General features: G+C 37.4%; 3 protein-coding genes and 2 pseudogenes across 5 annotated transcripts; 4 read left to right on the forward strand and 1 right to left on the reverse strand.

The window, feature by feature from the left end:
• The first annotated feature begins 294 nt into the window (after positions 1-294).
• Positions 295-115,564, forward strand: MTMR2 (myotubularin related protein 2). Of its 2 annotated transcripts, XM_045818176.1 has the most exons (16): positions 295-530; positions 10,084-10,154; positions 42,447-42,552; positions 76,150-76,225; positions 82,403-82,497; positions 82,667-82,777; positions 84,773-84,874; positions 86,172-86,255; positions 89,224-89,373; positions 90,110-90,298; positions 99,057-99,242; positions 102,766-102,972; positions 107,526-107,618; positions 110,931-111,044; positions 113,310-113,486; positions 114,159-115,564. In XM_045818176.1, exons 4-16 carry the CDS (start codon positions 76,180-76,182, stop codon positions 114,318-114,320), a joined length of 1,716 nt encoding a protein of 571 aa, XP_045674132.1. In that variant the 5' UTR covers positions 295-530; positions 10,084-10,154; positions 42,447-42,552; positions 76,150-76,179; the 3' UTR covers positions 114,321-115,564. The 2 variants fall into 2 exon arrangements, with proteins under 2 accessions (XP_045674132.1, XP_045674131.1); XM_045818175.1 differs by lacking the exon at positions 10,084-10,154.
• LOC123805309 lies at positions 37,457-38,585 on the forward strand (annotated as a pseudogene).
• A 9,776-nt stretch (positions 115,565-125,340) lies between the features above and the next one.
• Positions 125,341-177,223, reverse strand: CEP57 (centrosomal protein 57). Its single transcript, XM_045818239.1, has 11 exons — positions 176,938-177,223; positions 159,409-159,565; positions 154,379-154,558; positions 153,905-154,026; positions 142,976-143,092; positions 142,046-142,123; positions 137,297-137,404; positions 136,718-136,795; positions 129,268-129,509; positions 128,808-128,952; positions 125,341-127,142 (listed from the first exon to the last, which is right to left on the reverse strand). Exons 1-11 carry the CDS (start codon positions 176,980-176,982, stop codon positions 126,909-126,911), a joined length of 1,506 nt encoding a protein of 501 aa, XP_045674195.1. The 5' UTR covers positions 176,983-177,223; the 3' UTR covers positions 125,341-126,908.
• On the forward strand, positions 131,180-132,625 carry LOC123805573 (annotated as a pseudogene).
• A 678-nt stretch (positions 177,224-177,901) lies between the features above and the next one.
• Positions 177,902-202,263, forward strand: FAM76B (family with sequence similarity 76 member B). Of its 2 annotated transcripts, none has more exons than XM_045818238.1 (10): positions 177,902-178,278; positions 179,109-179,173; positions 180,250-180,304; positions 181,327-181,482; positions 183,241-183,440; positions 186,318-186,365; positions 186,553-186,633; positions 187,291-187,423; positions 190,562-190,663; positions 199,626-202,263. In XM_045818238.1, the coding sequence occupies exons 1-10, from the start codon at positions 178,192-178,194 to the stop codon at positions 199,713-199,715; spliced, it is 1,017 nt and encodes a 338-aa protein (XP_045674194.1). In that variant the 5' UTR covers positions 177,902-178,191; the 3' UTR covers positions 199,716-202,263. The 2 variants fall into 2 exon arrangements, with proteins under 2 accessions (XP_045674194.1, XP_045674193.1); XM_045818237.1 differs by having other exon boundaries at positions 177,903-178,278; positions 187,288-187,423.
• Positions 202,264-288,358: the final 86,095 nt, after the last annotated feature.

Genomic DNA, 288,358 nt, shown 5'->3' on the forward strand with positions numbered 1-288,358 from the left:
CATCTGGCCTTCCTTGACCTCCACATTCCTGTCTCAATTACGCTCGCCCCTCAGATCCTTGACTTTCTTTTGAGACCCTCGTCCCTAGTATTCTCTTCAGCATCTCTTATTTCTAAAATTTCCCTCCTTCCACAGGCTCTTCATCCCTACAGCCTCGTGGGACCCTCTCACCCCAGCAGCCAGCACCTCCCTTGCTCAGAGGCAGCACGAGAGGATGCTGCTAGAGCAACACGTCCCGGCCGGCGTCCGAGGGGCGCCACAGGGTCCTCCCGCTCCCCGGCAGCACCCGGGCGCGGTGCAGTCTGGGGGAACATGGCCGCTTCCGGTCTCCCTCCCGGGCCGGCGTTGGCCTGACCGAGGTCCTGGCCGGCGCACTCCTCCCTCTGCTCCTCCCGCCCGGTTGCGGTGGAGGTCGCTTCAGCCTTTCCGTCCCTCTGCCCGCGCCGCGCCATGGAGAAGAGCTCAAGCTGCGAGAGTCTTGACACCCACCCAGCGGCAGCACGGCCGCCCAGCGTGGATTCCCTGTCCAGGTAACTGGGACGCCCAGGGCCCCGCCCAGCGTCCAAGGGATAGGGGAATGAGAGGGTCCGGGGACCGCTGGATGGTGTCCCAACTGGCAGACTCTGGTTCTCCAAGGCTGCGCCGGAATTCCTTCCCTGGGACTTGAGAGAGCCACTTCCTCCCTCTCTGGGGCGTAGAGGCTGGGAAAAAGGAGGTTAAAGCTCACTGCTTCTCTAACGCCCCCTCTACCTTTTGTATTCCAATTTAGTTTTATCCCCGGTTGAGGTAGCTCTGTTCACTCCTTTCTCTGGTCGCTCGTTTCCTCTCAAATCAATTTTTTTAGACATCCCTACTCCCTCCCCTTTGCCCCATTTCCTCCCTGCCTTTTTCTTTACTATTCTTTCCCAAACTACCCTCCAGCTTTTCTTCAACCCATCTTTATGGCTTTGGTTTTTGAACTCTTGCCCATCCCTTTCCTCTCTTTTCTGTCAGTTCACTTTCATATATCTGATGATTTTTCCAACTCTCTGAACCCATCCCCCTACTTTACTTAAGAATGTAAATAAAAATGCCCACTGTGCTCGCTTGTCTATATCTTCCAGCTGAAAGTCATTACCTAGAAATCTGAGTAATTCTCATCCCTGAGTGAATAGTGAGTGGTAGTTTTCTTATTAGGTTACCGGTTCTCCAGGTTATTTCTCTTCTACCTGATGAGATTCCCCACCCCCGTAATTTTGAGAACTTAGTATGCAGCTTTGGAGAGAGTTCTTGTGAATATCAAGCAGACAGGTTTTAGGTGCAAGTTTTTTCTTTGGTTTCTTTAAAATAGCGATTTAAAATTTTGTTAAGAAATAATTGGAGATTGTATTTGTTATTTAGCCACAAGGAAGTCGTTCTTTTCCATTGAAAAATAGTGCACACACAATTTTTTCCCCCTGAGTAAATTGAAGTTGCTGTCTGTTTTAATTCATTTTGGACTCTGATGAATATGAGTGATACTGGTATTTTTTTCCCTATTGCTGTTCTGGACCTCATTGGGAAAGTATGAGCTGATTCCATCATTTTAAATTAGATTCCCTTCCTATAGGCACTAGTCTCCCTTTTTTGGAGTCATTAACGAGCACAGCTTAATTGTTGGTTTAATTGTCTTCTCTACTAGGTTATAAGCTACTAAACACAAGGGCCATAACTTGTTCAGCTGCTTATCCCCAGCAGTTGACAGAGACCTTGCATGCCAGAGTTGCTCAGTAAATGTATTTTTGAATTTTTAGATTGAATTATCCAGGAGAGAATTTTTCTTTGCGTTTGATTGTGTACATTGTGCACTGAAGCATTTTGTGAAACCTATGTTTACTAGTCTGAAATTTAGAAAGCTGAAAATTTACATACTCTTCTGTACAACCATTCAGAAAACAGATTGGAAAATTATAATTTTATGGGAAAGTTACAAATGACAACTACGGTTCAGAATAGAATGTAAAGAAAACCAGTGAGACAACCAGTAACCTCATCCAAGTCAGAGGATTTAAAACTACAGGAGGCAGCATAGTCTCTTAGAAAATGGAAAGTACTAGGAGTCAGGAGGCCCAGGCTCTAAAATCCTTGCTTGTTTTAGGTAGCTAGTTGGCCTGTATCATTTAACTTTTTCTATATGAAGTTTTCTCATCTTTTAAAATAAGGGGTTGATCTAGCGGATCTCTAAGATTTCTTAGAACTCTAAATTTCTATCATTCTTTACCTTGATAATACTAAGATGAATGCATTCTTATCAATCATTCTTATTCATATCACTTATTAATTAAGAATGTATTTTGTCACTTACTAAGGTGAGTGCATTCTTATCAAATATTTCCTTTACAAATAACCTTTGTTTTAGGTTTTTGAAATTACACTAAATAAATGTTGTTTATTATTACAAATTAATGTACCTAATTGTGCCACTTAAACACTTATTTCCTAAAGATAAAAGAAAGCTCAGCAATTGTAGTTAGAGTTTATAGATCTATTTTAATATCTTAATAAAAAATTATGTTACTAATGGAAGAATTTAAGAGCTTTTTGAAAGAATTTTGACTATCATGTTAGTGTCATCTTCTCTGGACAAAAATATAAGTACGACTCTCCACTTTCGCATGTCAATGCCAGCTTGCATGCCTCTGCTTTTGAAGGTAGAAAGATAACATTTATTGAATGTCTACTGTATAGAATTCATCCTTGCTAAATCTTTTATATCTTTTAGTTCATGAATGATTATAACTATTGGTGGCACTTTTATCAACAGTAAAGAATAGCTACATTGTAGACACTTTTTGGAAAGTTTGTATTTGCACTTACTCTAAGCTGACAATCACAGGTGATTCTAGTACAAAGGCAGGGCGGACAACCATGGTTATAATAGCTATCTATGTTAAGTGGCTGCCCAGCTTGTTTTTACTTGTTAACCTATGATTAACCAAAAAATAGATGTTTGAACTATGTTATCTCAGCCTTTTGCAGAAATGTTGCTTTTAAGTTGTAGTTTATTTTTATGCTTTCTGTTTTATACAATTAGGAAATTTTTTATTTCAAATTTTGTATTAGAAAATTACCTTGTGAATTTGTTTTGATATCCCTGCAAAATATGGTTAATAATACAGTTTCATATGTTGTAGATTGTCTTTTACATACTAAGTTGACATAAATTTCTGCTGAGTTTAGCTCCAATGAAAATTATGCAAAAAATTATGTGTATTTCCTGTTTGTTTGAAAATGGAAACTATGTAACTGATTATCCTCTTTAGCTTAGCAAATTTGTAACTGAAGTTGGTAATAGACTCATCTCTAATTCCTTTTATTAGATTCAGTTTAAATACGTGTTGTGTTTAAATATGTTAATTTGTAAGGTGTTTTGGGAAGTATATAAGTCTGAAAAACAATACACAAACTTATCAGGTTGCCCTTTTTAAAAAAATTTTAAATGATGCACTCCATTGAAGTTGGATGACTGGCTCTTGTGGGATCTGTAGTGCACAGGAAACATATGTTGAGTCTTGATATATACACACACACACGTATATATACATATATACATATGTGTGTATGTATACACACAGAGAGACATATATACATATATATGCATACTCATCTCAAACTCGTTATGGCTTCTAGTTTTGCCTTCTAGGTTGTCATAGGCTTGCTGCCTTCGGTCACAAAAGAGCAATTGCATTCTTTCTTTTGACTTTTTAAAAAAAAATTTTCAGTTACAGTTGACATTCAATATTATATGAGTTTCAGGTACACCACATAGTGGTTAGATATCTACATAACTTGCAAAGTGATCCCCGATAAGTCTAGGGCCCACCTGGTACACGTAGTTATTACAATATTACTGGACTACATGCCCTATGCTATACTTTTCATCCTTGTGCATTTGATTCTTTATATGACACGACGATAGCAGTTTCCTAATTAGCATCCTTAAAAAAATGGAATTTTCTTTGGTGAGTCCTGTCTGGTATTACCCTGCTACAATGAGCTGTTCAGCAGCTCTTGTACATCATCTTGCTCTATATTGCCCATTCTTCTACATGTTCAGACCCACAGAGTTGTGAAAAAATTCATTTCAGCATAATGATAATTTGTTTTCTATAATTTTATTCTTATTGTCTTTGCTCTGATTCTTGATAGAAATATGTGACTTATATGAGATATAGATAAAACAATACTGTAGGCTATATATTATAGCTATTTTATGAGAGCCTCAGAATTGTAGGAGTTATACAGCAAAGTTGAAAACTATATTGGTACTATTCTGCCTTAGTCTGGTTTTCTATTTTTCCAGTTTGTCTGCTGCTATAAAATATATTGCTTGAGTGTGTTTCTTTACTTTTACTATGTATGATCAAATGCTAATACAGTTGACCCTTGAACAACATGGGTTTGAAGGGCACCAGTCCACTTACATGTGGATTTTTTTCTTTTTTTTCTTTTTTTTAAAGGTTTTATTTATTTATTTTTACAGAGAGGGAAAGAGAGGGAGAGAAACATCAATGTGTGGTTGCCTGTTGCACACCCCTACTGGGGATCTGGCCTCCAACACAGGCATGTGCTGTGACTGGGATTCGAACCGGCGACCCTTTTGTTCACAGGCCAGCACTCAATCCACTGAGCCACACCAGCCAGGGCTGGATTTTTTTTTCAATAAATACCTGTACTGTTTTGATCATAGTTGGGAGTTCACGGATACGGAGAGCCACTGGATGCATTGATCTACACCATTTTATATAGGGGACTTAACATATCTGTGAATTTTGATATCTATGGGGTTCCTGGAACCAATCCCATGCAGGCACTGAGGGACAGCTAAGTTTTTGAGTAGTCAAAAGTTATACTTCGATTTTCAACTGCTGGAGGGTCGGCACCCCAGCTCCCATATTGTTCAAGGGTCAGCCATGTTTGTCTAGTGCCAAATATGTGCCCAGTGAACATTTGAATAAAGAAATGGTGACTGAATGTTCACCACTTGCTTATTTGTTGTTTCCACTCAAAGGATTGAGTGGAAAAAGCATTTTCTTCAGTTGAATTTTGCCTATAACCTCACAACTTCAAGTTCAAGATGAAGTTATTCTTGCATGAAGCCCCTTGACACCCTGAGCTGATTTTATTTACTGCATTATGTTTCCTGTATTTAGTCCTATATGTCTTTGTGATATTATGTTCTCTTAGTCAACCTGCGTTTCCATCAGCTGTTCTTGATTACTTTTGTACTCTTCCCAACTTATCTTGTCGGTGATTTTATTTCATGTGTATTTCTTTAATCCTTTATGTATCCTCATGCTGTGATTATTCTGGGCACCACTGCTTTGTTTCAGATTATTTTGATTTATCAGTTGATTTTTAGTTTATAAATTCATTATCACTTATAAATATCCCATACTTACATTTAACTTAGATTAAAACAAATCAAAGGGGAGGTACCCATAATATACTGAAAATGTACTGTCCAACTATATACATTTTTAAATGGAGTCTTCCTTGAAATTGTCATCACTGGAAAACAAGAAACTCTGGATTTCTGTTTCCATGAACTTTGATGGTACTTATAAACTGAAGAGGTAGGAGAGTTTTTAAGACTTCTAAAACACATTTTGTAGCAAGGTCTCATCTTTAGTTTTATCTTCAAGGTCATTGATAGATATGTTGTTGGTAGGAAATATGCTTTTGGGTTGTTTTTCCAGTAGTAGTGATGGATTTGTGTCCAATCATACATTCTTACATTTCCTTTGTGACTCTTGGCATGTCTTTTGAGGCAGCTGGCCAGGACTTATTGTAGAAGCTATAGCCATAGAGCAAAGTGAAGCTAACAGGTTGAACCACCAATTTTGGCCTTATTATTAGCACTTTGCATCTGACATTGAAAATATCAATAGCCTAAAGATTACTTGTGTTGGATTTCATTATTCTGGGACTCTAAAAAAACTTAAAATTTCTGTAAGATAAGATACGATATTATTACAAACTAATTAGTAATTATTGTGTAGATTTTCAGAAAGCGCATTTAAAGAGATTAATTACATTACTAATCAAAAGTGTATGTTAATACCACAGCTAAGATTGGGATCCATATATGTTTTCTTCTTTCCTCCTTATGCTATCATGAGTAGTCCTCTATTAATGTAGATCCATAGTTCCTAGACCAGTAGCATCAGCAACTCTTGGGAATTTGTTAAAAATGTAGATTCCCTGGTCCCACTTCATATCTAACTGAATGAAAAACTCTGGGGGTGGAACCCACAGTTGGTGCTTTTGCAAGTCCTCTAGGTGATACTGATACATGGAGATGTTTGAGAACCACTGCCTTCAGTCTTTTACTAATTGTTGCCTAGTAACTGCATCAGTATTAGTTGAAATAGGCTAAGTGATGACCTGTGTTAGAGCTACCTACAATAAGCCTATTACTTGAGAGCATTTTTGTAAAATATTAACTGAAGTAGTAGAAAGTAAGTCATCTCATAGATTTATTGTATCTAATTGTTAGGGAATTTTCCCAGGTCTTTTATTTCTCCACCGTGAGTAACACAAATCAAGAATACACATCTTAGGCTTTTTCTTAAAAATAGATCCTAGATGAGCTACATTAATGGTAGCATGCATGTAAAAAATGTGTTATGAAGAGGTGATTCAGGACATCACCTGAACCAATAAAGCCTGAATTATGCCCAAGGGAAGGAAATAACCCAGATACAGATGTCCAGAAAGCATTAAGTTTGTTTTGGAAAGCTGCTAGGTTAATGCTATTGTATTCAGAATCTCCCTGGGCCAAAGATGGCATGTGATTCAGCAGTTGACCAGTGGATTTTAGTATAGAATATTTTCTCTTTTTAAGGTAATTAGTTTTGAATAGGTAAAGCAGTTTGTGCCTATTGTATGCTTTACATGGATTAAAAACTATTGAGAGGTTATAGTCAAGATTGGGAGTGATTTTGTAAGCCTGGCTTCCACAGGAAGTCAGGTTAAAAATGGAACTATAAAAAAAGAAAAGATTGGTATAAGGTTATTAAAATTAAAGGGACTAGAGAAGATGTCCTCTTAATGAAAATAATAATCTCAATTCCCTTTCCTGTAACTTTATTACACAGAACTAATTGTGTTTATCCCTCTTAATGTGTTTCTATATATGTATCAACATTGTCATCTGTACAGACCGCTAATGAGCAAGCTTTATAATTCTTCCCCTGCTCAAGTACATAGTACCCATGGCAGTAATTGCTGATGAAATTTCATTCTTTCAAAGACTCTTACTGGATGTGATTAACTCTTAGGCTCACTAAACAGTTTTTATTCTAGATGAAATAAGGGCCAATCTATGTTTTCAATATAATAAAAATTAACTTTTAAAATATGTTCTAATCTGTAGACTTAAAAAAATCTAAATACTGATACTTGGAAAACTCTCTCTCCTTTTTTTTTTTTTTAAGTTAGGGTTTAAGTTTAGCAGAGTATAGCAGAAAATCCAAACTAACTGTGGCTTAAAATAGAGATAATCTCCCCCACCCCCACCCCACCACACATACACACACACAGGCCCAAAGATAGTCCCTCTGGCTGGTGTGGCTCAGTTGGTTGGAGCGTCTTCCTGTAACTGAGGTGTTGTGGGTTCAACAATTACTAGTTGGGGGCACATACATAGTGTGCAGGTTTGGTTCCCTGTCCAGGGACTTAGAATCCCTGGTCTGGGTGTATATGGGAGGCAACCAGTAATGTTTCTCTCTGGCATCAATATTTCTCTCTCCCCCTACCTTTCTCTCTAAAAAACAATGAAAAAATGTCCTTGGGTGAGGATAAAAAAAAAAAGCCCAAAGATAGTCAATATAGATCTGATATGGTGAATCTGGAGTATCAAGGACAGAAATTCTGTCTAACTTGACTGTTATTTCAGGAACCAAAATTGCTGTTGGAGCTCTATCTTCATCCTAGTCAAAAGGAAGGGGAAAGGGAAAAAGAGAGCCATGTTCTCTCTCTTGAAAGGATACTTTTTTGAAGTTACACGTAGTCTTTTTAAACTTATATACAGTTGGCCAGAACATGGTCCCATGGCCCTACCTAGCCACAAGGGAGGATAAGATATATAGTCTCTTCTGGGAGGCCTTGTGCTGCACCAAGAGTTGGACTTCAGTTTCCAAGGAGTAGGAGAGCCTGGGTATTGGAGACAATCAGCATTTTCTCCCACGGTATACCAAAGGAATCATTTTAAAGCAGGGAAGGCATTTTCCAGTGAAAGTCTGCAACACTTACACCAGAGGCATTCTTGGACTTGCAAGTGCAATGACCAAAATAGAAAATACACTGAAAGAGATAGTTAATATATTGTAGCAGACCAAAAAAGAGAACTGCAGTTTGGAATACTCTGAGTTTTTTAACTTTCTACCTTTTTGTGTGTATTTTCTTGGGCCAGATTTTTATGATCCAAATCTAATACCATAAAATAAAAGGGACACATTTAATAATTGCTAGATCATTAAGTGAAAGGCAAGTAGAAAACACATGAAAAATGAATAACTGCTATTTCATTTATTTCACTTGAAGAGCTCAAGGAATTGCATGGTAAAGTGGTGGTGGTGAGGATGACGGTCTTCACCGCTTCTGCCTCAGCAGTTTGATGTGTTCATTTCCAAGCCATGTATCCATTTGCTTTATTTTGCCCCAGAATATTGCCTCAGGTAATATTCTAGGTAATTACCTGCCTACTTAGGTAATTTCTCTCATTTCAATTCTAAAGATTTGGTTTTCATAAGGGAAATGAAGCTGGTCATTTTGGACCATGTTATTTTATGACTGGTTTTGTCAGTATTTCATGTTTGTTTTTATATCTTTGATTTAAAAATTTGATTGAAAATTTAGAGAAATAAGTGTTTTATGCATTTTTTGTCAGCTAATATAAATATTGATATTTGAAGCATTTGAGAGTGAGTAGAAGAGGGCAGAGAAATCTCCTTTGAATTGATACAGCATTATTCATTGGCTTAGAGGGTTTAATAGATATGCATCAAAAATATATCCTCTCCTTCGTTTACAGAGGTGCCCGTTACTGATGACTGCAAGTGAGCAGTTGTCCAAGTCGGACTTTGTTCTGTGGTTGTACACTAGCAAAAGGGATAATAACTTTAGCTGATGATGGGCTAATGATTACAAGCCCTAATTTACTTGAGCTGAGCCAAGCTGCTCGGTATACTTCAAAAATAATTTTTTTTTGTCATAAAGATGTCCTCTGTTACTGGTATTGGATAATAATCCTCAGTTATAACCAAAGGCAGTACCTAAAAATGCAAACACCTGACATAAGCTTTGCTTTTCAAGGAATAGATAGTTGTTGTAGTAATAAATTAATACTATTAACATTAAATAATATAAGTGATAGCACTTAACATTTATTGAGAGCTTGCTGTATGCTGGGCATAGTGCTAAATCCCTTAATGTATATTTTCTCATATAATCCTTAATAATTATATAAAATAAACAGTATTGTTGTTTCCATTTTACAGATGTGAAAACTGGAGATTAGGGTGAGCAATTTGATGTTTGACCCCAAAATCTGTTTAACTCCAGGCTCTGTGTGCTATAGAGAACCTGAAGACCTAGTGTGCAGGTACAGGCCAATGCTTGATAGTTAGAGGGCAGTCCAGGGCAGGTTAATTGGGCGACAGTGACAAAGAAGCCAGTTTCCTTAAAGAAGTCAGTTTCCTTGACCGCTGCACTGCTGGGGTGGGGGAGGATAAGGTGTACAATATGTTAGTGAGCTTAGTTAGAGTGTCCATATTTGGACAGAATTTTCTCTAGCTTTGAATGTTTTATTCGCACAGAAAATAGCTTGATTTTGTTTTCTTTGTTTGGTGATTAAGAGGATAGTATCATTACCATTCAAAAGAAGAGTTTTACATTAACCATCAGATAAATTGTGAAGCAGGTAAACACATGCCAAAGTTCCCTTCTACTCTCTACCTACTCCTCCCTCCCCCACAGGATTTTCAGAGTAATTTAGAATATTTTATTGTAGGGTTCCTTAAATATCTGAATTCCCCTAAGTTCCTTTGTGTTTGTTTTCAGTTAATGTGTTAAGAGCCATTGACATTTGAAGATCATCAGAAGTGAAGATAAAACATCTCAAAAATTATAATGTAAGTGAATGGGAAAATGAAAATTAAAAATGGACAAAAGTTAATATTGCCAACAATATTCTGGAATCCATATATTACCCCAAATGAAATTTTTGCATATGAATAACCAATAACTACAAACTTTAGTCCCAATTCCAAGTCCCAGTTCTTAAAATCTGTATTCTCTTCTACCTGGGGAAAAGTGGGACTAAATTTTAGTCATCGGTAATTTTCCATTAGAATTCTTTGGCTTCCATATACTGTTTTTTTCCTTTTCCTCCTTTGCTCTTTGACAAGGGCTCATGCTATTTAAAATTGTGTGTGTGTAAAAAAAAAATCATGTGTGTAGAGACTGCAGTCTTTGCTTTTCAGCTGCTGATGTGTGCTTTACCCAACTTTAACTTTACTACCGTTTTGTATGTTTCTTAGCCAAAAGTATTACCAGTTACCAAGCTGGCCTCCTCCCTTCCTCCCTTTATTCACTCCCTTCCTCCCTCCCTGCCTCCCTGCTTCCTCTCTGTAAATATTTGTTTGGCATCTACTGTGTTCTGCACAGTATGCTAGATCCAGAACTCCTAAGACTTTGGCACTGAAACAAATTATGTCATTTTTTTAATACAGTTAGGGGCATAAGAGATTATTTACTGTGACTAGGACTTGTCCTCAAATGCAGGGGAAGCTCACCTGTATATTTCAATCACGTGTGGTGCTTGGTGAACATGTAGCTGCCTATATTCCAGCCCAGGCATTCTGAAGCACTGGAAGTGGGCCCAAAATTTTCACTTAGAGGGAAAACCACCAATCCAGATGTTTTTGGATTCTAGTCTAACTCTGTAAGTTTGTAGATAAGAGAACAGACCTAGAGAAATTTAATAATTTACCCAAAGGCCCAATAGATAGAAGGCCAGGAAAGGTTGGTATTGTTTCCCCCAAAGTGACAGACAGTATTGCCTTTGGGTGCTATAAGTGATTTCCTGACTTCCAGTGCTAGATTTCACCAACTCACATAGTGAATTTTGTTGAGCCCGACAGCTTCACTGTGCATATGTAAAATTATAGCTAATCCATCATTGTTCCTAAAAAAATAACTAAAAGCACATATTGGTTATGTGCATGAAAAACATGGGCTGTTTCTTCATCTGTAGTCAGTTATGTGATTGATTTTGATCTTGAAATCATTGAGTGGAAAAAAACCCTGATAGTCCACGTAGAGGAAAAACACTTTTTCTTTTTTCCCCCATTGCACTATTCCTACTTGACCTTTACATTTCATGCTTTTGAAGAGGAGGGCTCTGATTTCATTTTTGAATGATGGTAGTAGCTAGCACAGTGCTGTGCAAATAGGTACTTGATAAATTATAGTATGAACAGTATGTAGTATGAAAACATGAACATAGGTAGTATGAAAAAACTTTGTTTTTCTCTTTGGATTCTATTAGACACTATTAAGAATGGTTTTATTTGCTTGGTTCAGAATCTGATGCTTTATGTACCAAGCCAGAGACATTAAATAATTAAAGTTATTTTATATTTTTAGTACTACATTGTTGTGGTTTGTGTTTACAATATCTCTGAGGGACCAAACTATTTAAACATTTTATAAACTATAAGAGTGTGAATTAATTTTGGTGCTGTGTATATTTTGTATTGTGTATTGTACATTGATAGTTATTGAATTGTAACCTTATATTACTAGTTATCCAATTTTATTTAAAATACTCTATAATTCTTAAATTCACTTCTAAGTTTAACTATAAAATGCAATTACCCAGTTTTTTTGGATATTTTGGATATGTGTTAATTGTAATATTTTAAAAAGTGACCTTTTTAAATCACTCATTCATTTCTGATAAATTTATTTTATTTTGTAATTACAAATTTTCTTCCTATTAAATGTTTTTTGTGCTTTTTTTGTAATCGCAGATTCAAAATCATAAATATAATAGCACTAAAAAAAGACCTTGTCTATTATGCATTCTAATTCCTTCATTTTTTATGTTGGGACAACTAAAGTTAAGGGACTTGCCTAAGAGAGGAAGTTTTATGAATGTTAAAATACACTTGAGGAAAAACCAGAATAGCATTGATTGTATTTCTATGATGATATGTATGAAATGCTTTGAAAACTGTAGTGTCACACAAATATAATATAGTTGCCGGTATGATGATAATACACCCACTGAGTTTCCTTGTGATTTAACTGAAAATGTTTACTATTGTTTAATTTAAAATCAGAAAGGAAAATACATGTGCTTGTCACTTGACTTGTTCTCCTGTTTTTGGGGGCTCATATTTTACCCAGTCTCCCTTAAGCACATGGTACTAGAATAGATAATTTGCAGGTTACTTAAAATTCTTTCACTGTGCTAATCCAATCCACATTGTTACTTAATATACTGTAATTGCACAAAATGCTCAGGGTGATACTTCTATTTTGGAAGAATTTTGTCAGAAATATTCTAAGGGAAAATGATTAATGAATGAATAAATGAATGTTCAGTATTATCAATATAATCAAAGTAGTGTGAACACATTTTGGTGTAGTTTTTATAGTCACAAAACTGTGTAACCTACATCATCTAAGTTATTTCTCGTAACAGCTTTGTCAGGTAGGCCCTCATTTGACAGATGAATAAATAAAGTGCCGAGAAGTGATATGATTGTCCAGTGTCCCTTGCTTGAAAAGGTGGAACTGGAGCTTTGACTTGAAATACCATGCTGCTTTCACTGCCTGGCATAAATCATAACATGGAAGTTTTATGGGGTATATGTTTTGCTATTTCAAATTCTAAATTTTGGAAAACTCATGACAGGTACATCTTGTCCAGCCAACCAAATTATTTAGTGTGTACTTCTCTTTAGAAGTTTGACTCATTTTGTTACTTAAATAAGAAAAGATACACAAGTATCTTTTGGATAAAAGACTCTTTCTTAGCATGGTTACCAGTGTGTGCTGCCTAAGATGATTTGAGTGTTTAAATATTTAAAAGAGTAGTGACTATGGTCTTTAGAAGTATACTGAACTGTGTAAACTCAGAAAATATACTGTGTTAAGTGATACTGCACAGTGCAGTGAAAAGTCTTGATTATCTTTTAGTCCTGAGTTCTTTAGTTCCAATTCCACTTCTTAACTGTGACTCTGGATTAGTCACTTGATTTCTCTCTGATGGATTCCTTTATTTGGAGAAAGGGTGCAGTGGTACCTGTTATCCTGTCTTTATAGGGTTGTTATCAGACCTACACATAATGGTTGATGACGATAACAATAGTTTAAAAAGTTAACAGCTATGTAGTGCATACCATGTGGTAGGCACTGTTTTAAGTATTTAACATATATTAATCCACTTAAATTGTTTTAACAATCCTGTGAGTTATAAGAATTATCAGAATCCTACTTTATAGATGGGGAATCTGAAGCACAGAGAGGTTAACTTCCTCAAGGTCTCACAGGGGATTGAACCCAGAATTTAGTACTAGGCAGTCTAGCTCCAGAGTTGATATTATGTATGGAAGATAGTGTATGTGAAAACACTTGGGACATTTGTAAAATACATACTAAGTATTAATACTTTAAAATAATATTTAAAAAGATATTTATCCTTATACAGATAGTGAAAAAAGACAAAAATAAGCAAGAAATGGTGTCCTTATTATTTATGATTTGTACCAACTAATTTGGTAAATAGGAAACAATATTCAAAATTATGGAGGGATGAATCACTGAATGATGCCAATCCTGTAAATTTTTAACTTAACCTATCCAGGCTAGCAACAGAAAGAGACATTGAATGCTCTTCTTTTCCTACTGAATGTTTTAACTTAGTTTCTACAAACAAAACAAAATACCTGTTTACTTTTATGGTTTCAAGTGTGCATTACACTGAAAGGGGAGTGGCTCATTAATATAGTATGTATAGAAAAACGAAAATATCTATCTGATAGTTTATAGAATGGCTCTGTGACTTTCTCATTTTAATAATGAATTAGATTTTTATAATGGGATGAGAAAATTACATGCAAGGTCATTCATCAAGACACTTAAGCCTAAAAGACAGTAGTCTGTCTCCATTGTTGTTTGGGATTTTTTTCATCTTAGGATAAAAAGATACATAGATTGAACCAGTCCTTCTCTCAAGATACCATGTCTTGAGAGAAACATTCCCCAGGTGTTTTCAGTGTCTGGGTAAAAGTGTTTGTTGAGCAAGTGTTTACTGAGTACGTCAACTCCCCTCTTTTAATGTACACTTTATTGACCGTACACTTCAATTTGGGATGGAAGTGTTTGTTTCTGCAAGGAAATGCAATTTCAGAGTAATGTGCTTTAAGCTGTAATGATCTGACCAATTTTCAGTTTAGTATGACATTTTCTCAGTTAAACTGATGTGTAAATATCTTTTCCCCTCTAGGCTACTTATAAATCCATGTAAGTTTTTATTTTAGCTCTTGACTGAATTTGAGTCAGATTTTTGAAGGAGTTCTGAGAAACTCTTTTAAGGGATTGCTGAGGGTGTTGAGATTTATCAGAGCTGGAGCCCAAGGTCCCTCTCACTCTCCAGTTCTTACCCAATCCCCTACAGATACACTAATTTTGGCTGTAGTACTTAGGCGTTTGCCTGTTTTATTTATTTATAGTTCCAGATAAGATCTTTGAAGAAGCAATGCTCTGCAGAAAAAATAATACCATTTTTTATACAACCTGGATTTTCAGACTTGCTGTTGCACTACTAGGTAATACATCCTGACTTTCAGTTTCGGAAATGCAGTTGATGGACATTAAAATAAAATAATACAAATTAAACTGCACCCAAGACCACGTGTACCTTACAACCTTGGGATTTTCCAGACTAAGTGCCAACATGTGCCAGCTGTCCCGGAGCTCAAGTCCCCTTTGTTTCTCTGAAGAATACAAAATGTACTTTCTCATCTCTGTCAATCAGATGCCATAATGATAAGATGATTTATGCCATTTCTTTTATACTACAGATTGGTTAAATTAAAAAATTCAGGGTTCTGGCGTAGCACTATAAAAATAGTTATAAGCTGTACATTAATTTGTTTGGGGGAGTTATTCTTTTATTTTTGGTATTCTTCAAATAGTCTGACAATAAGTCTTTTGTGTCCCAAATACTTTATACACACTACAGGCCTTTTATTATTTTTTTAAATAAGATTTTCAACAGAATGACTAATAGTGCATGAAGAGTGCTTATGACACTGTAGTCCATTGTGTAAGTATTGAGAGCAGAATTTGCATTTCTAGAAAAGCTTGCTCATAGTCAGAATATAGAACACATTTTTTAATGTTCTTCGGCAAACATGCTATGTATGTGATCAGGACATTAGTTACAGAAAATACTTTTAAAAAGAACCTTTTCTTTCCATGGAATACTGATGAGAAGTTAAATCTGCAGTAGGAGCGAAGCTGTTTAAGTAAGGCAAGTGGTTTTGATCTTACTGTAACAACTATGATCAGTAATGACCATAAGTTGAAGACCATCAGTAATGACCATCAGCAACCTCTCCCAGGTCCTCTGGAGGCATTTGTTTACTGTGACATGAAATATGTGAGACTTGTTTCCAGATTGTTTTGAATTAAGAGTGCCTAATGCTAGTAATGTTTATCTGTATCTCTAATTTTCAAAAATACTTTTTTACTTTTACTAGAACTGTTTTTATTGGACTTTGAAATATATTGGGTGAAGCAGAATATAAATATATTTATGACATCTGTTAGTGTTTGGATTTTATTTTTCTGTTCATTGCTGTGAAATACCTACAAGTGGTAGTGGGATTGACAATAAAGTAATGATAATTTCATTAACCTTCTAGGAAACGAGCAGAGCCAGAGAGGGTCCATGCTTTCATAATGCTTTCATTGAAAAGTACTGGTGATAAAGCTGGTTTTGTGATAGAAGCTTTGGGGCAGTTTTCTGCGTGGATATATCGAAAGTGACATAGGATGTGTATATGTGCGCATGAGGGGGTGTGTGTATGTGTGTAATGCATTTTTAAAAACTTTTGCTCCTGATTTTTGTACTTTGTATTGTGATTCATCCATTAAAACTCTTTTTTACGTTAAGAAATTTGTACATTCAGTTATCTTGGTGAAATAAGGACATTTTACAGTACAGATTTAAGTGAAAATACTTTTAGGGCTAAGTGCTTTCCTTAGAAATTTAATTAGTGGATTCCTCCTTAGAAGGAGATCTTTATTTCTGATTTTGTCTTGTTTTCCCTTCTGAAGAGGGTACTCTTGTATTTCCACAGTGCTATATGTTGAACACTTTGTATCAGTGTTTTTGATCCTTTCACAGTCTTACAAGGTATCATTTTATTTTATAAGAAAGAATTTAGGTTAAGTAATTTACCTGAATTATTACTTGCTAAATGGTGAAACCAAGTCTCTGTGACCCTAAAACTCATGTTTTCGGCCACAAAGCAGTTCTGTGCTTGTGTTCTGTTCCTGGTTTCTGTTGCATCCTTTATATCCCTTTGTTCCCACACTGCACTATTAAGAGATATTTAACATATCCAGCACCTTTAGACTGTAAGTTCCTTGAAGAAAATGAATCAGTTCTTAATTCTATTCCCAGTATACAATACATTGATAATATTAGTAAATGTCTGTAAAAGAGTATGAAAGATGAGATTTAGGAAGTTCCTGTTCCTCAAATGGAAGGAAAGAGTGGGAAGAACAGGAAGCAGAGTGCCTAGGAGGCTTTTAGTTAGAGGTAGAGGTTCTTAGTCTCCATCCTCCATCCTCCGTCCTCCCTCCAAATTCATTTATTAAGACATAATTTTCTTTTTTAAAAAAGTATATATTTATTAATTTGAGAGGAAAGAGGGGAAAGAGAGAGAGAAACATTTATGAGAGAAACATTGATTGGTTGCCTCCCATACATGCCCTGACTGGCAATCGAACCTACAACCTAGGTATGTGCCCTGACTAGATGTTGAATCTGCAACCTATTGGTGCATGGGATGACACTCCGACCAACTGAACCACACTGGCCAGAGCAGGAATAAGTATGACTGACTAACTAACTAAATAAATAAATAAATAAAATCTCCTAACTGAAAGAAAAAATAGTGATACTATTTTGAAAAGCAGTAATTTCTATCTCCTTAGCAATAATTTGTTTGTATAACTGTTCACCTAAATATTACACTTTGAAATAGAATGTTTGAGACCAAAAAGGTGGAACATCGTACTTAAGTATAGTGAGCCAAGGAAGAAGACATTCTGTTATAATTACAGCAGGCCAGTAAATGTGTGGGAATGACTAATAGATGATGGGATTTCTGTTTTGATCTTGTGGTGGAAAGAAAACTGCCACTCTGGCTAAGCTGGTAGCAGGACTATTAAAAAACAGCATGACTAGTAAGTAGAGCTTATATTATGCCTTTCATACTGTCAACCTAAGTTCTGTTCTTTCATATGTAAGTGTGCATATGTTTGTTCATTTGGTTATTGTGTGGAATCAGAAGGTAACATTTAAATAATATTGACTTGATTCTTTTAAATTAGGAATAAAGAGAATAATATAGTTTAGGGTGGAATGAAGAATTGGTTAAAGAAAGGGGAATTCTAGTGAGAGTAACTTCCCCTTTACAGGGGCTATGGCTCTGCAAATTTTGGATAAATGCATTTCTGATTATAAATTGTTTGCATGCTCATATACTTTAATTGTTCCTCTGTAGGGTTGATAACAAAAATTTGGTACATTAGAATATAATTTCAGTTTTACTCTAAGGTATTTTGAACCCCTTGGGAAGAGGAATCTGCATATGAATAAGTATAAATATAAAGAATAACTGACATTATTAATGAGGGTATTCCACAGTGCTAATTATATTTTGATTAATTTTATTACTGTTGAAAAAATATCTCTGTAATGAGTTCATTAATTTCTAAAATGTGTGTTTATAATTTTTTTGAGATAGCACACTTGACCAAAATGAATAAAGATATTAATGCTTTTGAGGGCAGGAATTACGTTTTACCTACTCTTAGAAATTATTATTGTTCTTGTTTCAAAATACACTTAACTCTCCATTATTTTTATTAATTACTTTCAGGTTATCCAGGGCCTGGGAATTTCCTGTGTATTTATGGCTTAAATATTTGAACCTTGTTAGTTTTTTTTAATCTCCATTTAAGGATTTAAAGGAACAGAGGGAATCATGTTATAATTTTATTTCTTAATAACAACCCTGATTAAAGGTTTGGATAGAAAGGTAGCCATGTTACAGAACAAAACAAGAGGGGCCTTGGGACGATATACTATTATTGAAAGAAGGCCCCGGGTCCGTTATATCCGCTGCCCGAGGAAAGACGTCTCTCAATGCCAGAGATTCGTGAAAAGGAAAGGAAATGTTTATTTAATGCTATACAGACTTCAAGTAGTGACCTAATGTCTTCATCAAAAATCCTAAAGTCCCTTAAAACACCCACAAACAGACACAGTCCTTCCTTCCTTCTTCCTTTGCCCAGTCCAGAGTACCATATCTCAGGAAAGGAAATAGAAGTCCATGGCTCAGGCAGTCCTCTGGTTCTTCCCAGTTAGTCCTCCATCTCGACTGGGAGACCTTCCTGGGTTCCCAGCACCCTCAGCTGAGTCTCCGGGATCTCTGCTAAAACCAGGTGGTGGTTCCCCTCCTAAAGCTGTGGGGGTCCCCACTCTGGCACAGGCACGTGGTCCTCTCTCCCAGGGCCACGGGAGTCCCCACTCTGTCAAGGCCGCGTGGTTCTCCCTCTCTGGGATACGGGAGTCTCCACTCTGCTAAAGCTGTGTGGCTCTCTCTCCAATGGCCGTGATCTTCTCTGCACCTCCACAGCCACATGGTTCTCTCTTCTCTCAGGGCTGCGCATGGCTCTCCTTCCTAAAGCAGCATGGTTCTCCCTCAATGGCCGCCGCAACTCCATTTAAATCCCCGCGCCAAATCTTCCTCTGCAGCCCCATTTCTGACTCCTCCCATACTCGGCTTCACATGCCAGAACTCATATCCTTCCAGCTTTACTGGGCTGCCATCATGAGTCTGGGCAGGCGTGGCTCCATGTCCTGGAGTTAATCATCTCCAAGCTTCCACGCAGGCGCTGTAACTCGGGGGACCTGCCCCCCCCCCTGCCCCTTCCGTTACGTCTTGGTGGGGAAGTTACTTCCATTCCCCTGGCTCAGGGCATGGCCACAGCTATTTAACATATCTAAGCGACCAGCCAAAGGCTATAGATATGTTAAATGACCACGCCAGAGCTTAGCTGTAAGGCTGTTGCTATGCAAAACAGCTCTCAATGGCCCTGCTCCATTTGTCCCTTCTCCCAACGCACACCGTGGGGGGGGGGGGGCGGTGGAGACATCTTAAAATCTCCTGGACACCTTAAGTTCTGGACCCCATTTCAAATGCCCATTTGGGGTCCCCCCCTCTTGGCTGCACCCTGTAACAGCCACACTAAGTAAAAATGGTGGTATAAGTAAAAATGAGAAAAAAATTTCATGTTGCAGCTGTTCACGGGCCTTTGTTTTGGGAAAGTTTCTGTGGATAGCTAAGAAATGATCTTGAGGCACAAGTCTTTGAATCACATTTTCAAATGGGACAATAGTTTATTTGTTTAAATGTGTGGGAGGGAAAAAGCATTTTGACTCAAGAAATGAAAAAGATATTAATTATAAAAGCCAGTTTAGCAAATATTTAAAACTATAACTCTGCAATTCATTTGTGATACTAGAATTTTATGTATGTGCTCTGAATCTTACATACAGTCTTAGCTTTGAACTTTGAGACCATCTGGTATAACAGTTTCATTCTTTGAGTCTTCCTTATGACTTGAATATCATCAAAGAATTGAACTCATTGAATGTTATTGAATGTCATTATTCACAAAGCCCTCACTTCCTCAGTACTTCCTGCTCCATTTTGGTGACCATTCAGGATAAAGGGCCTTGAATTTAGGAGGTGACCCTTTCTGTAGCCTGTCAATTAAAAAAAAATGTGGGTAATGACTGCTTAGTTTGGAATCCTAGCTGTGTTTTTCAACTAAGCATATGTTGGGAAAATTTTTTAAAAGTTTTTGGTGACAGGAGACAGAGGTTTGGGGGGGGGCAGGTAGCATTTAGGGATTAAAGCAGAAATTATGGAAAGGCTATGGTTTTATTTGAATACAAATTTAAAAATCTTTGTTGTTTGAAATCTGTGAAACTAAGAACCAACCATTTTAAAAAGTGTATTTGGACCACAAAACTGTGAATCTTTATATGTCATCTTTTCATTACTGTGGCCAAATTTTATTCAGTTTTGGCTTTTGTCAAAAATGAGATTATGTCACCTTTAACAGGAACCTAAACAACAAAACAAACAAGCAAAATATAACCAAAATCACTGAAATAGAGGACAGGCTGATAGTGACCAGAGGGGAGAGAAGAGGGAATTTCAGGGGAGAATGGGTAGGGTTTACAGGAACAAATTTAAAGGACACATGGACAAAAACTAGGGGGAGGGTGGTAATGGGAGGGAAGTGGGGAGGGTTGGGTGGGTGGGGTGGAATGGGGGGAAAAGGGAGAAAACTGTACTTGAACAAAGATTAAAAAAATGAGGAAATTTTGGGTGGTACACAATGTTATCATATTTCATAATGAAAAACCTCCTCTATCAAGAGAACAATATTTGACTGCTTCCAACATGAAATGATGACTATTAATTTTTCTACTGAAGGAAAAACCATTTAGTGTTCTACATGATCTGCAATCAACATGTAATATCTTTTTGAGTTTAATTTTTCTGTTGTTCTGCAGCAATAAATGATATTTCCACAAAAAATGAGATTATGTTACTTTTGTGACTTTTCCATAAGTATTTTTTCTTTGTAATTATGGATTTGATAATCACAAATATTTCTTTATTTGGTATTTTTACCTATAAATCAGTTATCCCTTTATTTTAGTGTAAATAGATCTGGCCTATTTTATTGCTGTTAACATAGTATGTTGTAAGTGTTAATCTCTAAAGAATTCTGATTTTTATTTTGGAAGTTTTGTTGGTAAATATTTATTGAGTTTGTCCATTTCATCAAACTTGAACACATAAACTTGCTTGGAAACACTAGCAAAGAACCAGGAAGAAATAGCGAGGAGTTAAACATGAAGGTGCTGAGGGGGACATGTATCCAGGAGGAATGATGCTGATCCGGAAAGTCTTCCTGAGAAGATGCCCTGTTTGTTAGATAGCCCCATACATACTTGTTTTCTACTTCATACACAAGTCCTACACATTTTAGCAGTAACTTCATTTTCCAAATTTATCACATTATTAATCTGAGGATGCTGACTCCTTCCCCTCCTTGTCCCCTGTTTTCTTTCTTTTTTTTTTTTAACAGTGGTATTTATGTATAAAAGAATCGTACAATGTAGACGGCATTTTCACTTGGTTTTTTATAACTACCAAATGAGATAAGGAGAGCAAGTATTTTTATCCTCACTTTGCAATATGAAATTGAGGCTCTGAGAGGCTAAATGACTTTCCATGATTTATGAGACCTAATTTTCTTTCTCCTACCTTAACTTTACATGTCCCGGTTGGAGTGGGAGAGCAGTTTATCTGTGTGTAAGCTTTTGCCAAAGTGTCCCTTGCATCATTGTGAAGATGATTTTTAGTATGATTACATTTATAGTGCTCATGTTAAACATTTAATTGTAGATGTCCATTTTGGTCATGAAATAAAAATAGTACACAACATTTACTATGAAAACAAAAGATTTGTGTTTCCAACAATGATTTAACAATTAGAACTGGTTGCTAGAGGGGAGAGGTGAAATTTCATTTTCTAGAGATTATTTTGTTTACTTGTCTTGTTTTAAATAAATTGTACTAAACTTTCTCTGGCAGAGATTATCTGATTATGGGTGATTTAACTCCTTCAAGGATCAGATTGTTAGAGTTGCTTACATTGTTTTCGTGTTTCTGTTTGTCAGGTAATAAACTCTATGCACTCATTATTTTATTTAATCTTTATAAGCATGTGAACTGTTCCTGGTGTATAGTACACACACAGTAAGTATTAACTAAATGGAGGAGTCAGAAAAGAAGTAAAACAAAGTATGTCAGATGGTATAAGTATTCTAGGAAAAATAAAGGAAGAAGGGAATAGAAAATGAGTGGGTGGGTTTAGAGTGGTTTGCAATTTTAAATAAAAGGCCAGGGAAGACTTTACCAAGAAGGCAACATTTCAGCAAAAAAGCTGAATGAAGTGAAGAAAAAAATGGAAATATCTGTGGTAAGAATTCTCTTAGATAAGATTAATTCCCATAGATAAGATTAATTATAGGTAGTATAAAAGAGGTCTTGAGGTGACAACTTGTGTTTGGGGAACAGCAGGAGTCCCGTGTCATACAAGGGAGCAAAAGAGGATAGGAGAAGATGAGGTCAGGGAGGGAAGGGCGGGGGCAGATTGTGAAAGGCCTTTTAGGCCATTTTATGAATATTGGCTTTTCTTCTGAGTAAGACGGGAAGGTAGTGTCAGGTTTTTTGCAGAGGAGTGACTGTATCAGATGTTCCAAAAGGATCACTCATACTGCTGTGTTAAGAACAGACTGGGATGCAGAAGCTTGGAGGCTGGTGTATAGGCAATTGGAATCGCAAGGAGGGAGATGATAGCGGTGGCTGAAGAGGTAGAAATTGGATACTGGACATATTTTGCAGGTACAGCCAACAGGCTTTCCTGACTGATTAAACGTGTCATGTAATAAACTTCAAAGATGACACTATAAAGTTTTTGGATGAAGTAAGTTTAGAAAGATAGAATTACCATTTACTAAGATGTTAGAGCTGGTTTCAGGAAGAAGAGCAGGAGTGGTTTTGGGCACATGGTATCCAAAAGAGGTGTTAAATAAACAAGTTATTGAGATCTGGAATTCAAGACAGAAGTCTAGAACAGCACTATAAATTTGGGTTTAGTAGGTTAAAGATGTTCAAGCTGTAAGCCTGGATGAGATTATTAAGGAGGGGAGGTGTACATAATGAAGATAAGAGGTTCAAGGACTGAGAGTTAAGGGGTACTCCAGTGTTACGAGGCAAGAAGTTAAAAAGCAGTCATTACAAGAGATCTGTGAGAAAGAATGTCTAGTGACTAGTGAGGTAACCATAAGTGTTTGGAATCAAAGCGGAGAAAGTATTACAAAGAAGAAGGATCAACTATGTCAAATGCTACTCATAGATGAGGACTAAGTATTGACAATTGAGTTTAGCAAAGTAGAGGTTCTTGATAGCCTTGACAAAAGCATTTTTGCTGGCTTGATGGAAGTGGGTTCCAGAGAGAGTGAAAGGTGAGGAATTGGAAGCAGTGAGCATAAACCTGTCTTTCAAGACTTTTGCTATCAGTAAGCTCAGAGAAATGAAGTGGTATTCTGAGGGGTTGAAGAAAGAGAAAGAATAGCATATTTCTATATTGGTTGGAATGATCAATTGAGAGGAAAAATTTTATGATGTAGGAACCAGAGGGAAGAAATTCTAGAGAGATTTTCTTGTGTAGTTGAGAGGAGATGAAGTTTAGTGGAGGTGCTGGCTTTAGATGGGAGTGTGTATGATTTCTCCCCAGTAAGAGAAAGGAAGGCAGAGTATATATATATGCACAGGTGCACATAACTTGTAGTTAGGGGAACTTGTTGAAGATCTTTGATTCCTTCTATGTTTTTCAGTGAAATAGTAATCTAGATTGTCTACTAAATTTCAAGGTGGAGATGGTGGGAGAGGGTAAAGAAAGAAAAACAATCTGAAGTAGTCTAGAAGAATGAGGGTACGTGGAAAGGGCAATGTGGTGTGATTACTGAGAAGTATTACAGGCCTAGTTGAGGTAAGTGGTAATAAATTAAAAGTAAGTCCAGGCCAAATGGCTGTATTATTTTTCTCAAGACTATTCAACTGTGTGGGTGCAGGCCTGGAGTAGGCAGAGAATTGGCTTCAACTAGCATTTGGGTGTTGCCAGGTAAGTGCCATGAAGCAAGCAAGGGAGTTATTGTAATAACAGGCCATGGAATTTAACAAGTTATGGAAGAGAAGTGAGGACATGAAATAGTGAGAGTCAATGAAAGGTAGTAGGAACAATGGAGGTTTTCATGGGACTATTAAAGATGTTGGCTGATATACTAGAGAGAATGAGCTGGTGGTCAGCCAGTAGAATGTTTGAAATTGAAATTAAGGAGGGCTTACAGTTGGTAATGTCATTGTTAAGGGGATGATCATGATCTGAGGTAGAGGAGAGGGCATGATCATTGGAGCAGAGGAGGTCAAGGAGCTGAGAGGAAGAGTGTTAGGTGCTCATTTATAGGGATAGTGAAATCATTAAGAATGGTGGCAGGTGTATTCACTTTAGAAAGATGATGAGTCTGAAGTTAATTCTTCACAGAATGAGGGGGAGTGACTTGGATTGGTAGATGGCCTTAACAAGGAGAGGTAGTGGGTGGTATAATCAAATGGCCTGCAATTGAATGTTTGGGGCTTTTAGACATGAAAAGGAAGAATAGTCTGAAAAGTGGTAATAAGGAACAAGACCCAGTTTCCAGATCCAGTAGTGGGAGATGGTAATATGAGAGATGAGGACTATTTTTCCATATAAAAGAACTATGGAGAGAGCAGTGTCCTCAGGGGGAAACTGAGCTTTAGTTAGAGTAAAAGGTTAAAAGATCATTTAACAGAGATAGAAAGTAGAGGAAATTTTGCTGATGCTTGACCTTGAAATCCAGAAGCACAGGAGCTGGAGGGAAGATGGGATCAGAAGAGGGGATTAGAGTCTGGTAGTTCTGACTCTCTCGCAGGCACTGTTGAAAACAAAGATAAAGGGTAGGGTGAAGTTAGTCCTTGTAGTTTTTAGGATGCCATGTGGTGAGACTGTGTGTTGAGGGGGAGGCCTGTGAGGCCGGGTAAGGATCACAGGCCTCCCCCTCAACACAGTTCCTCCCCTAGTTCCTGTTATCTAAGGAACTTAGATAACAGTTGTGGAGTCTCCTTTTCACTTTGTGAATAGTGTTGGGGAGGCCAGGGGAAAGATGGAGGGACAGCCTTGCTCCTCCAGAGCATTTGGATTTCTGATGCTCTTTCTTAACTCCTACTGACGCATGCTGGGCACTGGGTGAAATGAGTGGCCTTATCTGAAATGCAGGGCACTGAATAAATGACCAATTATATGAGGTAGATAGAGACAAGGTCTCATGGCTGTTGAGTAGTGGAGTAAGGAAATGAAGTAGTCTTAAACAGTAAAATAGATGAGGAGTCAAGGAACAGTAACGTTCTGAGATACCAGATTGTCATTGGAGCCTTCTCTTCATTGACTTTGAGATCCTGTGGTATTGTTTGAATTCATAATAATGTGGGATTTAATTAACAGTTCAGTCTTATATAGAATGTGTTCCTTGTGTTTGTTATCTGAAACTTGAAGAAATTAAGGGAAACAGTCCTAAGTGTACTGCTTTCTGGTAGGCCTGTTCTTTGCCCACTTCTAAATCCATTTTAGCTTCATCTTGTCCAGGGAACATTCCTGATTGTTCTTAACTTTGTCTTCATAGAGTGATCATATGTGGTAGAAATAGTGATCATATGAGGGGAGTGTGTATGTGTGCTACACATGCTTGCATTTTATCTCCCCACTTAGATAACAAGCACCCCAAGGGTATTTCTCCTTTTGGCTCTGTACCTCCCTCGAAGAGGCAATGTAATTTAGTCAAAAGGGGATCCGCTTCTATTGCTGGTCCTGCCACTAATTTGATATTATATTTCAAGCCATTCACTTCACTTCTCTGGGCTATACTTTATTTGTAAATGAGGAGAGTTTCATTAGAATGATCTGAGAGGTCCTTGAAAGTCATAATCTGTAATTTACTGGCTGGCTATCAAAATAGTTGGTTAACTAATGCCTATACATGCATTTGAAAGGAACAATTTAAAAATATTATTTGGTATAATATTTTTAGTTATTTTGCATACAGCTTAATGACACTGTAATGCGTGGGCCGTAGCCTAGCAGATTCAGAGAGAAATAGCATGGGAGAGAGAAGGTGGATCAGATGGTACTAGTAGCAAGAATATGTGAATGTGGGACCAAGAAAACAAAAGATATGTTTGAAACTCATCTGCACAAAGGTGATAAGCTGCAGGAATCCATGGTATTTCAAAGAGAGAGATGGAGCCCAAAGAACAAAGCCAAGGTCATAACTTTTAAGAGAATCTATATTTAAGGGCAACTGGGAGAAATGAATCTAGAGGAGGAGAGAGTATAAAGAAAGCTAGTACATTTTAATGACAATGGAAGCATTGAGAGAAAAGAATCCCAAAGGGAGGCAGTGACAATAGTATCCCATGTTGCAGAGAAGTTAAGGAGGACAGGCACTGAGAGAAACAAGCATTTGGGTTTGTTCCTGAGGTCATTAATGACATCCAGAAAGCAGTATCCATAAAAGTATTGGAAGGTTGAATTCCATGGGTTATTAATGATTCTGGCATAGACTCAGCAACGTATTATTGAGTTCCTCTTAAATGCCCAGTGTTGTGTAAAATGTTTGTACTCATGGATATGCACACACACCCATACCTCCCAAAGGAGACTGGTTGGGACAGGATGAATAGCATAGGAGGAAGGACTGTCCTTGAACCTGAGAAGGGACATGCCATCATCTAAGATAGGAAGAAAGAGTGGGTTTGGATATAGATAAATTTACTGAGGGAAAAACAAGGGTTGAGGAAGTCCATGTCTCATTACCTCAGTTTTTAAAATTCATATTAGATTATTGTTTCTAAAACATTGTATAGACTATGCTGACCTAATAATTGGTTTAACATATCTATTTAATACATCCATTGGATTTTTCTCTTATTTTCTTTGCTCTGTAGCATTACATACTGTTGGCTACCTATTTTGAAACACTCTTCTTGGTTATCACTAAATGTGTTTCTTGATTCTTCCATCTGTCTATTTTTTCTACACACCTACCTCCAGTCTCTATTTTGTAAAGATGAATGTAGTTCCTTTCACTAAATCTTGTATCTCTTCCTGCTTTACATTCCCTTCCTGGGCTACATAATTCACTATCAGGGATTTAGCTATCACTTAGCTGTAACCTCTCCAAGGAATGGCAAAACTGGAAAAATTTTGTATTTCCACTTACTCGATGAACACATCCACTTGGATATTCTGCAGGAGTCTCAAATTCAACATTAAAACTTATTGCTAATTTCCACATAACCATTCAAACTTTTTCTTTCTTCTGTATTTTCTATCTTTGTCATTATATGGCCTATTGCAGTATCTATTACATGATAGGATTTAATAGCTTATTAATTAATCTGTCTTCCTCTAGAATCCCCCCCACAATTGATATTCCATAACTCCAGCAGAATATATGACACTTCTGCTCAGAAATGTTTGATGGCTTCCCATTGCCTACAAGAGTTCAGAATACAATTGGAACTCTTATCATGGTATCAGGTTTCTTTATGGAACACCGCTCAACGTTTCTTGCCTCCACCCTGCCACGATCCATAAAGGCCAGTTACATTGGTTTCCCCAAGTAATCTATTTACTTTATGTCCTCTGTCTGGAATGTTTTTATTCTTCCACCTTACCACCAAGTCCTACTAACAGGTTGTTGTCCATCAAAAATTACATCAGTGCCCCAACCTTCCTCCTCTCTCCTCCCACAGTATTTTTTAAATCACTTCTATAGCATTCATCACAATCAGATTTGTAGATAGTTAAATAGGAGTCCACCTCTCCCAAGAGGCTGTTATTTGGGAACACATCTAATGCTGTATCACATGTATCTTTACAATTCTACTCATCCAACATAGAGTAAATCAACACTGCATGAACAAATGAATGAATGAATGAATGAACAGATGCATGATCAGGTGAAATATAAAATTCTTTTGCCTATTATTGCATGGGGTGCTGCACTTTTTCCTGTGGATGCCTTGATGCCACCTGAAGCTTAAGAATTTCAAGATGGAACTCATCACTTCTTCAGACTATGTGCTTTTCTTTTTTGGTCCCTAATTTGGCACACTGTCAACAAGGCTTGGGGTAGTAGTTTGTCCCCTTCTGTCCCTTTCTCATCATGTCAAGCCAGTTGCCAAGTTCTGTTGATTCTGTCTCCACAGTCTCTCTTGTATCCACTCCTATTTCATTTTTACTGCTAGTTTGGGTCCTTAGTACATCTGACTTGAGGTCTCCTAACATTTCCTCCTCTTATCATTCATTCTTTGACCTATTGTTAAAGTAATATTCCTAAAGCACCGAAACTTTCAGGTGTTCCTCATTGCTTTCAGAACTATAGACTTATTTTCCAAGACCTGCCTCAGTCTGATCAAAATCTACCTTTTCAAGCTTATCTCTGATTTGTGTGTTTTAAGTACTCTGTACTTCAACCAAAGTGGTCTGCCTCTTACAATAGTTTTAATATGCCCTGAATTTTCCACTCACTCCCTCATGCTGCTCATTTGCTTAGCAAAATTGTTGAGAAGGTGTTGAAACTGCTTATTCTGGCCAATCTCAATAGGCATCTTTTTCTTAAAACATTTCTTAAGCCTCTAAATTAAAAGCTGTATATGAGCTTTTCAGTTTCCAAACCTCCATGTGCTTTATTTCTCTCTCATTCATTTTTCATATCCTACACTGTGTTGTGTTTTTTTGTGAACTGGAATTAAGCTCATTCGAATGAAAACTTACTGGAGACAGCTACCCCGTGTTAAGTATTTATCTCTTTCTATAGAAGTTCCTAGAAATGGAGTATGTTGTACATAATAAGTGCTCAAGGGGATTGATTAAATTAAGCTGAGATTGGGATAACCAACATATATGCTAGTGAAGGGAGATGGGAATTTATATTAGAACTGAGAAAACACCTTTATTTAGAGGATCGATAGAGGCAGAAGTCAGGTGGGAACTGAGAAAATGGAGCCAGTGAGGATAGGCAATTTGTGGTGATGTGGAAGGTGGCCAGACTCTTAAGAAATGGAATATGGTCAGCAGATTTGGAAAGAGACTTCTGAAGGAAAACCACATGAAGTGTTTGAAAGAAAAATGAGTGTGCTGTCGGAAATGCAAGTGCCAAGTTTACTCCAAGTCATGTGTTTTCATTTTTCACGTTGGCAGAGTAGAAGTACTCCAAATGAATCAGGCCACTGAAGCTAATAATGAATTCCAGTGTACTGAGGTCACAAGGTGAGAGTAAGTGTGCAAATCACAGAAATAAGAAGCCTTGTAAACATAACCCTGCTGGGCACTGGCAAGGGTGATTTTCTGAGACAATTGAGTTTATACTCCTCTGTCCCAGTTCAATCTGATGAAACTATTTAAAAGAGAAAAGTTATTGAGCCAACCATATATATTTATATATTTTAGGGAGGTCTATCCCTTTAATTATTACAGATATATTTTAAAGTGTAAGACATTTAAAATAAATCATTACTTAGCTAAATTAGAATATTTTTCAAATGTATCTTAAAAGATACAATTTGTGGTAATTTCATTTAATGTGAGAACAGTGAAAATATTTAAAGAAATTATGCCTTATTTTTTTTGATAGGATGTCATTTATATTTACATGTAAGCAGGGGTGTTGAATTTACACAGTGTGATAGCCCAGAGTTTCTGAAATAAGTGTAGCTACTGGATTTAGTTTCCTCTAGACTCTATTGCACATAAATCTTCCCTAAAGACTTTATTATAAGAAATATGATATTGGAATATTTTTATTTAGTCTATGAATCTTAACGTCATATTCAAGAATAAGGCTGTGGTTACATAATCAGAAAATACGGTATGGGGCAAAAGTAGGTTTACAGTTGTGAGTACGCAAAACAGTTTATTCTTATTATATATTAATTATTGTATTATTTTCCATATGAACAACTGTAAACCTACTTTTGCTCCACCCTGTGTATATAGACACAGACACTTTCATACACATATGCTTTTTTTTGACAGTTAATTTAATTATTCAAAAGGTAGAATACTCATTGCAGAAGCCCTGGACTGCATTAGAACTAAAAGGGATCACCTAGGCCAGTGTTTTTAACCTGAAAGTCCCTGACATTGTAAGCAGTTCAGGGACTAGGTTTCATGAAATTCTTTGGTTCGCAGGCCCATGCTCAATCCACTGAACTACTCCACTGTTTCATGAGATTCTTAAGTAGGTATATGATCACCAAAAAGCTAATCACTCAAATAGTCTAATCATTACTTTTCACAGATACTGTCACTGTAATGGGGAGTGGGGATTAAACCTCTTGGCCAAGGATAGTGCTGTTAGCTAGATAGGATGAAAGACCTGGTGTTTTCAGTGCCCAAGCTCCACTTTAACCATCCCAGTGGAAATACACAGACTCCCACCAGTTGGGTAAGGATTATTTGTCCTTCACTCAAGACAGTCTCTTTAAAAGAAATATTTTCCCAATTGTGATTTAAAGTTTTATAATGGAAGTGGGACACTACATATGATATAAAAAATAATATATACACAGTAACTCAAGAAAGAAAGTGAGACTTTCTGCTTATTTTCTCTTACACTTGTTTTACACCTCCCCTTCTACCATGTTTCTTTTTCATTTTGTCTTAGATGTTCTCTTCATGGCCTCTGATGAATTGGATTAGAATAATCCAATCTTTTCATTCATCCTTTCACTTATTAATTAATTCAGCAAATATTTCCTCAGTGCCTGCTATATGCCAGTCACCATGCTAGGTCCTAGGAATAGAATGGTGAGCATGACCGACATGGTTTCTTTGTAAAGTTTGTAGTCTTAAGGTATAAATCAAACATTTGAAAAGAAATTAAGAACAGATTTTGGCCAAGTACAAAGAATGAACACAAAATGATCTGAGGATGACCACTAGGAGTACTGGTCTGGGGCATGCAGCCAGCTTCACTGAGGAGGTGATGTTTCAGTTAAAAACTTAAGTCAGGAGGGAGTTTGGTAGAACCATGCTCCCTTGCAGAGGAGCCCAGCTGGTTTAAGGATCTCAGAGAGGGCTAGCGTAGTTGGGCTGAGGAGAGCAAGTTAGAGATGTGGCTTCTAGACTTTATGGCTATGATGAATAGTGCTGCTGTGAACATTCATGTATATTTATGTGGGTTTTTTTTTGTATGTGGACATAGGTTTTCATTTCTCTTGGCTATATGTTTATGATTGGAATTGCTGGGTTATTTGGTAACTGTTTAACTTTTTAAAGAACTGTCAGACTGTTTCCAGAGTGCCTGTACCATTTTTACATTCCCACCAGCAGTGTGTGAGAATTTGGATTTCTCCACATCTTTAATAACACTTGTTATTTTCTGTCTTTTAGATTATAGTCACCCTACAGGGTGTAGAATGGTACATTGCAAGCCCCTTGCCTTTTTCTTAACAGTGCTCTTAAGCCTGGCATTTGAGATTTTCAGTAATTTGGCACCAGATTACCTTTTTAGACTTTTATTTATTTAGTTTCAGTAAACCACTTGTTAGTCACAAAATATGCCCTATACTTTCCTAAGTTTTTTAAAATATTTCTTTTTGAGTATGTGCTTGTGATTTGGAAAGCATTGGTCTGTGCCTTGCCATCCTTAAAGGCCCATCTAAATTTCTTGTCTCCATTTTATTACATCGAGCCATATGAAATACTTGATACTTGACCATTTTAATTTATAAAAACAGCAATTTCAAATGGTTTGACTTAATGTATTTCTTGCTTTCCTCTAATCTTCAAGTTACTACCATTTCCTTTGAGTTTTTTCCTCCTAGCCCTTGTATGTATCTCTCATGGTGTTACTGATGTACTTCTGTGGTATGATGTCTCTCACAGGGCTGAAATCTCAAGGGCAGAGGCTGTTTTATGATGCAGTGTTTTGTACATACTTAGGGTTTGGCAATTGTTAAATTTCTTTTGAAGGAATATATATACCATATAATGAATTGATATAAATAAAAATGAATCAATATAAACAGAGGATGCAAATATGAACCTAACTATAACTGAATACAAATGCAGACATGTTGGGAAGACTAAACTTACTGGTCAGAAGAGAAGAGTTTTGAGAGTAAATTAAAAGATAGTCCAAATAGAAAGTGAGGAGAGCCTGATTCTCATGGTCAGTGGCGAGGAACAGTTTTGTCTAGCTGGAGTGAAATACAACTCTGAGCTAGAATTAGGCATGGTAGAGAGTGGCGGCACTCTGAAAGCAATGATTATGAGATTTAATGTGATTTGGTGGCAGCTGGGTGCCAGTGCCAGTTTAAACATCTTCCATAATGACTACAAGTGCTAAGTAATTGTTGGACTGCTGCTTGAAGAAAATCATTCTTGTAGATTTGAATACAGTACTTTAGATGAGACCAATGTCCCTGAGTGAATCTGGATGAGAACTGATTCTGGCTTTTTTTTGGCCAAAGTTTACTGAGCCAGAATGAGACATGAAAATGGGAAATAAAAATTATATATTTAATGTGAAAGAAATGAAGAGAAGAAACAAGAAATACAAACTTCCTTCATGAAAATTACTTTGTTCATTTGGAGTGTCTATGAAGTTGGTATAAGTGATTTTGGGAAATGTAGTAATGTGGAAAACAAAAATAGGCAAAATAGCATTCAATTTCTACTCAACTGTTGTCTCAGATAAAGGTTATTATACATAGATGTATATATTTTTTTATATTTTTTTTACAAACTGGATCTAGACAATGCTGGCTCTTACATACTGGCTGTGTGACCTTGGGCAAGTTACTCAACATCTTTCTAGATCACTTAAAGCTATTTTCAAGAAATTGATAGGAAAGCCCAGGGTGTCATACATTTACCATTTGACGGTGTCAGACCATAACTCTAGCCAGTTGTATTATAGTCCAGTAATATTTCTATGCTACATCAGTGCTTTTAAGACTGCTACTTGTCAACACCTTGGCAGCTATGTTCTGATGAATGCTAAGGTTCTTAGAATACTAACATTTATTTCCTTTTTTAGATTCTATAATTATTATTATATTAAATTATTTTTTATACTTACCGAAGAACATGCTCATTGATTTCAGAGAGAAGGGAGGGAGAGATTGAGAGGGAGAGAAACATCAATCAATGTAAGAGAGAAACATTGATGGTTTGCCTCTCATAGGCACCAACCAGGGACCAAACCTGCAACCTAGGCATGTGCCCTGACCGGGAGTACAACCCGAGCCCTTTTGGTGTGCAGGACCATGCTCCAACCAACGGGGCCACACTGGGCTATAAATATTTATATTTATAAATATAAATATGTCCAGGGCTATATTTTTAAAAATTTTAAACAAATTTTCAAGTGTACACAAAAGAGAGAAGTGGAAAATAAACCCCTGATTACCTGTCATCCAGACAGAACAGTTACCAAGACTACGTTAATTTATCTTTTTCTTTTTTTGCTGCACTATTTCTGAAGCAAATCATGTCCTTTCATTCCTATAATCTGCATTGCACATTTCTAAAAAATGTGGCTATTTTCTCCTATAATCTCACAATCACACTTGGTTAAAATTAAGTGCACTTCTTTTATTATCTAATGCTCATTCATACCAACTTTCCTTACAACTTTCCTAAAAAAACCATATCTTTATAGTTGATTTATTTTTAAAAAATTAGGATTCAGAGTCATATATGAGTATTACTTATAGTTAACCTCTTAATTTACAGCAGTTTCCCCTACTTTTACTTTTCACTTCATTGCGTATCTTCAGACTTTTCCTTTGGAACAGCCAGCATTCTGGATTGAGTCTTTGTGGTTTCTTTTATTTGTTCTTCTATACTTGTGCTATTCAGTACATTCGCTATATGCATGTGGCTGTTGAGCAGTTGAAATATGGCTAGTCTAAATTGAGATGTGCTGTAAGTGTAAAATCCATACCAGATAGTATTAAGTAAAGAACAGAAAATATCTAATTAATAACTTTTTATGTTGAATACATGTTAAAAGGCTAGAGGAATGTTATTATTGATGACATAATTAGTTTTCCTCTTCCAGTGGACTGTCCTGTTTTTTTAAATACTTTTTAGAACTTTCAAGCCTTTTTTATGTAGAAAGGAAATAATTTTAAATTACAATTTCAAATTTGAAAATCTTTCACTTCAAATATCAAGAGAAATTCCTTTGATGACATACATCTTCTTTGACTATTTTGGGGCTAGGGCTTGCTTCCAAAATTTTATGGACTGAGTGGCTTAAATAATACAAGTTTATTTCTCACAGTACTTGGAGGCTGGGAAGTCCAATGTCAAGGTGTTGGCTGATTTGGTTCCTGGTGAGGGCTGTCTTTGACTGGTTTGCAGATGGCTGTCTTTTCATTATTCCTCTCATGGTGTTTCCTCAGTGAATGGATGAGGGGGAGAGGGAGAGAGGGAGGGAGAAAGAGAGAGAGAGAGAGAGAGAGAGGGAGAGAGAGAGAGAGAGAGAGAGATAGCTATGGGGCCAGGGCTAAAGGAAGGAACAAACACCAGTGGGTCTCTTTCTCTTCTTATAAAGCCACCAATCTTACCAGATTAGGCCCCCACCCTTAGGCTTTATTTAACCTTAGTTACCTCCTAAAAACCCTGATTTCTGATTACAGTCACTTTAGGGGTTGGAGCTTCAACATAAATTTTAGGGGAAAGGGGGCTGGGGGGAATACAATTTAAATTTAGTCCCCGGTAATGACAGATGTAATTTTTAAATGACATTTACAGTGCCAACACAAATGCTTTTACAATAGAAATAATATATATGTTTTAAATAGTTCTAACATAATACTGTACAAGACACAAAATTTCTTGTTTTGTAAATACCAGGTTTTAATTGTAGTTCTTGTTGCTTTATTCCTTACAGTAAATTGTTGGTTACAGTTACTGGGGGACATTTGTATTCTCACTTGTAATATGTCACAGCTGAAAGCAGTATTAATGAGAAATGAAACAGCAGCTTTGCCATTATAATTTTATTTATGTATCTGATTGTACTTGAATAATATGTGTGCAGTAACCACTCAGTTGTTATAAATAAAATAGCTAACACTTAATGTACCTGATATTATCTTTTAGACACTTTACATTTTTTTATCAGGAACAAGGTGGAGAAATGATCTGTAGTAAAGAAAAAAAATCAATTCTACTGGTGTGTGTGTGTATCTGCGTGAGTGTCCGCTGTGATCACAAAAAACGTACTATGATATATTCCCACCCCTGTCACCTCCAGCCTTTCATTTATTGCCTGAAGTTTAAAACCTTTTGTAGATTGGTTATTTTGATATACACATTATTACTTATTGAAATAAAACATTGTGGATTGTAGTATTTATCCATGTTTATGCATGAGTAAAAAGAGAAGTTATTAATTAAAGAATATTTGCCACACTTACACTTGAAAGACTGATTCTTTGAATCTGAGTCTGGGAAGTATTATGCGCATAACCTGGTTTTGTTATTTTATTTCTCTTAGATTTATTTACTCATACTTTGGCTCTAAAGAACCATTTGGTTTCTTAGTGGTACATGCTGTTATACTCTGTCAATATTTTTTCCAAGTAATGTACTAACCATAATTCCCAATTGTGTTTTATTGCCTTTAAGAATTTAATCTGCTCTCCCAGAAGGTCACATGTATAAAGAGTAGTATTACACATGTGAGCTTGTCCAAAATGTACTTTATAAGGTATTGATTGCTATATCACTTAGGATTATTTTTGGCTATACAGAATATAAAACTCCATTACAGTGATTTTAAAAATTGAACTCCGTTTATTTTACACAACAGAAGTTTCACAAGTAGGGATTTGTTGGTGTAGATTTGGCTGCTAAAATGTGAGGCCTTTATGTATTGACTGTTGTTTGTTTCCCTGTTCTTAGCACACCAGCATGCTGATAAGATGACTACAATATTTTCAATTTCTATGTTCTTGTTCCAGGCCAAAAAAGAAAGGGAAAGGTTAAGGGCTACTCTACTACTACTGCTGTCCTTTATTAAGAAAATAAAAGATTTCTGTAACTATAAAGACTTTCCCTTACATCTCATTGATCAAATTTATGTCACATGGTTTTCCTGGCCTTACAAAAGCCAAAAGCAAGCATGTCATCTTCATCTTGGGCTGGGCACAAACTATCTGGGTTAAAGTTAGGAAAAAAAGGTGTGTGTGTATATATAGGTGTAGAGATAGACACAGATATGGAGTAGGCAGCAAACAAACATCTGTCTTAAAGTATTGTGCCTAAAGTTTGCTTATTTTACCTGTTATTTTAATGCAGGTGGCATTCAGTTAGTCAGAAGTTGACTATAACAACAACAAAAAGAAAAAAAGAAAACATTTCCACCCTATCAGCTTTTCTTTGTTATATTATAAGGCTAGATAATAGAATTTCTTATGCCTGCTCCTTTTTATAATATTATAAATATTATATAATATTATAAATATTATTGGACATAAACAAATAGCAACCATAATCATAATTTGAAATAGTTAATAAAATAAAGAGATGTTTGCATTTGAAAAATGTATTAAGTGTTCCCACTGGAATACCATTTTCCTCCATTTAAGTGAATTCTTTTAGGGGAGATGATTTTCATATTATATAAATACATAAAAACATTTTGCAGATGGCATGATCTTATATGTCATAGAAAACTATGAAGACTAAAAACTTGTTAAAACTAATAAACAAATGTACGAAAGTTGAAGGGTATAAAGTCAACATGAATACTTCACATTGAAGAAAATGCATTTTCATATGTAACAACAGACTCTTTGATGAAGATATTAAGAGAATGATCCCATTGTAATTTCATCAAAAAGAGTGAAATACTTCAAAGTAGATTTAACAAAGGAGGTTAAAGACCTGTACAAAGAAAACCGTAAAATAGTGGTGGAAGAAATTGAAGAAAGATGCAGATTAATAGAAAGTTATCCCATATTAATGAATTGGAAGAATTAATATTGTTAAAATGGCCATGCCACTCAAAGTTATTACAGAGTCAATGTATTATCTGTAAAACTTACAATGGCCTTTTTTACAGATAGAAAAAACAATTCTGAAATCAGTACAGAACCACAAAGGACTTCAAATAGCTAAAGCAATCTTGAGCACAAAGAACAAAGCTGGAAGCCTTATACTTAACTTTAAACTGTATTACAAAGCTGTAGTTATCAAAATAGTATGGTACAACACAAAAACAGACACATAGACCAATGGAACAGAACAGAGAGCCCAGAAATAAAACCATACATATACAGTCAATTTGTCTTTGAAAATGGTGCCATGAATAGGAATATGATAGACTCTTCAAGAAGTGGTGTTGGTGCCCTGTCTCTCCCTGCAGCCCATGGCCAATGTGCAAGTGAATACAGCAGCTGGCAGCTGCCCTATCCATTCACCGGTGTCTTTCTACTTTGGCACTGGGTGGGTGCTGGCTGAGGGAGTGGCTCATCCCCTCCTCACAGGCCCTAGCCCCCATTCCTGAATCACCACACTGTCCCTTACTCTTTCCTCCTGACTACCATGGTGTGGTAGCCTTGCCTGCTGCCTGGGGCTGCTGCTGGCGCTGGTGCTGACTTCCCAGATACTGTGGGCCAAGACCACGATGCACAATAAGCTTGTGGTGTGGTCTGCCAGGAGCCCAAGGACAACCAGAGCTTTAGTACAACCAGGAGGCCTTGCTGGGCAAGGAGGAATCCAAAACCTTTGATCTGCTCGTTTTAGAGGAGAGTAAGGACAGGCTGAGGGAGATTGTTAATCAAATTGACAGCGATGGGGATGGCTTTGTCCCCAGTGTGGAGCTGAAAACCTGAATCAAATGGATGCAGAAAAGATACACTTGTGATAATGTTGCTAAAGCCTGGAAGGATTATGATGGGAAAAAGACTAACATTTCCTGGGAAGAATACAAACAAGCCACCTATGCTTACTACCTAGTAATCCTGCAGAGTTGAATGATTCTTCAGATCGCCACACCTTCAAAAGGACGCTGCCACATGATGAGAGAAGGTTCAAAGCTATAGACCTCCATGGTGACCAGACAGCCCCTGGGTAGGAGTTCACTGCCTTTCTGCACCTTGAGGAGTTTGAGCATATGAGGGAAATTATGGTTTGGGGAACTCTAGAGGTCAATGACAAGAATGGGAATAGGTTTGTGGATCAAGATGAGTATGTTGCCGGTATGTTTTCCCGTGAGGAGAATGCCCCTAAGCCACACTGGGTTTTGTCAGAACAGGAGCAGTTTAATGAATTCATGGATCTGAACAAGGATGGGACATTGGACAGAGATGAGATTTGTCACTGATCCTCCCTCAATACTATGCCCAGTCACAGGCTGAGGCCAGGCACCTGGAGTACAAGTCAGACAAAACCAGGGATAAAAAGCTAACTAAGTAGATACTGGAAAACTGGAATATAGTTGGTGCCAGAATACCAATTTTGGGGAAGATCTCACAAAAAATCATGATAAACTTTGATAAACACTCACCATGATATGGCAGACTTGTCATTATAGGTGTTCTTTTATTGTCTTGGATGGTTGGTACAATCGTCTCATTTATAAATGAGACATTTCTAGCACTAGTGTTCTCCAAAATAGCAAGTGTATAACCTCAGATGGGGGTTAAAATTGGTTTCCACTCAATATTTACTGGGAAATAGTTATTGCTATTCTTTCAGTAAGATTTCTCTCCAGGCACATTAAAATCTTGGTAATTTGAAATGTTCTATGGGGATACATTGCTAAAACAGCTTTTTCCATTAAATTTAAACTAAAAGGGCATAAAATTTGAAAAAGCCCTATTCAGAAGTTGGGTGGGTTGGGGGTGCAGTATATATAGAGTGACTGCTATGTATTTTAACTGCAAATTTTTTACACCACTTGAATAGTTGGTGAAGGAAAATTCTAATGAAGCTACAGTAGTATCATTGTACATAGGCTTATTTCAGAACAGCTCTTAATAGTTCAGATTCTTCCTTCTTGACTTTGTGTTGAGTTGGCCAAAAAGTCTGTTTAGTTTTTTCCTGCAAAATAAAAAATACATTTTTCATTTTCATCAGTAACTTTATTGATTTGGATATTTTGAACATGTTGGCTATCTCCCAATATTGGCGTCCCTTGGGTAGAGGCCTGGGTGCTGCTAAACATCTTCCAGTGTGTAAGAGGAAGCAAAGAATTATTTGACCAAAATGTTAATAGTACCAAGAAAGTTTGCAAACCACTTTTGACATGTTCGATCAGTCACAGTACCTTATCCATACTGCACAAATCTTTTTTTTTTTTTTGCATTTTAGTTGCATTTTTACCTTTCTTGAAATAATAAAGCATAAGATGTTGTGTTTTTTTCCACCTTCAATATTAACATAGCTGCACAAAAATTCACCAATTTTGATGGTTTTTTAAAAAATGCACACTGATATGACAGCTATCACAATACAATGTAACAAAATTGTTTTGAATGAAGTTAAAGACAATTAAGCAATTTTAGAGCCATTGTACAGAAAAAAACAAACTTTTGGGCCAACTCAGTACTCTCACCTATCACTTTAAGTGTTATAATAAAACCTCTGTGCATTTTTCTGTATTGACCTGCTAATATGCATAACAAACACATCTTTTAGTTGTTTTTTTTTACAGTAAGAATTTATTAAGAAAATTAAGGTGAAAAAGAAAGGAATTTTAGAGGTAGGGAAAAGATTAATGTCAGGCATTTGAACTATAGGAAACTGGTAAACACGTTATTATACTTTTTTAACACATTAGTACTCGAGAAAATTTTCTTGATATATAAATAAGATAGGTCTGAACTTTGAAAAAGTGAATAGAAATACAATCTATTTCTTCACTGATCATTGATAGGAATGAGGGTGTGGGATCCCAGGGAAGCCTGCCGAGTGGGGTGCTGGAACCATCTCATGCAGGCCTGGCGATCCCATGACCCTCGGACTGCCCAGGGACCATTTACACAGTGGCATTAGGATGGGGTGACGTTCCAAGCTATTGGCTACACTGGAAGAAACAACTTTTACGGGTTGAAATGCTACCTTATGAAGTAGAAGGAGAATGAGATAAGGGATCCCCTTGAGGATTTTCTACAGTGGGGGAAAAAAAATAAAAGAAATGGTGTTGATAGATAAGTGTATATCTACATACAAAAGAATGAAAGTGGACCCTTATATTACATCATACACAAAAATCAACACAAAATGCCAAAATGTGTTAAACATTTAAATGTGGAACTTGAAACTATAAAGCCCCTAGAGGAAAACATGGGGGAAACCTTCTTGGCATTGGTCTTGAGGATGGTTTCTTGGATTTGACCCCACCAGCACTGGCAACAAAAGCAAAATAAACTAGTGAGACTACATCAGACTAAAAGCTTCTCCACAGAAAAGACTCATGGACGTGGACAACAGTGTGGTGATTCCGGGGAGAAGGGGGCTATAAAGGGGCTAAATGGGAATGGAAAAAAAAATACAATAAAAATTTTTTAAAGAATTTTCCCCACAACAAAGTAAACAATCAACAAAATGAAAAGGTGTCCTACAGAATGGGAGAGAATATTTTTAAATGATGTAAAAATGATGTAAATCATTCAGTTTGTGACATGTATCTGATAAGGGGGAGAAGGGGAGACATTGATCAAAAGGGACAAATTTTCAGATATAAAGTGAATGAGTTCTGGGGACCTAACCTACAGCATGGTGACTATAGTTAACATCACTATATTGCCAAGAGAGTAGGTCTCAAATTCTAACCCCTCCCCCACACACACAAAAGATGACTGTTAGGTGATGGATACTTTAATTACCTTGATTGTGGTAATCATTTCACAATATTCATTTATACATTTATCAAAACATACACCTTAAAATACAATTTTTATTTATTAATTGTATGTCAGAGATGAAAGATAACAAAAATAAAGTGACAAGAGGGGAAAATCATATCCCCTCTTTTGGGGGAGATGATTTCACATTATATAAATAATTCCATCATTGTTATAGGCAGGTTTATGGTGAACCAATTTGAAAATAAAAATGTGGTTCTTAAATGTTATCATAACCTCAAGATGGATTATTTCATCAATATCTAATGAAAAATATTTGACTTTTGTTGTGAGGGAGACTTAATATATTGGAAATGAAGCTTTAGAAAAATACTTTAAGCTTCAATTCAAAGTGTCTTGAGATTTTTTCACCATTGGTTTTTCTTATATTAAATAGTTTTAACTTTTTTTACTGATAAAAGGAAATGATGTAAATCATTCAGTTTTGACATAGATATATTGTTACTGTGATTTTGAGTTTAGCAAACATAATACATGTTAACAGTATACACAGACATTAAAGTTGATTTTGTGGAAAATAAAGACTGCCTTTCTATTGGGATATTTAAAATTTAGTCAGTGACACAAAATACATATACCTGAGATCAATAAACAATAAAAGCAGTATGTGACCAGGTATTGGAAGTTCTATAGGAATTTAAGATAGTAAAAGTAATTGTACAGTGTGTTTACTTAGTATAATGGAAGAAGTGGATATTTAAGATAGGCATGTTAAACTTACAGAATTTGATGTGGTAGAAAGGCATAAAGTACAATGATAGACTTGTCTTTCCATCTTTATTTTCTGCTCTTCTCCTTATCTGCCCTGTTGAACTACTTGTAGTTTCTCAAATGTTCTATGCTCTATGATAATTCTGTAACTTTGTAGTGCCTTTTGTTCGATTGTTTTTGAAATTCCCTTACTTGTTTGTCAGCCTGGCAATTTCCTCTTTCAAGACTCAATTGAAATATCCTCTCCGCTGTGAAGTCTTCCCTGAATTTCCTAGGTAGAGTTAGGTGCTTCCTTTTCTTCTGTAGAGTGTGTGTTCTCTATCTATCTATCTATCTAACTCTCTCTATAGTCATAGTCATTATTACATTGCCATTTATTATCTGTCTCAGCTACATACCTGGGAGCTTTGTGAACATGAGGATTATATTATATTTATCTCCAGATCATAGTGCCTCATGTAGTGGTTTTCACATTGGGCCATTCAGTGAATGTTCACTTAACAAAAGAATGGATAAGTTGGATAAAGAATTTAGCTGGGAGTATATTCATAAGTACTGGGGAAGTCTGTCCAGAAGGATTGTTGATGGTAAGAATACTTAAATGTGCAGGAATACAGAGTTTGCAGTTTATCAGTATTTGGAGATATGTTTGGATGGGTAAAGTATGGCTAGTTGACAGTGGAAGTTTTGTTAAATAATGGAGTTATAATTAAAATTTCTGAAAGTGGTTTTTAAAAGCCCCTCTTTTTTCAACATACTATGCTTTTTATTTTGTAGCGCTTCTACTTCTCATTCAGAGAATTCAGTGCATTCAAAATCAGCTTCTGTCGTGTCATCGGATTCCATTTCGACTTCTGCAGACAACTTTTCTCCTGATTTGAGGGTATGTTACTATTTGTAAGTTCTGATGAAGTGCTTTCTGTTAGCTGTTTGTGGCCAACGCTATCAATATAATCTTTAACTGAGTAAGCAGGTAATGTTGATGAAATATATTCTCAAAGACCACTCAGTTTTTATAAAATATCCCAGAACAGGCCAGCAAATTTGGAAGTCTTATTTATTTGTAAAAGAAAATGTGTAATTCATTGCTAAGTTTGATAACTTTTAAGTTCTCTGCCAAAAGATTAGTAATGAATTTCATTGTAATGTAAAAGATTTTCATGACTTCCGACTCCAACCAAGATGGAGGCATAGATAGACACACTGTACCTCCTTGCATAACCAAAATAAAGACAGCAACAATTTAGAAACAAGATAACAACCAGAGCTGACAGAAAATTGAACTGTATGGAAGTTGGACAACCAAGGAGTTAAAATAGACACATTCATCCAGATGGGTAGGAAGGGTGGAGTCAGTCAGCTGGGAGGAAAGGGTTCACCACACAAAAAGTGGTGGCACCGGGCATGCAAGGCACCCTGGACACGCAAGACCACAGCATGGGGACCCTGGGCACACAGGCGGCAGCTGGCAGACCCCGGGCCCCTGGTGGTAATGGGCAGACCCAGTGAGGCGGCAGTTGTGAAGCGAGGCACTGCGTGCAAGGCAGATGGCTGACCGGTGGTCCCAGGGTCCCAGTGCCAGGAAATAGAGCCTCAGGGCACTGATTGAAAACACCTGTTGGGGTTGAGGCACAGGGAGAGACTCCCAGCCTCACAGCAGAGTTCATTGGAGAGACCCATGGAGTCATAGAATGTGCACAAGCCCACCCACACGGGAATTAGCACCAGAAAGGCCGTTTGCTTGGGGGAAGTGGCAGAAGGGACTGAAATCCGACAGAGAGCAGAGCAAGCACCATTGTTTCATCTCAGACCCTGCCCCCCACATACAGCGTCACAACCCAGCAACTGGGTTGCCCCGCCCTGGTGAACACCTAAGGCTCTGCCCCTCATACATAACAGGTGTGACAAGACAAAAAAAATGGCCCAAATGGAAGAACAGATCAAAGCCCCACAGCAAATACAACTAAGCGACCAAGAGATAGCCAACCTATCAGATGCACAGTTCAAAGCTCTGGTGATCAGGATGCTCACAGAATTGGTTGAATTTGGTCGCAAATCACATGAAAAAATGAAGGCTACGCTAAGTGAAATGAAGAAAAATGCACAGAGAACCAATAGTGATGGGAAAAAAACTGGGACTCAAATTAATGGAGTGGACCAGAGGGAAGAAAGAAACAACCAAACAGAAAAGATTGAAGAAATAAGAATTCAAAAAAATGAGAAGAGGCTTAGGAACCTCCAGGACATCTTGAAATGTTCCAATATCTGAATTATAGGGGTACCAGAAGGAGAAGAGGAAGAGCAATCAGTGGAAAAGTTATTTGAACAAATAATAAAGGAGAACTTCCCCAATCTGGCAAAGGAAATAGACTTCCAGGAAGTCCAGGAAGCTAGGAGAATCCCAAAGAAGTTGGACCCAAGGAGGAACACTCCAAGGCACATCATAATGACACTAGCCAAGGTAAAAATGAAGGAGAGAATCCTAGAAGCAGCAAGAGAGAAGGAGACAGTAACTTACAAAGGCGTTCCATCAGACTGACAGCTGATTTCTCAAAAGAGACTTTGCAGGGAAGAAGGGGCTGGCAAGAAGTATTCCAAGTCATCAAAGGCAAGGACCTATATCCCAAGATTGCTCTATCCAGCAAAGCTTTCATTTAGAATGGAAGGGCAGATTAAAGTGCTTCTCAGATGAGGTCAAGTTAAAGGAGTTCATCATCACCAAGCCCTTATTTTATGAAATGTTAAAGGGACTTATCTAAGAAAAAGAAGATAAAAAACATGTACAGTAAAATAACAGCAAACTCACAATTATTAACAACCCCACCTAAAACAAAAACAAAAACAAACTAAACAAAACACTAGGACAGGAACAGAACTACAAAAATGGAGATCACATGGAGGGTTAGCAACAGGGGAGTGGGAGGAAGAGAGAGAGGGAAAAGGTACAGAGAATAAGTAGCATAGATGCTAGGTAGAAAATAGGGGGGAGGGTAAGAATAGTATGGGAAATGTAGAAGCTAAAGAACTTATGACACATGGACATGACTAAGGGGGGGATGTGGGTGGAAGAGGGTGTGCAGGGTGGAGGGAAATGAAGGGGGGGAAATGGGACAACTGTAATAGCATAATCAATAAAATATATTAAAATTTTCATGACTACTCCCATGATGATGGCCAGTAATAGCTAACATTTAGTGAATACTTTCTATGTGCCAAGCATTTTTCTAAAGACTGTAATGAAATATCTCTTATAATACCTCTACCAATTCTGTGAGATAGAGACTATTATCATCACTATTCTACACGTGATAATAACTAAGATTAGTAACATGTCTAAGGTCTCAGCTACTAAATTCATTGCCAGTATTCTAGCTCATGCATTTCAGTTCTGGAGCTAAGTCACTTAAATACTGCCCTGTAGTTGCTACACATCTCATTATAGTAAGTATTTTTCTATTTATTAAAGGCCTTGATGCTATGAAATTAACCACATCAGCAATGTCCTGTAGCACTTTGTATGTTTTTAGATTCATCTTCTTTTCTACAACTGCTTGCCTATGAATGATGGACAAAATGAATTTCATGTGCAATGCTAACCCTTAAAGCATACCTCAGAGTCACTTTATTCTGATTTAGTGACTGCTCTGTCAGTGTTACACTTTCATAATTTTAACTAAAACATTATTTTCATTTATGAAGTCATTTGGTCTTGAGCATATATGGAGAATATCTCTTTCATGTATTCAATATTTCATTTTCAAAACATAATCCAACAAGTCCATGTAAGCAGACAGGTAAACATCTATAAAGGCTTCTACAAATTTGTCATACTTTTTGTTAAGTGTCATAAAATACTAGATTGGGTATAATATGACTTTAAACATCACTAAAAATGATAAAGATTTATATTTATAATCTGGATATATATTGTGATAATATGAAGGCCTCAGAATATCATTAGCTATTATCTTGAAGCATACATTTAGGTTGGGGTACATTGTTAATAATAGTGGTTATAAATTCATCATCTCTTCTTAGTTTTTTACTAGTTAAAAATACATATTTTATATATGTATCTAACTTTTGTTTATTCATTACATATAAAAATCCACTAAGGGCCTATTGGCCTCTTGATAATTTTGAAACTTTTTGGTCTACTTTTTGTTAGATCATATTAGTTAAAAACTTCTTTTGTTTTTAAAGATTTATTTATTTATTTATTTTAGACAGGGAAAGGAGGGAGAAAGAGGGAGGGAGAGAAGCATCAACGTGCGGTTGCTGGGGGTCATGGCCTACAACCCAGGCATGTACCCTGACTGGGAATCGAACCTGCGACACTTTGGTTCGCAGCCTGCGCTCACTCCACTGAGCTACACCAGCCAGCGTGAAACACTTCTTTGTTTTTAACCTCATATTTTGACTGATAAAGAATTCATACTAGGAGTAGAGGAAATATCACTTTTGCTCTGTACATTATTAATACTGTGTTCTACCTGAAATATTTTAAACCATTTATGTATGTTTGCGAGGGTGAGTTTAAGTGAACTACTCCATTGGGCTGGCATGTGCATTGCAGTGCATAGCAGGGTGCTGGAAGGAGGCCTCTGCTGTCAGCTCCTCTGCACACAGACCCCTTCATCTCCTCAGGACACCACACGTACTGTAAATAAGGGCGGCTGGGTTACACTGGACCAATCTGAGAGTCGTAATGTTAACCTTTATATTAAATATTACAATTTACTTCTTATTTCTATTACACATTTTTTTAAGATTTTATTTATTTATTTTTAGAGAGGGAAGGGAGGGAGGAAGAGAGAGAGAGAGAAACATCAATGTGCGGTTGCTGGGGGCTGTGGCCTGCATCCCAGACATGTGCCCTGACTGGCAATTGAACCTGCTACGCTTTGATTCACAGCCCACGCTCAATCCACTGAGCTACCCATTAGATAATTTTTTAAATTTCAGTTTTAGATTTACAGAAAACTTGTGGAGATAGTACAGAGCTCTCATGGAGTTGACATCCAGTTTCCCCTGTTGTTAATATCACATTTGTATAGTCCATTTGTCAAATTAATGAACCACTCTTGGTACCTTTTAATTAACTGAAGTCCGTGCTTTATTCAGATATCTTTAGTTTTTAACCCAAGTCCTTATTGTTCCAGGGTTCCATCCAGGATACCACATTGCATTCAGTAGTCATGTAGGCGCCTCTTGGCTGTGACAGGTTTTCAGACTTGGTTTTTGATGACCCTGGCAGTTTTGAACAGCACTGGTCAGGTATTTTGTAGGATGTCTGATCTTGTACCCATTCGTAGACTGGGGTGGTGGAAGAGTACAGAAGTAAAGAGCCATTGTTATCACAACATATTAAGAGTATATATTATTGACACGATTTACATTGTTGATTTTAAGTTTAACCACTTGGTTGAGGTTATATTAGGTTTTTTGTGGGGGGTTTTTTTTGCAGTAAATGCTCATTTTTCCCTCCTCCTTATATTGTACTCTTTGGCAGGAACAGGCTGTGCACACACAGCTCATACTTGAAAAGTATGGAGTTTCTCTCTACCTTGTTAAAAGTGCAGCATCTACATGCATTTTTAAAATTCTTCTGCATGGGAGATTGGTCTCTTCTCCCTCATTTATTGATTTATGCAATCATTTATATCAGTACAGAGTCATGGATATTTATTTTATATTTTGGATTACAATCCAAAGTGTGAAGTTTTAAAGTCACATCTTGTGTCCCTTTGAACACATTGTGGTGTTTTTGTTTGGCTTTCTGTGTGTGTGCAGTTTTGGGTGGTGGTGTTTTTTTTCTGAACCCTTCTTTACTTTTTGGCATTACAAGATGCTCCAAACTCATGTTGATATTTTCCCTCCTCACTTCTAGAACCATCATCTGTTTCTCAAGGAGCCAAAATGTTTTTAATTGGAGAATGATAATAAGAAACCAAGATCTGGATACTAGCTGTGCTCCATTTAATTTTCCTTTTGAAGCAAAAGATTATGTGCATGTATCCTGCTTGGAGATAGTACGGGTAGAGTGATCATATATGCAAGTTTGTCCAGAGCAGACTTATTTTGTGCCTGTTGTCCCTTCAGATTTAACATTAGACACAAGAATGTCCTAAACTATTGACTCTCTTACTACAGTGGTACCAAGGGAATCTGTTCAATTGATGCATCTGCTCCATGACTGCAGGAATTATTCTCATTAATGCCATATGAATTCTGCATCTTTCACAACCTTGTGGGGCCCTCAGAACATTTTATTAGCTGAATGAAGAGACAGTTGTTAAATATTAAATTAAGATTTAACATTTTTAAAAAATTTTTTAAATATTTTATTTATTTATTTTTAGAGAGGGAAGGGATGGAGAAAGAGAGAGAGAAACATCAATGTGTGGTTGCTGGGGGTCATGGCCTGCAACCCAATCGAACCTGCAACACTTTGGTTCACAGCCTGCGCTCAATCCACTCAGCTACACCAGCCAGGAAGATTTGGCATTTTTAAATGTTAAAGTCTTTAAGGAGAAAATGGTTTTGGTCAACAAAGGTTAAGTGTACTTTGCATTGTAGAGTGCCTAAAGTGACAAAAGAAAAAAAGAAAACTAGCCCTGACTGGTGTGACTAAGTGAGTGTGTTGGGTGTCATCCCTCAAAGTGAAAAGTCACAGGTTTGATTCCCGGTCAGGGCACATGCCAGGTTGTGGGCCATTTCTCCATTGGGTGTGTGCAAGTGGCAACAGTAGATGTTTATTTTGTGCATCAATGTTTCTCTCCCTTTCTTTCTCCATCCTTTCTCCTCTCTCTAAAAATAAATAAATAAAATCTTAAAAAGAATACTAATATGATTAGTCTGCTTGTTACCTGTTTTGTTTTGTTTTTAAAAGTCATCTTTGATTGTTAGGTATATCTTTGCTTGAATCATAGTCTTTCTGTCAGTTGTGGGAGGGAGATGAATGGCTAACATTATGTTAAATGTTAGTATCATTTAAAAAATGCAGCCTATTTCAAATATATGTTTCAGGTGGGGTAGGAGGAAGGATGTGCTTCTAATAATTGAAAAAAATCTAGCCTGCTATTATAATAAAAATGTATACATAACTCATTTAACTTTCACAATAATCCTGTGGGACAGACATTATTACCCCATTTGACTGATGTTCAGGAGAGGTGGAATAAGTCAAGTGCTTATGGGCACACAGTTAGCTGTTGACCTTATTTGGTCTGAGGTTAGTCATATTCCTATACAGCACATTACCCAGAGAGACTATCCTTCATGATTGTGCTATTTTTTTCAAATGTGAAGTGAGAATTTCTTAGTTAAAAAGAATATCTGTTACATATTTTTTGAGGTAGAAATGGCAGCTTTCAATATTAATACATGAGAATTGTTTTTCTAAATCAGAAAATGAGGGTGTTTTAGTAAAATCCAACCTGTCCCCTCCCCAATTTGTTAATGATATTTTGCTTTTAGTATGTATACCTTTACTGGCCATAAAATGGTAGTGTTCTAGTTAATTGTGGGTAGAACTAACCACAGACAGCTGTGTGTTGCTTTTTGACTGACCACACTTTGGCTCAATGTATGAGATGAGGGGTTTGGTACAGTGCTTTTGAAAATCATCATTCAAAGATCTTTAGGCTTTGAGTTCTCCTGATAGCCTCAACATATATCCCTGACTTAATACTCAACATTTTATAAGTAACTTCGGTAACAACAGAAAACACAATACATTGAAAAGGTTAATTTAATTTTATTAAAAATGTTAAATCACATTGTGTAAGTTTTTTGCTTCAGGTACTGTTCAGTGACACTTTCCTGAAAGGATAGTGTTTTAGTAGATTAACAGCCAAATGTGAAAAGTTCTGTTAAGGATTTCTTATGCAATCAAGATTTGTTGCCTGTGTATCAGTAAAGCAGAATGGAAAATCGCCTGGAGTATGGAACTATTCTAGATATCTTGTATTTCTTCAGTGGAATTCTATTTGTATTATTATTTTCACCTTGTTAGCCTTATGTGTTGTGGAAAAGCCACATATTAATATAATCCAGTAGATGTATTTCTGAAAAGTTGAGCACAAATACAGGCTTGGTAAATTGTTTCCTCAGTGACATAATTACAGAGTGGTTTTCTTTGCTTCATTTACTCTTCACTTGGCAGGGAAACCTGTTTAATTTCATTTTTAAAAAATGCTTTCATATAGAGTTTTTAATGCAAATTATTTTTTCTAATTTCCAGCTTTTAAAATTAGGCTTTCTTTATTTTTTAAGATTCTATTTTGTTGATTATACTGTTACAGTTGTCTTGATTTTTCCCCCTTAATCCTGCTGCACCCAGCACCCCCCAGCTCCCTCAGGCAATCCCCACACCATTGTTTCTGTCCCTGGATCATCCATATAACTTCTTTGGCTTCTCTATTTCCTATATTGTACTTTACACCCCTGTGGCTATTCTGTAACTACCTATTTGTGCTTCTTAATCCCCTCACATCTTCACCCATTCTCCCATGCCCTCCTCCCATCTGGCACCCATCAAAATGCTCTTCGTATCCATAATTCTTTCTCTCTGTTTCTTGGTTGCTTAGTTTTTATTTTTAGATTCAATTATTGATAGATATGTATTGTCATTTTATTGTTCATACTTTTGATCTTCTTTTTCTTAAATAAGTCCCTTTAACATTTCATGTAATAATGGTTTGGTGATAATGAACTCCTTTAGTTTTTTCTTGTCTGGGAAGCTTTTTATCTGCCCTTCCTTTCTAAATGATATATTTTCTGAGTAGAGCAATCTTGGCTGGATGTCCCTGCTTTTCATGACTTGGAATATTTCTTGCCAATCCTTTCTAGCCTGCAAAGTCTATTTTTAGAAATCGGCTGACAGTCTTATGGGAACTCCCCTTTAGGTAACTAACTGCTTTTCTTTTGCTGCTTTTAAGATTCTCTCTTTACCATTAACCTTTGGCATTTTAATTGATGTGTCTTAGAGTGGGCCTCTTTGCATCGATCTTGTTTGAGATTTTCTGTGCTTCCTGGACTTGCTTGTCTATTTCCTTCACCAAATTCGGGAAGTGTTCTTTCATTATTTTTTCAAGTAGATTTCCAATTTCTTCTTTCTTTTCTCCTTCTGGCACCACTGTTGTGCAAATGTTGGAACACTTGAAGTAATCCCAGAAGCTGCTTACACTATCCTTATATCTTTGGATTCTTTTTTCTTCTTGTTCTGTATTGTTGTTTTATGCTTCTTTATGTTCCAGATCATTGATTTGATTCTTGACAGCACTCGAGAATCAAATGTGGTTTCTCGGTAAATTGTTCTTTATTTCAATTAGTGTATCCTTTGTTTCTGACTGGATCTTTTTTATGCTGTTATTTTCCTGACTAAGTTTCTTTAGCATCTTTATAACCAGTGTTTTGAGCTCTACATCTGATAGATTGATTGTCTCCATTTTGTTTAGTTCTTTTTTTAGAGTTTTGATCTATTCCTTCATTTGAGCCATGTTTCTTTTTTTTCTCATTTTGGCTGCCTCTCTGTGTTTGTTTCTATTAAATCTTAGGTAGAGCTGCTATGACTCCCTGTCTTGGTAGTGTGGTCTACTATAGTAGGTGTCTGGTAGGGCCAGTAGTACATCCTCCCCTATCACCCAAGCTGGATACTTGAGGTTTGCCCTTCATGTAGGCTGAGTATACCCTCCTGTTCTGGTTGAGCCTTAGTTGCTATTGGCAGATCAATGGAAGGGAATGACCCAGGCCAGCCAGCTTCAAGGACTGGCTGTGACCACTGACCACCAACCTCCTTACTTTGTGGAGGATCAGCTATGCAGGGTCAGGGTGGTGGTGCTCTGACATGGTCTGTAGCTGTTCACTGAGTGTGCAGGCTCTAGGGTTTCCAGGTGGTTCAGGCCAGTGTCAGTCCCTACCTGTTTTCTGTCTGGGGCCACCCTGCATGAGCAATAAAGCAGTCTGAGATGGCTGCTGCTTGTGCTAGGCTTAGAAATTCCCAGGTGAAGCCAAAACATGGACCTAGGCTGGCTGCTGCTAGTACCAGGCCTGGGGCCACTTAGCAGGGGATACAGAAGCAGGGGTCTCACTGAGGCCATCTGTTTCTTGTCTGATAAAGATTTAGGAAGTTATGAAATATGAGCCAAGTCTAGCCATTCATAGGGAAAAGTCATAGTTAACAGTTTGGGTGGGTCCATAAGTTGGGTGGGGCACAGTCTCAGAGGATCTCCAGGATGAGGCAAACAGTGTAGCCAGGTTGATAGAGTCTCAGATATGGCACCTGTCTGCAGGCTCTGTGGCTATGTGGGGGTAGGACTCAGAAAAGGGATAATGGACTCTGTTTGCCTTTCCGTTTGGGAGAAAGCTGTCCCCCAGCTGTTGCCTGGATGCCAGACACTTCAGTTCCTCCCTGTATGCCACTGGTAACTTTCAAGCTGCTATGCCAGGGCTGAAGCTCAAGGGAGTAAATCTGAGTAAGTCCGTGTGTGGGTTCTTTAAGGGGAACTGCTTGGGACTCCAACAGTTTCTTCCCACACTGTGTTTTGCAGCCTGAAGTTACGGGGACTTATCTTTTTGATGCCTGAACCCTGAGCTAGGGGGTATGGTGTGGGGCTGGGACTTCTCACTCTCAAGATATCCCTTCAAAATTTTTATCCACCACACGTGGGTGTGGGACCAGCCTATTCAGCATCTCCACTCCTGCAAGAAGTCTGCCTGGATGTGGTTCCTTTAATTCCTCAGTTGTCAGATTTCTATTCAACTCAATTTCTGATGGTTCTGAGTGATGATTGTTCTATATTTTAGTTGTAATTTTGAGGTGGTTGTGTGAAAAGGTGAGCCATGTTTACCTATGCTGCTCTCTTGACCTGAAGCCAAAATTAGGCTTTCTTTAATAGAAATATATTTTTTAAAGTTTGATATTTAGGTGTAATTAAGAACCTAGGGAACTTGTGTCTGATTGGTTTATTTGGTGACTGAAGAATAAATCCCATGAAATGTAGGATTTTAAAGTTCAGGCACATAGCTCTATTTGTTTTTAAATTTTCTTAGCATTGGTCTTTAATTAAAATATGTCCCTTAAATGGTAGTGATTAAAAGAGAAGTCAAAAGTTGAGCTATGCAGTATTTCTTGTAATTTGTGATGCCTATACTTATACCAATGTTTGTCTACAATTCAGAATCAAATATTAAAGTGGAATCTGAGAATATATGTTATTTATGTATATATAAATGTATATAATATAGGAGATTAAAATTAGAGTGTTTTGAGTTTTATTTTTAACTGTCTGCCCTTATCTTAAAATATTTAATGTCTTAAATCCACAAATGTGATTATCCCTTCAAAATTTGTGTTAGTTACTCATACTTTCTTTATGGAACAAATGTCAGATATCATTGGATTATGTCTTATCTCAAGTATGTCCCTGAATGTATTGTCATCATGTTCTCAGATATGCACATCTAGTCAGAATGAGTTAAGGCTCACGGAGCAATGTTTGATTATGTGTGGTATCAATTACACATAATCATTTTATTTTTTTATTTTTTTATTTTAATTGTTGTTCAAGTACAGTTTTCTGCCTTTTATTCTCATCCCAGCCCATCCCCCCAGCCCTCTGTTTCTACCCCCTCTTGTTATTGTCCATGTATCCTTTATAATTGTTCCTACAAACCCTTCCTTTTTTCCCCTGAAATTCCCTCCCCTCTCCCCTTTGGTCACTGTCAGCTTGTTCTCTATTTCAGTGTCTTTGGTTATATTTTGCTTGTTTGTTTGTTTTGTTGATTAGGTTCCTGTTAAAGGTGAGATCATATGGTATTTGCCATTCACTGTCTGGCTTATTTCCCTTAGCATAATGCTTTCCAGTTCCATCCATGCTGTTGCAAAGGGTAGGAGCTCCTTTCTTTCTGCTGCATAGAATTCCATTGTGTAAATGTACCATAGTTTTTTGATCCAGTCATTTACTGTGGGGCACCTAGGTTGCTTCCAGCACTTGGCTATTGTAAATTGTGCTCCTGTGAACATTGAGGTGCATAGGTTCTTTTGGATTGATGCTTCAGAGTTTTTAGGATATAATCCTAGCAGTGGAATTGCTGAGTCAAAAAGCAGATCCATTTTTAGTTTTCTGAGAATATTCCATACTGTTTTCCATAGTGGTTACACCGGTCTGCAATCCCACCAACAGTGCACTAGGGTCCCTTTTTCTCCACAACCTCTCCAACACTTGTTGTTTGCACATAATCATTTTAATAGAGGAAAAATGATCAAAGTTAGCACTTACTCATGATTACCACCACTATCTCTCACACCAACATCAACTCATAAGAATGTAAGAATGAAAAGAATAGAACTTTAGCTAGATAAAGGATTACCATCAGAACTCTACAACAAAGCTTTCTTGTTAAAAAAAAATTACAGTTGACGTACAATATTATATTAGTTTCTGGTGTACAACACAGTGATCAGACATTTATGTAGCTTAACAAAGTGATCACCCAGATAAATCTAGTACCCACTTGATGCCATATATAGTTATTACAACATTATTGACTATGCTATACTGTACAGCACCATGATAATTTTATAACTGTCAATTTTGTACTTCTTAATCCTTTCCCCTTTATTATCCAGCCCTCCTATGTGGCAGCTGTCAAAATGTTCTCTGTACCTAGGATTCTGTATCTGTTTTGTTTGTTTATTTTGTTTTTTGTTTTTTTAGTTTCCACGTGTTAAATAAAGTCATATGGCATGTGCCTTTCTCTGACTTAATTCACTTAGCAAAATACCCTCTAGGTCAGTCCATGTCATTGCAAATGGCATGATTTCATCCCCTTTTTTTTATGGCTAATATCCCATTGTATATATGTGCCACATCTTTAGCCAGTCCTATGTGAATGGGCACTTGAGCTGCTTCCATACCTTGGCTACTGTAAATAATGCTACAGTGAACATAAGGGAGCATATATCTTTACAAATTATTATTGGGTTCTGTGGCTGTTTTATTTTTAATTTTTGAGGCAACTCCATGCTGTTTTTCACAGTGGTAGCACCAATTTGCAATCTCATCAACAGTGCACAAGGGTTTCCTTTTCTCCATATCCTCACCAACACTTGTTTGTTGATTGGTTTATGATAGCCATTCTGACAAGTATGAAGTAATATCTTGTTATGGTTTTAATTTGCATTACCCTGATGATTAGTGACATTGGGCCTCTTTTCATACATCTGTTGACCATCAGTATCTTTTCTTTGGAGAAGTGCTTATTCAGGTCTTTTGCCCATTTTTCAAATAGGCTGTTTTTGTGGTGTTGAGCTGTATAAGTTTTTGTGATAAATTTTGAATATTAACCTCTTCTCAAATGCATTGTTGCAGAGTGTGTTCTCCTATTCATTGTGTTGCCTTTTCATTTTGTTCACCTTGCAAAAACTTTTCATTTTTTTGTAGCCCCATTGGATTATTTTTCTTTTGTTACCATTACCTGAAGAGAGATATCAGGAAAAATGTTACTAAGAGAAATGAGAGAAGGTTTACTACCTATGTTTTCTTCTAGGATTTCTTTTATGATTTTTGGTCTTACATTTAAGTCTTTAATCCATTTTGAGTCTTTTCTTGTATACAGTGTAAGAAAGTGATCCAGTTTCATTCTTTTGCATGTGTCCAGTTTTCTCACCACCATTTTCCCCTCATTTTCAGAGATTAATTGATCATAGGTGTATGGATTTATTTCTGGGCTCTTTATTTTGTTCCATTCATCTTTGTGCGTGTGTGTTTTAATGCCAGAACCATGCTGTTTTGATTACTTTAGCCTTGTAATATAGTTGGATATGAAGTAGAGTGATGCCTCTAACTTTATTCTTTAGTCTCAAGATTGCTTTAGCATTTTGGGGTCTTTTGTGGGTGGTTCCATATAAATTTTAGAATTATTTGTTCTACTTCTGTGAAAATGCTACTAGTATTTTGGTAGGGATTGCATTAAATCTGGGGATTGCTTTGGGTAGTGTGGACATTTTAACAATGTTAATTTTTATTATCCATGAGCATAGTATATGCTTTCATTTGTGTCTTCAGTTTCTTTTTCCAGTGTCTTATAATTTTCTGTACAGGTCTTTTACCTCCTTGGTTAAATGTGTTTCTAGGTGTGTGTTTTTTTTCTTTGATGCAGTTGTATATGGGATTTTCCTTAATTTTTCTTTCTGATAGTTCATTACTGATATGTAAATACGCAACTAATTTCCAAATATTAATTTTTGTATCCTGCCACTTTACTGAATTTATCAGTTCTAAAAAAATTTTTGGTGGAGTTTTTAGGATTCTCTCTATGTAGTATCATGCCACATGCAAATAATGAGTTTTACATCTTCCTTTTCAGTTTGGATGGAAATTTTATTTCTTTTTATTGTCTGATTGCTGTGACTAGGATTTCCAATATTATGTTGAGTAAAAGTACTGAAGATGACCATCATTATCTTGTTTCTGACCTTAAATCATAAGCTTTCAGCTTTTCCTTGTTGAGATGAGGTAACCTGTGGATTTGTTATATATGGCCTTTATCATGTTGAGATATGTTTCCTCTATTCCCACTGTGCTGAAAGTTTTTATCATAAATTGATGCTGGATTTTGTGAAATGCTTTTTCTACATTTATTGATAATGATTTTTGTCTTTTGTTTTGTTTACATGGTGTATCATGTCAATTGATTTGTGTATATTGAACCAATTTTGTATCCCAGAAGTAAATTCCAGTTGATCACGGTTTATGATGCTTTTAATGTGTTGTTAAATTTGGTATGTTAATAGAGTCAAACCTTTGTTCTCAGACTCTTCATTTCTCAACCAAGTTCATGGAAAAAAGTCTTGGTTGTCTAACAAACCTTTGGGTCTCAGTTCTTTACCTGACAACCCTTTCATGCTAATACCTGTATGATCAGTCACATGTCTCTCAGACAACAAAGGAGATTTGGTTTTCAAACAAATTGCTTCTCAAACAGTTTTCCAGAATGAATTAAGTTCAGTTACCAAGGTTCCACTGTATTTTGTTGAGGATTTTTACATCTATGATTATCAGAAATAATAGCTTGTCATTGTCTTTTGTTATGGTATCCTTGTTAGGTTTTGGTATCAGGGTAATGCTGGACTTATAAAATGGGAACCTTCCTTCCTCTTCAGTTTTCTGGAATAGTTTGAGAAGAATAGATATTAAATTGTTGGGAGCTTTTTGATTAATGATTTGATGTTGTTGGTAGGTATCAGTTCCAATTTCCTGTTTTTTCTTGATTCAGTCTTGGATGATTGTATATTTCTAGGAATTTATTTCTTCCTGGTTGGAATTTAGTTCTTCCTTCAACAAGTTTGTTGGCATATAATTATTTGTAGTATTTTATTATAGCCCTTTGTGTTTTTGTGGTGTTGGTTTTCACTTCTCCCCTTTCATGTCTGATTTTCTTTCTTTGGGTCCTCTCTGTTTTTTACTTGACAAGTCTGTTTAAAGGTTTATCAGTTTTGTTCATCTTTTCAAAGAACCAGCTTTTGACTTTGTTGATCTTTTGCATTTTTTAGACTCTATTTTGTTTATTTCTGCTGTGATCTTTATTTTCCTTCCCTTTACTCACTGTGGGCTTTGTTTGTTATCCTTTTTCTAGTTCCTTTCTGTTTAGGATTAGATTGATCATCTGAGATCTTTTTATGAGGTAGGTCTGTATTGTTATGAATTTCATTCTTTGAACTGCTTTGGCTGTGTTATATAGATTTGGGGTTGTGTATTTTCATTTTTATTTGTTTTAAGTCATTTTTTGATTTCTTGGATAACCCATTTATTGTTTAGTAGAATGTTATTTAGCTTCCTTGTATTTGTGTGTATTTCAGTTTCCCCTTGTAACTGGTTTTCAGTTTTAATACCATTATGATTGGAGAAGATATTTGCTGTGATTTCAGTCTTCTTAAATATATTGAGACTTGTTCTTTGGCTTAACATGTTCTGTCCTGGAAAATGTTCCATGTGTACTTGAAAAAAAATATACATTCTGTTCCTTTTGGGTGAAATGTTCTAAATTTACTAATTAAATCCACCTGGTCTAAAGTAGCATTTAAGGCCACTGTTTTTTTTTGTCAGAATGATCTATCCATTGATGTCAGGAGGGTGTTAAAGTCCCTTACTGTTACAGTACTGTCAGTCTCTCTCTTTATGTCCCTTCATATTTGGCTTATATATCATGTGCTTCTATGTAAGGTGCATAAATGTTTACAAGAGTTTTAAGTTATATTGTCTTGTTGGATTGATCTTATATCTTTACAAAATGTCCTTGTCTCTTGTTACAGCCTATGTTAAAGTCTATTTTGTCTGATACAAGTTTTGCCAAACCAGCTTTCTTTCCTACTTCCATTTGCATGAAATATCTTCTTTGATCCCTTTACTTTCAGTTTGTGTGTGTCTTCCATCTGGAGTGGGCCTCTTATAGGCCTAATGAGTCTTGTTTTCTTATCTGTTCAGCTACCCTAGGTCATTTGATTTGATTGGAGCATTTAGTCCATTTACATTTAAGGTAGTTATTGATAGGTATGTAGTTATTGTCATTTTGTTTATTGTTTTCTGATTGTTTTTGTAATTATTTTCTGTTATTATTTCTTTTTTTGTGTGTACTTTCTGTAGTAGATTCCTTTCTCTTTAACTCTTGTGTATCTCTTGCAGATTTTTGATTCGTGGATTGTATCAGTCTCTTTTACATTGATGGTTGCTTAAGTTTGAACACATTCCAAAATCACTACCATTTTTACTCACCCCTTCTATGTTTATGTTTTTGCCATTATTTTTTACTTTTTTGTATCTGTGTGTTTTGTGTATTTCTTAATTTATTGTTGTAATTACACACGATCTTTCTACCTTTGTCTTTTAACCTTTGTGTACTAGCTTTATAGTTGGTTGATCCACTGCTATTATTATGTATTCGTCAGTGAGAATTTTTTTATTTGTTATGTTTTCTTACAGTTTTTATCCTTTTTTTTTCTTAAAGAAGTGTCTGTAGCATTTCTTGTAATACTTGCTTTGAGGTGATAAACTCCTTTAGGTTTATCTTGTGTATAAAACTCTTTATCTCTCCTTTGATTCTAAATGATAGCTTTTCTGGGTAGAGTAATCTTGGCTGTAGGTCCTTGCTTTTCATCACTTTGAATATTTTGTGTCATCCCTTCTGGCCTGCAAAGTTTCTGTTGGGAAATCAGCTGACAGTCTTATGGGAGCTTCCTTGTACGTGACTACATTTAAAAATAAAGAAAATATTTGGAGGGTATCTACAAAAACAAGAATGTTAAGATAAACTATTGGAGAAAAGAATATATTCCTATAAGCTTCTTGAGAGTAGACATCTGTCTTGTTCATTATTGTTTTCTTAGAGGTCATTCTCTCTGGAATGTGGAATTTGCCTAGAAAAAATTTGACTGACTCAATGGAAGAAAATGATAGATACTGTTATTTTCCCTTTTATCAAATGTCATATCTTTGGAGAAATATTTATTTCTCCTTTACGTTCTTAATTGTCTCCTATTTCTTATGTATGATAGGCTTGTCTTTCTGTAATGCATTACTATAGGTTCATCTTTCTCTGACATTACTTTCATAATGTGATACCCCTGTTTAAAAATTCTTCAAGGGGATATTTGTTTCTTATAGTAGAAAGCACATACTTCTTCTAAGTCTTGTGTTTAGGGTTTTTGTGTTTGGTGCCATCACAGCTCTCACACTGTATCTCTAGCTATTCCCAAATATAACCCCACATACATAGTTAGGAATTCTTCTTTTTTTTAAGTACTTTTTATTGACCATGCTATTATAGTTTTCCCAATTTTTCCCCCTTTACCTTCTCTCCACCCTGCCCCCCAACCCTCCTCTAGCATTCCCCCTGTTCATGTCCATGGGTTGTACATATAAGTTCTTTGAGTCCTCTGTTTCCTATACCATTTTTATCTTTCCCCATCTATTTTATGCCTACTAATTATGTATGATAATTCTTCCCTGTACCTTTTCCCCCTTATTCCTCCCTTCCCCCTCCCCACTAAACTCCCTCTGTGTGATGTCCATTTCTCTGATTCTGTTCCTGTTCTGGCTGTTTGCTTAGTTTTTGTTTTCGCTGTTTTTCTTTTCTTTTAGGTTCATTTGTTGATAGTTGTGAGTTTGTTGTCATTTTACTGTTAACATTTTTGATCATCTTTTTCTTAGATAAGTCCCTTTAACGTTTCATATAATAGGGGCTTGGTGATGATGAACTCCTTTAACTTGACCTTATCTGGGAAGCACTTTATCTGCCCTTCCATTATAAAAGCCTTCCATGAAAGCTTTACCAGATAGAGTAATCTTGGATGTAGGTCCTTGCCTTTCATGACTTCAAATACTTCTTTCTAGCCCCTCTTGCCTATAAGATGTCTTTTGAGAAGTCAGCTGATAGCCTTATGGGAACGTCTTTGTAGGTAACTGTCTTTTTTTCTCTTGCTGCTCTTAGGATTCTTTCTTTGTCTTTAATCTTGGGTAACTTAATGATGATGTGCCTTGGTGTGTTCTTTCTTGGGTCCAACTTCTTTGGGACTCTCTGGGCTTCCTGGGCTTCCTGGAAGTCTATTTCCTTCGCCAGATTGGGGAAGTTTTCCTTCATTATTTGTTCAAATAAGTTTTCAATTTCTTGCTGTTGCTCTTCTCCTTCTGGCACCCCTGTAATTTGGATATTGGAATGTTTCAGGTTGTCCCAGAGAGTCCTCAGCTTCTCTTCACTTTTGTGGATTCTTGTTTCTTCATTCTGATCCAGGTGGGTATTTATTTATTCCTTTTGTTCCAAATTGTTGCTTTGAATCCTGGTTTCCTTCTTGTCACTGTTGGTTCCCTGATTATTTTGCTTTATTTCATTTTGGATATCTTTCATTTGTTCTTTCATTTTTTGACTAAGCTAAATCAGTTCTGTGAGCATTTTGATTACCAGGGCTTTAAATTTTCTATCAGTTAGGTTGGCAATCTCTCCTCATCCCTTAGTTCTGAGGTTTTGCTCTGTCCTTTCATTTGGGCCATATTTCTTTGTTTTGGCACAGCTGATAAGTTGTAAGGAGGCAGGGCAACCCTCTTTGACCTCGGAGCTACCTGTTGGGGAGGGGCCAGAGAGGGAGTAATGCAGCTCATCTGCTCATCTATAGTGCACTTTCCAACAGATTCTTGAGTCAGACTGGAAGTATCTCCCACCCTGGTAACTGCAGCCAAAGTCCACAGTCAGCTCTGAGCCTCAGTTTCCCCCTTAAGTCAGTCCCTCCCACGCAACTCCGCTGAGCTTGGCAGTCAGTCCCAGCCCCTTAGCCACCTTGCTGGGGTTTTCTGAGTTGCCCGCCCCATAGGGTTTGCCTTACTGGTCTGGTTGTTCTGGTTGATTTTTTCTTTAATTCCTTGGTTGTCGGAGTTCCATGCAGTTTGATTTTCTGGTGCTTCTGGTTGTTTATTGATTTTAGATTGGTTGTTATCCTCCTTTTGGTTGTAAGAGGAAGCAAATGGTTTCTACCTATGCCTCCATCTTGGCCTGAACTAGGGGTTCTTCTTATAGTCCCTTATGCACAGTGTGCTCATTCTCACTTCCATTCACACTGACCTACACATCTGGAATATACTTCTTGTGCTCTTCAGTGAAACAGGTCATGGTCAGCTGGCTAATCATAGGCTTAGCCCCATTTCTGACCCTTGTAGCCCATTATGATCTTTATTTTTTTTCCTAATGGGAGATAGTTAGATAAAAATCAGAGATACCAATGTTGAAAAACACTTTGAAGCAGTTATATGAGGAAAGTTTGTAAAAGAGATAAAGATAGTCACTAACTCTTCTTCATCAAAGAGCCACCTAAATCCATTTGAAAATGTTCACATTTGTCTCATTCCATCCTTAATAGGTTTAAACTTTAGTCCATCCAAACTCTCATGATTTCCATTTTACTGAAACTTTTCTCTCCAAAGTTACAATGAACTTTCCTTTATAAAATTTTGTCTTTTATAATTACATTGAGAGGTTTTTAAAAAAATTATTTTTATTATAAAAATGTATGGGAAATAGAACTAAGATTAAGGAAAAAATTAAATCACCAGTACTTTTACTACTCTCTTGCTGTTAGTATTTAGTACACAGAAACTCTTCCTTAAAAGTTTCTATTTAGAACTTTTGCAGTTATAATGTTGTATATTAGAATAAAAGCTCTTCAGCACTACTCACCACAGACTTATGATGTCAGCAATTAGTGAGGCTATAGTAAGTTGGGTCTTTCCTTCTGTACTGAAATGTGTATGTTTAATAGTCTATAGCATGTTTACTGGGTTTGTAATTATTTTGGCATGGTTTATAGATATCATTAACCATTTTATGGCTTAAAAGAATAAAAGCTCTAAATGTGATCAAATTTTAGTAAAAACAGCCAAATAATTATAATAGAAACATAGAGGGTACATAAAAATTAGAATGTGTGGATACACAAAGAGATGGTAGTAGAGGCAGATAAAATGGAAACAAGGAGAAATGTTTGGAGGCAGTTCAAACAATTCCAAGAAAAAAATTCATGAAGGGCATGCACTAGGGTAATGACATATGCAGAGCAAGACAGATTTTAAAAATATATATGTGGAGCCCTGGCTGGCGTAGCTCAGTGGATTGAGCGCGGGCTGGGAACCAAAGTGTCCCAGGTTCGATTCCCAGCCAGGGTACATTCCTGGGTTGCAGGCCATAACCCCCAGCAACCGCACATTGATGTTTCTCTCTCTCTCTCTCTCTCTCCCTCCCTTCCCTCCCTAAAAATAAATAAATAAAATCTTAAAAAATATAAATATATATATATATGTGGGTATAATGTTTTAAAGCTGCCCATATGTTGCAGATTAGGGGGAGAGAGGAGTCAAACATGACTATTTCAGGTTTCAAACCAGGTGACAATTTGTGGGTCACTTTTTTTCCTATATGACTGCACCTCCTTTGTGTACTTTGCTGTTCCTCAGCTGAACAAGGTGACTCTAATGTGTCCTTCATCCCTTGCTTTCCCCCAATGCCCCTCATCCTTTCTTCCACATGCCACTTCTCTCTCATGGCTTCAGCTGTCATCTCTTTATGGATGATTCCCACACCTCTGCTTCGTGTTGACCTCTTTCTCAGCCTCTGATCCCTCATATCAGTTGCTTGCTATACAGTTGCACTAGGATGCCATCATGTCATTATCATAGTGTTTAGTCAGTCATAAATCTGTTCAAGTTCAGCTGATGTTGTGAGGTATATGACACCTTGGAAAAGTTGTTTAACTTTTATATGGGTATTATCCAGTTAAGGCACAGGTGGCAAACACAAGGCCTGAGGGCTGAATCCGGCCTTCAACCTTGTTTCTACCCAGCAGCAGTGCCGAGCTCCTTGCCCCCAGTTAAGGAGTAGTTACATTTATACAGTCCTAAAATTACATTTGGCCATTTGAAGGCAACCATGAGGCTAATGTGGCCCCTGGTAAAAATGAGTGTGACACCCCTGAGCTAAAAGAATAAACTTGCCTGTGTCCGTCAAAGCCCAGTAAAGTGTGAACAGGAGTTTGCAGCAGAAAGTAAAGGTTTACTTAAGGAAATGGCACCAAGCTTGGAGACACAGGTGAGCTAGTAGTCTAAAACCTGGCTCTCCAGTGCTGTAAGGGATGGATTATATAGGAGGAAATCATTAATCAGGGTGACTAAGGGAGTTAGGATTAGGGTTGTGGGCTCTACTCATTGGTTAGAGTCAGGGTAGAGGCTAGTTGATTGCTGCATGTGGTCCTGATGTCAGCATGGTATTGTTCTATCTGGCTTTGCAAGGATGTGGTCAGTAGAGTCATTCCGCTTTCATGGGTCTGGGGCTGAAACACAGCTGAGGTGAAGCTGTTATCTTTAGTTTGAAACTGTTGTTTCTATGGTCAACAGACCTGAGGCTTTGCTTTTTAAGGTAGTTTAACAATGACCAGAACCTAATTGTCCTAAGGGCGTAACAATTAAGGAAGTAGATGTACAGCCTGTGTAAAGGTAGAAGGATCTGGTTGAAAGGAGGCAACCAGATCCTTCTGGTTGAATTAAGGAAAAAGTCATGTTATAGAAATGAAGTTCTTGTATAGTTGTCAATTACCACATTTCAAAATGGGAATAATATTTGAACAATGATTAAAATAAAATTAAAAAAAAATGGGAATAACCAGTGTCCATTGATAGAGGATTGGATAAAGAAGATGTGGTTGATGGACACAATGGAATTCTACTCAGCCCAAAGAAAAGATGAAATATTGCCATTTGCAACAACATAGACGGACCTTGAGAATGTCATGCAAAGTAAAATAAGCCAGTCAGAAAAAGCTAAGAACCATATGATTTCACTTACATATTGATATAAAACTGACACTCAAGGACACAGACAGCAGTGTGGTGGTCACCAGAGGGAAGGGCATGGGGGGTGGACAGGGGCCTGATATGTGGTGATGGAAGATGGTTTGACTATAGCTGGTCGGCACACAGTGCACATACAGATCTAGTGTTATAGAAATGTACACTTGAAGCCTATACAGTCTTATTAACCAATGTCACCCCAATAAATTTAATTAAAAAATAAATAAAAATGGGAATAAGTATACCACCTCTCTTTCAGGGATATTATGAGCAGTAGATGAATAATGATCTCCTGAAAACAGTGCATTAACTGGGCCAGTTCATGATGATAGTTTTCTTGGTTTGAGGCAAAATGAAGGTAATTGAGATAATGTTTTATCCTTCTTCCTATCTACTTCTGTTCTGTTTTGGTTTTGGCAGATATTCTGTTATGTGCCATCCTTTTTTGGGAAGACCTATTCTTTATCTGAAGATTATATCCTTCTGTTTTTGGTTTTAACAATCTCCTTTTTTATTGAAATTATGTTGCTAATAGGTGGTAGTTGTTACTGTGGTTATTTTAATATTCAGTTATTTTTTAAAAAGTCTGCATCCCTATGTTATTTCCCCCATCCCTACAGTTTCTTCTACTGTTTAGGTCTTTTCTTAGTGTAGTGCATTTGTTACAATCAATAAACCATATTAATACATTAATTAAAATTCATAGTTTACATTGGGGTTTACTCTTTGTGTTGTACTTTCTGTGGGTTTTGACAAATGTAGAATGACACATTTCTACTATTGCTGTGTCACACAGAGTAGTTTCACTGCCTTAAAAATCAGCTGCCCTTCACCTATTTGTCCTTCCCTTCCTCTCCCCAAACCTCTGGCAACCACTGGTCTTTTTACTGGCTCCATAATTTTGCCTTTTCCAAATTGTCAGTTGGAATCACTTAATATGTAGCCAGATTGGCTTCTTTCACTTAGGAATATACCTTTAAGTTTTCTCCATATCTTTTTTATTGCTTGATAGATCATTTCATCATTGAATTTTCCTTTGTATGGATGTAACACAGTTTGTTTATCCAGTCATCTACTGAAAGACTCAGTTGCTTCCAAAGTTTAGCAGTTATGAACAGGTTTCATTTTACTGTTCAAATTTGAATGTTTTGTTGACATTAGGGTATATTCATAGCCTAGGGTTGCTGTAACAGAGCACTGCAAAGTAGATGGCTTGAATCAACAGACATTTATTGTCTCACAGTTCTGGAGTATGAGTGTTGGGGTTGGGTGGGTTGTGATTTGGGACTTCACAGGGCAAGACAGTAACCCACATGCAGATGGAAAAGCAAGTGTTTGCTAAATAAATGTCCAGTGGACCAACTTTAACAATGGAACACAGAGAGGACTTTGAACAAATGGGCCTTTCTGGGTCCCTCTCTGCCACACAGTTTATATTAAACTATAATTATCTGTTATGATATCTCCCTTCCTAGAGCAGGTCCTCTTGTCTAAATTCCTGTAGGCACGTAAAGGGGGACGGTCAAAGGCTCTTGCTGAGTCTTTTGTTCCTTAATAACCAGTTTAAAATCAATATCCCAAAAGGCATATTTTGGAGTGGCAAATTCTGCTTCTGTTACCTCTTTCGTAACTGCTGGTGAAGGGCCAGAGTCCTTGGTCTTCTTGGTGTATAGACCATCTCTTCATCCTTCATGGAAGTGTCTGTGTCTTCACAGGTCTGTGTTCTAATAATGACAATAGTCATGTTGGATTAGGGACCCACCCTACTTTATTGTATTGTTGTCTTGACTGATTACGGTGACCCTACCTGCAATCACCCTATTTCCACATAAGGTCACATCCTGAGGTCCTGTAAGCTAGGACTTCAACCTGTCTTTATCTGTTGGAGGGCACAGTTCAACCCATAGCACAAGTGATGCTTTTCAGCCTGTACCTCTTCAGGTACCCTTTTTGTAGTTGGTGGTGGTGATGTAATGTTATCCAGCTGTTGCTGATTGTGGTTTCAGGTGAAAAACAAACTGTTCTTGGCAGTGTTATGAAACAAAAGGATTTCTTTGGGTTCAGATTTGGATGTACTACTTTCAAATATATAACCAATAAGATCCATCCCAGATGCCAGTCTTTGGCTCTACCCTGTTCAGATTTTTTAAAAGATTTCATTTATTTATTTTTAAAGAGGGAGAGAGAGAGAGAAAGAGAGGGAGAGAAACATCAATGTGTGGTTGCCTTTCACACACCCCCTACAGGGGACCTGGCCCACAACCCAGGCGTGTGCCCTGACTGGGAATCTAACTGGTGACCCTTTGGTTTCAGGCTGGCATTCAATCCACTGAGCCACATCAGCCAGGGCCAGATTTTTATTTGTATGGTTCATTTGCCTACTTTGTTGGTTGTCAATTAATGGAAGAAAAGGGGTTCTATGGAAAATAACTTCATAAGTGATCTGATCATAAATTCCTAACTGGGCCAATCATTTGAGTACTCATGACCTAGGCATATAACTTCTTTAGTAGAAGGCTTATCTGTGCCTTAAACCCTGTTCATTGTTTCTGTGCATCTAAATTAACATACCTTTGAAATGCCCTCTTTCAGACCCCCTCCTTCTAAAGCATGAGAGCACCAATTTTAACTATCCTGTAATTTTCTGCCTTGCTTTCTCTCACCTTCTGTAATCTTCCTTTTTTTCCCCTCTTTCATTTCAAATGCATTAAAGAACTGCAAAACTATTACTCTCTGGAGCGATTGAGATCTTGCTCCCTGGCGTATGTCGTTTGGCTCAAACTCATAAAGCTTCTTTATGGGTTTGGATGTTCTTATGTCAACATAGCCAAGTTGTACTAAAAAATAGACTAAAGTAAAGTTGATGTAAAGAATTTTGTTTAGTAGAATTATTCAGTGAAGAATAAGTGAATTATTTTTTCCTTTGCCATTTTAGTACATACAAAGAAACTGGAGGATAGTTTGTAACTTCTACAGACTCATTTTTTCCTTTCAGATGATTTTAATTTAGTGTTTTTCAGATTTCAGAAAAATTCTTTCCTGTTTTTCTGTCATCTGACATTCTGTGTGAAAACTGACCCATAAACTTGCCAACTTCCAGATTGTCATTTTAGATAAGGTTTCTGAATTTCCTTTTTAGTAATTTCCTGATCAGAGAGAGGGAGAGAAGGGAGGGAGGTAGGGTAAAGTCACATGGAAAGTTCGAGTTTGATAGAGAGCACATGGAAGACAACAGGGAAAAACACGTTTGGGGGAGAGCATAACTGAATTGATTAGGTTTTAAGAGTTAAAAAAACTTACAAATTTCCATCTGCGTGTTTTTTTTCACCAGTAAGATTTTAATGTTCTCTATAGACTTTTCTTGATCATAAGCAAATGATTAAATATTGTATTAAATTCAATCGAAGAGCAGATGTATATGATCTAATCTGTTGATATAACCAGAGCTCCTGAAGCAGGCAGTGGTCTAAGGAATCCGATAGGAAACAGATTGGATAGCCATTTAGTAACATTATTTTGGCCCAGCAAGAGAAAAGTGTTTTATGTCTTTTGGGGGATTTCTCCTGATGGGAATTTCTCTCCTCCTCTCATATGGGAGGGTTATATAACTTTTTTCCCACTAAAAATAGTTCCCTGTGAATGCAGAAAAGCCTAATGAATCAGTGTGGTTTTGCTGCCTTAGCTCCCTAGTTTCTATTGTAGAAAGGTAGATTCCTGGTATGTTTGAGCTGTCCTCTTGTTTCAACCTTATCTCCTTTTTTGTTAATCCATATTTTTTCTTCCATATCTTAGATGCAATTCCTCCCAAATAAAAATCATCAAGTGTTGCTCAAACAATTTGTTGTATTTGTTTTTAAGCCTATGGTCAAATTTAACCACTTCTTCTAACAAGTATCAAGTATTCCTATTTTTTTCTACTACTACTTTATTTTTAATACCAGACTAGTCCAGGATTTTGATATTTCTTTTCTAAATTATTATCATTTCATCTTCCTTATATCCAGTTTTGTGCACTTCCTTGACCATGCCATTACCTCTGCCAGAAGCCTGCAGTGATTTTCCTTCACATGACTGGTCAAGTTTAAAAGTCTTAACTCCCTCCCCAGTATGACATTATAAAAATTTCCAAACACACTGTTGAGTTGTATGAGTTTTCTATGTATTCTGGATATTAACCTCTTATCAGATACATGCTTTGTAAATGTTTTCTTCAAATCAGTAAGTTGCTGTTTCATTTTGTTGATAGTCTTCTTTGCCCTACAGAAGCTTTGTAGTTTGGTACAGTCCCACTTGTTTTTGCTTTTGTTGCCTTTCCTTTTGGTGTCAAATCCAAAAAATCATTGCCAAGACTGATGTCAAGGGGCTTACCTGCTATGGTTCCTTCTAGTTTTATGGTTTAAAGTTTTATGTTTAAGTCTTTAATCCATTTTGAGTTGGTATTTGTATGTAGTGCAAGACAGGGATCCAATTTTACTCTTTTGCATTTGGCTGTCCAGTTTTCCCAGCACCATTATATTGAAAAGACTTTTCTTTCCTCACTGTATATTCTTGGCAATGTGTTGTGAGCTAATTGATCTTATACACATAGGTTTATTTCTGTGCTCTTTTTTCTGTTCCATAGATTTATGCCTCTGTTTATATGATAATACCATACTGGTTTGATGACTGTAGCTTTGCAGTATAGTTTAAAACTAGGACCTATGATCCCTCCAGCTTTTTTCCCCTTCAAGATTGCTTTCTCTACTTGGAATCTTTTGTGGTTCCATACAAATTTTAGGATTTTTTTTTTATTTCTGTGGAAAATGCCATTGGAATTTTTATAGGGATTGTGTTGAACATTTTATGTTGTTAATGCTACAGCTTACCTCATTTTATATTGTATATTGTGTAAAGAAGTTATACTGACTGTAATTATTTTTAATACTCTTCTCTTTAATGCTTCTAACATAGTCAGTTGTTTAACACAGCATCCCATTGCAGAATTAGACTTTTCGGAATCTAACTGTATATTTACCTTTACCAGTGGTTTGTACATTTTTGTGTAACTATTAGGATATTTTCATTTCAACTTGAAGAATTCATTTCAGCATTTTTTATAAGGCAGACATAGTGGTGATGAACTCTCTTAGCTTTTGTTTGTCTGGAAAAGTATTTCTTCATTTCTTTTTTTTTTTTTAATTTTATTTATTTATTTTTAGAGAGGGAAGGGAGGGAGATAGAGAGAGAGAGAAACATCAATGTGCGGTTGCTGGGGGTTATAGCCTGCAACCCAGACATGTACCCTGGCTGGGAATCGAACCTGGGACACTTTGGTTCCCAGCCCGAGCTCAATCCACTGAGCTACACCAGCCAGGGTATTTCTTCATTTCTGAATGGTTCCTTTGCCAGATAGAGTAGTCTTGGCTGGCAATTTTCACCTTTCATCATTTTGAATATATCAATTAATTTTCTCCCAGCCTGTAAGGTTTCTGCTGAGAAATCTGCTGACAGCCTAATGGGGGTTCCTTTATAGGTTAAAGTGTTTTGTTTTTGTTTTGGGGTTTTTTTTACTACTTTTAGGATTCTCTTCTTATCTTTGATTTTTAACAGTTTCATTATAATGTGTCTTTTAAAATTTTTTTAAAGATTTTATTCATTTATTTTTAGAGAGGGAAGGAAGGGAGAAAGAGAGAGAGAGAGAAACATCAATGTGCAGTTGCTGGGGGCCATGGCCTGCAACCCAGGCATGTACCCTGACTGGGAATCAAACTTGCAATACTTTGGTTCACAGCTCGTGCTCAATCCACTGAGCTACGCCAGCCAGGGCTATAATGTGTCTTAAAGAGGATTGTTTTGCATTGAAATAATGAGAGGATCTATGAGCTTCATGTACTCAGATGTCCAACTCTCTCCCCCCAGGTCTGGAATTCCTAATAAGCTTTATGCCCCCTTTCCCTTTTCTTCTTCTTCTGGAACTTCAGTGATTGTGATGTTGGTTCTTTTGATGGTGTCTTACAAATCATGTAGGTTTGCTTCACCTTTTTTGATTCTTTTTTCTTTGTTCTCCTCCACTGGGTTACTTCAAAGTTCCTATTCTTTAATTTGCTGATTCTGTCTTTGCTCATTCTCTTCTGCTGTTAGCACTCTTGTCTTGCATTCTTTATTTCATTCAGTGAATTCTTCAGCTCCAGATTCGGTATTTTTAATATTTATCTGTTTATTTCTCATTTTGTTCATTTATTGTTTTCTTGATCGTGTTGAATTGTCTTTATTTTTTTCTAGCTCATTGAGTTCCCTCAAAACAGCTTTTTAAAATTCTTTATTAGTTAAATCACAGGTCTCTGTCTTTGGGTTCAGTTATTGGTGGAGTATTGTGATCTTTTGATGATGTCATGCTCCCTTGATTCTTTATGTTAGTTGTAGGTTTGTATTGCTGTTTTGGCATTTGAAGTAACAGCCACCTCTGCCAACCTCTACTAGCTGCCTTTATGTGAGAGATTCTTTTTGTTGGCTTGGCTTATATTCTGGGGCTTCCTCTGTCCTTGTATGAATACACCTGTTCCACACTTCTTGCTTCTTTTTGTGGCAGGATTCTTAAGCTGTGTGTCTTCTGTTGATCTTACAGTGAACCAGGCTAGCTATTGGGACCTCTTTTTCATTGTTCCAAAGGTGGCAGTACAGCTCATGATTATTTCTCCCTTGGCCACCAACCCTGGCTTTTCTGAAAACATTCCCTGTCTACCTGAGCTTGCTCTTGCTGCTGCCCTCTGCAAATGGACAATGAGCTGACTGCAGAGAGGGGTTTTGGTACTTGAGGATTTGGGGGCTCCCGTGGGTCAGGTAAAGGGATCCTGGGGTGAGATTTTTCCAGCATCTTATGATTGGGCTTTCTGCTAGAGTCTAGAACCCAAAGAACTACCTTCCTTTAATGTCTTCTGATATTCTTACCTGCCTCTTTCCTGAACTCCTTCCTACCTCAAGGAAGCTCTTCCTACCTAATGGAGCTCTTGCTTTAATACTCTGGGTGCTGTGGGCAAGAGTAGGGTTTCTTTAGTAGCAGCGCCACAGCCGGTGGAATTGAGTGCTCACTCACTGCTCTCCCCTTTCCTTCATAGGAGGGATCCCCAACTTCCTCTTTCTCTAACATGTGCTGCCTTATGGGTAAAGGTGATGCTGGCAAACTTCCTCTTATCCACTCTGATGCATCCAAACATATATATTTTTTGCTCCAGCAGAGTGCTGGAACTTCTGTAGAAACCTGGATTTCTATGAATGCTTTCTCATCTGTAAGTGTATACCCAAGTCAGTGTTTTCCAGGTGCTGTGGCCAAGAGAGGTTGGAGTCAGTTCACAGACTCCTGCTGGTTCCACAGCCCTTCCCAGGGTCTATCTGTCTACTACCTAATGCACTAGTGGGTGAGACTCCTCCTGGGTCCCTTGGCATATGGTGCTGGATTTCATAGCTCCCATGGAGGCCCTTTTGCTCATAGATAGATGCCAAATTTTAGAAGTTAAAGGGCAACAAAAATGAGGGCTATCTTACGCTGCCATGACACTGACATCATTCCTGATCTTGCTTTCTTTAGAATAGGATGCTGTCTATTCTGTAGCTAAAGCTAGAAGTCAGTAGTTCAAGAGTTAGGTTTATGGTTCTTTTTATGACATGCTCTCAAATATTAATGCCTGTGTATTTTATTTAGTATATCTGGTATTTTATTTAGGACATTATGGAGACATTATGTTTATTGTTATGAGATTAATGCAAGGGGTTTTACAGGGTCAGACATTTGTAAGGTATCATTAATTCCTATTTACTTTACAACAGAAACACAAACCACCGTGTGAATAGACCATTGTGTGAAGAGATAGTGAAAAACTTCTGTTGCTGCTTCAGTTATTAATGAGTGATTAGTGGGTATTTCTTACATTTAATAGCATTTTGCAGATCCCTGTATGTTGCAGCTATCTCATTTCATACTTACAAACCTATATAGATTTTAATATTATCATGATATAAACGATGAAATTAAGACTCACAAGTTAATGTGACGACAGTAAATCTTTTTCTTTCTTTTTTCTTTTCTTTTCCTCTTCTTTTTGTTCTTTTGACTATAGTAGGGTTATGAAGATATAACAACTTAAGGCTTTGCTGTGCACCAAAAATTTCTATTTTTTATTTTTAAGTGTATTTTATTGATTATGCTATTACAGTTGTCCCATTTTTTTCTGCCTCTTATCCACCTCTACCCTGCAATCCCCCTGCTCCAGCATTCCCCCACCTTAGTTCATGTCCATAGGTCATACATATAAGTTCTTGGGCTTCTCCATCTCCCATACTATTCTTAACCTCCCCAGTCTATTTTGTACCTACTATTTATGTTCCTTATTCCCTGTACCCTTTCCCCTCATTTTCCTCCTCCCCACTGAAGATCCTCCATGTGATCTCCATTTCTGTGATTTTATTCCTGTTCTACTGGTTTGCTTAGTTTGTTTTTGTTTTTAAGGTTCAGTTGTTGATAATTGTGATTTTGTTGTCATTTTACTGTTCATAGTTTTGATCATCTTTTTCTTAGATAAGTCCCTTTAACATTTCATGTAATAAGGGCTTGGTGATGATGAACTCCTTTAACTTGACATTATCTGAGAAGCATTTTATCTGCCCTTCCATTCTAAATGATAGTTTTGCTGGATAGAGCAATCTGGGATGTAGGTCCTTGCTTTTCGTGGTTTTAAATACTTCTTTTCAGCCCCTTCTTGCCTGTAAGGTTTCTTTTGAGAAGTCAGCTGATAGACTTATTGGTACTCCTTTGTAAGTAACTGTGTTCTTTTCTCTCCTTGCTTTTAAGATTCTCTTCTTATCTTTAATCTTGGGTAATGTCATTATGATGTGTCTTGGTATATGCTTCCTTGGGTCCAACTCCTTTGGGACTCTCTGAGCTTCTTGGAAGTCTATTTCTTTCATCAGACTGGGGAAGTTCTCCTTCATTGTTTTTTCAAATAAGTTTTCAGTTTCCTGCTCCTCTTCTTCTCCTTCTGGTACCCCTGTGATTCAGTAGTTGAAACGTTTAAAGTTGTCCAAGAGTTTCTAAGCCTCTCCTCATTTTTTTGAATTCTTATTCATTTTGTTCTAGTTGAATGTTTATTCTTCCTTCTTTCCAAATCATTGATTTGAGTCCTGGTTTCCTTCCCGTTACTGTTGGTTCCCTGTACATTTTCCTTTATTTCACTTTTCATAGCCTTCACTTTTTCCTTTATTTTGCAACCATCCTCAACCATTTCTGTGAGCATTCTGATTACCAGTGTTTTGAACTCTGCATCTGATAGGTTGGCTATCTCTTCATCGAATAGTTCTATTTTTGGAATTTTTATCTGTTTTTTTACTTGGGTCATATTTCTTTGTTTCAATACACCTGTTACATTGTAATGGTGTAACATTGGGTATTCGCCAGGGTAGGCCATCCCACTTCCCTGTCTTGTGTCACTGTTGTTGGGGAGGCATCAGAGAGGGAACTATGCCACTTGCTCAGCTCTCAGCCTATTGTCAGTCACTTCCCCCGCTACCCACAAGCGAATTGCACCTTTCAGGTGCTGATTTTGGGTGTGTGGGTTTGTATACATTCTAGGACCCCATGGGCCCCTCCAACAGACTCTCCCCTGTGCGAGACTGGAAGTTTCTTTTGCCACCACAACCCTCACAGCTTCTTATAGCCAAAGGTTTTGAGGCTTTATTTCCCTGCACTGAAGCCCTGTGTTGCATGGTCTGTCTCGCTCCCCAGTTGTACTTCCCTGTTTATCCACACACGAATGTGGGACTGCCTGGTCCACCTGCTGCCACCTCGCCATGAGTCTTCTCCACCTCGGCTGCCCATCTCCGCCCCTCCTACCAATCTGGATGAATGTTTCCTCTTTAACTCTTGGTTGTTGGACTTCCATACAGTTAAATTTTCTGGCAGTTCTGGTTGTTTTTGTTTTTAAATTGGTTGTTGTCTTTCTTTTGGCTGTGTGAGGAAGTGAAACCTATCTATCTACACCTCCCTCTTGGCCAGAAATCTTCATTAATACTTCTAAAATATTTATTACACTTTTATGACAATGGTTTTGACTTACTGGATTAAATAAAATATGTTAAAATCAATTTTACCTGTGTTTACCTTTTAAAATGTGGCTTCTAGACCATTAAAAATAGCACATACGGCTCCTGTTTGAATATTCAATTTTCATTGAGTATTCAAAAGTGGACAAGATGGGGTACCTCTTCTCTAGGAGTCTGGTTGGGAAGAAGTCAGACAGGCAGCTAAAGTAGGTGGTAAGTGCCACATTGGAGCTCATGCATAGGAGACATCTAACCCAGTGTGAGAACCTGCAGAAGGTCTTTTAAGGCAGTTAATATTCAGTACCTTGTGTTTTCTTCCTTTTATACCTTCTATTGAGAACTCTCAAGTCTACTTTTGGGTTGAAGAAAATGAAAGTCAAAAGCTTTTAAAAAATGTTTGCTGCTCTGACCTGTGGCTCAGTTGGTTGGAGCATCATCCTGTACACCAAAAGATTGTGGGTTTGATCCCTGGTCAGGGCACATACCTAGGTTGTGGTTCAGTCCCTCTGTTTCTGCTATATATGGGAGGCAACTGATTGATGTTTCTCTTTCCTCCTCTCTCCCTACTGCTTCCCTCTCTCTCCTCTCACCTCTCCCTTCCTCTCTCTAAGATCAATAAACATATCCTGTGAGGATTAAAAAAGTGTTTGAGAGTCATTTATTTTAGTGCTCTTGGTTTTCAGTCTGATGAAACAAATCAAGGTTGAAATAGGAGGCTTGCATCTGCTCACAGAGACTACTGCTTGGCCCTCCCCCAGAACTGGTTTAGACAACGAAATGGATGGTAGTGCTACTTGCTATGTATGGAAGACAGGTCAATTTGAGAGCTGCTGAGTTCAAGGTATCTGTGGGACATTTAGATGGGGAGGAACATTAGTCACCTGGAGGCATGGAAGTAGAGTCCGAGAAAAATCTCCACTGTCAATGTAGATTGAAAGTAGTTGAAGTCATAGATGAAGTATGAAATCAACAGGAAGTGACTAAATGAAAAATGGACAAACCTCTGAGGGATAGGGAGGGTTAAGGAAAGATAATGTAAAGGTCATTGAAAAAGAATGGCCAGAGATGTTTAGCCAAGCTTGTGTGCAGATAGTGTCAAAAGTAACAAACAGATAAAAATAAAGACTAAAATGTCCATTATCTTTAATGATGAGGAATTTATTGGGGAGAAAGCAACTCCTGCACGGGATTAGGCCAGATTCCAGAATGTTTAGGAATTAATGGGAAGTAAAGAATTGTTAATAATGAAGTTTATTATTTGGGAGTGAAAGGGATGGAGTGGGGAGGCTTGTAGGAGCTAAGGGATGTATTTGACATGTGACCCACTTTGTGTGTGTTTGTGTATGTGTGTGTCTTCTCTGAGTTGTAACTGCATTAGAAAACTGTGTTTCCATATCTTTACATTCTTGCAATCCAGTGTAGCATCTTTCATAAGGTAACTACTCAGTAACATTGTTGATCATGATTTTAATTAATTTAAATATCTCTTTTTCAACAAGATTCTTTATTAACATCATTTCCAAATTCTATAAAAGTTAAATCTACGTAAGAACTTGATTTACTTTGTGTTTAAATGCACTAAGTAAGGCCTTTAGGCATGGCTTACTGGAAAGAAAATGGGCTTTGTAGTCCACTAAAAACTATAATTCAAATCTAGATTCTGACACGTTTTAGCTATGTGACCTTGAACAAATGGTCACTTCTACCCTTTTTGTCCTCTTCTAGGATTGAGGATAATAACACCTACCCTTATAAGGCTGTTATAGAATTCAATGAGAAAATGTGTAAAGTGTTTATATATAGTATCTTTTACTAAGTAAGCACTTGGTAAATGCTTTGTAGAAAAATAGCAACTTCACATTGTTATATATGTCAAGATTGCAGTTTTTATAATTTGATACAGTGTTGTAATATAATAACTTTATGTAAGAGGAAGCATATTCAGTTGAAATTTGAGTGAAAAATTAACCTTTGAGTAAAAAAATATTTCTTTTCTTGCCCCTCTCCATTTTCCAATCTAGGTCCTGAGAGAGTCTAACAAATTAGCAGAAATGGAAGAACCGCCCTTGCTTCCAGGAGAAAATATTAAAGACATGGGTCTGTAATGGTATTTTTTGTTGAATTTCCTTCTCCTTTCTGACTGTGCAGACTGTTCAGCCCTCTCGATAGACAGAGAACAGGCTGTCCGAGGCCCCTCCTGTCTGGCAGTGCTTGTTCTGCCGGCCTTCCCAGCAGTTAGTGTGTTCTTAAGCCTAGGTCTAGACTTGTTGGTTTTGTTTGTATTTGGACTGCAGGGGAACATACAAATCAAATATTCTGTTATTTCTGGTTTGCTTTACTTTTGTTGAAAGTAGGTAGCTTTATTTTTTAACCGTTTCTGAATTCTGTGAAAGCAAACTTCATTATTTTGAATTACCACAGTAAGATACTGGGTTGCCTAGGTGAAAACATTGAATTGTTACTTTGTACATGTAATTTTTCTTAAAAACACATTCTCTCTCTTTTCCTTATTTTTTCCTACTCTGAATAAACTGATGTCAATTTTTGGATGAAAATATTTCATCTCCATTGCAAAGCAAGCCATTGGCATGTGGATGCCTTTCTTCTTCCAGCCCACAAAACCAAGCATCAGCTTATATAGTCTGGAAACTAGATACAAACATTTGAGCTATATTTTTGTCTTCATGCTTTTACTTTTAAATACCTATAGCTTTTATAATATAATATACAATAACAGAATAGGAGAATATAAAGTAATAGAATAGAATAAAGTAAATACATGGTTTCTTAGCCAAAGTAAAACCACCTTTTATTTTATTATCAATTAAAATTTTAAAAGGACTTAGTAAATGCTTATTTTTCCCTGGTCAGATGTCATTTCCTTGTGCAAAACTAAGCAAACCAAAGGGAGAAACTGCACCCAAATAGGCTATTGTTGTGTACATTACATTTAGTTCGTTTACACTTTGTGTTATTTGTCTCTTCTGACTCTTCGCTCCTGACTGAATATCCCCACAGTCCCCTTTTTCCCCCTACTCAGCCTCATGTACACCCTAAGCTCTTATTCTGATGAACTGCTTACTGAGTTAGGCAGTACATATTATCGGTATTTGGATATTATATAATAACAATAGTTATTATTGTGTGCTTACTGTCTAATTTAATCATCCTCACAGTAGTCATCTGAGAAGATATTAACCCCATTTAGTAGATGAAGAAACTAAAGCATAGGATGATTACCTAGGTAGATAAGTTATAGCTAACATTTGTGACAAATTTTTTCCCTCATCTGAACCTAAAGCACATTCTTTTGCCACTTTGATAAATGGCCTTATGAAAGAATTTCAATTTACCACTCAGTCTCTTCTGTTGGCTCCTCTTTTTAAATAGCATGACTCCCTTTGAGACTTCATCCTTGACCCATTTCCCTTTTCCCTCCTGTATGTTCTTTTTAGTTGACCATATCTAAATTAGTAGCTTTATTTACCGTATATTTACTGATGACTCCAGAATTTGTTGTTACTAATATCAGTTTCTAATGCATATAAAAAAAAATGCCCACATCTTAGACACATACCCTTGGATATTTTATAAATAGCCCTCATAACCAACATCTAAATTATCCCTAAATTTACTCCTTTTTTTATTCTCTCCCTGGGTTAATATTAAAGACAACTGTCCATTCACTCAAGGCAGAAATCTGCTAATCATATGAAGACTGCTTTTTTATAAACTCTGACATCTAATCGGTTATCAGATCCAGAGGAGTCAGTCTTTAAGAATTTCTTGAATTAATCTTTTCTTCTCAATGTTTATGAGCCCTTGGTATCATATTTATGTAAATTTAATTTCAGGTACCTATAGGAAACTTCAAATGCAGATATCTAGGAGAGATGTCTTAGGAGCTTAGGAGACAGACCAGGGTTGGAAGCCCATATTTTGAAACCATCAGAAAATGGATATTAGTTGAAAAATGAGAGGAAGAAAATAACCCAGAGAGCGTATGGAGTGAGAAGGCCAAGAACATAGCTTTGGTAAACATTTTATAATTGTATGACAGAAAAGGAACTGGGAGGGAAACTGAGGAGTGAGACAGTGTGATACAATATAAATTATAGAGAACCAGACAATATATTTACCTCTATCCAAACAACTACTTTACTCCCACTTCTGTGTATTGGATTAGGTTCTTTCTCTGCATCGAGTGCTGCCTTGCCATCTCTACCCATCTAAAGGGTACCAGCTGTTGGAGCACAGCTCACATGCCTGTGTTCCTTGAGCCTTGTCTATAGCTGAATGGATTTTCTCTTCTCTGTACTAGAGTATGCTTTTGTGACTCTTTGCCTGCACAGACTATGTTCTCAACTATTTCATTTATTTTATCTATTTTATATCCTTATAGATATGAATTGTTAAGGCTATTATGGTCTGCCTCATAGAAATTATTATGGATTCTTCCTCTGTGAACTCAGTGAAAATTTGAGAGGATTAGTAACTCTGAGCTCTTATGGTATCAATAGGCAGTATTAGTACTGCAAATTCAGAGGAATATATAATATATTAAGTATTCTGATTCAGAATCATCTATATAGACTTATTGTGAAAAATTAAATTTAATACATTAAAGTACAAGGCTAGAGTAACACTGAATATATTAATTTATGTAGGAAAGATGTTTGATTTTTAGTTGGTCTAATGTAAATCTGTGGCTTAGATGTTTTCTATAAAAGTTAGAGTAGTATTAGGAACATCAGCAATGCTTTAGAGAAGTAACAGTCTCAGATGCTATGGCCGGGCACATTAGCAGTAGGGGTAGCCCCACATGCAATGTTGCATCTTTTGACACAGGCTACAGACTGTATGCTACTTAGCAGCTTTTTTGCACAATGTGGTGATTTGAATTTATACTCAGAGAAACTACATTCAAGTCTTAATCTTTTTAAAATTTATTTTTAATTGCATTTTTTCCCATTACCATTTAGTCCCCTTATACCCACCCCACAATCACCACACTGTTATCCATGTCCACAAGTCCTTTTGCCTCAATCCCTCCACCTTCTACCCTCCCCCTCCCCCTCCCCCTTAGCTGTCATCCTGCTCTCTGTTTGTGAGTCTATCTATATTTTGCTTGTTAGTTCAGTTTGTTCATTAGATGCCACATATGAGTGAAATCATATGGTATTTGTCTTTATCTGACTGGCTTATTTCACTAAGCATAATGTTTCCAGGTCCATCCATACTGTCGCAAAGGGTAAAATTTTCTTCTTTTTTACAACCAAGTGGTATTCCGTTGTGTAAATGTCCCATAGTTGCTTTATCCACTCATCTGTTGATGGACACTTGGGCTGCTTTCATATCTTGGCTATTGTTAGTAACGCTGCAACAAACATACTGCTGCTTATGTTCTTTCAAAGTAGTGTTTTAGGTTCCTTCAGATATATTCCCAGAAGTAGGATCACTGGATCGAAAGGCAGTTTCATTTTTAATTTTTTGTGGTATTTCCATGCTGCTTTCCACAGTGGTTGTTCCAGTCTGCATTCCCACCAACAGTGCAGAAGTGTTCCCCTGTCTCCACATTCTTGCCAGCACTTGTTGATTTATTGATGATAGCCATTCTGACAAGTGTGAACTGATATCTCATCGTGGTTTTAATTTGCATTTCTCTGATAATTAGTGAGTTTGAGCATCTTTTCATAGAGTCTATTGGCCATCTGAATGGCCTCTTTGAAGAAGTGTCTGTTCGGATCCTTTGCCCATTTTTTAATTGTGGGTTTTTTTGTTTTGTTTTGGGGTTTTTTTTGGTGTTGAGTTTAGTAAGTTCTTTATGAATTTTGGAAATTAATCCCTTATCAGATGTATCAGTGAATATGTTCTCCCATATTGTGGGTTGTCTTTTTATTTTGTTGATGTTTCCCTTTGCTGTGCAAAAAGTTTTTAGTTTGATGTAGTCCCATTTATTTATTTTTTCTTTTGTTTCTCTTGCTTGAGGAGATATAACTGATTAAATGCTGCTATGAGCTACATCTGAGATTATTGCTGCCTATGTCTTAAGATTTTTATGATTTTGGGTCTAAGTTTACTCAATAAATGGTGTTGGGAAAATTGGACAGATACATGCAGAAAAGTGAAACTAGACCACCTTCTGACACTACATACAAGAATATATTCAAAATGGATTCAAGACTTAAATGGTAGATCCAAAGAGTCTTAATCTTAGCAGTTATTGGTTCTGAAACATTAGGTAGTTTGTTTTTACTTCTCCGAGCCCTAGTATTCTCATCTAAAAATTGTAGCTAACTCCAGGTCTTATATTTAAGGGTTTTTATGAAGATAAAAAGAGGTACTCAGGTGGAAGGTACTTTATATACTCTGAAGTGCTAGGCTATCATTGCTGGTTATTATTATTATTGTCATTTGCTCTGGTTGTTATTATTGTCATTTGTCTGTTCCTAGTCACAGTCTCCCTCCTACTCAAACCCTGCTAAGCATAAGCTTTGACTTCAGAGTGACCAAGCTGCTCCCAGCCCAAGGGGTAAGGGTAAAGCAGACAGAACAAAGCAGAGCCTAATGACAATAGTAGTGTAGGTAGAAACTCTTGTATAATACTTTTAATTTTGGAGTCACTTTCATGTATATTATCTTATGATTTTAAAATGAAAGTGAAGGTATAACAAAAACATTGGTCAAAGAGGGACATGTTCTGTATTGAAACATAGAGTGGTAAGACTGATTTTCTTGTGTGAATGAGAAAACAGGCTCTAGAAGGAATACAGAAATGATTTTAGTAACAGGAAACACAGCTTTCCTAGTTGAGGTAAAAATTCATAAGGACGACAAAATGTATGCAAGGCAGGTTTGTCTATCTTTCTGTAATGATGAGTTTATTTAATTTTAAAAGCTTCCCTTTAAATGAAACATTCATTAGAAATGATGATTTTAAAAATGTTGCTCATACTTGAACATTCCCAAGGGAACTATTTTGAAGGTTAGAAATGTTTGTTAGAAAATCATTCTCATTTCAAATTCCTTACACAGCAATCGTTTCTTCAAAGTGGTAACTAAAAAGCAAAGTCAGGAAGTTGCAATACCTTATTAAATGCATTTTAAGCTTTACCAGAAGCCTCTTTTAAGGTTCTTAGGAATTTTTTGCTCCTAATTGTGCCTTAATTCCTTGGAACAATGAAGATATCTATTTGCTGATTTGCTACAATAATGACATTGCAGGGATTTATGAATATTTTAAGATATTAAAAAACTTTGTATCAGGCATTATGAGCTTTACCATATTAAATATTATTTGGAGGCAGTGGTATCTGAGTTAATTAATGTGTGTTTTTAAAAGTCTAATGCTGCCCTGACTGGTGTGACTTGGTTGGGCATCATCCCACAAAGTGAAAGGTCGAAAGGTTTCTGGTTCGATTCCCAGTAAGGGCACATGCCTGGGTTGCAGCTTCACTCCCTAGTCAGAGCACGTATAAGAGGCAACCAATTGATGTTTCTCTCACAAGTTAATGTTTTTCTTCCTCTCTTTCTTCCTCCCTTCCTCTTTTTCTAAAAATAAATAAAAACTTTAAAAAATTAAATAAAAGGCTTAGTGCTGTGTAGATTTATCCTATATCATTTAATAAAACAATGCTTGTGATTATTTTCCTGTAGTTGGACATCAGCTGCTTGGTCAGGAATATACTATCCTCTTATTACACTATTATTTTTCTAAGAAATTACATTTCAAATGCACTTCTTCCCTATAATATTTCTGCATAAATATAATCAAGTCAGAAGTTTCTGCTATTACGTGTTTCAGATACTGTACTTTTAGAGGCATGTTGATAGACTAGACTGTAGCCAGAAGACCAACAAATTGGTGAGGTGATCTTGAAACTCTAACAGGATGACTGGTGACTGACATGAGATGTTTCCTGTTGTTAACCACCTTTACCACCACCCCTCAGCCACAACTCCAACAGCCGCATCTGTTTTATCCAACAGGGGTAGTGGCGATGTTGGTCTCCTTCTGTTCTGTCTCAGGGTAAGGGGTGTCATCTGCCTCTTCAGTCCTTTCTAATTATTTCAGGTTTCTTCCCCAGATTAATGCATGGTTGGAAGCTTGGGTTTGGCTTCTGTGTTTACTTTGAATCACAGTTCTGTGATTTTTTTAGCATGAATTGTATAGCAATCAGAATTCTATTAAATTTTATTTGTGAAAAGATCAGAGTGCCATTTTTAATAGTGTACAATATATAGTAAATAATTGTGGACTCTTTGCCTTTTCAGCCAAAGATGTAACTTACATATGTCCATTCACTGGTGCTGTCCGAGGAACCCTGACTGTGACAAATTACAGGTTATATTTCAAAAGCATGGAACGGGTAAGACTTGTTGGGTGGGATTTATGTATGTACATCTCTGTTGTTTGCATACAGCTTTAGTCATGTTGGATAAGTTTTAATTAAATCATTACTAATTAAGGTTTTTCTCACCTATAGTTGTATAGTATCTGTTGATTGCTCAGGTTATTTTTTTCTTTCCTTCCTTTAGGATCCCCCATTTGTTCTAGATGCGTCTCTTGGTGTGATAAGTAGAGTAGAAAAAATTGGCGGTGCTTCTAGTCGAGGTGAAAACTCTTATGGACTAGAGACTGTATGCAAGGTAAATTTCATAATATGCATGAAATTTTATTTGGTTTGGAAAGCTTTCTATTAATTAGCCCCTACTTTAGAAACTGGTTTCCAAAAATCAAATGGATTTGCACTAGAAATATCATTTTCATAGGAAAAAAAACATTTAGGGGTCATAAAAACCTGATCTATCATGAACTAGGCTTGAATTCTTTTGGACTCAATAAAAAGTACTTTCCCTTTCATTATTTCATATTGAGCCTCATAAAAGTACTGAAATAGGCATGATAGACATTATTACCTTTAGTTTGCCTATCAGAAACAAAAGGACTTGCGCAGCTGAGGCATGGCACTTTGTAGTAGAAGAACTGGTTAGGATACAGTCAACATCATCCGCTTTTTCTCTTCTGCTTCTGAAGCAGTGATGGGGCAGACCTGACATTACTGACCCTCCCTGTTGTTTCATCTAACTGGCATTCGTTAAATGCATCAATATTTGAATGAAACTCAGATTGTTACAATTTTAACATCCAGTTGTAGATATTGAATACCATGTGCCACTTCTGCAGGCCACTCTTCTGCTCTCTGTGGCCTAATTAACACCTGCTCACATCTCATTTCTTTGTAGATTGCCCTTTTCCTTTCTTCTGCTGATCTGCCAAAGCAGATCATGCCTAACTTTCCAGCTACCTTCCTACATTAATCTTGGAAGTTTTGTGAATCTATTTTTAAAGCTAATGACTGAGTTAACAATTTCTTTTTGCTTTTCCATTGTATTCAGAATGGCTCTAAGTGTAATAACTGTCAACCATGGGTCCAGCACATCGTCTCCTGATCACATTTTTGTAGTGTAAAAGTAAATAGAGCATAGACTGAAAGAGAAAATGAAAGAGGTTGACTATGAAACCTTGATCATTTTAGGTATGATTTTTTTTTCATGAAACAAGACCATTAACAAGCCCCGACATTTGTAGGGCTTGTGCTGTGGTAGGTAGAGAGAGCTCTGTGGTTAACAGAGTGCTTTTCAATATCTTTAAAGATATTTCTGAGGAAAAACAAGGTGTCAGTTTAGGTTCCTGCATGTGTTTCTTTTAAAGGAGGGTAGAGCTAGCATCCTAGTTTTGGGTCAGATTTGTAGTGAAATGTTCCATTTTTCATGTAAAATAGGTACATTGTAGTGGGGTGTCCCTGTTTGATTTTATAGAATAGGGTATAATAAAGCTGTTTTGAGTCCTGCCTAGATTAAAACATTTACATAAAATGAGGTTTGGAAATTATTCTTAGCCCTAAATTTTTTCTCAGTGCTATTAACACGTCAGTAAACCAGAACATGAATATCTACATTCAGACTAAATACAGAAAAAGTTTTTGAGGACAAATGATGGAAGGGAACCTGGGTCTTTAGATATGACTGCAGAGCCTGGCTGATACCAACCAAACTGTTGAGTCTAATCTGGCAGTAGGTGGTTGAAAAACTTGGACATGGAGTGGAAGGAGGCCTTTAGGCAGAGTTCGGATCAGTGTAGTAGCAGGAGACTCACAAAGAGGAGATCCAGTGGAATTGAGTCCTGGGAAGAGATCTGAAGTGGGAAAACAATTACCAGGCCTAATGGGCATGAAGAAATACAACAACAATTAATCAGGTTTTCAATAGAGAAATTAATGACAGAAATTGGCTTCCCCAGGTAAGGGACATATACTAGTAGTATGTCTCAGTCATGATATTAAGCTTCAGATAAAGTATCTCTAATCTCCAGTGCCCTCTTTTGTTGACCTGTCTTGAGTCCATAAGCAATGGGGAATTTCCTGTCCTCTGACTCTGCTTGTATTGGAGTGCCTCGTGTTTCTTTTTATTTCTCTCAGTAAGGTTTTGTGATTTCCTTGCCTTTGGGAGAGATGTCTGGTTTATTTTTGTATCACAGAGTCACAGATCTTAACATTTTACAAGATAGTTCCAAGTTACCTTATTTGTTCATTAAATAAAAAGTAAACAATGATAGATGACTTGGATCCTGAATCTTTCTAGGATATTCGAAATTTACGGTTTGCTCATAAACCTGAGGGGCGAACGAGACGATCCATATTTGAGAATCTAATGAAATATGCATTTCCTGTCTCTAATAATCTGGTAAGATGCTTCTTATTTTTGAAAATCTGTATTATAATTATTGATGTAATTTAAAGAAGCTTGTCTAGGCTTCTAGAATCTCTACATTTACAATCCTGCTTTGCTATTTAACCAGATGTATAATTAAGATTTTAGCATAATCTGAGGTTCTGGGTAGACATGAGTTTTGGGGGATACCGTTCAGCTCACTGCAGGGATCACCTGTTAAGCTGTTATTTGCTCTGTGTCTTACAAATGGATGTTCAGTCAGGTTCCACGTGAATCTTTCCAGTTTACAAGATCACACCACACCGTGATGTGGTAACTGTGAGAAAGCTTTTCCTCAGCACACCTCAGTTTATCTTTGTAATTCATTTTCTGAGACAACCCAGATTTCTAAACAGCACACAAGATCCCCTCATGTGTGAAGAAAAAAAACAAATTTTTTAGGCATAAGATGAGGAAGCTGGACTAGATGATTTTGAAGGTCCATTCCTATGTACTGACACTCTGTAATTGTATGTTCTTTCTACCCAGGTTGTATCCATGATGAAAAGCTGTATGTAGGTTTATTGGGGTTTGAAATCTTTCTAAGTTGGAATTGACACTGTAGCAACTTTAAGAGGGCAGGTAACTTTAAAAGGGAATTCCTACAATGTGTTGTCAGCAGTGTTAGGCTTTCTCATTTGTGTCATATAATTTAACTTCCACAATAGCGCTATGGTGGTAAATATTATTTGTTCCAATTTTAAAGTTGAATCCAGGAAAAGATAAGTAATTGACTCAAGGGCATATCTAGTTAGCAGGGAGTAAAATTTGGAATCAGTATTCTAGTTTGAATGCTTTTCACTAATAGGTTCCTGCCATTCTGTCCGCATAAGTTAATTTTTTTGTACACAGATTACATACCCCAAAATATTTAAAAAGTTTATTCAGTATGATTTAGAAAATGTAACATAAACTTCAAAGCTGTTTAACTCTTGGTATCTGTGATGTCAAACTAATTAATTATATTAGAAGATACCTTTTTATGAAATGTCTTTCATTATTTAGAAGTATACCTAGAACAGCTACCAATGATATCTGGAAGGAATATGGGGACATATTAACATTTAATAAATCTTGGTGGTGGACCTCTGTGTTTTTCTGTGTGTCTGAAGTATATGAAAAAAAGTAAGATTTTAAAATTATAAAAATAAAAGCTAGAAGAACAATATTAAAAAAGGATACCAATGGATTTGATAAGGATGCATTTCTGATTCATTACCTCCTCAAATGTCTGTTTAGCTATTAACTCTTAGCTGTTTACTTTTTTTAGCCTCTTTTTGCTTTTGAATACAAAGAAATATTCCCTGAAAATGGATGGAAAGTATATGACCCTGTTTTAGAATATAGAAGGCAGGTATGTACTTTTTTCTTTTAATTTTAATATATTGTATCCTTTATATCACAACAAAAATTTTATGGGTAGAAGTAAACAGCTTTATACAGTTGTGTGTGTGTGTTTAAATGGAGGCTAGTCTTGAGTTTGGGGTTTCCTTTCAGTTTCTTTTTTCTTTCTTTTTTTTTTTAAGAAGATTTTATTTATTTTTAGAGAGAGGAGAAACGAAGGAGAAAGAGAGGGAGGGAAACATCAGTATGTGGTTGCCTCTCATATACCCCCTACTGGGGACCTGGCCCATGACCCAGGAATGTGCCCTGACTGGGAATTGAACCAGTGACCCTTTGGTTCCCAGGCAGGTGGTTAATCCACTGAGCCACACCAGCCAGGGCCCTTTCAGTTTCTTTAACTTACTTTTCAGACTCTGCCAATGATCTTTAATGAATCTTTCCTTATCTAAGATTTTATAGGTAAATGAGTTCATTTTTTAAATGTTTAATAATTTTTAAACAATATGGTAAATACATTTATACTTTAATATTCTTATATGTCATTAAAATTATTTAGTCAAATTTCCTCTTTTGGGAACCCTGTAATTTAATTCTGAGAAACATTTTAGTAGTTCTGTTTATAATGGAGCTCCACATAAAATGGAAAGTTTTACATATTCAAAGAGGATACACTTTACACTTTTATATAAAATGTTAACAAATTAAATCTGATATCATGACTAAGGTGGGTTGTTTTAATATTTGAATGTGTATTAATATGATTTAATATACTACAGTAAGAGATATAGCTGAATCCATACTTGAAATCTGTCATAGTGAGTGTGTGCTTCTCCTTGTTCTTCATCAATACACTACTTACCAAAAGAGTCCCTATTCTGTAATACTTACACTCTACCTAAAATAGTCTTTATTTTTAACGTTCTACATATCCATTGTGCTTTTTTTGAGAATTTAAGTGCAAGTGCATTGTTTCTTAGTAATCATTAGATTTGATATCCAAATTATCCTAGACTTCAGATATGAAAATCATTAAGCTGTGACTTTATATTTAGATTTCAAACACTGCATTTCAATTATAATATTTCTCATTTAATCACATGTGGTAAGTAAAATTTTTCATTTAGTTATAAAACCATCTCCTAGCAAAATATGAAGCAGAATATTAAAAAAAATTGATCAATGAAAACCAAGAGTCTACAAGTGACATTGTAAGGGTAAGGTTTTTGCTAATCCAAAAATCCAATATCAAAATTAACTGGGAAAACAAGCAACAAATCTAACAAATGTTTTAAGAATTGTAAGAACAAGGAATATTCTTTGGAAATCTGGGCAGAAATTGCTGTTCTGTTCTAGTAGCGTTCAGCATAGAACTTTAGAAAGCAGATGAAACAACTGTATCCAGAGACACAATAATAATGTTATTATTAAAAAGGAGAAGTAAATGAACAACTATGCCCGTACAGAAAAATAATTATGATATTAGGAAATGTGGCAGTCAGAAGAGAGCATTGAACTCTGCGTTAATTCGTTGACTTTTTTCTGCAGTTAGATACTTGACTTGTTTCTGAATAAGCCAAGCCAAAGTCTAGCGGAGAAGGCACTGTGTTTGTAGTTAGAAGATTCGATTTTTTAAAAAATATATACTTTGCCCTGGCTGGCGTAGCTCAGTGGATTGAGTACGGGCTGCGAACCAAAGTATCGCAGGTTCGATTCCCAGTCAGGGCACATGCCTGGGTTGCAGGCCACAGCCCCCAGCAACCACACATTGATGTTTCTCTCTCTCTTTCTCCCTCCCTTCCCTTTCTAAAAATAAATAAATATATATAAATAAAATATATATATATATTTTATGTATATTATGGAAGAAAATGAAGACAGTCTCTTAACATAAACCTTAAGACTAGAGATAAAGCATCAGAGTATTCCTTTTTTTAAAAAAAATTGAAGAAGTTGAAAGTGGTAATACTTGCACTCTGCATAAAATTCAAAAAGTACACAAGGGTATATATTGAAAGGTAGGTTACCTTCTAGGCTGTCCTTATCCCTGTGCCATCCCAGTTCATCTCCCTTTAGGAAATATTGTTACTGGTTACCTATATAACACTCGAGAGATTTTATGCCTGCAAAGCTTGTGAATGACTGCATATTATTTCTTTAAGCAGATGATAGCATTCTGTGCACACTCTCTATGCCTTTGTGTGTGTGTGTAAAAAGGCTGCTGCCATCGTGCTTGCACGTAGTTAGTGCTCAGTGAATTTATGTTTCACTATAATTTGGTTTCTTGTCTGTGATGATATGAGTTGTCAGAGGTCATAAAATTTAAAAAGAAATATAAACATAATTCCAACCATTTCATATAATGGCTTTATTTTCTGGAGAACTTTAAGGGTCAAGATAATCCTGTATGTAGAGTAGTGCCCTAGTTATATATGTAGTAAATATTGAAGGACCCATTGAGAGCTAAATAATCAATGTATTTTTTTAATGTTTTGAGTATTTCTTTTGTCTTTTTGGTTTTGCTTCTGTTACTTCCTTGTTTTTCTAATATGGAAGTAATAAATATGTATACAGCATTGTGGTAGACACTTGGTGCCTGCCCTCTTAAATTCCTTTGAATAGATGAATGGCAACAAAATTAATCCAATGAAACGGAATGAGCCTCTTCTTTTTTAAGGCAGGGATTATTTGCAATCTCACTGTTTTCTTCCTTCCCATTGGATATGCTTAACAGAGACCCAGCACACAGTCAGTATTTAATGACTTAATGAATCTATTAACACAAAGCTGAATGTCAAAAAACACATATCACTACCTTAGAATGTCTTATTTTAGTAGGCTGGTCCCCATAGGCAGATCGTAACTGTTGCAGCTACTGAAGAGCTTGAGAGTGGAAATGAGAGAGGCTGAATAAGCTTCTCTTCTGATGTCCAGTGATATTTTAGTAAGGTAGTAATTTGCTTTATGTTTTTCCCATATAGGGAATTCCAAATGAAAGCTGGAGAATAACAAAGATAAATGAACGATATGACCTTTGTGATACATACCCTGCCCTCTTGGTTGTGCCAGCAAATATTCCTGATGAAGAATTAAAGAGAGTGGCATCCTTTAGATCAAGGGGCCGAATCCCAGTGAGTATGAAGCTTTGATGAGACTTTGTAAATGCTGTTTAGATTAACGAGTGGGAGAATGGATACAGGATAGAAACAGCTACAGCAGTGGGCCTTTTATGGGGATATTAGAGAATGAGTTATTTAATAAAACTAAAACTGGGGGAATGACTTTGATTAAAGAAGTGTCTGGAGAGTCTGCCTTGGTATCAGAGAAGTGCATGAAATCATGTGATTCTTAATGTGAAAACAATCTTGGTTCCATGTGTTATCAACAATTTCTTTACAAGTTCTTTAGCCATGGCAATAAGTTCTCTTTTCCTTTAAATTCTAGGAAGAAGAAATCTTTACAAAATCTTGATGAATCACTGTGTTCTAGAAAGATTAGCTCAAAGTTTATGCACTAAATTCATAGATTCTAAAGACTTTATAGTTGGACAGTTTTGCTGATACAGTAATAAAACTTTAAAAGTGGGGCTTATTTAGTCCCCCTTTAATGTAGGTTTTCTAGAGACAACACTTATCAATAGTCAGTGACTTTCATAAAATGATATCTGATTAAAGAATTAGACCAAGCTTTCTACATCCAGGAGTTGCTTGAAAGAAAGGTGATGATGTTTTATAGCAGCCTCATATACCTTTTCATGGCTAGGCCTTGGAATAAGTTAGAAAGCAGAATTTCATACAGCAATGTTTTTGAGAAGGATTATAAACAGAGGACTATATAAAGGGTGTGTCTCCGTTTCCCCCTGTTTAGGTTTTATCATGGATTCATCCAGAAAGTCAAGCCACAATCACTCGATGCAGCCAGCCCATGGTAGGAGTGAGTGGGAAGCGAAGTAAAGAAGATGAAAAATACCTTCAAGCCATCATGGACTCCAATGCCCAGTCTCATAAAATCTTTATATTTGATGCCCGGCCAAGTGTTAATGCTGTTGCCAACAAGGTGAGATTATTTTTCATTAATTAAGATTACAGTTGCATGAATCAGCTGTTTGGTGGGAGCCACAGTGTAGTATAAAGAGTTCAGGCTTTCCAGTGATAAAAATGTAGATTTCATTCTGGCCCTCCTACCTGATGGTATGACTTTGAGTTCATTATTTAAACTTTTTAGACCTTAATTTGCTCATTTGTAAAATGAGAATTATAATAGCTAACAGGATTGTTAGAGACAAAATCATCTAATAAAAAAAATAGTGTGTAACCCCATACTCATATAAAGGTAGGTATTCAGGAATTTTTTTTTCTTTCTCCTTTCTCCTAACTGGACAACCGAGTTTATGACCGAGGCAAGTCTGCACAGCACTGCTGTAGTAATTGGGAAGCAGTGTTCTCAGTGACCAGTGGTGCCCTCTTCTGACAGCCTTCCGCCTGTACAAGTTATTCAGACTGAAGACTTGCAGTCAGTTAGCTGGAGCAGTTGTCCTGATTACTGCTGCATAATAAGTATTCGCACTGTGGAAATAGGAATTCTGATCCCCTTGACAAAATTTACCGTAGAAGGCAGTGAGAGAATACAGCTTGGCTTTAAGGAAGTACCTCTTCTATTTAATCCCCAATAAGCAATGTATATGTATTATGAAAGAATTATCCACCCTGGCTGGCATAGCTCAGTGGATTGAGCACGGGCTGCAAACCAAAGTGTCGCAGGTTCTTTCTCGAAGAGAAAGATTCCCAGTTAGGGCACATGCCTGGGTTGCAGGTCACGGCCCCCAGCAACCACGCATTGATGTTTCTCTCTCTTTTTTTCTCCCTTCCTTCCCTCTCTAAAAATAAATAAATAAAATCTTTAAAAAATCTCTCTTAAAAAAAAAAAAGAATTATCCTATGCAGGTGAGCAAAAAGAAAATATTTCAAAACACCCTTAATCCTATAGCCAGGAGAAAAATATCATTAGATCATGGTTATACTTCCAGACCTATGTGTATATGCATATACTCATATATTTAAAACAGAATGGGATAATTGTAACTTAAAAAATTGACACTCTGTTTTTCTGTGCCAACAAACATTCATCTATAACATTATTTTAAGGGTATAATAACTAATATCGCCAACTGTTGTTAGACATTTAGTTTATTTCTGTTTGGTTTTTTTTTTTGCTAATATTACAATGCTGCAGTGATCATACTTTTAATTAAATTGTACAGTGGGTACCTATCATATTTTGCTGTGTATGGTGTGTACTTTCTTACCCAAATTTTTGAGGGCAAAATAAGGATGCACATTATACATGGGTATAATGATTACATACCATGAGTACAAGTAGAATCCTGTGAATAAGGCACACAAAAATGTGGGTGTGCATTATACATGGCAAAATGCGGTAATTTTTTCATTTTGTTTAATGTTTTAAGGGTATTGTGAGTTCTGGGCATTCTCTATTAGACTGTAATGTTCCTTGTTAAGGGAGCGATGAGATAATGTGTATATGAAGCCTGTAGCCCAGGGACTGGCATATTTTTTCAGTAATTACTTGTTTCCCTCCCTAAACTTTATACCATGAATTAGCAGGAATGAGATTTAGGATGTTTTTTAGGATAAGGGAAGGAAAGAGGAATGTAAGCCAGAGAAGGTGGTAGAACAAACTGTTATACTCATCTTAAATTTCCACATATGTTTCGTTATATAAATCCCCTCTATTTTTAAAGGCTGAAATATGATTACAAAATATGAATAGAATATATAAAAAAAACTAGGCCTCTGGCTGATGTGGCTCAGTGGATTGAGCGCTAGTCTGTGAACCAAAGGGTCCCGGGTTTGATTCCTAGTCAGGGCACATGCCTGGGTTGCCGGCCAGGTCCCCAGTAGAGGGCATGCAAGAGGCAACCACACACTGATGTTTCTCTCCCTCTCTTCCTCCCTCTCTTCCCCTCTCTCTAAAAATAAGTAAATATTAAAAACAACAACAACTAGGTAGCCATAGAAAAACTATAGAAAGAAAATAAAAATTACTCAATCACTAATATTTTGATACATTTTCCTCCACTGTTTGTTTCTGTGCATTTACATATTGGTTATTTCTTTTATCTTACCATTGCATTATAAGAATCATTTCTTTTCATGAAATATTTTTAAAAAGCAATGGTACTCATCATATTTATATATCATTTATTTAATTCTTGTAATACTGGGCATTTAAGTATTTAGTATTTTAAATATAGCTGAAATAAAAACTTTTGTTGGCATCTTTATTTTTAATCCTCACCTGGGGACATGCCCATTGATTTTGGAGGGGACAGAAGGAAGAGAGAAAAGGAGAGAAACACTGATGTGAGAGAGAAACATAGACCAGTTGCCTCTTGCATGTGCCCTTACCGGGATGAACCTGCAGCCTAGGCATGTGCCCTGACCAGGAGTTAAACCTGAGATCTGTTAGTTTACAGGACAGTGCTCAACCAGCTGAGCCACACCAGCCAGGGATTGCTGACATCTTTGATTATTTCCTTAAAATAGTTTCCTAGATATACAATTACTATAGCAAAGTTGAAAATATGCCTATTTTAAAAATTTTGTTGCATATTGCAAATATTCTTCAGAAATGTTGAGTCATTTTACTAACCTAATACCATTCCCCTGTTTTATTGAGATATAGTTGACACTTAACATTATATAAGGAACACAATGTAATGATTTGATATATGTATATGCAAGACCTGTCCAGAAAATATCCAGCCACATGCTAAGAAAAATAGAAACATATACTGAAGATGATATAAGATACAAGAAACATTGTACATAGGACAATGATGCCTCAGTCCCCTTCAAAGTAGGCACCTTGGGACCTCACACAGTTCTCCCAATTGCCATCAGCTGCCCTGTTGTATTTTCCTGAATCTCATCGATGGTCTGAAATCTCTTGCCTTTCAAAGGTGATTTTAGTTTGGGGAAAAACCAGAAGTTGCAGGACGCCAAATCTGAGCTGTAGAGGGGCTGAGTCACCTGGGTGATTTGATGTTTTGCCCAAAAACTCTGCACAAGACATGATGCATGAGCGGGTATATTGTTGTGATGAGGCTGCAACCACCTGTTGCCCATAGCTGCAGCCTTCTGTATCTCCTGAATAGCTCCCATGGAGGAATGTTCAAGTTTAACACAAAATTTGATGCAGATTTGTTGCTCTACTTACTCATTTTGAATGTGATGCACAGAGTACACATGCTCACTGAATGGCATCCACTGACTAGTACAGTGAAGTCGTCATTGTTCACACATGTGCATTCCAGTCCTCTCTCCTTGGATGCAAGTTACATGAATGTTGAGCAAACCATTTTTGTTATATTAACAATGGCTGGACATTTTCAGCCAGACCTCACATTATGAAATGATTACCACAATAATTTCAGTTTAACATCCATCACCTTACATAGTTACAGTTTTGTTCCTTGTGATGAGAACTTTTAAGGTCTACTCTCTTAGGAACTTTCAAATATATAGTGAAATATTACAGTCACCATGCTATACATTAGATTTCTAAAATTTATTCATCTTATAATCATAAGTTTGTACTATCTGACCACCTTCACCCAATTTCCCCACCTATCCCCCTTTTTTAATTTGCAAAATTATATATCCTTGTTGTAACAAATATTTTTTTTCTGCATAGTAAGAAAAGTTTTATAGCTTAATTGGTATGAATATGACAGATGATCTTGCAACCATGGCCCAGGGCAAGAATTAAAACCTTGCTAGGCACTGTGTTCCATGTATACTCCACCCCAGTCAAATTTGCCTTCTATCCCTGCTAAAGGTAACCATTTTTCTAACTTCTTTAGCAGTCATCTTGCATTTTTTTTTTTAAGATTGTATTCATTTATTTTTAGAGAGAGGAGTGGGGAAGAAGAAAGAGAAAGAGAGAAACATTGATGTGTGAGAGAAACATTAATCAGTTGCCTCTTGCACACCCTTAACCAGGGACCTGGCCCACAACCCAGGCGTATGCCCTGACCAGGAATCAGACCGGCATGACCTTTTGAATGACGACACACATTCTACTGAGGCACACCTGCCAGGACATTTTGCATTTCTTTATACTTTTATTACCAAAGGATATATCCCTAGACACTACAGTTTAGCCTTGCCTTATTTTGTTTGATGTGTCTTTTAAGTTTTTCTTAATCTATAGTCTTCCTCTTGCCTCTTTCTTTTCTTTGTATTTTATGTATATAGTTTCCCATAGTCTAGATTTTGCTAATTCCCCTATGGCAACTTTTTTCTGTCTTGAATTTCCTTCACACAAATTCAGAGGTTTATTGAGATTCAGATTCAATATTTTTGGAAAGGCTATAGGGGATGTGTCATGAGGCATACTATTTATGGCTGATTCTCCTTTTGGGATGTGACCAGCTGTTGATGTTCAGTGCCTAAATACATTAATTCACTGGGATTGCAAAATGTTGATATTCTAATTTCATGATTTTTTTCAACTACTAGTTGAAATCTTTCTAAAAAGAAAACACTTTCTATTATCTGTATTTTGGTTAACCAGCACTTGAGTTCGTATAAGAACGCTAGAATCAATGCTTGATTTTCTCCTTAGTGACCAGTTTTCCAATAATGAATTTATTTCCTATCATCCCATGAAGAAGATTATTATTTTTAAATGCCATTATGAATGCATGTATTTTTTTTTCTGAGCCACATCAGCCAGGGCTTTTACTTTTTTTTCTTTTTAAGATTTTTTATTTATTTATTTTTAGAGGGGAAGGGAGGGAGAAAGAGACAGAGAGAAACATCAATGTGTGGTTGCCTCTTGTGCACCCCCTACCAAGGACATGGTCTGCAACTCAGGCATGTGCCCTGACAGGGAATCAAACTAGCAACCCCTTGCATTGCAGGCTGGCTCTCAGTCCACTTAGCCACAACAACCAGGGCTCTTTTTCTTTTTTAGCATACCAAATGAGTTGACTATAATAAAAGGAAGAATGGCAAGCAAAGTTATAATAGGTTGGTTTAAATCTGTCTCCTTCTTCCCTCCATTCCCCAAATATTTATTGAGCACTTATATTTTATGCTGTCTCTTGGGTGAATAAGACAGCTAAGTCCCTGACTATGTGATGCTTACAGCTTAGATCTGCTCTGTCCAGTATGGTAGCCACTATCCACATGTACCTCTTTAAAACTTAAAATGTGGCTCATGAATCTTTATTTTTTTTATTTAAATTCAAATTGAAAACTGATACTTGATTCAGTTATTGAAAAACTTTTAAGTATTCAATAACTAGTGGATATATCTTTTCAACTATAAATTTTATTAAATCTAACTACAGATCAGTTATTTCCAGTGAAAACTTAGTGTCTGAATGGGGATACGTGTATGTATAAAATACACACTGCATTTTGAAGATGTGGTATAAAGAATGTAAAAAATTTTATTAATAATTTTTCAAATACTGATTACATGTTGAAATAATATTTTGGATATACTGAGTTACATAAAATATAATAATATGAATTATGCCTATTTCTTTTCAACTTTTTAAATGTGGCTATGAGGAAATTTAAAATTGCACCTTTGGCTCACACTATATTTCTAATTCATAACATGAGGCTAGAGAATCATGGGTTCATTTTCTTTCTTTTTTTTAAGTATGTTTTATTGATTGTGCTATTACAGTTGTCCCATTTTCTCTCCCCTTTATTCCCCTCTGCCCTATACCATCCCTCCTACCAGCATCCCTCCCCACCTTAGTTCATGTCCATGGGCTGTACATATCAGTTCCTTGGAGACCATTTCCTATACTGTTCTTAACCACCTCCTATCTATTCTGTACCTACCAGTTATGCTTCTTATCCCCTGTTCTTTTTCCCCCATTAACCCCCCTCCTCCTCCCCACTGATAACCCTCCGTGTGGTCTCCATTTCTCTGATTCCATTCCTGTTCCAGTTGTTTGCTTAGTTTGTGTGTGTGTGTGTGTGTGTGTGTGTGTGTGTGTTTAGGTTTGGTTGTTGATAGTTGTTTGTTGTCATTTTACTGTTTATGGTTTTGATCTTCTTTTTCTTAGATAAGTCCTTTTAACATTTCATATAATAAGGGCTTGGTGATGATGAACTCCTTTAACTTGACCTTATCTGGGAAGCACTCTATCTGCCCTTCTATTCTAACTGAGAGCTTTGCTGGATAGAGTAATCTTGGATGTAGGCCCTTGCCTTTCATGGATGCATTGAACAACCAAAGGACAACAAATTTAAAAACAAAAAATAACCAGAACTGCCAGAAAATTGAACTGTATGGAAGTCTTACAACTAAGGAGTTAAAGAAGAAACATTCATTCATACTGGTAGGAGGGGTAGAAATGGGCTGGAGAGAATGGGCAGCAAGGTGGAAGCTGATGGATGGGGTGGTCCCACATTTGAGTACAGATAACAGGGAAGAACTCCTGGGGAGTGAGACAGACCATGCAACCCCGGGTTCCAATGCAGGGACATAAAGCCTCAAAAACCTTCAGCTGTAAAAATCTGTGAGGGTTGAGGCGGCAGGAGAAACTCCCAACCTCACAGGAGAGTTTGATGGAGAGACCCATAGGGCCCTAGAATGTACATAAACCCACCTACCTGGGAATCAACTACAGAAGGGCCCAATTTGTTTGTGGATATTGGGGAAAATGACTGAAAGCTGACTGAGAGTAGAGCAGGCAGCATTGTTCCCTCTCAGACCCCTCCCCACAGACAGCACCACAACGCAGCAAAGAAGGTTGCCCCACCCTGGTGAATACCTAAGGCTCCACCCCTTAAAATGTAATAGCTGCACCAAGACAAAAAAAATACGGCCCAAATGAAAGAACACATCAAAGCTACATAAAAAATATAACTAAGTGATGAAGAGATAGCCAACCTATCAGATGCAAAGTTCAAGACACTGGTAATCAGGATGCTCACAGAAATGGTTGAGTATGGTAAAAAAAAAATGGAGGAAAAAGTGCAGGCTATGCAAAGTGAAATGAATAAAAATATATAGGGAACCAGCAGTGAAGAGAAGGAAACTGGGACTCAAATCAGTGATTTGGAGCAGAACAAAGAAATAAATATTCAACCAGAACAGAATGAAGAAAGAAGAATTCAAAAAAATGAGGAGAGGCTTAGGACCTTTGAGACAACTTTAAACGCTCTAACATCTGAATCATAGGAGTGTCAGAAGGAGAAGAGGAAGACCAAGAAGTGGAAAACTTATTTCAAAAAATAATGGAGAACTTCCCTAATCTGGCAAAGGAAATAGACTTGCAGGAAGTCCAGGAAGCTCAGAGAGTCCCAAAGAAGTTGGACCCAAGGAAGCACACACCAAGGCACATCATAATGACATTACCCAAGATCAAAGGTAAGGAAAGAATTTTAAAAGCAGGGAGAGGAAAGAAGACAGTTACCTACAAAGGAGTACCCATAAGACTATCAGCTGACTTCTCAAAAGAGACCTTATAGGAAAAAAGGGGCTGGAAAGAAGTATTCTAAGTCATGAAAGGCAAGGACCTACATCCAAGATTACTCTATCCAGCAAAGTTTTCATTTAGAATGGAAGGGCAGATAAAGTGCTTCTGAGATAAGATCAGGTTAAAGGAGTTCATCATTACCAACCCCTTATTATATGAAATGTTAAAGGGACTTATCTAAGAAAAAGAAGAAGATCAAAACTATGAACAGTAAAATGACAACAAACTCACAGCTATCAGCAACTAACCTAAAAGAAAACAAAAACAAACTAAGCAAGCAACTGGAACAGGAACAGAATCACAGAAACGGAGATCACAGGGAGGGTTATCAGTGTGGAGGGTGTAATAGGGGAAAAGGTACAGGGAATAAGAAGCATAATTGGTAGGAATAAAGTAGACAGGGGGAGCTTAAGAATAGTATGGGAAATGGAGAAGCCAAGGAACTGATATGTATGACCCATGAACATGAACTAAGAGTAGGGGATGTGGGTGCAAGGGGTGGTGCAGAGTGGAGGGAAATAAAAGGGAGGAAAAAAATATGGGACAAGTGTAATAGTATAATCAATAAAATATATTTAGCAAAAATAATATGGTTGAAATAAAAGCAAGTCTTTATGATTGCAAAGTATTTTGTAAATATTAAGATCACCCCAGCTGGTGTGCTGCAAATTGAAAGGTCACTGGTTTGATTCCTGGTGAAGGCACATGCCTGGGTTGCAGGTGTGGTGCCCAGTCTGTGAGTGTATGGCAGGCAGCCAGTCAGTGTTTCCCTCTCACAGCAACGTTTGTCTCCCTCTCTATCTCCAACCCTTTCCCTCTTTGCTGAAATAATTTTTTTAAAAAAACATTAAAATGAGGTGAAGCAGCATGGGCTAGTGGTAAACTAGACAGATGTTGTTCCTGCTCATGGAACTTACTAGTCTGGTGATTTCAGTCTTCTGTAAGAAATTTTGGGGCAGGTTTTGAAATATGGGTGGGGAAATTTAGTGCTTTAAAATGTTTAAGTACCTTCACCTATATTATCACATTTAATTTTTATGATAGCCACATAAAAAAGGGTGAGAATGTATATTCCTGGTCTATAAAGAAAACATGTGGTAGAGAGTAGTTTTGTTAAATTGCTCTGCGCTATCCATATTTTCCCACAGAGTTTCCTGTTCATCAGTAACATATATCATCTTTCATGCTCTTGGATATTTTAGGGCACTTCTTCATGGATGTCAGCATATAATGGATGTGCATTCATTTTAGATTTCCTGTGGGGTGTGTGTTTTTCCCCAGGCAAAAGGTGGAGGTTATGAAAGTGAAGATGCCTATCAAAATGCAGAACTAGTTTTTCTGGATATCCACAATATTCATGTTATGAGAGAATCATTACGAAAACTTAAGGAGATTGTGTACCCCAACATTGAGGAGACCCACTGGCTATCAAACTTGGAATCTACTCACTGGCTAGAACATATTAAGGTGGGTTATTTCATCATACTGTTATAGAAAGAATATCAAACAAGGTCTTTCTCTGCCCTTTGTCTATATTGGCTTTTATGATTGAAATCAAGATGAATGTACCTTTCTAAACAGTGAAGAATTGATACCTGCTTTGATCATTAGAACTACTTCTTGGGTTTGATGCTAGAATGAATGGTTTTCCTGTCCTGTGTGTGGGGTTCTATTGGACTTCTTTCACTTTCTTTCCCATCCTGTCCAAATGCTACCCATCCTTCAGGTCCCAGTTCATATTTCATTTATTCATGAAGTCTTACCAGCTTCCACCCATTTCCATTTCCTCTGAAGTTTTCACTTTTTCTTTCCATGTAATCAGGTACTACCTTGCACTTCATTTAATTACTTTGGTGTCAAGCAACATATATTGTTAATTCAGTGGAGATCAGGGCTGAATAAATCATAGTCATATTTTTTTTCTCTTCCTCAGGAACTAGGGAAGCACTATCTGTGTGAATAATAGGCACCCAATAAATAGTTGTTGCATGACTTGTGAAGTGAAAATCATTCTGGCCAGGGAAATGCAGTGAAGTGGTTGAATGAAAGATACGAGGACTACCTGTGTGAACACTGCTAAACTCATTTGAATACTAACTGAGTTGGGGACTACAGTGAGCACTGATTTGCCTAACCTGTTCATAGCGTTTGAAGAGCCAAATGTTATTTTATTTAACATAGTTCTATATATTTTTTCAGATATGGTCTGAATTTCAGTAACATAGCTTACCAAAGTAAAGACTTCTATAACTTCATATATTAACGTTATGAAATAAAGGGAAATGAGGGTTTTCCTATTAAGAGGGAGCACACTTACACTCACATCAAAATCTCTAAAATTCAGAGAAATTGAAGAGAAGGCCAATTTGATCTAATGAGAATTATAGACTATTTTTATTATTTTTTCTCTTCTGGAAGCTTAGAAACTTGAATGTAGCAAAGTATCAACACTCCTCAGAGTATGTGCGGGTGGCCTGTTTCTTACATAATGTGTAAATAGAAATCCATAAGACTTCATTTGAAACTAACACAAATTAGATTCCAGGACACTTTACTAGCAGGTACAACATCCTCTCCAAAAAGCTTGCTGGACCAGAAATGCGTTTCTGTAGAGGTACAAGAGGCACGGTTGTGCCTGGGCTCTTCTCCACCAGTCCTCACACCTGCAAGGCTTACCTGCTCACTTTCTTCAGATCCTTTCTCGAATATCACCTTCCCCGAGGGGCCTTTCCCAACCAGTTGATACAAAATAGCAGTCCTCCTGGAAGCCCCTAGAACCAACCATATGGTGCTTTCTCACGTACTGCTCTCTGACACGTTACACATTTCCTTATTTGTTTGCATCTGGCTGGCCTCTCCAGCCAGAATGTAAACTCCAATGATGCGTGGGTCACCGGCCAGCAGTGATCACAGAACGCTGCGGATGGCTCGCCAAAAACACGCGAGAAAAAACATGCACAGAGACAGACTAGTTTCTGTGGAGAAGTAGGGACAGAATGGCCACCCCCTCTAGTGGGGAGCGCGCCGATATACCGTCCAAACCTGCTTTTATTGGGCTCGTTTTGCATAATAATTCAGGTAAAGTACAGTACTCATTACGAGCAAGTAAGGAACCATAGAAAACAAGGAAGTCTGAGGGGTCTATTTTGAGTCAGGGTCAAAGAGCTGTAAGACTTTGAGGAACAAATTAACTTCCTCCTTGGACCCCTCTCATTCAACTGAGAGCATTCTAAACAAAGAAGGTTTCACAGTAATTTACATGTTCTTTCTTAGGCCTGATCACCCGGGGAATCCACCCTTTTCAGCACAGAGCTGCACCACCCTGTCATTGTTTCAGGCCTAGGTGGAGCAAGGGAACTAAGGCAACCAAGAGATAAGGAGATTTTCTCCCAGACGAGGAGAACTCAGGCTATGTCAAAGCCGAGGAGCGAGGGTCCATCACCCCCTTTTGCTGCAGCCCCCAAAGTCCTTCTTTTGGGGGGGCCTCCCAAGTGATCGTGCCTGTCTTAGGTCGTTCCTCCCTTGGGGAATCTTACCCGTCTTTGGCTAACCGACCAAGCTTTTTGGGGTTCAGTTATGAATAAAGCAGCAGAAGCAGCATTCCTGCCAAGGAGATAAGCTTTTGTCTCCTTGCTAGCTTACGGTTCCAAGGGCGTTCCCTTAGCCTTAGCCTAGGCGGGGGTTTCTGCTTCTGATACCAGTCAGGGCGGTTCCCAACACTTCAAGCCAACACTTTGTTCTGTTCTGTTGACTGCTATGCCTCCAGCACCTAGAGCCATGCCTGCAACATAGTAAGGGACTCCATAAATGTTTATTTTATAAATGAGTACATGAATTGAAATGACCACTTGATGGCTTAGGATCTTCCTGGTCAGCCTTAATTCCAACTGTTCTAATCCTTTGGGTCAGTGATTTGTAGGTCTGCATATGCATTTGAATTACTGGTGGAAGTTATTTAAAATCATGAGTTAGGATTGGTGGAGATTGGAGCCTAAGCAGTTTAGGAGGAAAAATATGCTCCCAGATGACTCAGACATAGTCAAGATTGAGATCGCTTCACAGTACCCCATTTCCAGAATATGCCTACAGTTATGATCAATAGGAGACTCTCATGAGAGTCCCTCACCTAGCTAGTAAACCTGTGTTCTTTCATTCCGATCTGTGTTTGTGGAGCCATGCTGGTTTGTAAGTGTGGTCTGGTCACAGAAGAGAGGAATAGTGCTAGATTGTCCTTTTTAAAGGAGATGACACTTTGTGCTTCTTTTTTGGTTACATCTAATTCTATCTAGTTTTAACTCAGGATCAACTTCAGAAGAAGTAAGTGATTTTACAAAGATTCTGCATATTTAAAAAATAATTAAAATTATTTTAGATACCAGTTAAATTGATGTGGCATCTAACATGATTTATTGATATGATGAGAATTTTTTATTCATACTAATACAGAAAAGTAGCTTACTCTAAAGTTTTATTTCTGTGTAAAGTTGTACTTTCTGTATGCTATGTGACATATACAAAAACAGTAAAATAAATGCTGTGGAAGTTATAGAATATTTTAAAACAGATCAGTTTTATTGGTTTCATGCATATTCTAATTTGGTTAAGCAAGCATTGTTATAAATAACAGCTAAGACTTGAGTTGGGATATTTTTCTTTAAATGGATGGTATTTTGAATATTTGAAGATCCTTTTAGAACCTAGATCTTTGTTTCTCTTTCTCATACTGTTGATTTGTTTACATCTGAGAGATGCCTTTCACTTGGATATTTCATTGTGCAGGTTTTTAGGAGTTTGCATTTATGAGATTTTTCTAGCTTTAGAAGCAAAATTGTGTATCTTCTACTATTTAAAAATATTTTTTTAGGAAGGGACCAATCTTTTCCATGTGTTATTGACACAGTTATCCCTAGCAAAAGTCTATTAATACATTTTGAAGAAGGAAGCATTTAATTTTTTAACGTTTTCATTCTTTAAAAAATCTGCTTTGCAGCTTATTCTTGCTGGGGCTCTCAGGATTGCGGACAAAGTAGAGTCGGGAAAGACATCTGTGGTGGTGCATTGCAGTGATGGTTGGGACCGCACGGCGCAGCTGACGTCGCTCGCCATGCTCATGCTGGATGGACACTATCGAACCATCCGAGGATTTGAAGTCCTTGTGGAAAAAGAATGGCTGAGCTTTGGACATCGATTTCAGCTTGTGAGTAAAGAACCTTGGCTTGATGTGTTACATTCCTCTCACATCAGACTTGTGAAAATAATGCTTTTTATTCATTAGATATTCATCTAAAATTGTTTATTCTAGAGGGTTAAATTTCTCAGGAGAACGTTTTTGCTTTGGAATGCATTAGGACATCCTATCGTGTCTTTTCTGGCTGACCCAGTCTCTTCTGTGATCTTTACCAGGAAACATTCAATATCATTCCATGATTTCCAGGGGTGTCTTCTCTCCACCTTCAATTAACAGTTCAGATTAGCATGAATGGTAATGGAATAACAAGGCACTTCTAACTTTTCCTTTACTGTGGGGGTGGGGATGGGATAGGGGAGAGCAAAGGGGAAAAAGGCAGGACAACTGTAACTGAACAACAACAACAGCAACAAAATGTTTTAAAAGGTTAACAAAATACCCCTGGCTGGTGCAGCTCAGTGGATTGAGTGCTAGTCTGCCAACCAAAGGGTCACGGGTTCAATTACCAGTTAGGGCCCATGCCTGGGCAGGTCCCAGTGAGGGGCGCATAAGAGGCAACCACACATTGATGCTTCTCTCCCTCTTTCTTCCTTCCTTCTCCTATCTAAAAATAAATAAATAAAACCTTTTTTAAAAAGTTTAACAAAATAGACTGAAAAGATGAGAATGGTTTAATTATTCTCAGTTTAAAGCAGCCCTACAAAGTAGTGTTGCTCACACAGGATAAGAGTCTAAAAACAAATCTGGGACTAAGAGAAAAATAAATAAAATGTAACTCAGAGTTTGGAATAAAACAACTTTTCTATTATTTTTCTTAAGATATTAACGCTGTAATGATCACATGTATGAAAAGTGTTGCAGTTAGTTTTATGGAAATGACAAATTTTTGTGTCCTCCACATGTCTCAAAATTTTTGTTGATGTTATTGTTGGTAACAAAGGTAAGAGTTAGAAGGAAGTCAGAGTCCAGCAACAATTGTTGAATCTTCAATGGTGCCCTCAAAATGATTGTTCAGTTTCTTCATTCATACCTCTAGAAATACGCAACAAATCTCTTCCTGAGGCTATAGGTCTCCCTTCAGAAAGTCTACCAGTCAGAAACTTCTTCCTCATAGTGAACTAAAATTTGTTTCCCATGTTTTTACATTCCTCTTTGGAGACAAGAAGAACAAATGTAACTACTTATCCATATAAAATAGCCCTTCACATATTAGAAAGTAGCCGTCAGCTCGTGTCCTTGATAGTCCTCAGTTCTTCAGACTGGCCATCCATTTCTTCTGTCTTAGCTGAAGTTCCTTGCCATCCCAGTTGTCCTCTGGACTTCGGTCCTGGCTTTTCCACAGGTGGGGTGGCTAGAACTAGCCACAGGTCCTAAAATAGAGGAATGGGGTATGTCTCTTTCAAAGGATGCTATGCTTCCTTTGACAAATGAAGGGAATCTGGTCAAGATGGTGTGTTCACACATGGTTAATAGAGGGTAATGATCTGTATTTACCACATCAGAAATTGTATTTTAAAATACAATTTTACATTTGCATTCTTGTTACCTCACACTTTGGATTCATGTAGCTTTCGATTAAATACACATTCAAGTACATTTTAGCTGTTTCTTGTAAGCACTAAATTTGGGATCAGAAAACGGTGGTTATGTATTGCCTGTCTATTAGTTGTAATCACAGAATTGGGAAAGTACAGAATAGTAATACTTTCCTAGGAAAGAAGAGCAGGGGGAGCAAATGTCTAGATGGGGTTGAGCATGGCCAGAGTAGAGAGGAGGGAGGGTGAGGGTTAGAGAATCTTGGAGAGGGGAGGGAGTTGGAGTGTCAGAGGCCTTGAGACCACTGAGAGTATGGTTCGTGGGTGGTTTGTGGCAGCATTTTCCTGGATTAGCTGAGAGACTTTCTGAAAGATGTTCGCCCATATGCTGTCTCTGATGGTTACCTTCAGTATCCAATAGTTATGAGGGTAAGTGAGCAGTGTTTATAAATGACCTGAGAGAAACCGACACTTAAAGGTCGTCTGCTCTTCTGAACTTGAATTGTTAAATAAAGTTGGACATCTGGAGTATCAATTCAGATGGTTCATGTTTTTCAATTCTCTGTAAAATGTATTTATCATGAGAAGACCATTTAAGAAAAAACAAAAAGACTTTTGCTTCAAAGGATAAAGTTTTAGTTAGCCAAAAGCTGCACATATTCATATAAATGTGACCAAAATCATAAACATTTTAAACTGTTTGAAATCGCCATGGAATCCTAAATTGTTAACTCTGGTTACCGACGCAGTTTTTCCCCTAGTTGTTATATGAAAGCAGAGTTTGACAAATTAAGGGCACCTGGTCAAGATGGTGTGTTCACACATGGTTAATAGAGGGTAATGATCTGTATTTACCACATCAGAAATTGTATTTTAAAAATTTAAATATTTATTAAAGAAGTAATCTATTTATCTTAGTCCATTTGGGCTGCTATAACAATACCATAGACTGAGTGCCTTATAAACAACAACCATTTATTTCTCACAGTTTTGAAGGCTGAAAGCCCAAAATTAGGGTGTCAGCATAGTCAGGTTCTGGTGAAGACCCTCTTCTCACTGTGCCCTCACATGGAGGGAGGAGGCTGGGGAGCTCTGAGGGGTCTCTTAGATGTGAGCACTAACCCCACCTGTGAGGGTTGCCCCAAAGACTCCTGTTCCTGATACCGTCACATTAGTTCCAACACACGGATTTCAGGAGAACACAAACATTCAGAGTATAGTACTATTAAAAATGAACATAACATTTTAAAGAAAAATGTTTTTAAAATAAAAAAGGGTTTCATGAGAAGAGTGGTGTTCTATGTTCCGGAGGGCAAATTTTTTTAATGTCTGGCTTAATAGAAAACAGCTAAATTTCGTATCTTCTGTGTTCAGTCTGTTGCAATATCCCCTGCTGGTTGAAGTATATGAGGAAAAAATCTGACCACACACAGATATGTAGTTTGAAAAGTAAAGAGTATTTTAGTAGCTTTTTAAAGGAATCATTGGTGTACTACTTTGTTATTATGCCAAAACTTGACAAATGGTCGTAGTGTCTTGGAGGTTAAGTGTAATGTGGAATCCAGAACTAAATCAAAGAAGTTTTTTGTTGTTTGTTCCATTAAGTCCCATTGGTCTGTCTTGCACTTTGAATAGATCTTCTACCCACACGTGATTTTGTAACATTGTGTGTTAGTTACTTGAAAAATACTTCTTTGTCTAGCTGTATACCTCTTCCATTATTAATGCATTTCTTTATGTTATACCATAAAACCACAGTTTTTAATACCACCACTGATTTTATCAGAAAAGTCTAAGTATTATCAAGCTCATGTTTTCCAGATAAAAGTTTTCCAAAAATTAATTTTTACTCAAAAGCTTGAATTTTATCATTGGTAATAAATATCATCCATTGTTTTCCTTGAAGTGGCATAGTCACTTTGTACATTTCTAGAAAGTCTGTAAGATACGCAAGTCTTAATAGCCATAGTTCACTTATCAGTTGTTTCTTTCAAGTCAAAATCATGTTCCATGAAAAAGTGTCATTTCCTACCATCCTACTTAAGTTTGCAGCAGAAGCACATTCTCTGTGTTTCCCATTTTGTTACACAAACTATTTAAAAAATTGTATTCAATAGGAGAGATTTAATAAAGTTAATAATTTTTACCACTTCATCAAGGAAACTGGCTTGAGAGTGATTGGCTTTGTCCCTTTCATTTAACTGTGAGTGTGTGGCAAGGAAGAATCCAACCACAGTGTGGTAAGGTACCAAAAGTTTTATCCTTCATCACTTTTGCACCATTAGTGCAAACGTCAATAAATTGAAAAAAGCAAGTAATGTTTTACTATTATGAAATTAGTTTCTACCTCATATTCTTCCCACCCCCACCCCACACTGCCCCCCCCAGAGAAGTCTGTGGTCCATACTTTTAGAATCAGTGGCTTCAGGGTACGAAGTAGGGGTCTGTTTCAGTCATCTGTGGCAAAGGTTCTCAGAGAAGAAAAAGAATGGAGAAACTGGGTGAGTGCATGCTTGGAGGGCAGAAGTCAAACATTTTTTAAAGGGGTATGAAGATTTGTGCTAATGTGATGCTTCTTGATAAAGACAGACTGGAGCTGTACGATACAACAGGTCCCCTTCATGCACTGGCCAAGATGTTAAAGGAGAAGGGTGCTTTCTGAGGCTGTTGCCCAAGTAACCTAACATTCAGGGGAAAAGTAGATCTCCAGAACAAAAATCTGGGCTCTGAGGTGTCACTGTTCCTGTCTCCATAATCAGCTTTTTACCTTCTGGGTTTCACTTATTACACCAAGTTGTAATTCCAGTTACAAGCATCTCATGTAAAACAATAATCTGGCGTTTGTACATCAAAATGTTAATAGACATTTCACAGGTAGGGTGACAGGTTATTGCTCTTTTCTTTTAAAAAGATTTTCTGAATTTTTAAAAATATTGAGGAAATAGTACTTTTATTGGGAAATAATGTCTATTAAAAAAATGAAAAATCCCACAAGGTTCAGATACTGTTTCACTGTCTTTCATTCAGAGACTCGGCCATGGAGACAAGAATCACGCAGATGCAGACAGATCGCCGGTTTTCCTTCAGTTCATTGACTCTGTCTGGCAAATGACGAGACAGGTAACATCTCTATATATCCATTCCTACTTCTCTTTTTTCAGCTGTCCAGTCAGAGTTGGGAGATTGGGTCACTGATTATCCTACATTTCACGTAAAATGGAAATTCTAGGTAATAGAGCTTTTACCTAATTACCACATTGTGAATTAGGCTAAAGAATATTATTTGAGAGTAGTATTACACACTTGACACTGTGGTTTTATTAGCATTTCAATGAGTGGCACTGATAATAACCCAAGAGGATTCCTCTTTTGTTTTATTTATTTTAATCTTTACCATATTTTCTCTTATATTACCATTCAGTCCCCTTATATCCACCTCTCCCCTCTGCCTCTGTTTTAGACAAGTAGTGTTAAATAATGGCCATATCTTCACCCAGAAGCTCATCTATATATTGCTAAACAGGTAAAGAGATGAAAAAATAGGCAAGTAATTTTAATGAGAAAAAATGGGTTAGGCGGTAAATTATGTCAAGGTAGGTATATAATAGATTCAGTTCTTTTTTTCCTTAGGTATGCAGAGATTGTTTTTTAGACCTACCAACTTTCTGACAAACACATGTGAAATTTACTGTAAATGGATTTAGGTTTTTTTGGAAAGATACCAGAGGAGACTGAAAAAATACCTCGTTTATTATGGGATCACCCCACTGATGAGGCAAGGGTTTGGTGTCTTAAAAATATTTAACTCTATTCAAGAAAAATCACATCAGAACCCCAAAGCTGGATCCAGCATATTGGTATGTGAGTTGGCGCTTCACCGCAGGGTGTGTTAGACCTGGTTTTCGTTACGGTGCCCCATGGATATGAGGCCAGCCAGCGCTGGCTCCGCTTCACTTTAGGATCACATTTGAGCTTCAAGAAAATACTATTTATTTCATTAAAAGGAGGTGGCAATCCTTAGGACCAATACATCAGTTGTACAGTATATTAAATAGTTCATCTTTTACCCCCATTAAGATTTTCAGTTTGGTTGGATTGGTTTGAAACCTGCCAGGTTAAATTGTATTGTAGCTGACTATAGTATTTTGAGGCTGGTGTTTTCACACATATACTACAAATGTGTATACAACCCAGTTTTCCTCTATACATTAGACCTTGTATGTTGTGGGGAGGGGAGATGCTACATATTTATTTTAATAGTTTTACTACTTCTTGGAGTAGGTTTGAATTTTTTCTTTGGAATTGCCTTTGAGGTAGTGTATCACCTATACAAACCCTTACACATCTTTTTTTGGGTGTTTGACTAAAAACAGTAGGATCCAGTTCTGACTGCTACCATATTCAATTTTTAAATAACATTTAAAAATAACATTTGACTATTAGCAAAAATCACATGTGCCATATCTGAGGACTGGGAAAGTTGTTTGAAACTGTGGTGTCATTGATGGTTATATGGACTGCTGTCCAGGGACTACCATGAAGGGGCAACGTACAGAGAGATATTAGTTCTGATATGTTTGCTAGAAAAAGAATTAATCACAGTTACCAGTTTGAATAGGAGAGTACATGACAAGTACATTTTCCCTTAGCAATTCTGTTAACTTTCTATATGCTATATATCTGTTGTAAAAGCAGTTAAACTTCAATTCTCAGCTTAAGTTACTAACAGTTAGAAAATCAATTTAATCCTGTGTTTCTTAGGTAGAACTTAAAATGTAGTGATGAGTATTTTGGGCATCTAGTTATGTTTTTGTGTGTGTTTTCCTCCTGAACTGAAATGTTTGGTGGTCACAGTGTTTATTAGCAGTCTTCAGTTTTACAAATAAGGGAAACAAAATATTACTCTTCAAAAGCAATACCAGCAGTTAATGCTCTGCTATTCTAGGTTTTATTTTTTTTGTTTTGGGGTTTCTTGTTTTGTTTGTGAGGAAATGTCCACTGATGAAGCTGAGCTAATAGTCTTGCCAAGAAGATGAAAACTAACCACAGGCTCAGCTCTTTCAGATTGCTGTTTAATGAGTCAGTGCATCTGTAGCTGTCTAATGCAATAAGGCTGTTAAGAGTATGTAATAGTACTGGAGATGGGACTTATTTTATAAATAAATGGGATTTGACAGAGTTTCTTACAGATAATTGGCTTTTTGTTGCATGTGCTTGATTACCTGCTTCATTCAGCTGCATAGCCACTGCATGGCAGTTACCCTTCGTCGTCTGAGAAATGTGCCGCATTACCCTGCTCACGGCTTCCTACCCCTTTTGCTTATAGTTCACGCAATTTTCCTTCACTTTTGGGTAAGGATCATTCAGAGAAAAACTTGGAATAAATATTTATTTCCCAAATCTGCAATCCAAGAGGAATCATGGAATTCCTCTTCACGGGTCACATAATTTGTCCACTCTTACATAGAAACTTTGGAATAATCTTGAAATATTACATTGACATTACATTGGTGGATAAAACTGAAGCCTTTACCTTCCTGGGATCTGTATTTTGTCCTTGACAGGTTCCCCACAAATTGTGTTGTTTGTGTAATATTAAGATACCAGTAAGCCCTTGTCCTGAAGTTAAAGAGAAAGTGAATTTTCTTTTTTGTTAGAAAGAGGCTGCCCAAGTACTGGATTACAAGGTGCTCCTTAAAAGGATAAGCAGATTGGGTTTTATTGATCTGCATGTCTGCCTTGGATAGTTATTTTTATGCATTGCTGACATTTTCTGGAGACATTGATGCTACTTTCTGTGTAATTCCTAAAAACAAAACAATATTTTTGAAAACTTAAAAAAAAATCTTAATATGTTGCTTATCGTCATTTTTAGAAGAAAAAGGTTAAAGTTGTCAGAATTGCCCAGGTCAAAATTCATCAGCCTGCCAGCTTAGGGTTAACAGATGTGGGGATATAGAAGCATCAAGGTCAGAACATTTAAATTCTTGCTGCATATGAAAAGGAGATTTGGGAGAAATTATCTTAGAAAAGTGGTAAAGTGATTATTTGAACCAAAAACCAAACAGATAATGCCATAATGGCTTAGAAATTATACAGGGTCTGGCACAAATAATACCTGTTTTTATTATAGAGTCTTTTATTTAAAATCATAAGCATGTAATACTGTAACATAACAGTATCACACTGAAGCACACCATATGACATTTTAGGTGAAATGTTTGAATTAAACTATAAATTATTACACCTGTTGTATCACCCTGCCAACCACACTGAAGCAGACATTACTTCTGCTGGACCCTGTAGTTTTGAATATTATTTAGCCTAATTTTAAGAAGTATTAGAAAGGATCTACCCATATACAGGGATAATTATGCTTGAAAAAAATGTCTTAAAATACTAAGTTTTGTGTTTGTGGTATTTGATTTGCAGTTTCCTACAGCATTTGAATTCAATGAATATTTTCTCATTACCATTTTGGACCACCTATACAGCTGTTTATTCGGAACATTCCTTTGTAACAGTGAACAGCAGAGAGGAAAAGAGGTAAAAGATGAGCCCCATCCCAGCCTACCCCCAATGTGTATTTTTTTTTTTACTAAAGTGCATTTTATGATGGATTTCAGTGGCATGTTTGTTCTTTTGAATTATTTCTTTGGCCATACTTTATTTTGTATGCTTTAATAGGATTACTTCTATCTATCTGAACCTAATCTTTAGAATTTTATTTATTTTTAGAGGGAGAAGGGGCGGGGAGAGAGAGAGAGAGAGAGAAGCATACATCAATGTGCAATTACTGGGGGCCATGGCCTGCAACCTAGGCATGTGCCCTGACTGGGAATCGAACCTGCGATGCCTGGTTCGCAGCCCGCACTTAATCCACTGAGCTACACCAGCCAGGACCTAAACCTAATCTTTTTAAAAATACCTCTGTTTCAAGGCTAAAGATGCCAGCTGTCAAGTGTCAGGTGACTTGATGGGTGGGAATTAGTAGCTACTGAAGAGAATTGAAGTGTGGGTGTGTCAGAGGAACACCAGGCTACCTGTTACCCTTTGCAGATGGAAATCCTTCAAAGCAGGTGCTGACAAATATAATTAGTAAAATGTATACATTTGAATGAATGAGCAGCTCAGATCCAAAAATATATTGTGTTCATGAGACATTTTAGTTTTTTTTTAAGATAATACTGTAAAACATTCAAACCCTGAAAGATATTATGCAGAAAGTTAAAGTCTGTTAACCCTAATCTCCCAGAGATACTACTAGTAGTTGGTATTATTTAGAACACATTATGTTTTAGTCTAAACTGCATCTATTTTCCTCAAAATGTATCCCATGTATGAATTCGAAATCATATTCTCTTGAGAAACATGTTGATGTATCTCCATCAGTTTTCATTTTTAAAAAACATGGTGGTACAAGGGTTACCATGCTTTCCTGCAGAGCGCAGGGCAGAGTGCATGCCTGCTGTGGAGCCGGGCTACCTGGGCTCAACCCTTAGGCTTGGCACTCACTGTGAGACCTCGGGCAAGTTCATTTCTACTTCTGTAAAATAGGTCTGGTAGCACTTGCTGTGCTGAGAATTAAATAAAATAAACCACACAAAACACTGCAATAACTATCACGTAGTAAGTGCTTCCTAGACCATATTTTTAATTCACCATTGTATCTTCAGTGTCGACTAGCACACCATAAGTAATTTCATGTATAGGAGACACTCAAGAATTGATTGAAAGTTGGATAGTTAAGAATAGCTAAGTTCCAAAGATACTTTTATTTTTTTAAAGCCTTGAATAAGATTTACCATGTCTAGATTTTTTAAAAGAAACATTTTTACTGAGGTATAGTTTGCATTCCACAAAGTTCACTCATTTCAAGTGTATAATTTAGTGGTTTTTAATACATCTACAGGGTTATACAACCATCACCACTATGTTCAGAACATTGAAAAGAAACTGTGTACTTGTTAGTAGTTACTCTCCATTCTCCTTTCCTCCCATCCCCTGGCAAACACTGATCTACTCTGTGGATTTGCCTCTTCTGGACATTTCAGAGAAATGGAGTCATTCAAGATGTGGCCTTAGTGTCTGGCCTCTTTCACTTAGCACAGCAATTTTCAACCTGTGTGCTGCAAGAATTTTTAAAAAATGCAGTACGTGACTAGTCAGGGGCACTGACCTCTTTCCCCTTAGATTGTCAAATTAAAAAATGACAACAGCCAACACAACAATAGCTGTGTGGTCTGAGTGAATCAAAATTATGTGTATTTTTTGTCATACCAGAAAAAAGATATTTTTTGGTATGCTACAGAATTTTAGTAATTAGTTATGTGTGTGCCATGAGATGAAAAAGGTTGAAAATCACCGACAGCACAATATTTGCACTTAGCATAAGGCTTAATCTGTGGCATGTACCAATACTTTATTCCTTTTTATGGCTGAATATTCCATTATACACATAAACTATCTTACCCATTTATCACTTGGTACACTTCTGGGTTTCTACTTTTTGGCTCTTATAAGTAATGCTGCTTCAAACATCAGTGTACAAGATTTTGTGTGCATCTTTCCAGTTCTCTTGGGTGTGCACCGAAGACTGGAATTTCTGGCATGATAACTCTCAGTTGAGCTTTCTGGGGAATTGCACCATCTTCCAATATCCTCTGATTTTAATGTCAGTGGGGCAATCACTGAAGTGTCAAAGTTATCTCCCTCTATAGAGATTTTAACGATCATAATACACCTCTTTACAACTTCTACCTAGTATAATTAGCTTATATAATGAAGAATCTTTATTTTTTCTTCTTACAGAATCTTCCTAAAAGGACTGTCTCACTGTGGTCTTACATAAATAGCCAGCTGGAAGACTTCACTAATCCTCTCTATGGGAGCTACTCCAATCACGTCCTTTATCCAGTAGCCAGCATGCGCCACCTAGAGCTCTGGGTGGGGTATTACGTAAGGTGGAATCCACGGATGAAACCACAGGTATGCTGTGCAGTGGGAGTTTTCATCCATGCAGTTGTATAAATTATGCTTGTTCCCTTTAAAGCAGCTAGAAAAATTATCTGTGCATATTTAAAATTGTCCCTTTTTCCTGTTAATAGTTACGTACAGTAGAAAAAGCACCGCACAGGGGTAATCGGTATACTTGGTTCTTACCATGACTTTGCTTGGATGACTTTGGACAAACCACTTCAGTTTTGCCTTTTCTTCCCTTCTCCATAAGATGAAGGGTCAGACTGGTTAACTTGCAGAGGTCTTGCTTTAACACGTTAGGGAAATAGCTTTAAGAATATAAAAATCTTAACAAAATTCTTGTCCATTTTGGAATATGGAATATTTACTACTTAGAACTGTTTAAAAGACTAAAAACCTGAAACTAAATGATAGGAAATCTTTGAGCACTGGCTTGTAGATTGCCTTCTTAATGACTGTTTAGGAAAGTACCGGCTTCAGGACACTGTGTAGATATACTTGTGGCATCAGGAAAGCAAGCCCATGGAAGAGCAGCAGTGCTGGAAGGTGGGCTTGGGCTCCGCGGCTGAGAAAGAAACACACGTTGCAACATTTAGGGGAAGAACTACATACCAGAATTTGACTTTGGGTTTGCTTAGGATTTCCTAGTTGGAATAATTTCGTGGTGTTTTGCTCTTGTAGGAGCCCATTCACAACAGATACAAAGAACTTCTTGCTAAACGAGCAGAGCTTCAGAAGAAAGTAGAAGAGCTGCAGAGAGAGATTTCCAACCGGTCCACCTCCTCCTCAGAGCGGGCCGGCTCTCCCGCGCAGTGTGGCACTCCCGTCCAGACGGTCGTGTGAGAGCACGTTGGACAGGGGCCAGCGTCGCCACGGACTCCTGATTACAATGGCAGCTTTGAGTAGAAAGTCTTCTGAATTCAGAATCCATCTGAGAGAAATTCAGTCGCTTTATTTATTTTGAATCTGAGTTTAGAACTATAGCAGTGCAGGTGGTTTATGTGAAATAATTCCATAGGTAATTATATGATTATAACACTAACTTATTAGTCGCCTAAAGAATATTAAAATGCTTCAATCCTGGATCCACAGTGGGAATGTTTCTGATTTTAAAAGAAAAATGCTGTCTTAGAAATTTTGGTGCCTGGTAAAATCAAAATACAAAGCATTTCAAAAACATACCTCTTGAAGGAAGAGAGCTTATTGCATCAATTTTCAAATCAACACTGAAATTCCCTGGCATTCTACATACTTCACTCTCATGACAGATCACACTGATAGTCCTTTCTGTATCACAGACTTTTCTTTTGTGGTTAGTGATGTGCTTAAGAGCAGCCTTTAAACACCCACATTCTTCATGTATGATAAGGCAAAATCTTGAGGATGTTATGGTGTCGTAGTTGAAAAATATTGTTGCCATTATTCATGTACTTGTTTAAGATGTATCATTAGATAGCTGTCCAAAATGGTGCCTTAGAGAGGTGCTTGGGGGAGGTCGGAGAGGAAAAAGGAGTAGCTGTCCAGGGTTTCAAAGAATTCCATGTCCTTCAGATTAATTTCCATTTGACCAATGACTAGGAACATCATGACCAAACATTTTAGAAACTCATTATCTATCCTACCTTAGATTTGTTGTGTGTGTGTGTGTGTGTGTGTGTGTGTGTGTGTGTGTGTGTGTATTTGACCAACACAGAAGGTATTTGGTAAGTTTTCGGGCAATATTTTAAAAAGTTTACTAGGATTGACTTTTTTCTGAGGTCTGTATAAATTGCTTATGAGAAGCACTATGTTCAAATCTCACATGAAATATTTTACTATTACTCTCTTGCAAATTCTGTAATTCCACTGAATGATGAAGTCTACCAAAGAGCTTACTGCATGTAAAAATGTACTACAGTCTCAGTGCTGGTAAGGGAGACCCCGCTTCACTGTTCACCTGCTGTGGTAAAGAGTTCGGTGCTGGCATGAACATTGACTCCTTGATGTCTGTTTCACTCCATAGAAGAGCCATATGTTACGCACTGTAACAAAGGAGCTTCTTGTCCCTTGGGTCTCTAATTAAAAGAGAATTTCAACTGACTTTTAAACTTTGTTCTTGTTCTAGTTATTTACCTTAAGTTTCTTTTGCAGAAATGTTATTTGGGAACTTTTTTGATGAGTGTCTCCTAGCATCTGCTTCAAAATGAAATGTTGATTTCTTCTAATACACAAATCAAACAATACTAAAAAAATACTTTTTTTTTCACATGTTAATTCATTATAGTCTGAACCTTAGCCCTGGCCCTCTTGGTCTATGCAAAATTGGTACCAAAATAATTTGGTCATCATGCATAGTCTCTTAAGAAAATTTATAACAGTATTTAAGTGAGCAGTCTTATCAGTGTTAAAGCTAAGTTTTCTATTTCAAATATTTTATAAACCCATTCTCTCCTGTCCATTCCACCATTTTCCTTACTTAAGCTTTTGTCATCTGGATCACGTAGATAACTGCACTGTACCCTAGGACCTCCAGGTCATCCATTATTGTGTCCCAAAGCAGGTGAACTGGACCTAGTTGGAGGCTACAAGCCAGGGGAGTCTCACCAATGGTGACAGTGGCAAACTTTCTAGCAAAGGAGGTGGAAAGTGAAAAGTGTGAGTCAAAGTCTGCCCAGCCATGTGGACTAGAGCCAAGGGGCCCATTGCTCTTGAGCAACACCTGGGGAAGAGGAGGTGGGGAAAGAAAGGGAAGAGAAGACAACAATAACTGAAGGAACACGTTTCCTGCTGTCGGCCCTTGGATTCCAGGACTCCCCCAGTCAAGGATCTCCCTCCTTAGCTGTGGGCACACCCAAAGCCCCAAGTGCTAATAAGTACGTACCTCCCCCAACTCTGCCACCAGCCTTTTTTTTTTAAGCCACCATTTTAATGCTCACATTTTCAACTTTACCCCAAGTCAGCTTCAGTAAGAGAAACAAAAACTTACACTATAGCACCACCTTCTGGAAAATGAACTTCTAATTGCCCATGTGTTGAACTGGTAGAATAAAAGTAAACAAGCGAAGCTTGACCTAAACCAAAAGGGTGTTCACTACCCAAAGGTAACAACAAAGGCACACTAAGACATTTATTAAAAATCTCAGTAATACATCACAAAAAGAAAAACTTCAGCAAACCAAAAGACACAATATTATGGTCAAACTGGTAAAGAATTCAAAATAGCTATTATGATGAAAGCTTAGAATGGCAATTCAATGAATTTGAGTAATAGTAATGAGCAGAAGCAGTGCTTTACCAAAGAGATTGAAATTCTAAAGAAAAACGGCCCTGGCTGGTGTAGCTCAGTGGATTGAGCGCAGGTCTGTGAACCAAAGCATCGCCGGTTTGATTCCCAGTCAGGGCACATGCCTGGGTTGCAGGCCATATCCCCAGTATGGGGTGTGCTAGAGGCAACCACACATTGATGTTTTACTCCCTCTCTTTCTCCCTCCCTTCCTCATCTCTCTAAAATAAATAAATCTTTAAAAAATGCTAAAGAAAAACAACTGGAGTTGATGAACTCAATGAATGACAATAATACATTAGCAAGTATTGCAAAAGACCAGATGGAAGAGAAAATATATTAACTGGAGGATAGGAATTTAGAAATTAATTTAGGTGAAAAAGAACAAACAACAAAAATTCTTATCCCTGACTGGTGTGGCTCAGTGGATTGAACACTGGCTTGCAAACCAAAGGGTTGCCAGTTTGATTCCCAGTCAGGGCACATGCCTGGGTTATGGGCCAGGGCCCCAGTAGGGTGCACAAGAAGCAACCACACACTGATGCTTCTTTCCCTTCTTTTCTCCCTCCCTTCTTTCTAAAAATAAAATCTTTTTTAAAAGTTTTTTTTAAAGTGAAGAAACACTATAAGAGTCATCAGACTCTATTAAAAAAGCCAACATAAGATTAATTGGTATGACAGGAGGAGAGAATGCGGCAGAACACTTGAAGAAATAATAGCTGAGAATTTCCCAAAGCTGTGGAAGAAACAAGGTATACAAATGCAAGAAGCTAACAGAACAATTTATTATCTCAATGCAGAAGACTTTCTCCAAAACACATAATGAAATTGTGAAAAGTCAAAGATAAAGAATTTTAAATGCAACAGAGAGCCCAGAAATAAACCCAAGTCTCCATAGTCAATTAATATTCAACAAAGGGGGCAGCAACATAAAATGTAATAAAAATAGCCTCTTCAGCAAATAGTGTTGGGAGAGCTGGACAGCTACGTGCAAAAAAATGAAACTTGACCACCAATTTACACCTTACACAAAAATAAATTCAAGGTGGATAAAAGACAAATGTAAGTCATGACACCATTAAAGTCCTAGAGGAGAACATCAGGAAAATATCAGATATTCCACACAGCAATATTTTCACTGATATGTCTGTCCTCTAGAGCAAGGGACATAAAAGAAAGAATAAACAAATGGGATCTCATCAAAACAAAAAGCTGCATGGCTAAAGAAAACTATTAAAAAGAGAACCAACCATATGGGAAAACATATTTGCCCAATGATTTGCCAATGATACCTCAGACAAGGGTTTAATCTCCAAAATACGTAAAGAACTCACACAACTCCATTCTAAGACAAGCAACCCAATTAAAGAATGGGCAAGAAAGGACTTGAACAGACACTTCTCCAAGGAGGACATATAGGGGATCCATGAAAACACATGACACATGAGAAAACAGAGACACATGAAAAGATGCTCAGTATCACTAGCTATCAGAGTGATGCAAATTAAAGCCATAATGAGGTACCACTTCACACCATTGGGAATGGCCATCATATACAAAGCAACAATCAACAAGTGTTGGAAAGGTTGTGGACAAAAGGGAACCCTAATGCACTTTTGGTGGGATTGCAGACTGGTGTAATCACAATGGAATCCCACAGTATGGGATTTCCTCAGAAAACTTAAAATGGATCTGCCTTTTGACCCAGCAATTCCACTGCTAGGATTATATCTTAAGAACCCTGAAACACCAATCCAAAAGAACCTATGCACCCCAATGTCCATAGCAGCACAATTTACAATAGCCAAGTGCTGGAAGCAACTAAGATGCCCACAGGTAAATGAATGGATCAAAAAACTATGGTACATTTACACAATGGAATTCTATGCAGCAGAAAGAAAGAAGGAGCTCCTACCCTTTGCAACAGCATGAATGGAACTGGAAAGCATTATGCTAAGTGAAATATGCCAGGCAGTGAGAGACAAATACCATATGATCTCACCTTTAACAGGAACCTAATCAACAAAACAAACAAGCAAGCAAAATATAACCCAAGACACTGCAATTGAGAACAGGCTGACAGTGACCAGAGGGGAGAGGGGAGAGAATATCAGGGGGAAAGGGGAAGGGTTTGCAGGAACAAGTATAAAGGACACATGGACAATAACAAGGGGTGGAAATGGGAGGGAGGTGGGGAGGGCTGGGGGGATGGGCTGGGATGGCGGTAAAAGGCAGAAAGCTGTACTTGAACAACAATTGAAAAATTTTTTTAATGCAGCACAGAAAAAAAGACAGTAACATACAAAGGAACTCCCATTAGGCTGTCCACAGACTTCTAAGCAGAAACTCTACAGAGCAGGAGAGAGTAGAATGACATATTCAAAGTATTGAAAGATAAAAATTGCTATCCAACTCTCAAGCAAAGTTATCCTTCAGATATGCAGGAGAAATAAAGGTTTTCCCAAACAAAAAGTGAGGGAGTTCACCACCTGTCTCATAAGAAATGTTGAAGGAAGGTCTTCAAACTGAAATGAAAAGACAAATGTGCACAAGACTATTACTAAAGTGATAATCAGATTGAGAACTGTAACTCCTTTAGAATAGCAGCATAAACAATTATAGCATAAAAGTAGAGAGCATTAAAAATAACTATGGCTACTACAACTTACCAAATTCACAGAATAAAAAGATAATTTGCAAATAAGTAGAAGCACATACAGTATTCATAGATAGGAAGAATTAACATTAAAATGTCCATGCTACCCAAAGCAATCTACAGATTTAATGCAATTCCTATCAAGATTCCAATATTGTGTTTCACAGAACTAGAAGAAATATTTCTAAAGTTTATGTGGAATGATAAAAGGCCTCACACAGCAACAGCAATCCTGAGAAAGAAGGACAAAGTTGGAGGAACCACACTACCTACTATCTACCTATAAGGCTATAGTAATCAAAACAGCATGATTTGGTATAAAAACAGACTTCCGATCAAGATGGTGATCTAGGCAAACATGGCTTGCCTCTTTGCTCAACCACATCAAAATTACAACCAAAATATAGAACAATCATCACTCAGAACCATCAGAAATTAAGCTGAATGGAAGTCTGACAACTAAAGAAACCACATCCAAACTGGTAGGGGAAGTGCAGATGAAGAACAGGATGGTCCCACACCCACATGTGGTGGATAAAAATGCAAGAAGGATATCTTGGGAACAAAGAGTCCCAGCCCCACACCAGGTACCCATTCCAGGGTTCCAGTGCCAGGAAAACAAGCCCCTACAACTTCTGGCTGCAAAAATCAGCGTGGACTGAGTTGGTGGAAGAAAATTCTGGAGCCATAACCAGTTCCTCTTAAAGAACCCACACATGGACCCACCTATTCAGACTCATTCCATCTGAGCTCCAGCACCAGGGTAGCAACTTGAAAGGCAACAGTGCTAACTGAAGTTTGGCTTCAAGGCGAGCAGAGATGACTGTCCCTCTTCTAACCCCTCACCCCAACAGAGTTAGTAAGCTAGTACTGTATCTGAGACTCCATCAACCTGGCTAACACTGTTTGATCTTCCTTGGAGATCCCAAGAGACTCAAATTGGCCCACCCAAGCTACTTTTCCATATGAATGGCTGGACTTGGCTCATGCTTCACAACTTCCTAAATCCTATCAAACAAGCAACAGGTAGCTCCAGTGAGCCCCAGGCCCAGCACTAGCAGCAGCCAGTTTAGATTCACAGCTTGGCTTCACCTGGGAACCCCCAAGCCCAGCCCAAATAGCAGCCATCTCAGATTGATTTATAGCAGGGGTGTCAAACTCATTTTCACCAGAGGCCACATCAGCCTCTTGGTTGCCTTCAAAGGGCTTAATGTAATTTTAGGACTGTATAAATGCAACTACTCCTTAACTAGGGGAAAGGAGCTTGGTGCTGCTGCTGGGTAGAAACAAAGTGCCAAGCCAGACACTACAAGGTGGAGGGCCGGATTTGGCCCTCGAGCCTTGTTTGTCATCTGTGCTTTATAGCTTAGGCAGGGTGGCCCTGGCCAAAACACAGGTCGGGGCTGACCTTGACCTGTACCACCTGGAAAACCCCAGGGCCAGCACACCCAGTAAACAGCTACAGACCACGTCAGAGCATCACCACCCTGCCCGTGCACAGCTGATCCTCCACAGAGGGTGGAGGTTGGTGATCAGTGGTCACAGCAAGTCTTGGCAGCTGACTGGCTTGTATAAATCTCTCTCATTGACCTGCCAATAGCAACCAAAGCTCAACTATAAGAGGGGGGTGTACTCAAACCACACAAAAGGTGTACCTCAAGTACCCAGCTTGGGTGATAGGGGAAGCTGTGCCACTGGACCCTACAGGACACCTACTATATTAGGTCATGCAACAAGATAGAGTCAAAGCAGGTCTGCCTAATACATAGAAAGAAACACAGGAAGGCCACCACAATCAGAAGACAAAGAAACATGGCCCAAATGAAAGAACAAATCAAAACTCCAGATAAAGATCTAAAGTGAAACGGAGAAATCTATCAGATGCATTCAAAACACTGGTCATAAAGATACTCAAGGGATTTAGTAAAGAAAACAAAAGCATAAAAAAGATTCAGTCAGAAATGAAGCATACACCAATTGAAATAAAGAACAATTTATAGGGAAACAACAGTTGAATGGATGAAGTTGAGAATCAAATCAATGATTTGGAACATAAGGAACCAAAAAAGCAACTAATAAGAAGAACAAGTAAAAAGAATCCAAACAAATAAGGATAATGTAAGCGGCTTCTGGACAACTTCAAGTATTCCAACATTTGCATCACAGGGATGCCAGAAGAGAAAGAGCAAAAAATTTGAAATTTGAAAAAACTAATGAAAGAACACTTCCCTAATTTGGTGAAGGCAATTAACATGCATGTCCAGGAAGCACAGAGCCCCAAACAAGATGAATGCAAAGAGACCAATTCCAAGATACATCATGAGTAAAATGCCAAAGGTTAAAGATAGAGAGGATATTAAAAGCAGCAAGAGAAAAGTAGTTACCTACAGGGGAGTTCCCATAAGACTGTCAGTTGATTTTTGTAAAGAAACTGCCTGCTAGAAGGGATTGGCAAGGAATATTCAAACTCATGAAAAGCAGGGACATCCAGCCAAGATTGCTCTACTCAGCAAAGAAAGCATTTAGAATTGAAGGGTAGATAAAGATCTTCCCAGCCCTGGGTGGTGTGGCTCATGGATTGACCACTGGCCTGTGAACCAAAGGGTCACTGGTTTGATCCCAGTCAGGGCACATGCCTGGGTTGCAGGCTATATCCCCAGTATGGGGTGTGCTAGAAGCAACCACACATTGATGTTTCACTCCCTCTCTTTCTCCTTCCCTTCCCCTCTCTCTGAAAATAAAATCTTAAAAAACAATTTCCTCCTTTAAAAAAAATGATCTTCCCAGACAAGAAAAAATTGAAGTTCATCATCACTAAACCATTATATAAAATGTTAAAGGGACTTCTTTAAGAAAATATGGAGGGATTTCTGGCCAAGATGGAGCCGTAGGTAGATAGACTTTCCCTCCTCGCACAACCAAAAGGACAGAACAAATTTAAAAACAAAAAAATAAACAGCACTTCCAGAAAATTGAAATGTATGTAAGTCCAACAACCAAGAAATTAAAGAAGAAATATTCATACAGGCCGGCAGGAGGGGCGGAGAAGAGCAGCCGGAGTGGAGAGGACTTGCTGCAAGGCAGTAGCCAGAGGTGCCACATTTGCATGCAGATAAACCGGCAAGAACTAGGGGTCAAGACAGCCCATGGCTCCAGTGTGGGGAAATAAAGGCTGAAAACCCCTGACTGAAAAAACCTGTAGGGACTGAGGCACTGGGAGAGTTTGTTGGAGAGACCCACAGGGTCCTAGAACATACACAAACCCACCCATCTGGGAATTAGCACTAGAATGGCCCAATTTACTTGTGGGTAGTGGAGGAAGTGACTGAAAGCCAGTCAATAGCTGAGCAAGAGGCATTGCTCCCTCTCAGACCCCTCCCCCACATACAGCACCACAACTCAGTGACAGAGTTGCCCCACCCTGGAGAATACCTAGGCTCCACCTCTTACTACATAACAGGAGTGCCGAGAAAAAAAATGGCCCAAATGAAAGAACAGATCAAAGCTCCAGAAAAAAAACAACTAAATGATGGATAGCCAAGCTATCAGATGCAGAGTTCAAAACACTGGTAATCAGGATGCTCAAAGAAATGGTTGAGTATGGTCACAAAAGAAGAGGAAAAAGTGAAGGCTATGAAAAGTGAAATAAAGGAAAATGTACAGGGAATCAAAAGTGAAGGGAAGGAAGCCGGGACTCAAATCAAGGGTTTGGAGCAGAAGGAAGAAATAAATATTCAACCAAAACAGAATGAAGAAATAAGAATTAAAAAAAAGAGAGGCAGGCCTAGGAACCTCCAGGACAACTTTAAATAGTCCAACATTTGAATCATAGGGATGCCAGAAGAAGAGGAAGAGCAAGAAATTTAATACTTTTCTGGAAAACATGGCAAAGGAGGATTTCCCTAATTTGGCAAAGGAAATACTTCCAGGAAGCTCAGAGTCCCAAGATGCTTGGACTCAAGGAAGCATACACCAAGACACATCATAATTTCATTACTCAAGGTTAAAGATAAGGAGAGAATCTTCAAAGCAGCAAGAGAAAAGGAGACAGTTACCAACAAAGGAGTTCCCATAAAACTGTCAGCTGATTTCTCAAAAGAGAACTTGCAGGAAAGAAGGGGCTGAAAAGTACCCGAAGTCATGAAAGGCAAGGACCTACATCCAAGACTGTTCTGTCCAGCAAAGCTATCATTTAGAATGGAAGGGCAGATAAAGTGTTTCCCAGACAAGGTCAGGTTAAAGGGGTTCATCATCACCAAGCCCTTATTATATGAAATGTTAAAGGGACCTATCCAAGAAAAAAGATAAAAAATATGAACAGTAAAATGACAACAAATGAACCTAGAACAAAAACAAAAATGAACTAAGCAAATAACTAGAACAGGAATGGAATCACAGAGAAATTGAGATCAGATGGAGTGTTATCAGTGGGGAGGAGGAGGGGGGTTAATGGGGGAAAAAGAACAGGGAGTAAGCAGCATAATTGGTAGGTACAAAATAGACGGGGGGGGCGGGGCGGTTAGGAATAGTATAGGAAATGGAGAAGCCAAAGAACTTATACGCATGAACTGTGGACATGAACTAAGTGAGGAAAGGGTGGTTCCACGGTATAGGGAAATAAAGGAGGGAAAATGGGACTACTGTAATAGCATAATTAATAAATAAAAAATATGCAACTTGAAACCCCCAACAATCTGATTTTTTAAGGGGGGCAGAACTTAAGACATTTCCCCAAAAAGAATATTGAAGTTTTATGTTTTATAACTATAAATATCTATGAATATTGGTTGTACAGGTATTTTTTATGATCAGGGATATACAATTTAAAGATATATATACATATAATTTAAGTAGAAGGTCCTTAGTAGCCTCCTGTGACTTACCTGGTTACCTTTTTTCTCTGTATACTTCAACTTTTATGTACCAGTACTACTTAGCTAGTCACAATTCTATGTAAACTGCAGATTCTTGCCTTCTTGCTTGTGTTTATTTTATCTTGTTGACCTCGTTCCCCCTTGTGGCTAATTCCTGTTCTCTAGTGTTCAGGCATCATTGCTTCCTTCAGGAAGCTTTTCCTGATTTATCAGTACCATCTTTGCTGTGCCCCACCTCCATCTGTGCACCCGTAACAGTGTGAACATGCTATTGCCATTGTTTTCGCATTGTATTGAAATGTATATGAGGAGGGAGCACCCCCCAAAAAAACAATTATCTTCTGGAGGGCAGGCCTCTTGTAGTACAGGCTCCCCTACTAGGTAAGTGTTCTAGGAACCCATCTGTATCACTCTACCAGCTGGTATTGTTGTGAGAGGAAGCATTTGGCTTCTGTAATTTTTTTTTTTGAAGACTCAACAGCATTTCCCCATGTCATAATGGATGATTTATGAGCTCACCTGCTTATACAATATTGAGCATTTGGCAGCTTTTGACCTAAAGTGGCATGAGTCCTGTGCTCTACCATCCTTATTCACCTGATCTCACCCCAAACAACTTCTTATTGTTTCCCTGCACGAAAAAGTCCTCATAGAAATGTTTCGCTGAGGTGGATGAAGTGAAACAAAAAAATAGCAGAACCAGTAAAAGGCATCAAAAATTGACGAATTCAAAAACTGATTTGAGCAGTAGAAAAAAAGTCTTGATAAGTGTATTACATCAAATGAAGAGTAATTTGAAGGTGACTTAAGTTTAAACATGTAAGAATACACAAAGAAGAGGATGAATGACAACGTAATTCTCTGCTGTAATCTCTCAAATAAGCCAGTTGCAGTGTATTTCCTTGTTTTCAATTTTCACTTGAGTGTATCAAAAGCTAGTGTGGATATTTCTGTTTGACTTCTGAGGAGTGAGGTGGGTTTTATCAACATTAAACCACTCTTCTAATTGGGATGTGGAGCCACTACAGTGCAAGTGAGGGCTATACAATTTAATGACCTGAAATTCAAACATAAAGGTAATAAAAGTTTTAATATTTAAAAAGGTGGTTGAAACACAAGAAATATTTTCCATTGCACAGAACAGTGATTCCCTGGGTCTATGGACTCACTATTACGAATTCGATGAAGACACAAACCTGCTCATCAGAAAATTGTACATGTCAGCAAAAGTATATATCCAATTTCAGGAGATTCCCAAATGTCCCCAAATCTAAGGACCCTAAAGTAAGAACTCTACTGAAAAATAACTCAAAAAGCCTCAGTACCCAGACAGCCACTACGATTCATGCTGGTTATCTAGATAAAATCCTAGGAATCTATTTCAATCTCAGAGGAGTCATAAAAAAGAATCTCTTTTAATATGTGGTTAATGTTCCTTAGTACTCTTACCTTATATATCAGGAGATAATTCAATTTTCTTTGCCTTAATTTCCATGTAAGCATGAGAAAGGCAAGTAAATTATGTACTAAATACCATATATTCTTATTATTTCTCACAATATGTTAATTTCCTATTTAGAAATGAATTTTTTGAAGAGATTATAACAAACAAAGCCTTTATTAACAGGCTGTTAAGGAAAATGTCAGTGTCTCCTTAAAAAAAGCTGCTTTATTGACTTAAGTGGCAAATTTATAAAAAGTTAACAAGTCTTAATATATTCAAAATTGGTTTACATTATTAACATAATGACAATTGTTATGTGTACAGTTAAGATTGCACTCATACTGTACACCAATAAAAGTAAATATCTAAAGGGTTCTTCATAAAGTTTAAAACCCATAATGCTTTGAACTGAATAGCATGATTAGACACGTACTATATAAAAACAATAAATGCATGTTTTACAATGCCTTCCCTTTCTCACTTGATTCTAAAATCTCATTTACTTCATCAACGATTTGTTTATACTTTAAAATATTCTTTTATAATCTTCACAATTAATTGACTTGAAATGAAAGCATGGGTCTTCCAAAAACTTTAACAGTGGATTAAAAATCAATACGAGTGTATTCAATATGGACTGATGTTTGAAATGTCAAAAAGCAAAATAAAACAATCTTCTTAAATATGTATAAATATTTAAATACAGAAAAACTCCATCAAAAGTCAAAACAAAGTATATTTAATGGTTATAGTAGAAACTAGAAAGGCAATTCATGCCACGGGAAGATTTAAAAATGAGACTTTTCAAGCAAACATTGCCTATGGGACAGCCTCACATTTTGATAATTTAAACCTAATTTCACTTAGACATATAAAGAACTATTTCAAAAAATCACACCCACAAGTAAAAAATTGGTAATTTGTTTACAAAGCACAATATTTCAGTACAGCAAATTCATCTCAAAGAAACAGAGTATGTGTGGCTTCTTTGCTTTTAAAAATCCCCCAATTTCCATTTAGATGGTTTAACATTTAGTTGTGATGGATAACACAAGAAGAATGTGTAATGTATAAAGCATGGGCCCCTTAACACCTATTAATTCCAACATAAGAAGATGAGACCTGGAAAGTAAATTGTCAACATTTGATTGATGAGGTACACGTTATCTGAATAAAATTTATGACCTGGTACCAGTCAGTAATCCCAACTCAAATTATTGCTTTGTAATGAACTCTGTATGGTTTGCATGTCCTTCAATAACTGAAGATTTTTCCTGCTTTTTTCTCCAGGTCTGAGTTTGGTAAAGTCCTTCTTGTTTGTGGTCCCTGTGATTCCAGAAGAACGGCTGCTGCTATTTCCTTCTTCATCAAAAGTCTTTCTGGTGGTTCTTAATTCCCTCTTCTGCTTCTCTGTCTTCTGTTTCTCCAGCTATATCAAATAACCAAGTCAGAGAAGAAGGCAAATTTAATGAAAACACTCTCTGTGACAATCAGTACTTTAAACTCTTATACTAATTAAAACGCAAATAATATGTTCTGGGTTTACTTTTTTTTTTTAAGACTTCAAAACTCTACTGTACTAGTCATTTACTACTTAGTGCCTAACTACACAGGAGCAGCCAAACAAGAAAACGAGAGTGAACACATTAATCCTGGTGCAGTACCAGAAGTGGAGGCACTGTTGCCACAGTGGGTGCTGCAGAACAGGGAGAGTGAGCAGTAAGAGGGTCTGGGGGAAGATCTCACGGAGGAGGAAAAGACCTGACATGGGAAATGAAGGAGAGGAGAAAGGCACTCTGGTTTGAGCAGGTGAGGAAGCACACTCCAGATGGATAAAGAGAAGTAGTGGTAATGTATTATAGTAATACTACCAAATGGATTTTTATTTGATTTCACTATTATCAGATAATTAAATTTAAAATAAGGGAGCTTTATTTTTACTTTAGCGGCTGACTAAATTGAAACTGCTGCTGGCATGTTTGTGTTCCATTAGAGAGCACAGAATCAGTCTAAGACAGGAAACAAATTAGATCATTACTCCTACAAGAATCATACTTATTTTTTTGAAAACAAACTTCTAAAAAGCACTTAAAATCTTCGGTTTTGGAGTTTAAAAGACCCAAGTTGGCATCCTACCTGTGCCTTTTAACAGTGTGCTTAGTATGTCCTCGGGCAAGTTACTTAATTTCATTTAGGATATGTCTACCTCCTAGGAAACTTAGCTCCAGTTTTCTCATCTACAAAATGACATAATACATGTACTTCACAAGCCTTCTATGATAAATAAATGGGACAACATATTCAAAGCACTCTGCATTGTGCCCATTACATAGCAACTAGTAATAAATGTCGGCCAAACCTGTTCTGCTGTCAGTCTTCATTGCAGTCAGTGGTTACTTGCCACCCTCTCCTGCCACACGAGATCCAGATGCCAAGTAGCCTTGACACTTCCACTTTCAAAACATACATCTCATATCTGTCTGCTTCACTGATGACCTCTGATGGAGGTATGGTTAATGGTCTCACTGGTCTGTCGGCCTCTATGCACCATCCCCCTGACCCTCCTCACAGTCATCGTAATCTCTTCCATACATGAATCATGACATTTCTCTCCAGATGAAAACTCTGGAGTGTGACCTCGTACTGCACTTAGTCGATAACTAAATAGATGATTGTTTTATTAATTGAACGTAATTAGTAACAACTGACTTATTCCTTTAGAAATGAGAATTTCTAGGTGCTTTTAAAAAAAAAACCTGGGTTAACTTAGAACCATTTATATTCACCACAGAAATTAAAAGTTTGTTCATGTAAAGATCAGAATATGAAACATGTTCACTATTTAAAAGATGTATTTTAGATTATAAAAATCTATTCTAAGAGACCACAAGACAGTTTCTTTTTCCCCAGCCAACTTAACACCAATTCTTAATAATAAATCAAATTAACAAATGTCTACAGTAAAAAAAAAAAAAACTTGCTTTGGCTCCCTATCTATGATATGCTCACAATGTCGTCAATTACTACATTTGAAGACAGGGTTGTTTGTTTTCTTTCTTAATTGTTAGAAATGAGTAAAGGAAACCTGAGTTACCTGAGCTTGATATTTTCGAACTTTAGTTATTTGATTGGCTTTTGCCTCCATCCTTCCCACTAAGGTCTCCAGTTCACACTCTAAATTGTCTTTCAGTTCAGCTGTTGGTGATTCTTGGATAAGTTTTGCAAGCTGCTGGTGATCACTACATGAAAACAAAAGCAGGGCTTGGTTAAGTTTCCTATGTTTTCATCATTAGGTCCACACATGTCACTCACCATGTCACTCTCTGCATTAAAAAAGTCTCCATTTTTTTAATGGAGTAACACATTTATAAATTATCAGTGATAATAAGAGTTGCATTTGCTAAAGTCCTAATAAGTTGCTCAGTGTTGGTGCAAGGATTGTGCTCCACAAATATTTGTTGAACAAATAAAAGATATGACTAATGAAGTCATCAAAGTTAAAACAAGATTTTAACAATTAAATATAACTAAAAAATAAGAAATCTAAAACTCACAAGCTCATTTGACCAAATTCATCTTGTAAAGTCTGTAAGACCTCTGACAACTCTTCATTAATGCTGCTAGACGAGGGAGGTGTTGCTGACAACTTCTTACTTTTACCACTTCGTGAAGATGCTTGCTTTGCCAGAGGAACACTGTTGATGACTCGGTCGTTGCACAAGACTTTACTGTGCTGCTTCATTAGATGCAAGACATGCTGAACATTGGCTACCACGGCATGACTGGGGCTGGTGGACTGAAGAAAAATGAAGTAATTTGAAGTCATCTTTTTTGCTCCCTAACCTTGGTAAAAAAAGAGCCCCTACCTCCCCTCCAAAAGCCTAAGATATGTCTCCTAGTTTAGTTAAATCAATAACCAAATCTTATGGATTTAACATTTGAAATATCTCCTGTCCTTTTATTCTCTACCCTACTGTCAATTCACTTGGTTTATGCACCCACCTCTATTAGCCATAGAAAGAATATCCTAACTGGCCTCTCTTTTCCCAGCCTCTCTAGTCTCTAACTCCACAGTACTACCTGCTACCCTAAAATATCCTGATCATGTTGTTGTCCTATTTGAATTCCTCTGATGTTAAGCCCACTGGTGACAAACTCAACATAAAAAATAAGGTTCTACATCAACTGAGCTGCAATTTATACTTCTTAGCCTCATGTTCCCCCTCCTAATTTCTCTCCATTATTTGAATAAACTATATTTGTACATGCCATTTTCTTTTGTGTGACATTTTTATACCATTCTTTAAAACCCAGTTCAAGTATATAATTTTAAAGATTTCCTTAAAACCTCCAAGTAATTAATTTGTCCAACTCAGATCACTTCTGGCCTTTAGTGCTATTACAGGATACATAGCCCTATACTATACTTATGTCTGTTTCACCTATTAAACAGTGTATGTACTTCCAGGTGATATGGAATGTTATTGCATTCATTTCTCTATCCTCAAATAGTAGAAAGCACTAAGGTCATGTGTCATATAATCAACACAAAAAACCTGGTAGCTTTCTCAAAATTTTTGTTTTGAGGATTAGAAAGTCATTTTAACATGCTATTTCAACTCACAAATCGATGGATGAGCTAACTTGGCTCCAAAAGAATCATCCAGGTAACACATTTAAAACACAGATTATTAGGCTGCACTCCAAACTCAATCGGTGTGGGGTAATGGACTGGAAATACTTATTTTTAAGACTTACAAGTTGACTCTGAGGTTTGGAAACCATTGTGCTAAGCTAAATATATGTTCCTTTCTAATCCTAGTTTCTATTGTTAGGTAGTAAGTTGCTTTTGGCAATTTACACAAAAAGGTATACATCACATGCAAGTGAAGCTTATCCCAGGAATGCAAAGCTAATTCAAAATTCGACAATCAATCAATGTAATCCAGTACCTCAACAGGATAAAAAAATGTATAATCACATCATTTGATGAAGCATTTGAAAAAATCCAATACCCATTCTGGGCATTAACATTAAGGAAAGTATGAACAGAAGGAAATTTCCTCAAGTTGATAAAGAGCACTGATAAAGAAACTATACCTAATATCATACTTACTGGTGAAAGACTAAATACTTTCACCTTAACATCAGAAAAAAGGCAAGAATGTCGACTCTCATCACTTTTACACAACGTAATACTGGAAATCCTCACCAGTGCAGTAAGGCAGGAAAAGGAAATAAAAGGCATAGAAATTAAAAAGGAAGAATTTAAACTGTCCCTATTTTGAGAGGACATGATTCTCTACATAGTGAATCTTAAGTAAGCCAAAAAATAATTCCCAGGACTAATAATTCAGCAAGGTAACAGAATGTAAGACCAACATACAAAAAACAAATATACTAGCAATGACCACACAGAAACAGAAATTAAAACCAAATACAATTTACAATCAACCCCCCCAAATTGAGTATAAAGCTAGTAAAACACATGGAACTATTATGTCAACAACCGTACACTAATGAAAAAAACAAAGATGTGAATAAATGATAGACATACTGTACACATGGGCTGGAAGATTCAACGATGTCGAATCTCGGCCCTAGTTTCTAAGGATCATGTCTGCAAGTCAGGATTCCCGATCCAGAGACAATGGCCCCGAGGGAATGGGGCCTGAAGGCATCATTGAGAGTAACTGGAATGAGATTGTTGACAGCTTTGATGACATGAACCTCTCCGAGTCCCTCCTCCATGGCATCTATGCCTGTGGTTTTGAGAAGCCCTCTGCCATCTAGCAGTGAGCCGTTCTTCCTTGTATCAAGGGTTATGATGTGATCGCTCAAGTCCAATCTGGAACAGGAAAAACAGCCACTTTCGCCATATCAATTTTTCAACAAATTGAACTGGACCTAAAGGCCACCCAGGCCTTGGTCCTGGCACCCACTAGAGAATTGGCACAGCAGATACAGAAGGTAGTCATGGCTTTAGGAGATTACATGGGTGCCTCCTGTCATGCCTGCACTGGGGGTACCAACGTGCGTGCTGAGGTACAGAAACTGCAGATGGAAGCTCCTCATATCATTGTGGGCACCCCAGGCCGTGTGTTTGATATGCTTAACCGCAGATACCTGTCTCCCAAATACATCAAGATGTTTGTACTGGATGAAGCTGATGAAATGTTAAGTAGTGGATTCAAGGACCAGATTTATGACATATTCCAAAAGCTGAATAGCAACACCCAGGTGGTTTTGCTGTCAGCTACAATGCCTTCCAATGTACTCGAGGTGACCAAGAAGTTCATGAGGGACCCTATTCAGATTCTTGTCAAGAAGGAAGAGCTGACTCTGGAGGGTATTCGCCAATTCTACATCAATGTGGAACGAGAGGAGTGGAAGCTGGACACGCTGTGTGACTTGTATGAAACCCTCACCATTACCCAGGAAGTCATCTCCATCAACACTCGAAGGAAGGTTGGCTCACCGAGAAGATGTACGCCCGAGACTCCACCGTCTCTGCCATGTGTGGAGATATGGACCAAAAGGAACGAGATGTAATCATGAGGGAGTTCCGCTCTGGCTCTAGCAGAGTATTGATTGCCACTGACTTGCTGGCCAGAGGCATTGATGTGCAGCAGGTTTCTTTAGTCATCAACTACGACCTTCACACCAACAGGGAAAATTATATCCACAGAATCGGTCGGGGTGGACATTTTGGCCATAAGGGTGTGGCTATTAACATGGTGACAGAAGAAGACAAGAGGACTCTGTCAGACATCAAAACTTTCTACAACACCTCCATTGAGGAGATGCCCCTCAATGTTGCTGACCTCATCTGAGAGGGGCTGGCCCACCACCTCATCCCAGCCAGGGTTCAGCCCTTGTGGGGCTGAGGAGGAGCCGGAGGGGGGCAGGAAGGGAGCCAAGGGATGGACATGCCATTTTTTTTTCCTTTGAATAAATGTCACTTTTTAAGGCTAAATAAATAAATAAATAAATAAAAAATAAAGGCCGAATCTCCCCAAACCGATCTACAGATGTAATACAATTCCTATTACAATCCAGTAAGATTACTTTTTAAGATAGAGAGAAGTTTATTTTAAAATTCATATGGGGTGACAAAGGAACTAGAAAAGCTAAAACAATTTTGAAAAAAAAATAAGATAGGAGGAATCACTTTCTCTGATGTTAAGACTTACTATACAAAGCTACAGCAATCCAGGTAGTGTGTACTGGCAAAGAGGTAAACACATATATCAAACAGAATAAAAAATGATTCTTGACCTAACAGCTTCATACTACATATAAAAGTCATTTCAAGTGGTTCACAGATTTAAATATAAAATACAAAACTATAAAACACAGATGGAAACCTAAGTGAAAATCTATACAACACAGACCTAGGCAAAGAGTTTTTAGACATGACACTAAATGCCACCAAACGCACAATCCATAAAAGCAAAAATACAATTAGTTACATTTTGTCTACTACTAGGAGAATATATATTTGCAAACCATGTATCTTAAACATGCCTTGTACCTACAAAAAAAAAAATATATATATATATAAAGAACCCTGAAAACCTAACAGTAAAAAAGAAAATCCACTTAAAAAGGGCAAAATATGTAAATAGACACATTGCTAGATATATGAGTAGCACAGAAGCACATGAAAAATGTTCAAACATCATCAGTCATTAGGGTAATGCAAATCAAAATCACAATGAGGTCTCACAAAATACTAATCAGAGTAGCTGAAATAAAATGTGGTAATACCAATATTAAATGGTGAGAAAAACTGCATCTTTCACACACTGCTACTAGGAATGTAAAACGATACAGCTACTTAAAAATAGTTGAACAGTTTCTTTAAAAACTAAATATACACTTACCATACAATCCAACAGTTAAAAGCCTGAATATTTATCCCAGAGAAATAAAAATATATGCCCTCACAAAACCCTGTACGTGAATGTTCATACTGGCTTTATTTGGAAACACCAAAAACTGGAAACAACCCAAATGTCCTTCAGTGGGTGAATGGGCAAACAAACTGTGGTGTGTCCATACTATGGAATACTACTTGGCAATAGAACTATGAATACATAATAATTTGATGGATCTGAAGGAAGTTATGCTGAGTGAAAAAGTCAATTTCAAAACATCCTGTAATTGTATGCTTCCATTATATAACATTTGGAAATGACAAAATTGTAGATATGATATGGTGGTAGTTACACAAATATACATGATAAAACTGCAATGACTTGTGTTTGCATATTTGCATGTGTGTGTGCGTGCACACGTACACACACACACACACACACACACACACACAGGAGTCCATGTAAAACTACAGAAACCTGAAAGGTCTGTGCATTGTACTGATGATGTTAATCTCCTGGCCTTGATATTGTACTTCAGTTAGGTACTATGTTACTATTGGGGTAAGCTGAATGAATGCTAAACATGACCATTTTATATTATTTTTTCAATGTCCTATGAATTTATAATCATTTCAAAATAAAAAGTTAATCCATGTTTTATCAAGATAATTTAAATTCAACTACAATCAAATGGTTTAGAAATGGTAACTAATGTCATCAATACAAACTTGATTACCAGGATACAAATTCATGTCTCATTCACAACTTTAAACATTGACATAATACATGTGAAAATATGTTGAATATGGAAAATCACACTACAGCGCTCATAACTTGTGATATGTATTCATCATACTGTTTATATACACACACTCAAGTAGTACACAGTTTTTGAAAATCTTTTTCCTGTTATTTTTCTGATTGTTATTTATTAATGTAATTTTATGTCTGTTGAATCTAGTAGTTAAACATTGGGACTTGTGTTTTTAATTTCAGTCATCTAGTAATTAATTTTTGTTGCATTTTACAAAAGTATTGTTCTATGATAACGTATTATTAAAAACAAAAATTGGTCCTGCACTATAGTTTGAGAAACACTCAGCTAGGTGGCAGCACATTCTGTTGTTTGAATAATATTTCCCCAAAAATATAAATTAACTTCAAAATGGGAGCTCAGATTGAAAAGCTCTGTCTTTGAACCTGTCTTGTTCAACCTTTGTATTAATGACATCAATGAGAATTACCAAAGATAGGCAATTAAATTTGAAAATAATATAAATATAATGGAAAACCGAACTTGATTCTAATCTAATGTGAGATTGGGTGAATCTATGCCTACAGAGCTTCATTTCATTAGTAAGTCCATATAAAAAAATCAATTCCACAAGTACAGAACCCAGAGAGGCTGATGCAAAGATTCAGTAACAGATCTGTAATTTCAGTTGACTACAGAAGCAATGAGTGAAAGGGATGGTGTGGCTTCTTCCCCCATAACATACATGACACGAGGCTGAGTTAACAGACTGTCCAGAATATGGACAGACTATTATTCTGTGCTAGCCACACCACATTTAGAGGGCTATATTCAAGTTTAGAAGAAAAAGAATGATGAGACAATAAGAAAACTCATAAAGCACATTTTAGGATTAAGAGCTGAGGAAAATGTCGTCTTTACTTATAACCTATTATAGAGTAAAAAGGTGAGAATAAAGATAAAACTATCTTTAAAATTTTTTAAATTTTACAATAGTCATGAGTTCATTTATGTTTCATGTGAATCCCTAAGAGTAGAAAAAGACCTGTGAATAGAATTTATACAGTGACAGACTTGAACTCAAGAACTTTCAAATAAAGCTGTCTAGAAATATGATGGGATGTCTGAGGTATAATGATGTCTCATGAGTAGGTGGATTTGAATAGAATATGCAATCATTATTCCAGATGTTTACATAATGAAAAGAGTGGACAGGGAAGTATGTAGTGAGTCTCTAATCAAACTGAACATTAGACTGGGACTAGGGAACAGTCATAAGTATTTTCTAGACCTCACATCCAGGATATTGAGATTTAGTAGGATTGTAATCTGCGTTTTCAAATGCATACTCAGTGATCCTGATGCAACTGGTCATCTGTTGAGAAACTATTTCCAACCTAAAGCAAAGGTTCTATGGTGAACAAAAGAAGCCTGATAGGAGGAAACGATCAAGAAAATAACATAGGTCAAAAGATAGTCTGCAGTCCAACAGGGGAGTGAGCAGAGGGTAAGGGAAGCGCAGAGCCAACAGCAATACTTTGTTTCAGATGCTCTGTGCCTCACACATCTGTAAAGGGCAAGTGGAAAACCCAGGAAATAGTCTATTCCCCGAGCTTTCAGTGAGGATTTGATTGGGGGATGGGGGGGGCGGGGGGCATTAAAATTAAATAAATATGGCAAATAAAATTAAAATTTACTCCCAAGGCCTCTTAAACTCACAATCTAGTTGGATATTCAAGGCATCTATATGTGAAACCAGCAATACAAGCAGTTAATAAAAAAGTGGTATAAACTAACATAACACTTAGCACTTACTAGAAATTTCAGTACTTGCTGATATTTGACAAAATTATCATCTCTACATTTAAGCACTAAAAGAACATAAGATTCAAGTTCATGTACAAGTGCTTCTTGGAAAATAAGTCTTATGAGTAATATGAAAGTGAGGATAAACAGAATGTGATTTTTACGTATTTAAATATATCTATATCTAAATATAAATCAATAGGATTGATACTAAACATTCAATGCTATGAAGATACTGTTTCTTATTCCCTTGACCCTCCTCTGCAACCACATCTTCTCCAAACCAGTCTCTATTTTGTTAGTAAATTCCATTCCACAAATACTTTATCTGCTTTCAAGTGTCCCCGTTGTCTCCACCCCCCATTTCCCCAATCCCATAAAACGTTTTTCCATCTCATTCTCCCATCACTATGATCCACAATGATCCACAATGATAAAGGAACAGAAAATGTTTCCACCATTTACAGGTATATACACAAATGAGTACATTTAATGCAAAGATCTAAATTATACAAAAAAAAAATTTTTTTTAATTTTCAAAAATCCAAAGTTCAATCAACTCACCTTTCCAGCTACAAATGGCATGTCACCCAAGCATAATCTATAATGTGGTTGTGCAGCAAAATAATTCCTAGAACCTTTCTGAGTAGAGAGGAAAAAAAACAATTTTACTCACATGACAATAAAAGCTAACTATACATGACTAACCTGAATCTTCAGCTTATGCTGGTCTACTACTTGCCTCATCAATATTGGCATTAGGTCTCAAGATCCTAATATTTGTCAACAAGCATCCTAGCCTAGGAAAGAAAAAACGGTACCTGACAAAATAGCAGTTACAGTCTACTGTTGTGTGTATAAAACATTTTAAGTGCAAAAGGCAATTCATGCAATATTCAATATTAACAACTAACATTTACGCAGTGTTTTATAGTTCTAAAATGCTTTCATATATATTACCTCACTACCAGGTAAAAACTGAGAAATAGGTATTACTCATCTCCATTTTCCCAATGAAGAAACTGAGAATGAAGAAGTTTAATGTGCTCATCCAAGGTTGCAGTACCACATGGTTAATGAGTGTTTTCATATAAATTATACCCAACGATAATTAGTACTTTGACTTACTGGTTGTTTTCATACCTTTTCTGGTGGTTTTGACTTCTTTTTTTTAATTTTTCTTGTACTGGGAACACAAGAAGTTGCCTTATTTTCCAAGATAAGTCTATTTGTTTCTAGACCTGTCTGCAACTAGAAAAAATATGAGAGCCTGAAGTTAATGCTGTAGAAATAAAAGTTATGATTTGAGATTTGTCATGTAAAAGCCTACAAAACCTACACTTAGTAAAATAAGACTAGGAAATACATTCTAGCTGTATAACTATGTCTTCAACCAATCTGTCAATACCTGTCAAACATTTTAAATGAATAACCAATATCTCAATTTATCTTGAAGTGCAGTGTTATAATTTGTCCTATTATAGCTCATTGTTTGTAGTTGGCTCCATAAATTGCAGCTAATGAGTTAAATGCACTAAATCTACCTGCAAACTTATGCTTCAGTATTTTCTTCCTTTCTCACACAGAATCTACAACAGTGCCAGACACAAAACCAGCTGGACAGCAAAACACATTTCTTTCTCTTTTAAAAACTCATATACTTAAAAGATAAGAAAAAAGACTGAAAATTTATGTCTCAAAGAACTGGAAGGTATGTCAGCAAATGTCAAGCTCCTTAATCCAGAAGCTTAGTAACTGCATTAAAAATAATCTCCGTCTACATGGTAGAAATTCCACAAGCGATTACTAAGGATTTCAAATAAGGGCTATTTTCTCTAAACCAACTTACAACTTTACTTAAAGAATTTAATACACACATGCACATTTACAAGTTTATTCATCTAGATGTGGTTTTCAAACCTGCCTGTGTATCAAAATAGTCTGAAGATTATGAGAAAAAGTCAGATTGCTCCTCTCCAGGCCTCATGATTTTGAACCTTCCAGGTTTGGAAAATTTGTATTTAAAAGTATTTTAAAGTTCCTTGGAAAATTAAGATGGAGCTGAAACAAACATTTAGAACCAATGGATTAGTTAAAAGAAATACTAGGCCCTGACCAGTGTGGCTCATTTGGCTGGACATCATCCTGCAAACCAAAAGGTTGCAGGTTTGATTCCCAGTTAGGGTACTTGCCTGGGTTGTGGATTTGACCTCTAGTCAGATCGTGTATGAAAGGCAACCAACTGACATTTCTCACAATGATGTTTCTTTCTCCCTCTTTCTCCCTCCCTTCCCCTCTCTCTAAAAATAAATAAATAAAATCTAAAAAAAATACTTAGATCATTACTAATACTTTCCTCAATGACTGAATTCTCCGGGGAAAGGCTCTGTTCAATGACAAAGGAATATAGAATCTTCATTCTCAGGAGCATCTAAATTCCCACACATTTAACACTGTTTATAAAGAGTAAACTGATTAAATATAATTCAATGAACATGATATTACTATTCTAGAAGACCTAAAAAGCCAATGAGTTTGAATAGTATACAAAAGAACAATTTTTTCCAATAATTTAACTTTCAGCTTTTTAGTTCTTCCTGGAAGCTGTCACATATTTGTGTGGCAGAGTTTTAACATTTTAAAGTGCTCTAACTAGGAGTGCCAGTCAAGATGGAGGTGTAAGTAGAAAACCTTTGCTTCCTCGCACAACCAAATGGAGGATAACAATCAATCTAAAATCAATAAACCAAAAGCACCAGAAAATCAAATTGCATGGAACTCAGACAAACAAGCAGTTAAAGAAAAAGTCAATTAGAGCCAGACTAGTAATGCAGCTGGACCCTGCAAGGGAGGGGCTGACTGAAGGCAAAACTGAGTCTCTGAGGTGGCGGTAGACTATGGAGGGAGTTGCCCCCATGGGAGATACTCCCAGTCTCACTCAAGAGAGTCTGTTGAAAAGTGCTCTAGAGATGAGCAGGTGGGCTGCATTGTTCCCTCTCTGGCCCCTCCCCAATAGGCAGCTCTGAGGTCAAAGAGGGTTGCCTTGCCCAGGTGAATGAATACCTAGGGCCCCACCCCCTTACAACTTATTAGCTGCACTAAGACAAAGATATATCGCCCAAATGAAAGAACAGAGCAAAACTCCAGAGAAAGAGTTAAGTGATGAGGAGATAGCCAACCTACCTGATGGAGAATTTAAAGCCCTGGTAATCAAAATGCTCACAGATCTGATTGAGCTTGGTCAAAAAGTGAAAAAACAAATGAAGGATACCCAAAGTGAATGGAAGTAAAATACTCAGGGAAACAACAGTGACAGGAAGGAAACCAGGACTCAAACCAACAATCTGGAACAAAAGAAATAAACAAACATCCACCTGGAACAGAAGGAAGAATCAAGAATTCAAAAAAGTGAAAAGAGTCTTATAAACCTCTGGGACAAGCTGAAACATTCCAATATCCAAATTATAGGGGTGCCAGAAGGAGAAGAACAGCAGCAAGAAATTGAAATCATATTTGAACAAATAATGAGGAAAACTTCCCCAAGCTGGCAAAAGAAATAGACTTCCAGGAAGCCCAGAGAGTCCCAAAGAGGACCCAAAGAGGAACACACCAAGGCACATCATCAAGTTACCCAAGATTAAAAACAAAGAGAGAATCCTAAAAGAAGCAAGAGGAAACGAGAGTTACCTACAAAGGAAGTCCCATAAGACTATCAGCTGATTTTTCAAAAGAAACCTTGCAGGCAAGAAGGGGCTGGAAAGAAGTATTTGAAGTCATGAAAGGCAAGAACCTACATCCAAGATTACTCTATCCAGCAAAGCTATCATTTAAAATGGAAGGGCAGATAAAGCGCTTCCCAGATAATGTCAACTTAAATGAGTTCATCACCACCAAGCCCTTATTATATGAAATGTTAAAGGGACTTATCTAAGGAAAAGAAGATGAAAAATATGAACAGTAAAATGACAACAAATTCACAACTATCAACAAATGAACCTAAAAGAAAAGAAAAACAGAGAAAACAAAAACTAAGCAAACAACCAGAACAGGAACAGAATCAGATAAATAGGTATCACACAGAGGGATTTCGGTGGGGAGGGGGAAGGGAGGAATAGGGGAGAAAAGGTACAGGAAAAAGAAGCATAATTGGTAGGCATAAAATAGACAGGGAGAGATAAAAAAAAATGGTATAGGAAACACAAGACTCAAAGAACTTAAGTGTACAACCCATGGATATGAACTAAGGTAGGTGGGGAATGCTGGAGGGCTGGTGGGGCGGGGCAGGGCAGGGGTGGGTAAAGGGGGAAAACTTTAGTAGCATGATCAATAAAAAATACTTAAAAAAAAGAAAAAAACAAAGTGCTTTAATTATCTTTTTCTCTTGTTTGATCTAACACTAAGAAGATACAAAATGAAGATCAGTTTATCACTGGTAAAATTGGAGTCCTGAATGGTTAAATACCTTGCTTAAGGCTATACAAATTAGGGTGACCTAGACTTGGAACCACTTACCATGACGCCTGGCCATTGTTCTTCCACTACAAGAGTTTCACCATAAGAACTCAAAACCTTTACCGATATTACATTATCAGTAATAATTGATTTGGTCCCTACTCTTATGCCTGCCAAATAAAAAAGCAAAAATACCATAAAATAATTTTTCACATTAATAAAATAATGAACTTGTTTTATTTTGTATTGCATGTACAACGGGACTCACCACAAGATATATAAAGCACAACCTATAAGTTTCAAGTTACAAGTGAGGAAATGTAGATATAGTAAGTGGCCCACATTAAAGTGAAATTGGCAGAGAAACCAAGTAATTTCAAAATTTGTTGGCAGTTAAAAATAAAGCCACTTGACTACATAACTCAGAAAGCACACTGAGGGGAAAAATATACAAATTGACCAAAAGGTAAATATGAGAAAAATATATCAGCTTTAATAGAAAGAGAGTATGCTAAGTCAGTGAATTCTGGAAATCAGGAAGAGGAACAGACAAGGTAACAAAGATGAGATTAATAGAATGGTTCTAGTCCTGTGATCACACTCATGGAGTGATCTCAGGCATCTGGTCATAGCCTGAACTACAAAGCCTCCATTCCTAATTGTTTTGGAATCAGGCCCTGCTTCTTGTGTTAATTTTATAATGAGAAAAAATACATGCAAATGTTATACATATAAAAAAAGACTGGAACTGGGAGGGCAATATATGGGAGACATTTGAATAAATAAGCTCCTAAGGGGAGAGAATCAACAGTTATAAACATTAAGTTTTTTATTGGGCCTGTACATAAGACTTTCTGGGTACAGAAGTACTGCTAATTCTTCTGGAAATGCAGTTCTGGTTTTCGTATATAAAATGTTTTGGGGAATCCACATTGCCTTACCCATTCTACCTAGTGGCCATTGAATAGGAGAAAAATCTAAGATGAGTGAGCAAACTCATTTTCCTAATATGGTAGCTTTGGTGAATTAGTACAGCAATAGCTATTGGGGCAGCCCATTACCTCAACTTCTGTTTTGGTGTCTTGAGGCTACCAAGGAAAAGAAAGTACCTATAAGTAGGGTATTGAACAATGGTTTTCAAATATTTCTAATAGTGGCCCATGTGAAAAGTTTTACATATCTTATTATGTATATAGTCTGATATTTTTTAGTCTATTGATTTTTTAAAATACTGATTGTATTTTTAAAAACTCTAAAGAAATGCCGAGTTTTTACTCTGTAAAAATACTTACAATTTTACATATTAAACTATATATCTAAGAATTTATATTAGACCATTCCAAAATATAAATAACCTAAGAAGCCCACAGTTAATCCTCTGTTCATATAAAGAGAGTAGTGCAATATATGAGGAACCTAAATGTTCACATTTCAATGTACCTCAGCTGCTTTAGCCTGCATACGTTTTCTTTCCTTTTCTTCTTCACGAAGTTTTGCTTCCAACTCTTCCATTTTTTTCTAGTGAAAAAAACATTCGAAGTGTTAACAGTGAAAAAGTCTTATTGTCTATTAGTAAAATTTTAATATAGCAACAGAGGAATATGAGTACATATTTAGCATAGTAAATACAAGCTTGTTAGTTCATTCTGGTAATGGCTCTCAGCCTGCCAGTCAGTATCCCTGACACTCCTTTGTGATTCATTATTAGTCATTTGCAAGGTAGTTAAGAGGTTCAACACAATTATGGGTAAAATCTTTGGCCAAAGAACCCAGCTCTGTATGAAGGCACTCAGGTTAGATGGAAGCTAAATCTGAAACATTAGTGTCACTAGTATTAAACACTTTCCAAGAGAATCAATGAAAACTAAACTTAGATCACAGAACAACGTAAACCAAGTGATACAAGCCTTAGGAATACTCAAAAACATCTGATCTTCAAACATTAAGAAAAAACAAAACTCTTCAAGTACATCAAGGTTTTAAAATGTGAACATTCTCTCCAAATTACATTTCTCCCTTTAAAAAATTTCTGTTTCTTTGTTGTCAGATCACCTTTCTATAAATATCTTGTATTATAAAATGACCAATTTTAGCCCTGGCCAGTGTAGCACAGTGGACTGAAGGCTGTTGACCTGTGAACCAAAGGGTCATTGGTTAGATTCCCAGTCAGGGCACATGCCCGGGTTGCAGGCCAGGTCCCCAGTAGGGGGTGAAAGAGAGGCAACCACACACTGATGTTTCTCTCCCTCTTTCTTCTCCCTCCCTTCCCCTCTTCTCTAAAAATAAATAAATAAAATCTTAGAAAAAAATGAGCAATTTTACAAAAGAACTGATATTATACATTGATGAGTGAAAAGTACATTCACTGACTTCTGCGAGTGCCTGCATTGCAGTAAGTTTGTTGTATTCCTGCTCAAGAAGGTCCAATTTTTCAAGCTGGCTCTGAACATGTGTTTGATCATGTTGTCGTTCTCTTTCTAGGGAAACCTGGTAAATAATATTAAATACAGCATGATAATTTGACCAAAAAAACAAAAAAAACAAAAAACACTCTGAAAAACAACACCAAGTGTAACTTAGAATACAATATATGCTACTTTTTCCTGACCTTTCATAAAACTTGAGATACTATAGAGGAATTCTAGGGGAAAAAAAGATTAAGATGAAACCGCAGAAACATCAATTAATAAGTGTACTCCTGTTCTCACTATATAACATTTGGTTCTATTATAGTGAGACTATCATTATACTCTGAGATAGCATATTTACTAGACATACAATAAGCTACACACACTTTCAATTAGTCTAGTTCTCTTAAATAGTTTATCTCTTTATTAAGGCAATAATTATGGTTTTGGTTTTTATTATTTATACTTCCTCTGAATTATACATAAAACATCTCTTTTTTTCCCAGGTTAGGTTCAAAAATTTAAAAAGACTGTCACCTATCAGGTTTAAGAACTGACAATCACAGAGAGAACTATTAAACTAGGTAAGAAGTGGATGTATGCTAATTTAGGTCTGTTGGTAAAAAGCCCAATCACCAAATACTGTACACCTGAACTAGTAAAGAGTATATATCTTCACATACAAGTCTACAGCAATAGGTAATATACTATCAGAAATTTGAATTTGACAAAGTAATATAAAGCAAACTTTTTTCCCCCAGGAATTTGTGTGAACTACTAATTTCCTTCTATCCACCACAGTGGATAGTTTACTGCCTTTAAAAGAATACATTCAAGTTAAAAATTGGCAAAAATTATATTTTATCCAGCATTAGAACCATTCCTATTAAGCAAAATATTTAAAATTCACTAATTAAATGGGGCTATAATTCAAAGTAATTTATTATATATAGTCATGCACCACTTAACAACAAGGATACGTCCTTAGAAATGCATCACTAGGTGACTCTGTCATTGTGCAAACATCAGAGTGTACTTACATAAACCTAGATTGTATAACCTACCACAGACCTACACTATATATGGTATAGCCTATTGCTCTTAGGTTACAAGCCTGTAAACCATTTTACTGTACAAGACAACAGAGTAAATCAAACACAAGAGAAAATGATGCAATCAAGAGAGGTGTTAAATATGGGACATGTGAAGCTGCTACTGGCATAACATGGCATTTGTTTTATAGCAAACTTTCATTTTTCATATGTAGAAAGAGTATAATCTAAAACAATAAAAAGGATAGTACAGTAAATGCATAAATCAGCAACACAGTTACTTATTATCAATTTCAAGTATAATATACTGTACACAATCATATGTGACTGGTAATGCATTAAAAGTTTGTTTACACCAGCATCACCACTGAGTAATCTGTTGCACAATAGTGTTACAGCAACTACAACATTACTAGGTGATAGAAATTTTTCAACTCCATTAAATTCTTATGGGACCACCATTGTATATAGTCTATAATTGACCTAAACATTGTGATAAAACACATGATGTATGTCTAACAGGTATTCCTTGGCTAATTTGTAGGTTTGCTCCCATACTTTAAGCAATAAAGCAAATATTCCAATAAAGCAGGCCATGTGAATTATTTGGTTTACCACTGCATATAAACATTATGTCTATACAAAATTGTAGTCTATCAAGTATACAATAGCATTGGGTATAAAAAAAACAATGTATATATAACTTAGCCCTGACTGGTGTGGCTCAGTGGATTGAGCAACAGACTGCAAAGCAAAGGGTTGCCAGTTCAATTTCCAGTCAGGGCACATGCCTGGGTTGTGAGCCAGGTCCCAGTAGGGGGTGCATGAGAGGTAACCACACATTGATGTGTCTCTCCCTTTGTTTTTCCCTCCCTTACCCCTCTCTAAAAATAAATAAAATCTTTAAAAAAAAAAACAACAGAAACCAAAAAACAATGTGTATAACAATAAAAAATACTTTATTGCTTAAAAAAATGCCAACAATCATCTCAGGCTTCACAAACTGTAATTTATTTGCTAGTGAAGGGTCTTACCTTCAGTTTGTAAAATACTATCTTTGAAACTAAGTAAAAAAAAAGTGCAATAAAACTATGTATGCCTGTATTTGTCAAGACATTTTACTATTGTCTTATAAATGCTAACCTGAAAACTGAATATCCCAATGAAGAGATTTACTCTATTACTATATATGTTTTACATTTCCAAGCATTTGGGAGATTGAACCGAACACTCCCTCCCCCCTCCCCTCCTTCGCTACAGAATCTATCACATACAAGTGTTAGACAAACCACAGCAACACTAAATTATTATATAATTAAGTTTGAAAGCCTAAAAGAAAAATCTCCAGATGCAAGAAAAAAACAAAGGAACTCAAAAGCAAGTGAAGGGACATGGAAGTGAAATACCACATGAGGCAGTACTGGAACCTTGATATATTAAATACACATGACAAAAAGTCTCAGGCAATGTACCATCTGCACGATGCAAGAACCCCCAGCCACTAAATTAACATAATCTGAACCGGAACCGTGAAAATTATCAAGCCTTAGCAAAGGCAAATTAACAACTACATCCTAAGATTGTTAACACAACTAGTTAAGTATGAAATGCCTCAGGGGAAAAGAAAAAAACTTGGAAGAATATTAAGTGTATCATAAAAAAATATAAATATATATGTATTTCCTATGGGAAAAAAATCCCCATAAAGTGACTCGACAGAAGCAATGAATGACAGAATTGATATTCTGAAGACATGAGATAATTAAGAAGAAATTGAAAAAAGTTGTAGTGTTTAAAAAAATAAAAGGAAGGAGTAAAAACTTATGGTGCATCAAAAGTGGACCAAAGAAGATCCAATTGGAAGCAAAAAATAGCATCACTAAAATATATACCCAATACCATACAAGAGAGACCTATAATGCACATGAGAATTAGTAAACCATCTTCTCAAATATTGCTGTGTAATTATTCAAATATTTCTTGTAGGTCTAATATCTCTAACTTTCATAGAAAGCTGACTGAAGGTATAAAGCACAAAAATTTTCATACTGCAGAGCATCTAAGCAAAATATTAAACATATAAAACTTCAAATCTTGCATAATAAAATTAAGATTCCCAGAAATTATGGTGTTCATGAATTCAAAGTCCAGATTCATAAGAAAAAGAGATATTTAAAAACATTACACACACACACACACACACACACGTTGCAGATCTTCTCGCAAAGGTATACACACCGTTTTTCAAAGCATGGGTGGAGGGCAGGTCCAAGATGGTGGCATAGGAAGACCCTGAACTCAGCTCCTTCCATGGACACACTAAATATCTAGATATACCTATACAGAGAGCAACTCCTCCAGAAGAGGTTGACTGAGCAGCTTCTGCCCAACAAACAACAGTGGAACCACACAGAGAAGGGTAGCTGAGACAGAGGAGATGTGACAACAGTGAGAATGTACCCCAGATGCAGAAACCTACAGGATGGAGGAAGATCACTGAGAGGCCCACACAGATTTGCATGCACTGGGACACAGCAAACAAACCAGTGGTTTAAAGGGCACCTAGGCTTTAATGTGAAAGAAATCTATTAACCCTAAAACATCTGTCAAAACAGTGGGGAACTGCTAGAAGTCTTTCCGAGAAGAGGCCACAAATTGGGAGTCCACTTGCCCCTGTGTTCGGGTGAAACACCTAGCTTATCTTCTGAGGAAGAGAGTTAAAAGACAATGGTATCCCAGCATATATGAAGATTGGAGATCAAGAATTGTAGAGGACACTAAAAATGAGTAGGTGGGAGCTGTGAACACCAACCAGTACACCTGCTGGAAGAGGAAACTCATCAACAAAGGAACCACCAACAGATAACAACGGAAGAAGGTGAAGGAGGGTGTGGAAGCCACACTAACCTCAATCCAGGACTGGTCTGGAAATACAACTAAATGGTGGAGAAATCACCCAAAACAAAGAACTGAACAAAAGCAAGAGAGAAGCCTCAAAACCTTGTACACAGAGAAGAATCAGCTTCAACTCAACCTGTCCACACCTGCACAACAGATTATAAGACGTGGTGGGTGGAGTGGTCCTCAGTTAACCAGCTGGAGGGAAGGACCCACCAAAGAAAGATGCAACAACAATCAAAACCCCAAAGACATACAATACAGAGAGCCAACATAAAAAACAGCCCAAGACCAGCGAGCTCAGGAGACAAGGAACTGCATCACTTAATCTCACAGGTATTCTACCATAGAAGTTTACACCAGAAACCGAGGGAGTCAGAACAGATCAGTTTAAGAAGCAGAGGCTAACAAGAGAGTCTCACAAATAATGGGAAGACAAAGAAACAATCCCCAAATAAAAGGAAAGGAGGAAGCCTCAGAAAAAATGCTAAATGAAATAGAGGCAACTCAACTATTAGATATTGAGTTCAAAGCAATGGTTATCAGGAAGCTCAACGAGCTCACAATGAGCTACCAGAACTATAGGGAAACTACAGTGAACTCACTGCAAACTATATCAACATGAAAAAGGAAATAGAAACTATCAACAAGGGCCAAGAGGAAATGAAGAATACAATTTCTGAACTAAAGAACACAGTAGAAGGAATCAAAAGCAAGCTCCATGAAGCAGAGGATCGGATCAGCGAGCTGTAGGACAAGCTAGAAAAAAAACACCTGGAAAGACCAAGAAAAGAAAAAGAGGCTCAGAAAAGATGAAGAGAGGTTCAGGGAACTGCAGGACAACATGAAATGTAATAATATCCATATAATAGGGATAACAGAAGAGGAAGAAGAGGAGCAAGGGATAGAAAACCTATTTGAAAAAGTAATGATGGAAAATGTCCTAATTTGATGAGAGGAAAAAGTCACACAAATCCAGGAAACACAGAGTCCCAATCAAGAGAAACCCAAAGAGGCCCATTTCAAGACACATCATAATTAAAATGGCAAAATTCCAAGATAAAGAGAGAATCTTAAAGGCATTAAGGGAGAAACAGGAAGTAACATACAAGGGAGTCCCAATAAGGCTAGCAGCTGACTTCTCAATGGAAATGCTCCAAGCCAGAAGAAAATGGCAAGAAATATTCCAAGTAATGAGAACCAGAGGCCTGCAACCAAGGCTACTTTACCCAGCAAGGCTCTCATTTAAAATGGAAGCCAAACAAGGAGTTTCCCAGACAACGAGTTTCCCAGACAAAAGAAGTCTAAAAGAATACATCTTCACCAAACCAGCTCTGAAAGATGCTAAAGGGGCTTCTTTAAGGAAAGGAAGGAAAAGAGTGAGAAAGAGAGGAACACAGGTATGAAAAAGTACCTATCAATAATAACCTTAAACATAAATGAATTAAATGCTCCAATCAGAAGATATAGAATAACTGAATGGATAAGAAAGCATGACCCACACCTATGTTGCCAACAAGAGACCCACCTCAGGACAAAAGACCTACACAGATTGAAAGTGAAGCACTGGAAACAAATTTTCCAAGCAAATGGAAAGGGGGAAAAAAAAAAGCTGGGGTAGCAATACTTTTATCAGACAAAATAGACTTCAAAAAAAAAAAAAAAAGGGCCATAAAAAGAGACCCAGAACAACACTTCAAAATACTCAAGGGAAGAATCCATCAAGAAGGCATAAACATTGTAAATATATATGCACTCAACATAGGAGCACCCAAATACATAAAGAAAATCTTGGAGGACTTCAAGAAAGATATTGATAGCAACACAATTATAGTAGGGGATTTCAACAGCCCACTGTCACAAATGGATAGATCAAACAAAATATCAACAAAGATATTTCGGCATTGAACAATGGCCTTGATGAAATGGACTTAACTGATATATACAGAGTCTTACATCCCAAAGAAGCAAAATGCACATTCTTTAAAAATGCACATGGTACATTTTCAAAGATAGACCACATGACAAGACATAAAACAAGCCTCAACAAACTCAAGAAAACTGAAATCATATCAAGCATTTTCTCTGACCACAAGAGACTGAAACTAGAAACCAACATCAAGGAAAAAACTAAAAAATATTCAAACTCATGAAGATTGAATAGCATGCTATTCAACAATGAATAGTCAAGAATGAGATTAAGGAAGAAATCAAAAAGTTTCTGGAAACAAATGAAAATGAACTCACAACCACCCAAAAGTTATGGGACACAGCAAAGGCAGTCCTGAGAGGGAAGTCCATAGCCATACAGGCCTACCTAAAAAAAATAGAAACATTCCAAATGAACGACCTAACTCTACCCCTACAAGAACTTGAAGAACAACAACAAAGACAGCCTAGAGCAAGTAGAAGAAAGGAAGTAACCAAGATCAGAGCAGAATTAAATGACAGAGAGACTAAAAGCACAATTCTAAGGATCAATAAATCCAAGACCTGGTTCTTTGAAAATACAGACAAAATCAACAAGCCTTTAAGCAGACTCATTAAGAAAAAAAGAGAGAGGATACAAATAAACACAATCAGAAATAAAAGAGGAGAGATTACAACTGATAACACAGAAATACAAAGGATTGTAAGACTGGGAGAGGTAGCTGTTTCACCTACTTCATAGAAACGAACACAGTGTGACCAACAAAATGAGACTGAGGAATATGCTCCAAATGAAAGAGCAAAATCAACCCTTGCCCCAAAACCCTAATGACACACAGGTAAGTTAATTTATCTGGAAAAAAATCAATGGTGATAAAAATGCTCAGAGAACTTGTGAGAATAGAGGAAAAGGCCATAATCAGAAATAAGAAAATAAACAAAACAAAAACCTAATTGGCAAAGGAAAATATATAGAAAGGGCAGTGGATAAACCACCTAAAAAACTAGTAGAAAGGTTAAGAGAAAAATAGTAAAACCAACTATAACTGCAAATAAGTAGTAAGGGGATACACACAAAGATCTAAAATATGATGTAAAAAGATAAAACATGTGGGGGGCATAAAAATGTGGCACTTTTTAGAATGTGTTCAAACTTAAAGCCTATCCATTAAAAACAGACTGGTATACACACAGATCAATATATATGCACCTCATGGTAAACACAAACCAAAAACCTACCACACACACACACACACACACACACACACACACACACGAACCGAAATGTAACACTAAAGAAAACCAGCAAACCACTAGAGAACAAAAGAGGAAAGAAATAGAGAACTACAAAAATAACCGGAAAACAATTAATAAAATACCAATGAGAACATACCTATCAATAATTACTTTAAATGTAATTGGACTAAAAGCTCCGGTCAAAAGACATAGGGTAGCTGATTGCCTTCCAGATACAAGACACTCATTTCAAATAACAAAAGACACAGAAACTTCGAGGAATGGATCCATGCAAATGAAAACAAAAGGAAAACTGAGTTAGCAATACTTCTTTAAGACAAAATAGACATTAAAACAGACTAATGAAAGACAAAGGATGTTAGGTAATGCTCCAAAAAAGTTTACAATCATAAATATTTATGTACCCAGTATAGGACAACCTAAATATATAAAGAAAATAGTAACAGACATAAAGGGAAAAAACTGAAATAGGGAACATTAGCAATCTATTTATATCAATGAATACATCATACACACCAAAACTAAATCAAACACTGGCCTAAAGGACACATTCAATAATATGGACTTAATACATACATACAGTACATTTCATCCCCAAACTTTAGAACATACATTCTTTTCAAGTACACTTGTACATTCTCCAGGATAGACCACATGTTAGAACACAAAAAAAGTCTCAATAAATTCAAGAACACTGACATCACATCAAGCACCTTTTCCAACTACAGCAATATAAAACTAGAAATCAATTACAATAAGAAAACTGCAAGAAACACAAACACTTCAGAGACTAACCAGTGGGTCGAGGAGAAATTAAAGAGAGGAAATTTAAAAAAACAAAAAACAAAGTTCTAAGTTAGAAGAAAGAAAACAAAGGGCCAAACAGAAATAAGTGAAAAAGTTAAGAAAGCAATAGTAAAGATCAATGAAACTGGTTCTTTGAAAAGATAAATGAAATTGATAAACCTTTAGCCATACCAAAAAAAAAAAGGGGGGGGGAGAGAAATGGTCCAAATAAAATCAGAAATTAAACCAAAGTGAAAACTGACACCACAGAAATACAAAGATCATAAGAGAATACTACAAACAATTATAGATCAAAAAATTGGACAAGAAATGGGTAAATTTCTAGAAACAACAACCTTCCAAGAGTAAAAGAGGAAGAAACAAAATCCAAACTGACCATTTTCTAGTAAATGAAATTAAAGCAGTAATCAAAAAACTCCCAACAATAAATTCCAGGAACAGAAGGCTTCACAGGTAAATTCTATCAAGCTTTTAAATAAGAACGGTCCTTCTCAAACTATTGCAAAAAACACATGAGAAAGAAATGCTTCTAAACTCTATGAGGCCAGCATTACCCTAACACCAAAACTAAAGTTGTATTTTAAAAGTTACTTGCTAATACCCCAGATAAACATACATGTAAAATCCTCAACCATACAGACATATAATAACATGTAAAAAGAATTCTAAAGACTCCACCAAAAAAGCATTAGGACTAATAAATAAATTCAGTCAAGTTGCAGGATATAAAATTAATATTCATGAATCAGTTGTGTTTCTGTGCACAAATAACAAACTATCAGAAAAGAAATTAAGAATAAAATATCTAGCAACAAATTTAACCAAGGAGGTAAAAGACTTGTACTCTGAAAATTTTAAAACATTAATGAAAGAAGCTGAAGACAGAAATAAATGGAGGGATATACCGTGTTCGTGGATTAAAAAATTAGTCCTTCTCAAAATACCAAGACATTTCCCACAGAAGAACAAATAATCCTAGAATTTATATAAAATCATAGAAGACCCAGCATAGGCAAAGTAAAGCAACCTTAACAATTAAAGACTTGCATATAAGCCCTGAAACCATAAACTCCTGAAAACATAGGCAATAAACTCTTTGATGTTGGTTTTAGCAGTATTTTTTTTAATGACTCTTTAGGCAGAGGCAAAAAAAGAAAAACTAACCAAATGAGATTACATCAAACCAAAAGAACTGAATGGCAGAAGATATCTGCAAAGTATATAGCCAGTAAGAGTAACTATCTAAAATATTTAAAGAAATCATAAAACTCTGCATAAGAAAAGACAAAAACAAACAAAAACACCCCACCCATAGTCCTATTTTAAAAAGAGCAGAGGACCTAAATAGACATTTCTACAAAGAAGACATACTTTGTCTAGAAACATCTGCAAAGATGCTCAACAACAGTAACTATTAGGGAAATACAAATGAAAACCACAGTGAATTATAACCTCACATCTGTCAGAATGGTAGTATCAAAAAAAAACAACAAATAACAAACGGTAGTAAGGATGTGGAGAAATAAGAACCCTAAAATGAAAACACTAATTCAAAAGATATATGCACCTTTATGTTCACTGCTGCATTATTTACAATAGCCAAAACATGGAAATCACCTAGCTGTCCATCAAAAGATGAACTGAATAAAGGAGACACACACACAAAAATGGAGTATTATTCCGCCATAAAAAGAACAAAATATTGCCACTTGTGACCATATAAATGGACCTAAAGGGTAGTATGTTAAATAGAGTAAGAGATAAATACTACACGACTTCACTCATATGTGAAATCTAAAAGTAAAACACAAAACAAATGAATAAAACGAAAACAAACTCATTGACACAGAGAACAAACTAATGGATGCCAGAAAGGAGGGAATGGGGGGAATGAATAAAAAAAGGTGAAGGGGATTTAAAAAGTACAAAATTCCAGTTACAAAAATAAATGTCACATGCGTGTACTGGTACAACATAGGGAATACAGTCAATATTGTAATAGCTGTATGGTGACAGATAGTAACAAGACTTATCATGATGATCACTTTATAAGGTAAATAAACATTAAATCACTATTTGTATACCCAAAACTTTATGTTAACTACACTTTAACATAACATCAGGTTTTCAAAGTATTAAAAATCCCGAAACCTGCTGCTTTACCTGAGTCTTTAAATTGAGTAAGTAGAGAGAGACATAAGATTTTTTACACTTTTTATCATGTAGACTAAAAGAAGTTAATGTAACTTGAAAAGATCATGCAACACACTATATAGTGTTTTCCCAATTTAAGTAAAACTTTACCAAATACAGAAATTATAAGAAAGCCAATCAAATCTTCAGACATCATAAATAATTCCAAGTAATTTCAGTCTTGTACTGGTATACTGTACTGGTATACTGTACAAGACTGAAACAGCAGAAGCTATCAAAGTTGTGTGTGTACACGATATGGCAGAGTGTGTGTCAGTCATCCAAAAAGAAAACCCATTTATAGGTACACTGAAAAAAAAAAAAATTACATTTTTTCTCAAAGTTTACACTAGTCTTTCAAAATGAACTACTGACACTATTGCCAGTGGTTAATTTAAGATAAAAGGAGAAATACCCTGGCTGGTGTAGCTCAGTAGACTGAGTGATAGCTGCGAACCAAAGGATGGCCTGTTTGATTCCCAGTAAGGGCACATGCCTGGGTCGCAGGCCAGGTCTCCAGTAAGGACCATGTGAGAGGCAACCCACACATTGATGTTCCTCTCCCGCTCCTTCTCCCTCCCTTCCCCTCTCTCTAAAAATAAATAAAATAAAACCTTAAAAAAATGGAGATCATGGCAATTAAAAAAAAAGTAGTAATTATAACAGCACCATTAGTTCTCACTGACAAAAAAAGTCAAGTCACTTTAATTTTTCCCATTAACTGTCCCTGAGAATGAATCTGTGAGGTACTATACCTGTTTCTCCAAGACAGATGTCCTTTCCTTTTCTGCATGCTTTATCATATTACGCATATATTCCAATTGTTTTTCTAAAAGATTACATTTATTTTCTGCAGCTAACAACTGAGATGTCAGTTCTAAAAAGAATATGTAAAAAAAAAAAAAGCAGAAATCAGGTCACTTGTAGAACAGTTTAACAAGCTGTTAAAAGGAATTAAGCCTACTGTATATAAATAATAACCACTTTCCAGCAGTCCTGGAAGTCTTTTCAGATGACCTAAATCGTTCCCAATATGCTGGTCTAATCTGCCTCGAATTCAGGCAATAAATATAATTTCATGACATCAGCACTTGTTCCTCAAAACGCACCAGAGTATATAATCCTGTTTTGTGGCGCTTGAAGACTGACTACTAGAATATGCTAATGGGCAATTTTGGAGTAATTTTACAATACTGATTTTGAGTGTTTAGTTCCTTAATTAAACAAACCTTGATTGTGCTTTGATTCCTCATTTTTTGAATTCTCCCTTTCTTGTATCTGTTCATCCAATACTTTCTTATATTCAATTGTTTCTCTGGACAAGGTTTTCACACTTTCTTCTGCCTGAATCCTTTCAAGTTCTAAGCGTCGAATCTTATCTTGAAGATTCTTCAGAGCAGAGAATATGGCTGCCAAATACAAATATGGATACTATAAAATAACAATATAAAAAGAGAAAGTTCCCTTATAAATAATAACCTGATCTAAATAAAAAATAAAATTGATGAGTGGGTAGAATGCAGGATCACTCTTTAGGAATGATCAAATTTTAATTTTAAAAATTATTATCACATGATAATTCTTTAAAAAAAATCTATTTAAAGACATCTTTTGAGTTTCTGAAATGTGCTAAATACTCAAGTAAAAGCCACATTATTATAGTAAAAAGATTTCAAAAATTTTATAAAATGGTAAAAATATTTAGCTAATCATACAAAGTTCATATAACTGTCCCAAAGAATATTAACTATAACTTTTCTGTTTCAATAAAAGGATCACATGCAGATTCCAATCACAGTTAAAATAGTCAATCACAAAAAGAATGATTTTTAATGCCTATTTTTTTATTACTTAAGGAAAAATTATCTAAGCACACTGTAACTGCCTGACAAAAGTTCCTAATTATAAAAGTAATATAAATTCACTATACAAGGCACAGGAAACTACAACAAAGAAAATAACAGATAATTCTACCACCAAGAGATAATGACTGTCATTTCTGGTTATTTCTTTTTATCTCTTATTTTATGTATACAACATATTGCGATCAAACTACTTAAAATTATTTAAAACTTAAAATTTAAGTTTTGTTTTGTACTCTATCATTATGATACTGTGAGCATTCCCTTATGCTGTTAAAAGGTTATTCTCTTATTACCAATAAATAAAAATTGAAAAATTAAGTTACTAAGTCAAAAATATTCATATTTTCAAGGCTCCTGAAACAAAGTAAATTACCTTCAAAATAGGTTGCATCAATTTATACTTTGATCAGAAGTCTTTGCCAACAGACATTAATTACAATCTCTGCCATTTTTTGAAATATAGCTCATTGATTATGCTATTACTGTTGTCCCATTTTACCCCTTTATTATCCTCCACCCTGTATACCCCCTCCCACCTGCATTCCCTAACCCCTTAGTTCATGTCCATGGGTCGTACATATAAGTTCTTTGGCTTCTTTATTTCCTATACTATTCTCAACCTCCTCCTGTCTATCTTGCACCTACCTTTTATAGTTCTTACTCCCTGTACCTTTTCCCCCATTGCTCCCCCCACCTTCCCACTGATAACCCTCTATGTGACCTCCATTTATGTGATTCTGTTCCTTCTCTAGTTGTTTGCTTTGTTTTTGTTGTTGTTTTTTTTTTTTAGGTTCAGTTGTTGATAGTTGTGAGTTTGTCGTCATTTTCCGTTCATAGTTTTGATCTTCTTTTTCTTAGATAAGTCCCTTTAACATTTCATGTAATAAGGGCTTGGTGATGATGAACTCCTTTAACTTGACTTTATCTGGGAAGCACTTTATCTCCCCTTCCATTTTAAATGATAGCTTTGCTGGATAGAGTAATCTTGGATGCAGGTCCTTGCCTTTCATGACTTGGAATGCTTCTTTCCAGCCCCTTCTTGTCTATAAGGTCTCTTTTGAGAAATCAGCTGATAGTCTTATGGGCACTTCTTTGTGGGTAGCTGTCTCCTTTTCTCTTGCTGCTTTGAAGATTCTCTCCTTATCTTTAATCTTGGGTAATGAAATTATGTGCCTTGGTGTGTTCCTCTTTGGCTCCAACTTCTTCGGGACTCTCTGAGCTTCCTGGACTTCCTAGAAGTCTATTTCCTTTGCCAGATTGGGGAAGTTCTCCTTCGTTATGTTTTCAAGTAAGTTCAATTTTTTGCTCTTCCTATTCTCCTTCCGGCACTCCTGATTTGCATATTGAAACATTTAAAGTTGTGGAGGTTCCTAGACCTCTCATTTTTTTGAATTTTTGATTCTTCATTCTGTTCTGGTTGAATGTTTAGTTCTTCCTTCTGCTCCAAACCGTTGATATGAGTCTTGGTTTCCTTCCCATCACTGTTGGTTCCCTATATATTTTCCTTTATTTCAATTTTCACAGCCTTCACTTTTTCCTCTATTTTGTAACCATACTCAACCATTTCTGTGAGCATCCTAATTACGTGTTTTGAATTCTACATCTAATAGGTTGGCTATCTCTTCATCACTTAGTTGTCTTTTTTCTGGAACTCTGATCTGTTCTTTCATTTGGGCCATTTTTTTTGGAGGGGGGGAGGGTCCTAGCAAGCCTGTTACATACTAAGGGGCAGAGCCTTAGGTATTTGCCAGGGCAGGGCAAACCATGTCACTGAGTTGTGGAACTGTATGTGAGCGATGGGTGAGAGTGGGAACTTGTTTGGCTTCCACAGGCCTTTAATCACTTCCCCCACCACCCACAAGCAAATTGGCCCCTTCTGGTACTGATTCCTGGGTGAGTGGGTTTGTGTACATCTTAGGACCCTGTGGGTCTCTCCAACAAACTCTACTGTGAGGCCGGGTGTTTCTCCCACCAATTTTATCACTCAGAGGTTTTGAAGCTTTATTTCCCTGCGCCGGAACCCTGTATGTGCAGTCTGTCTTGCTCCCCAGTTGTTCCTCCCAATTTATCTGCACACATATCTGGGACCGCCCGGCCCACCAGCTGCTGCCTTGCCCCGAGTCTCTCCACCCTGGCTACCCGTCTCTACCCCTCCTACCAGTCTGGATGAATGTTTCTTCTTTAATTCTTTGGTTGTTGGACATCCATACCATTCGATTTTCTGTGAGTCCTAGTTGTTTGTTTGATATCCTTCTTTTGGTTGTATGAGCAGGCACAGTGTATCTACCTATGCCTCCACCTTGGCCAGAAGTCTCTCTGCCATTCTGACTAAAGAACACATACGACTTCTGGCTATTTTATTTTGCATTTCTATTACAAGTTTAAATATATTATTGGTCAATTCTCTACCATTTATAAATTTCATCACCTATTTTTCTATAAGAAAAAGTCCAGCCCTCTGTTTATTATATCTTTAATTCTAGTTTTGATGTACTGATTTTCCAGTTATATGAAACATTTTTTTCCGTTGAGTTCTTTGTTTATATGTATATAGAATGTTTTTCTGTAAACAAGATTAGATAAACTTTGTATTTTCCTTTATTACACTTAAGTATAATAGTTTCACACATTTTTACATTTAATTCTTGAAGTCAAATAAACTGTATTTTTATACCAAAGAACTTTAAACAGGAACTTTATCATATCCCAAATTCCCACATATACTTATATATATGGATATAATTACTACTTACACATATGCCCAAGTCAGTTTCAGGACTTCCTTTTATTTTGATTCCACTAGTATTATGCCAATATTTTCATTTTTAACATTTTATAATCCTTAATACTGCCAGTTTCCTACATTCTGTGTCTTTAAATCATTTCAATATTATCTTCAATTAAATATTTAGAATCATTTTGCCTAAACTTTGATTTAAATGAAACATCATGTATACTATATAATAGGTAGGAAAAACTGCCATCTTTTAAAAACTGAGCCTTCAGTAAAAATAAGGCATACTTTTTCATTTATTAACATAATTCATTCACTCACCAAACTTTTCAGTGCCTAAAATGTGACAGACCCAAATAGGAGATTGATATATTTCATAATCTGGATAGCTTATTTTTCCTGGTATGCAATGAACTCATCAATTTTGATGCCCTTTAGTGCCTTTGCTGTTTCACATCTTCCACGCTGGCAAAATGTTTCTCTTTGAGCAAGTTTTCACCCAGGTAAACAAAAAAAAGCCACTCAGGGTGAGTTTGGGTGAATAGGGAGGGTGGGGTGTGAGGGTTATGCCATCTTTGGTCAAAAACTGCTGAACACTCAGCGTGGTATGGGCAGATGTGCTCCTAAATCACCCATCATGGAAATGGGCAAACATGTTGAGTCTTTAAAAAAAAAAAAACTCCACTGAAACTGAATGTGGTCTCTCAATGACCACCACTAGCTGGTAAACTGACACAGATGGGTTCCTAGAACATTCACCTAGCAGGGAAGTCTATACCACAAGGGGCCTGCCCTCCAGAAGATAATTCCAGTGTATTTTTTTAGATCCCCTCTCATACAGTATCTTAAAGATGATGATAAGGAAAATGTTAATTAATTTAATGGCTAATAAAACAACTGATAAAATGCTATTCATCAGAATATGGTAGTTAAAGACTGGCAATTCTGAGAAATGACAAAAGTTACATAACATTCAAACAACTTAACGTAGGTTTAAAATGCTAAAAACAAACAACTAAACCCACTGTGGAATACAAGTAGTTAAGTTTTAGTAGATTCTTGTTTTTTTTTTTTTTAAACTTAACATACACTTTTTTTTTTTTTAAAGATTTTATTTATTTACTTTTAGAGAGGGAAGGGAGAGAGATAGAGAGAGAGAGAGAAACATCAATGTGCGGTTGCTGGGGGTTATGGCCTGCAACCCAGGCATGTACCCTGGCTGGGAATCGAACCTGGGACACTCTGGTTCCCAGCCCGCACTCCATCCACTGAGCTATGCCAGCCAGGGCAGATTCTTGTTTTTTTTTAAAGGCCAAAATAAAATAACCAAGCAACAGAGTTCTAGTAGGTACACAAGGTCTAAGAATTAGATATTAATGCTTCTGTTACAATAGTTCATCTAGTTCTGATCTTTACATCTATGTAAAAAAACTTTTAAAATAAAAGTTCAGAGAAAAACAAATTATTAGGGAATAAAATAAGAATTACGATGTTTAACAACATGTCAAGAAAGAAATTTTAAAAGGCATTATATTTCGAGGAGGTTAAAAACAGGAAGGGGGAATATAAATTAAAAATAAATGGAAGAACAATTAAGAATTTTTAAGCAGTGGGTAAATAGAAACACACAAAAAACATCTATTTTGCTAGTCTCTACTACCTCTGCTGTTGCTTTCTGGATAGGCTAGTGTTGGTTTATTTGGGGAGCGTCGTAGATCACTGTTAAGGAAAGGTTTATCAGGTGGATATACTACATATGGAGATGAGGAATGGCGAACCACATTTCCATTAGCCCTTGATGGTTCAGCTAAGATGTTCTGAAAAATAAAAATACAGAAATTACCTTTCAAAATTTTAAACGCAAATAGCATATAAATATATGTTTGTATGAATGCTCATGACTGAGAACTGGACTGTTCGTATGTTCCACTGGTAGAGACAAAAACAAAGAGTCCACTGATCATATATGACAGAATTCAATCATTACTTTAAAATACTAAAACTCTGAATGTGTTTCACATTCGTGTAAGTACAGCTATATGCCAGATACTATAAAAAGGAGATAATGTTCACACAACTTGAATACAAATGCTGCACAAAAAACTTAGATATGACACAATGAATTTTATTTTAAAAATATTTACTGTAAAGCATACATTCAGAAAAGTAAATACTTTTTACGGTACCAGAAATTGTTACCAATTGACCAAATTAATCTCTCCAACTAAATACTTCATGAATATTTATTAAATGTCCAAAACTCTATAATTTACATAAAGAAAATAAGACACAGTTCTTGCCTCAAAAACTTTACATTTAATCAGGGGGAAAAGGAGAAACAAAGAAAACATTAAAGCTTGTTAAACACCTAAACATAAAAGTTTATTTCCACACATACGCGTTCAGTCGTAAATGGGATTACGTTCCACATGATATTTCAGTGCAGGTGACACTAACTGTGAAGCTCTGTTTGCTATAGGTAACTTTCTGTTGGTAGAGAGACCTAAAGTGGGGGAAGCAATGCAGACACTGACAGCTAAGGGGGATGATATGACTGTTAGCTGCTCAAAATTCTCAGACATTCATTTTTCTTATTCAAGCAGTCACAGCAATCTAGGTTCCCAACTCCTACCTTTGAAGAACTATGACTACTGATAAAGCACCAGAAGAATGTTTCCAGAAAAGTGCAAAAGAATATGAATATTTACAATAATAGTAAACAACCTCCTTGTATAAACAAAGGCCATCAAAATAACCACATTGTATCTAAATCTTACAAAAAATCAAAGACTATTTTTGTGTTAAAAACCATGCAATTTTTCAGTGGACTTAAGAAAGCAAATGCAACATACACATTATGGGGCAAAGGGGGAAAAGAGCTTGGAAGGAGTGGGAGTAAGTTTCAAAAGTGGTAAATCAGTATCAGGTCTACTGTGAAAAATGTGTTGACATGCAACAAGGACTGATAGTTAACATTTTTCCAAGCTTTTTAGCAAATTCACATCAGATTTTATGGTGGCTAGAAATCAGGGTGAGTTTTCAATTCTTAAAATAACTACTAGGGCTCAGCGCATTGAGCGCCAGCCTGTGAACTGAAAGGTACTGGTTCAATTCCTGGTCAGGGCACATGCCCGGATTGCGGGCTGGGTGCAAGAGGCAACTGATAGATGTATCTTTCACACATTCACCTTTTTCTCCATTTCTTTCTCCTTCCCTCCCCTTCTCTCTAAGAATAAAATCTAAAAAAAAAACAAAACAAAACAAAAAACCTTGTCAAACTGTGCATTTAAGGAAAAAATATATGTATAAATATATATTTATATACATATATAAACACACATACAAAATATTGCATAGCTCTTGCAAAGCACTATGCATTATCACATAGCAATTTTAAATACGATTCTTCACAGTATATTTTAGGTCTTCATACAACCTACTAGAATCTAGAATCACAATGGTTAGGAAATATTCCTTATTAATAGATTTATGAACCTAAGTTACCTGCAAATTTTCTTACAAATTTCAAAACAATTTTTGTTAGAATTATGGAACACTGCACAGATATTAACAGAAGGACTATGATAATTTACCAAAAACAAAACAATGAAAACAAGCCGACCTCATTAAATTCACTGCCTGCTAGCTCCTATTAAATAGTTCAAGATTTGTCCAAAAAATTTTCTTACGTACGTTATCAAAATACTGCTTGGGTTGGGCCAGCAGACAAATTATACAAAGTCTTTTTATATAAAAATGCAAGTTTTAATGAGAAGGTTTTTTTTTAAAAAATCAATCCTAAACATATTCTGTTTTCTAAGCCAGCCGACTCATTTTGAATGTCAAAGTTTAATCAATGAAAATCATTGTTATTAAGAATGTGTTGGGTCAACACCCTCATTCTTGCCCAGTCTGAAGCAAAGAATACAGAAATACATAAAAAGAATACATAAGTCAACCAAAAGCGAAAGGAAGACAGAAAATAAAATGGCTTTGCAAAAATTATTTACAATAACTATTTTGAAATAAAATGAAAACAAGAGATGTAAAGCTAATAAGTCTTACTTATATGCACACAAAACATGTCTATTAAAATAGTAATGGATATGCCAGGGCCAGTGTGGCTCAGCTGGTTGGAGCATTGTAAACCAAAAGGATCGATTCCCAGTCAGGGTACATGCCTAGGTTGCTGGTTTGGTCTCTTGGTTGGGGCACAGGAGAGGCAACTGAGCCATGTTTCTCTGACACTGATGTTTCTCCCCCTCTCTTTAAATCAGTAAGCATGACCTCAGGTGAGGATAAAAAAAAAAATAGTAAAGGATAAAATGTGATATACATATACAGAAATATTATTAGACTTTAAAGGGGGAAAGTCCCATCACATGCAACATAATGGATAAATCTTAAGTACATTATAATTAGTGAAGTAAATCAGTCCCAAAAAGACAAATATTTTACAATTCCACTTACATGAGGTCTTTAAGGTAGTTAAATTCATAAAAACAGAAAAGTAGAATCTTGGTTACCACGGACTGAAGGAGGTTGCAAATGGTAGTTGTTTAATAAATATAGTTTCAATTTTAAAAGATGAAAAAGTTCTGAAGATCCGTTTCACAATAAGGTGAATACACTTAACACTAAACTATACATTTAAAAATGGTTATGATGGTAAAGATTAAGTAAACACCTAAGGCTAATAAAAATATAGTAAGCATTTTTAATAGCCAGGTCTTTCTGTGAGAAAACAATGGAGAAAAAGTTATAAACTTCTGGGATTACAGTAGTATTTTTTTTTAAGAGTTGTGAAGTACCATAAAAAATCTAGTATACTCTCCCTGTTTCAAAAAAATAAAAATAAAAAATAAAATTAAAAAAAGGAAAAGGGGGTTCAAGAAAGTTGACTTGCCTTACGGTGACTTGCCTATTATATCCACTCCTGCAACCTCCCTTGCAGAATCAGGGGAATCACATTCTATGTGATTAAATGAACATTTAACTAGTTCTTAAGACAACTCATCAATCTATCTACACTATACATAGATTGTTCTCACTCTGCCTTTCCTCCCATGAAACAAGGAGAGAGCTTTGTGTCATGAACCTGTCTCCATTACCTATTCAAAATCTTGGTTGCTATACAACGCCTCTCCCTCTGGGTGCCATCTAGTTCTCCGTCCCTACCAGATCAGTCACATTGCTATTAAGAACAAGAAAAGGAAAAAGGAGAAAAAAGAAAAAAAAAATAAAGGAGAAGGAAAAAAAAGCGAAGGGATGGGAAGAGAAGGGAGAAAGAAGTTTCTGAACTTAAGCACTCCCCTCTAGTTCCTGTTTCATTCCTCAGCTTTAATAAAAGTCCTTCAAAGTAACAGTAACTGCTTTAACCTCTTAATAACCCCTCCTTCTTAACTCTTCCAATCAGACTTGAATCTTTGTCAATTCGGAGAAACAGCTCTTAATGTCACCAGTATCATCAGAAATGATACAGATCACCTCACTTTAGTAAATGGAACCACACTCTTTTGGTTTTCCTCCTAATACAGGCCCCTCCCTCAGAATCTCCTTGCTCCTTTCTTTTTCCTCTTTCTAATTCTGGAGTTCCCCAATGCTTAGTATTTCCTCCACCTCTTCTTATTTTCACCTACATGGATTCCTTTCATGATCTCAGCTACTCTCAGGACTTTGAAGAGTCTTTCCTAAAAACTTCCAAGTTGGAATACTGTTTCCAGAGCTTTCCCACTTGAACTCTATATTCAAATCAAACTGCCCCCTCTTTCCCACTAGGATGTCAATATGGGCACTCCAACTTGTCTATAACCAAATTCCTGAATCTACCCCTGTTAGGTTGGAGTCATTCAAGAAACCAAATGGACACAGTGAGCCAAGGAGCAGGGTTTATTATCAGGGAATAATAGGGGAAGTAGAGCCAACCAAGGGAGGTTGGGGAACCAACCAAGGGAGGTTAGGGAGCCAACCAAGGGAGGTTAAGACTCACTCAGTTGTCTTAGTGCAGGGTTTTTAAGGGCAAAAACCTACAAAGGGTAACTGGTTGGGGTGTCAGAGTCTGACTGGCTAGAGCCAGTTGCTGTTTCTGCTGACCATTGATCCTGATACATCTTGTCAGGTTACAGCTGCATTCTGTTATGCTAGATAGGCTGACCCCAGATCCCAATCTTAGCCAAGCATCTGTTTGTCCTGGATAGGGACGGCAGGCAGTTTCTCCAGTACAGTTTTCCATTCCTCCCAGGCCTCCCTAGGTCTGTCAACTCCGCAAACCTGCTCCTCTTCCAGCATACCACAGTAATTGACACCATTTATCCAGCTGCTCAGGCCAAAACCCGTGAATGGAGGCATTTTTCATACATTCCACATCTAGTCTCTCAGTAAATTTCGTTGGGTTTCTGTCAGAATAATCAAGAAATTCTCCATCTTCTCATCAATTCCACTACTATTACCCTAGTTGACACCATTATGACTGGACTAACAGATTAGCATCCTGTGAACTCTTGTCTGCATCCCCTGAGTCTGTTCTCCAATAGTAGTCCTTATGATTCTTTTTAAAAAGTAAATTAATTCAAGTTATACCCCTAAACAAAACCTTCCAGTGACTTTCCATCACAGAAAAAAATCTAAAATTCTTATTATCATGGCTTATAAAGCCCCACATAATTTCACCCAGGCTAACCCTGACCTCATTCCCTATCTCTCCCCACACTACTACCACCATTTCCCAGCCACACTAACTTTTGATTTCTAGAATGCATAGTACACTCCATTTTCACTTGCTAAATTCATGACGCCTGGAAAGCTCCCTTCCTCATGCCATTGAGTAATCTGTGCAAAAGTCTGTGAGGCTTTCTCTGATTCCACATCTAAATTAGTGCCTTTCTGTCACTCAATCTCCTTACTCTGTTAAAAAAACACTTATCCCTACCTGGTACATTTATTATCTATATATCCTGTGGAATAATAAAAATTATATTTGGTTTCTGTCCCCGGTTCCTGACATTTAAAATCTCTGGAAATTTCTTAAGTGATAGCAGTGTCTTTGTTATGCTAATAGTAGCCGCGGCCCGCCCCCCCCCCCCACCCCCCCGCCTTAGATAGCTGTAGGATAAGGGGTGGTAGGTAGCCAGAAAAACCAAACAGGTGATGTAAGCCAGAAATTTCAGCCCCACACCCAGACCTCAGAAGAAGGAAGATGAACTGTCGATTGAGTTCAGTCACCAGTGGCCAGTGGTTTAACCAGTGATGCCTACATAATGAAGCCTCCATAAAAACTCTTGCATGATGAGGTTCCAAGAGCATCCTGATTGGTCATGAAAGCCCCTTTACATCTTGCCCTAAGTCTCTACCTATTTACCTGTGTCTGAATTGTGTCTTTCATTAAAAAGCTGTTATGGTAAGTATACTGATTTCCTGAGTTCTGAGAGTCATTCTGGCAAGTGATTAACTGTGAGGGAAGAGTTATGTAACTCCTTAATCTGCAGATGGTTGTGCAGAAGTGTAGGTACCTTCAGGACATCTGGGACATAGAGCTGACAACTGAAGTGAAAGCAGCCATGTGAAACCTAATCCCTTAACTTGTGGGGTCTGCACCATCTCCAGGAAATTACTGTCATAAGTGCATAAGTGAAATGAATTGTTGGGCACCTAGTTGGCATAGGAACTGATCTGAGAAAAGCACAGTCATCCCCAATAGAGTTTAAGTTCTAATAAAGACACTCTATAAGAAATCTGTTGAATGCAAAATGGAAAAAAAACATACTGTTTTAAAATTGAATTATCCTATTCAATAAAGTTACTATAATCCACTAAAAAGCAATAAAAGCTTTTGGTTTCCTTTGTATCAAAAAACACACAACACAACTGTCATAGGAAGGAGAGTTAATAGCAGACTTGAAACTGCTTTCCTTGGAAATGTCTGCTTACAAGGCTGCTTCTTGGCTACTATCTGGAAACTTGAATTTTGGGAAGGTTCCAACTACTATTACCATGAGTGTTAGGGTCCCCAAGACCAGGCCCACGTTCAATAACTTGCTAGAAGGACTCACAGGACTCAGTAGATAGTTATATTCATGGCTATGATTTATTATAGCAAAAGGAAACAAAGCAAAATCAGCAAAGGGAAAAGATGCACTGGGTGAAGTCCACAGAAAATCTGGTGCAAGCTTTCAAAATTCCTCTACAGGATGTGTGTAATTCCTCTAGCAACTAATAATGAGAACTTATGGGAAATGTAGTCTATAAAGAAGGCCCATCACACTTAGTGGCCAAGGTTTTATTGGGGGCTGGTCACATTTCTGACTTTCAAAAAGAAGGCAGGTGTTCACAAGATGGAGGCAAAGGTAAACATTTTGGCTCCTCATAACCAAAAGAACAACAAATTTAAAAACAAAAAATAACCAGAACTGCCAGAAAATTGAACTGTATGGAAGTCCTACAATCAAGGAGTTAAAGAAGAAACATTCATCCAGGCCAGCAGGATGGGTGGAGATGGGTAGCCAGGGTGCAAAGGACTCAGGGCAAAGAAGCAGCTAGAGGACTGGGGTGGGCAAGGTGGTGGCTCACAAAGTGGGCAGTCCCACATTTGCGTGCAGATAAACCGGAAGGAACAACTGGAGAGCAGGACACACCGCAAAACCCAGGGTTCCAGCGCCAGGAAGTAAAGCCTCAAAACCTCTGAATGAAGAAACCTGTGGGGGCTGAGGCAGTGGGAGAAACTCCCAGCCTCATAGGAGAATTCACTGGAGAGACTCACAGGGTTCCAGAATGTACACAAACCCACTCAACCAGGAATCAGCACCAGAAGAGTCCAATTTGCTTGCGGGTAGCAGGAGAAGTGACTAAAACCCAGCTGAGAACTGAGCAAATGCCATTATTGCCTCCTGGACCCCTCCTCCATATACAGTTCCACAACTTAGCAACTTGGGTTGCCCAAACCTGATGAACACCTAAGGCTCTGCCCCTCACTATGTAACAGGTGCACTGAGACAAAAAAAAAAAAAAAAAAGGCTCAAATGAAGGAACAGACCAAACCTCCAGAAAAAATACAACTAAGTGATGAAGATAGCCAACCTATCAGATGCAGAGTTCAAAACATTGTAATCAGGATGCTCACAGAAATGGTTAAGTATGATCGCAAAATAGAGGAAAAAGTGAAGGCTATGAAAATTGAAATAAAAGAAAAACTGGAGAGCAGGTTGGTTCCCTGTTGGTACAGGGAATCAACAGTGACAGAAAGAAAAACTGGAGAGCAGGTTGGTTCCCTGTTGATACAGGGAACCAACAGTGACGAAAAGAAAACCGGGACTCAAATCAATGGTTTGGAGCAGAAGGAAGAAATAAACATTCAATCAGAACAGAATGAAGAAACAAGAATTCAAGAAAATGAGAAGAGGCTTAGAAACCTCTGGGACAACTTTAAAACATTCCAACATGTGAATCATAGAGGTGCCAGAGGGAGAACAAGAGCCAGAAATTGAAAACTTATTTGAAAACATAACGAAGGAGAACTTCCCAATCTGGCAAAGGAAACAGATGTCCAGGAAGCTCACAGAGTCCAAAAATCTTGGACCCAAGGAAGCACACACCAAGGCACATCATAATATCATTACCCAAGATTAAAGATAAGGAGAGAATCTTCAAAGCAAGAGAAAAGGAGACAGTAAAGGAGTTCCTATAAGACTATCAGCTGATTTCTCAAAAGAAACCTTACAGCAAGAAGGGGCTAGAAAGAAGTATTCCAAGTCATGAAAGGCAAGGACCTGCATCCAAGATTACTCTATCCAGCAAAGCTGTCATTTAAAATGGAAGGGCAGATAAAGTGCTTTCCAGACAAAGTTAAAGGAGTTTGTCACCACCAAGCTCTTATTATATGAAATGTTAAAGGGACTTACTTAAGAAAAAGAAGATAAAAAATATGAACAGTAAAATGACAACAAAATCACAACTATCAACAACTAAATCTAAAAAAGAACAAAAAAATTGAACTAAGAAAACAACTAAAAGAACAGATTCACAGAAATAGAGATCACATGGAGGGTTATCAGTGGGGTGTGGGGAGAGTTGTAGGAAAAGGTACAGAGAGTAAGAAGCACAAATGATAGGTACAAAATAGACAGGTGGAAAGTTAAGAATAGGAGAATAGGAGAACAGGAAATGGAGAAGCCAAAGAACTTATATGTATGACCCATAGAGATGAACTAAGGTGGTAGAATGATTGTGGGACAGGGTGTACAGGGTGGAGGGGAATAAAGGGAATTAAAAAATGGGACAACTATAATAGCATAATCAATAAAATATATTAAAATTTAAAAAAGAAAGGTGTTTGGCATAAATCACATTGTACAAACAGCTGAGGCACAGTGAGCCACTTTTATCATTTAGGCCAGCAATATTCAACCTTTTTCATCTCATGGTCCACATAAACTTGTTACAAAAATTCTGTGACTCACCAAAAATTTTTTTTTTGCTAATGTGACAATAAAGGTGTAATTTTAATTCATTCACAACAGACAGCTACTGTCGTGTTTGCTGTTGCTATTTTTTAATCTGACAGTCTAAGGGAAAAGAGGTCAGTGTTCCTGACTGAATAGTTAGATATTGCATGTTTACAAATTCTTGTGGCACACTGGATGAAAAATGTTAATTTAAGCTGAAGTTTTATATCAGTGTAGAAAATTATTTCCTATTAAGTTCATAGGTGCCAACCAAGAGCCAACCTTGTAAACAGACCTTTCTAAAGATAGCGTTCATCTAGGATGACAGATTTCAAGTGATTTATTCTTCCTGCCTTCAATGCCATATGCCATCCAATCATGGGTACCTGAAAGCTATGGGAGGGCACAAGATCCTTCACGCAGAATGTTTATGTTCACTCTCCCCATATACACACTAAAAATAACAACCCATAAACCACAAATTTGCATTGCAGTTAACATTTTACACTTCCATTATCTGAGTTGATCCTCACAGCAATCCTGACATTTAAGAAAGCATCTCCACTTTATAGTTCAGGAAGATATACTTAAATTTATTTTGGCATTTTAGATTTGTTGGCACATTGATGTGTGTGTGTGTTTTTTTTAAAGCACATTCACATTTCCCTGTGATTATCACAAGAACCCTGTGAAATAAGTACAGCAAATATTATTGTTGTTTGTAGGTGAAAATAACAGGCTAAGAAAACTTGAAGGCATTTGCTTAAGTTCTTACCGCTATTACGTAGCCCAAGTTCAACTCCTACCTAATCCAGTACTACTTCCATGACCACAAGCACTCAATAAATTTTTTCTTAACTAAAATGATATGATTCTAGGATAAACTTTCAGGGTTAAAGGCAAAATGTTTAACCTAACAACTTTCTTTCTGGTAGTTTTAGTTGTTAGGGCAAATTGTACTTAGGAATACTTACGATTCAAATATTTACTTAACAAATATGTTAAGTGAAAAGTATGATTTAAAATGCATATTTGCATTCTTTTCAAAGAATGTGTGACATGGCACATAGAAGTTTAAATACAATTTAGTAAACCATACCCAACTCTATAGAAGAGACAAACCAATATGATCAAGGTGGGGTTATTCCAGGTAAGACTATGCAAACATGATAACATTGTTTAATGCAATCCACCCCATTAAAGTGAAAATACATATGATCATCAATAAATGCAAAAAAGCATTCAATAAAATTCAAGAACTATTATTAAAGAACTACTTTCTTATGATAAGAAATATTATCCTCCAAAAGGCAATATATTTAATGGTGCAGATTTTAAAACATTCCTTTTTAAATTCAGAAACAAGACAAAGATTTATAAGACAACTCTAGTCAATGTTGTACTGCATTTCCTAGCCTGCACATTAAGATAATGGGGAAAAAAAAACAAAACAGATGTTAAGATTGAAAAAGAAGACTCCAAATTTCAGATTATGATCATCTAAATAAAAAACACTGAAGAATCCTCAAACATTTAGCATTAAGAGTTTAGGAAAGTTGGTAAGTAAAATTAATATAAAAGAATCAATAATACTTCTATATTCCAGTTAGAAAATACAACTTTTGAAAACTAGAAATAAATTTAATAAATGAAGTCCAAGACCTGACATTTTAAAATTTTACTGAAAAATGTTCCAAAAAACTGGATTGACATAACATGTTCATATAGAATGCTCAATATCCTAAAGACATCAGTTGTTTCTAAACTGAACTTGAAATTTCAATCAAAATTTCCAACAGCAAATGCAATATCTATTAAAGTACCAATAGCTTATTTCACAGACATAGAACAAACACTTCAAAAATTGATACAGAACCATAAACGACTCTGAATAGCTCCTGCAATTTTGAGAAAGAAGAGTAAAGTAGGAGGGATCACAATACCTGACAGTAAACTATACTACAAGGCCACTGTAATCAAAACAGCCTGGTACTGGCATAAAAACAGGCACATGGACCAATGGAACAGAAGAGAGAGCCCAGAAATAAACCCAAGTCTCTACGGTCAATTAATATTCGACAAAGGAAGCTGCAACATAAAATGGAATAAAAATAGCCTCTTCAACAAATGGTGTTGGGAGAACTGGATAGCCACGTGCAAAAAAATGAAACTCGAGCACCAACTTACACCTTATACAAAAATAAATTCAAGGTGGATAAAAGACTTAAATATAAACCGTGACACCATTAAAGTCCTAGAAGAGAACGTAGGTAGAAAAATCTCAGATATTTTACACAGAAACTTTTTTACTGTCATGTCTCCTGAGCAAGGGACATAAAGGATAGAATAAACAAATGGGACCTCATCAAAATAAAAAGCTTTTGCACAGCTAAAGAAAACAGTATCAAAATAAAAAGAGAACCAACTGTATGGGGAAACATATTTGCCAATGATACCTCAGACAAGGGTTTAATCTCCAAAATATATAAAGAACTTACATGACTCCACTCTAAGAAGACAAGCAACCCATTAAAAAATGGGCAAAGGACTTGAACAGACGCTTCTCCAAGGAGGACATACAGAAAATCCAAAGACACATGAAACGATGTTCAATATCGCTAGCTATCAGAGAGATGCAAATTAAAACCACAATGAGATACCACTTCACACCAGTCAGAATGGCCATCATAAACAAACCAACAAACAACAGGTATTGGAGAGGTTGTGGAGAAAAGGGGACTCTAGTGCACTGTTGGTGGGACTGCAGACTGGTACAACCACTATGGAAAGCAGTATGGAACTTCCTCAGAAAACTAAAAATGGATCTGCCTTTTGACCCTGCAATTCCACTGCTGGCACTATATCCTAAGAACACTGAAACACCAATCCAAAAGAACCTATGCACCCCAATGTCCATAGCAGCACAATTTACAATAGCTAGGTGCTGGAAGCAACCTAGATGCCCATCAGTAAATGAATGGATCAAAAAACTATGGTACATTTACACAATGGAATTCTATGCAGCAGAAAGAAAGAAGGGGCTCCTACCCTTTGCCAACAGCTTGGATGGAGCTGGAAAGCATTATGCTAAGTGAAATAAGCCAGGCAGTGAAAGACAAATACCATATGATCTCACCTTTAACAGGAACCTAAACAACAAAACAAACAAGCAAGCAAAATATAACCAAAGACACTGAAATAGAGGACAGGCTGACAGTGACCAGAAGGGAGAAAAGAGGGAATTTCAGGGGAGAATGGGAAGGGTTTACAGGAACAAATTTAAAGGACACATGGACAAAAACTAGGGGGAGGGTGGTAATGGGAGGGAAGTGGGGAGGGTTGGGTGGGTGGGCTGGAATGGGAGTAAAAGGGAGAAAACTGTACTTGAACAATGATTAAAATAAAAAAAATAGAAAAAAAGAGAAACAATTTATACTACCAAAAAAAAAAAAAATTCCAATAGCAGACTCCAGAATTTCTATTGAAGAACAGCAAAGGACCAAGTATAGTTAACATTTCTGTTGAGGATGAAGGAAGACAGTTACTCTCTCAGACAAATAAAAGGCGAATCATTAAGATAGTGACTACAGAGGAGAGAAAAATACGAGAGAAAGAACCTATAACATAGCCATCACACAAGGCAATTAATATACTGATAGCTAAAATTGCATACTGGGGAAAGATGAGTTAGCAGCCTAGTAATGCTAGAACAATTAGGGATCTTAAATGAAAACATTAAACTGGATCCCTAACTCACAGCACACAAATTTCAAGCAAATCAAGGACTTAAAAGGCCCTAACTTTAAAATTTGTACAGAAAAATATAGAAGAATACCACTAAGGCTTTGGCTGTAAAGAAGAATTTCTTAACCAAAAATGCAAATCACAAAAAGATTAAAAATTTTTACTACATTAAAATTAATAACTCCTATTAAACAAAGGGTATTATAAAAAGACAAGCCAAAGAGTATATTTCAAAAACTGTTAACAGACAAGGATTAATATCCAGGATACATACAGAATGACTGTGAGAATGACTAAATAAGAAAAGACAAACCAATTTAAAACTGGCAAAAGATGAGAACAGGCATTTCATAGAAAAAAATGCACAAAAGACTAGCAAAGTTATGGGAAAAAGATGCATCTTCACCAATGATCAGGGAAGCACAGATGAGAAGAACAGGATACCACATTTCACAATCACTTCTTGGGAAAAAATTTTAAATTGGAACAATACTACCTGTTAAAGAGGATATGGATTTAAGGGTACAGACTGTTGGTAGGAATGTACACTGATTTTTTTTTTGGAAAACAATTCAGCATTACCAAATAAAACCAAGTTGCACATACTCCACAACCCAGCAATTTCACTCAAAGGTATATTTGCTAAATTTTCTATTTTTTTCCTCTCACCATCCTCTTAAAAAAAAAAAAAAGCGTCCTGAGTCACTAAACATTCCATAACCCACAAATGAGTTACAAGTGGCAGCCCACCTACAGTTTGGGGGAAAAAAAATCACTGTTGTAGACCTGTTCCTTTCAAACTTTTTTATCTTGGGATTCATCTGCATTCCTGAAAATTACTGAAGACCCCATAGAGCTTTTGCTTATGTGGGTTATATCTATTGACACTTATCATATTAAAAATTAAAGTGAGAATGTTTTAAGGTATTTATGAATTAAAAAATAAATCCATGTTATCAAATGTAATTTTTGAGTAAAAAATACCTGTATCATCTTTAAAAAGTAAAAAAAGTAGCACTGTTTTACATTTTTGCAAATCTCTTTCACTCTTGGCTTAAAAGGGTGCTAGATTCTTACATTTGCTTCTGCATTCACTGTTGGGTATGTATTCATTGATGTGTGTAAATAAAATCTGGTCTCTCACCAAGTGGTTGGGTGAGGAAGAATATGGTAGATCCACTGAGAAGGTCTCAGGGACCCCATCAACCCAAAAGATCTTCAGAGCACTCTTTGAGAACTGTTGCTCTGGAGAAATTTTTGCACATGTGGAACAAACAGGGATGACCACAACAGAATTGTTTACAATAGCTAGCAAACAAATTAATGAAAAACACACCCTAAAAACCAAAGCCCATCAAGATATTATACTACAGAGTGTGAATGAAAGAGGGGGTATGTAGTAAATCTGACAAGCTACTAAGGGACACATGACGAGCCTGGCAAGCTCATTGACCAAGAACAATCACATAAAATGGTCTGATCATAAATTCCTAACTGCACAGGATGTAGCAGGTAGTTCATCCCAAATCTCCAGCTTCCAAAGTAAAGATCAATCATCACTTCAAGTGAGCTCTGTCCATTGTTCTTACACATTTAGGATGACACAGCTTTAGGCACAACAGCAAGCAGAGAACACCAGACCACAGAACCCCTCATTGTTATCTTGTTCCCTGCATATCATCTACCTCTATGTACTGTACACTAATTATTAATTATCCTGTACCCACCAATGTAAAAATGTTTCTCTAGTTTGCTTTGTATCCAATCCTACAGATTTCCCCTGCTTTGCCTTCTCCACCTCCTTAATCTACCACTATATGGATTTCATATAATCCTTCTTACAGCTTCTCCTTTGATTCCAAGGTATGGGATAGGCTGCAGAACTGCCATTCTCAGGAGCATTTTCTCAATTCATTGAGATTTTGCTTCTGGAAATGCCCTCAAAGTTTTGGCTCAAACAAACCCATATAAAAAAGAACTTTTCTATAGGTTGAGATTCCTTTTGTCAAAAACAGAAATATGAAAGTAACCTTAATGTTTCTGTGCCTCATGTTGCTCATTTGGAAATGGAACTACTAATGCCAAATTCATAAGATTATTAAAGATTAAACGAGCTATGAAAAGTATTTAAAACATGACAGCCACATAGTACTAATAACTATTACATATTTTTATACTCTTATAATGTATGGTGGTGTGTGTGAAAGAAGTAGGAAGATTCAAAAAGGGGCATATAAGTATTCATTTTATTCTCAAAAACACATTTTTATATTTTTAATGTTATAAAATCTGACATATTCATAGAATATTTTAAAGAGAAAAATATGGAACAGGCTAGCTAAAGAGCCAGAGAGGCCAATTAGATTAGCTTATAAATTAAGCCTAAAGTGTCCTAAGTGCTGACCATGGTTACTAGGAAAATAAAAAAGGACTAACAAGACTATGCTGCCTGTACTTCTATTTAATATTATGCACAATCATCGTTTTCCTGCTGCTCTCAACTAGTAAATTGACCCAGAGCACTCACTCAATAAACGTTACTGTTACTTGCTGTTATTCTTGCAGTGAAGGACCACTTAAAAGAATTCAAATGTATCACCTACTTCCACAGTGTTCACCTTTGCTTCCTAAAGACTGTGTTATTTGTGAATCTGCCTGTTAAAAATACTTGCCTGGTTTAAAAAAAAAAAAGAGCTCCATGCTGGGGTTATCAATGTTAATATAAATTGTTGATGCTCCTGAAATCTGAGTATGAGCAGCCTTCTAAATTGACATAGTTTTAGAAGGTCTTTTTGTATTATCATATCTTATGGTCGCCTGTTTAAGCTAAAATGCTTTATAAATTCTGTAGTAAATGCCAGCCTTATTTCTGGCATGACAATTTAAGGGTTTAAGAGGGGCCATTTCTTCTGATAAATGAAATTTAGTCATTTTTGTTTTGAGACATAGTGACTTCTAAATTAGACATTCTGATATAACAGGTCAAGGTAATTAAGAAGGTTGGTTAAGCTTTGATTTATAAAGGGTTCTAGATACTCTTAGTGTATTTTTGCTACTTAGAATCTACTTAAAGCTCAGTTTAGCATATAAAATCTACATGCTTTCCTATTAAACACTGAGATTTCTGACAAGGCTGCCTTAAAGACTAAGGGTTGACCACATTCCAATACCACTGCTCAGCTGGATGTCCTTGGCAGAGTGTAGTTCATCATTTACAGGCATACCTTATTTTACTGTGCTTTGCTTTACTGCACTTCAGAGATGTGTATTTGCTTTTGCTTTTGTTTTTTTGTGGGTTTTTTTTTTTCAAACTGAAAGACCCTCCTTCAACAAAAAGATGACTTGTTTTATTGCAATGGTCTGGAACCAAACTCGCAGTATCTCTGAGGTATGTCTGTATAAAAGTATTCTTTACTCAGCCTCTCAGTGCTGTTTTGAGAGCAGTGAGAGCCCTCTTGTCCCAATTAAGTTTAATTAACCACAAACCTTATATAATCACATCCATCTACTTACTGACACTTCTAATGTCTAGTGGTTCCTCTTTTACATTCCCTTTTACTGATCTAATTCCTGACTGAATTCCAACAGCTTCAGTCACTTATTTCTCCTTAATCTTCCCTAACCCCACTGCATGCAAACTTGTTACTCCCATTATGCTGAAACCCTGAAGGTTATTTCTGGCCTCATTAACACAGATCCTAACAATAGTCACCAAAAACTGAAACTGAGAAAAAAATCTGTCTATCCAGTTGACCTCTCTTTTTTAACATTCCCTAAACACTTTCCATTAGTCTCCATAACTTTACGCTGATATTCTCCTTCTTCCTTTACTATCCCCCTTTTTTCATAGGTTTTTTTTTTGCCTACTTTAATAATTTATCTAAATACAACTCTACCCCATTACCTCTGCTCATCCCAAATTGTTTCAAGTTTACTGAAAGGATCTACCGTCCTGGCACACACCCCAAATGCCGGTGGTGCCTTTTTCTCTTTCCTTTCCTGATCTTGTGACAAGCATTTAGAATTCTTTCATCATCCAGCCTTCTCCATCCTCTCGTATAGGAAAACTGTCTGTAGCCTACCTAAGCACTGCTAATCACTCTCACTTAGGCTATTCCAGTATAGAAGTATTTATCAACCTTTTCTGTGTAGTCATCTAATGAGTGCAGTTTCTCTTCAGTGCTCTGCTCCTTAGAGCAGGGATTCTATCCTACGTGTAATTTTAGAGCCTAAAAGTATGTGAGGTACTCAGTATTTGCTAATAAAGAGATAATGGCTCTATTGTGGGGCTCCTCACGTTTACTGCTTATCTGCATTATTCCCAAAGTGGCTGTTTACAAATTGTTAGGCGTTAACATTCCAACGCGACAAATATTAATGCCTTAACTGGCTGGTGGCCCTCTGGAGGTAAAAACAGTAATTAAGATCAGCTCCTCGTGTCGCTTCTCTAAACGGCATTTACACGTGGCAGTCAGTAATAAGGTGGGAAGTAGGAGGCGCGAGCTCTGGGTAGGATAAGCACAGAACAAAGTTCCTTGGGAAGATGGGAAGGGTAGGCACTGAACTCAAAGGAGTCACTTAAGCAAGGGCAGGTAGACACTCCAGACTGCGGACTATTCAATAGCTGCTAATTAGGCCGACCGAGGTGCCTACCTGGTTTGGGCAAGATTCCTAGAGGGGCCGTTACACCCACGTGACCAAAGGAGCACTGTTTTCGTAATCCAGGGCGTGGGTGCAGTCATCCCAGTGGGTCGTCGCAATGTTCGGTAACCTGGGCTGTTAGCAAGGCCAAAAGGTGAAGGGGGTGTGGGAGGTAGAGACCCGCTAGGCCTGTTTCTACGGTAAGGTGCAACCTCGATAGAGAAGCAGTGGACGACGGGGTACCTTGGGACGCTCTAGGCGCCCAACGCCGTTCCCCGAGCTAGGGTGAGACGCCACGCCGAAAGCACTCTGGAGCAAAGAGGCGCCAACACAGACCTGGACCTATTCGAATGTCAGCCGCTTCTTACCGAGAACTGAGAACCAGAAGTCGCAGAGACCGATGCTGCCGCCATCTTCCTGTCTGCCCAGTGGACCTCCGCAGCCCAGGAGCGGTCCGGTTCTGGTGCTCTTTTTCCAGATTCGGGAGCCGCCCACCAGGGGCGACCCTAAGCCGCGCCCCAGATGGAAAGGGCTAACGAGCCGGTGCGGGGTCCAGAAACCCCCACCACACACTCCCAGGGAAGCCCACGCTCAGAGCGCACACGAGAAGGGCTACTCGACCCAACGAACGTTAGGATCAGCCAATCAAAAAGGCGGACATCTTCCGGTATAGGAGCGAATCCGCCTCTTCCCTCGGTGACGTCACAAGGTAGCGCGCAGCGGAGAACGCTGACCCGGTAAGGGAGGGCGCTACCGTACCGCTCCGAGAGGATTCTATTGAGGGGCGGGCCTTCTTAAAAAGGAAACGTAGGCAAGGGGTTGTTTTGTCTCCTGAGACGATTGAATAGGATGATTGACACAAGTTAAAGCAAGTTCGAAGTTCAAACACTCCATCAGTTCTCTTGGACTGAACGCCAAGGAAAGCGTTTGCTTGACTCCGGGACGCCTCTCCAGGTGAAGTACTCACCTTTTGGCCAATAACAAATAGAATGAGGAGGAGCTTAGTGACTTGGTCCAATACAAGTCAAGGGAAAAGAAATTGAGGCAGAGAGTAAACCTTTGCGAACACTTGCCCAATTGGATTGGGGAGCTCTCACCCAAACCTGAGACTGCCTGTTAGAAATACCCACGGCCCGGGCCTTGGGGCGGGGCCAGTTTAAAGCGGCTTTCGCGCGCCTAGAGCGTCGGGCTGTTATTGGCCAGCAACATCCTCCCTTTGTGGGAGCTCCCTGCGTAGTCGGGGTTAGGGGTTGGGAGGAGCGGCCAAGTGACGCAGCAGCTGCCCCAGCTAATCAGGGATGGGAAAGGGAGGCCAAGAAGGAAGTGGATCTGCTGCCGCTTAGCTAAACTGCTGCGAACTACCCGCTTCGTCTCCCTCCGCCGCTATCCGGGACTGAGCGGGAGCTGCTGGGACGGCGTCACTGGGAGGGCTGGGGCGGAAGTGGAGGCGGAGGGAGACGGCGGCGTCCAGAGGGACTTGGGCTCTCGCGGCAAGGCCCTGGTGGGCGCGAAGTAGGGGAGGGGGAGGAGGAGGAGCCCGCGGCCCGGGTGGCGGTGCCCGAGTTCCCCGTAGGGCCCCGCCTTGGAGCGGGCGGCGGTGGAGGAGGAGACTGAGGAGCAGGATGGCGGCCTCGGCCCTGTACGCCTGCACCAAGTGTACCCAGCGCTATCCGTTCGAGGAGCTCTCCCAGGGCCAGCAGCTGTGCAAGGTCCGTGGGTGCTGGGCGGCGGGCGGGCGGGGTTTCCTCGGCTGTAGCCCGAGGGAGCTGGGAGCCCGCTGCACTGCAGCCCCGCTCTCTCTGCCGGCGCCTTGGGGGTCTGGAGCCCTCGCCCCCTCACCCCTTTATCGGATGACCTGGGCAACAGCTGGGAAAGGCCCCTGAGAGGAGGACAGAATCTTGCCCTCTTCCAGGCGGCCCAGGACGGGTCCGTGCCCCAACAACGTTCAGGGGTCTCAGGGGTGGGGCTGACTGAGGCAGCCACCTGTCTACGCCGCAGAGACCGTGGGGTGGAGATGTTTTCATCGCGGTTTTTTGTTTTTTGTTTTTGCATGGTCCTCTCCTTCCACCCGGAGGCAGGGGACGGTTTTTGCACTTTCTTGCTAGGAACCTGAAGCAGCAAAGCTGATGGCATCCTTCTTCCCTGTCCAGGAAAGCGAAGCGACTGGCTTGGGAACAGAATGCTCTATGATTTGGAGCTCCTCCCATCCCATTAAAGCCGGGATGCTGTCTGTGAGCAACGGTGCAAAATAAGTAGTTTCACATTTAACCAATACTTGAAATCGGCCCTGACAGCTTTCTTAATTCATTTGTAGCATACCCCCTCCCCACACAAATCTAATAAAGACAAAGACACCTATGACTTCCCTTAGCAATTACGCTGTAATTGGCCACTTGCATAATAAATCACCTAATTGTCTACATTGGGGGACAGATTTTATTAATGTTTTAGATACTGTCTAGGTTAGGTAATCTTAAACCAGAATACTGAAACTTGGGATCTTGCGATAGATACTGATTAATTCACTGTCTTATTACAGGAATGTCGGATTGCACATCCAATTGTAAAATGTACTTACTGCAGATCAGAATTTCAACAAGAGAGGTTTGTATATTGAACAGTTTTTGATTGTTAAAGGCAAAGTATTGTCTGTAAGATTACTTGGGGGTTGTATTTTCGTATTTGCATTAAAGTATTTTTTAAAAAATGGTTTAGCTTCTTAAATTTTAAGTTCTAAGCATTTTACACATGGTGGAAGAGAAAATGTTGACCAAAAAATTAATGGTTATTTTACATTTAGATTTCAGTTTGAACATGAGGAAATAAGTAAATTATTGTATGGAAAATGTATAGTCTTGCTAATGAACAATCCACATATAAGCAGGTACTATTAAGTTAAAAAAATGGCACAACATTAGTGCTGACATGGGCTGAGGAAAGGGCTGTAGTGTTACCAACTGTCTTCCAAGAATGAAATCTAGTACTTTTTAAATAGGATGGATCCTGTTAGAAAAGAATACACAAATGAAAATAACCTAAGAGAAGAATGAGCAATTTCTTCATAAGTTGGTGTGGGCATAATAGTAGGGAAAACCCAATGGGAGTTTGGGTTGGCACCAATATGTAACGCTGTGCATAAATAGTGGCAAGTGTGAAGATCTTGAAATAAAATAGGAAACATTAAGACTTTTGTTTACTAAAAATACATAATGAAAATGTATTTTAAAATATTCACATTAGGTCTGCAATTTTCTACCTTTTTCATCTCATGGCACACATAAACTAATTACTAAAATTCTGTGGCACACTAAAAAATACATTTTTTATCCAACCTGACAAAACAGGTATAATTTGATTCATTCACACCAGACTTCTTTTGTGTTGGTGGTTGTCATTTTTTTGACAATCTAAGGGAAAGGGGGTCAATACTCCCAACTAAATAGTCAAGTACTACATGTTTTAAGAAATCTTCATGTACCTTGGTTGAAAATGGAAGACAAGTAAATTTGAATAGTGGACAACTATAAAAAGATCTTTATGACTTTTTTAATTTTTGGTTTATACTAGAGTGACTTTACATACTACTAGAACAAGTCATATACCTTATCTGCTTTGTTCAACATCATGCTCATTACCTCAGAAAGCTACATAAGTTTGATTACCTACAATTTTCTTTTCAGCAAAACTAATACAATTTGTAAGAAGTGTGCTCAAAATGTGAAGCAATTTGGCACGGTAAGTATGTCATATATTTTTGTTTTGTGTTATTGTTACTGGTCAATTAATATTTTTCACAAAGACGGACCTTTTAAAAAGTATGCATAGTTTTTAAATATCTCAACATATCAAAATATTAGGAAATAAATTTTCTATAGACAATCTGTGGGGAAGATGACAACATTTAAAAATAGTCATGTACATGCTTCACATATATTGAAATACAGGGGGAAATTTATGACTTCATTAAAGATTCAGATATGACAAACTCCTAGTTACAGAGAACCTACTTATTCATGACTGTTGCATAATCATGCTTTTCTCCCTCTTTCAGAACCTCCAACAATTTTAATATAGCAGCACAATTTAGGCACTTATTCACAAAAGTCATGATATTATCCTAGTACAAATTCTTACATGAATATTCCAGTTATTACTGATATATTGTAGTTATGATTAGTCAAAGTATTGGCCTTAAGGCTCTATAAAATCCTGAATTATCTTTTGAATGTCAAAATCAAGGTATGTTTGTTATAGTTTATATTGAAAGTGTTTATGACGTTTTTTGAAGTCAAAAAGTTAACTATAGTATGCATTCCTTGTATCATATGTACCTGTATATGTATATCATAAATGTTTCTCATGATCTTTTTAAACTATTCAGAATAACAAAAAGTTTCATGACTAGAAGTAAACTTTACTAAACAAATAGAAACATGGTAAATGTCATTGACCATGACAGGGCAACATATAGCATGTCCTTGAATAACATCATTTTGTTATGACATTGATAAAATGCTGTAGGAACTTAACTCACATCAATTATCCTATGGTAAAATAGATTTTGATATACATTTCTATTCAAGTCACAGACTCTTGACAATATTAACTTGAGATTTGCTGCATTTGACAAAAATTTTTTTCTACCTATTAGTTTCCTTAATCCCAGAAATATGTGTGTATACTGGGTATATTTTATGCAGCAAATTTTTAGTATTTTAAAATATGTCTGTTAAGGAAAAATATGTATCTTTTTTCAGCCTAAGCCTTGTCAGTACTGTAACATAATTGCAGCATTTATTGGTACAAAGTGTCAGCGTTGCACAAATTCAGAAAAAAAATATGGACCACCTCAGACCTGTGAACAGTGCAAACAACAATGTGCATTTGATCGGAAGGAAGAAGGAAGAAGAAAGGTATGTTTTATTTATGTTATGACATTCTGGAAATTAAATGAAACACCAAACAAATTGGTAGTCATTATAATTAATACGCTATTAAGATTTGATGTATTCTTTGAGTCTGAAAGCAGATAGATGAAAATGCAGAAATTGTACATTTTCTTTGCATTATATGTACATTCATGTTGATCAGTTGAGATTATTGTACTTTAAAACATACTCTGTGATGGCTGTTCTGTACTACTTGGTTGGCAAATAATTGGTTTGGGAGAATTACTGCGTTTAAATCCTTTCAGCTCCTTACCCTTTTGCTGATTACTTGAAGTTACTGGTATGAAAAAATGACCTGTATTAACATGTATTAATTCAAAGTTAGTCTTGTGCCTCTTGATTTGCGGCTCATGTTTTAAACCATTGTTTTTCTCTACCTGCAGTGACTTAAAAAGTGTATGTATGCATGTGACATTCCTGTACTGATCACCATTCACACAGGCCTCCTGTTATCTGTCAGTTTCAGGTGATTTGGGAAATGCCTCTTCTTTGAGGACCTCTTCTAGCTGCCCCCATAGCAATATATGTACCCTAATTGTAAGAAATGTACCTCTGGCACTTTTTGGGTGAAGAAACAGAAGCTAGAAACAATTTTATTTTTATAGGTTTAGTCTTAATAATTTTGTAAAAAAGTTTCTTTTCTTCTCCTTGGTGTGTACAATTGACTCTCCTTATTTGTAGTAATTATGCTCTATTGAGTTGCTACAAACACTAAATTAGTAAATACTGAACGATTGCCCCTAAGGGCTATTACAGGATTAGGTTTTTGTCTCTGGTCACAACATGGTAATCAGTACATAATGTTTTGTTTTGTGTCTGTTTCTGTTTAAAGACAATTTATATTGTTGATTGATTAAAGTGAACTCATAGCAAAAAGCATTACAGTGTGCCTGAATGAAGCTTACCTAACACATGTGTTTTCTAGATAAGATACATTACAGCCTTCTTGTGCTTAGGAACACTGCACATCACATCACTACACCTGGGAACCATTTTAAACACTGAATTTACTGATTAAAAGAAAACCTCAAGATGCAGAAAATGTGGTGCTAAATAGACCATGAGAAGGACACTTGTTTACAATATGAGGGCTGATAGGCAGCAGAGCATCATCACCTTGTTCAACCCGAGCTGGGAAGGTTTTCAATCCAGCTAAACAAATTGCTGCTCTCTGTATGTGCGTGATCACAAAAGCACTGCAAGTTGATTTTGGGGTTACAGATAAATTTAGCAAGTAGGTGGTGAATTTACAAGTATGAAATCGGTGAATAAGAATCAACTTTATATGTCATTTGAGCTCTCCCTTCTATAAATTAATAGCTTTTAGTGTAGTGGGAAATTGTCGTTTTAGTAATTACAGAGTGATTTAAGAATTCAAGCTAGTGCTTCGATAAGATTTTTTTGAAATACATTATCAATATATTCTTATTTTCAAAGTAATGAGAAAACAGATTTTTCTCTCCAAAGTTAAAAAAAAAAAAAAAAGCCTCAAAGCTAATGGAAGTCCATATGTCATCCTCACCAATTTTATGATCCTCCAAACAAACTTTTTCCCATGTTCAGTATTCTAATTTTACTTTCATTTGGCAACTCTGTGTGTGTGTGTGTGTGTGTGTGTGTGAGTGTGTGTTAAATACAGCTAGAATAACTAGAAGTTGAGCACTTTATCTTATGGCCAGTTAACAGATACATATAATCTAATACAAATATGTTTTTTTAAAGGTTGATGGAAAGTTATTATGCTGGCTCTGTACTTTATCATACAAGAGAGTTTTACAGAAAACAAAAGAACAGAGGAAGAGCTTGGGATCTTCACATTCAAATTCATCATCTTCGTCTCTTACTGAGAAAGACCAGCATCATTCAAAGCATCATCACCACCATCACCATCATCACCATCGTCACAGCAGTAGCCATCACAAGTAAGTACTTTAAACTCACGTGTTCTAAAATCCTTCCAGGCATTTAATGCCAAATAGTAGCTATGTGCTAGTTCCACTGTACATGGTAAACTTCTTGAGTGTCTAGGGCTCTTTCCCCACTTTGTTCAGTGTATAAAATTCCATATATTGAGTGTGTTTAGTTGTTTACTGTAATAATAACGATAGAACATTCAGGGAATTTACTGTGTAAAGTTATATCATGGAGTCAAAATACAAATACATCAGATTTAACTAATACTTCATTTACTCAGGTTGTCAGAAGCCTCACTTTTTTTTATTTCAATACTTAAGGCTTTACCTGTAAAAATTATATTTTAGGTAAAACTAAATTAAGCCAATGACTAGGAAATGTACATTCAGTATTTTTGAGAACAGATTATAACACCGACATTTCTGACCATGATAGAAACATTTTAAATCTTGAAGATTCTCAAAGTATGAAAACTAACTTTTTTAACTGGTGGTGCTTTGCTTTATTTTTTAAAAACACATAGGCAGAAACTGTAAAATATAAACAACTACATGATTTTTGAAGTGCAGTTGGGGGAGTTATATAGTAGTAATATTTTAACACTTTATATGTGTAGTATAAAGGTTTTTAAGTGCAGTTTTAGTCATCAGGGAAAAATCAAGAATATTGAAACAAATTTAAATGAAGAATACAGGAACAGGATACACACAGATTTTCAGAAGAATGCACGTTTTTTCCCCAAATTTTTTTATGAGTCTTTAAAGTTATGGATAGGTAAAAAACGATTTTATTTACAAAAATCTGATGCCTACTCCAGTTAGGAACACAGTGATATTTTGGGAATATAATGTGGTTCTACTTAAAATTTGATTCTAAATTAAGATCAGCATGTACTAAATGTAATGGGATGTTATTGAAGCAGTGATGTTGTTTACTTCAGGAACAATTTTTTTCACTTGCTTTACTTACTGGGCTGTGCTTTCTGGATGTTAACAGTGGTAGACTGAATAGAGACTTCTAATCTGGCCATTTTGAAGAAAGCTTGTGTCATCTTTGTATAAGAATATCCCAATGAGCAAAGGAACATAAATCTTCTTTGTTTTTGCTTCATGCTTTAATAAACGATATGACAAATGGTATCTGACAGACCTACTCCTAAGACTCAGCTGAAATGTGCCTTTGCCTTGTCTTTTACAGATAAATTTGTCCTAGTGTGATATCAAAGGACACTCTCCGAGTATGTTTATAAAGATCAAATTCTGTGACAGGAACTTAATCTTTTTTAAAAATGATAGGTTTCAAAAGTAAAGAGAAAGAGGATGGTGTTGACTTGTTTTCTTTTTGATTACTTAAGAAATACAAATACTATTTTTTTGGGATTTGTATTTTTGTATTTGTATCCTGTTAAACAGGATTTTTTGGATTTGTATTTTTTTATATTTTGTATTTGTATCCTGTTGAACAGGATACAAACTGTTCAACAAGTAGCTAACCAGCGTGTGGGGTCCTCTATTAAGTTTAGTAGATGAGAACAATTATGAGGAACAGTACATATTGCAATATATAGTGATGGGGGAGGGAAAGGGAAGAAATTCTGGTCAATCTGGATCCAGGAATGGCCCCCCTCAGAAAGAGAGGGCGAGAATTCTAACTTTTCTGTTTAATCATTATTAATGTGATTGTTCTCATTTTGAGATCTGGATAGTGCTGTTAATCCATGTGTGATTTATATGGCTTGCCAGTGCTTACAGTGAAATTTTCGAAAGCAACAGAATAGCAACTGAATTCCTTAGTAGGGTTGCCATATATTGCCACGAGAAAAACTCAGGTTCATAGATTAGAGAATTAATTTCCCCAACTTGGTATTTACTTAAAAGTGATTTTTAACAATGTTTTTTAGTTTTGCTTTAAAAAACTTATACAGCTAGAACAATAGTAAATTTTATACACATACACATATTTACACATTTCTACTTACCATATATATATGCTAGCACTGTACTTAATATATACATAACTGATTTAATCCTCATGTAGTATAGGTGAGGAGACTGAGGCTCAGGAATTTTAAGTACTTTGCAAAATGTCACATAACCCATGACCTCTAACATGTTTTATATTGTATAAATACGGTGTCTTATGCACAGGAAATGCTCTATACATGTTGAGTTAGTAAACTAGGGATTAATGAAGAGTCAGCTAATATGCAAGTACAGAGGGACAGTTTGCAGAATTCATAGTGCATTATAAGGTGGTTATATTAATATTATAGCATAATGGAAAGGAAGGAGTAAGTAAAAGCTAAATCAGTTGTTAACTGAAATTTCCCAATATTTTCAGCATGACTTCTTCAGAATACTGACTAAGAAAGATCTAGAGACTTTGGAGATAGTCTTAGGAGAAGTAGGAAAGAAACAAAGAAATTAAGATATTTTCTGGTTCAACTTGAGTTACTCCAAAGTAAGAATCTTCATGTAGGATTATTAGGAAGGCCTTCAATCTAATCTTAAATAGTAAGGGCAGCCTAAGTACAATGATCCTCAGACTCTATAATTATAGAACCCTGTTTTGTTTCATAGTCATATACCCTAACCCTTAGTATGATATTAAATTGAATTTGGAAGTCCTCATTAAAATAAAATTCAGTCCCTATCATTATACCTTTTTTGAAGAACTTAAGATGGCTAGTAGTTATTTGATTAGAATTTATCTTAATAGAATGTGATTTATTCAATATATATTTGCTTACTCTGAATAGTTAATTGAAAATGTCTTTCTGAATGAAAGATTATAATAAACATATTTGATTTCATTGGGAAGAATGCTGTGAAATGCAAATGTATTAAATAAATATTGTTATTAGATATCTTTTATATATTTTTCAGAATCAGCAATCTGAGTCCAGAACAAGAGCAGGGACTGTGGAAACAGAGGTAAATATGTTAACAAATATTCTGAAGTATTTTGAAAAGTTTTTTTTAAGTGTGACATCCCTTTATCCTTGTTGCTTAGGTTTTTAAAAAATCAATGATGTTCGCTAATATTGTAAGGGAAGAAGAACTTATCGCTTGGTGCCTCATTTATACTCTAATAATTATTCTTATTAATGTTTGGTTTCAGCCATAAATCCTCTGCAGCAATTCAGAATGAAACTCCAAAGAAAAAGCCCAAATTGGAATCTAAGCCATCTAATGGAGATAGGTAAAAATGAATTCCTTTAGCGAAAATTCAACTAAGTTGAATAGTTATGGTTGATTGCCGGTTATTACTAGGTGAAAGAATAGAAACATGTGTCTTCCACATTGACCTCTTTGAGTCATCCAGAAAAGTTAACATAATCAGTTGAAATTTTTTAACTTAATTTTGGCAATAAAAAAGTGGCACTGAACTATGTTGTTCTATTTGGGGAATAAATTTGGGTTTTGGAAAAGGAAAACATCTAAATAGAGAACAGTCTTCTTAGTTTAATTATTCTTCAGTGAAACACGAATCTAATTGTGATATTTTAAATTGACCTGCTTGGAAAATGTTTTTAGATTTAAAGTATTATGAGCGTGACTGTTTTAGTTCATTAGCCAAAAGTTTGCTGATGTTACTGTACAAATTGGCTGCCTATTGCTTTACACTAGAAGTATTGACCCCCTAAAAGCTAATACTGAATTATATTTCTGCAGGTGTATGTAATGTGTGCCATTAGTAAGGTAATTTGCCAGTTGCATCCATTTCTGTCAGGTACATATTTTTTTGCATTAGCCTTAAGGATGTTTGTGGAATTGTCTAATTTATGCAATTTGAACACCTGCTAATTTTCCTTCTACTTCATTTAACTGCATTTTACTTTTTTTTTTTTTTTAGTAGCTCTATAAATCAGTCAGCAGATAGTGGGGGAACAGACAATTTTGTCCTTATAAGTCAACTGAAAGAAGAAGTGATGTCACTTAAACGTCTCTTACAGCAGAGAGACCAGACCATTTTAGAAAAAGATAAAAAGGTAAGAACATGGTTCACTGAAGCCTGATTAAGATTTGCATCTTGACTCTTGGTTGATAATTGCAAATTTTACTCAACTTTCTTTAATAATTTGGTAATGTCTGTTGTGCATGATTCTTACAAGACACATTACAAAAGTCCAGATTGGAACCTAGTAGTCTAATGAAGATGGGTAAAATAGTCTTTCAGAATTTATGTTCTAAGAGTTAATTGAGAGCTAATTAGAATTGTAATAATTTCTGAACATTAGTTTTTTTTTTTTTAATCCTCACCTGGGGATATGTTTATTGATTTTGGAGAGAGAAGGAAAGAGGGAGACATCAATATCGATGTGAGAGAGAAACATCGTTTAATTGCCTCCCAGATATGCCCCAAGCGGGCATTGAACCTGCAACCTAGGTATTTGCCCTGACTGGAGATCGAACCCGAAACCTTTTGGTGTATGGAATGACACTCCAAAGCAACTGAGTCACCTGGCCAGGGCTGAACATTAGTTTTCATTAAACTTATAGTTAAAAGAGGTTTAATGTCTTATTTTGAAACTGAGATGTAAATGGCACATTATGTGAATTCTTATAATTTAAAAAAATAATTGCATAAAAAAACTGCATATAATCTTTGATATACCGATCATGTATAGATTATTTTATAGGAAGTAAGTACATTTATTGGGACTTTATCTGTTAGATCAAGAGGAATATCAAATATGTTGCCTGTTTACTGAAAAGTTCTAAAACTTTCTTTGTGAACTTGAGCAGAATGCTTTTACCTCTTTGGGCCTCAGTTTTCTCATTTTAAAAATGAGAGTATTAATGCCATTTCATGGAATGGGTATTATGATTAAATGAAAATGTAAAGTACTTACTCTTGGCAAGTATAAGTGCTCATGGGTGTTATTACTAATGGTTGGTCTGGTCATCTTTGAGGGTACAACCTACTTTTGTACTTGTTTTATCAAACTAGACTAGTTTGACCTATTTTAGACACCTTATGCAATGGGAAAACATTAAAACATTCACTTTAAAAGTATAAAATAAGACATGATTGTAAGTGTGTATATAAATTACCTGTTTCTGAGTATCTGTAGTAGTACTTCAGTCTGAACTAGCTTTTTCCTCTGGTATTCATTCAACAACTTTTATGTTACATTTTCCCATACCTTGATGGTTTAGTGGATTTAAATTTATTTTAATACATTTGTACCTTACTTGAAGCAAAATCAGTATAGGAAATTTAGGGTTGGCATAGATAAAAATAGGATAGTTGTGTCTTATTTTTTAGGGTTAATTTTGATTAACTGCAGGATTTTTTAAATTAATGAGCTTTTATGGAATTTGTTTTATACTTAAAATTTAGAGACATTTCTGTTGCACTGAGATGGGGATATCTGTTAACCTAGATAAAAGTTGAGTAAACTTGTAGGTTTACTATAATAATGATTCCATAACCAAGTAGTAATAAATTGTGGGATTTTGACTTTTTTAGGTGCTTTTCCTTTTCCTGGGATAACTATTGTATATTAGTGTACTTCATTGAGTTTTCTGCTTTTGCTAGTGTTCCTTTTTTCTTAAAAAACGCTAATGGGTAAGGGAAGTAATTGTAAGCCTTAAATAGCTACATATTTGCAGTTTTTTTCTTATAATGTAAATCAAACTCAAAGAAGTTATTTTTCTGAATTTATTTCACTTTGTGTAGTGATTTCTAGAGCCAGCCACATACTAGATCATGAGGATGTGAAGATGAATAAATAACAAACATTCCTTATCTTCCAGAAATTCATAATCTGGAGGCAAGTCACATTATAGTAACGAGAATAATTATCTTAGTTGATTTGATGTGAGTTGGCATTTGGAATAGGAATTCCTTTGTACTAGAGAAAAGAGAGAATTCAGTTATTCTTTGGATTTGACAAAAGCATAGGTTTTTATTCAGAAAATAAAAATAAAGGACACCATAAATTCCTTTCTCTCCTTTTGCTGTTGTCTTCCTTCCAGTGTTCTAGCTCCTAGGTAATTACAAAAAAGTACTGCAAACCTTTAAAGCTTACATAATAAAAACTATGTAAAAGTGACCAGAAGCTTTTTTATGCTTGGTTCTGAGTGTGGAATTACATAATGCCAACTTATTTTTTAAAGCCATGAGATTTTTTTATGTTTGTGTATCATTGATATGAAAATTTGTCATGTTGCCTTCTTCCTCAGATTACTGACATTTTTCTTACATGTATCTAATTTAGCCCAAATTTAAGGGGATGAAAAGTAACCCCTTTTTCATCCCTATTATTAGTTGTATTTCTGTCTTTGTTCTCCATTTCTACCTCAAATGTTAGTTGGAATTGGATGCATAATTCTGTCATATTTTCGAATGAAAGCAGTGTAGGTCTTGGTTCATAAGTTTGTTCCTCTTTGTACTTGCCTGTGTGAAACTTTTTTCTTAACCATTGAAAAATATTTTAACTTGAAATATTTTATTACTTTGTTATATATAACATAAAATACATTTAGTTGAAGCATTTTCAAGGTATTAGTCATTAAACTTTACTATTGGCATACCAGTTGCCAAGATCTGTCCGGTGAAACCCTTTAAATAGAAACAAAAAGACAATTTATCAAAAGTTTTACTGATAGTTCAGTATCATCAGTTGGTTAGAGTATTATGCTGAGCCAGACACATACTAGATCATGAGGATACAAAGACGAGTAAGTTAGAAACATTCTTTAATATCCAGAAATTGGTAATCTGGAGGCAACTCAAAGTGTGCTAACGGGAATGATTATCTTAGCTGATCTCATGTGATCTCCGGTCAGGGCACATATAAGAAGCAACCAATAAATGCATAAATAAATGGAACAATAAATTAATGCCTTCTCTCTTTCTTTTCCTCTTTCTCTCATGTCCATCCCTCCCTTTGTTCCTCCCTTTTCCCCTCCTCTTGCTCTCTAAAAAATCTATTTAAAAATTTTATTGTAATAGAATTCATCATTTCATATAACACAAATTCTATTATACAAGTTATAAAACTCAGAAACTCACAATTCACTTTTATAATGAGTTTATTGCAAAGAATATTTAAAATGACCTGTTTGTATATGTGCATATATATGCATACATATATGTTTTGTTTTGTTATTTTAATCAGTTAACTGAACTAAAGGCAGACTTCCAGTACCAAGAGTCAAACTTGAGAACAAAGATGAACAGTATGGAAAAAGCTCACAAAGAAACTGTGGAACAACTTCAGGTAAATGGCGTTATTTATGTAAACTGTTAGGCAAGGAAGACTGAACTTTGTTAATAGTATTCATTGTCTTAGACTGGTACTGCTGTCCCTATTTTACACATATTTGGTGCATTTCCAGCTTTGATTCAGATTTTGCAATAGTTTTTAAGCTTGCTCTCATTAAAAGTTATAGTTTGACAGCTGTAAGTCTGTTACCTGTATCCATGCCTCTGTTTTTGTCAGAGGGGATGGTGGAGGAGAGAATGGATGAAGGAAGGTGAAGGGATCAGCCAAAGAACATATATACATAACCCATAGACACAGACAGCAGTGTGGTGATGGCCACAGGGAGAGGGGTGGGGGCTGGGTGGAGGTAGGCAAAGCAGGGGAAAGTGGGGACATCTGTGAGAGTTTCAATAGTAAAAATAAAGTTTTAAGAAAGTTATTGCTTGAAATCACTAGATAGGGGATTTAGTGTATTTACATTGATTCTGAAAACTCCTGCCTAAACTTCAAGTGATGTTTTCAGAGGAGAATGTCATTGCAATATGTTCAGTTGATCATTGACGAACAAAATATTAAAATTGAGATTTGTGAAAACAAGGTCTTTAGTACATTGTACAGTCATTCTTTTTATTTCCTCCCAGACAATGGGAAGGGAGATGGGTATACAAAACCATTTTTAAAGGATCTCAAGTGGAGGAAATTTACGCTGCTTGCTGTGATGCAAGGCATCTAAGTCAGCCTCAGTACTGCCAAGTATATATATTCAATAGAATTTTAATATAGAAAACAATTGAATGGTGCAACCAAGAATCACCACAGTTACAAAGAGGATTGTATCTGATGTCTGGCACACTGAGATGGAGAACATCCAACAAGGATATAGATTATTTCCTTATTTAAGCTTTTCTCACCTAGCTTTCATAGACTTAGAAATTAGACCCCACTAAATTAGTTACATGTTCTATTGATTTATACTCTTACATTTGTAGAATTAATCTTTGGTAACAGGGTTTTCAGAAGTTTTAAAAACAACGATGCCAGCACACACAGTGGATGGGAGAGTACAGCTTGGGAAGGAAGAATACAGCCCTGTTTTTCTGTTTTAAACAATGCAGCATCAAGGAATATTTGCTATTTCTATCTTTTGGCTTTGTATTCTTTATCTTTCTTTGAAAGTAGCTTAAATTGAGTAAGATTAGAAGTAGATTTGGGAACCTGTTGAAATTCAAGGTACAGGTTGCCTACTCTTAACTCTTAATTTTTTGTGCCATTACAAAGAATTTTGAGTAGAAGCCTTATGTAGAACCTGAAAAGTAGTAGGCATTCAAATAATTTGTCGAATGAATACTGATTTACGGGAATTGCCCATTTATTGGGTTTCTTTTTTTTGGGTGGGGGTTCTTATACATTATTGTTTATCATCTACCAGTAAGTATTAGTTTTTTGATATTCTTATTTTTCTCATTCAGTTATTAATGTTGAGTAATTACCTGGGAACAAAATCTTCTGTATGATGATAATCTGATACAATATGTTTTAACTGAAACTCTGGAGTAAGTCCAGAATGAAGTAACTGAAAAACTGTGAGCAATTCTTTAACATGATAAAACTTGGTACTTCTCACTGTTCAGAGGGGCAGTTGCTGTTTTATTTTTTTAGTGTAAGCAGAGGGGAACCTCTTTGACATTTCAGCCTGATTGATATCTTAAGCCTTACCTCCTCTTGACTGGCCCCTAAATTTTTGTATGGTAGAATAGTAACTGATAGATTTTAGACAGGCTATCTTATTTGTTCCTCAAGATAACTTGGAGTTACGTAGTATGAAACTGTGTTCACATGATCAGTCATAAATAACATAGAAACCTACATTTTCTGACTTTGATTTGACTATACTTTTTACTGTTCTACACTTTGCCTACCACCTCAGGTTACTTGGGTTTTGTTTTATCCTTGTTATCAGACCACTTTCCTATATCTTTTGTGTTATTGCTGGAGACATTCTGTTACAGTTAAGTACACTCTTTTAACCCCACTTTTTTTAGCAACCAGATACTAGTAGGTGAGTAAATGTAGTTAAATATTTGTCTTATCTTTTTGTGATAAGAAACTAAACCCTGTAGTAGGAAATTTACCCTGCTGTAATAGCTCTTGAAACATTTTTAACTATCAAACCTAGGAAAAAAGCACTGAGCATCACAAGAAAAAAATTGCACAAAATGCCAAAAAACCCCAGAAAAACCTAAATTATCTGAAGTAATCAAGAATGCCCAATGAAAAAGTTACCTTTCATTTAGGAGATAAGTTAAAAAAGGAAAGGGTGCTATTGTTTGAGTGGCTATTATGTATGAGCCACTGTATTTGACTAAATGTTTTATATATTTGATTAGTTCTTTCAACTCCTGTTGTGGGGGGTGAAGTTTCTATTTACTATGAGAAAATAGACTCTAGGTTACATAGCAGGTAAGTAGCAGAGCCAGGATTTAAAGCCAGATGTTCTAAACATTTTTAATTTAACTTGCTTAAGAGTTTTTAAATAGTTTAATGGATTTTGAGGGTATGAAATAGAAAATAATATAAAAATTATAATGTATCTATTTTAAAATACTACATTATAAAATATATTATTGTACCAACATTAGAATAGACAGATTTGGGCTTCTCTCCATTTAACAACTAATGCACTGTTAAAATATTTTTCTTAAAAGTCTTTTTTCTTACATAATTTATTGGCAGATAAATTTTTTAGTGACATGATTAAGAGACTGAATATATAAATACAGGTTGAAAATTAGCTGCTAAAGAATTAAAAGGAAAAATTGCTTTCTTTTTTTTAAAATATATTTTTATTGATTATGCTATTACAGTTGACCCATTTCCCCCGTCACTCCCCTCCACCCTGCACACCCTCTCCCATCCATATCCCCCCCTTAGTTCATGTCCATGTGTCATACTTATAAGTTCTTCAGCTTCTACATTTCTCATACTATTCTTACCCACCCCCTGTCTGTTTCCTACCTACAATCTATGCTACTTATTCTCTGTACCTTTTCCCCCTCTCTCCCCCTCCCACTCCTCTGTTGCTAACCCTCCATGTGATCTCCATTTCTGTGGCTCTGCTCCTGTTCTAGTTGTTTGCTTAGTTTCTTTTGGTTTTGCTTTAGGTGTGGTTGTTAATAATTGTGAGTTTGCTGTCCTTTTACTATACATGTTTTTTTTTATCTTCTTTTTTTTAGATAAGTCCCTTTAACATTTCATAAAATAAGGGCTTGGTGATGATAAACTCCTTTAACTTGACCTTATCTGAGAAGCACTTTATCTGCCCTTCCATTCTAAATGAAAGCTTTGCTGGATAGAGTAGTCTGGGATATAGGTCCTTGTCTTTTATGACTTGGAATACTTCTTTCCAGCCCCTTCTTGCCTGTAAAGTTTCTTTTGAGAAATCAGCTGATAGTCTGATGGGAACTCCTTTGTAGGTTACTATCCCCTTATCTCTTGCTGCTTCCAGGATTCTCTCCTTCATTTTTACCTTGGCTAATGTAATTATGATGTGCCTTGGTGTGTTTCTTCTTGGGTCCAACTTCTTTGGGGCTCTCTGAGCTTCCTGGATTTCCTGGAAGTCTATTTCCTTTGCCAGAATGGGGAAGTTCTCCTTTATTATTTGTTCAAATACATTTTCAAATACAAATACAATCTATTGCTCTTCCTCTTCCCCTTCTGGTAGCCCTATAATTCAGATGTTGGAACGTTTAAAGATGTCCTGGAGGTTCCTAAGCTTCTCCTCGTTTTTTTGAATTCTTATTTCTTCATTCTTTCCTTTTTGGTCTTTTCTTTCTTCCTTCTGGTCCACTCTACTGTTTTGAGTCAGTTTCCTTCCCATCACTATTGGTTCCCTGTGCATTTTCCTTCATTTCTTTTATGGTAACCTGCATTTTTTTCATCTAATTTGCGCCCAAAATCAACCAATTCTGTGAGCTACCTGACCATCAGTGTTTTGAACTGTGCATCTCATAGGTTAGCTATCTCTTGGTCGCTCAGAAGGATGAGTTCTGGGGCACTGATTTGTTCTTCTGTTTGAGCCATCTCTCTCTCTCTCTTTTTTTTGTTTGTTTGTTTGTTTTGGTCTGGTCGCTCCTGTTACAGTAAGGGGCGGAGCCTTAGGTGTTCACCAGGGCTGGGCACCCCAGTGGCTGGATTGTGACATTGTGTGTGAGGGCGAGGGCGAGAGAGAACAATGGCGGTAGCTCCGTTCTCTGTGGGACTTCAGTCCCTTCCCTGGGATCCTTGGTTGCATGCTCTGCCCTGCTCCACAATCGCCACCTCACTGGGTCTGCCAGCTGCCGCTTGCGTACTCAGGGTCCACCTGCTGCGATCTTGCGCACCCCAGGTGCCTTACGCGCTCCTGGTTGCCTTATGCACCCAATTCTCCCTGTTCTCCGAGCCGCGAGCCGTACTGGCTGCTAGTCTCCATCCCTCCTACCAGCCTGGATAAACAGGTCTATTTCAACTTCTTGGCTGTCTGACTTCCATTCAGATAAATTTTCTGTCAGTTCTGGGTGTTATTCTGCCTCTAAATTGTTGTTTCAATCTTGGTTGTGCGTGGAGGTACGGTGCGTCAACCTATGCCTCCATCTTGCCAGAAGTCCTGAAAAATTGCTTTCAATACCAAATGTTTGAGTTCTGGTATTGCATAGTTGGAACATGAGAATTCTAAACTATTTTTTGTTTATTTCTTAATAATGATTCAGAAAAAAATAGTTTGAAGATTAACTTTTTAATGATTTCATGTGTCATTATAAATGCTTTTGGCCTTAGCTGGCGTCACTGGTGCGGGCTTGTGAACCAAAAGGTCACCAGTTAGATGCCCAGTGAGGGCACATGCCTGGGTTGTGGGCTAGGTCCCCAGTAGGGAGCACATGAGAGGCAACCACATATTGGTACTTCTCTCCTGCTCCTTCCCTTCCCCTCTCTAAAAATGAATAAATAAAATCTTTGAAAAAACAAACAAATGATCTTTAAAAAATGAATAAATGCTTTTGTATAACCATAACTTAAAAATGTGGTGGTGATCTCTTTAAAACAAATTTGCATATCCCTTTTTATGCCCTTCAAAAATTTGTATTTTAAAATTTGTTTCTTAACATACGCTTTTTGGCCAGTAAGTCTATTATAATTATAAATTAACAATTAGCTAACAATTAAAAAGAATACTGCCATTTGCAACAACATGGATGGATCTTGAAAGTACTATACTGAGTGAAATAAGTCAGATGGAAAAAGTCAAGAACCATATGACTTTACTCATGTGAGGTATAAATCCGAAAGCAACAAATGAACAAACAAGAGAAACCACAACTCAGATAACAATATGGTGGTTATCACAGAGAAAAGGGGTTGGGGAGAGGTGGTAAAGGGTAAAGAAAGTCAAATATAAGATGATGGAAGGAAATTTGACTTTTGGTGGTGAACATACAATATAATTAATATTCAGATGATACAGAATTCTAATTGTGCACCTGAAACCCATATACTTTTATTAACCAATGTCACCTCAATAAAGAGAGAGAGAAAACAGTTCAAAACTACCACATTGACTAGGACTGGTCAACTGAGTAATAAACCAATTGATCATAAGTCTGTTCACTTGATTTCCATGAACTTACTGCCATGCATTCTTAATAATTTATCCTGAATTTCTCAAACTGTTTAGTTTTCAAAGGAAAAAAATCCTTTTAAATTATTGATGGTTCTCTAAATTTTAAATTGAAACTCTTAATTATCACCTTTAATTATTTAACAGCCAGGAAGAGAGAAATGCTGTTAATTGTGTGATCGAACATAAAATAGATTTGACTTACAAATATGAGATTGCTCTAAGAATATTTGCATTTTGGGGGTTATAGGTATTAATTAGGAAAGGTTTGATTGGAGAAGAGTGGGGGTTTGAGAGTACAAAGCCTGCAAAGATTTCTGTTTCATGAAACTGCTCTTTAAGATGCTGTGCAGAGAAGGCAGGGTGTTATGTTGCCATAGAAAGGCTAATACTAGAGTAGATGAAGCACTGAGGTTAAAAAAGAAGTCTTATCTAAATAAGAAATCCTGAGACCTGTGAAGGAAAGGAAAACGGTTTTCAAATATAAGCCAGAGGATATCTTTTTTTAAAGTATATTGTATAGATTATGCTATTAAAGTTTTCCCAATTTTTCTGCCATATCCCCTCCTCTACTCTGCACCACGCAACTCTCCAACATTCCCCCTTTTTAATTCATGTCCATGGGTTGTACATATAAGTTGTTTGAATTCTCTGTTTCCTATACCATTTTTTATCTCTCCCCATCTATTTTATGCCTACCGATTATGCTTCTTATTCCCTGTACCTTTGGCCCCATTCTTCCCTTCCCTATTCCCACTGAAAACCTTCCCTGTGATCTCCATTTTGGTGAATCTGTTCCTGCTCTAGTTGTTTGCTTAGGTTTTGTTTTCATTGTTTTTCTTTTCTTGTAGGTTTATTTATTGATAGTTGTGAGTGTGTTGTCATTTCACTATTCATAGTTTTTGATCTTCAGTTTCTTAGATAAGTCCCTTTAGTATTTCATATAATAAGGGCTTGGTGATGATGAACTCCTTTAACTTGACCTTATCTGGGAAGCGCTTTATTTGCCATTCTATTCTAAATGAAAGCTTTGCTGGATAGAGTAATCTTGGATGTAAGTCCTTCCCTTTCATGACTTGGAATACTTCTTTCCAGCCCCTTCTTGCCTTCAAGGTTTTTTTGAGAAATCAGCTAATGGCCTTATGGGAACTCCTTTGTAGGTAACTCTCTCCTTTCCTCTTGCTGCTTTCAAGATTCTGTTTTTGTCTTTAATCTTGGGTAATTTAATGATGATGTGCCTTCGTGTGTTCCTCTTTGGGTCCAGCTTCTTTGGGACTCTCTGGGCTTCCTGGAAGTCTGTTTCCTTTGCCAGATTGGAAAAGTTTTCCTTCATTATGTTTTCAAATAAGTTCTCAATTTCTTGCTCTTGTTGTTCCCCTTCTGGCACCCCTATAATTCCAATACTGGAATGTTTTGTTTGTTTGTTTCTTCATTATGTTCCAGTTGGATGTTTATTTCTTCCTTTTGTTCCAGATCGTTGGTTTGAGTCCTGGTTTCCTTCATGTCACTGTTGGTTCCCTGAATATTTTGCCTTATTTTACTTTGGGTATTTTTCATTTGTTCTTTCCTTTTTCAACCAAGCTCAGTCAGATCTGTGAGCATTTTGATTACCAGGGCTTTAAATTCTCCATCAGATAGGTTTGCTATCTCCTCATCGCTTAACTCTTTCTCTGGAGTTTTGCTCTGTTCTTTCAATTTGGGCCATATTTCTTTGTCTGGGTGCACCTGTTATGCTGTAAGGGGTCAGGGCCTTAGGTACTCACCCAGGCAGGGCAACCCTTCTTGCTGTGCTGCAGTGCTGCCTGTGGGGGAGGGACCAGAGAGGGAATAGTGCAGCTTGCCTGATTGTCTCTAGTGCACTTTCCAACGGTCTCTTGTGAGACTGGGAGTTTCTCCTCCAGGGGCAACAACCCCCCACATCCCCTAGTCCACAGTCAGCTGAGTCTGTTTCCCATTCAGTCAACCCCTCCCCTGCGGTCCGCAGCCTCACCACGGGTCCTTTCAGCCAGCCCCGCCCTTGAGGTCCATTTCCTTGCTGAGGGTTGTCTCTGTCTGCCCATCTGACCTGTCACCCTCGTCTGCCTTGTCTCCCTTGTCTCCTTGCTACAGGTGTGGTTGGTCTGATTGGTCTGGTTGACTGTTTCTTTAATTACTTGGTTGTCAGAGTTCCATGTAGTTTGATTTTCTGGCACTTCTGGGTGTTTGTTGTTTTTAGATTGGTGGTTATTCTCCTTTTGGTTGTGTGAGGAAGCCAAGGGTTTCTACCTGTACCTCCATCTTGGCCAGAACTGAGAATATCTTAAAAATTTTGTTATTTTAGAGCAGTGCTCAGATTTCAAAGTGTTGTCAACATTTACTCTCTTGGCTCAAAAATTCCAAAAGTGTTCAATCATTAATGTACTTGTATATATGGAGGGCCCTTATTATCTACATTTCCACAGTTAAGAGATTGCATAGGGAGACAGGCAGTCAAATATGAAAAGTATACTGAGGGTCCCTACTTACACATTCTTCCTCACTAAACACTAGTGATTTTCACAGCAAATTGGCTCAAGGTTATTGTCTGCAAAGGTGACTGGAACATTTGAATGAAGTATAAATTTGGTTCAGATAGATAACACACATTGAAAGTTTGAATCTCGGAAAAAAATTTCAGCCTTTCATGAAACTAAAAACAATGGTGATATAACTTCTCAAATTATATAAAAGCCAGTACCAAATGACTGTATGACAACTGAAAGAACAAAAGTAAGACCAGAAAGGGTGGTTCTGATGGGTGCTTCGAAAAATTCTTTTGAATATCATTAAGTTAAGAGAGTTCCTTTGGAAAAGTGATAAAGTCAATGTTTTGCAAAAAGCACTTCTTATGCTTATTCTATAAACAGGTGAACATCAAATGGAAAACTGTATAGTTTTGTAGGGAAATACTCTTCCGAGATCATCACTTGTATTAATTTGATTTTATATAAAATAAAACTTACTTTCATTTCATAATTTTTAGGATAAAAAGCCAAGCATTCTCTTCCTGTTTAAAATGTTGATCCTCTTTTTAGCAGATTCATGTTAGCTTGTCTTTTTTTTTTTTTTTTTGTAAATGATTACGTATCTTTGAACAACAATGTTGACATTTATAAACCAATCTAGAATTTTCCCTCTACATATCCATAGTAAAAGAAGTGAACCTAAATATACTCTTTCATTTAATTTTGTTAGTGTTTTGGTGAAATGTTCTATAAGTTTAAAAAAAACAGCATTAAATAAGAAGTATTCTTCAGCATGACTTACTGTTTTAAACATTGTTAATCTTAAATGTTTTTGTTCCCACAGGCCAAAAACAGAGAACTTCTCAAACAGGTTGCAGCATTGTCAAAGGGTAAAAAGTTTGACAAAAGTGGAAGCATACTAACATCCCCTTGAAAAAAGTTACCGATTTAGTGTTTTTGCTGAAAATGTAAATTTGAAAAATATTCTGTGAAGCCCTTAAATTCTGTGTAGTGGAAAAATATTTTTGCACACCAAATGAACTGGCGTGTTTCCTATTCACTTTTGTACCTGACATACAGCATTTTTTAAGTTGTAAAACATTCAGATAAAACTTCAACTGGTTTGAAGTAACTTTTTAATTATATGATACCAGGAACTTTTTTGCCAGCAATAGTATTAAACAGTTGTAAAAGGAGTGCATGAGTAGTGCTTTTTATAAAATGCAACATGCAATAATAGAGTAGGTATGATTTTAAGAAATCAGAGCAGCAGGGTTTTTGTTTTATTTTTGTTTTACACCATGCTAATTTCAGATAAACAGGTTCCAATTCAGAAATACAAAAACTTTTAAACAAGAAAATGGTGAATACTGGTTTTTTGGTGATTGTTTCACTTTGCATCATATAATTTAGGAGAGAATCATGGTGCTTTTATTAAATGAACTTCAGAGAATATGTAAATATATTTTTTAAATTTACATCATTAACATTAGTTAGTAAACTGGTATTTTCATTATTGCTATAGGAATTAATGTTTATTGTACAGTATCCAAGGTAAAATGTGTTTCGTTTTGTAAAAACTACTGTGGATTTTTACTTACAAGTGCCTTTTTGCCACCTAATGTTTTTATTTATAGGAATGCTGATCTTTTGTATATAGTTTGTTTTAAAATTGTGTTTAATAAGTGTATATAAATGCATATGTACAGAAGCCTATTTCAAAAGGAAATCAAAGTTGCTAGTAAAATGTTTGAGGTTGCATTAAGAACTGATAATGCATATAGACTTTAGATGATTTTGTGGTTTGTTTCTGTGTGATAAGGGAAGCAGTTGGTCATTGAATTCATTGAATTATGTCAAAATACTTCCCCAAAGATTTAATTTTTAATCATTTCTTGATAGAGTAATTTTATTTTTTATGCGATATGGCTTCATGTTCATATTTTGTAAGTTACATGTTTGCTTTATTTTTTTTATAAAAATTATAAAAATTTATAATTTTTCTGCAGTGGTCCATATATCTGCTTTCCTTATAATATGTGGTTATCTAAGTTAATATTTATGTACACCATACTTAATTTGTAAGTTTAAGGCAAATCTGGAAAGAAATTAAATAACTTTTAACACCAATCTATGACTATCTTTGATAAATGGGAATCTATTGTTTAAGCTTCAGGTACTATTTATAAGAAACTTATATAAGAGTCTTTTTAAAACTGTCTATAAAAGATTAAGGTAGGTTGGGATAGGTTATGGGAAGTTATCGACTAATTATATTTTGATCCGTTGGTTTTCAGCCTATAATGGAATTGATCTCCTACTTTATATATGCCAGTTCAGACTTTCAGTTGAATTTTAAAGCATCAAGCATTGCTAGATATACTGGATAGAGTGGAAGGTTCTTTCTCTTAGGAATTTATAGATAAGAGTAAATTTGTTTGAAGTACACTGAATATTAATTTTGAAAATTTTTTGGAAAACAAGCATTGATTATGAATGTCATCGAAAGTCATTTTTTCTCAGAACATGGGATAATTGTAATTGTTTTTAATGTTATTCATGTTTCAGTAGATTATTCCTGTGGGTATTCCTTATAAGTCAATATCATATAATTGTCCAGTGTGAAAACATACAATCTAGGGTAATTTTCAAGTGATGGCAAAGGACTGAGTCAGTCGAACTTGAAAGAACTAAACCAGTTTATTTTTATGATATCCTCATGTAATAGTCTTCCTAAATTTAGTACTTTCAACAATGCTACATACTGCCTTCTTAACACAGATTTTAATGTTTGCAGGATTTGCTAAGTTTATAAGATAGTCATTACCTTTCTCTAAAATTTTTAATGTTTTATATTCTGGTTTCATAGTCATTTGTCAATCCATAGTGGTTATTATGGTTTTAAAATAAGTTGTGTAATAATTCTTTACCTTGTTGGAGCCACTACAAAAGGAAGGTGCCCCTTTCCACTTTTTTAGGTAACAAATTGAAAATTGAAAATCAGTCTAAATAATTAAGCTTCACTAAAATCTTTTAGGGGTTTTACACTATTTAGCATTAATTAAATACCCTCTCTTTATTTCATGGTCTTATTTTATAACTTAATTTCTTTGCAGTTGAATAAACTATCAATTGAGTCCCAGACCTGGATCTCTTATGTTAACATAAGGAGCTGATACTCTTTAAATGTGGACCTGTAAGGAGATACTATGGTGTGCCGTATCGTGCTTTTTAGCCTGTTTTCAGCTATTAGCATTTACCAGTGAGGGTCATTTTGGCTCAAGTTATTTATGTATTAATAGCCTGTGAATATTACAGTCCTTTTTAGATTGTATTGGTCTAAATATGCATTCTGCGTGAACCTGTTAAAGCTGTTCACATGTATAGACTTGAAATACTGTACTTGTACACATCTGACTGTTGACATTTTGTACCTTTTTCTAAATCCAATGTTTCACAATAAAAACTTATCAAAAATTTTGTATTAGGTTCCTATTGCTGCTGTAAAAACTTATCACAAATTTAGTGGCTTAAAACAGCACAGATTAATTCTCTTATGGTTCTGAAGTGCAGAAGTCCAAAATCAGTTTCACTGGCTAAAGTCAAGGTTTTGTCAGGGCTAGATCCTTCTTGGAAGCTCTAGTGGAGAATCCATTTCCTTTTTTTTTTTTTTTCCATTTTCTGGAGCTGCATTCCTGCATTCTGTGGCTCTTTGCCCCTTTCTCCATCTTAATAGCCCAAAGTGTAGCATCTTTAAGACTCTGCCTTCATTATCATATGGTCTCCTCTCTTTGGTTGTAGTATCTTCCTCTGCTCCCTTTTATAAGGGTATCATTGGGCTCACCTGGATGAACAGACTAGTCCCCCAATTCAAATTCTTAATCACATCTGCAAACTCCCTTTTGTTATAATAAGGTAACATTCACAGATTCCAGGGATTCGGACATCGACATCTTGGATGAAAACCAATATTGAACCTACCATAAGTTTTTAAAAAAATTCTTACCAAGGATATGTCCATTGATTTTAGAGACGGGGAAGAGGGAGAGATACTGATTGGTTGCCTCCTGTATAGGGATTGAACCTGCAACCTAGGTATGTTTCCCACCCAAGAATCAAACCTTCCACCTTTTGGTGTACGGGATAGTGCTTCTGCCAAATGATCCACCAGAGGCCAGGGTAAACCTACCATAAAAGCTTTACCTACATTTTCCAGTATGAGGCCCTAAAGCAATAGGTTTGAGATCATTGGCTCAGGCCAAACAAACTATTATCTGTTCATTCAGACTGCTTTCATTAAATATTTTGCTAAAAAACAAGTATGTAAATATTTATTGAATAAACAGGTTCATTGAATGTTGATTGATTTATATAAACAGATTTATATAAATCTTTAGGGCCTATTTTTGAAGTAGCATCTATTTCAAAGCAACAAATCAAGCTATGTATAGTTATGTTTGAAAACTTTGGAACATGATTATAACCATACTGGGTTGTTTGATAGGTTAAAAGTTGAAGATAGGATTTTTTTTAATAGTCTACTTGGGGAGACAGTATACTTGAAAAAATATCTTAGAACTTTGGTATTATGAAGTGCTTTTAGCAATGGTATTCCAAGAATTCTGAGAAAGCTTTGTCATTGCTTTCTCAATATGAGCATGCATCAGTTGCTAGGGTGTATATTGGGGGAGGGGGAGATGTTTGTTAAACATTGCTGGGCCTCAGCTGTAGTATTGAATCTATAGGTCAAGGATAGAGCCTGAAAATTAGTGCTTCTAATCTCCCAGAGAGTGCTGGTCTAGAGCCCACAGTTTGAGAACCAGTGATATTTCAAATAAATAAATAATGATGTTTAAGGGATAATGTATGGAAAACATTTGGGGGGAAATGGAAAAATTATTTAGAGCCCCACTTTAACTGGAGTTTGGGTATAGACTACTAGGTTTTTGAAAAGGAAATGATGCAATTGTACACTAGAAGACTAGAAAATACAGGAATTAGTTTTTGAATGCTTTATGTTATAGCCAAGGAAATAGCAAGAAAGGGTAAGTGACTTCTTTTGACTTATTTAAAAGTCCTGCCATTTTCCAAAAAGAATTTGGGGTAGTTTGGTGTAAGTGACCTGGACAGTTGGCCACACATAACCATCAGTTTTAAGGAGTTATGTGTATAGTTGTATCAGCCATCGCTAAGAGGTTTAGGATAATGAGAAAAGTCAAATGAATATGACAGGTTTATACGCAGAGAAAAAACTAAATTCTCAATGATGCCTTGATATTTTAAGAGACAGAAAATTCTTTTTTAATTGCCAAGGAGATGGTAGATGACAAACTCAGTATTTTTTCTCTCATGTGTAATGTTTATGACTGCATTTGAGATATGTAGTGCTAGTCACCACTTCTTAGGAAAAATAAAATCTGAGAAGTTATATGAGGGGAGGGGCAGTCAGGGGTCAGCAAGGCCCCCAGATATCAAAGCATTAGAAATACAGAAAATAAAAAAATGTTTCATACTCTGCAATTTTAAGCATTATTTTTCACCAACATGAGGGTTTTTTTTTTTTCATTTATTTAGGTCTTCTTTTAAGGTCTTTGAGAGTATCTAAAAGTTTTCTACATAAAAATTCTACATTTTGGTTCTGGCCAAGATGGAGGCATAGGTAGAAACCCTCCGCTTCCTCACACAGCCAAAAGGAGGATAACAACCAATCTGAAATCAATAAACAACCCAAAGCACCCCCAAATCAAACTGCATGAAACTCTAACAACCAAGAAATTAAAAAATCAACCAGACGAGTAATGTAAGGCAGCAGACCACAAGGGTGACTCAGAAAAACCAGTGAGGCAGCTGAGGGGCGGGGCTGGCTGCTGAGCTTGGTGAGCTGTGAGGGAGGGGCTGACTTAAGGGGAAAACTCTGACTCAGAGCTGGCTGTGGGCTACAGCTGGGACTGCCTTGGTGGGAGTTTCTCCCAGTCTCACAAGAGAGTTGAAAAATGTGCTAGAGATAAGCAGGTGAGCTGCACTGTTCCCTCTCTGGCCGGTACCCCACAGGCAGTGCTGCAGCGCAGCAAAGACAGTTGCCCTGCTCAGGTGGATACCTAAGGCCCCGCCCACTTACAACCTATCAACAGTGCCAAGACAAAGAAATATGGCCCAAATTAAAGAACAGAGTAAAACCTCAGAACTAAGTGATGAGGAGACTGCCAACCTACCTGATGGAGAATTTAAAGTCCTGGTAATCAGAATGCTCACAGAACTGATTGTACTTGGTCGAAAAATGAAAGAACAAAGGAAAGATACTGAAAATAAAATAAAGCAAAATATTCAGGGAACCAACAGTGACAGGAAGGAAACCAGTACTCAAACCAATGATCTGGAGCAAAAGGAAGAAATAAAACATCCAACTGGATCAGAATGAAGAAATAAGAATCCAAAAAGAAGAGAGGCTGAGGATTCTCTGGGATAACCTGAAACATTCCAATATCCAACTTATAGGCGTGCCAGAAGGAGAACAACAGCAAGAAATTGAAAACTTATTTGAATAAATAATGAAGGAAAACTTTTCCAATCTGGCGAAGGAAGTAGACTTCCGGGAAGTCCAGGAAGCCCAGAGAGTCCCAAAGAAGCTGGACCCAAGGAGGAACACACCAAGGCAATCATCATTAAGTTACCCAAGATTAAAGACAAAGAGAGAATCTTGAAAGCAGCAAAAGAAAGGGACAGTTACCTACAAAGGAGTTCCCATAAGGCCATCAGCTGATTTCTCAAAAGAAATCTTGAAGGCAAGAAGGGGCTGGAAAGAAGTATTTGAAATCATGAAAGGCAAAGACCTACATCCAGGATTACTCTATCCAGCAAGGCTTTCATTTAGAATAGAAGGGCAGATGAAGTGTATCCCAGATAAGGTCAGGTTAAAGGAGTTCATCATTACCAAGCCATTATTAAATGAAACATTAAAGTGACTTATCTAAGAAGATCAAAAATATAAACAGAATGAAAACAAATTCATAATTATCAAAAAGTTAACCTAAAAGAAAAAAAAACAATGAAAACAGAAACTAAACAACGGGAATAGGAACAGAATTGAAGAAATGGACATCACATGGAGGGAGTTCAGTGGGGAGGGGGAAGGGAGGAATGGGGGGAAAATGTACAGGGACGAAGAAGCCTAATTAGTAGGCATAAAATAGATGGGGAGAGATAAAAAATGGTATAGGAAACAGAGGACTCAAAGAATTTATACATACCACCCATGGACATGAACTAAGTTGGGGGGAATGCTGGAGGTTTGAGGGTGGAAGGGGGATAAAGGGGAAAATTGGGAAAACTAATAGCATAATCAATAAAAAATACTTTATCAAAAAAAGTTCCATGATAAGAGGGTCAAACTGTATTTTGTATTTTAACTGAAAAGATTCATTTGTTTAAGTTGTTAGAAGCTACAATTTTTGTATATGTTTTTTTATTTTACTTGAGACATTCAAATATTTTTTAATTATAAAATAAAACAATCTTTAAAAATACATGAAATGAATGTACTTAAATATATATCCAGTTGGTACCGTAACAACTCAGAGAGCTATTCTTATTGCTATAAAATTCAATAATATGTACCTTTCTCATGGGGTATGTCCTAAAATAGTAAAAAACTGCAAAAATTATATTACATTGTCAACAATAATCACGTGGTGGCAGTGTTAGTGTTGTTACTCTGAGACTTTGTGTGGGATAAAAATACTGCTGTATAAGGCAAGTGAATAACATGGTATTCTAATCCTATCATTCTACTTGTTGCTTAGGACTGGGATTCTTAATAAAAGAGAAAGAAGATATATGTTTAGTAAAATCTGTAGTCCTGTTTTTAATTAGAATTATCAGTATAAAGTCAAGATACTTTAAGAAAAATAGACATATTCATTAGAAAAGTATAGGAGCCTATAATATCTTGTCATGCAAGATAGTAAGGAAGCTATCAAAGATTATTTAGTATGCTCTCAAAAGAACTCTTTAGCCAATTTGAAGGTAACACAATCTGAACATCAATATAGGAAATAATAACTACAATGATTGAAACATTGAATATGTTTGAATACATGAATCCAAAATGATACTAAATAGACAAACCCATCATACAAAAATCAAAGTACTAATCACTCACCATTGGAGGATGCTAGTGAGTTAACTCATTATTTTATTTTGAAAATTGGGAAATAACAGAAAAAAAACTATTTCCTACAGTTCCCATACAAACTGTACCACTACGTAAATAAGTTAGCTGAGGGATAGTTTCTCTTAAAAACACCTTCCAGTTAAGTGAAAAAGAGATGATGGAATTGCAATATCACTGTTTTGCAACTTTCAATGAGTTAATGGGATAAAAAGTGTTGGTCAGCTGCTGAGAGTACAAAAGAGACACCCCCATGGTACTTATTTATTTATTTTTGTTTTATTGACTTTATTGGGGTGACATTGGTTAATAAAAATTATGCAGGTTTCAGGTATACAATTCTGCCATACATCATTTGTATATTATATTATTATGTCTTTACCACATCAAGTCAAGTCTCCTTCCATCACCATTTATCCCCCTTTACCTCCTTCTATCTCCCTGCTTCCCTCTGGCAGTCACCATACTGTGGCCTGTGTCCATGAGTCTTTTTTTTCTTTGCTTAATAATTCCTTTACCCTTCTCATCCAGTCCCCAACTCCCTTCTGTTTGACAGCTGTCAGTCTGTTCTCTGTATCCATATATCTGTCTCCACTTTGTTAGTTTACTTTGTTCATTAGGTTACACATATAAGTGAAATCATGTAGTATTTGTCTTTCTCTGACTGGCTTTATTTCACTTAGCATAAATACTCTCCAGGTCCATCCATGCAGTCAAAAAAGGTAAGATTCTTAACATCACATGCTTTCTGGTGGAGGAACATGCTGCTACCCATAGAGGAGTATTGCCAAAAAAGATTACACCTAAATCTGATCAAACATCTACCAAATTACAGGAAATAGGGCAGAAGATCATACTAGCTGTCACTGAAGGGATGCAATTGGCATGATTATTTCTTCAATAAAATGCAAGGAGAAAAATGTGATGATAGTGGAACCTATAGAATGAGAGGTACTTTGGAGATATCAAGCAATTACAATGTATGGATCACTCTGGATCTTGAATCAAGGAAACTTAGAAATTGAAAAATTATCATTTGCACAACCAGAAATTTGAACACTGGTTACTGTTAACTTTTCAGATGTGATATGGCATTTCAGCTATGTGTAATTTTTTATTGAGATATAACTGACATATAACCTATGAGTTTCAGGTATACAACATAATGATTTGATATTTTTTATATATTGCAAGTATGATTAATTTTTTATGCTTGATCTTAGTCAAAGCATATTGCTGAGAAGCAATATGTTTAATTTTTTAAAGAGTCCTCAAGACACCAACTAAAATACTTGAAATGGCATGATGTTTGGTATTTGCTTCAAAATAATATAGGGAGGGAGATAGGTGGGAATATAAATGAAATGGTTGGCTGTGAGTTGTTAAATTATTGGAACTGAGTAATTGGGATATGGCAGTTCATTATACTATGGTTCACCTTTGCATATATTTAAGTTTATTTAATAATAAAAACTAACACTATCACCACACCATTATCCCAGCCAAATTATAGCTCATCTTAAACATGACATGCTCACTGAAAACAAAATAGAGACAATATTTTTTTTAATTTTTTTAAAAGATTTTATTTATTATTTTTAGAGAGGGAAGGGGGGGGGAGAGAGAGAGAGAGAGAGAGAGAGAGAGACAGACATCAATGTGCGGTTGCTGGGGGTTATGGCCTGCAACCCAGGAATGTACCCTGGCTGGGAATCGAACCTGGGACACTTTGGTTCCCAGCCCATGCTCAATCCACTGAGCTACGCCAGCCAGGGCTTTGAGACAATATTTTAAAAGTAGAAATAGAGAGGGGAAAGAACACCCAGAATTCTACCACCAGGAGACTTTCTTGTTTCTCTGTTTTGTACATTTTCTCCCAGCATCATCTGTAAGTAATGGCTATGATCATGCCACAATGTATAACTTGGACTTATTTCCAACCATTCTTCACTGTTCACCTCCATAACAACCCCTACCTATATAAAACTATTTGGTAATTTCACAGCCATACATATGAGGCACTAGAGCCTAGTATACAACACTACCGTTTTTGGAGTCTCATCTGGTTTCAAATCCAGTTTCGTCATTGCTAGCTCGGAGTTTTGGGGGCATATTGATTAGCATCTCTGAGCCTCAATTTCCTTACCTGTATCATTAACAATTTATTGATTTTTTTAAGGCTTTTTATTATTTTTAATATATTTTATTGATTATGCTATTACACTTATCCCATTATCCCCCCTTCAGTCCCCTCCACCCTGTATACCCTCTCCCATCCATATCCCCCCTTTAGTCATGTCCATGTGTCATACTTATAAGTTCTTTAGCTTCTACATTTTCCATACTATTCTTACCCTCCCCCTGTCTGTTTCCTACCTACAATCTATGCTACTTATTCTCTGTACCTTTTCCCCCTCTCTCCTCCTCCCACTCCTCTGTTGCTAACCCTCCATGTGATCTCCATTTCTGTGGTTCTGCTCCTGTTCTAGTTGTTTGCTTAGTTTCTTTTGGTTTTGCTTTAGGTGTGGTTGTTAATTGTGAGTTTGCTGTCCTTTTACTATACATGTTTTTTCCTTTATCTTCTTTTCTTAGATAAGTCCCTTTAACATTTCCTAAAATAAGGGCTTGGTGATGATGAACTCCTTTAACTTGACCTTATCTGAGAAGCACTTTACCTGCCCTTCCATTCTAAATAAAAGCTTTGCTGGATAGAGTAATCTGGGATATAGGTCCTTGTCTTTTATGAGTTGGAATATTTCTTTCCAGCCCCTTCTTGCCTGTAAGGTCTCTTTTGAGAAATCAGCTGACAGTCTGATGGGAACTCCTTTGTAGCTTACTGTCCCCTTATCTCTCGCTGCTTCTAGGATTCTCTCCTTCATTTTTACCTTGGCTAATGTCATTATGTTGTGTCTTGTGTGTTTCTTCTTGGGTCCAACTTTGGTGGGGCTCTCTGAGCTTTCTGGATTTCCTGGAAGTCTATTTCCTTTGCCAGAATGGGGAAGTTCTCCTTTATTATTTGTTCAAATATGTTTTCAATCTATTGCTCTTCCTCTTCCCCTTCTGGTACCCTTATAATTCGGATGTTGGAACGTTTAAAGATGTCCTGGAGGTTCCTAAGCCTCTCCTCATTTTTTTGAATTCTTATTTCTTCATTCTTTCCTGTTTGGTTGTTTTTTTCTTCCTTCTGACCCATTCTATTGTTTTGAGTCCCAGTTTCCTTCCCATCACTATTGGTTCTCCGTGCATCTTCCTTCATATCTTTTATGGTAACTTGCATTTTTTCATCTAATGTGCACCCAAAATCAACCAATTCTGTGAGCTTCCTGATCCCCAGTGTTTTGAACTGTGCATCTGATAGATTGGCTATCTCTTGGTTGCTCAAAAGGATGAGCCCTGGGGCATTGATCTGTTTTTCTGTTTGCGACATCTCTCTCTCTCTCTCTCTCTCTCTCTCTCTCTTTTTTTTTTTGGTCTGGTCGCTCCCGTTACAGTGAGGAGTGGAGCCTTAGGTGTTCACTGGGGCTGGGCACCACAGTGGCTAGATTGTGACATTGTATGTGGGGGTGGGGGGGCGGGAGGGAACAATGGCGGTAGCTCCACTCTCTTGGGACCTCAGTTCCTTTCCTGGGATCCTGGGCTGCACGCTCTGCCCTGGTCCACAATCGCCACCTTACTGGGTCCGCCAGCTGCCACTCGCGTACTCAGGGTCCACCCGTTGCGATCCTGTGCGCCCCGATGCCTTAGGAGCTCCCCGTTGCCTTATGTGCCCACTGCTCTCTGCTCTCCACACTGCGACCCGTGCCATAACCCGAGCCCGGCTGCTCCTCTCCGCCCCTCCTACCGGTCTGGATGAACAGGGCTACTTCAACTTCTTGGCTGTCCGACTTCCATTCAGATAAATTCTCTATCAGTTCTGGGTGTTATTCTGCCTTTAAATTGTTGTTGTTCTAATCTTGGTTGTGCGTGGAGGTACCGTACATCCACCTATGCTTCCATCTTGCCGGAAGTCAATTTATTGAGTTTTAAATGACTTAAATAAGTAAAGGTATTAATATGGGAAGTATTTCACATACTCTCTGACACATACTAATTTATGATATGATTAGACAATTGTTTTATTTATTTAATCAACTAAAAATCTTTGAAGATAACATGAAGGCTAACTGCCTGATTTTCATCTTTTTTTGATGGGTCTGATGACAATAAAATATTAGGGTTGATTAAATTAGTTAGTAGTCATGGAACTAATTTTCTTCAATCATATACAAAGCTATCAAGAGTCCCAATACATAAAAGCTGAGACATTTTGGTTGAATTCAGGGCAAGGATGTTATCCTTTTCATAGCAGTATCCAACACAGCGGGTGTCGATGGCTAAAAGTCCTTGATAATGCCACATAATTTAAACATCTCAGTTATTTGAATTATGTCTGAGTTATTGTTAACTTTGAATTAATTGAGAACCTCAATTTCATTGTACAAGTCATTTCATTTCAGAGAGGCAAATTTCCTATTAAATCTCAGTATCAGTTGAGCATGAATTTTGTAATATGTGCCAGTGTTGTGCTAGTTGCTGGAAAGATGCAAACAGGCCTTTATTTTCAGGAGCTCACAATCTAGAAGAAGCAGCCAGGTAAATAAGTTATTGCAGAAAGTATGATAAATTAGATATATTCACAAATGATAACATTAAGGGAGTTACTAAGATGACACCACTGTGTGTAAAGAGAAAAACTGTACAAAGGTTCATGACCTCCAAAACATCACATTTGCATGTTTTTCTCCAACTGTACTTGTTGCTTCTTAATTTTTTTGCTGCTTCCTTCTCACATTCTTTATATCGAATAGTTGGAGTTTCATATATTTTTTCACTTCCTAGATAAGCTCATAAATGTTATCTATAAAATAATGACTCCCAAAATTATAACACCCTGGACCTCACCTCTCTCCTAATTTCCAGACTGTGTTTCACCTCTATTTGTGTATGTAAAAAGCTTCTCCAGTGTAGCATGTCCACAATTGTGAGCTCCTGATCTGTGCCACCAAGTCCAAACAAATCCCAAGTCAGCTCCTGTTACTGTCTTCCCATCTCAGGTAATCACAGCTCAGTTTTAGTTTTCAGGCTAAAATCCTTATCATCCTTGATCTATCTCCTCTCTCCCTCCCTTCTCTCTCCCTCTCCCTCTCTCTCTCTCTTTCGCCATAGCTCTCATTTCAAAACTTCTCTCAGCTCTAACCTCAAAAACATATCTGGAATTTGACCTCTTTTATCCATTTCTCTCTGGTATCTCTGTTGCCTGCAGGCTGTTCTCAACAGAGAAGCAGAGAGAGAGAGAGAGTAATACTATTAAAAATGTCGTATTGTATCATCCCTCTGTTCCAGTGGTTCTCATCTGGGGGTTATATTGCTCTCCTGGGGACTTTGGCAATCAACACCTGGAGACATTTCTGACCATGACGGGTGGGAGTGTGTGTGGGGGAGGGGATAGAGGGGCGGAGGAAAGGTGCTACTAACATCAACAGGGTAGAGACCAGGGCTGTTGCTAAACACCCTACAATACACAGAATGGCCCTGCACGATAAAGAATTATTTTGCCTAAAATCTCAATAGCACCAAGGTTGAGAAACCCTGCTTCACTCAAAACCCTAAAATGACTGTTCACCTCAACACTTACAATAGCCTACAAAGCCTTAACTTTAACATAGGTCTCTCTACCATACTAAAACTTGTATGACCAATCAGTGAAGCAGCTATTGCTCCACTTTTCTATTTTTAATTATGATTTAAATATTAAAGAGGAACTGAAATGTTTTTAAGATTTTTCCATTTTTGTTTAAAATCACTAGGGGGAGCACTTCACTACTAAATAATACTATACAATCCTCATTCCCCCTGCAGCCATAGGAGTCACTGTGATAAGAGCAAGCATTCTCACAGCTACTGTCATAACAGAAAGTGTTGTTATATACGGGATATATTGTTATAAATGGGAAAATCCAATTGCAAAAGCAATTGGTTTTGCATAATTTCAGAATACGACTTTTCAATTTGGTTAACCAATTAGCTCACACACATACACACACACACACAATGAATTTAAAATGTCTTTGGAAGAATTGATTTTGAATTCAGAAGTGTTATTTTAAAAAGAATCACTTGAAATATTTCTGACTTGAAGTTCTGTGCACATTCCTTTGTCTCTAAAGCTAGTCCTGCTGACACACTAGGTAAAATATGTTTGGCCTTCCTCCTCCTACCTGTGAGGGAGTTCCTATACCATTACACTCTGGGACAATATAATGGGACAAGGAATCAGCAGTCCTGAGTCAGAAGCCCACCATCTCCAGCTAAGCTATGTCTCCCAGAGATGCCTGACACAGACATTGCATTATTGAGCTTGTCTATGTCAACAGCATCCCTTGAGTCCTAGGGTTATACACTATACAGCCCATGAGACTTGGCGTACCCACTGGGATGGAATGGTATGCTCTGAGTCAAACTATTGTGTATAGTGGACAGCTCTTAAACATCATTTCTTTATAGATTTTGCTCATTTTTGCACATTTCATGTGGCATGGGTTTTATTTGAGAGGGTTATTAAGGCCTCCCTTATTTGTTAGTAACAGACAGATCTGCCAGGATATCAGCACCCTATAAGGACTAGGCCATTCAGCTTCTTTTGAAAGGCCCTCTTTTCATATTCTTAATTGTCAATGCAGATAGAAAAATAATTTCTCTCTTGCCCATATAACAACCAAATCAAACTGCTCGTTACTTCTAGTCAAGATGGGGCTTGTGAATTTTTCTTGAGTGAAATTAACTTTTTCTGAGCAAATGGCCAACATTGTTGAGGCATTGGGCCAAATATATTACATGTATTATCATTCTGAATAATAAACCTATCATGTTTCATGTTATTTCAGAGCATGATATAGGACATTCACTAAAAATTAATAAATGGAACTCAAAAAAATGATGAGGTAGGATAGGTGTGAGAGGTAATCTGAAAAGCCTGGAGTGTAGCTAGAAGGAAAGTGAAATACTGGGAAAAGTGGAGAAATCAACAAACACCAGAGGCCAGTGTAATTACTGCATCCATCATGTTTACATTTAAAAAATTTTATACAATTCTGATTTAGTCTGGGTTATGGCATAACTATCCTGTAGCTAGGTGCCTTTATAGTCAAACAAATAGCTAAAACTAATAATTGGTAAATATATATGATTTAATATATATGCTATATGATATATTCTCATATCTGCATTCTTCAAACTTTTTTCTAATATAAATTTTATTAATACAAGCTGAATGTTTAAAAATGGCAGCAGGAATTCAGCTACATCTTTCACAAATCACTCCCAAGTACCTCTCAAAAGGAATAAAAAGCATTTTACATATTTTTTTGGAAAAATGTTCAAATTACTTATTTTTAATCTTTACTATATTTTCCCATTACCATTTAGTCCCCATAGGTGCCCTGCTCCACCACAATCACCACACCATGGTCCATGTCTATGAGTCCTTTTTCCTTTTGGTCAGTCCCTCTACCTGCCAACCTCCCCATCCCACTAGCTGTTATTCTGCTCTCTGAGTCTGTCCCCATTTTCCTTGTTAGTTCAGTTTCTTCATTAGATTCCACATATGAATGAACTCATATGGTATTTGTCTCTCTCTGACTGGATTATTTCACTTAGCATAATGTTCTTTAGGTCCTTTTTTTACAGCCGAGTAGTGTTCCATTATGTGAATGTCCCATAGTTGTTTTATCCATCTCATCTACTGATGGACATTTGGACTGCTTCCATATCTTGGCGATTGTAAATAACACTGCAATGAACATAGGGGTGCTTATGTGTAGTGGACCATCCTGCATGACGTGGGCCCAGCCTCCAGTAGCAAACATTTACTGCAAAGAAACTTCCTAAAAATCATCCTAAACTTTTCAAGGACCAGTGCAACCAGTTCAATCACTTGTGCCTTTTCATTTGCAAATACCCCTTTTCAGTGATGTGATTACCAGCATCCTCTCCTTTGTTTTCTGTATAAGGTAACCACCTAAAGTAAGCCTGTGCATAGTTAATGAGGACCTTCTTGTAAAGTGCCCAGTAAGACAATAAAAGCTCATTGGAGCAAGGACTGAGGCTTTTGCTCCCCTTGAGAGAAAAGCTGCTCTCCCTTTTCTTCCACAGGATTCAGTAGTCCCTGTGAATTTCTTTTGTTTCAGCTACAATGCCGTGGACCCCACTCTCAGGGGTCTGAGACACTGATGTTCTTTGAATTAGCATTTTTGGGTTCCTTCGGATAAAGTCTCAGAAGTGGGATCAAAAGGAAGTTCCATTTTTAATTTTTTGAGGTATCCCTGTACTGCTTTCTACAGTGGCTGTGCCAGTCTGTAGTCATCACCTACAGTGCAAAAGGGTTCTCTTTTCTCCACATCCTCATTAGCACTTGTTTGTTGATTTATTGATGATGGCCATTCTGACAGGTGTGAAATGTTATCTCCTTGTGGTTTTAATTTGCATTTTTCTTATGATTAGTGGCATAGAGCATCTTTTCATATGTCTATTGGCCATGTGTTTGTCCTCTTTGGGTAAATGTCTATTCAAGTCCTTTGTCCATTTTTTAATTGGGTTGTTTGGTTTATTCTGGTATTGAGTTTTGTAAGTACGTTATAAATATTGGACATTAATCCCTTATCATATGTGTATGTGAATATATTCTCCCATTCTGCAGGTTGTCTTTCATTTTTTTGATGATTTCTTTTGCTGTGCAAAAACATTTTAGTTTGATGTAGTCCTGTTTGTTTGTCTGTTTGTTTATTATTTGTTTCCCTTTCCAGAGGAGACATATCTGGTAAAAAAAAAATTGCTATGAGAGTTTGCTCTCTATATTTTCTTCTAGGATTTTTATGGTTTTGGGTCTAATATTTAAGTCTTTAATCCATTTAAAATTTATTCTTGTGTGTGGTTTAAGAAGGTGGTCTAGTGTCATTTTTATGCATGTATCTGTCCAATTTTCCCAACACTATATATCGAATAAACTATATTTAGCTCATTGTATGTGCTTGCTTCCTCTGTTAAATATTAATTGACTATAAAGGTGTGGGTTTATCTCTGCGTTCTCTATTCTGTTCCATTGATCTAGTTTTCTGTTTTTATGCCAGTACCATGATGTTTTGATTACTATGGCCTTATAGTATAGTTTGATATTAGGTAGCATGCTTCCTCCAACTTTGTTCTTCTTTTTCAGAATTGCTGTCGCTACATGGGGCCTTTTGTGGTTCCATATAAATTTTGAAATATATTTGTTCTAGTTCTGTGAAATACATCATTGGAATCTTGATAGGAATTGCATTGAATATATATATTGCTTTGGATAGTATGGACATTTTAATTATGTTCATTCTTCCTATCCATGAACACGGTATGTACTTCCACCACTTATTTGTATTGTTTTCAATTTCTTTCCTCAGTGTCTTGAATTTTCCAAGTACAGGTCTTTTACATCCTTGGTTAGGTTTATTCCTAGGTATTTTGTTCTTTTTGAAGCAATTGTGAATGGGATTGTTTTCTTAATTTTCTTTATGTTTGTTTTTGGCATATAAAAATGTAACTGATTTCTGGATATTAATTTTGTATCCTTCTACTTTCTGAATTCATTGATCAGTTCTAGTAGTTTCTTGGTGGAATCTTTGGGGTTCTCTATATACAGTATCATGTTATCTACAAATATAGTTTCACAACTTCTTTTCCAATTTGGATGCCTTTTATTCTTTCTTTCTTGTCTGATTGCTGTGGCTAAGACTTCCAGTCTTCCATATATACTATGTTGAATAACAGAGGTGGACATCCCTATCTTGTTCCCAATCTTAAGGGGAACACTTGTAGTTTTGCCTGTTGAGCATGATTCTGGCAGTGGGCTTGCCATATATGGCCTTTATTATATTTAGGTATGTTCCCTCTATTCCTACTTTGCTAAGAGTTTTGATCATAAATGGGTAATGGATTTTATCACATGCTTTTTCTGCATCTATTGATAGGAACATGTAGTTTTTACCCTTCATTTTGTGTATGTGGTAAATTACATTTATTGATTTGTAACATTGTACCAACCTTGCATTCCTGGAATAAATCCCACCTGATCATGGTGTATGATCTTTTTGATGCATTGCTGTATTCAATTTGTTAATATTTTGTTGAGGGTTTTAGCATCTATGTTCATCAGGGATATTGGCCTATAATTTTCTTTTTTGTAGCATCTATTTGGTCTTGGAATTAGAATAATGCTGGCCTCATAAGATGAGTTTGGGAGGCTTCCTTCCTCTTGAAAAGTTTGAGAAGGAGAGATGTTAGTTCTTCTTGGAATGTTTGGTAATTCACCTATGAACCCATCTGGCCCAGAGCTTTTGTTTGGTTTGAGAGTTCTTTTTTTTATTACTGCCTCAGTTTCTTTACATGTAATCTGTCTATTCAGACTGTCTGATTTTTCCTGATTTAGTTTTGGAAGATTATATGTTTCTAGGAATTTGTCCACTTTTTCCAGTTTGTTCTGTTTGTTGGCATATAGTTGTTTATAATATTTTCTTACCATCCTTTCTATTTCTTTGATGTCGGTTGTTATTTCTTCTCTTTTACATCTGATTTTATTTATATAGGTCTTTTCACTTTTTTTTATGAGTCTGGTTAAGGGTTTGTCAATCTTGACTCCTGGCCAAGACGGAGGCATAGGTAGACACACCTATACCTCCTAGCATAACCAAAGAAGGACAACAACAAATTTAAAAGCAAAAAACAACCAGAACTGACAGAAAAACTAACTGTATGGAAGTCCAACAACCAAGGAGTTAAAGAAGAAACATTCATCCAGACTGGTAGGAGGGGTGGAGATGGGCAGCTAAGGCAGACAGGACTCCCAGCAAGGCACCAGCTGGTGGACTGGGCAGTCCCACATTCTTGTGCAGAATAACCAGGAGGAACAACTGAGGAGTAAGACAGACCATGAAACCCAGGGTTCCAGCATGGGGAAATGAAGCCTCAAACCTCTGACTGAAAACTCCTGTGGGGGTTGAGGCAGTAGCAGGAGAAACTCCCAGCCTCCCAGGAGAATTGGTAGGGGAGATCCACAGGGTCCTAGAATGTACACAAGCCCATCCAACCAGGAATTGGCACCAGAAAGGCCCAATTTGATTGTGGGTAGTAGGGGAAGTGACTGAAAACTGTCAGGGAGCAAAGCAAGCTCCATTGTTCCCTCTTGGACCCCTCAACCACATACGGCATTACAACCTAGCAACCTGGGTTGCCTCACCCTGGTGAACATGCAAGGTTTTGCCCTTTACTACATAGCAGGTGCACTGAGACAAAAAAAAAAAAGAGGCCCAAATGAAAGAACAGATCAAAGCTCCAGAAAAAATACAACTAAGCGACAAAGAGATAGCCAACCTATCAGAGGCACAGTTCAAAACACTGGTAGTCAGGATGCTCACAGAATTGGTTGAATTTGGTCACAAATTAGATGAAAAAAATGAAGGCTACACTAAGTGAAGTAAAGGAAAATGTACAGGGAACCAACAGTGATGGGAAGGAAACTGGGACTCAAATCAATGATGTGGACTAGAAGGAAGAAAGAAACATTCAACCAGAACAGAATGAAGAAACAAGAATTCAAAAATATGAGGAGAGGCTTAGGAACCTCCAGGACATCTTTAAATGTTCCCACATCTGAATCATAGGGGTACCAGAAAGAGAAGAACAAGAGCAAGAAATTGAAATTTTATTTGAACAAATAATGAAGGAGAACTTCCCTAATCTGGCACAGGGAATAGACTTCCAGGCAGTCCAGGAAGCTCAGAGAGTCCCAAAGAAGTTGGACCCAAGGAGGAACACACCAAGGCACATCATAATTACATTAGCCAAGATTAAAGAGAAGGAGAGAATCTTCAAAGCAGCAAGAGAAAAGGAGACAGTTACCTACAAAGGAGTTCCCATTAGACTATCAGCTGACTTCTCAAAAGAAACCTTGCAGGCAAGAAGGGACTGGAAAGAAGTATTCCAAGTCATGAAAGGCAAGGACCTACATCCAAGATTACTCTCTCTAGCAGAGCTATCATTTAGAATGAAAGGGCAGATAAAGTGCTTCTCAGATAAGGTTAAATTAAAGGAGTTCATCATCACCAAGCCCTTATTATATAAAATGTTAAAGGGACTTATCTAAGAAAAAGAAGATGAAAAATATGAACAGTAAAATGACAACAAACTCATAGTTATTAACAACTGGATATAAAACCAAAACCAAAAACAAAACAAACTAAGCAAACAGCTAGAACAGGAACAGAATCACAGAAATGGAGATCATATGGAGGGTTACCAGCAGGAGAGTGGGTGGGGAGAGAGACAGAAAAGGTACAGAGAATAAGTAGCATAAATGATAGGTAGAAAATAGACAGGGGGAGGTTAAGAATAGTATAGGAAATGTAGAAGCCAAAGAACGTATATATGACCCATGGGCATGAACTAAAGGGGGGGAATGTGGATGGGAGAGGGTATGCAGGGTGCAGGGGAATAAAGGCAGGGGGAATGGGACAAGTGTAATAGCATAATCAATAATGTATATATTTTTTAAAGGTTTTATTTTTTATTTTTAGAGAGGTAAGGGAGGGAGATAGAGATAGATAGATAGATAGAGAGAGAGAGAGAGAGAGAGAGAGAGAGAGAGAGAGAGAGAGAGAGAGAGAGAGAGAGAGAGAGAGAGAGAGAGAGAAACATCAATGTGCAGTTGCTGGGGGTCATGGCCTGCAACCCAAGCATGTACCCGGACTGGGAATTGAACCTGCGACACTTTGGTTCTCAGGCCGAGCTCAATCCACTGAGCTACACCAGCCAGGGCAATAACATACATATTTTTTAAAAGGTTTGTTAATCTTGTTTATCTATTCAAAGAACCAGCTTTTGGGTTCATTGATCTTTTGTATCATTTTTTAAAGGCTGTATTTCATCTAGTTTTACTCTGATCTTTATTTCTTTTATTCTATTCACTTTGGGCTTTGTTGTTCTTTTTCAAGTTTCTTCAAGTGTAAAGTTAGTTTTTTGGTGCCTTTTCTTGTTGTTGTTTTTTTTTAGATAGTCCTTTAATACTATGAATTTCCCTCTTAATATTGCCTTTCTTATGTCCCACAGATTTTGGATTGTCATGTCCTCATTTTCAGTTGTTTCAGAGGATCTGAATTTCTTCTTTGATCTCATTGTTGACCCATTCATTGCTTAACAACATGTTATTTGACTTCACTGTCTTTGCATGTTTTCCAGTGTTCTTCTTATGATTGATTTCTAGTTTTACAGCATTGTGGTCAGAGAAGAAGCTTGATATGATTTCAGTCTTCTTAAATATATTGAAATTTGTTTTGTGATCTGTCATAGAAAATGTTTCATGTGTACTTGAAAAGTATGTATTTCTACTGCTTTGGGGTAAAATTTTCTGAAGATATCAATTCAATCCATTTGATCTAGTGTGTTGTTTAAGGCCACTGCCACCATGTTGATTTTCTGTCTGGAAGATCTATCCATTGATCAATGGGGTGCTGAAATCCCCAACTATGACTATATTTCTGTTGATCTTTCCCTATATGTCCATCAAGATTTGCTTTATTTATTTAGGTGCTCCTACTTTGGGTGCATAAATGTTTACTAGAGTTTTATATCCTTTCATTGGAATGTTCCCTTTATCATGATATAGTGTCCTTCTTTGTCTCTTACTATAGTCTTAGTTTTAAATTTTAGTTTGTCAGATATGAGTACTGTTACCCCAGCTTTTTTCTTTTCCATTTGCATGAAATATCTTTTACATTGCTTTACTTTTAGTTTGTGTGGATCTTTCAATTTGAGATGGGTCTCTTGGGGCAGCATGTATATGGATCTTGTTTTCTTATCCATTCAGGTACCCTATGTCTTTTGGTTGGAGCATTTAAGCCATTTACATTTAAAGTGATTATTGATAGATACATATCTAGTGCCATTTTATTGTTAGACTGTTTTCCTCTGTTTTTTTTTTTCTTTCTCTTTTTCTTCTTCAAGCCAGCCCTTTAACATTTGTTGCAGTACTGTTTTGGTTTTAACAAACTCGTTTAGCTTTTTCTTGTCTAAGAGGCTCCTTATTTCTCCTTCAATTTTAAATGATGCCTTTCCACATAACGTAGCATTGGTTATTCCTTATGTTTCATCACCTTAAATATTTCATACCACTCCCTTCTGTCATTAAATGTTTCTGTTGAGAAATCAGATGATAGTCTAATTGGTGCTCTTTTGTAGGTAACTACCTGCTTTTCTCTTGTGGGTTTTAGGATTCTCTCCTTGTTTTTAAGCCTTGTCATTTTAATTATGATGTGTGTTGGACCCTCTTTGGGTCCAACTTGTTTGGGACTCTCTGAGCTTCCCAGACTTGTGTGTCTTTTTCCTTCACTAGATTAGGGAGATTTTGGTCATTGTCTTTTAAAATAGGTTCTCCATCCCTTGCTCGCTCTATTCTCCTTCTTGTATTCTCATGATGTGGATATTGTTTATACTTCATGTATTCAAAAAATTTTTCTTAAGCTCTCTTCATTGTTTAAATCAATCAATTAATTAATTAATTTTGCTGCTCTGCCTGGTTTGTTTTTATACCTTGTCTTCCAAATCAATGATTTGATCCTCTGCTTCATCTAACCTACTGTTTATTCCTCTCAATGTACTATTTATTTCAGATATTGCTTTTTTTTTATTTCTGACTGGTCCTATTTTATGGTTTCTATGTCTTTTTTCATGCTATTGAGTATCCTTATAATCACTACTATAAACTCTCTGTCTGAGAAATTGTTTGTTTCCATTTGATCTAGTTCTTCTGGAGAATTCTTTTGTTCTTTCATTAGGATCTGTTTCTTTGTCTTCCCATTTTGGCTGCTTTGTATTTTCCACCTTAGCTGTTAAACTAATCAGTCATTAGACTGATCAGCTGTTAAACTAATCAAGCTGTAATCAGAAGCCCAGCCTAAACTCTACAGCATGGGGTGGAGAAATTCCTGCAGGTGGGGCTATTGCTTTCCCTCAGGCTGATGCCACTTGAAGAGGAGTGCTCTGTCTGAGAGAGATGGCTTCTGCAGCCATAGGAAATGGCTCAGCACAGGGATCCTGGTGGCTGTCCCTTTAGTTCTCTCCCAAGAGCCACCAACTCTGCTCAAACATCCCTAGTTCATTTTGCCCTCCCTTTGCTGGAGCCTAGAGTAAGTGGCTATAAATGAAATTGTGTCTTGGTCCTTTCAGAGGCTCTCTGTATCTCTAGCATCTCCAGCTGTCTCTGCCTGGCAAACAGAAACCCTGTTGCTTTTCACATCCTAATGTTATGAGAGTTCCTTTCCGGCTCTGGTGCTCAAGGCAGGGGAGCCCAGCTTGGGGTTTAGATCCCACACTTCCAGGAGAAACTCCAGCCACTGAAATATCCTTTCAGAACTTCAGCTGCCACCCAGGGGAGCCAAGCCAGCCCTCTCACAGCTCCTCCGCACTCCCTAACAGCCTTGCTGGTGTGAAGTGGTTTCTTCTATTTGTCCATGGTTGTAAGGCCTTTCACCAGCTAGTGTTCAGCTGGTTTTTCAAAATGCTTTCTCTACAATTTAGTTGTAATTCCAGATTGGTTCTGGGAGGAGGTTAGTGTAGCTTCCACTTACTCTTCCACCATCTTGGATCTCTGCATAATGTTTTCTTTACACCACCTTGTGATGTCCATCAACATAGTAGCACTGACAAAACAGAAGCCACAGTGCAGGCTTCTGATGTCATGGGCTACCTGCTCCTACGACCAAGATGGGCCCACAGTTCCTGATCATCCATGTCAGTAAAGTGGCCTGGTTCTTAGACTATAAATATCTGTGTGGTTATACAGAGTAGAGGGAGAAAATGTGGGTATTTGTTAGTATTTAATCTCTCCAGTGGGAAAGGAAGCATGAGGATGTTATGAATTATTTTTAAAGCATAAAGCAGTACACATTTTCTATGTTCTCTGAAAGACTGTGTTCTCTACCTGTCTCAAAGTATTAGGGTAATAAAACCCTTTGGGAGCATTTGGAAAAAGAGTGCAAAGGAAAACATTTCAATTAGGAATAGGGCTATGAATTCAGCTTGTGCATACAAATTATTTGTAATAGGACATGAAATTAAAAGTCATGATTGAGACAACAAGCTACAATAGATAGTAGATATCAAACTGAAATGGGCCATCCCCGGGAACTTGTGAAAAGGAGGTAACTGAAAACCCAGGACACAATTCTTAAAACCCTCACCAACACTGAGGGTCCAAAAAAGCTGAGAGTAGTGCCTAGGAAGAGGTTCATTTGGAGAGACCTAAACTGTGAGCCCCTTCTCCACACCCACAGCTAACACCCCATAAAAAGAAAGACCTTTCAATTCGATTAATTCACTTGAAGACCTTGATAATTTCCCTGACACTGGGGGAACAAAATGCATTGGATTATGACTTCCCCCTTATAAAATCTGGCTGATGTGGCTGGCTTGGCTGGCTTCTCTGCTGGTACCAACAAAGGAAATATTGCTGTCTTGAGACTGATTTTCTTTGTCAGAGTTTATTGTGTCCAAGATGTGTGAATAGTGTTTCAAATCGTGCAAAACATGATTCAGCCAGCATGGAGTTGTTCTGAATTTTGCCCAAGAAGACTCCTTTTGTTTAATAGGAGATGAGCAGTGAGGGGATTCAGCAATGAGTCTTCATCAAATAGTGAAAATAATAAGCCTGGGCCTGAGGGACACACAGTGAGCCATAGGTAAGTATCTAGCCCATGTTGTGAAAATTTAAAAAGAATTTTCCAGGGACATAGAAGGGGGTGTCAAAAGAATTTATGAAAGCACCAACTCTGTCACAGCCACTCGTCCCATCACAAGAAATCAGTTCTAAACTTTTGCCAAATTCAGAAAGTGAAGCCTCTTATAATAATAGCATCACTAAACTAAAAACTGCCACTTACATCTCCCTCTCTGACACTAGCTAGTTGGAAACACTGGCAAGATGGCCAAAGAGGACAGATGCTAATGTGGGAGAAAAGGATCATGACCTATCTACCCAGTGAGAATGGCTGGTCCACAGCAGTCCTCGGTGGAGAAGACTTCTTAACTTTATAACTTTAAAGTTTTAATTAAAACATGGGTGTGGTAGCTGTTTCCAAAAATTAGCCCCATGAACTACACTTTCCATATTCATACTCATGTATAGTCCCCTCCTACACTGTATCTGGTTGAGCCTGTGTGTCCCTTTAACCAATTAATGCAAAGGAAGTGATGTTGTGCCAATCTGAGCCTATGCATTAAAAAGGTTTGACAATGTCCAATCTTATACTCTTGGGGAGTCTTTCACAGAAGAAGGCCAGCAATGCTGCTAGAGAGACCCCATGGAAAGGCCACATGGAGAGGAAAAGTCTGAGACTACATGGAGAAGGTAAGCAGTCCAGCTGTCTCACTCAGCTTCAAGGCCAATCTTATTTCATCTACATTTACACCAGATTTCCCCCAATTATCTTGAAGCAAATCCTAATTATATATTTTCATTCATAAGTATTTTATATGTACCTCCAAGTAAAAAAATTTATTTTAAAAAACAATGCTTTAGTCCATGATTTCATTTCAAACTTATAATGTCTTAATATTATCAATTATCAGTGTTCACATTTTTCTAATAGATCTTTTTTTGGTCAGAATTAAGATCTATATGAGATCCATACATTGCATTTGTTCTGTCTCATAAATCTCTTTCCCTCTCTAACTTCTCCCTCTACTTCCCCTCCCACACCTCACACCTGGTGTGGGTGGGATTCTAAGGCAGCAAATTCTGACAAGAGCTTGTGGGACAAACATTACTTAGGAAACTTCAACAACCCAAACTGAGCTAACGAAGAACATGGTCCCAGCGTTTGGATGGGGTACAATCATCCTGGACAAATAATACATGCATAGTGAAGTAAAGCTACTGACACAGATAAATGAAAATTTCTACAGAAAAATAGTAAGGAACACTGGAAGAGTGGCACATATGTGGGGGAACAGACTTTCTAGATCTAAAAAAAAAAGATGATATCCAACCAAACATGTAAGTAAATGGAGAGACTAGTCATTGCTAAGATTGGATAAATGGCCTGGACGAGAAATGACATATGTATCCAAATGGCCTGGATGAGAAAAGAAATATATCCAAAAGGAAGAGCAGAAATAATGAGAAAATATATAAATTTCTTTGTAATATAGATTCAGGAGTCCTGACATGCAAAGTGATAATAATTTTAAAAGGAGTTCTGAAAGAAAAAATTTAAAAGGCACAGTAGGAATAAATACACAAATTAAATTATGGTAGAAATCATCTCAGAGCTATGAAAGGCTTAAGTCTATGTATTGAAAGGAATCAATTTAGTTTCTAGTATTATTGATTTAAAAAATATATCCTGGTAAAATATCTGTATTCTAAGGCTGAAGAGAAAAATCTAATTAGCTTCCAGACAGGGAAAAAACAAAGAAAGAAAGAAATAAACATGTTTCCTACAAAGGAAAAGGAATTAGACCTTGTCTGTAACACTAGAAACTACAGTGTACTAACATCCCACAAACTACTTACAGAAAAAGGCATCCTACTCTAGCCAAGTATCATTCTCCTGTCAAGAAGAAAATGGGGGTTTGTTAGTAATCAGAGACTGTATCATCCATGCTCTCCATATGAGAAAATTATTCTAGAAAAAACCCTAAACAAAGGAACTAGACAAATTCAGTATGGAGATCTGGTGAGGAGGAAACCATGGTGAGCAATGAAGTGTGCAAGATAGATATATTTATCTTTAAATTGAAATAGATAATATCAGCCTGGGGTCCTTAATATTAGGAAGTAATAAAAATGAACTCTTGTAAAAGAGAAAACTACAAAGATTTCAACCATCTCTGCTACATCTAAGAGTCAGAGCTAGGAAAGAGGCCTAAATAATTTCATCCCCAGAGTTTCATGGTAAGCAAGGCTGGCAGGGGAAGACCCACAGCAGGAGAGGGGGGAATGAGCATATTTAAAAGGCCTGATCTTATTGGAATCAGGAGAAAATGGAAAAATAGAACCCCTGGGGTCGGTGAAACCCATGGTATCTCCTCTCCAAACGAAATACGAAACCATGGGTGCGATTGTGAGCGCAGGAAAGGGATGGTAGCCATTAATGAAGCAAAAGGGAGGTAGAGCTTATCAGCAGAGAAACTGGACAGAAAGCAGCTTGATCAAGTCCATAAAAATAATGAAAAGAAAAAAAAAGGAAGCATCCTTTTAAAAATAACTACAGGAAGGGAGAAGTGGCATGTAATGTGGGGTGGGTGCGAAGGAGAGGCCACAAAGGTAAAGATGGAACCATTAGCATCTAGCGTGAATATAATCATGTTTATAGGTATACAAAAAAATAGATGGATATTTATTTTTTAAGTGGTCTACTGCTCAAGATTATTTTATTTTTAGAAAAAAAACTCCGCTTTATATAAATAAAGGTAATTGTGCATTTAAAACAATAATAAAGATAATCTTTAACAAGGATATACAAAATAAAAGTGGAATAACTTTTATTTTAGTTAGTGATGTTAGGGATGTTAGTACACTGTAGCTTCTAGTGTTACAGACAAGGTCTAATTCCTTTTCCTTTGTAGGAAACCTGTTTATTTCTTTGTTTGTTTGTTTGTTTTTTCCTGTCTGGAAGCTAATTAGATTTTTCTCTTCAGCCTCAGAATACAGACATTTTTAACCAGGATATATTTTTTAAATCAATACTACTAGAAACTCATTGATTCCTTTTAATATGTAGAGAGGATAACTTATTTATCCTGAACTGCAGGGAAAGGAGTAATTTGGGAAAGTAATTTCTCCTGACCACTAAAGTTTAAGTCAAACAATTTAAACTAGTTTTTGAAAAATAACACTTTCTGACATATGGACATGGCAATTGTTGAAGAGCATTTAACTTTTCCTTAACTCAAAGACAAGACATCTCCCATCACACTTAGCATAGTGTTGCATACAGAGATCAGAAGATGTGATGCCTAAGAACAGAGGCTTTAGAGTTAGATTATAGTTCAAAATAAAATGCTGTCACTATCTGGCTGCACAACACTTAACCTCCCTGAGCCTCAGTTTCATCCTTTGCTGAAATGGAGATTAATCACAAGGTGTTGTCAAATGTAAATAAAGCACCTTAGATGCTGATCCCATTGCCTGGCCTGTAGTGAGTGCTCAGTAAATGGGCTATTTTTTCTTTCTGAAAATGGAATCTAAAAGTCCTTGATATCCACTTGCTTTTTAGTTATTTGTCTCTTTCAAATAAAGAGAAGGGATATCTCTGCCACTGCATAACTTCCAGAGCTGTTTCTATTAAATTAATTATTGAATCAAACTGTTGTGATGTATGGAAAGAAATGTGAGATGAGGAGTCAGAAAATCCAGAGAAGATAACTTTTTCTTTTTCGTACCTCACTTTTTCTTCTCATTACTCCCACTCAATTTAAGGTGTCACGTTAATATTACAGTAACTGTTAATCCCCGAGCTATGAGGAGCAAATGAGAATAGGATTATGAAAATTCCTATACACCATGCATTGCCATCAAATATTGTTTTAATTACAGATCTTTTCTTGCCAGCTGAGCTGAGCTGAGTCCACTGGGGTAACTTGAACATGGCACGGTCTGAATTCTGCCACGCACCAGGAAGCTGCCGAAGTTAACAAGTCAAGATGCCCTTGCACTGAATGTCCCTCTAGACTACAATTTCTCAGGAAGGTACAGAGATATCTAAAAGGGCTGCCCTTATGTCACAGAGTCCTGGAGCTCTTCACAGAACAGATTCTTTTCTCCTTCCAGGCAGTTTTACCCTCAGAGTGCTGCTTCTTGCTGCCCAATGTCATTTTCAAAGTCAGCTCCATCTGGAATTGCCACGACTTTCTTCTTTCTTTAGTCTCCAGCACTGGCTACTCTATGACTGTTTCTTTTTGGCCTTTGACTTTCTCCTTGTTCTGTTCTTTCTCCCTAGTATTTTTCATTTTGTTATTTTGCTTTCTTACATGTGCTTTTTAAAAAATATTTTTCTATGCTAATAAGCATCTTGACTTTCCTGGCTGGCCATCAGAGACCAATGAAGTGCTTTTTGTACTTTTAATATCCTAAACAGCCAACCAATAGATTCAACTCAATCAATACCATATTGTGAGACAAGATGATTATGGATATGACTGAAAAATCCAAATTTGGAAAAATCTACCATATGCCAAATTATTTCATTGATGCCGTGGAATGACATGACAACCTGTAGTGAGGAAAGGATTTTCCCTGAAGGAAATAGATGTTTTCACTTTTAATTTCCTGGGGATAAGTGGTGGACCAAGGTCTCAAAAGGGAAGGCTTCATCTCCTCTTTGGGTTCTGAGTCAGTTGGGCACGGCCTCTGAGTGGGAAGCTAAGCAGCTCAAGGAATAGAATAAGCTGCTCCAACAAGGAGAACAACAGGGTAGGGGAGAGACCAGTGCAAACAAGTAACTGCTTTCCCAAGACAGAGGCAGGAGCAGCAGTAGCAATGAGTGCAGAGGCCCAGTCCTCCATGTCAGCAGGGAGAGCCTCATGTCTCCTATTTGAGTTCCACTCAGCCCAAAGCCACAGATAATAACCCAACAGAGAGAAGAAAACATCTCCACAAAGACTAGATTTCTGACTCATTGGATCAGGTGGCAGTTTGGTTTGCCCCCACCCCCTCACCTGAGGATATGTTTTTACTGATTTTGGAAAGAGAGGAAAGGGAAGAGAGAGGAACATTGTTGTGACAGAGAAACATCAATCTGTTGCCTCCCAGACATGCCCTGGAGGGAGATCAAATGTGCAACCTAGCTAGGTATGTGCCCTGACAGGGGATTGAACTTGCAGCCTTTGGTGTACAGGATGATGCTCCAACCAACTGAGCTACCTGGCCAAGGCAGCTTGGTTTTTGTAGCTTGCCAACGGGGAGATGTTTGCACTTTATATGGTCAATCCCTTGATTCCTGTTGCAAATTCTTCAGCAGTTGTAGATTAGAGGTTTTCAACACTTATGTGGCCATAGAATCTGTAGGAGTCTAATGACAATAAAAATTCATTTAAAAAATTTCAAAAACTAATAAAAAGTTAGAAGCACATTCATGTACTTGTAATAAATTTTAACACTTGGGAGGCCCTGTAAATTAGGATTACGATTTCAAATAATAGAAATCAACCCTAATCAGCTAAATAAAAATGTTAAATTTTATTTGAAGGACTCAGAACTCTGTCATAGACAAGGTCTGGAATGTAGCCAAGTCTCAGGAAGGAACTGAAACCAAAGGTGAAGGTCAACAGAACTCTGTTTTTCATCACTGCGTGTCTTTTGTCTGAGGACCTGCCTTCTGTGCTCCTAGGCCTTGTGACCAAAGATATCACCACTACATACTCTCTGGGTTTGTAAACTTGCAAAGGCCAACTCAACTTTCAGTCCCAATTCTGAAAACTGAGGGGAGAGAGTACAATTGGCTAACTTGAGCCAAGTATCAACTGCAGACCCAATCAACAACTATGGTCAAGGGTACAGAATCGTGCAGTATAAATACTGCTGCCCGGAGCCTATTCCTGTGGGCGAGGGGCTCTACTCGGGCCCTGGGACACTTCTGAGCTACTACCAGGACCACACAATATGTGTTGACTTCTGATACTCAGTTTATCTTGCTTTTGTACAAAGTTTGGGATAAAAATTTTCTGACAGCTTTTATATTTGTACTTTAAAAAAATTCATCACATAGGAGATTTGTAGGCTTGCTCCAGTGTTTGATTGGTTCAGCTGAATGCATGAAGTTATACAGATAAGTAAGTACATTCCGGCAACCATGTACACTCTGCTCAGTTAAATGTTAGACAACACTTAGATGCTTCCCCTGGACGTGTGGCATTTTCATGGAGAAATAGCCAGTTTTAGGAAATATGTGAATGGGGAACATGTTGTGATCTAGTTATAGATAGATTTAGTATTTGTAAGTTTGTGGTGCTTTCTGCCTAACTTTTAATGAGCTGAATAAGCTCAGTTTTACAATGTGGTCTTCCAGTATTGTCCAGCTTAACAATGAAGCTAAAGTATCAACAGTAAAAGTCAACCTTGAAGTTTGAATTCTACATGCATAGCAAAATGAGCCACTTGAAAACAGGGATGGTGTGGCCAAACAGTGCTACGATTCTGGGGATAAATTGCCCAGGTTCCACTTGTAGCTTTACCACTGACAAGCCAAGAAATCTTGGGCACATTATGTGACTTTTCTGTGCCTCAATTTCTTCATCTATAAGACTGATATAGTACCAATTTTATAAGGTTGTTGAAGGATTAAGTGGGATAACACCTGACAAGTCACTTGAAACATTGTTTGACATGTAGCAAGTGCTCAATAAAACTCAGGATAATGATCATCTCCTGACTCTGGTGGGTATCACAATGAAAGTTGACCCCCCTCTGCCTTAGCCATGTCATGACATGCTCCGAGCTGGAGCTCCATCTGCTTTTTCTCATCCGTTGGTATTCTATTATCTACTTTCTACCTTATGGAAACTTACTAATGACTTCTCTACACTGGTGTCCCTTGTCCCCTTCTCTGCTCTTTAAGGAATTTCTCCCTTTCTTTGCTTACTGTCATTTCAAGTAATTTTCAGGCAGAAAGGGAAGGAAGCAAAGCATGCACCCCACTTAAATTCTTGAACAGAACTCTTTCTAAGATTTTAAGACATCATTGGATATTTCATAATGTTTCCATTATGCGCTGCTTTAAAAAAATCATCCCATAAACTTATTACAAACTGAATACTTAGCAATGACAAAATGTGAGCAATGTTAGGTTTTGTTAGGAGTTAACTTTGAATAAAAAAGTTTTCTTATAGTTCCCCTTTCAAGCTTTTACATCAGTTATTTTGAAGAGCATCAGAGATGGCTAGGCAATCTACTAAAAACATTATCATTAGCAACTACTTATTAAATAGAAGTTTCTCAATATTCTTCATCCAATAAAAATAAAGAAGTAAATTAGACACCGAGGGTGATATAATACAGCAACTGCTATCCATGATTTCTATAAACTCTAATTTTTATCTAAGTAAAAGCTTCATTATTCATTGGTGACTTTCTAAGTAAATATTGGCAATTTCCCATTTTTATAAAACTTGGTGTATTACCCACATAGGCTTATATCCTCTTCCAAAATCTTATCAAAACTAAAGAAAAGCAAAAGCTATAGACCCAGGAAGAAAATGGTAATTCAGCAAATGAAGGAGTCTGACACATTTTTGGGAGACAGAAAGTGAGTGGAGAAGTGATGACTGAGGTAGTAGAGTCTACAGAAGGGGGAACTTGCTAGTAGCAAGCTCGTCCACCCCAGAGTGATCTTCCAAGGTTCAGAACTTGAATGTGTCAGGTACTGTGGAAGTTAGGAATGAGGTCCAGGGCTGAAAATAAGAAGATTGCTTGAAAGTTTGCAACAAACAAACAAAAAAAAAACTTGTACTCAGGACTCAGCAATTTTGGATATCATGCATGACCAGGATGAGAAGCAGGCCAGAAAGCAGAGACTGAGGGAGAATTCACATTCAGAAAATGAGACCAGCCCTTCATCTACTTTTCCTGTTCTGCTTCTAGGAGATCAGACACCTGAAAATCAATAAAGCAAGATACAAATACACAAGGATAGAGAAAAGGGGGTAGGAAACCACAGCAGATATGATATACCAACAAATGCTGTAGAAGAGAGAAGGCTGGTGGCTTCCAATTTAGCTGAGTGAAAACAGCTGAAATGTAAGTGCCTATAATGAGGGCGCCAACAATGAGGCTTTACTCTGCAGGACCCAGGAAAGTATTGGAGGCAGGGTGAGGATGGACTTAATGAAGGAAGATTCACTGGGATTTAGACTATCTGAACTCTTCTCTCACCCCCATAAAGCCAAGCATCTGGAGGCTTATTGTCCAAAAATATTGAACCAAGATACTCTGGACTTAGTCATGACAATACAGCCTTGGGTGAGAGTGAGTCACTTTATTGGAAGTGAGGATTAAATTAAATTCTGCAGAGTGAATGGTAAGATCTCTTAGCCTGTTTCTTTAGCTGGTCTCCCAAATCATGGACACTCAGTGTCCATGTTGTACTGAAACAGGAGTTTCAGGGGGTATTTAGCCTGCTAAGAAAGCAGGCATGACAAGATCTAGGGTTTTTATCAATGTTGTATATAACAAACCACCACAAAATTTAGTGGCATAACACATAAGCCATCTTATTATGCTAATGGATTCTGTGGTCAGAATTTCAGACAGAGCACTTTTCAATAAAACTTAAGTGGGGATGGCTTGTCTCTGCTTTGTCACACTTCGAGTCCCAAATGGGAAGATAAACACCTGCAGTGACCCAAATGACTAGTGACTGGAATCATCAAGATTTCTTCAACTATGGTTGTGATATCTGTGGGATGGTGTAAAGACTGGGCTCCACCAGGATTGTCAACTGGAGTGACTACATGTAGATTCTTTATGTAGTTTGAGCTTCCTAACAGCTTGGTGGAATGGTCCAGCAAAAAGACAGAAGCTCTGCCCTGACTGGTGTGCATCAGTGGGTTGGGTGTCATCCCACAAACCAAACTAAAATCACCACATATACTCATGAGAGCAGTAGACAACTGGTCAGATGCTAGTCAGGGAAATCAAAGAAGAAGCTGGAAGGAAAATTAGGCTGATAAAGGATATGGCAACAAAAATAACTTCCCAATCCACCTGTTGGTGGCTGAGTTGCTGCTAGAATTCCTGGCCTGATCAGCCCCGGATCCGGGGCTGCAGGGGAAGGGCATCTGGGAGCCTGGTTAGGAGGGCCTGGGAAGAACGGCATGGAGTGAAGCTCTGTATCTCTATCAGCCAAAGGCTCAGTGTGAACATTGTTTGGACCTGATTCAGGAAGAACTCCAGGGGTTCATAATTTTTTGTTACAATAAAGTAAATTTAAATTGGTGATAATATACATAAATTAACATACATAATAATATACATATTATTAGGGGGATTTGAACACTGATGGTACTGGAGATTTAGTGTTATTTTGGGGTGTGATAATGATGTCATGTTAAATATGGTAATGTAATTTTCTCTTAAAAAGTATTTTTTAAGAAACATGCTACAGTATACATGCTAAAGTAAAATAATATGATCTATTAGATTTACCTCAGAATAATCAGGTAAGTGGAGGAGGAGAAGATGGGGCTATAGATGAAACAAGGTTAGCTAAATGTTGATAATTATGGAAACCAGTACATGGGGGGTTTGCTCTACTATTTTCTTTCCTTTTGCATAAATTGGAAAATTTTACAATGAAAAACTTTTTAAAGTTTATACACACATACATATACAGGTAGGAATTAACCTTCAAATTAGATTTGCATATTTAATCAAGCAATGAAAAACTTCTAATTAATTAAATCTGCATTGACCAGTTACTTTTTACTTTTATTGATAGCAATAATGTAGCAATTTATTTTTATGAAACTCTTTGACTTCCACAATTCTACAAGGCAAGCAGATGACAGGGTTAGGTATAGAGAGATAAAGTGACATATTCAAAGTCATATAGCTAGTCTATGGAGGACCCAAGTCTCTCAAACTTGAGTCTTTTGGTTTCATGACTTGTTGCCATTATATGATAATTTACTATGCAACAGTGTTTAATATTTAGGGATTATGCATATGTGCACATAATCAAAAGTGTGAAGACAGTTTCAGGGATGGAAGGATTCATTGTCTTCAATACATCTGAAGCCCAGCCATGGACCGCTGATAGGCACTCCTTCTCTATGAAGATCATGCTTGTTAGTCAATGATATTTCTCCTGTATTTGCTATTGTTACTCAGCCTTCTAGCAGAGTTCTGGCTTCTTCACAATTAACTACATCAGACCTGCTCTCTTGATTTCCCTCCTCCCTGATAATATGGGCATTGATCACGAGAATATCCACACTCAGCTTTAAATCAGCAGTTCCTTACAGGCCCCACAGATAGCTATTTCATTTTGTAATGATTAATTTACTGCTCCTTGTATCTCTTACAATGTTTTCACTTCAAATCTCTCTCAAGTCTGAGATGCTCAGATGTATTGACCATAATCTACTACTGAAATAGTATCTGCTCTGGGTAGATTTTCTTATTTTTTTCTAAGTATATTTTATTGATTATGCTATTACAATTGTCCAATTTTTTCCTCCCCTTTATCTCCCTCTGCCCTGCATCCCCCTTCCTCCAGTATACTCTCCACAAACCCTTAGTTTATGTCCATGGGTCATATATACATGTAAGTTCTTTGGCTTCTACATTTCCTAATATTGTTCTTCACCTCCCCCTGTCTATTTTGTACCTACCAGTTATGCTTCTTATTCCCTGTACTTAGTCCCCCATTATCCCCCTCTGCCAGCCCACTGATAATCCTTCATGTGATCTCCACTTCTGTGATTCTGTTTCTGTTCTAGTTGTTTGCTTAGTTTTTGTTTTTTTAGGTTCAGTTGTTGATAGTTGTGAATTTGTTATCATTTTACTGTTCACAGTTTTGATCTTCTTCTTTTTCTTAGATAAGTCCCTTTAACAGTCCCTTGGTGATGATGAACTCCTTTAACTTAACCTTATCTAGGAAGCATTTTATCTTCCCTTCCATTCTAAGTGATAGCTCTGCTGGATAGATTAATCTCAGATGTAGGTCCTTGCCTTCCATGACTTTGAATACTTCTTTCCAGCCCTTTCTTGCCTGTAAAGTTTCTTTTGAGAAATCAGCTGATAAGTCTTATGGGAACTCCTTTGTAGGTTACTGTCTTCTTTTCCCTTGCTGATTTGAAGATTCTCTCCTTATCTTTAATCTTGGGTGATGTAATTATGATGTGCCTTGGTGTGTACTTCCTTGGGTCCAACTTCTTTGGGACTCTCTGAGCTTCCTGGACTTACAGGTTTAGTTCCTTCACCAGATTGGGGAAGTTCCCCTTCATTATTTTTTCGAATAAGTTTTCAATTTCTTGCTCTTCCTTTTCTTCTTCTGGCACCCCTATGATTCAGATGTTGGAATGCTTCAATTTGTCCCAGAGGTTCCTCAGCCTCTCATTTTTTTAAAAGATTTTTATTTTGATGAAGTCTAATTTATCTTTTTTCTGTTACAATTTGTGCTGCTGTTTTTGTATGTAAGAACTCTTTTTTGGGGGGGAGGGAGGGAGAAAGGAAGGGAGAGAGAGGAGAGAAACACCAATGTGTGGTTGCCTCTCTTGAGCCCACTATTGGGGACCTGGCCCGCAACCCAGGCATGTGCCCGGACTGGGAATCAAACCAGCAACACTTTGGTTCACAGGCTGGCACTCAGTGCACTGAGCCACACCAGCCAGGGCCTCTCCTAATTTTTTTGAATACTTTTTTCTTCATTTTGTTCTGATAGAAAGTTTATTTTTTCCTTTTGTTCCAAATCATTGATTTGAGCCCAGCTCAGTTTCCTTCCCTTCACTGTTGGTTCTCTGTATAGTTTCCTTTATTTCACTTTGTATAGCCTTTATTTCTTCCTTTATTTTATGACCATACTCAATAATTTCTGTGAGTATCCTGATTACCAGTGTTTTCAACTATGCATCTGATAGGTTGGCTATTTTCTTGTCACTTAGTTCTTTCTCTGGTGTTTTGATCTGTTCTTTCATATGGGCCATACCTCCTTGTCTTGGTGCACCTGTTACATTGTAAGTGGTGGAGCCTTAGGTATTCATCAGGATGGGGCAACCCACTGTGCTGCATTGTGGTGGTATATGTGGGGGCGGGGTTAGAGAGGGAACAATGCCACTTGCTCAGCTCTTGCCCCACTTTCCATCACTTCCCTCTCCTCCCACAAGTGGATTATGGCCTTTCAGGTTCTGAGTCCCAGGTGGGTGTGCTTGTGTACATTATAGGACCCCATGGTCCTCTCCAATAGATTCCCCTTTGAGACTGGGAGTTTCTTCTGCTACTGCCACCCCCGCAGAATTTTATAGCCAGAGGTTTTGAGATTTTATTTCCCCTTGCTGGAACCCTGGGTTGGGCAAGTCTGTCTTGCTCCTAGATTGTTCCTCCTGGCTTATCTGCATGTGAATGGGAGGTATCCTGGTCCACCAGCTGCTGCTGCCTTGCTACACATTCTCATCTCTGCCCCTCCTACCAATATAGATGAGTGTTTCTTCTTTAATTCCTTGATTGTCAGATTTCCATAGAGTTTGCTATTCTGGCAGTTCTGGTTGTTTTTTGTTTTAAAATTAGTAGTTATCCTTCTTTTGGTTGTGCGAGGAGGCAAAGTGTATCTACCTACACCTCCATTTTGGCTGGAACTCTGCTCTGGGTAGATTTTCTCATGGCCTAGAGAGATACACCCTCCTCTGTGTTATTGTAGCTCTCTGAGCATGTCTATCATATGACCTCACACAATATTGTAATAATCTGTTACATATTTTGCTCCTTTGGGAAACTATGAGCTTCTAGGGAATAGCAATGATATCCATACATCCCTAGAAAATGGCTAGCATAGGACATAACACATAGTAAAAGTGAAATAATGCTTCTGAATTAATAAATAAATCACTCTAAATGTACCACTTAACAAATAACTAAAAATAGTAAAAATAGATAAATAAATACCAAAAGCCCCACCTGTAAACACTTGTCAGGCATATCTGTATCATTACTTGGAGGTTATTTAAGTAGAAAATGTTGTGAATGTTTTTTTCTATTGCTCTTCTGGAGACTGAAAGGAAAGCTATATATTTTGGCTAAATGTTAGTAAAAGTTCCCCAATTTTATTAATTACTTACCAGGAAAATTTCTTAAAGAATTGACCTAATTAAAACGTTCACTCTCAAAGACTGGCCTTTGTTCCTACCTAGAGTGACTCAATGTGCTCTTTTCAGTTAAACAACAAAAGCAGAACTGTTGTCCCCAGAAGGTGCCTGCTGAAAAGAACAGATGTTACCTTGGTTGAAAGCAATAAACCCTGAGCTAGTCTCCCACCACTACTGAAGTGTAGCCTACATATATGGTCCCTGAATGGGGTGTGGGGCTCTGAACAGATGGGTAATTAAGCAGAAAATTTTGTTGCAAGATACTTTGAAAAAGTAAAGGGCATGGTGTACTGCAGGGGAATCTAGGACCAGGAGCGCAGATGAGGAAGGGTGGGAGGCAGAGGACGGTTGCCCGCTGGAAAGGGCACCAACCTTTTGTATGAAAATCCCGCGCACATAACAACTTTAAGATTTCTTTAACCATTTGTTCTTTGCTTTTCTTTAAATATGTTCAATGACTCAAAGGAATTACTGTGGTCTTTGAATGGCATAGGTTAAGTCTTTTGTACATTAATGTAAATTTTACTTAAATCAGAAAACCATTTTGCCAAAAGCATAACAGCAGTTAAAACAGTATTTGACTTTCACTTCCAGATATAATGAAGTAACTGAGACTGAACTTGCTCTTCCACCAAAAACACTAGAAAATTGGAGAAAAAATACATTAAACAACTGTCTTCATATTTTAGACCACAGGTGTTACAGGACTTTGATCCTTGAGAGAAGGTAAAAGAAACAGCAGTGTGGGGTTCTTCTTTCAATGACCACAACTTTCTGTATGTTCTGGATGGCAGCTCAGGGAGGGAGAGCCCAAGCAGAGCTCAGTGGTCTCATTGTGTCGAGGACACAGAAATCAAGAGTTGAGGAGGCTGAGGGAGCTGAATTTGCAGGTCAGTAAACTAAAGAGTAGGGAGCCATGCAGAGAAAGAGTGCCAGAAACTTTCAAAGAGGCCCGCTGTAGTCTATTGCTAAATACTAAGCTATCTATGCAGAGCTTGAAAACTCCTCACAGCTGAGTGAGAAACCACTAAGGAGATGTAGAATAAACACTTTTCATAGATCACACTTGATGGAAAGCTATACGAGTTCCAAGTAGCCAAGGTAGTGAGGCCTCACTGAACATTAAATAGGGGCCCCAGAAGGTTCACACTTAAGTAATAGGGCTAGATTAACCCTAGAGTAAAGGCTTATTCTTTTTACTCTAGATATTCTTAAAACTTTAAAAACAAACCTCAAATAGATCAACCTGATCAACAAATGGTTTGATTGCCTGACAAAACAAATTTATACACATTTTAATAGAAGATAATATCTAGGCATGCAAAGTGTAACAATTAAAATTCCCAGCATCCAGTAAAAATCACTGGACATGTAAAAAAATGTGAAAATGTGACCCATAACCAGGAAATAATTAATTAGTAGTAACAAACCTAAAAATGACATAGAAGACAAAATTAACATATAAAAGCGTTAAAATTGCTGTAACAAATATGATCAAGGAATTAAAAGAAAGTGAGGAGTTAGTGAGGAGAGAAATAAAAAATATTTTAAAAAACAAAGGGAACTTCCATGAATGAAAAATAAATATTTAAAATGAACATGTTACAGGATGAACACAGCAGAAAATTAGTATAGAAGAAGACATAAGTGGAGTTGAAGATATAGGCATAAAAACTATCTAAATGGAAGCAGAGAAAGAAAATAGACCAAAATAAGTAAATAGAGCCTCAGCAATCTTTGACAGTATTTCAAGTATTGTACATTCATATATATGGACTCAAAGGAGAAAGGAAGGGGATAGAAAAAATATTTAATGAAATAAAGAAAAAACACTTCCAAATTTGAAAAAAACCCACAAAAATTATAAATCTAAGAAACTCAACAAATCCCAACCAAAATTAATAATCAAATAAACAATAAACAAAAATCTACCAAAGCATATCTTAAATTACAGAAAACCAGTGATAAAGAGATCCTAAAATAGCCAGAGGAAAAGAAGATATCATATTACATGAAAGAGAACAAAGAATGATGTCAGACTTCTTATCAGAAACACTATGAACTGATACATAATAGAAAAACATTTAACTACTGAAAAAAAGAAAATAAAACCTGTTAACCTAGAATTCTATAGTAAGCTAAAATATCCTTCAGAAGTGAAAGGGGAAAATAAGATTTATTCAGACAAACATAAATAGCACATAGCAAGATTGTGGATTTCAACCCAGCCACATCAATAGTGTCAAGCTGGTCTTTTACTTAGAGGCTTTACTTCATTTACATTAAAAAAGCAATAATCAACTCTATAATACCTGCAAGAACTTACTTTAAATATCAAAACATGGGTTAAAACTAAAAGAATGTGAAAAATACCAAGTAGCCAAGGTAAAACTAATCAAAAGAGTGGCTGTATTAAACTAGATTCAGAACTCTGAATATTATCAGTACATTATAATCCAGGCTTCCATTTTAAAAAGATTATTGGACACTATTGGACACTATGGAGGAAATGAACCCCAAAATAAGGAGAAGAAAAGGTATAGTAAAGAACAGAATATAATTAAATAGAAAAGCAGATTAACAGAGAAAATCCATAAAACCAAAAGCTGATTCTTTGAAAAGATCAGTAAAGTTGATAAGACTTGGGCTAAACTGATCAGAAATAAAAGATACAACTTATGACTATTAAGAGTAAAAAAGGATTTATCAATATAAATCTTTCAATATTAAAAGAAAAATAAGAATATATTGTGAAACTTTATGATTCCCCCCTAAATTGACAATTGAGGTGAAATAAACATTTCTTGAAAAGCACAAATTGCCAAAACTAACATAGGTAAAAATGGAATATCTGAATAATAGCCCTGTATCTATAGACAACATTACATTACAAATTAAGAGATTTCCCACAAAGAAAACTACAGATTTGCTAGATTTCCTGTATTGCTTCATGGGTGAATTCCATCAGACATTTATGGCGTAAATTGTACAAAAGCTACACAAATTTTGCTGGCAAACAGAAGAGGAGGAAATACTAAGTCATTTTATGAGGCCAGCCTTACTCTGATAACAAACTCATGAGACTAATGAGACTAACTCATTACAAGAAAACTACTGATCCATGCCCATACTGAAACAAAACTATACTCCAAATTATCAGCAAATGGAATCCAGAAATATATTATAGTAATAATAAAAAATAAACAAGTAACAATTATCCCAGAGATGTAAAGTCTGTTTACATTATAAAATCAATTAATACCAGTCACCATGTCAGTAAAATAAAGAAGAAAAACAATGAGTTTCCTTAGATGTAGAAAAAGTGTTGGACAATATTTAACAAATATTAATGGTAAAATATCTAGAAATAACAAGTGAATTTAGCAAGGTCACAGGATACCAGGTAGTATACAAAAACAACTATGTTTTTATATACTAGCAATGAACCTCAGGAACGCTCAATAAAAAGTGTTTCCATTCAGAATAGTATAAAAGACATAAAATAATTAAGGATAAATTTAACAAAGGATTTTAAGACTGTACACTATAAAAACTTGAAAACTACAAAACCTTGCTGACAGAAAATAAATAAAAGAGTACCTAAATAAGCCCTGGCTGGCATAGCTCAGTGGATTGAGTGCGGGCTGTGAACCAAAGCATCGCAGGTTTGATTCCCAGTCAGGGCACATGCCTGGGTTGCAGGCCACGGCCCCCAGCAACTGCACATTGATGTTTCTCTCTCTCTCTCTCTCTTTCTCCCTCCCTTCCCTCTCTAAAAATAAATAAATAAAATCTTTTAAAAAAATTACAGCTACTAGTATACAAAAAAAAGAATACCTAAATAAATGGTAAGTGATACCATCTTCATTAATTGGAAAACAGTATTGTTAAGGTATGGATTCTCCCTGATTTGATGTGGACTTTTACCTCAGTTGCAGCATGATTTTCTTAAATTGTCAAGCTCATTCTACAGTGTATATGGAACTACATCTAGAGTAATCATAACTACTTTAAAAAATAAGAATATTGGAGGATTTAGATTATCTCCTTTCAAGACTTACAACAGCTATGGTACTCAAGACAGTGTGCTATTGATGTAAGAATGAACACACAGATCCATAGAACAGTAGATAGTATGTGTGTGTGTGTGTTGGTATTGAATTGCCTTTGCACCAAGTCTATTACACAAGTAATGCTGGAACACCTGGGTATCAGTTTAGAAAAAAATGAACATCACACCTTATGTCACATCATTCTCATGTAGTAACTTGAAATGGTTTATAGGCCTAAATGTAAGTGCTGAAACTATAAAATTTTTTGAAGAAAAACATGAGAAAATCTTTGGAACTTTATGTTGACATAGATTTCTTTTGTTTGTTTGTTTATTTTATCTTTTTTTATTGTTGTTTGAATATAATTGTCTCCATTTTCCCACCACCACTTTCCCCCATCCCACCCCTCCCCCGGCACCTCCCACCTTCTATCCTTCCCCACTGTGGGTCCTTTATAAATATTCCTTGATGACCCTCTCTCTTCTTTCCCTGTTATCTCCCTCCCCCCTCCCCTCTGGTTACTGTCAGTTTGTTCTTTTCTTAAAAAGATTTATTTGTTTGTTTGTTTTTAGAAAGAGGGTAATGGAAAGAGAAAGAGAGGGAGAGAAACATCAGTGGTTGCCTCTCACATACCCCCTGTTGGGGACCTGGCCCACAACCCAGGCATGTGCCCTGGCTGGGAGTCAAACTGGTGACCCTTCGGTTTACAGGCCAGCACTCAATCCACTGAGCCACACCAGCCAGGGCAGTTTGTTCTTTAGTTCAATGTCTCTGGCTGTATTTTGCTTGCTTGTTTGTTTTGTTGATTAGGCTCCTTATAGGATAGATCACATGGTATTTGCCTTTCACCACCTGGCTTATTTCACTTAGCCTAATGCTCTCCAGATCCATCCGTGCTGTCACGAAGAGTAGGAGTGACGTAGATTTCTTAGAAACAAAAACGCATAAAGAAAAAATTGAAAAATTTAACTTTATTGAAATTAAAATTTTTTGCTCTTTAAAAGATACCATTAAGAAAATAAAAAGGCAAGCATAGGAGAAAATATTTTCAAAATATGTATTTGACAAAGACTTGTATCCTGAACATATAAAAATTCTTAGAATTCAATGAGAAGTTTTTTTTAAGTATTTTTATTGATTATGCTATTACAGTTTTCCCAATTTTTCCCCTTTATCCCCCCTCCACCCTGCCCCTGCAACCCTCCAGCATTCCCCCCAACTTAGTTCATGTCCAGGGGTTGTACATATAAGTTCTTTGAGTCCTCTGTTTCCTATACCATTTTTACCTCTCCCTGTCTATTTTATGCCTACTAGTTATGCTTCTTCTTCCCAGTATAGTTTCCCCCCTATTTCTCCCTTCCCCCTCCCCACTGAAATCCCTCCATGTGATCTCCATTTCTCGGATTCTGTTCCTGTTCTGGTTGTTTAGTTTTTGTATTCATTGTTTTCCTTTTCTTTTAGGTTCATTTGTTGAGAGTTGTGAGTTTGTTGTCATTTTACTATTTATATTTTTTATCTTTTTCTTAGATAAGTCCCTTTAATGTTTCATTTAATAATGGCTTGGTAATGATGAACTCCTTTAACTTGGCCCTATCTGGGAAATGCTTCATCTGCCCTTTCATTCTAAATGATATATTTGCTGGATAGAGTAATCTTGGATGTAGGTCCTTGCCTTTCATGATTTCAAATACTTCTTTCCAGCCCCTTCTTGCCTGTAAGATTTCTTTTGAGAAATCAGCTGATAATCTTATGGGCACTCCTTTGTAGGTAACTCTCCTTTCATCTGGCTTCTTTTAGGAGTGTCTCCTTATAGTTAGTCTTGGGTAACTTAATGATGATTGCGTTGGTGTGTTCCTCTTCGGGTCCAACTTCTTTGGGACTCCCTGGGTTTCCTGGACTTCCTGGAAAGTGTATTTCCTTTGCCATATTGGGGAAGTTTTCCTTCATTATTTATTCAAATAAGTTTTAAATTTCTTGCTGTTGTTCTTCTTCTGGCACCCCTATGATTCGGATATTGGAATGTTTCAAGTTGTCCCAGAGGTTCCTAAGCCTCTCCTCATTTTTCTGTATTCTTATTTCTTCTTTTTCTTCTGGATGGATGTTTCTTGTTTTCTTTTGTTCCAAATCGTTGCTTTAAGTCCTGGTTGCCTTCCTGTCACTGTTGGTTCCCTGAATATTTTGCTTTATTTCATTTTGGGTATCCTTCATTTGTTTTTTTCATTTTTTTTTGACCCAGCTAAATCAAATCTATGAGCATTTTGATTACCAGGGCTTTAAGTTCTCCATCAGATAGGTTGCCGATCTCCTCCTCCTCACTTAGTTCTCTTTCTGAGGCTTTGCTGTGTTCTTTCATTTGGGCCATATCTCTTTGTCTTGGAGCAGCTGATATGTTGTAAGGGGGTGCTGCCTTAGGTATTCACCCAGGCAGGGCAACCCTCTTAGCTGCCCCGTGGTGCTGCCTGTGGGGGAAGGGCCAGAGAGGGAACAGTGCAGTTCACCTGCTCGTCTCGGGAGCACGTTTCAGCAAACTCTCTTGTGAGACTGAGAGAAACTACCATCCTGACAACCCCCACCATAGTCCACAGTTAGCTCGGAGTCTCAGTGTCCCCTTAAGTCAACCCCTCCCACACAGCCCGCAGAGGTAGGCTGCCAGCCCCGCCAGCCCCGCCCCCAAAGCTGCTGCTTTGTAGTTTTTCTGAGTCCTCCTTACAGGTCTGGTTGTTCTGGTTGATTTTTTTTCTTTAATTCCTTGACTGCCAGAGTTCCATGTAGTTTGATTTTCTGGTGCTTTTGGTTGTTTATTGATTTTAGATTGGTTGTTATCCTACTTTTGATTGTGCAAAGAAGCGAAAGGTTTCTACCTACACCTCCATCTTGGCCAGAACTCCTCTCAATGAGAAGTTTAAAAAACACCCAAGTAGAAAATGGGCAAAAGATGTAAAGAGATACTCCACCAGAGAAGATATACCAAAGGCTAAAATGTACACGAAAAGATGCGCAACATCACCAATCACCAAGGAATGAAAATAAAAACACAATGAATATAATCAAATATCCAACAGAGTTTAAAATTTAGAAATTGACAATATCAAGTATGGGCAAGAATATGGAGTACCTATAACTCTCTTGTAAATTACTTATGAGAACATGAAATAGTAAAATACTTTGGAAAACAGCCTCACAGATTCTTACATAAATACAAAATTAGCATAGGACCAGCAAACGTGCCTAGAATCTCCACCCCCCCCCCCGCTGAAAATGAAAGCATATGTCTGCAGAAAAATTGCTCGTGAATCTTCATAAAAGCTTTATTCATAATAGCCAAAAACTATAAGTGATTCAAATGCCCATCAATGGGTGAGTGAATGAACAAATTATAGTATATCTGTATACTAGAATACTACTTAGTAATAGTGAAACAAACTACTGAAACATACAACAACATGGATAGATAGCTCTCAAAAACATCTTGAATAAAAGAAAATACCCAAAAGTGAATTTATGTGAAAATCTAGCAAAGACAAAACTCATTATAGTGGCAGATGAGTGGTTGCTTGAGGACTGGAGTGGGAATAATTTACTCCCAAGAGACACAAGGGAAGTTTTGGGGGTGATGGAAATGTGTTGACGATGATGGTGCCTATACAGGTATATATATTTGTCAACTTCATTAAACTGAACACTTGAAAAAGGGAGCATTTTATTATATATAATTTTTACCTAAGTTTAGTTGTTTTTTTAAAAAGCATTTTAAAAGTTTTGTAATCCTCATCTGAGGATATGCTCATTAACAAGAAAGAGAAAAGAGAAACATGCATCGGTTACTTCCCACATGCCCCCTGACCAGGGATTGAACCTGCAAACTTTTGGTGTACTGGCTGATGCTCCAACCAACTTAGCCACCCAGCCGGGATAAAAAGGCATTTTTATTGGGGAACAAAAGGAAGGTTATTATGAAGAATTAATTCCTTAAGATGATCACTGGTCAGCCAGCAACAATTATCCCACTAATTATATGAATTCATGTTGCATTGATTCAATATCCAAGCTAGGATATGAATATAATTCCTTTGGTGGACATGTGGGGGTTTTACATGGCTACAATTTATCATGCTCTTTGCATGGTAGAAAGTGTTAGTGAAAGACTCAAAGAAGAAAGGAAAAGTAAGGCTAAAAGGAAGAAGTCTGTCTTGTGCTTAATGGTGCCCTTGACCAGACAGCACTTGTACTATGTCCCAGAGAGATCTCAGAAGAGGGCAAAGCCATACAAATATGCACCACTCCTTGCTGGGCTTTTGTTCTGTCATGCTGCACCAGCCTTGTGAGAAGTGAATTCTCAGAGGTGCAGAAATGGGAATGGAATATTAAAAGAGGGCAATTTACATGGGAGCAATAAAGTCCTTACTGCTTTACCCCTAGTCCTTCACACAGTAACAGCCCAGGCTTACGGTCACACCAAGTATTTACTGTGTACCAGACATTCGGTAGATAGATAGATAGATAGATAGATAGATAGATAGATAGATAGATAGATATGGAGATACAGGTAGATTGATACAGATGTAAGTATGTAAAACTTATTTACTCCTTATGACAACCCTAATTTTTATCCCCATCTGATAGTTTAGTAACTAAGATACAAAGAGACTAAGTAACTTGCCCAAAGTCACACAGCTACTAAGAAGCAGATCCAAGAATGAAACCCATATAGTATGATGCAGAGTCTGTGTTTTTAATTGTTAGATTATTCTACCAGTTGTACTCAAATTATCAGCACTTCAGAATTACTCCTCACAGGTAGGTAGAATCAAGCAAAGAGAACCTTCACCTCCACCTTCAGAGTGAGAAGTATAAAAATCTGTCTGTCTCTGTCTCTCTCACTCTCTGCTAAGAGTAACTGCTGAGGATCACTTATTTGATTTTTTGTTTAAAAATATACATTGAGTGACTGCTGTATGCCTGGCATATGCCCATTACTGGAGATTCAGAAATAAATAAGACATAATCCTTGCTTTCAAAGGACTGGACATCCGTCCAAGATGATGAGAGCATGGGACACCTGCCGCACTAGTGTGAATGAGGTGTTGAGGCAGCACTACTTGCATCCCTGTTATCTGGAGACTGTCTGCACTTGACTAACTGAAGGTCACACCTGGGCATCCCTGGGGGGCCTCTTAGCTCTACCATGAAGCAATCTGAAGCCATAAAATGATTAGGGTTAAAACACTTTTAGAGAATTGATGTTCTAACAAATTGGGTGATTTTGCTCAGCTTGGCTATAGAGATAACATATTGTAAATTTACTGAGTTCATTCATGACCAGATTTCTCTATAGAGTAACTAAAAGTGAATGGAAATGGCTATTTATGTATTTGCAGCCATGAGATGTTGCTTTCATCTCTGATTTCGTTGGATGATGAGTTAAAATATATGCTGAGATCATTGCCTGTGGGTGGCACTTTGCATGTTCAATTCACAAAGGCCTGTGCACACTACAGGTCGTGAAAAGGCAGATGGTGAAGGCAAGCTTTACTCTTGGAGTTCAGAAATGACTCACCAGCCAAATGGGGATATATTTCTGAATTACATTTCCTTTTTTTAGGGTTTGGTGTCCACTAGGAAATGTGCATGGCCCTTGGCTTATCCTAATGGCACTATTTGTCTAAAGTTCTTGTATGAATGTTAAGAATAATTTTTAAATGAACACACACAAAATTCATGGTAAAATAAATTTAAGAGGTCCCGTATTGAACCAAGTCCAGTGAATTTCTTTAGTATAGGGTATTTCAGGGCAGTGAGTACACATATGAGCAGTGCAGATCTCCAAGAGAGGGAGGTAATACAATGACCAAATGTATATAAGGAAGCCATCATTTATTGAACACCTATGTATTATTTATTACATACATAGATTAATTTATAGGTTTACATAGTTTTACGTAGGTTACATCATTTAATCCATATAACTATTCTATGATGTATCTTTATTTTCTGGAATGATGGACCTGAGGCCTGGAGTGCTTAAAAACTTTGCTAAGATCATGATGAGCAAGCAGCTTTGCTGGAATTTGAACCCAAGCAGTTTGGTTGCAGAACCCATACTTTTGACTGCTCTATTTTCCTCCTTTTTTTAAAAAAAATCCTCACTTGAGTACATGTTTATGGATTTCAGAGACGGGGGGGGTGGGGAGAGAGAGGGAGAGAGAGAGAAACACTGATGTGAGAAACATTGATTAGTTGCTCCTGTATGTGTCATGACTTGGAATCAAACCCACAACCTTTTGGTGTACAGGATGAAGCTCCAAACAACTGAGCTGAGCCACTCAGCCAGGGCTACTTTTTTCCTTTTTTTTTTTTAATTTCCCTCAAGAGTATCTGGCTCAAGCAGAATTTTACATATCACACTTTGGGAAGGGTATTTCTAGGATAAAGATATCAGTTATAGCTGGAACATGCCCCAGCTCTGGGTTAACACATGAATAATATAATGAAGACAAAGAAACAGATAAGTGATACATTTTTCAACTCACCCTAGTCTGAGCCTATTCCCTCAAGCACCAAATAAATTAAAGACTCCTGGACTTTTGAATGAGAGCTCCCCATTTTCCTGAGAATTGAAAATGCCTTGTGCTTATCTAGGTCATTCTTCACATTCCCATTAAAGCATCACAGAGACCCTGACAATGTTATTTCATTAATCTCATTCATTTTTCAGTGCATATCGTGAAACAGGCCCTGTGCTAGCTGTGGCATTCAGAGTCGATTCAGGCACAGATGCAGGAATCTTAACAAGAGATGTAAAATTGGCTTTGTTGGTAAGGCTGAGTAGAGACTGTGGTTTAGAAATGGCATTCCCAATGAGTCACCTAAGACTTTACTTCTGAATTAGGCAGACTTACTCACCCAGGCCCTGGAAGAGTAATATAACCCCCTCCTCTCTAGTTTATCTGATGGCAGCCACAGAGAGTAGGGCCTCCTGAGGGGGAGCTGGGCCTGGCAGGGGAGGGGGATGGGGCTGAGTTGAATGCGTGTAATTTCTTCTTTCACATTTCCCAAGGAAGTAAACAGCCCAGAGGGGAGTGAGCGAGAACTTGGAGAGACATTAGAAGTCCCTCCTAGCTTCTCTCTTCTGAGGGAAGCTACTCTTGCTCTTCTCTGGATGCAAACAAGTAGTGTTCTCTCAGCCTGAACGTTAGTGACAGGAGATAAAACAGCAAAGTACATACAGTCTCTCAAGGAACTCTGAATCCAGTGGAAGAGATAGGCAGACAAAAGATGAATAAGACACTGTGAAATAAAATAAGAGTATGTAACAGCAAGGGATAAAGCAGATGGTTATAGGAGAGACAGTCCCAATTTCAATCACTTAAACAAAAGTCACATTGTTTCTTTCCTCTATGTCAGGATTACATTTTCATGTATTAATGTTCACTCATTCATACATCAATATATATTGAATATTAACATGTTTTGAGCCCTGGAGATACAATGTTGAATAAGAAAAGGCCAGAAGCACCCCATTTCCTTTAAAAATATTCACTTTACTGAGATAAAGTAACTGTGAATTAATGTATCAGCAGCCACTGACTTATCAGTTATGTGGGAAGTCCTCAAGGTACTGCCACACAGGGCAGGGCCACCATCAGAACACTATCCATTGGAAGGGAGGAGAAGAAAGGAAATACAGCAATACATGGGTTAAGAGCCACAAAAATGAACAGCAGAGGCGCTCCCTCCCAGTCTTCACTGCTTCCCTATTTTGCCCAGAGTCAGCCTGTTAAGATAGGCTTGTACCTATGATAATTCGAATGGGGTCCAGGGAATCAAAGGAAAGCCTTAGAATGGAGTGGGAAAACACTGTGAGTTGTTGGACTATTCTGATGTCAAAGGACGTGAACTGGTAATTATTCTATTAGTGAAAGGAAGATGGAAAGATTGAGGACTTGGAGATGAGAAGCTAAATTAGCTCTAATGAAATATAATGAATAGAGTAACCAGGGTATCCTAACATATGTCATTCCACAAAATCAGATCTGGAAATTGAAGGAGTAAAAATGATGGTGTAAAATCCCATTACTTGCTTGAATGGAAAGGGAACAAAGCTGTTACTTGGCAGTATGATACCTGCCAGTATGATGCCTTGTTCCACAAGAAAGAATGTGTCTTCACAGAATCCTCAGCCTTTTGAATGCTGGCTGTTGAAAGGATGGGGAGAACTTTCCACCCCTCTTCCCTTCCTCCAGATGAGCAGGCTTGATCCAGCTGACTCTGCTCTACAGTTCATTTTTAAAAATCTGTAAGAGTTATCACTTAACAAACTATATAATTTACCTCTTTATTACAGTGCTTATTTATTGTCTGTCTCCTCCACTGGAATATAAGTTCACAAGGACAGGGATCTTTGCTTATTTCTTACTGTATTCCCGGTGCCTAAAAGGGTGCATGGCAACTGTGGGTCTTTAAATACTTGTTGGTTGATGAGTTATTTGCCAAATGGAGGTAGTTTGATGAAAGAAAAAAGAGAAAGTATTTTATGAAGAAAAGGATCCTTTAAAAAAATCGTGAGTGAGTCATAATAGCTTGCTCTTGTGGTCTGAATTAAAGAGAAAGATAAGCAATGGAGCTGAAACCAGAACTTGGTGATTTAATTAGACAAAACACTTTCCAGGATTATTTCTTGCTGCAAGAAACTTGGATTTACAAAACTAATATGTTTCCCACCCCCTCTGTCAATTATTTTAAGATACATTTATACCCAGGTGATCTTCATTTCTTCTTCTGATTATTTAATCCATTGTTTTGTAGAAAATCACTATTTAGCTTGTTTAATTGCTTACCAGACTCAGGCATGCCCTGCACAGCTGTAATATTTAGGGCTGCGAAGATTGAGTAATGCCGCTGTGTGCCATGAGTGAGTCTGACAGGTTTTCATTCAGCTGCTGCAACTGAGAAAGCACTGAAAATTGTCTGTGTTTTTCCTTCTCTCATCCTGTAGTTGTTTTCTCTTCTGATGACTCAGTTAATTATATAGTGGCTATTTTAGGTTCTTTCTGACTACATAATGTTTGTGTTCCGTGTTTTTTCATCCAGCAAAGGAAGGCTCATTCTTGGGTCCCTGAGGTAAAAAAGAAACAACAATAGCCAACACTTGTGCAATAGTAGTTACTGACTTTATTTCATTAAGTCATCACAATGGCCTGTGGAGTGGGACCACAACTGTAGCCACTTCAAATTTTTATTTATTTATTTATTTATTTTTAATCTTCATCAGAGGATATATTTTTTAAATTTATTTGAGAGAGAGAGAGATTGATTGGCTGCCCCTCCCCCTGTACACACCTCAACCAGAGAACCCTCAACCTAGGTATGTGCCCTGACCAGGAATCGAACTGGCAACGTTTCAGTGCAGAGGATGATGCTCCAACTGACTAAGCTACCCAACCACAGGGCTAACTGTGGCTACTTATTGTAAATAATGTGAGGCTCAGTGTTGCCAAGTTGTTTGTCCAAAAATACATAGCTAGGAAAATACTCCAGGTGGTACTCAGACCCTGTGTGTTGGAACTCAAAAATCCTTGGCACTCTCAATTGCTTGTAAGTTACTGCAGTTGTAGCAACAATGCCTGCATGTTAGTCTTGCCATAACATTCTGCCTAGGAAAGTATAGAGTTAAGAAGTATATGAACCCTTGATCTTTAGGGGCATAGTCTTTTTTTCAGACTATCTTTTTTATTGTTGAAATTACTTTACAATGTCAAAAAGAAGAAAAAGAAACTTTATCTTCTCATTGTATTTACTAGTTTCATTTCTCTAAAAACATACAAACTTTTGAGTTAGTTAAGATCTAAATTACTACTGCTAGTCTTTATTTTTTCCATGCTGCAACTGGAATAAGCAGACATTACATGGAAACTTCTAATCCCTTTTTTCCTACTTCATCACCACCAACTCTATGCTATAAGAGACCAAGCGAACAGGATGGAACCCAACAAGACTCTCCCCTTTGCCAAGCTCTGCTTGAGAATTAGTCTAATTTAATAATCTTTTACCATTATGTAGTCTTTCTTTTCTCCCTCCCTTCCTTCCTTCTTTCCCTTTCTGAAATTAGGAGATCATAAACAATTTATCCTTACTTATGTTAATACATGTATTTTGAAATGCTTGGAAATAACACCATACAGAGAATCATCTGCTTTGACAGAAATTATTGAATGGTTTCCAAATTGCTGCCCTCAGATCCATTCCTGGCCCTTCCCCAGCTTGAGCAGGCTGATCCCTGTGGGCTGTTTCCCGGGTTCACATGTCAGCTGGCCTCTGGCTCAGTGCAGCCCCTGGGAAGCCCTGCAGAGGATGGGAGTGTGAGAGAAATGAAGAGTCCAGGGTATTTATTTCTCTTTGTTCATCTCTTTCTGGTTGGCATCTTTGCCTGGGCTGTATATTTTCCATGGCACCGGTTCTTGCAATGAAACCAGCTTCTACGGAGTGACCTTCCTGGGGTCTGATAACTTTGCTTCCTCCCTTTATCTTTCCAGCTGATGGACAGTAGTGGTTCCCCAAACTTGCTAATTTATGGATTCCCTCTACCATTCCATTTGGCTTCTTAGTAACTTCATCACTTGTGCAACCAAAGTCCTACATTATGTATCTTCCGTTGTAAATGCTTTAAGTGAATTATGTTTTTGTGGTTATACACTGATGAGAGCAGGTACTGATAATCACTTTAAGATTTCAGAGACCTGGGTTGCATGGTCTGTCTCACTCCCAAGCTGTACCTCCCAGTTTATCCAGCACAGGGAGATAAAGCCTCAAAAGCCCTGACTGATAAAACCTGTGGGGGTTGAGAAACCCCCCTCTTTCTCCTGTGGTGGGAGAAACTCCCAGCCTCACAGGAGAGTTCATTGGAGAAACCCACAGGTCCTAGAATGTACACAAAACCACCCACCCTGGAATCAGCACCAGAGGGGCCCGATTTGCTTGTGGGTAGCGGGGGAAGTGGCTGAAAGCCAGTGCAGAGCTGAGCAAATGGCATTGTTCCCACTCTGATCCCTCCCCCACATACAGCACCACAACACAGCAGCCTGGGTTGACCTGCCCTGGCAAATACCTAAGGCTCCACCCCTTACTATGTAACAGGTGTGCTGAGACAAAAAAAAACTATGGCCCAAATGGAAGAACAGATCAAAGCTCCAGAAAAAAATATAACTAAGTAATGAAGAGATAGTCAAGCAAGCTATTAGATCCAGAGTTCAAAACACTGGTAGTCAGGATGCTCACAGAAATGGTTGAATATGGTTGCAAAAGAGAAAAAAGTGAAGGCTATAAAAAGTGAAATAAAGGAAAATGTACAGGGAACCAACAGTAAAGGGAAGCAAATCGGAACTCAGATCAATGGTTTGGAGCAGAAGGGAGAAATAAACATTCAACCAGAACAGAATGAAGAAACAAGAATTCAAAAAAATGAGGAGAGGCTTAGGAACCTCTGGGACAACTTTAAATGTTCCAACATGTGAATCATAGGGGTGCCAGAAGGACAAGAGGAAGAGCAAGAAATTGAAAACTTATTTGAAAACATAATGAAGGACAACTTCCCTAATCTTGCAAGGGAAATAGACTTTCAGGAAGTCCAGGAAGCTCAGAGAGTCCCAAAGAAGTTGGACCCAAGGAAGCACACACCAAGGCACATCATAATTACATTAGCCAATGTTAAAGAGAAGGAGAAAATCTTCAAAGCAGCAAAAGAAAAGGAGACAGTTACCTACAAAGGAGTTCCCATAAGACTGTCAGCTGATTTCTCAAAAGAAATACTGCAGGCAAGAAGGGGCTGGAAAGAAGTACTTGAAGTCATGAAAGGGAAGGACCTACACCCAAGATTACTCTATCCAGCAAAGCTTTCATTTAGAATGGAAGGGCAGATAGAGTGCTTCTCAGATAAGATCAAGTTAAAGGAGTTCATCATCTCCAAGCCCTTATTATATGGAATGTTAAAGGGACTTATCTAAGAAAAAGAAGATAAAAAATACAAACAGCAAAGTGACAACAAACACAACTATTAACAACCGAGCCTAAAAAAACAAAAACAAAACAAACTAAGCAAACAACTAGAACAGGAACAGATTCACAGAAATGGAGATCACATGGAGGGTTATCAGCAGGGAAGGGGAGGGGGAAGAATGATGTAAAGGTATAGGAAATAAAAAGCATAAATGGTAGGTACAAAATAGACGGAGTCAGGGGTGCATTACAAATAGTGTGAGAAATGGAGAAGCCAAAGAACTTATGTGTACGACCCATGGACATGAACTTAGGTGGGGAATGATGGTGTGAAGGGGGAAGCCAGGTGGAGGGGAGTAAAGGAGAGAAAAAAATGTGACAGCTATAATAGCATAATTAATAAAATATATTTCAAAGACAAGCAGCTTTGTTAAACTGTAATAGTTACAAATATTGATGTAACTGATAAGAGAAGTTGCTTACACTCAATTTGCATTCACTTCGCTGGATCAGTTGGAAAATGAATGGGCAGTGATTTTTACATACATCCACTGTTATTTGTAAATTAATAGGCTTTATTCTTTAGAGAAGTTTTAGCTTCACAGCAAAATTGAGCAGAAGGTACAGAGAGTGCCTGTATGTCCCCTATCTCCACACATGCTCATCACTTCCTTTTTGTTTTCTCAAAAAAAGATTTAATAAATAAATGGTGATCCTGCTCCTATTGTTCTCTTTGTGAGGGCAAAAACAATGTAGTTTTCTAGAATTTTCTGCTACATAATAGTATATAATAGCTACTTCTATGTAGTGAATGCTCTGAAGAGAAACAGAAGCCATAAATCTACTCAGCTGAAGGAATTGGGAATGGGAGTCTAAGAGTGCTGTCTGGGTTGGAGAAAATAGAGGAGAGGGTGGGGATGAAGTTGAGTGCTGTTTATGGGAGAGAGGAAGGAAGTCTGAGATGGTCTCGCAGTTCAGTGGTGTGCACCGGGGGCCAGGGGCGAGGAGGGAGACCATAAAGATACATCTAGACACATCAGAGCAGGAGCCGAGCAGATTAATTCCTGAGGAGTGAAACACTGTAAAACTGCATCTCCGGACATAGAAGATTTTTGGCAAGAGAACACCTTGCATGTGCTGAAGAGAAACAGGCTGGGAAGTTCATGAGTAGTGCAGATGGAAGAGGAGCAAACACTGAAATTCGCTGGGAACAATTTGGCAGGGCCTCAGCAGCTCGGGAGACCTGAGGCCTCACGTGAGGGAGAGATGACATGGCATTTTTAGAGACCTCTCAGATATTGCGCCCTTGCCTCTGACATCATCTCTCCCTCCCTTTCTTATTTTCTTCCTTCCTTTCATTTAACAATTGTTTATTAGTATCTACTTAAGCACCAGGTACTGTTCTAGGCAATGGTGACACATTAATAAATAAAACAGATGAAAAACCCCTTGCCCTCAAGAGAAAACTCAAAATAGAATAAATAATTATTATATAGTATGCCAAAGGATGAAAAGTACACATGGAAAAATCTAGAGCTAGTGACAGTACCGGGGTGGGGTAGAGGATAGGGTGCGATTGGTGAGGGCAGAGCTCATTGACTCTGGCAAAGACCTGAGGACAAGAAAGAGCGAGCTGTGCCCAGTAAAGGGAACAAGAGCAGAGGCGGAAGACAAGAGTTGCCTTACAGCACAGGTGGCAAACGCAAGGCCCACGGGCCGAATCCAGCCCTCCACCTTGTTTTATCTGGCCCAGCTCCTTGTTTCTACCCGGCGGCAGTGCCAAGCTCTCCCGTAACTGTTAAGGAGTAGTTACATTGATACAGTCTTAAAGTTACATCTGGCCCTTTGAAGGCAACTGCGAGGCTGATGTGGCCCCCGGTGAAAATGAGTTTGACACCCCTGCTTTATAAAGTTAAATATACATTTAGCCTATTACCCAATAATCCCATTTCTAGGTAGTTAGCCAAAAGAAATGAAAATGTATGCTCACACAAAGACTATACACTAATCAGCTTTATTCACATGAGTCCAAAACAGAAACCATTCCTGATATCCACCAAGAGGGGAATGGGTAAATGAATGGTGGTATATATTTATACTATGAGTACAATGGAATACCACCCATCACTTAAAAAACTATGAATATATACCACAACAGGGGTAAGTCTAAAAAACATTGGGTTAAATCAAAGAAGCCAGACACAAAAGAATACATACTATTTGGTTCTGTTTATATTAAATCCAAGAACAAGTAAGATTCATCTATGCTAACCGAGATGAAAGCAGTGGTTGCTCATGGGGCTGGGTAGGAACTGGCTGGAAGAAAATCTGAGCAAACTAAGGAGATAGAAATGTTTTAGGTCTTGATTTTTGTGCTAGTTACATGGGTGGATATAATTGTCAAAATCCTATGAAGTGGACACTAATATTTATGCACTTTATTGTATGTAAGTTATGCTTCAATGAAAAAAATAATTTGCCTGGAGTGTTTGTTGAAGGAAAGCAGAAAATCAGGTTATTTGCTGTGGAGCTAATGAGGAGGAATGCAGCAAAACATGAGGCCTAAGATATAATAAGGATAAAACTCATCATGTAGGGCCTGCTAGGCCATTGTAGGCTTTTGGCTTTTACTCTCCATGAAGTAGGGACTCTTTGCAGGATTTTGAGCAGAGACATGAAATGATCTGTTTCCTGCATTATTTGGATCACTCTGGTTGCCTTGCTAAGGAAGACAGTGGGAAGCCTGGCAGATTCACTAGAAGACCATGGTGATACCCTGGCCTAGAGCTAACAATGGCTTGGATGAGGAGGCAGCATTGGATATGGTAAGAAGGATTGGATTCCAGATGAATTTCCAAGTAAGGATGATGGAATTTGTGGAAATACTGGCTATGAGGTTAGAGAGGAAGAAAGAAAGAAAAGTGATTCCAAATTTTGGGTTGCATAACTAGAGGGATGGAGCTGCTCTTAGCTGAGATGGGGAAGACTCCAGGTAGAGCAGGCTTTGTGGACGTGCTAAGTTTGAGATGCCCACTGAGCATCCGAGTGCAGACAGTGGGTAAGCAATTGAATATTGGGAGTTTTTAATGTGTAAAAGTTATCAAAAACCACCAGACAGGGTGAGATCAACTAGGAATCAAGTGTGAATAGAAAAAAGAAGTTCGGGGTGGGCAGCAGGTGGTGGTACGGGCAGAGAAGGGCACAGGGGTGAAATGTGGGACAACTGTAGTAGAATAACAATAAAAAATGGTTTAAAAAGAAGTTCAAGGATCTTTGGATGTCAGCCACAGTGATGGGATTTCTGGCCTGCCCCTGTTAGCCAGAAAAAGAGATGGCACCTACAGCAAAGGGTTGGATGGGTACAGAAGAGGAGTCTTTTCTCCCTGTCCACCCCACCCCCTCAACATCAGAGGAGGATGGGAGGGGGATGATGGGGAGAGGTAACAAAGAGAGAGTTCAACACCCCTGTGCTCCTCTCTAGCTTCTAGAGTCCTGAGTTTAGCCAGTGCTAGGGTAATAACAAAAAGGAGTTTGAATTAAATTTGGGACTGAAGCTAAATGAACAGCACTCAGTTTTAAAGATTCAAAATGTGACTCTTTTAGTAACTGAAAGCAGTTACAAATTTATGGAGCCATGGTGAAATACCTTAAGGGAGCCTGCTACCCAGCCTAGAAAATGGTGTGGGTGTGTTCAACAGAGCGTAACTGTTTCAGTTATTGGGAGTAAAACCTTTTTAATGTTTATATCCTGTGAGCTGAGATTGCTCACAAAGCTGAGTATGTCCGCATTTGATACTAAGAGATCTATAACAGAGACAGCTCTGGGCATTAATTTGCTCGCCTATAAAATAAGTAGGTCAGGAAGTATGCTAACTCAAGGTCATTTCCAAATCTCAAATTCCATCATTTGATTTGAAGCACTGGAGATCAGTTGTAGCACAGGATGGGTGCTAAGCCAACATTTTGCAAAATGGTAATTTTTTTCCATTGAAATTTCATTTCTGATAACAACATTTGACCATTGAGTTGCAGTGAAACTAAAGAGCTTTTTAAATCCAGTTATTAAAACACTTTAGGATTCTGCTTTTAGGGCAAGCATTACCAATAATGAGTAATGTAACTTCTATCTTTATGCAGAGCAAGCACATCGACGAAATTTCAGTTTATGCAAACACCTGCTTTACTGGGTTTAATGAGAATCTAAAAATACCAACTAATGTCCTATGTGAGATAAACACACTGACAGATTTGCTTGACACAAAGAGCTCCCAATGTTGAGGAACACATCCTTCCAATGCATGTTTTGGCCTCTTCAGGCCCTCAAATAGCTTCCTTCCAGCAACTTAATGATGAGTGTGTTCCAGAAATGATTCCTGTAATTCTTCCACATTAGTGTAGAAATCAGCTACAGTTGCAGAATGCAAAGCAGTGATTTTACCATGCAAAATTTATTCTAATTTTCCTCTTGGGAAAACCTTTCATTTGAAACACATTGGTTTTGAACAAATTTGAGGCCCATTTTGCAACTGTAAACATACAAATATTGAACCTTAAACAACAACTAATGGTTATGGCATCTATGGGACTATGTATGTTATAAAAGAAGAAAAGCCATTTGAAATTGACTCTTGGAATTTGGGTGTTTTTTTTAAGCAAAGTTTTTCCCCCTAAAATTTAAGTAGGGGTGTCAAACTCATTTTCACGGGGGGCCCACATCAGCGTAGTGGTTGCCTTCAAAGGGCCAAATGTAATTTTAGGACTATATAAATGTAACTGCTCCTTAACAGTTAAGCAAGAGCTTGGAGCTGCCGCTGGGTAGAAACAAGGTGTTAGGCTGGATAAAACAAGGTGGAGGGCTGGATTTGGCCCGTGAGACTTGTGTTTGCTAGCTGTGATTTAAAGGACCAATAAAGTGATCAAAAATGTGATTTTGGGGAAGCTAGATATATCATTTCAATGGGGAAAAAAAGCACTTTAGTAAGATCTTATCTGATATGCTGGTACTGACATCAGTTTATGGGGATTTGCACAGAGACTGAAGATCAAAGGGAAAAGGTGCAGCTAATTCATCTGTTTTTTCATTTTGTAGAAATTGAAGTGAAGCTGTCAACTTTAAGCAGTGATACAATAGTAGTCTAAGATGCTAATTTCAATAAAACTAAAAAATGGTTGAAAAGTGTACATTTGATAGTTTTTATCAGCAATATTGAGGAGTTGTGATGGTTTGTCTGACTGTCATATATTCTTTTTAACTTCCATTTTTGTATATGTACTTTAAAATTCTAGAAATACTTTAAAGAAATGCAGGTCTCATATACATACTGTATGTATAAAGTTATACATGTGTATGACATACATAAAGGGAGAAATATAAAATATGACATAGATGCATATATGAGCAACTACTGCATACAAGTTCTTCCCATGGTTCCTCAGAGTCAGTCGTGAGATCAGTAATAGCTGCACTTGAAGATAAGAAAACTGAAACTCAACAAATTTAAGAAAACTGTTTAAAATCACACAGCTGGTTAAAGGCAGATAAAGATAGATTCTTAGTCTATTTGATTTATACCCTAACTCTTTCCCTCTGCTATGATATCCTATTTCTGTAAGCCTCTTAAAGAGGAAGTACAAATCTACAACGGAAGTGAATGAGAGATGATTACTTCCTTTACAAATAAATTCTCTCTAGAATTTCAATGACCGATGCTTAAAATACCATTTGCCTTTACATGCAATTCATTGCAATATATAGAGTTTTTAAAAATGTAAATGTTATATAATAAGAAACATCTTTTAAAACCAACATAATGGATATGTCTGGGCTCTGAAAGATCTTCGTTGCTGTATTCCATGTGTCTGACTTCCTGACATCTTGACTAATATTATAAGTAGCAGGGAATGACACTGAAAGGATGCCATATGAGAGGCACCAGGGTGGTTGTAGACAGCAAAGCTTTCTTGCGTTCCCACAGTGTGTCCGAAAGGGTTCGAGCTGGGACTCACAGCTTCTCCACCATCAAACACCACGAAATAGTACAGCAACACTTAGAGGCAACACTCAGATAACTCTGTAATTGTGGGGATGGAAAGATGTGGCCACATATTTCTAGTGATGTATATACTGTATTTTCCAAGCCACACTAAGTCAGAGGTAGAAATAAGAGAGTCAGAATAGTAGTACAAAAGTATTATTTCTTCGGCTCTTCTTCATTCACTCCAGATTGCTTTAAAGTCTTTCTTTACTGATTACTTCAGAGTGTTTCACCATTACATGCACACCCAGACACCATCATTTTACTTCTTTGCAGCCCCAGCTTTGCTGCCTAGGGTGAGGTCTGCAGCCCACGTTCCCAACGCTGCTGTAGAGCAGATGCTGCTGCCCAGGGTGCTTGCCTAGGCCTCTCCCTACCTCCTGCCCCCTGCTCTCCCCAGTATGAAAGCTATTTCTTTGTGCCAAGACCACTGATGGGGGCAGCTTTGGTGCAGGAATCTCACACTGTGTTCTCAGCTGGTCTGTGGAGAATCCTCCCTCCCTCTTCTGTGTCACACCCCTATGTCTGTGTAACTCCTGTCCTCAGCATTCTCCAGTCTGTGGATAGAAATGAAAGCCTCATGCCCAGAGTTTGCTGGCTTCTTTGCTCTTGCTTATAAAATTGTAGGAACTGACCAGTCCTCAACTTTGCTCCAGTCTCTCTACTTAAGTGTGGGAATACTTAGCGTCTCTGCGCATGCAGATACAGGTCTGTTCAGATTTTTCTACCCACTGCGTTAACTGTCTCTTCTAGGCTCCACTTTTCCCTTTTCTTTCAGACACAATAGAAAGAAGCCTTCCTGCAAAGAATGCTTTAAAACAGAGTCTTTGTGATCAGGAGCCCCAATACATGGTCTTGAATTCTGAAGCAGCACAGTGCCCTTGTAATATATTTCCATTTTTTTTTACTTAAGCAGGCCTGAGTTAGCGTCTGTCACTTCCAACAAAAAGAATCATAGGTGTGGAAGGAAGTGCTGGTCTTTTCATCTCTGAACATAGTTCCTTTTTCTATTCTGTATCATTCCAGTTCTTTAGAATTCCCAAGATTATCCCAAAACACTCCCTCATTTGTTATTTCTTGCAGAGTGAGGCTCTCAGATTTATTAATGTTGAGGGCTCAACTTGTGTTTCTGATATGATTTGTTATCAGTGCCTGCTAATCGAACATATTTTGGGGGTGATTTCATTTTTTTTCTGATTTTGCAAAGGTTAACATTCTCAGTCTCATGAATTTATTTATGTATATGAACAGTTACATTGAAAAATATCCTTTGATAAACAACTCTCACTGCAGCTATATTGTAAACACTGTGGACTGTACAGTCAGGAGAGCTGCAATTTGGTCCTAAGGCCATTGTTTATTTGCTGTATGACTTTAATTCAGGCCCTTAACAGCTTCTGAAATTAATTCATCACCTATAAAACCAACTGATGATGAAATCTTATGAAACAGCATTGAAAAATATGAAGCCTATAAAATGTAGGGTATTAAATTTAAAAATAAACAAAAAGACATTGAGAGTTCTGTTTCTCTGTAGAAGATAGGTATGCAACTATTTTTTATTTGAAACCTTTTCTGAATACTTTTGGAAATACTATAAGAAAAATATTTTAAATTGTATTTTTAAATTGTATTTTAAAATTGGTGGAGAAATGATGCATTGAAATGAATAAAGATTTTGGTAAGATAAAGTGTATTTGTAAAATAAATTTCACAACATGTATTTGTGAATTTATCAGAATGAGATAAAAATATGCGTTTCCATAGAATCTTCTTTGTAGTCTTTGTAGTGTGTGATACAGGTGATACCTTATTCTCTCTACACACTACCATTGACCCAGGTACCCATTGTTGAACTCAGCCAGGTTTCAGGATGTGGAGAGGAGAGGCAGGGATAACGTTTAATCCTGTGTTTGCTGTAGGGGTGGGAAGATGTTAAGATACCTCCTTCCTCAGTAGGTGCTGGACATCATCACCTGAATTAGATTAAAACTAAAACTAACCAGACAATGGCTTTGGACTTATATATATAATTGTATAACTTTGGATGGCATTCGTCCCAAAGACTTCCTCTTATTTGAATTCCAAGTATCTCTTTCTCGTTTCATTCTTATCCTAATAGCATCGTTTCCAGTGTTATTTTACACAGTCATTTGTTACATTCGTCAATCCCTTGGGGTTAGTTACAGCAGCCTTGGCAATAGCAACACCACACAACATCATGTATCCGGGATAGTTGTGACTAAATTTTCCAATACATTAAAACACTCTTAAAAAGTACACTTATATACATTTAATATAATTTAACATGGATTTGTTTTTGTCAAATCAATTAATGTAAGTGGAATATTCCATTAAGTATATTATACTGTAACTTTTAGTTTTATTCAATAGAACTACATGCATTCTGTCTGCACTGTCAAAAATTCTGAATTAGTGATACACAAATTAATGAGACAGCATCGCCTGGATTTTAAGTTCAAACGTAATCTCTAGTTTTTTCTTTCTGTATAGCATGCTTCCTGCTTCCAGAAATAAATTGGATAAAGCTTCCTTTCACCCCTGCAAGATAAATTGAGTTTCCTTGTGTGAAAGCAAAGCAACTGGAAACATACAATTTTTCTGTCTTGGGCGCTCTGTTGAGTTTCAGCGTCCTTGCACAGCAGGCTTTTACAGATAAAGAAGTCAGGGGTGGAGAGAGTTCTCAGGGACAGAAAGAGGCATGTCTGTGGAGAAAGGGGAAACTAGGAGGATTTCATTACTTCTAGGCCCTGACAGAGCAAGGAAAAATATGTATTTTTACCTGTGTTTATGCACATATCTATAAATACTTCTATATGTAATTATCTTATCTATATTAAACTAAACATTAGTTCACACTCAAGCCTTCAACTTGAACACATTATGACATGGATCACTTTAGGCTCTCCCCATCGCTTATCTGTCACCTCCCACTCCAAGAGAAATCTGGCTTCTACTGTCCGCCATCCCTTTACTTAATCATTCGACCAGTATCCATGTATAATGGTTTCAGAATTGTTTACCCATATGTTGTGGGAAACAACTTTGTCAACTAGAGTGCGTGCAGAGTTCCTTTTGTCTTTAGACTTAGAGACTCCACTGATTTCCAGTTATTCAGGAGAGCACCCTAATCCCCACCCCATTTGTTGTGGTTGTTTGATATATTTGTAATATATTTAGATTTCTTTGTCACCTTCTGTATTCAATCCTGGGATACACTGACCTCCACAATGAATTTTTTAAAAGCATCTGCATGCATTAAAGTTGTATTGGGTTGTAATGTTCTGTAGTTTTTGACAAATGCCTAGTGTCATGTATCTTCCATTGCAGCATCATAAAGAAAGGTCTCACCACTCACTACTCTCTGCATTACACCTGTTCAATCCTCTCTACCTGAACATCTGGCTCTCACTGATCTGGTTACTGTCTCCACAGGTTTGCCTTTTCCAGAAAGTCACATGACTGAAATTTCACAGTATATAGCCTTTTCAGACTGGTTGTTTTCACTTAGGCTTTTAAAATTTATTCCTATCTTTTTGTGGCTTGATAGCCTATTTCTTTTTATTGCTAAATATTCTATTGTAGGCTTATAGCAAGGTTTGTTTATCCATTCACCCATTGAAGGGCATCTTGGTTGCTTCCAGTTTTTGGCAATTACAAATAACGCTGCTATAAACATTCAAATGCAGGTTTTTATGTGGATATGTGTGTTCAAATTAGTTTGGTAAATACCTGTGATCACAATTGTTGGTAAGACAATTGATTTTATAAAAAATTGCAAACTGTCTTCTAAAGTGACTATACTTTTGTATCCCCACCAGCCGTGAATGAGAGTCCTTTGTCCACACTTAGTATTGTTAACGTTCCAAATTTTAGTCATTCCAACTGTGTGTAGTAGTGTGTCTTTGTTGTTAAATAGATACATTTTCACAGGAAAGGGTACCACCCACTCACATTTCCTGTAAATGTACAATGTACAGATCATTATCTGGGCCAAAACCTTGTTTTGTAAATTAGTAAATCGTGGACCAGTAACTTTGCAGAATCCCTATGGAGTCTGATCAAACAAGAAATCACAAGGCCATCAATGTAGCCATTCCTCTTTTAAAAAAATGAAACCATTATTCTTTTATAATATTAAACCTAGTTTTGTTGGGTACAATTAGAAGAACTAAAAATTGCTAGAGATTTTTTTAAGAAAGTCATTAGAGCCCTGACTGATGTGGTTCACTTGGTTGGGCATCATCTCGCAAAGCTAAAAGGTCGTTGGTTTGGTTTTTGGTCACAGCACGTCTGGGTTGCCGGTTCTGTTCCTGGTCAGGGTGCGTAGGAGATGCAACTGATCGATGTTTGTCTTCCTGTCTTTTCCTGTTTCTTGCCCTGTCTCTAAAATAAATAAATATGTATATTTTAAAAAGTCATTAGACTTCAAAAACACAGTAACTGTGGGCATGAGCAGAACTTTGGGGCCAGGCATTATGGGAGCTCAAGTGATAGGGGACCATGTTTATGAGGCTGAGGTAGAAAGTCATTTTATGTCCAGTTCTGTTAGCTTTGTGCCAAGAACAACTCTACTTCCTGATCCTGAGATTCCATCCTTTCAAAAAACCTACAAGGATTAGAGCAAAGCTATGGGATACTGGAGGGGGAAATACACACTTCTATTATATTCACTGTGTGTAAAACACAAAGATAAAACAGAAACATGTGCTGCTTACCTAGACTTTTTGTCTGGATACAAGAAAAATGCGAGTGAAGTTTCACCAGACTTTTTTGACTGCAAGATTTAGTGAAGTTTTATCCCCATCCAGATACCTTTATGTAAAACTATCAGGAGGAATTCTTTATCTTGGATTTTATTGAGTAATAGAAAAGAATTAATGAGTGGTTAGCACATATATTTAGTGAAAATGACAATTATATGAACTTTACCATACAGTTAGTATGAGAAAAATAGTAAGAGAGAGAAAACTAAAAATCCTGCTCTGGTAGTAATACTGACTCCATCATTCCAAGGAACTAGTGAAACTCTTTGCCAGATGTGACCAAGGGAAAACACTTGTGTTTTGATTCTTCATGTAGGGCTTAACTTGCTATGCTGTTGGGCTTCACACTACCCACATCCCACTTCACATTACCCATATCCCACTTTATCTGTGCAAATAGATTCTTTTCTTCATGAGTTTTACATGTAATCATATAGAATCATGTAATCATTTTCTGTAGTTCTATTTGCAATTGCCTAAAGTTCAGATGCAATGTCTGAAGTCCACAGATGTTGATTACCTCTAACCATCTTTTTCATGTACTCATTCAACTGCACTCAAAGATCTGCAAGATCCTGGGATCAGCTCCCTGTATCTCTCTGCACCATTCATGCTCTATGCTGCTGCAATGGCTAGGGTATGGATTTTTTTTTGTCTTGTGAGGGGAAGAGAGCTGCTGCCCAAGTAAATATGAGCTGAAAAGATTCCCCAAGTGGACAGGACTTGTGGATTCTTTAGGTTGATCAATTATTAGACATTGGCAATTTCCTGGCACATCAGTGGGAATGGGTGCTCCCAGCGCCATTTCCCCCTGCCCACAGCTGGCTGGGGTGACCCTGGTACCAGCCTCCTCGTAAGGGAAACAGTGTGCTAACTGTGCAGAATTACTTTTGAATCTGCCTTTTCCGTGTACTTGTCTGACCTGAAGACAGGAGATAGATCTCAGAAGCCTCACTACAAGATTTTCTGATTTTATTCTATTTCCTTTGTGCTGCTTACTTAGGTAAGCGACAGGTATCGTAGCAGTCTCAGGTCTCCAAAGACTTCACCCTGCTTCGGGGTTCTTGGGTCCTTTGTTTTTAGCTTCCCTTCCTAGCCATACCCTTAAAGATCCCCACACCCAGGCCACTTAGAGTCCCCCTGATACCGGCACACACCAGCAGTGGCATGAGAACGGGAAGCAGGATCAGCACACAGTTCCTGAAGAAGGAAGTGCTTACTTGTAAGGCTGTAAGAGCCTCTTAAACTTCACTTTTTTACCCAAGCATTTTCTTTCTTATTCTACCAAAGTGATTGCAGTTTCCCAAAGTTATCTAATCTCCTGGGTTTAGTCACTGAAGTCTTTTGTAAAGTACAGGTGCTGTTTAGGTGTTTTAATAGCAGGAGCTATTAAAAGTCTAGCTCAGATGAATTTATCAGTTCAGCAGCAGTAATCTAGTAGGGTAATAGAACGTTCCTGAGGGACTAGGATGTGAGGCTGATGAGACTTGCTGTGGGAAGAGCTGTGATTCTTACCTTTGGTGGTTATGGACTCCTTGGAGAGTATTTTAAAAGCTATAGACCTTCTCCACAGAAAAGGGTGGAAGTGGCTTATGTAGCCAGGCATGTCCAAAAGTTCAACCAGATCAAAATTTTGTAGAGGCAAAATTTTGCTTAAAAAGCCCTTAAATGACCTATGAATACAGTATAAGCAGTTTTAAGGTATTTTGTTGTTTAGTAACTCTTAAACACATTGAAATTTGATTAGCATTGATCTAGACCTAAGATGGAATTGTGTGTGTGTGTATGTGTGTGTGTGTGTATTCTGATATCTGACCTTTCACAACATTCTGTCTTTGAAGTACTTATCAAATCTTTGGAGCAGAATGAGGAATAGGGGTAAACTCTAAAGCTTCCCTGCAGGGTTTATATTCCATTCAGGATTTTACTGTTAAGCCCCTATAACCTTAATACACTGGTTCCCCCTCATCCCTGGGGAATACATTCTAAGACCCTTAGTAAAGCATGAAACCATCGATGGCACTGTATCATACATAAGGTTTTTTAAATACATACATATCTACGATAAAGTTTAACTTTATAAATTAGGCACAGTAAGATATCCACAACAATAAAATAATAAAAGAGAACAATTATAACAATATACTATAATAAAAGTTATGTGAATGTGGTCACACAATTCAGGAGCTGCCTTGCTGACCCATTTGTATGAGCTCAGTGCTTTCTGGTGCAGCACATTGCTGTCAATTGAAATGTGTTTTCTGTTCATGTCTCCCACCTGCCAGTGTAATGCCTTTCCATCATAACTAAGCACTTATGCACTGTGGCTATAACTTTTGCAGCCTAAGGTACAACCACAAAGCTAGAATGAATTTCTTTTTTCTTCTTCATAATTTAATGGATTTATTCTTAGGGTAGATTTTTAGCAAATGTTTTTGCTTTCCTTAAGTCCATAACTTTCACATTTTCACTTCTAACAGGCACTTTACAGCTTCTCCTTGGCATATCCAAATTGCCAGCATCACTACTCTTGTGCCTTGGGGCCATTATTAAGTAAAATAAGGGTGACTTGACCACAACCACTGTGGTATCATGTCAGTGGATCTGATAACCAAGACTATGGCTGGTACATAACTGAAGGGCAGGGAGCATAGAGAAAGTGGAGATTCTGGACAAAGGGATGATGCACATCCCAGGCAGGACAGCATGAGACTTCATCATGCTGGCTAGAATGGCACACAACTGAAAATTTATGAATTGTTTATCTCTGGAATTTTTTATTTAATAACCTAGGACTGCAATTGACCATGGGTAAGTAAGACTATCAGAAAACAAAACCAGAGAATTCTGGTCAAGATGGAGGCATAGATAAACCCAGTTCATCTCCTTGCACGGCCACATCAAAATCACAACTAAACTATAGAACAACCATCACTCAGAACCATTGGAAATTGAGTTGAATCGAAGTCTGACAACTGCGGAATTAAAGAAACCATATCCAGATTGGTATGAGTGGTGGAGATGTGGAATGGGCTGGTCCCACATCCATGTGTGGTAGTTAAAAAGTCAGGAGGGATATTTTGGGAGCAAGGAGTCCCAGCCCCACACCAGGCACCTTAGCCCAAGGTTCCAGTCCCAGGAAGATAATTCTCCATAACTTCTGGCTGCAAAAACCAGTGGGATTGAATCAGTGGAAGAAACTTCTGGAGTCCCAAGCAGTTCTTCTTCAAGCACTCACACATGGATTTACTCAGATCCTTCCCTCTGAGCTCCAACACCACTGGAATAGCAGCTTGAAAGGCACCAGTGGCATACAGGGAGGAACTAAGTGTCTGGCATCAAAGTGAGAGCTGGGAGACAGCTTTCTCCTCGACAGAAAAATGAGCAGAGGCCACTGTCACTTTTCTGAATCCCCTCCCCACAGAGCCACAAAGCTGGGAGGCAGGTACCATATCTAAGTCTCTATCAATCTGGCTAACACTGTTTGCCCCACCCTGGAGATCTCCTGAGACTGTGTCGAACCCAACTTACAGGCCCACCCAAGCTGTTAACAGTGGTTTTTCTATATGAATGGCTGGTCTTGTATCATGCTTCACAACTCCCTAAATCCTCTCAAACAAGTCCCCAGGCACCATACTTCTTGCTAAGTGGTTCTAGGCCCAGCACTAGCAATAGCCAGCCTAGGATCACAGCTTGCCTTTACCTGGGAATCTCCAAGCCCAGCACAGGTAGCAGCCATCTCAGACTGCTTTATAGTTCATGCAGGGTGGTCCCAGGAAGAACACAGGTGGGGTCTGACCTTGGCCTGTACCACCTGGAAAACACCAGAACCTTAGCACCCAGTGGACAGCTACAGACCATGGTGGAATACCACCAACTTGCCCCTGAACAGCCCCTGATCCTCCACGGAGAGGGGAGCTTGGTGGTCAGTGGTCACAGTCAGTCCTGGCAGCTCACTAGTCTGGGTAAATCCCTCCTATTGACCAGCGAACATCAATCAAGGCTCAACTACAAGAGGAGGGTGTACGCACCCCAAGTACGCAGCTTGGGTGATAGGGGAGACTACAGGACACCCACTACAGTAGGCCATGCTACCAAGATAGGAAGTCATAACAGCCTTACCTAATACATAGAAACAAACACAGGGAGGCTGCCTAAACAAGGAGACAAAGAAACATAGCCCAAATGAAAGAACAGATCAAAACTCCAGAAAAAGAAGTAAACAAAATGTAAATAAGAAATCTATCAGATTCAGGGTTCAAAACACTGGTTATAAAGATTTTTAAGGAATTTAATGAGGACCTCAACAGCATAAAAAAGATCCAGTCAGAAATGAAGGATACACTAATTGAAATAAAGAACAATTTACAGGAAAAATAAAGTAGAATGGGTGAAACTGATAATCAAATCAATGATTTGGAACATAAGGAAGCAAAAAAAAAAAAACAAGCGATCATAATAACAAGAAGAAAAAAGAATCCAAAACCCACCCCCCAAGGATAATATAAGGAGCTCTGGCACAACTTTGAGAGGTCCAACATTTGCATCATAAGAATGACAGAAGGAAAAGAAAATGAGCAAGAAATTGGAAATCTATTTGAAAAAAATAATGAAAGAAATATTCCTTAATTTGGTGAAGAAAATAGACAAGCAAGTCCAGGAAGCACAGAGAGTACCAAAAGAGATGGATGCAAAAAGGCCCACTCTAAGACACATAAATAAAATGCCAATGGTTAAAGATAAAGACAGAATCTCAAAAGCAGCAAAAGAAAATAAGTCAGTTACCTACAGAGGAGTTCCCATAAGACTGTCAGCTAATTTCTCAAAAGAAACTTTGTAGACTGGAAGGAATTGGCAAGAAATATTCAAAGTCATGAAAAGCAGGGGCATACAGCCAAGATTGCTCTACCCAGCAAAGCTTTCATTTAGAATTGAAGGGCAGATAAAGAGCTTCCCAGACCAGAAAAAAAATTAAAGGAGTTCATCATCACCAAACCATTATTATAAAAAAGGGACTTATTAAAGAAAAAGAAGAAAATCAAAACTATGAACAATAAAATGCAAAAAATACATATCTATCAACAATTGAATATAAAAAACTAACTAAGCAAACAAGAAGAACAGAGTCAGAATCATAGATACGGAGAGCATTTTGATGGTTGTCAGATGGGAGAGGGTATGGAGGAATGGGTGAAGAGGTGAGGGCATTAAGAAGCACAAACAGGTAGTTACAGAATAGTGATGAGGGTGTAAAGTACAGTATAGGAAATGGAGAAGCCAAACAACTTATACACATGACCCACAAACATGAACAATGGTGTGGGCATTGCCTGAAGGACTGGGAGCACTGGGTGAAGGGGTGCAAAGGAGGAAAAATGGGAACAGCTATACCAGCATAATCAATAAAATATAATTAAAAAAAAAGCAAAACCATGGACAAGGGGACTACTATACACAGTAATAGATTTGTTTGTGGTTGAAGATAAAAAATCAGTTCAAGCTTAGGTTCTAAGTGAGAATGTAAGTTACATTTCTACAAAATTAGGCTTCATTGGACACACAAAGCCCCTGTTTTGGAGCATTTATTGTTTCAGGAGCAGCTGGGAAGGGAGTAGGTAACGAACACTGTAAGGAGAGATGGAGTGTGTGTGTGTGTGTATGGAAGAGGAAGAGAGAGAGGGAGAGAGAAAAGGAGGGAGACAGTTGTGTTAAAGTTTTTCTATTGACCTATGATTTTTCCTTGGACCAGCTACACCTGGAGACTTCTCTCCTTTTTAAATTCCCTTTGCTCTCTCTTTTGTTTGCCCCTTCCCATTGGCCCTTCTTTGTCTGGTATGACCCAGCATTCCTTTCTGGCCTCTTAGCACTCACCAAGTGAGGCCCAAAGTAAGTTCCAGTTGGATAAAGGAAAAGCACAAAGCAGCCTTATCATTACTTTCTTGATTCCTCTGGGGTTTATCATTATTAATTTTCTCATACAGTGTTTCTGTGAGACAGCTGTGTTTTCAGCTGGAGAAAAGTTTGTGACTTTAAGGGCAGGAAAAAAAAGAAACCCTTAAAAAAGGCAGCAGAGAATTTTGAAAATGATGGTTTCTTTAAATAGCATTATCTGCCCTGGCTGGTGTGGCTCAGTGGGTTGAGTGCCAGGCTGCGAAGCAGTTGCAGGTTTGAGTCCCAGCACATGCCTGGGTTGCTGGCCAGGTCCCCAGTAGGGGGTGTGTGGTAGGCGACCACACACAGATGTTTCTCTCCCTCTCTTTCTCTCTCCCTTCTCCTCTCTCTAAAAATAAATAAATAAAATCTTTCAAAAAATAAATAGCATCATCTGTAGCCAGTTTCCATCTTTCCCTCAAATCCTGCCTGACTGAATAGAAGGTAGATGGCCAATCTCTCTGGTCTGATAATTTCCCATTTCTTTTTTGTCACAAAGTTATGAACAACAAATACTCTTATTATTTGGTGAGGCTATTCATTTATTCACTTTTTTAAGCTTTATTTTTATTGTTGGCACACTTACAGATGTCCCCCTCCCTGCCGCTGTACCCTTGCCCACCTCCACCCAGCCCCCTCGCTTGCCCTCTCTCTGGCCATCCCCACACTGTCGTCTGTGTTTATGGGTCATGCATATATGATCTTTGACTAATCCCTTCACCTTCTTTCATCCAGTGCCCTCTCCCTACCCCCTCTGACAGCTGTTGGTCTGTTCCATGTTTCTATTTTGTTTGCCAGTTTATTTTGTTCATTAGATGTCACATACACTAACTAGTAAGTGAGATCATAGGATATTTACCTTGCTCTGACTTATTTCAATTAGCATAATAATTTCCAGGTCTATCCCTGCTGTCACAAAAGGTAAGATTTTCTTCTTTTTTATGGCAGAGTAGTATTCCATTATGTAAATGTACCACAGCTTTTTTTATCCACTCACCTACTGATGGGCACTTGTGCTGTTTCCAAAATATTAGCTATTGTGAATGATGCTGCTGTGAACATAGGGGTGCATATAATCTTTTGAATTGGGTGTTTCAGGATTCTTAGGATATATTCCCAGAAGTGGAATTGCTGGGTCAAAAGGCAGTTTCATTTTTTATTTTTTGAGAAAACTCAATACCTTTTTCTACAGCGGCTGCACCAGTCTGCATTCCTACCAAAAGTGCATGACGGTTCCCTTTTCTTCACACTGCTTTTGTTTATAGGTTTATTGATGGTAGCCATTCTTGCATCTGTGAGGTAATATCTCATTGTGGCTTTGCATCTCTCTGGTGATTAGGGATCCTAAGCATTTTTTAAATTCATTTTTTAAGCAAGTCCACAGATCTGTTACTTAGGAAGTTAATCAGTAATCTAGGTGCTCTGAACATTGCAAAAGTTGTTATCTATGGTCATGAGAAGAAAACACATCTCTGCCTCTGATGCTACTTCCTCATTTGAAAGGAAATAAAAGGGAGGCCATATGATTTAGTTTATTGTTTGTTTACTATCAAGTTTAAGTGAGATAATGTATATAAAAATGCCAATGATAACTTAGTACATGCAAACAGCTTGGTACATGTTAGCTTCACTGTCCTTCCCTAGATTAATACCCCACACTTCACATGTTTCTGTTCCCATCAGAACCTATTGCCCATCAGTCAGAACCCTGGTTGGTGGCAAGAAACAATAGGTACACATGTATTCAAGCTAAAGCTGTTGGGGAGCTTCTAAGATCACACTTGGAAATGTGGGCATGGAATACTGCAGAGCTAGCTTTGGTATCTATGACAAGAGATTTCTATACCTGCAAGTTATATTTCTCAATTTAAATTACTGGTTTTATGAAAATATAGCCCTACTCGATTAAGATATAAAATTTGTAAGATACTTAACAATCTGCAAAATAAATGGTTTTGTAGTCAAATAACTAGACTTGTAAATGTCTTTTTCCATTGTAAATAGTTATGCTGACATGCAAGGTCTACAAGCATGAGGGTTTTGTCTCTTCTTTTCATTGTAGAATTCCAATCCTTCATAACAGTGCCTAACACACAAAAATATGTGCTCAAAAATATTTGTTGAAGAAATGAATAAATTATCTTGTTCATGCAGCCTAATGAAAGAGCCAGTCTAGGCTCTGCTTCTCTAGAATATCTGAGAATATCTGAAGATATTTTCAGGATTGCTAAGAAAAATATTTTTGAGAGTCTGCTATATGTCTGGCATTGCATTGGGTCTTTGGGATTTCGTGGTTAACAAGGCAGTCATGCTCCCTGCCCTGAGAGGAGCATGTAGTTTAGCAGGGAAGAGAGCTATTGCATTATAAAGTGAATACTAGAGGGATGGGGCTTATAAAAAAGAAGGTACGGAGTATTATAGGAGCATTGCAGGGGAGCACAGCATATGAACAATGGCAACATTCATAAAGCTTGTGTTATAGATCATGGAAACATCTTGAAAACTACAGAGAATATTTCAAATGAAAAGTACTATTAGCAAAGCCTTGTGACAGAAGAGCTGGCTGTCTCCTAGTGCTCTCTTTCTTGGGATACAGAGGGGATGCACGGTCCTCACAATTGTTCTGATGTGTATATGACCCTGACATAGGGCAAAAGAACAAAGTCCAAGTAGGACAGCAAGCAACTTGTTCTTTTGAGGAAACACCTGTTTTTTCTTTCAGGATGCCAATTCTCATTGGTCTATTTTTCAGGTACCCGCAATTTGTGCCTCACACGCACACAAACACTCACATCTTGGCCCAAACTTTAGCATCAGGCTTCACCATAAAAGACTGCAAACTTCCTTGGAACTGCTTTAAAGTTTGATAGTCCATACATATTTTCCAAGGGCTCTGCATAGCTTTTTTAAAAATTATTTTGTTGTTCAATTACAGTTGTCTGCATTTCCCCCCCACAAGGAAGTTCCCCAACCCCAGCCAAACCCACCTCCCTCTCTTGCTCCCACCCTCCCCCTTGGTTTTGTCCATGTGTCCTTTATAGTAGCTTTTTGATGTGCAATATATTTATTACTTTTCAGCTTATTTGAATTCAAGGGAAAACACAGGAGAAACAGACTTGTCACAGAGATTTACAGTTTTTGATTGTTATTGTTTTTCCCAAGAGTCATAGGATGGGAGGAAGGAAGCCTGAGATGTCATTTACTTTCACTTCCTACTAGGCAATCAGGTAGGCCCAGTTTTTAAAGAAACCTCTAAATTAATATCCTCTCATTTTTACTTGTAAAAATTTATTGGTTTGTGGGAGGGGGGGCTGGATTGGGAGTAAAAAGGAGAAAACTGTATTTGAACAATGATTAAAATAAAATTAAAAAAAAATTAATAAAAAAAAGTTAAAAAAATTTATTGGTTTGAGAGAGAAAGGAGAGGGAAGGAGAGAGGGAGAGACAAAGAGAGAGAGAAACACTGATTTGTGGTTCCTCTTATTTATGTGTGCATTGGTTGATTCTTCTATGTGCCCTGATGGGGGATTGAACCCAAGACCTTGGTGTATTGCTATTGGGACATACTTTAAGCAACTGAGCTACCTCACCAGGGCCAATATCCTCTCATTTTTAAGTCACCTAGGGGAGATGACTATCTGTAGGTTCTTCAGTAAACTATTCCAGAGTTAATAAAACTTGTTGTCAAACATTCCTTTTATATTTAGCCAAAGTACCTCCCACTGCCTCTGGGGATAAGAACTAAGTTTCAGTTGTAGCAGAACCTGGCATATAGTTGAGAGCTAAGGTCTCAGAATCAGGCAGATCTGGATTCAAATCTGAGCTCAGCCTCACATGAATTGTGTGATTTGAGTCAATGACATGACTTTTTGTGTCCTAGTATTCCCATTGGTTAACTGAGGAACACTCATATTAGGAAACTAGGACAGTCAATGTCTGTGATCCTGCCTGACACTGACCTAGTTTCTCTCACATGATGAATATTTGATAAATAGTGATTTTTATTATTGCTTTGTATAGAGTATCTATTCATAATATCTTTGGCATCAGGAACCATGATTTGTTTGGGTGTATATCATTCATAGCTCTTAGATAGCACTGTGAATAATAGGTCCTCAAGAACTGTATATAAATGATTAACCAAAAAGATAGTAAGTGTTGGAAACAACTTGCTCTTCAATTAACTAGGTCCATGACAGGGCACGTCATATATGCTTCCAAAGTCTTAGTATCTTCATTCTACTAAGAAGGCTAAAATGGCTATTTTATAAGTGACTGTTTGCAATCAGATGTTAATGATGAGTATATATTTCCCCTGTTTTATCAAAACTCCAGAGAAAAAAATTTTTAGGAAAAATTTCTGGGACTAACAATAATTTCTTATTAATAATCTGATTTTTTAAAACTCTCAGGTATTTTATTTAGCTGCCTTTTAAAACATCTTTCAGGGGAGATATTAAAGACTTTGTCATATTTTCTTGATAAAATTCGAGATGAAGGGGGTATGTGTTGAGTCCTCGTTCCTGTCGGTAGCATTCCACGAATAGCATGGGGCCAGAATTTAATGCTGGTTACCACAGTGACAGTAGAGGTAGGAGAAGGAGGTGAAGGAGCAAGCTCTAGAACTATCCCATCTCATCTGTGGTTCCTGTGGCTAATGGCTTCAGCTTTCTCCCTGGAGTGTTTCCCAAGCTATTGACTAGATGTTCAGCTTAACTCTGCTCAATATTAACCTCAGCTGAATGGAACTGCTGTCTATGACAGCATCGGATTGAAGCTGAAGAAATGTAGCTTGTAAAGTGTGGGCACAGTTCTACTTAAAGAGACCATAGTAAATTCCCACGTACATTCATTTAACTGTATTGCTTTTTCTCAGGACTTGAGGTGGATCAAGGCAAAGAGGTATGTGATGGGGAGAGAATCCTTGGTGGAGGTCTTAGCTGCTCTTTGGAGTTTCCTTTCTATACCTGCCCCCTTTCTGGGGTGCTGAAGTTTCCAACATGAATATGAATTATATCACAAAATTCTAAGAAACGAATTTTGTCCATTTCATCAATGGCCACTTTGGATTTCCAAAGAGCACAGTGACTGGCACTTAGGTGAATCAACGATTAGGTGGAGAAAGAAGAGTGTCAAATCTTAGCATAATTTTTTCATCTGACTCACCAAACTGTAAATCTTATGGAGTTCCCAGTCTATATACCAGTCTTCACTGTGATACATAATAGTGGCACATAAATATTAGTGACACATAAATTGAGTACTTGAGACTATGACCCTCAGTGTGTAGAAGTACAGAAGCCTAGTTATATGGCGTATCCGATGGTGCAGTGATGCCACATTTCTTCTTTTGGTTTTGATGGGTAGGTGGTGTTTCTTAGACTTGAGTATAGATTAATTTGCATTGTGGGAAGATTATTTGTTAAATTTCAGGTTAATTGATAATACCAATGAGAATAAAATTCAGTTGATACAGTTTCACAGCTTATTTTATTAATACTGGATTTCTATCTTTATATTCAATGGTTTTCCTTTGTGCCAACAATATCAACAAAAATAAATCCAACCTAAAGAAAATCTCCATGTTGAATCAAATAATTGTAGGCAACTTATTTTTTCTTAACTTTCTAAATCCTATGCGAATGATTCATCAGTTAGAGAGTGAAGAGGCTTTCCTTGAGAATTTCCTTTCCCACAGACTGTTTAAAAATATGCAGTCCAGGAATTCCTTTTAGTTCAAAGCAGGGCAAATGGATAGTAATGTAAATAAGGTCAAATGAAAACAGTAAGTAGAGTCTGACATATTTATTTGGTAAAGCATCATAAATAGTTGTGAATGGCACAGCGTAATTCAGATTCTATTATTTATTTAATATCATTATGATGTATTATTTAACATTTACCTTAAATTTGTCAGGTAGCTGTTACTATCCTCCCCTGTTTTTGAAAACAAGCAAATGGATGCAGAAAGAAAGAAAATCATAGCCCACAGTAAGTACTGAGCATGTGTGGAAACCAATATTCACTTCTCATTCCACCGACTATAGGCTAGTGGTTTTTCTCATTTTGCTGATGACTCAACCTTTTCTCATGCAAGGAGTAAGATGATTCCTATCCACAGCAGCGTTTCTCCCTGGGGTGGGAAGTTGGGAGTTTTCCCTTAGGGGCCCATCAGAATCTATGTGTGGGTAGATTTGTGTGGTTTGGGAAAGATGCCAGAGATAATTTTACTTTTCTACCACCCACCCAAATGACATTCTTTACATTACCCCACTTTCTGTACCATTTTGGGTTTTTTTTTTTTTCAGTCTATTGACTTTAGAATAGAACTTCTTCCGGCTTTCCTATTTAGTATCTCTGTGTTAAGTTCTTTTTGCTTCTTTTGCACAAATATACCAGGCAATCAATTAGTTTCATGGGATATTTCTGGGTTATCATATTTCTTCCTCTCAGAACTAAAGTTTGGGATATATGAGGCAAGGAACTCTTACATACAACTATTTTAAGGTTTAATTAGGAAAAAACCCCTCATCAATTCAGAAGTTACTATATGAAACCAGAAATCTCTTCTCTGTATTATCTTTGTATTTCTCATTTAGTGAGAGTCTTTGATCTTGACTATGATGGCTTGATGTAATAGGAATCATTCCAGTTGAACTCACTCTGATACCTACAGCTCAAATACTCCTTAATGTGCTTCCAGAAGTGGGATTTAATTCCTTTCACTATCCCCTACCCACAGGTCCCTGCTTGCCTGGTCACGGTCCCCTCCAGTCTCCCGCAGAGGCTCTCTGGTACCTGAACCATGTTGGCACTGCTCACAGCTCCCTCCCCTCCTCTGTGGAACGCTGGTATCTCACACCAGTTACAGCCATGCTTAACGCCCTGTTGTGTTTTTTACTGGTTGCTTTGGTCTTCCTTCACAGTGTCCTCTAAGGCCAAGTAGATTTTCTGATTGACAAAACGAAATGGTGAGTTTTGTGGTATTGAATCTGGCATAGGGACAGCACAATATTAGACTGTTAAGACCATGGAGCTCACTGGATTTAGGTGCTCTGAGCTGCCCCACCCCCCACCACCTTGAAATAATATCAAGTAGGCTGAATTATGTAGCTTTATGTCCAATCTTTATGGCTCATACTGCCTACAAACAAGCACATTTCTGCTTTCTCTCCTTGTCGATGGTTTCAGTTTCAGAGTCATGTTCTTTCAAAATCTTTGGCCAATTTGGATTTCACAGAGAACACAGCTTTTTCAGGTTTTAGCTGAGGGAAAGGACCTGTTACTTTCCACACAAAAGCTGCTGTCTATCAGAAGCCAGACCTTGAGAGGATTTTTCACAGCTGGCCTTGGTTGTTCTAAATCTCCCCTCAGAGCAGCTGGAGCCAGTGACTGCTTCTAACCTCAATTGAAAGGGAAGAAGAGAGCTTCAGATTTTATCTGTTCATCTCCATCTTTCTACTGCTTACAGCCTGCTGTGTCTGGGCTTTAACATTAGTGGGCGATGGAGTAAGTGAGCGCACAAGTGATGTAATTTCAAGAACAGATGTAATTTTCAAGCTTTGTCAAGAAATCTGAAATCTTACCCTGAGAGATTCATTTTATTGGGACTCTGTTCAAGAGTCCCATATAAAAGTGTAAATACCATTGTAAGGTATTGTATTTTAAGCCTTATACATTTTTGTTTTTTTGCACTTCAAACACTTTAAGGCAATGTCAGTCCACACCTGAGGCATGTTTATTGACAACTAGCTGAAAGCAAAGTAGCAGAGAAACAGAGATTCTCAGACACAGCTTGCCAGGGAACGGCGCTAAAAGAAACCAAGGTCAGGCTTTGACAAATTCACACCTTCTTGGTCCTCCACATGTGTGTAATTATCATCCCATTGAAAGAGGTTTGCACATTACATTCGTAGGACAGATATTTATAGGTTGTGTTAAAAATTAACAGTAAACATTTATCTCTAACAGTGGACAGGCTAAAGCACAATGATAAAATGTAAATGCTTTGTTTTCCCACAACCAGTGAAAATATTATTGCAAAGTTAAATGTCTGTCCATCTCTGTGGTATTGTGATTTATAGGAACAGTTTATTTTTAATAAGAAAAATATATTTCTGGCACAGAGCTCCCAAAACCCTCGAAATGTTCTAAGTGTTGAAAGAGACCAAGGTGTCTTTCATTATGTTAATGAAGTGACGGTGACGGCTGGTTGCCAATCCGGTCCAACCCTGTAATTAGAGGGTGGGAACTTTCAGTCCCACCCATGATCTCTCAGGAGGGGAGAGGGGCTGGAGGTTGAATCGATCATAAATCTCACTGATTGAATTAATCGTGACTGTTTAATGAAGCCTCTATAAAAATCCCAAAGGACGTCGTTTGGGGAACGTCCACATTGAGGAATGAGAATGCCACCGTGAGCCGCTGTGCAGAACTTCGATCACCACAAGGACAGAAGTGTTCTTGTTTGGGACCTGGCCCTGTTTAATCTCTTCATCTGGCTGTTAATTTGTATCCTTTGTAATAAATGGGTAATCTAGTGAATAAACTTATTTCCTGAGTTCTGTGAGCCCTGCTAGTAAATTAATCAAACCCAAGGAGAGGTCATGGGAACCTCCGATTTATAGCCAGTGGGTCAGAAGCACAGGTAACAAACAACCTGGGCTAGCCACTGGAGTCTGAAGTAGGGGTGTGGGTGGTGGGAACAGAGTTGTAGGACTTAACCCTTAACCGTGAAATCTGATGCTACTCTTCTTGTGTCAGAGAAATGCTGGTTGGGGTTGGAGAAACTTCCCCCTGTCCCCACCAACTTGGAATTGGGTTCAGGAACCTAATTTAATCTCTTAAGTAGGTAACATATGTTTGCTTTTGTTAGCTAGTTACTCATTTGGATCATTGTGGCCTATTGCCCTCCCTTGGTAGATCAGAGGGATTTCCTGGACACTGTGGAAAGCGGCACCGACTCCATCAGAGTAGAGAGCGTGTAGATGCAGACTGTGACTGCTCAACTGGGTCTGTGAGTGCCAGGGTCAGACCACAGGGGCCTGTCCCGCAGGGTCACAGGAGCCCGAAGGAGAAACTGGGACAGGAGTTCAGAGAGTCAGAGACGATGAGAGCAGGAAGAGCAGATGGCCGTGAATGAACTGCTTGGACAAGTGCTGGACACTGAGGACTGGGGCCCAGAGCTGGATCTTCCCACAGTCTACCACCCAGTGCTGGGCCCAGCTAGGTCTGTTCGCAGGGTCTGGGATGGCTTAGATCTATTCTTGCCTATTCTTTTTTGCTTTGGTGTGCATGTGTGTGTGTGTGTGTTTTGAGTATTTCTGTGGGGGCCAGGCTCCCTGCTAGATGTTGGGAATATAAACACCACCACCAATAACACTTACTATTAGGCACTGCAATAAGTGCTTTCCACATATTACTCATTTAATCCTCACAGAAATCCCATTCGGTGAATGTTATCTTCATTTTACACTCGAGGAAACAAGTTCAATGGTGTCAGGAAACATGCCCAAGGTCACATGGGTTATAGATGACGGAGCTGGTCATTGAACTCAGTTCCCTCTCTTTCTCTAAAATTTATGATCTTAGTCATTATGCTTTATAGTGGACTAAATCCATTAATTTGTTGCTAAATATTAATGCAAACAAGGAACTGAATTTCCATAGCATGGCTGGGTGGCTAAAATTAAGCACATTGGCTTGTTGGGTAGCAAGAAACCTCTAGAAACAGAAAGAAAAAAATATCTCCTCTTCAGCTTTGCCAGTGCTCCTATCTGCTTTTACTCACACTCATGCGGTCTCCTGTCCATTGTGTTGTGAGAGGATACAGGATACAGGGTACGTGATAACGGCCAAATTCAGAGTTCTCTCACAAAGGTAAGTTACTGTGAGGAATTATGCAGAACACAATGAAAGATGTTGTGGAGAAGAAATTATGAAATCCTCTCTGGTCCGAGACCCTGTTCTTGGTATACTCTCAATACATGTCATGTCACCACTGCTTTCCAGGAGCTTCAAAACCTTCAGGGGATGTTACTGCAAAGCACAGGACTGCTTCAGGAACCAGGCAGGGATTAAATAGTGACATTTAGGAGAGATGTCACTAGGCAGTTTAATTGATAAATAATTGGTATTGGTCATGGGTGGTATGAACAATGATAAAAACTGGAAAGAAAACTTCCATGAAGATAGAAAAACATTCTTAACTAGTCCTTAAAAGATACACAGGTTTTGGCTAAGTAGTGAGGCTGAGGCAATGGGACTGGAATGAACGAAACCATGAGAAACAATATAGGAGACAGCCAGGAACCCGGTTTGGTGCAGACTTGGCTCACAAGACTGGTGGCAGATACAAGGAAAGAGGGCTGGAGTTCAGTGTGTTGGACGGGGTGTCTGGGTGGTAAAAAGTCTAAAACCTTCCTTCCAAAGCTCTCATAGGCACATGCTCTTCTTTCAGGGCTTCAAAGCTGGCCCTCTATACCTCATTCTTTATCCCACAGTCTAAGACACACTGATCCAAGTGATGCTTATAACTATGAGTTGGCCCTGGGCTTTCAAAGCCTTGGGCATTTAAGATACCGGGAGCTTACCAGGGGACTGTTGTGAGACTAGTAGTGGGGCAGGTACAGTAGGTGGCGCTCTCTCACCAAGGCAGGAAGAGCTAGCAAAACCTGACTAGGCAAGGTCAGCCTGGGGCTCTACTCTTCCTTCATTCTGAAGTGAGGTCCTTCCCAACTCAGTAAAGGAATCACCCCACCTAGGTTAGTGTACCCCTTGTCACTTTAATTTTAACTGTTATTTCTTTCATGATACTTTGAGGGGGTGGGGCCTGGGAAATTTTTAAGTGGTTATTATAGCTTATTTGGACAGATGGAATTGAGCGTTGCATTAAGACCTCTTGCTATTCTGTCCAGATGTCAGGTAGGTAGTCTTTTACACAAATACACACACACACACACACACACACACACACACACACACACACACGTAGATAGACCACTGAAAGTCTATTTTATTTCTTTTTTAGTGCTCAGTTTTTGCATGGTATTGCTAAAGTTTATGACAATAAATAAATAATAATTATAGTCCCTTTCTCAGAAGTGTGAAGAAAAGTCTATTTTGGTTCAAGATGAACCTTGGGAATATTTAGAACAGAAGGCTCAGTATAAGTGGGGCATGAGATGGTTCCACTTGTGTTGCTATGGCAACATGTACTCTACAGCCTGCCCCTTGGCCTCGTGGAAGGGAGTGCTGGACTCAGGGCTCAGCACAGAGTAGGAACTCAGGAAATGGTGAATTGAACACCACGCTATCCATATTTCATGTTAAAAAATGTAGTCTATTTTATCATCGTCCAATTTTCCTTCACTTTTTTTTGGAACACTACAACAAAAATGTTGAGGGCTAAGTGGAAACATTAGGGCCACTTAGAGCAGCCTCCTGGCATTTTGTCACATTTTGTGACACTTTGCCGAATCCTGTGCCTTTCCTATCTTCCCATTCTTGTGAGTGCTGTGACGCTCTCTGGTGATGATGGCCCCACACTCTCCCATTCCTCCTGGCATTGCCCCAACTCCTTCCGCCTGCATTAAAAGGATCCTATTTCATGCTTGTGATAAATTAATATCTAAGTTCTTCTAGTATTGTTGTGATTTCAAAGCTTTTAACAATTTATATTTACATTTTTGCTCATGCTACAATTTGACCTGATTTCAAATTTGTAATATGTGTTCTCTCACTCCTTGCTAGTTAATCTGAAAAAATGGCTTTATTTTGTGTTTGAGTAGAAGCTAAGGGCTAAAAGTGTTAATCACCCCTCCTCCCAATTGCATTTTAACATTATGCTTGCTTTAACAAAGACAGTAAAGAATTTCAGGCATATATCAGGTGGACAAAGGAAATGATTTGGGGGTAGACGGGTCATTTCACTTGGTCAGATCACACCCTCTAGGAGGAGAGTTACACATCATAGCAGAATCTCTTGGGACTTTTTGTCTGCAGACTTTTGTCCTGCCATTGTGTAGTTTGGCCTATCCAGGTACCAATACTCCTGCTGAAGCAACATTCTAGAAGGGCTATTGATAATGTTAATGTTGTTTGCTTATTCTAATCACCAGTCTTAGTTGTGATTGTCCACTTGGCACACACAATACAGATACTTATTCATCATGATATTTGCTTGGGAGTTTTACATTGAATGCCATAATGAACTAAAATAGCATTAGTTGAGAATAATTCAACCCATACCAGTGAATGTACTGGGTTCAAGTTACAGAGTAGTTAAGCAAGTATACACACACACACAGGCATATAAGACCACGTGTAATATCTACTCAAGAAATCACACAAATTCCTATCTTAACTCATTAAAGAACTGATGAAAGATGTAGCCAGGAATGCCTGAGGGAAACGTTGATGCCTGATCCACATCCAGGAGTTCACCTTCCCTCCCCTTTTCATCTCATTTGAGGACGTGATTTTTATCTTCCATGTGACATGCCACCCTGTGTCCCTTATAGATCTGTGTTGGAGTGGTTACTTCTGGAGCTAGAACTCTTAACTTAAGCAACTTGAGAACTTTTAGGCTGTCTACAGTTGCTTAGAGTTCACACTTTATGATGAGTTTCTCTCAGTTGTATTTCTCAGTTGTATTTCTAGAGCTCTAGATATCCTTCTTCTAAGCACTAGTGACTTGATCTGTGTAATGCTAGAACTTCAGGAAATTTTTTTTTCCAGTCAGCTCACAGCTCCGGTCACCTGGGATGACAGAAGGAAGGCAGTGTGAGTAGTTCTATAAATACCTCTGACTTTTAATTGAGAAAAGAATAACTTCCAAGTCAAGAAGTACCTGCAAGTCTATCACTATGAAAATGTCATTAATTTCAGGCTGCTTTCTTGATCTCTTTGATGTGAATGGAGGTCTTTAACCATCTTTTGTCCAAACAGTAATGCAAACCTGGAAAGGGTTTGCATCCTTAAGTAGGAATGAGGTCAAGATAGCAAGTAGTACAGCCGATGGCACACTCTGTGTCTGTAGCCCTTTTCCTAAAGGGCAACAAATAGAAAGAAAATAGGCAATGTTGCAAGAAGCAACAGGCTCTGAATGGTGGCGTAGGTCAGAGGAAGGAGAAAAGCTTTCGGGGCTCCTCGACTCACTACCTTCCTGGCTGGTTGCTTGGGTACCCTGATAGTAGAACCCAGTGAGTTTTCATATTTACCCTTCCCCACCTAGTAACCAAGCTGCAGTTCTCTCTCTCTGAAGACTGTAGCTGAAACCTAATTGGTCAGTACCGTATTGGATTGGAGGTTCAATTCTGGACTGAACTGGGGGTCACAGAGACTCACAAGAATTGAGGACAGGTGATAGACTTTTTTTGTTGAACTGTAAAATGCATTTATCATTTGGGCAACATTGTTTAAAAAACTGCCATGATTCAGGTTGATGTGAAAGTATGTGTGTGTGTGTCCACATGGCTTCTTGCCCAGTTCCTAAAGCCTTGATGTGACTCACTGCTTTCTTTCCTACAAGAAATAATCATCATTATGGCTTGAATTAAGTGGAAACGACAGATAGCAATGTTTTTTTAAATGTTATTGTTACTGTTAATCAGTGGTACCAGAAGGATGTTGGTTTGGTAGGCCCGGACTCTCTAGTCTTCAAGTTCCCTGAAGGTCAGAGGTTTGTAAAAATGTGATGGGTATTGAGTCTGGATCCTGGGGTTGGTTTTCTGTTTGAGACCAAGACAGACAAGGGAGAATACTTTTAAAGGCCCTCTTATAAAATTGTTTCTCCTGGTTTCTGCCTCAATGAATGAGTGGCTACGAACATTTGGATTTTTTGATAAGGAGGGTTTTTTTTTTTTAAATGGGAGTAAAGGAAGTTAAAATGCTTTGGGAACTAAGGCTGCTTTATGTAGCACTTAACATAGAAGTATGAAAGTTCTCAGAATGCATTCGTTGATTAAGTGATTGAAAAATCAGCTATAATCTGCTGCTTGACTTTTTTCTCTATTAATAAAAGCAAATGTAATCCTGGCACACAACTGTAATCTGGAAATGGGTTTTAGAAATCCACTCTACTGAATAAATGGACCATTAGAATCCATTATTATCAAGGTTAAGAAGGTACATTAGTCTAGATAGAGGTGGGAGCTGAAGGCAAAGGGATTTAACTATTTCAAGATATTGATGGAGAAAAACAATTTTAGACTCTAAGTTTCTATCTGCCTAATATTTCTACTAATGAGTGGATATATCATAATATCTGAGTATTGTCATGAACTATGAAAGGTTAAGATTTAACCTACTTGTAGTCCAATACATTAGCTTGCTATAGTTTCATAGGTACTCACAGGAGACCCAAGACTGCAGGGTCAGGGACAAAGGACTCTATCACTCAGAAAAATAGCAGTGGATGGAATATCAAAATTTTCTTGTAGCAGTTTCCTGAGCATCAGCTCCCACAGGGTGATGCCAAGAGGGCCAGGTAGCATTTGTACAGGCAATGGGTTGCATGACAGGAGAGAAACCCTGAGCTTGGGGAACCCAGATCCATTACAATGGACAGTAAGAATGTCTTCCCTTTGCTCTGGAAGGAAATACTGTATCTTCTAAGACTGATTTTTATGCAAACATCCTTGAAACGATAGTCCAAAACAAAGGATGTCAGTGGCTCTGTTCAGGAGATGTGTGGGAACAGAAGAGCCCCATGGAGGGACCATCTGGAAGGAATGTGGTAGCCATGCCCAGTGTGTGCTCTCTGTCTCTTTCTACTGCTGTCTTCAGGCCACCTTCTTAATGGGGCTGCAGTGGGTCTTATGGCCTCTGGATTCTGCTCTCAAACTAGACTTGGAAATACCCTAGATATTTCTATTTTCCTTGAATCTGAACCCTTGAAGATGCCCAGGGGTGTTTACAAACAATAAGGATGATAAATCAACTAGGTCTCTGGCAGAAGGAAGTAACTTTTTCTGGGACGAATTGTGACACCTGATTGATTTAGGAATGAGGAAGGGAGAATGGATAAAACAGGAGAAATACAGTGTGGGCATGAAGGAGCAAATGAAAGGTAAGAGAGAGAGGAGGAGGACCAAAGACTTGTTCTCTTCTCCTAATAAAAGGGCTATGTATTGTGGGGGAGGAGAAATAAAGAGAACAGAGTTATCTGACAGAAATTGACAACCACTGTTTATGACAAAGATTGGTGAATAGAAAACAAAAAAGAGAAGAAAATAGGGGGAAACCTATTGCACAGTTCAAACCTAACTACATTAGTTAAAATTTTTTTCTTGAGTATTTTTATCTGCCATTTCCAGTAGAATCAGGGACAGTATTTAGCATCTATTTGTGAAAAGTAAAGCAGTGAGTCATTGAAAACTGGTAAGGCTAAGGCCCCAGAGGAAATTGTGTGGGTAGGAAAGAAATCAAGCTTTCATATACTGAACAAGCTGCAAAAGATAAAGGTACTTAAAAATGTCTCTTTATTTAGTGTAGTGAACAGTTTAAGGGAAACTTGAAGAAAACATGTTATATAAGCAAGAGGTGAATGATGGCTATAACTTACAGAGAAACTTAAGTTAATACAGAGTTTTCTAAAGGTGGGGATGGGGTCCCCACCTGCATCAGCAGCTGTTGACTGTGAATGGTGCTTGTGTCCACAAGGCGTCTTCTTACTCAGTGTCTGAATTTTTTCAACATCTACCCAAGGTTTTGCTAAGTCTCTTTAACAGCAGAGGAAACAAAGGTTAAACAACCTGCCCATCAGTGGACCAAAGTCATGAACCAAGTTACCTGACTCTGAGCCCAGATATTGACCCACAATGGTGAACTTTAATGGAAACTCAAAAAGTGAAAAAGCAAAGGAGAAAACATGCCCTTTCTTCCTCTCTCTCTTTACTCAAAGTTGACTCCCCTCTCTAAGATAGTGAAGATGAGATGGCAGGTAGCTGTCTTCATACCGACTTTCAGACCTGCTCCATGCAAGGCATGGCAGCAGAGGCAACGGAGATGATGAGTGAGGGGGTGTGCTGTTCACATGGGAAGAGATGTGTAGCCCAGCCTTGGGTCTCTCACACAGAAGGGCCTCCATTTGTAAAAGGAAGAGAAGGAGATCATGCTAAAAGAAGCTGCCCTTAACAACATTTTTGCGTTCTTACATTATGAGTTTTTAAAAAAGAGGCTGAATTTCCTAATGAAATACTATGGTTTTTGTTTTCACCATTAAAGTGTTCAACCTGTTGTAGTGTACATTTGGTGAGTTTGAGGCTCAGCTTCCTGCAGAAGAGCTGCATGGTCTTTTTTTAATAAAAGATTTTATTTATTCCTAGAGAGGGGAAGGGAGGGAGAAAGGGTGGGAGAGAAACATCGATGTGTGAGAGAAAAACCGATTGGTTGCTTCTTGTATGTGCCCTGATGGGGGACTGAACTGGCAACCCAGGCATGTGCCCTCACTGGGAACTGAACTGGAAACCTGTCTCATTGTAGGACGGCAGCTAACCAACTGAACCACACAGGTGAGGGCAGAGCTACTAGTCTTGCACAAGTCCTAGAATCCAGGAAGAGGATGAGATAATGTATACAGTGTTAAGTCCTAGATAAATGAGAATAATAATTATCACTACCTAAGCAGCATTCCAAATCCGTCTTCATTTCCAAGGAGATAATGTCTTACATTAGCTATGTCCACAAAAGAAATTCAAATTAGTTTTCTTTTTACCTCTAACCATTAGTGTCCTACCACTGGTCTCACCCAGCATAGTGACCTTCCTCTTCCCATATTTCCCTCCTTCTTCCCTTATTTCCTCATGTAGAGTACAAAAACTACTTTTAATCTTATATAGTTATTGTTCAATGATTACTATTCTGTTCTTTGGGTTTTATACATATTGATCCTATAAATATTGGCCATCACAGAGTGAAAATGTCTCAAGGGCATGGAATCTGTTTTTATGAACTGTGTCTACAGAAGTGACAAGCACGAATAGGTATTGAATAATACTTTGTGTTAACAGGAATACAAGGTTGGTAACGATAATGATGGCAACCTCTTCACAGTTTACTAAATGTAAGGGAATTTGTAAATTTATTCCCACATCTCTTAGAAAAAGAGCCTTAGACGCATTAAAAATCATGGAGAGAGAAAAAAAGGAAAGGAAGGGATAGAAATGGTAGAATGTCCTAGCTTTGCCCTTTTAAATGTATAAAGAGTGTCTCTACTTACACATTCCATCATTATGTAAAACTCAACAAGCCTTAAACCAAACTCTCTATTTTCTCTCTCAAAGCAGCTCTCCTGATTAGTGTCGCTATTTCAGAGGTATTCTCATAGCTTCCTAAGCTCCAAAGCCCTGAGTCATTTATTAACTGCTGCTTCTTCCATACACTCATATCCAATCAGTAATCAAGTCCTGTTGTTTCTGCCTTCAAAATAATTTCCATATCCTTCCCTTTCTGTTACCATGGATACCTTCAAATCTGCCTTTTTTCTTCATGCCTGGACAACTGCAGTAAGTTCCTGAGTCTCTTGGCTCCAATCTACCCTGCATACAGCTGCTGTGAATTTTTTTGTCATGTTAGTCAGTTGTCCAAAAACCTTCAGTAGCTCCTCACAGTTCCTCTTTAAATTGCCCATCCTTTTTTTAAAAAAAAACTTTATGGATTTTGTTTTGTTTTATTTTATTTTTTCAATATATTTTATTGATTATGTTATTACAGTTGTCCCATTCCCCCCTTTCACTTCCATCCACCCTGCACACCCTCTCCACCCACATCCCCCCACTTTAGTTCATGCCCATGGATTGTACATATAAGTTCTTTGGCTTCTATATTTCCTATACTATTCTTACCTTCCCCCTTTCTATTTTCTACCTACCATCTATGCTACTTATTCTCTGTGCCTTTCTCCCTCTCTCCTCCTCCCACTCCCCTGTTGATAACCCTCCATGTGATCTCCATTTCTGTGGTTCTGTTCCTATTCTAGTTGTTTGCTTAGTTTGCTTTTTTTGTTGTTGTTGCTGCTGTTTTAGGTGTGGTTGTTAATGATTGTGAATTTGCTGTCATTTTACTGTTCATATTTTGATCTTCTTTTTCTTAGATAAATCCCTTTAACATTTCATATAATAAGGGCTTGGTGATGATGAACTCCTTTAACTTGACATTATCTGAGAAGCATTTTATCTGCCCTTCCATTCTAAATGAAAGCTTTGCTGGATAGAGCAATCTTGGGTGTAGGTCCTTGCCTTTCATGACTTCAAATACTTCTTTCCAGTCCCTTCTTGCCTATAAGGTCTCTTTTGAGAAATCAGCTGACAGTCTGATGGGAACTCCTTTGTAGGTAACTGCCTCTTTATCTCTTGCTTCTTCTAGGATTCTCTCCTTCATTTTAATCTTGGCTAATGTAATTATGATGTGCCTTTGTGTGTTCCTCCTTGGGTCCAGCTTCGTTGGGACTCTCTGAGCTTCCTGGACTGCCTGGAAGTCTATTTCCTTTGCCAGATTTGGGAAGTTCTCCTTTATTATTTGTTCAAATAACTTTTCTACTTGTTTCTCTTCCTCTTCTCCTTCTGGTACTCCTATGATTTGGATGTTGGAACATTTAAAGATGTCCTGGAGGGTCCTAAGCCTCTCCTCATTTTTTTGAGTTCTTGTTTTCTTCATTCTTTTCTGGTTGGATGTTTCCCTTTTCTTCTGGTCCA

The sequence above is a fragment of the Phyllostomus hastatus genome, unplaced genomic scaffold (genome assembly GCF_019186645.2).
Source record: "Phyllostomus hastatus isolate PE091 unplaced genomic scaffold, TTU_PhHast_1.1 phas_scaffold_317, whole genome shotgun sequence".
Lineage (NCBI taxonomy): Eukaryota > Metazoa > Chordata > Mammalia > Chiroptera > Phyllostomidae > Phyllostomus > Phyllostomus hastatus.

What these genes read in the sequence shown, in the direction of transcription:
- MTMR2 (XM_045818175.1), top strand. Translation starts at nt 451, where the DNA reads ATGGAGAAGAGCTCAAGCTGCGAGAGTCTTGACACCCACCCAGCGGCA. An exon ending in AGCGTGGATTCCCTGTCCAG is followed by an intron (nt 531 to 42,446) that starts GTAACTGGGACG and finishes TTTATTTTGTAG; the next exon opens with CGCTTCTACTTCTCATTCAG. An exon ending in AGAAAATATTAAAGACATGG is followed by an intron (nt 76,226 to 82,402) that starts GTCTGTAATGGT and finishes TTGCCTTTTCAG; the next exon opens with CCAAAGATGTAACTTACATA.
- CEP57 (XM_045818239.1), bottom strand. Translation starts at nt 176,982, where the DNA reads ATGGCGGCAGCATCGGTCTCTGCGACTTCTGGTTCTCAGTTCTCG. An exon ending in TCCAGAAAGCAACAGCAGAG is followed by an intron (nt 154,559 to 159,408) that starts GTAGTAGAGACT and finishes TGTATTTGGCAG; the next exon opens with CCATATTCTCTGCTCTGAAG. An exon ending in CAATGCAGGCACTCGCAGAA is followed by an intron (nt 142,124 to 142,975) that starts GTCAGTGAATGT and finishes TTTTTTCACTAG; the next exon opens with AAAAAAATGGAAGAGTTGGA.
- FAM76B (XM_045818237.1), top strand. Translation starts at nt 178,192, where the DNA reads ATGGCGGCCTCGGCCCTGTACGCCTGCACCAAGTGTACCCAGCGCTAT. An exon ending in CAGGGACTGTGGAAACAGAG is followed by an intron (nt 186,366 to 186,552) that starts GTAAATATGTTA and finishes GTTTGGTTTCAG; the next exon opens with CCATAAATCCTCTGCAGCAA. An exon ending in TTTTAGAAAAAGATAAAAAG is followed by an intron (nt 187,424 to 190,561) that starts GTAAGAACATGG and finishes TATTTTAATCAG; the next exon opens with TTAACTGAACTAAAGGCAGA.